This window comes from Epinephelus fuscoguttatus, linkage group LG13 (assembly GCF_011397635.1).
Source record: "Epinephelus fuscoguttatus linkage group LG13, E.fuscoguttatus.final_Chr_v1".
Taxonomy (NCBI): Eukaryota; Metazoa; Chordata; class Actinopteri; order Perciformes; family Serranidae; genus Epinephelus; species Epinephelus fuscoguttatus.
In genome coordinates this window covers 33425102-33713459 of record NC_064764.1, presented here as the reverse complement: position 1 = coordinate 33713459, position 288358 = coordinate 33425102, and the positions used below count along the sequence as shown (strand labels likewise).

The following is a 288358-nucleotide window of genomic DNA, read 5'->3' as shown; positions in this document are numbered from 1 at the left end:
TTGATGGTGTTGGCAGGTCAGCATGCCAAGTAAGGCTATACAACATACCTGTGGCTCCTGGGGGCATTTTACACAACTGAATGCCTCCATTCACATGATGACGTACTTACAGTGTGTCAGTATCACTTCTGGTATTGGTACTGGTAGCATAATCATTTTGAAACAATACCAAGCCCTGTTATCAGTATATAATGTAACTTGAGCGTCTTCTTCATTGAGTATCTCTGAGCACTGTGCTTTATGGGAGAAAAGAAAAACAGAAAAGGTAACAGTGGGCAGTGTGACCCGTGAAGGTCAGTTTTTACTCGGCCCCTCATATTTCTTCATTTGGAGGACTCATCGAGTATCACCTGCTCGGATGGATCGTAGAAAGATGAATGGCCCAGCCCTCAGATTTATAACATTTATCCAAACACATCAGCTTATATACTTTCAGTCCTTGACTTCGGCCCATCTGGAAATTGCGCCAGTCATTTTTTTTCATTACGGGGACGACATTTTGTTAGTCAACACATACCTACGGAGCTGATTAGACATTTTTGCCATCACTCAGCGTGACACCTGTTGTGTCAAAATCCTAATTTAATCCTGTACTGAATCTGTGGATTTAGTCTGTTTTCATTGTTAGGAAATAGCCTGAGAAAGTCCCTCTAAGAAAACTGTGAAATTGATCTGGCACCCACTGAAAGGCGTGCGGAGAGTCCACTGATTAAAGGAGACATCCCATCCCTTCCTCTGACCGCTGCCAACCTCCAAGCTCTGGACTAATAGCCATCACTGCCACTTTTCTAACAAAGAATGGCTTTGTTCGCGATGATTCTTTACCTTTATTAGTCATACTCGCGCACAACAACTTAAACTTTGTACACAACTCAGGGCAACTTGCTCCATGATTATGATTCAGTGGCTGTGTCCTCCGAATCGATCGAGGGTGTAAGATTATCGGCCTGCAGGATTGATGGAAGTTATGAATTATTAGGTGGAGAGGAAAGTAATATTGGAGGACGGAGGATTGAAGACCTGCAGCAGAAATGACCAATGACTGCAGTGCTCTAGTATAAAACAGACATTCATGTGATTTATAAAGTGAAGGGAGGCCCCTGGAGAAAGGCCAAGGCTTATGCAATTAGACCAGACTAGTGAAGCCCAACCTTTTCACAACACTTGGCCACTTTTAAGTCCTTCAGTCAGAGAGAAATTTGCTCCACTTTACTGTGATGGATAATTTTTCAGGCGCTGTCACAGCTGCATCAGAGCATGCAGTCTCAACCTCACTGTGCTGCTAAAACAGTCAGCCTCACATTCTAACCTCGTGTCCTGGAGATTACGTTCGTACACTACTAATTTGTTTGGCACAATGCATCTAGAAGGAAACATAATTGCTATCTGGATTATGTTTTTTCAGGGCCATTATTTTCTGTGTTTGGTGCCACACAAGAGGTGGATGATGGGTGTACAAATCAGAGGGCTCTGACACCACAAAATGGGGTTTGCTCCTTGCATCCTGCATTTAGTTAGATTTAAAGCGAAAACAGTGATAAATGTTGTCAGAAAAGGTCCATGCAGCGTTACTTTTCTGTCAAGACATATTTGCTTTTGAAAATTAGTTGAAATTAATTTCTGGGAGACACACTCAGGGCAGTGGGTGGCTTTACCTACCAACCTTTAATACCAGAGTTTTCCGTATGCCTGTAGCAGCAGTGCCATGTTACTAAATGATAAGCGCCGGCTGCTATATAATAATCTCCCGTTACGCAATTCATCTCTACAAGCAAATAAAGCCTGGGATCAGCCAGGATTATAGATTGAACACCATCAGATCAGGGTGCTCTGAGTGATCAGCCACTGATCGTTATTGGCGGATATTTGTTCTCAGTAGTTTGAAGGCCGATCAGATGATGCAAAACATGCAAGACAATTTTTGCTATGCACAGCTAAAATGGCATCATTTGTCTGGTGGTTCTGACAAACTATAGCTCAAACTAAAAACTCACTGTTCATGGTTTTCATGGTTTACTGCTATCCTGACGTCCAGCTCACCTGCCTCTGAGTCTAGACATACTGTCTCTTCCTCCTTGCCTGCCACACACACCGCAATTAATTCTTCTGTAGAGGCTGTGATACACTCTGCTGTTTTCTGACGGTGTTTTACATAAAGCTGTACAACCACACATGACAGACATTGCAGCTCTTTCTTATCTGCATCAGTCATTTTGTTTCATGACTGGAGACGCAGGGTTGATGAGGGAAGACTGAAGGCAATTTTAACAATTTTTGGTTTTGATGCATCACTCAAAAACCTCTTGAACTATTTGGATACAGTTTGTATGTGGTTAACTTGTATCTTTGTTCTTCGTGTTAACTAGATGTCAAATTTTACGTCTGCCCATACAAACTGGAGTGATTTTAACAGCATATGGGATTGGAAAGCATTTTAGAAAACCTAATCCAACATCTATCTCTTTGCACAAATTAGGGCTGACCCGACTAACCTAAAAGCTCTGATCGTTGCCATGGTAATCGATGTCCAAATCAGTATTTAAATGCTCCATTTTTCTGCACCATTACCCTAAAAATCCCAAATAACCCATTTAGAGACAGTAATCCAACATAATTTATGATGTATCAACATAATTATTAATAATCTTGGACACGGCCATTAAACTAAGTGACAGGCCTAGTTTTGTGACTCTGACAGTTTGACCAACCATGACAGGCTTACAGATAGGGTAGCAAGATGCCAAAAAAGTCAAGTGTCTGGAAAAGTTTCAAAATCTACAAAGACTACCCCAAAAAAGTTGATTGCCAGATATGCTAAAGAAAACTGCAACAAGTTTGGCAAATCATCTTACTCTAAGTGCAAGTAACAGCTTAGCTTTCTTGCAAAGTATTTAAGCAGCAAAGTAAACATGCAAAATAGACATCAAAACATACTGTATGTTTTAAAAATATAAATCATTGCACAACAAAGCTCTGATGCCCCAGAACTGGTATTCGGGACAGCTCTTGAACCAATGGGTCTATAAACCCCTTGCCTTGTCAGCTGACAGCTAGATATCTTCCGGTGGCAAAAGTAAACCTTCCCAGGGGAAACACTATGTACTATGTTCCAAGTTTTGAATAAGGAAAAGTTATTTTTTCATTACAGGTGCATTTCACATTTTTTAAGAGGAGTTGAAATGAAAAAAAATTCTTCTTGATAATTACTGAAAACAAAGACTGTTTTGTAATCTTGTCTCGTATTAGACGTGCCATTTAATTTGCGGGTAACCATAGTTTTTGAATTTTGGGAGATGGAGCTACCGTGTTATTATTTGGATCGCAAAGGTAATGCTGTTGACAGCTGCGCCCTTTAAAAAAGGGCCCATCTATTTTCCAGAGTTCACCTCCGAACCTCCTCGCAATTGTTTTAATCGTTGGGTTCAAATATGGTAAAATAAAGAATACAGCGATGCTCGTGTCTCTGTGAGACTGTAGGCAAACACAAAGTACAGCTGGTGTGAATGTTGTTTATTTGGCAGGTATTTGGTTATAAACCAAAGTGTTGGGCAAATTTAAAGTTTTGTAGAGCAGTGTTGCTGAGGTGGATAAGAAATAAATGTGTTGCACAAGCTGCATGATCTCTGTAAGGATAAAGCAAACCACATTAATGCATGGTATGCAACATCTGAAGTATTTTCATCTCCTAATGCATTTGCAATATACATACTGCACAGAGGACCTGCCATAACTCTTCCATTAGGCTACATAATAACCCCACAGGCTAGTTAGAGAAACATAAGACTGTTTGATTAAAGTCCATCAGCACGTACATATACATTTACAGAGACTGAGTGAGGCAAGACATAAACATGCACACATAAATGACACATAAAACTATATGGTCCTCGTTTAGACTGTGAAAGGACAGTGGGGAAATTATACAGTTCAAGAGAAACCTTTTATCGAACTCTGGACGTCTCCTCGGCCCTGCAATCTGACATTAAATTGCTATGCCATTTCAGGAAAAAAATGACTTGGAACTCCTGTAACCTTTGAGGAATTACTTTATTTAAACCCACTGAGTCAAAATAAAATTATATGATTTTACGTCATGTAAAAGCCAAGGCCTGAGTCCTGACTGTAGTCTGACCCTGGATGATTTGTCACATGGTGAATGTGAGGAAAGAGCCCTCCAGAGGACTCTTGTCGGCTCCTCTGAACTGAATCAACCAGGGCCTCTGTCACAGCACAGGTAGTACTGGTGAAAAGAGTTATTACAGGTCTAGGAGATTTAATTACCACTAAACCTTATGGCTGTACCAACTACTGAAAGGGCCTTGCAGTATGAGAAACTTTTGCCATCGCTCCACCTGTTCCCCACAGTGCCATCCACTCGAGGTGGGCCAGCTCAGCTCAGGTCAAATGAGTCCTCTTCTGGTGTCAACAACTGTGCATTGAGCTTGAATCGGGATGGGCGGATAGATACTGCAGTATCAGTATTTCGATACTCACAAGCTTTTCATTTAGTATTGATTACAGTGTTTCCCACAGAAGTAGAATCTATGTGTGGCATTAGCTGACAGCGACAAGCGTCTGGTGTTTTGTGTGTGTCTCTTTGTGATCATCCTGTGTCCACTCTCTGAAGTCGGAGATTTTGGGGGTGAAGGCAGCGCAGGCAGAACTGTTAATGAGGTGTTGTTTTTACTTTATCGGAGGCAGTTTGTTGAGCTTGAGTTGTGGGTGGGGAATTGATCAGTCGATCAAAAAACAATGGAAATCCCTAAAATGAGAGAGCTGCTGTTCTTACAAAAGGAGTGTCCTGTTTCTATATTGCTTAATGAGTGGTTAAGTGTCACTTTAACTGCACCTGGTGTTCTGCTGCTCTGTCTGTGCTCAAAGAGTGTGGTGCTATGAATAAGCGAACATTAGCAGCGCTAATAACGAAGAATTAAAACAGAAAATCATTATGTGGTGGCAAATGCCGATATCATGGCGGGCCTTTCTAAACTTCACTCAGTGTTGTGATTTCTGGAATATGATTCTTTTTATTGATGTTTTTGTTTTGTTTCCAGTGAGTTATTGAATTTATATTATGACTTTGCTGTTTTAATATAACTGTTGCTGCTCTAGAAACAACATTTAGTTTAAAAAAGATTCAGTTTTAACCCTTTTCTGACTTTATTCTTTTTTAAAAAATTATTCCTTGTAAAATTTGCAGTATTCATTCTTTGAGAATCTCTTTCACATACGAGCAAAAATTGATATTGTAACTGAAATATCCCCAATTGAGTCGATATTGAATCGATAGCAATCTGAAATTGAATCAAATGTTGACCTTGTGAATTTAAATCAAACTGATTCAGGTAATTGGTGGCGATATGCAGCCCCAGTAGGTGGCTGCATCACTTCCGAACATTTTTCAGTACTTTTGTATAATATATTTGCCAGAACAGCCCAGAGAAATATTTAGCTTGCCCCTGTCACATGACTGTGGAAACCTCACTTATGTGACATCAGAACCTAACATATGCAGGTGCACAAACTTCTGCATACTTCCTCAGACATGAGATGGCAGAAAACTCAAGTGGACCGTGGTGTGGTCAAAGATGGCAGAGAGGAAATGTAACAGAAAAATACTTGATTACTGCAGCATGGTGTAGTGAGAGGTGGCTTAAAGGCAATGCAATGATTTGCCAAAGGTAATTCAGTGAACCATGTGATTATTATTTAAAAGGCAGTGATGCAACCGAAACTGTGCACAGATTGCCTTCGCTGATTTAGATTTTATGGCTTGGTGGCTTTTCAGATTTCAGCACATTTGCAAACAGAGTTGAACTAAGTACACAAAGATGACGCAGATACAGACAACTACCAGTGTCGTCTCTGCTTTCATTATGACTTACTTGTACACGGTCTCAGTGTAGACAGTGCTGCGCTCAAAGTTAGAACAAGAAAAAGAAGTCCGAGTCAGTGCAACGCAGTATTTTTCTTCAGACTTGGAAGGAGGCGGAGTGGATTTCCACAACATAGTGTGAGCTACCCAAGAGGAAGAACAGTATATAAATAATGAATACAGCTGTGGTTGCGATTGTGTTTGAAGCAAAAGCTGTAAGTGGAGCTCGACGCTGTGCACAGTGCTGACTTGACAGTTTTGCATGGTTCCTCTCTAGCTTCCAGCTTTTGAAGAAGCTTACCCATACTGTCTGTTAAATCTATGGTAACCACATCCAAGCTGCAGGTTTCTCTTGGGGAAAAAAAGCATGTCGCAAGCACAGGTATGGTCGCAAACACATGAAAAGTTGTGCTCCGTAATCTCTTGAAATTCTCAGTTATAGTTTTGTTAAACTCAGCCAATCTCCAACTCACTGACTCCACCATTGATTCTCCCCCATTTCTCATTTACACTCTGTCAGGCTGAGACTCGGTGTAGCTCAGTCAACTTCTAAATAAAGTTCATATCAACATTAACTCCATGTGCCACAAATAGTGTAACGTCGTATTTCAGCTCCTGGGGGAGTTCAGTGTCAACTCTTTGGAGATAGAAGATCAATGGTTTCACAGGGATCATTGATCCTTGCCTCAGCATGTTCAATAGTCAGACACGTACACTCAAGCTGAACTGATGATACTGTGTTGTATTGTGTTGTTCTGATGTCATCCATCTGCTCAGAAAAGTAAATTCTTCTGCTGCACTATGAGAAATTTATTTGAGGAGAATCATCAGTTGACCTGGTGTACAGCGAGCATTCAAGGTGATACTTTTAAATATTTCCCTTTGAAGTCTCCTCTGAAGTTTTTCTCTTGTCTCTGGTTTTCTCCCCTGGGAGTGAAACATGCATGTATTGGTCCACTTCAATCTACTTTCAGCTACTGTGTTCTGACAAAAGCTTTGACGTTACCTTTCACATTTTCTTCCACAGGCCAGTGGTCAAAATAAACCTGTACCTGTGTGCTCACCGTAATAGGAGCGGGGCATTATGTTTTTTTATGTAGTATTGTCTAATGCCACGTAAGAGAATATTACCCCACAGGAAATTCTTAGAACATATCATTTATAATTTATACAATTACTAGGGCTGTCCCTGATTCAGTATTTTCTTAGTTGACCAGTAGTGGTTATCTAGGGTCATTAGTCGACTAGTTGCCCGCATGTTTACGATATGAATGTAATTATTAAATGATATATTTTGGTGGTTTGAGTTGAAGGTGTGAGAAAGAATAGTATCAGTAACATTGTTAACACTGTGCTACATTACAGAGAAATACAAAACCGTACTAATGAACCTTCATTAATATAGGCCTATATTTTATCTCCAAGTGCACGTCACACACTGAGCGAGCCGCCTGTTAATGACGCTGTGGGCTAATGGGCATGTAGCTACTTCCATGTTTCAGATGATACGTCATGTTTGTAGTCGACCAATGAAGATGAGTTTACATATCACCTTGGGTTCGTCCTTCACCTTCTCAAAATGATCCCACACTGTGGATTTCCTGCCCGACATGTTATTAACTAGCCTGTGGAATAACCGCAGGTACCAGCCCTGGAAATTAACCTGACTCCTGTCTGACTGCTGAGCGTGGACACTTCCTGCGACTGTCCTTTCAAATTAAATTCCCACATGGTCCAGTCATATAGGTTTTGATTTATTTTGGCAAGGGGCAGCTTCTAATAGAGTTTCACCTTTTTTTCTTTTTTTTAGAAGCTATGTTTGGTCAACCATTAGGGAACAGCCCTAAGCAGTCTTTAAAATATGGTCAGTGTTAAAAATATGGTCAATGGTAATTAAAAGGGCACCGCAAACACATGTACACAGACACCACTGACTAAACAGCCAAAAAAAAAAAACAAGAACTAAATCAACAATATAAACAAATTATAATAATAATAGTAACACTAAGAACAACAACCAACAAACTGAAAAGAAAACCCAATATAACCAATTAAATCAACCCAATAAAAACACAAGGGAAAGTAAAGAAAACACAATTGACGTCAAGGACCTACCATGCTCTTAAAAACAAACATACATGTATACATCTCTCCTACAGCCACAGTGCCTTATATTGCAAGTAATAGAGCAGTGAAAGTGCCTTTCATCATCACCAAGTAATCAGAGTACCAGTGAGTCATTGAATGAACCCACTGACAATTAGAGGGCAAGAAAAAAACAACTACTCTGCTACTTAACAATAGGGCACTTTTGTTAAACTGCTATACCTTGAAACAAAATAACTGAAATAGTATATAACCTTTTATGTCTTCTTTCTGACAATTACTTTTGAAGAAGATATGTGTCTTGAGGAGTAGTGGTCGTCCACTGTGGGTCAACTTTAAGGGCCCCTGTCTCTTCAATGGTTGGTCATTCTAGTTAAACCAAGCTTTAACACTCTCTCACATAGGTTAACATGTAGGTGAAATGTTGTTCAAATTGAAGGGGTGAGGTCAGAAAGTGATTTCTGATGGAATGCCCCTCTTCAACCAAATTTCCAGAATAAATTGTACATTTCTGCAAACTACAGATACCTTACATTTGTACATGTCTGTGGTTGATGTGTGGTTTGGTTCAGGCACAAAAAGCAGTTGGTTATGGCTAGGAACAGATCATGTTCTGGCTTAAAATACCTGTTTCTGGCGACACAATCCCCGCAGAGATGTGTTGATGAAAAACATCTGCTTATCATGGCACTATCTCCAGTGGGAACACAGAGCCAGGTCACCAAAAAATACCAATGTTTGGTGGCTAAAAATCTGTTGGAAACACAGTAATGATTTGCTAAGAAAAACAATTTTGTTGTTTGCACAGTGGGCTGCAGTGGTCTGCAAATTGGCAGGTGTCTCGCCTAGGTGTCACAACATCCACCATCCACAATCCCCTTCACCTCCCAATGCCAAAGTCAGCTCATATACTACAACATTTTAGAAATGCTGATGTGATACTTATGAAATGTACAAACATCCCGTGTGGTTTGCAGAAACATGCAATGCCAACACTTTCTTCTGGTGACTGGGCTGCCCTTTTAAAAGTGGATAAATGTAGTCGTTGTTTAGTTTGTTGACAAAGGCTCTCCTAAACTCTCCACCGGTTTTTGAATCAATCTGAGCTGAGTAATGAGCCATTGAGCTGCTGAGTCATGGTTAGAGCCACTAAAGTTTGGGAGTTTTAAGAGACTTTTGTCCTCATCTAAACATAGCCTTTAGATTTGCCCAGGTACTTACTCTATAAGACATATATGAATTAAAAAAAATTGGTGTGGCTTTACAAGGCCAAACCAAAGGAAGAGAAGAGGTTATGAAGATTTATAATCCCAGTTATCACATCGATGGGTTCCATTAAATTTGCACTTCTGTTGCGTTGAGATCGGACTGAAACGCAACCACTTAAAAGATGGGTGAATAGTAGGGGTGGGAAACACCAGAGGAACCACGGTACAATATTATCGTGATACTTAAGTCACGATTCAGTATTATTGTGATTTAAATATGTTGTGATATGCTTATTATGGCAATAAAATAAATTGTGATTTATTTTTTAAACTGTACATTATGTCCCCAAAGGAAAACTTTGTCAACATCTGTTTTATCTAATTAGATAAAGTTTTCAGTCTGTTTTGTTATATTTTTTTTTTTTGCCAGCAATATGTATCGAGCGGACGGAAAAAGCAATTGATGATATAGTTGGCTACATAAAGTTTTATTTGTATTTCTAATATAAGAATTTTTATACGAAAAAACGAAAATATCGATACTTGGCACTTTGTGACGATACGATTTTGCCACACAAAAATATAGTATATATATATATTAGTACTATGCTGTTTGCACACGTTTTATATTTGTGATGGTTACTTAGAAGAAACTTTAAGATCCCTGGCGATCTCCCTCCCAGTGAAATAAGGACGTATTGTACAGATAATTCCTCATTTCAACCTCAGTATGAACCGTTCTTCATCTGTTGCAGCGCTCGTCCGACAAAACTTTAGCTTGAACAGTGTATTGCGTAGCTAGCGACCAGTTACGGACTTTTTTATGCAGCTTCAGATCCAAAATGTTGCCATGAAGGTGTAGTTTTAGATCTCTTGAGAGACTAACGCTTCCATGTGTTGTCTCAGCAACCCAAAAAGCAGATTAACTTCTTGTAAACAAACACAATGTGCACCACTCATCAGCCCTCCCGCTTCTACTGAAATTTTAATCTCCTTCATGTTGCGGCCTCAACTCGGCAGTAAGTTGCACACAGGTTAATCATATTGTCATGTACTGTACTTACTAATGCAATACAAGTTGGATCCAGTGCCGTGATGACATCAGCACAAGTTGTTGACGGAGGCTGCTTTTTAATTTGCCAGAATGTGTCATAAAGACAAACACTGGTTCACCCTGTTGCGTAAACTCAAACTGGTTTAAGCTCGTACACTGGACTGTATTTCTTCTTTAAGATGTTGCAGGAATTCCCCAAACTGCCACCTCTACTCATCGCTGCTGGCCGGCACTGTATAACCACAGTCTTGATGTTGTTTCATCATTGCTCTTCCAGCTCATTGATCTTTGTTTGAAGTTTGTTTTTTGCCTCCTTAATATCTGTAAGGCACTTGTCCAGATTCATGGTCAGAGGATCGATCCTCTGCTGTAAACATTTCTCTCTGTCAGGGTTTGCTGTGAATCCGTAAGTGTTACAAAGTTCTGTTCCAGCAAGTCAAATCATTTATTGATGGATTCCAAGATCTTTTTGGATCTTTATTCCCACATGTTCTTCCACATAAGGCCAGTGAGCAGACATACTGCACTGCATCCAGTTATTTGTTTCACTTTGTCCTTATGTGTCAGGTATCTTTTTGCATTTTACATTCAGGGGAAATACTGACAGTGCAAGCAGTAGAAAATGCAACACTACAGACGCTGCCGAAGTTAATAGTAAACAATTACCAATAGACTTGAAACAGCGCTTAAAAACCCATCCACTCCAAGCGCATCACACTGTAACTATATTTACAGAGGCTTTCAGAGGCTTGTCTGAGTGTTGCTGTCTTGAAATGCTGTTAGAAAGATCCTTTTTTTCAAGTATTTGAACTAGAGTGTAAACAGACTGAGTCTCATCAGTCATTATAATGTGATCATGATCAATTTACAGTATGTGAAGTCATTTTTAATGGATCAGGAGATGTGATTTGTTTGTGTTTCTTAGAGTGAAAAAGCACACAGGTGGAGCTGTGGCAGGAACGTGGATTGTTAAGTCATTTATTGTCCTGTTGAGTTACTTTACGACCCTCAGTTAGAACAATCAGGCTCTACTCAGATGGCCTATACATTTACAGTGATTACCAGTTAGCACCTTACAATGAGACATAGTTATCAAGTGTTCATTACAGATAACTGCATACTGAGCTGCAAGCTAATTGTTGGCAAATGAAAACGTGGCATCATGTGTACATGATAATTCCTTTAATTAAATCCATGTTCTTACACCAACACCCTCCCTTCTCACTTCCAATGTGAGAGAGAGATGCAGCAGAAAAAAATCAAGAATCAAAGAATCAAGGAAATGAGTTCTTAGTCAAATGAGACGAAGCAACTTCAATTTCTGATGACATCAATAACTCCTCTGTTCTTTTTTCCGTTGGAGTCTGTATTTGCACGTATAAAATGATGTCGACATAATACTAAGGTTGCACATTGTGTGATATAACACCATTGTTTTTAATAAATGTTTTCCCAGACAAAATATTTAATGAAACGTTAGCCTCTGCATGCTGCTACTTTGAAACAAACTGTTGTCTTGTAAATGAAAGATTCAATAATCCAGGGTAGTTATTAGAATGTCTCACAGTGTATAGAAACAATTTGAATGTTTTAGGAGGGCGAAAAGGCAATTATGTTGCTCACATCAATAGTTTCTGCCTGGCACACAGGGATTAATTTGCCGCATCATATACTGAATGGAAATGACACAGATTGGCAATTAAAATGTGTGTATTATTGCTGAAAGACAACAGTCAGGGTGATGGGATATTTTGCAAATGAACTGCAGGTTGAAGACTTCACTTTTACTCAGAGCTGTTATGAACAGATCAGAATATTAACACCCACTCCCGAACCAAAACCGCAACATGCAATATCACACTCGCCCTGCTGCCTGCAAATATGATTAATTAGTTTAGCAACCTGACCCGACCTGCCGACACAAGATCCATGGCCCAACCAGAAACTGCCAATCCTTTAATAAACATGCGCTTTACAAATAATTTGGTTAATCAGCATGTTTAAAGTGATCATTGTGGGACATTTCATATGTGTAAAACTAAGATAATATATTTTAAAACAAATATAATTCAGGAAACATAATTTAAATTAATATTTTTTGCTGATTCTCATCATTTCAAGCAGCACATCTTCACACTTAATGTGCCTGTTAGTCACACACCTGATTGAAGCAGCTCTCATATTCCAGCTGGCACAAGACAGACATGATAAACAACGTCAACAGTCAAAAACTAAAATATTAGTATTCACATTTTAGTTTTAAAGCTATGGTCTACGTTTAGAAAGATTGATCATTATTATTAACATCATATAGATGGTGATTATGGCCCAATAGTGCTAGCTACACAATGTGAAGAGCAAAAGGAACCAAAAAAATCCATTCTCTCTGGCGGCTGCAGGCCTGCAAAGAAATTGACCAATCACAGCCATCGGAGTTACTCCTTGCTCAAATTTGCACTCTCTCTCTCTCTTACCCTCCGTCCAATCCCCTCGCTCCATTTTGACACTCCTCTGCTCCTCGTCCCGCCTCATCCCAACCCCCCTTTGAAAGTACGAGCGGTTTGTAAGGCCCTGAGCGATTCAGCTTCACGAGTTTCGATATGGAAAATAAAGAGAGCGACAGCAGCAAGCGGCCTCTGCTTGCCCCACCGGCAAAGGCCGAAAGGAAGTGTAAGTCTGCCTCTGAAAAGGCAGAAACGAAGAGGAAATGCGACAGATTGAGGGCTCAAAGCAGAGTTAACATCGGGTCATCCTTTGACCGATGAAGAAAGCTCCGGCAAGATCTGGGCCTGAAAAATGATGCTGAGAGTTTTTGTTCTCATCGTCTTTCTAAACGTAAACCATACCTTTTAATAAGGACTGTCAAAATAACGCCGTAATTTTGATTAATGAAGCACAGAAAACAAAATAAATAACGCAGATTAATCGTGTTCCGTAGTGCCCTTTGACCCACTATGTCATTGAAGGCCACGTGGCTTTGTCACATGGTAGAGGCAGACGTGATGACGCTGCTTGGCCCCTATGAAAGGAACATTTACATTTAAAAAACGCTCAAAAGGAAATGTTAATAAGAGCACCGTTCTTTGCAGTTCCAGCATTAAGATATTTTCGTACCAGCGGAAAACTTCAACCCTGAAATGTCACCTCAACACAAAGCATTTAGCAGCGAACCCAGAGTTCTAAGCTAGCACGGCCTCTGATGCTAGCGCTTGTCAAGCCACACTCAACCAGGCGTTCAGACGCAAACTGAGTAAGTCTACCTGTGACCGACTAACTCCCTTACAAAATGGATTGCGAGGGACTGCAGGCCAGTTTCAGTGGTAGAGGGCAGGGGGACAACTGTGGCCGAAATCCAGCAGCTTTACTACGACACATCTGCCAAAATTAATTTGAATTGGACTTTTTCTTAATACTTCCACAGCAAAAATTAATGTATGCGATTAATTTTGATTAATTAATCACAGAACATGTAATTTATTGGATTAATTTCTTGAATCGCTTGACAGCCCTAGGTTTAATATATTTGTTATCCAACACCTGCAGGTACTGTTTTTCACTCAGAACCAGTCTCAGAGATGAAGTTAAGACTAAAGACCACCCATAAACATCCTTTCTACAGGTACCTGACCTGATGCAGGACTTTAAAAAGGGAAAATAAGAAAAACTAGAAACCATCTTTTGATCGGATCACTCCAGCCATGATCTGCTACTTGAAATGAATGTGGGCCACTTCCTTACTTCCTACCCCTCGAATTCCAGTACCCTTGCTTGGACCACACCCATCTTCAAAGTCAACCTTCATTTTGATCTCAACTACACACCTGTTATGTGACTGCATTTTGCATGGTTTTGGCATTATTGCGTTGAAAAAAAAAATCTGTCCACAAATAGACAAACAGACAGACAGACATATAAACACCTGGCAAAATGATCAAAAGCACTTCTGTTGTAGTTTCTGCTACAGACTGTAGAAAAGACAGTATGGAATAATGGACATAGCTATCGTGACAAAACCCATTTGTTTCTGGTCTACTGTTTTGAAGCCTTCAGTTTGGCATTTCGGGTGTCAACATCTTGATTTTTTGGAGCCAGAAGTGACCATTTTTGGACACAAGGTTGAAGGGGGGGGGGTCCGACTCATAGACTGTAGCAACGCATTGCAGACTGCCTGTCACTCAAGCATCCCTGACCTAGAATATGTGTAACTTTAAGCCTTGATAAAATCTTGACTTTTGAGTTATATATAAATTCCCCCGCGCCCAGTTGTCATGAATGTTAAATCAGCTATAGAGACCAAAACCGTTGTTTGTAACAGGCTGTAAACATGTTTATTTCTGCTGTAAAGTTGGGCATTTTAACATGGGGGTCTACGGGGATTTACTCACTCCCTGAGCCAGCCTCAAGTGGCCATGCAAGGAACTGCATTTTGTGACTCCTCCATGTTGGCGTAATTTTTCAGCCCCGGAGGCTGCCATTTGATGATGCCACACACACACACAAAGTCCCAAGGTGAAAACAATACCAGCTGCTGCAATGTTGTTGTGGCTGATAATGAAGTTGTTTATGGTTTCTTTGTTAATTAGTCCTAAGGTAACACTTCAGATGATGAACAATAGAATACACTGGCAATTACCTGCGTGTCATGTAAATAGCACATGTATGTTTGTGCCCTTCAGGTCTGCAGCTTGTTCTTCTTCCACATCAAATCACTCTAAGCACTATGTAATATGTTGACACTGTTTAAATGGCAGTTCACTGTGATTACAACATTGTCAGTCAGATAAGTGTTTTATGTTGCAGTATTAAGAGTGTTGCAGTGATTTTATTCAATTATAATAATAATAAAGGCTTTAATGAAATGTAATTTCTCTGGTGACTTTTGCTCTCTCTCTTTCCCTCATGGGCTTTTAGTGTGCAGAGAGTGAAGACCTGAACCTTTCTCTGCACTTCAGGGGGAAACAACATTCATAAATCATACTCTGATTTTAAAATGGCTCCATTTATGAGTTGTTTGGTGCAGCTGCTTTGATGTGAGAGGCTTGAGCTGGTCTGTGCAGAAGCCAGACAATAACGGCTTCGGTGTCAAAGTGCAAGTGAGATAAATGACTCACGAGCATCTGCCGTTGAGCTGTCCTCCTCTCACTGTCGCTGGGTCAGGGACATTTCCTCTCTTCTGGTCACACTGATGAGGCAAATGGGTTTCTAGGTTACTAAAAGCATACCACAGATCTCTCAATGGTTGAAGTTACGTCGTTGCTTCAACCACTTTAAATACTATAATTTAGCTGCTTATTTGTGTACTAACTTTCAACAGTCACTGTCAGAGGTGACTTGCTGTAACCCAACAAACCTCAGGAAAACAAATATGCCAGGTTGCAAGAAACAAAAACAGAAAAACATCTACAACACAGGAGATGCGCATGTCTTTTTTTTCTCAGGAGTTGAGGGCTGTAAAGAGAGTGAATGTCAGACTTAATCACCAACTGGAGAGAAACAACTTCATATGAATGCTAATGTTGCTCTGCGTCCGCTGTGTGTGTGAAAAGGCAATTGTCGCTGACATGTCAACTTAATAAGGTAATAATATATCTGGGATGTGTGTCTGTCAGCTTGTGCAGGGGTTTTAGGGCCCCCTAGTGGCCAGAAATCCATTACTGCAGCTTTAAAGGTGCCCTGTAGAGTTTACCTGTAAACAAACATAGTTCCTGTTTACGTGTGTATCCTTGCAGTCTGAGAAGTGAGTTGAATGTATTCCCTTCCTCATAAAACATAAGCAAAACCTACATTGTTTATATGCATGTTTTTTGCGAGCTGTCTTCTTCTTCTCTGACTTTGTTTTTGGCTGCGTAATATAAATCTGGTCTTGTTGTTTTTTTTCTTCTCAGTTTTAGGTCTACACTGCAGTTTTTCTCTACTATAGTTTCCTATAAAACTCATATGCACCTTTAAAGGTAGGCATAAAAGTTAAAAGCACCCAAGCTCCCAATGTCAAAAAAACAAACAAAACAAAACAAAAACCAGCAGCGTTGGCTGAACTCAACCAAAATTGATCCAGGATCTGCAACAGAATTTAAGCTTGGTGATTTCTTGCTGAAAACCATCCTGAAGGGATGAAAACACTGCTTCTCAGCCTGTTGTTCAGTTATTCCTCCAGGTTGTATCTTTACAGGCCTGCATCTTTAACTGTACCAAATATTTTCTAACACATGCCTATTTTTTTGACTGATGTCCATCCAAGTACTGGAAGTACTCCAAGGCCCAACCCACACTCGTGAACTTTGAGGCGCACTATCAAAGTGTGTGGGGGCTTAGGGCTTTCCATCCATCCATCCATCCATCCATCCATCCATTTTCATCTGCTTATCCGGGGCCAGGTCTCGGGGCAGCAGGCCGAGCAAAGCACCCCAGACATCCCTCTCCCCAGCAATGCTTTCCAGCTCCAGCAGGAGATGCCCAGGAGGATCCGGGTCAGATGCCCGAACCACCTCAACTGAACCCTTTCGACGCAAAGGAGCAGCGGCTCTACTCCGAGCTCCCTCTGGATGTCCGAGCTGAGCTGAGGGCTTTCCTTCTGTCAAATTATGAATTGTTAGGGGGTCTCTTGCAGACATTTTGAGCCCACACTTTCCGTAAGTTTACATTTCTGGAGACTTCACCTGGGGAATTACCCACAAGTTATAGCATTGTGACAATAAAACAGAGCATTACCAGGGACAGCCAGAAGCATAAAAAAATACAGTAAACTTTTAAAGGCACCGAACCAAATTACATTGGTACTGCTGAGCACGAATTCATGTCAAATCCATTAGTGATAAATATTGGTACCTAAGAGCGCATCTGGGTGAGAATGGCGAGTTAAGATGAGGTTGAAGTGCTGCAAAGCACCTCCAAGCTTGGAGCTTCAAGTCTGGCAATGGCACTCTGTGGAGCCACCAGGTTCAACTTCAGATTGGAGGCGGAGGCACCCTGAAGCTGGGCAGCCAGCCACGGAGCTCAGACGCCACTCTGTCAATTTCCCAGCATGCCAAAACTATGGCTGCATCTATTGCAATAGTTTCGACTTCCTTTATCTGTTTTATTTTAGTGATAGTCTAGTATCACTGCTGGATGAGTAGACACAAATAAACCTTTACACATGCAGGAATATTTTCTTCGTGTGTGATACTAGAAAGAAGCAAAGGAGCAGAATTGCATTTTAGTTTACTATGTCACCCCTTCAGATTGTTCAAAAAGTTACGTTTGTTATTACAGAGTACTGACAACAACTGTCGTTGGGTACTGGTTCCAAGTTGCAGGTACCAGTATCAGTTCAAATGTGAACAGGACCCAATCCTAAACGAAGAAGGCTGGCACATTGGTGTTCAGCCTGGTGTACTGGGTGTGCCTAAATTAACATATAAGTCTACATTAACAAGAATTAAGATGGTACATAAAAAATACATGAAATCAGAAATTCGCAAGCATAGGCGATATTACACATTCATCAACCATTTCTTTTAATTTTACTTAATGATGCTGTTATAAAATAAAAATGAGTAAATTGATTATTTAACAGTTACTGCTCGTCCACTCTGTAAGGCAAGAGCCTGGAAGACTTTTAAATCAGGAACCAAACCCTTAATTGCCTTGGCTGAAGGAAGGTGAGAAAAATGTCAGATAAAAATCCCCCACATTTGATCAGTCCTAAGTCCTGCACCCGATAGTTACTATTGCTACGTCGTACAAGCTTGAGAAAAAGAAACCCAAAAGGCGATAGAGGTTCAGTTTAATCCTCTGCAGCTTCAAGAAGTTGACAGCAAGGACAACAGTATGTGCATTGCAGTCTCAATGATTAGGGGGAAGACATTTCTCCCTATTCATTGAGACAGAGGATGACAAGACTATTAGTCAGCATTGCTCCTGTACTGCTGGGTATGAATCCCCTTTTCCTCTCTTGGGGATCAGTAAAGTACTCTATGTATTTATTACTGAATACAGACCATGGTGCTGATCTAGTCTCTCTTTACTGTAGAAAGTTACTTTGGGGTAGAATGTAGCCTTTCACAAATAAAATGAAGGAACATAAGTGTTGATTTTTCCTGGTGAACAATATTTAATTTTAAAAACATATCAGCAACAAACCAACCTGACCCTTTTTTAATCTCCCAAATGTTAACACAGAAATAAGAAGGAAGCAAACCTGGTTGACGCTGTTTATCTGACATTAAGCTAACTTGATGTAGCTATACCTTAGCTAGCTAGTTAGCTAGTGTTTTGCTAACATTAGCTAATTTAAAGGAATACTTCACCCACAAAATGACGATTTGTATATCAATCAGTCATACTGTGTTACCTTGAATTCATGAAGTAAATGTTTTCCCACACGCCTTAATGGAAAACAGCAAACATATTGGTTTATTGATTGAACGGGGGCCAGGTTAAACAACAGCATGACAATATCAAAACATGTCTACAAACTCACACAGTACTTAGTACTTCCCAAACACATGCATTTTAACCAAAACCTTACTGTTGAACAAAGTGAAACTCATCTACACTATGCTCTCTTTAAAGCCAGACTCTGATACTAAGGTGTGTATACATATACTTTTTATTTTTTCGCCAAAATTAATTTGTTTGGGAAGTACTGAGCATGTGGCTGGATAAATGGGACCAAGATTATACTGCATGAGTTGTGTGAGTTTGTAGATGAATGTTTTTCGAGGAGGCATGGAAGGTAACACAGCGTGGCTAATTGATATATAAATGGCCATTTTGTGGGTGAAGTATTCCTTTAAGATAGGACTATGTGCAATGTAATGTGTCTGTGAAAAACGCGGAAGTCTTTTAACCATCTTCAAAATTTGGTTTTCTTGTCAGCATAGACGAGCCTAGCAGATGTGATATCTAAGTATGACAAGAAAGGGGAAAGCTGACTGAGGTTCTGCTTGGTTTGGATGATAAGTAACATGTATTGGTGTCATCGAGGTAACGTGATAAGAGCTGTGCCATTTTGAGCATCTGCAGATTGGGCCCCAGTGGGCTCAGATACGGGACTTAAACTTCTGAAACCCTGCACACTCAAAGTAAGAAGCCCTTCCATTGGACGCTGCTATACAACAAATCCACAGTATTAATGGAGAGAGTATTAATTTGACCTCAAAATGTAGTATATTTTTCACTCTGGCACATGTTGATTGCACTTTATGATGTGTTTCCAAAAGTTGACAAAATATTGCTTCCAGTCTTTTACAGGTCTTGTGATCTTGTGATGGCTTTAATGTATTGCAGAGAGAGTAGATAAAAGCTCAGCGTGATAGTTACAGTCACTTAGAGACAGTTGTTGTTGTGAAAGCAATGTGGAAAATAGAGTAAGGTCAGCTTCTCTTTGACGGACATCGGGCTGAGTGCTGACTCCTGAGAGCTCGTGGAGCACAGAAAGTCAGGAAATTAGCTCTAACAGAGGCAACAGTGTGAGAAGGTCAGACAGTTTTCAAAAGGTTGCCTCACATCAAAACCATGTATAGAAAAATGTACTAAGAGGGCCGTAGGTTAAAAGATAAAGCTGTAGACATTCTATTTTTATCAAAGTATCCCCCCCAAAAAAAACGTGTTAGTGTGTCTCTCAACACTTTCTGACTTCCCCACCCTGTCTGTGACACTCAGTACAGAGACCGTTTCTTCCTGCTGGAGGTGTAAATAGAAAAAAAAGTTCATAAACAGGGATTTAAGTTGTGCTTACTTTTGCTTTTGAAAGCCTGACACCCATAAACTGGTAACTAACTGATTAAAATTAAAAAGAAAAAGAAAAGAAGTGAAATACAAGAGGTGCTCTCCTTGCTCTTCACTGCATTTCAACACACTTTTCAGTTAGAGGTGGTGAATTTTTTTATGTTTTGTGATGCAAGTGTCTATCTTTTATTTATTTTTCTGTTTGCATTGCTGATATACAGCCGAGATAGAGTGCCCTCTGGTCTTCGTTACTTAGCTAATGTTAGCCTTGACCACTCTGCACTGTACACTGGCCAGGTTGGGTGGGCGCTAGCTTGTGGGACGGCATTGCCACAGAAACATGGTGGCCATCCTCCGGTGTTCTTTCGTGTCGCCCTGGTGAGTAATTGGCTTCAATTTGAGCCACAAAACCCCTTTAACTTTGACAGCTTCATACCATTTGACAACAATCCAAAAGGCTTTTTGCGTCTAAAATATTAAGAAAGAAATACATAATAGTAGAATGAATGCCTTTTTTTTTTTTAAGACATTTTAAAGGCTACAGTAGAATGCTTTTTAAACTCTGCTCCGTTTCCATTTCGTTTGCCTGTAGCGTGTGTATGCGTAATGACGTGAGGCATTATGTGGTATTGGATTGGTCATAGGCTGTACTCGCCGATAGCCGATACCGCATTTTAGGCAGTATCGGAGGCAGTATCGGAGGCATTTCCGATACTGGTATCGATATCGGTACAATTCTACCTGAAATTACAGGGACCTTCTTTGGGAAAAATGTATTTGGTGTGCACTTTGATCTTTTAGTGTGGCCCATGATCCATTCACTTACATGGAGGAGGCGGGGTTTATGACCAATACTGCAGCTAGCCACAAGGGGGCAATCAAGATGTTTTGGCCTCACTATTTGGAAGCTGTCATGTCATCTGTATTCATATATAGTCAGTCTATAGTAGTGCATATGTTGGCCACTATTGTCAGCTGTGGAAGAACATGCACTGATAAGTGTATATGGCAGTAGGACAGTATCTGTAAGATTGACTGAGAATGACATACAGGTTGACCGATTAATCAGCGCAGACAGGACATTTGTAGCGAAAAGTTATGTCAGGAACTTGGCTTCATTTTGAAGTATTTTGAAAATACAACATTACTCCACTGTTAAGTATCTTGTTAGATACTACATTTGATTTATTTTTAGTCTTGACATGTACTAATTATGTAAGTAAGTAAGTAAATAATCGATCTCAGGATGACGCTGAGGAAGAATAACAGCTTAAAATATAAAAGTAGCTCCCACCTAGATATTTTACAGTTACTCCAATGATCAGTTCAGTTGCTTTTGATATTCAGTAATTAAGATTTATATATTTATTTATTTATTTATACCATATATATAGCAATTAATTGGTATTGTCTGTTTCCTGCTCCAAACTATTGTTACTAATAGGCCTTTAAAAATCCACTATTGGTGGACGTCTGGATAATGTACAGTGCTTGTGTTTATCATCATAATTAAGGAGCATTTCTGTCAGTGCAACAGTGTGACTCATTGATGTGTTTTTAATAGTTTTTGGACAACAATGGAGCTCTGTGGCACAGAGGATGTATCAGGCTTTGACAACAAAAGCAATGAAAACGTTGTTGATTTTGGTCTTTTTAATGGGATATACTGACAGTGAGAATATACACTATTACCAGACTGCTCCACAATGAAGGGATCTGAGAGGAATTAATGAGGGCCACATGCGTTTATCTCTGCACAAATAAATGTACTGTGCGGAGCCGTATCCACAAGGCTTAAGTGGTGTCCTTAATGGTGAAATGTAAAGAATGTTGTTATGTTGTTTTCTCCTTGATACTTTATGAAGACCAAAGCTAAGAAGATGCAAACAATCTCAGCCCTTCAGCCCCCAAGGTAAAGAAGCATTGAGAACTGTGAAAAGATTTGTTTTGTCAAGCAGAGGAGATAAATGGCTGCAAAACGAAGAGGGAGGAGAAAACCTTCATCAAATGCTAAATCACATTAATTAAACGCATGCTACAGATTTAATTGTACTAGATTGGTTTATCTGGATCACAGCTGTGTTTCTCACCCAATAAGCACTATTATCTATTAAATAGGTTTCACAGTCTTATAGATGATGTGTAATGTTTCAGTGAGACATGCACAAATTAGGCCTCATTCCCTGATATATGCATAGGAATGCTCATACTCTGTGTCACATGCTCCCTGGCAGATTTTGTTCCAACCGCCATGCGTATATTAGTGAATCAGAATAATTTTAAATTGACAGGCATGTGCCCTCTATCTGCAATCAGCGTACTGCTGCACCCTCATTTTTCTTTATAAGGAAATCCATTTGCCAAAAGGTATATCAGTGAGGAATAGGTGAAGTTGTTTGTACGCATGTATTGAGGCCCTGACTCACCAGTGTTGGACTTTCTGTGAGTGTGTGTAAATGTCTCTGCTGTCAGAAACAGCTGATAAGCCATTTGTCACTCCCTTCAAACATGTTATGTCGATCTGAGAAGATGCGCTCTCTCTCCTGAAGGCAGGGACTTCAATATCTTTCAGCAAGGCAAGATATCTTATCACCTGCTCGGAGGTAGATCAGAATCATTTATATATCCTAGATCCCTGTAATAATAGTCATAATGATGATTATAATTTCATGGCATTGAACTTGGTGGGAGTATCCAGCATGACAGACAGATATTCATATACTCCATTGTATGCTTGGACTGGGTCACTCAGTTTTTATAACTGATTATTTTAATTATGAAAAGAATTGACCCTTTCTTTTCATTAAAAGAAAAGACTGGCCAATCATAATCTAGTATCGGGCCGGCTCAGACAAAGGTCCATTGACTGTAATGCAATCGTTTCAGATTTCCTTCATTTTCAGGCCGGTCTTGTGGATTTGGAGCTAAATGTTGTGTATTAATGATACTGGTTACCTGGAGAGGTTGGAGAAACATATACGTTTCTTCCCTGTTCCAAAACCAAAATCAAACCCTGAAAAGTGTAGGGTAAGCTGGCTAGCTACTGAAGATATAGCCTACTGAATGTATACACATGCTGCTTTTGCTTTTTAATGATTGTAACAGTGAACCAAAGACAGAAGTGAAGGGAAGCAGGGAAACTTTGCTAATATTCAACCAGATGAACGTTGTTTGACTTCCCCAAGAGATCCCTGCCCGTCCGGGTGCTGGTGTCAGCACAGGGGTGAAGCCAAACGCCATCATCTGCACACACTGCGATGTCACATAGCTGCTTCAATATCAGCAGAGTTTCCCTTTATATTCATTGTCTTGTGTGGCGATCAGCAGTGATGTGGTGGTTCACTTTTACACTGTGATCTGTAGCCTATAGTTCGGCTTTAGCTTCTAACTATCTTTGTCTTTTTAACCTGTTGTTGCTGCTGAGTCAGTTTGGCATCCTGAATATATCCTTCAAACTCAGACTGTAGACCCCTCTGTCTGCTTCTCTCTGGAATCACTGCTTCATTTCTCCAAAAATATGATAATATTTCTTCAGGGAGTGCAGTTAGTTACAGTGTGGGCTCCATGCTTACTCTGACAGCTTGTCGGACCATCACAAAGGGGCGGGGCTCAGCAAAGGGTCAATTGATGAGGATAAAAGAGCTCCATGTAAGTGCATGTGCATGCCTTAGTAAATAAAAGTTTTTCAATATTGTTGCCCTTAAAAGCCGTTTTTAGCAAATGCAGTTTTAATGTGCTATGAATTTAAAAATGTATGTGTGTGTACATTTCCCTGGACAGCCAGGTCTTCATCATTGGTGTGTATGCATGCTCGGAGACGGACAAATTAGGGTGTTGAAATATTGGTAATTTGTTGGTTGTTGTTTTTTTGTTAATTGGTTATTTGTGCTGAAAACATTCGTACACATGGTTTAAGCACAGATTTGTGCATGTACACTGTTTGTGATTGAGGCCTATTGTGAGCCAACAGTTTAAAGCCTGCACCAGTCTGTTAGAACTAAAGAAGCCTCTTGGATGAGAGGTGAAACGTCATCAAGAAACTCAAGCAAGTCCAGTTGCCTACGATATAACACTTAAGATTATAATGACCTGGATGACTAAGAATCTTCACCAGCATATTCGTATATGCATTGCCTAACAACGCCCTTTAGTTGTCCTAAAATTGCTGCAAACCATAACCATTTGATTCTCATTAAACAGCATTTTAATACGCCATTACTGTTATTTTGGATTGTGGTTCCCTTCCCTCTGTGCATGTGACTGATGCCAGTGCATATAAGACAGTGTCATACAGTAGGCAGGCAAAGCTACTGACTTCACTGGCATCATATTTTTTGTCCATTTCTCACCCTGAGACATTTCCTAAATAACTCCTAAGCTGGGACTATTTTTTGTGAATACTGCCACAGGTCTTCGTGCTCGGTGTCTGTATATTTTCTGTGCGGGAGCTGCCCAGATGGATTTACTGCTGGTGGTAACTTGCAGAATCCTGACCACACTGAATCTGACAATACTGCTCAATAAGAGACGGGACGGGGAGTAATGAAACATTGAGGGCACAACTCCTGGGATTTACAATAGGACCACATTTCCAGAGTTTAACAACAAGAGCCCGCTGCACAGATACAGTAGATTTACATTGAATTTATGAGCAGCAAAACAAACACTTAACTACAGTCTCTGTAGCGTTAAATTATAGTCACCAGAGGCGCTGGCTGAAGGTCTCGTTCTATAAAGCTGTCATGATTTAGAGGTCACAGATACTACAGACAAGGGGAATGATTTTTATTTCATCCTGCAAATGAATTTAGTTGACGGATTAATTTAATTAAGCAAACTCACAGGCAGATCAGTCACAGATATTGAACCTGATTAGCCGACAGTTCCTCTAATTGAGATACTGAGTGGAAGCTTTCTAATTCAAATGATTCAAACCAGCTGAATGAAATTAAGATGCAATTAGGACTGAGTCCACTGATGATGTGTTGACTGAAGATCTATAAAGCTGTGAGTTCTGACAAATTCAACAAAATCTGTCTTCAGAAACGTGCTCATTAACAGTATTTCATTACATTCTGTAGGGGCCACTAAAAACCTGGTTTGGACTTTCATTAATTATTTTGTCATTAGTGTTTGCTGCTGAAAAACATGGTCATTTTGATGGGGTTTATAGTCTTTGTAATGCGTGTCTTGATTCTGTTTATCAGAAGAACTATACAAGATACAGGAAACATCCATTTAAAACCTTAATATAAAGAAAGTACATTGAAAGTATTTTTCTTTCCCATTCTCTGAAATTATTTTCACAGTTCAGTGTTATTAAAAATCTTCCAAACATCTTTGCAGATTGTTTCTCATAACGTGATTTTAAAGGACCTAAAACTTCCTAAACTATTACAAATATTTTATAGTTTGTGCACACAAAAGCAACAAAATTAAACATCCAATTTGATTTCATACAAAGTGCAATTTTAATGTCTTCCCTTTAGTAAATAAGCACACACATACAGCATGTAAGTAAACACACAACTACAATTTTGGAGGACGTCTTTTTGCCCTTTTTGTGGTCACAAAAACAATTTTGGCCAAGTAGTTGGGTTGGATCAGTAGTGTACCGAATTTTACTAATAGGTGTCACACTTGACTGAAAAGATGCTCCTGAGTCGAACATGATGAAACTCGGCTCTGTTACTACTTCTGCTCCTGGACAACAACTCCCCCTGTGCCACCTTTGTATGTTTTACTGACCTTACGCTGCCCCGCCCATTTTTATCTCTTCTGGTTCTAACGCAGTTGTATCCGCTGAAATCGAAAAAGTACTGTATGTAACTCTGGAGAAAGGTAGTTGATTATTGAGCCTCATTCCCAGGTCGTAAGTATTTTGCCAAACCAAAATAGCAATGGTTTGTCTTGGATCTCCCCAGCTATGCTAGCCTTGGGATCCAGATAAAAAAAAAGGTCTTGGAGGACAATATAGAATTTAACAGTGCATGGACCTATTTGTTTGCTTTTACCACCCCTGCAAAGGTAAAGTACTGTACCAAACAATCATAAATAGCCCACTGCAGGACAGCCACCTTGTAATAAAATACTTAATAAATGCTCATTTAGACCTATTAGTAATGTTGACGGGCGAATTTAAACCTTCAGTATAAGGCTCAAATATGTTTTGCGGCTCCAAGCAGATTATTTGAGAGCTTTTTTTGGTCAAAAATGGCTCTTGTGATAGTAAAGGTTGCTGACCCCTGGGTTAGTGGTTCAGTCTGACTGCCAACCCAAAGCATTAGTATTTGATGACCTGGTAATTCACACTCAGCTCAACAATATCTTTCTGTAGAGTTACATACAGCATCTTTAAAATCATTAAAAAAAACGTGTTGTTGCACCACCACCACTCCCCTGATCTCACACAGTCAGCAGCTTCTTCTACAGTTTACAAAATATAGGCGCAAATAATTACGTGAAAACTCATTAGCAGCTTTTATAAGCTTAAACACAACTTCTCAGCACATAAATTATGACAAAGCTGGCAATGCAAAGTAATCACACTTGCACTCTACATCAGGAGTAAGATTATCGAGTTACTCAGTGTGGAAGTGCCCTAGTTCAGTCAAAGAATAAAGTCGATACAGATCAGCAAGTAACGGTGCAACATTCACGTCTTGAACAGGCTCTATGAAAGGGGCTTGAGCTTGTTGCCCAAAAAACACAAAAACTTTCTATCAAACAAACACTGTGTGCATTGCCACAGACAACACATGGACCATCAGACACCAGTGGCTCTGTTAGTCCATTTATAAACATGGAGCACTCTTGGCACTCTGTCTGGGCAAACGGAGCAGCAGAGCACCAAGCGGAGTGAATGTGTGATTAACTTGACCGTTCATTAATAGAAATATAACACTCAGGGCTGAATTCACAAAAGGATTGCGTGGCTTTTGCAGCCGCTAAACCGGTAAAAATGGAGCAAATGGATACCGTCTAATTCACAAAGCACGCGCAGAGGGTGAAATGCAAGCAGATTGTGTCTCGGTGCTCCGGCGTTATTTGCACGTATTTAAATGAGGTAATATGCTTATATTTGGCGGAAAAATTGCCCCTTTCTATGCAAGTGAGCCTCATTGATAAACAATGTCTAATTCACTAACACAAGCGCTAATAGCCACACGCAGTTTGAGTGAAGTAAATAACGTCTTTAGAAAGCTGGTGCAAACTGGGCGCTCCTCTGTGGAAGCCTCTCGCCCAGACTTTGCAGTGATTGTGGCAGCAGTGATCGTCTGTTAAATCAGTCTGTAAATAATATTTTGACATTATTATTATAATCATTATTACTTGAATGGCATCCGAAGATAGTGATGCGTTGAACAGGTGACAGTCTGCGGTCGTTCTCAACGCACTTCTGTCAGGGAATAGTGATAAAGTGGTCAAACTTGGTCAAATCCACAGCCTCAACCCATCCGACACTGTAGAGGCCCGAACATACTCGGGCGGAACGTACGTGGAACGGACTCCGCGAGGAATGTCTGCCGTCATTCAGGCTTTCATAGTCGAGCGCACTTCCGCGTTGTAGTTTCCTGTAAAAATGTCCGTGAAAAATCCCTGCAATATGAAAAATACATGCCGAGCAGTCACTGGTGCGCGGAGCAGAGTCCACGCGGTCATAAAATTTGAGCTTTGCGCGCACAGGGCTTGCAGACAGCTTTGCAGCTGCAGCTTTGATTCCGCACGGACCTCCGCGGAGTCTGTTCCGCGTGCGTTCCACCCGAGTATGTTCGGGCCTTTAGACTGACTCACCAGCAGACAGTACTTTGCCAAACAAAGTCTGCCATTGTTCTGCCACGGTGTTCTTGGCGCAAAGCCAGCATTTATACTTTGCCATGTGTGGCTTATTGCAACCAGGGGCAAATCAGGGGCAAACTGCACTCAGCTGCCAAACTTTGTGGGCATGTTTGCGCTGGTATATCATTAATGCAATATCCTTTGTGAATTGGACATTAAGACGGACCAAACTGCGGGTGCAAATGAAGTGCAATTCAAGGTGCTATCAGCGGCTGCAGTTCATTCTTTGTGAATTCGGCCCTCAGTTTCTTCCACCAACAGGGCTCTCATTTTAGTGTAGAGCGTCAGACTGAAAATACCAACGCAACATGTCAGGTCACTCACTCTCTGGGACCGCCAGTTACTTGCCAGTTACTTGAATGAGTAAACACTGACCAACGGGACCAGACTGGCCGATCCGTATGCTCTCACTCAGTGGATGGATGATGTCACAGGAAGCCAATCTTACAAAGGAGGACGACACTTGTTTGTTTTGCTACGGAAGCTGACGTTTGCAAACATGCTAAAAAGTTAGCATTCCAGAGAAATCCAGTATCCCTCTTAATCCCTCCCCAGTTTCTGATGAGGTGGACATGATAACCCTTGATACACATAACGTTATTCATCCCTACAACGGAAATACTTTTCCCCTAACCTGATATGAAGTGTGCGCTGCACATGTGAGCATTTTTGATGATGGCCTCCGTCCAGTCCTTTGGTCTTATCACATTTAACCATGTTTTTGTTGACGGGCAGTGACGGCTGGTTTTCAGCCATGACTCCTTCTATTCTGGCTCCCAATAACATAATAAGACAGCCTTTTAAGACTCCTATGTAGCCTACAGCCCTGTGGTGGTGAGTCATGTTTTGCCTCCAGCTAACAATCTGACGTCATTGTGATGTCGGCCCTGACAGCGTCTTTACAGGTTGCTTTCAGTGTTGTGATACCATTGGCACAGGTTGCTGATGTGGGCTACATTTATTTTGCCAGAATGTGTCATGATGACAAATGCAACTTCAGCCAGTTTGCATAAAATCGAACCAGTTTAAGATCGTACACCAGACCAGACCAGCAAAACCAGAAACTGAAACAACTCTAGTATCTTATTCCTGTTCTGTATCAGTCTGTACAGGAACCATTAAACCATCTCTTTCCCTTGTAGTTTATGGATTGGATGCAATTTCAAAGTAACAGTGAATGTTGTGCTTTTAAATCAAATTTATTACATTTTCAGGTCGACCTGATCTGGTGCATGTGACCTGCTTCAAGAGTTTTATCCCTAAATTGGTCTGAATAGCCATTTCTTTTCAATTAATAATGGTTTGTTGATATTGTTGAATTATTTATTATAGAAAAACTCAGGCAGTGACTCAGTCATCTGGAACTCAGCTACCCAGGTTATCCCCATCCTACAACATCCTACAGCATCATGCTGTGTGGGTTTAAATTTTATGCCACTCAAATCACCACTCTACAGAAGCAGGAGATGCTCCTTTCTCTCAGGAGTCACGATATGTTAACGCTTTCAGCCTGATGATGGCTCGACAGTTTAATTTTTATGGTGTAAAAGCATGCGTCTGATCACTATGCAGACAGAAAGCATGTAATTACCAGGACTAAATGCAGTAGGACGTGGTCAGAGTGGCCTTACTGGTCATTATATCAGCGAGGTAGTAGATTATAGGGCAGATTACAAGCATCAGATCATTTAAGGGCTTTGTTTCAAGCACGTCACATTAAAAAGACAGATCATAGACAACTCTATGTTTGGTCACGAGTTATTTTCAATGTGGTATTCAGGTTTAATTTTATTAGCGTATGTGGCAATGATCTAAAGCACAACTGTGATTTGCATTCACAGCACACTGGTCAAAATGCAAAACACAGGCTGTCAGCATTAGCATATTAACCGGGCTGCATATTTTCAAAAACATTTCATGAGAATGTGACGAGAGCATTCGGCAGGGTTCAGGACAATAGCCGAGTAATAGAATAAATAATAGATTACTCAAAGCTGACTTTTAAACTGGGCTAACCATTTAAAGCATACAGAGCAGACACAGCACTGACAGGTTTGCATTATTCATGCTCCACACACACACACACACTCACACACATGCCGCTGCAAAGCCTCAGAAACCGAGATGAACTAGAGATGTGCTTTGTGCCATCTTTTGGGGTGCTCGTGACTCGGAGTCTAAATTCAGATAATTGCCTCAATGAACTAAATGATGAAATGAAATATTGAAAGAAGTCGTCTGATATTGAGAGCATCTGTTTGGTGTTTAAAAATCACCTGATAAATCATCTGCTTGATGTTGACATTCTGCAGGATGAAAGAAAGTCATCCTACAGCTGCTGTTATATCTCTGTAATGTTGCTTAACTGGTTCCAAGTGCTGAGGATGCACCACATATGTCATTTCTGACCTTATGTTTTACTTTTCGGGTCAATACAGAACAAGAAAACAGCCCCAGTTTCAGCACCCTGAACAGCGGTCATAACAATCACAGAGAGAATTGTTCTGGGAATTTATCGATTGTTTTTGTTTTTTTCTTTTCCTAAGCTTGTACCAGGATTGACAGTAAAATGTCACAAAAACATACTTGTATTACTATTATGAAATTTATAAGGGGAAAATTTGCAGCTAATAACATGGATTTCCATTGATACAGAAGTCCGAAGTGTTTCCTGTGATTGCTTTACATTTTTTTTTTGTTTGTTTGTTTAATTTCATCTTTAAACGATAGTGTAGGACATTTGAATATGAATCAACATCAGTTACATTTGAGCCCTTGCCAGTCGATTTTACACTATGCTGCTTAAGCCTGTCATCATCAAGGCAGTGTACCAGGTGTGAGTTATTGTGTCAGGTGTCTGTGGTGACTTCCCCACGCAGGTGCACTGAAGGTGATGCATTTTATGTTAACCAGCTAAAGCGAAACAGGCTAGGTCTTTATTTATATTACACTGAACAAAAATATAAACTCAACACTTTTGTTTTTGCTCCCATTTTTCGTGAGCTGAACTCAAAGATCTAAAACATTTTCTATTCACACCAAAGATCATTTCTCACAAATATTGTTTATAAATCTGTCTAAATCTGTGTTAGTGAGCACTTCTCCTTTGCCGAGATAATCCATCCCACTTCACAGGTGTGGCATATCAAGATGCTGATTAGACAGCATGAATACTGCACAGGTGTGCCTTAGGCCGGGTTAGGGTTAGGGTTAGGCCAGTTGGATGTACTGCCAAATTGTCTGAAACACCTTTGGAGACGGCTTATGGTAGAGAAATGAACATTCAATTCATGGGCAACAGCTCTGGTGGACATTTCTGCAGTCAGCATGCCAATTGCATGCTCCCTCAAAACTTGTGACATCTGTGGCATTGTGCTGTGTGATAAAACTGCACATTTCAGAGTGGCCTTTTATTGTGGCCAGCCTAAGGCACACCTGTGCAATATTCATGCTGTCTAATCAGCATCTTGATATGCCACAACTGTGAGGTCGGATGGATTATCTCGGCAAAGGAGAAGTGCTCACTAACACAGATTTGTGAACAATATTTGAGGGAAATGGTCTTTTGTGTGTATAGAAAATGTTTTAGATCTTTGAGTTCAGCTCATGAAAAATGGGAGCAAAAACAAAAGTGTTGCGTTTATATTTTTGTTCAGTGTACATTGCATTTGTTTAGTTTTTGTTGTCTTTTACTGTTTGGCACCATAGGTGTTTAAAGAGAACTTGGATAGAGCATTTGAGGTTCAACTTCCCTGGTGTAAAATTACCTGGATCTTCTGCATCGTTGGGCCCATATAGTACGCACACTAGTGATTTCAGTGACTACCAACTTTTGAAGGTTACTGGACTATTCATTTCCTGTAACCGCTTATCTTCTTGAGGGTCGTGGGGAGCTGGAGCCTATCCCAGCTGACACTGGGCGAGACGCGGGGTTCACCCTGGACAGGTCACCAGACTATCACAGGGCTGACACATAGAGACAGACAACCATCTACACTCACATTCACACCTACGGGCAATTTAGAGTCACCAATTAACCTGCATGTCTTTGGATTGTGGGAGGAAGCTGGAGCACCTGGAGGAAACCCATGCTAACATGGGGAGAACATGCAAAGTCCACACAGAAAGGCTCACTCCTGGGTTCAAGCCAGGAACCCTCTTGCTGTGAGGCAACAGTGCTAACCACTACACCACTGTGCTGCTGTTACTAAAAGAATCACATTCCGATAGTGAAACAAAAAGCAACAAGACCATAGCTATGGAGCAGAAGATATGGTGTAAGATCCTTGAAAGGGTCCAAGAAAAGCTCCTGGAGTGGAGGCTCCAGATGAAAACGAAAAACAAAATAATTTAAGTCTAATAAAAAAAAAAAAAAAAAAAAAGACAAAAGTGCAGGTAAAGCAGTATTTTTTTCTAAACACATTATAAATGTAAGAAAACATGAAAGGACTGGGTTAAATTGTTTTTCAACATTTCTGTGTCCATGATTTATAGGGCGGGTCTAAAGTCATGGCTCAGAGACACACTGAATCCATCCCTAACATAACCAGCCATTGGCAGCTTAACCAGCAGCACAGTGACATACACACCCCAAGCCGCAGAACAAGACAGCTACTGTGCAGGGACAGACTCTCCTTTAGCAGCTAATAGCAGCTAATGTAAGCACAAAGCAGTGAGCAGTAACTGCTGGTGAAAAGGTAGCCAATTTAGGCTGAAACGACTGAAGGGTACATTGTTAATAGCTGTTTTGCTATGTTTCATATGATTGTGCCATTTAACAGAGATGTTAATTCATAATTATTAGACTGAAAGAGTCAAGAGAGCTTGTAGCACGCAGCAAACCCGCTAATGGCACACATTACATTTTATGTAATTACTTTCACTGCCAAACGGGGGAGACACACGTTCCGCACTCCAGCTTTAATTCCTCAATATTAAACTAAAAACTAAAAAATGTGGTCATTTTTAGTTGTTTGCTGTCTACACTTTTCCAGAGCTTTCAACCACGTCTCATGGTCTTCACCAGTAAATGGAGACAGTGTTAACACTCAGTTGTCCATACAGAGGTAATTTTCATCATGTCTTTCAGGCTAAATCAATTCGTAACCCTCTGTTCATTCTTTGACCATATATATATTACAAGTATATTCACATCTGATATATAATTTCCTGTTTGAGTTATGATACATATTTATCAGTGTAAGAGGATATAATTTAGATTAAGTTGTCATGTAGCGTTAGTCCTTTGTTAAAGGAATCATTTTGAGAGAGATAGCAGGATCCTATTTGTGTGTGTGGCTACTATTTTGCTTATATTCAGACCACAGATTGGGCCTTAAATTGAGATAATGAGCTTTATTTCATGGTCTACTCAAGTCAGTTACATAATGGAGTAATTCCTCTGCGCCTTGAGAGGAAGAGACATCCCTGGAGAGAAACAAAACAAAAAATTCAAGTCTAAAGAAGCAAGCAATATACACGACTGTAAAATTACAGTCATTAACACATATCTCGTGATTTTGAAGTGATTAATTGTCAGCACCTTGATCATGAGAAAACATAACTTGAAAAAAAAAGAGTGCGAAAACAGTTTGATTATTTTGAGAAAAGTTGTGATCACAAGACATGATGTGTTATTTTCAGATGAAGAGATAATTAAAGTCTGGGTAGGTAGTTTTGTTTTAGCTTCACTGGGCAAACCTTTGAGCATATTGTAATTCAAGTGGACTGAGAGAAAACTAGACTTCTGCAGTCCATGACAGGAGACAATCACAGGTCATTTTATGGTGAGGGTGTTCCTCTTGGCTGTTCTACAAATGCAGATGTGTGTGTACATCCCTTCAGTGAAAGTGTAGTTCAGTAGCAGAGAGTCCTGCAAAGAAAGTTGCTATTACAGCACTGGCAACAACTGCCTACACTGCAAAGCAACCCAAAAGAGGAAGACAGGCTTATCAAAAAGAGTCTAAAAGAGAGTCTGACGATAAAAGAAATGTGTCAAATACGTGTCAATATCAGCAAGTGTATCAAACACGAAGAGAAAATGCAGCTTCAAGTTCATGTTTATGTAGCTATGAATGTATGTAGCAGCCCTGGTAACTGACCCTCAGATTTTCTATCATTTTATGTTCCAGCCAGATCTCTAAGCTCCTCCATTGCTTTTTAATGTTCCTCATGTGTCCCATAAAAGTACTGGCGAGAGGGTTTTCTGTTTTTACGCCCCTAAACTGTGAAATTCGGTACCTCTGGATATTAGAATGGCGAGCTGTCTCAGTATTTTTAAACGTAAATTAAAGATCAACCTTTTTAATCTGGCTTTTATTGTGGGGTCTTGATTTTTAAGTTTTAACCATTGATTTTTACCTTTTTTTAATCTCTCCTGTTCATTTTTATTCTTTTGTATACTCTCTTTTTACTCTTTGGAGTTTTAATCATCTTATTTGTTAGTTCGTTCTGTTTTGGTTGGTTTGCTTTTTTAATATTTATTGTGTTGGTGTCATTCCAATTTTGCCATGTGATGCACTTCGGGCTGCGTGTTTGTATGAAAGGTCCTATGTAAATAAAGCTGAGTCGAGTTGAAAGTTGAGTCAGTGGCCGCAGCATCTTGAATTCAGCCAGTGCAGACCCCAGCTCTGGGGGACTGGACAGCTCCGACTCCCCACCGGATCAGCAAACTTTCTGTTGCTGCTGTTACAGAGGCATGTTACACAGATCAGACCACAATCCCATTGTGACATTAGGTGCTAGGACGTTTACACTGGCTGAGTTTGAGCTGCTACAGCTGCTGACTGAAGGTCTGTCTCCATGTCTCCTCCCGAAGAAGCAGTCCACAGCAGTGGGGAGTGAAGCGGAGGGACTGTGGTGTGGCTAGCTAGCTAATTTTTGTCTTATTTGTGGTGACAAACAGAGACTGAGCCAAGGGACTGAGCGAATGTGCTGCAGGCAACTCTACAGTGAAGAAAGAAAGATTAAATAATTCAGTGAATGGGAAACACTGGGTTACTATATGATGCGCATTCATGTGCCTGTGGTCAACTGGTGGGACAGGTTTAGGACAGTTGATGTAAAAATAAATGAGCAACCACCAGTTAGTGGTGCTCATTACACCATTTGGTTGCATATTTGTTCATTTGGATTATAATGAATATTGTTATTTGCCTTTTTGCAGAGTGTTAGGTGAGAGGATTGATACCACTCTTATGTCTGTATGATTAATATGAAGCTAACGCTGGCAGCCAGCTAAGTTAACTTAGCACGAAGACTGGAAACGGGTGGTAACAGCGAGCTTGGCAAAAACTAAATTTGCTTCCCAGTACCTCTGAAGCTCAGCAGCCTTTTTACCACTTTGTCTCTTCTTTTAATCCGTACAAATAATTGTGTAAAAAAAAAACAATTGACATGTTACCGGGGGTTATGTATTACTCAATCAGAACTAGTTGCCAGACAATGAACAAAGGCTCGAGGAAAGACTCTAGCCCCGGCCAAGAAATGCAAACTTTTTCTTCCTTTTATCACCCGTTTGTTATGTTTTGTCATTGATAAAGTTTTGAGTCGCAACACGAAAAAACCCCAACCCACACTGCCTGCTAAATCATCCCATCCTATTTTTGAAAGTCTGTCACTGTTGCAAATGTGGCTCTGTACACTCTTGTCTGATGTCTCCTACCAGCGTGGATTGAACAGGTGCCTGAAAAACTTTCTCCAGCCAATTTATTCTCCCAGACATCTGCTCATTGGTGCGGCAGTGCCAGTTTCTTCCAAGACACTTTGCACATGAACAGAGCAGCTCGAATTTAGTCCGACAGCGTTCAGAAATCCGGGTCATGAAGGACGTAGGAAAGTGGAGTTGCTCTGAAGTAATGGACTAGATAAAATGTGGGAGATGCAAACCTTAAACTCTAGAAAATTCAATTCAACTTTCCTTGATATGAAATTTTAATGGAAAGCATCACAGATATATATTCCATATCTGCTTGTTTCATTATTAAAACTGTATGATGCTCACAGAGGCGGTGCCTGTTCTTCCTATGGGCGCCGTCTTACCACATCCTGTATCCTCTTTGTTTGTTATTTATTTATTTATTTATTTGTGTTGCTTTGTCATTAGCTGGTTGGTAATAAAAACAATAATTACTGAAGATAATACTATTAATAATCTTTTGAGGGGGCGCATTAGAGAAAACTTGCCCATGGTGCTGAATGTGCTAGGTCCAGCACTGTGCACAGATAAATGCCATGATTTTGGCTCTTACATCACATCATATGGACATTTTCTGGACATATTCCCACATCTAAGACGGAAGTTATTTGTTTTGAACGAGTTAAATGTTTCACAATATTTCCACCAGAATTCGTTCTGGTCCGGTTTGCCAATTTGCTAATCCGTTTCAGCTAAAATCTGTGGTTATTTGGCTCGGCCTGACTGTGCATGCACAAATTGTCCAAACTTGGCGTGATGGAGAGTCTCCCTCTGTATGCCCAGCATGCAGCGCCAGCTCAGGAGACTCCTCTAACAAAGTTACAGTATGTAGACGCATGGGCTGGGGTGTAGTAGGAGGGGTGCGGCGCTCCCCCTCGGTGTGCAGATTCTCTGATAAATATTGATGATGGAAGGCAGCCCTGTTGACATAGCAAGTGGCTGTGACACAGTTACAGCTGGCAGTAAGCTGGGGGAGAGCTGCACTCTTGGCACTCATCATTCTCGCTGAATGCTGGGAGTGCTGAGCTGTGCAACAAACCCCGTCTATTAGATCACCGTAACACAATGAAATCAATCTCTATTTGTGCCTGCAATGTAGGCATTTTCTATACATGTAATGCTCCTAGAAATGTATGTACAGTGTGTCTGCATAATACGTAGTCCCTTAAGCTTTGTTTTATGTTAAAATGCTGGTGAATCATGTTTATCTGCTTTAATCTACAAAGTAGAAATGTTTTTGTTTTGGAATATTCCTTTAATGTAGTTATTTTAAAGCTTTAAAATACATTTAAAAGTATGAATGGGAGTCTGTTTTCCATTTGATAATTAAATTCAATGCCATACACTTATTTCTAAAGCATTTCAGCCTGAGCCTGATTATCAGGCCGCATTGCCATTTTTGTTTCACTTCACTGATCCGCTGAACAAATCAGAGATGTGGGCGACAATTCAGAGGTCTGGGACCGGGCTAGTACATCATTCAACCTTCATTTGGAGCTGACATTAAAGGTATTGCAGTCTTTTGCACAAGGACCCTGTATACGCAGGCCAGTAACAGCAGAAATAATACATTTATAATTAAAACCAACAAGGAAAAATACAGCCCTGAAATGAAAGAAATACAAAATTACAAGGTAGAAAAATGCAGAATGCATCAAAGCAGCAATAAATAATAAAAAACGAGAGTAAGGAGTTAAAAGAACTACTGTACCATTGTGGATGCATGTATAGTAGATGAGCTCTGCAACCACCGTTTAATGAAATATTAAAAGAAAAACAAAGCGTTAACTGCTGAGGTTTTTGATTTCAGATAAAATGAGCGCAGTTGTACAATGAGAGTTCACTGAAGGTTGACCATTTCAGATTTAATTTCAAAAGGTTCAGTTCAGATGCAGCAGGATAAAACACATTCATCCTGTTAGCAGCTTTTATTGGTCTTCAAAAGTCCACCCACTATGCGTCCACTGTTACCGACCACAGTGAAAAATGTGGTTTTATTTCAATCAGTTAACCCTCACTGAACGCTGAATTAAAAGGTCGGCCCTGCTGCAACACCTGCAGCGTGTCTTATGCCTCGCTGTGCAGCAGAGGTGTGATCCACACGGCATAAACCCAGTCAAGCAAGGTGTGCCATGTCAGTATAGCAGGTTCATTTCCATAATGTTGAGTCCCACAAAGCAACTTGAGCTAAGTTGCCATGGAAACCGATCCTTCCAGACGGTCCTGGTCCAGTCCTCAGAATAAGCTTCAAGTCAGTCTTATCTGTAATTGCCACTTAGATGACCTACAAATTACTTAAGTAGCAACTTTTTTTTTTACCTTTGACAATAATAATGCTAACCAGACTGCACTTTATTTGGCATCATCATGTATGTTTCTCAGGTTTTTATCAATACGTTTGAGTTAATGGGTTTAAAGATGATGCAAATCTGTATTTTAAGACTTGCCTTAATACAAAGAAAGGAGCACACACTCATATTCATGCCCATCATGTTCACAACCCTGGGTTTCTTTTGTGACAAAACACTCCAGGGGTGTAGCAGTATTTGTTTAAGAACTGGAGTGCAACTACTGTATGGCAGTATTGGACTTTATAATTTGTAACCCACAGACGACAGTCTAGAAATGTGTAACATGATCCACAAATATTTCACTGTCCACAAACATGTCATTTTATATTTGTGTTGTGTAAAATCATATCCACAAAATTACAGACTGTATTGCAAATGCGCAGAACTTAATCTGTAAACATGTACCTTAATTTCACATAAAAATGTTTCAGGTTTCACCAATGTTAACAGTTTCACCATAGCAGATACTGCTTATTTTGTAACGATTTTGAACCTAAATTAAATACTTAGTGATTTTTTTTAATCAGTCAAATTTGGCTGGGTGGTAAGCGACACATCTTACTATATAATGACGAAAACTCTGTGTGTGTCTGTTCCACGTTTTTCTCCTCACTGACTTGGTCAGTCCATGTGAAGTTTGGCACAGTGGTAGAGGGTCATGGGAGGATGCAAATGAAGTAATATTACATCAATTGGCCAAAGGGGGGCGCTATAGCAACCAATTGAAATTGCAAACTTTGAATGGGCATATCTCATGCCCCGTATGTCGTAGAGACATGAAACTTTGCACAGAGATGCCTCTCCACATGAGGAACACATTTGCCTCCAGAACCCATAACATCGGGTTATACAGATTTTCCGCCATTTTGAATTTTTTGAAAAACACTTGAAATCGATCTCTTCCTAGGAAGTTTGAGTGATCTGCATGAAACTGGGTGAACATAATCTAGGGACCAATATCTAAAGTTCCCTCTTGGCAAAAGTTGGAAAACTTACTGAAACTGAGCTTCTGTAAGGCAATGAATATTGTGGAGGGCGTGGCTCATCACATAAAGGTGTAGAACATCTCAAGGGTTTCACCCATCACCACGCAACTCTGTAGGCATATGACCACACATAATCTGAGGGGACCCCTCCATTATTGACCCCGTCAAACAAAATGGGGGCGCTAGAGAGCTAATTTCTTATCTAAGCCTAGGATTTCATTCATTCATTCATCTTCTAACCGCTTCATCCTCTTGAGGGTCGCGGGGGGGCTGGAGCCTATCCCAGCTACATCGGGCGAGAGGCAGGGTACACCCTGGACAGGTCGCCAGACTATCGCAGGGCTGACACATAGAGACAAACAACCATTCACGCTCACATTCACACCTACGGACAATTTAGAGTTACCAATTAACCTAGTCCCCAATCTGCATGTCTTTGGACTGTGGGAGGAAGCCGGAGTGCCCGGGGAGAACCCACGCTGACACGGGGAGAACATGCAAACTCCGCACAGAAGGGCTCCCACGCCCGGGATCGAACCGGCAACCCTCTTGCTGTGAGGCGAGAGTGCTAACCACCACACCACCGTGCCGCCCAAGCCTAGGATTTATGGGATCTATATCTAGGATTTTTACTAAACTTGGTAGATACGTAGAACAGGACGCCTCAAGGTGACTGGAGAAATTTAACTCTAATTGGCAACTGGGTGGCGCTATAACAACAGAAAAATGTTTAAAAATGGCTAAATTGCGACCGATCGCTGTGGCTCCCCCTGTGGACCAATGATGTTCTTTGTCATGGTATGGTATGCTGTACATAATCACGGAAACTGTCAGTGTGTCATTCTGTCAGTCAGTCATTCTGTTTTTCTACTCACTGACGTGGTCAATCTATGTGAAACTGCACATAGGCATTGAGGATTGGCATAGGTAGAAGGTGACAAAGCTACCAATGGGTATGGACTAGTATTTCTGTAATGTGACAAACTCATTTCACATTTATGTTTGCTTTTCTGGTCCCTTAAGTCCTGTTGTGTTCCTGAAATCTCAGTAGGTGGTTGAATTTAGCTGTGATTCCACTGCAGGCTGGAGTTTTAGAGGATGGGTGCTGTTCTGACTCATACAGCAAACTGCTGCTGAACACACTGTACTCACTTAATACTGGGGCAGCTGTGGCTCAGGGAGTAGAGCGGGTCCACCAGTTGGAAGATTGGCAGCTCCATCCCCGGCTTCTCCAGTCCATGTTGAATTAAGATACTGAACCCCAAATTGCTTCTGATGGCTGCCCTATTATTTGTGTGTAAGTGCGTGTGAATGCTTACTGAGTAGCAGGTGGCACCACCGTAGCCTTGGCCACCAGTGTGTGAATGTGTGTGTGGATGGGTGAATGTGACGTAGTGTAAAAAGCACTTTGAGTAGTCGGAGGACTAAAAAAGGCGTTATACAAGTGCAGTAGATTTATCATTTACCAATTCCAAACTGTGTGCAGCTGTGCTCCTGCATCATTGCTAGCTAGCTAGCATTAAAAGTAGCCAACCTCTTATGTAGCCCAACGTGGTCATGGGCATCATAAAATTTTTTGTTAGGCTGTTCCCAAAAGTAAAAGGATGCTTTGCTGCTTTTTCAGCTTTGTCAGTTAACATTTAGCTGGCCATGGACTCAGAGAAAATTAACAAATAAACTGTATCTTTGAAAGGCTGTCTGCTGTCTGGCAACTTTCAAGGTAGAATATTTCAAGGTGGAATATTGTCTTGTGTGTTACTCATTGCATAAGTTGACATTGTGAATCACTCAACACACCTCTTGCTTTACAATGCTTTAGGGATGTGTGGATCTTTAAATAGTTAAAAAGAAATGTACAGAGACAACCTGATTATGTAAACTGCGAATGTTCTATTTCCTCTTTTGGAGAAAAAAAATAACATGGTCAAGTGTTGTTCCTGTGCAGTCTGGCACCACTACACCTCTGAAATACATGCACTATATGAAGAAAATAAAAGGAAATTACAGGAAATATGAGTCCATAGCTGACATAATGATGGTAATTATGTAATCAGTTCTGTAATCGTTATGCTGCACTTGTGTCGTCACATGAGCAGTACAACCAACACGTTCCAGCGTTTAGTACTGTGTCGCTCAAGTCAAACATGTTATAATTTAATTAGAACATTAATGTTATTAAAACACTTTTGGTGATGAGCTAAGGATAATATCGCCTTCCTACAGGGCAGTGGAGGATTCTCGTGTGATCCAGCTTAGCATCGGCGGCCCTGCAGATGCAGCCTCATCCACTCGAGGGAACAGCTTGTTTACAAAAGCACTGCCTCTCTGTGCCTTTGGTGTTGTTACGCTGAGATTCGATTTTTTATTGTTCAAAGAGGTCTGTTATTGCCATCAGGGTTTATATCTCATCACAGAAAGACATCAAAGGGAGATGAAGCATCCTTGTGATTCTTTAGAGTCTGCCTTCTGGAGAAAACCAGCCCCATCTCTTGGGTAAGAGGGACTCCTGAAGATCCCCTGTCCTCCGTGGGCCAGTTTTTTTTTTCTCTGTCTCTCAGTTTGGGATTGCTTTCGTTTGATTTCTTTTGTGCTGAATCATTTTGTGCAAGAGAGAATACAATTTGTATGAAAATTAAACAGGAAAGTAGCTGCGGTATTTCAGCATGATGTTCCCGTTGCATATTCTGTCGACTAAAATCACTCAATTTTTGATGGTGACATTGATGTGGATAGACACTGCTGTCTCATGGTGGAGCGCACAGTGGAAATGTGGGAGCTACTCATGGATGGAAAACAATCTAAACAGTGTGATGTGAAGATGAAAATGCTGCGTAACAGAAAGAGAAGCTGCCAGCTGAAAAAAAGAAATCGTCTTTCATAATAAATCGTATAGATTAGGAGAAAGACTAGGCACCACTGTCAACGTCAGTCAGCCGGTCCACCACTTTGTCCGGACTGAAATATTTCCTCAGCTATTGGAAGTATTGCCATAAAATTTGGAACAGACAACCATGTCCCCCAGATGATCTATTCTCCTGACTTTTCCCCTAGCACCAGTAGCAGGTTGACATTTTTGGCTTTTAGTGAAATATCTCCGCAAGTACTGGATGGATTAGCACAAAAGTTTTGTACAGACATTACTAGATACACTCCTAGAGAATGTATCTTACTGACTTTAGCTGACTTTTCCTGGAGTGCACCATGAGGTGTGTATTTTGGTTTTCAGTAAAATGTTTCAACAACTATTGGATGGATTGCCATGAAATTTGGTCCACATATTGATGGTCCCCAGAGGATTAATCCTGATGTTTTTGGTGATCCCTTTATCTCTCATCTAGTGCCATCATCAGATTGAAATTTAGCTTACGACTAAATATCTGCTAAACTAGTGTCCAGATTTCTCCATAGTCATGAGGTCAAGGTCCACACAGTTTAAAACATTCAGCGTCATGCTTATGTTTGGCCATGTCTCAAGCTAGTTTGCTGTCTCTGCCAAGTAGCTGTCTGTCACTCTACAGCAGGAACCAACACTTCAAAATAAAAGCTCTGTACCAGAAATTCACTGTACATAAAAATAAAGTGTGTGTTTCACAAACTTGACATGCTTAAGAGTCACGTGCGGTCCCTTCAGAATGGACCTGCGACCCACTTTTGGACCGCAACCCATCAGTTAGGAACCAGTGATCTAAAGTGTGTATTTGGTCAAAAAATTTCTTTGGTTGGGGCATCGGTGGCTTAGTGGATAGAGCAGGTGCCCCATGTACAAGGCCTGTTGCCGCAGCGGCTCATGTTCGACTCCAGCCTCTGGCCCTTTGCTGCATGTCACTCCCTCTCTCTCCCCCTTTCACACTTGACTGTCCAATCAATTAAAGGCAAAAATGCCCTAAAAAATATCTTAAAAAAAACAAATCTTTGGTTTTGAGCCCCTTGTTAACATCACATTTGCTGCCTCATTGTATCCCTGTGTGCAGCACTGCGCGCATTAAATTAGCATAGCGTCAGCTAACCACAGCTAGAAACAAATGCATATGATCAGTTAATGCTTGGAAAACTAGAGGCTAACTCAGCTTTGATTTGCAGCACATCATTTCTGTTCACAGCAACAAGTGTCCAGTGTCAGTCAGTAGCTTCATGTCAACTGCTTTCTTTGAAAAATGGCTTGTAACCTGTTGCTGTAATGCTCCTGGTGTGCACACAGCGTTAGGTTGTGTCTGAAATTCCATATTAAAATGCTAATTAGTACACTAAAACATGATGTGAGACTTTTTTGGTTGGTCTGAAACCAGTGGCACATGAACTGCATCCTATTTTGAAATGTTTCAGTATGCAAATACTGGACTCTGTGCCAGCATAATTATCCCACAGTGCAGTGCAGTAGAGACGACAACATTCATAACAGACAGCAGACAGAGACAAAGGCAGCTCTGTAATGTCATTAGGAAATAAATACCTTTGGTGATGAATTACTCTGGTTATGAGTCTGTTGCCTGATGTGCAATTTAGGAAACACTATATGAAGTATTGTGGTGAGGATACATTACAAATGGATGACATGTTACATGATTACTGAGCTTTGTTGTGGTACAGCATGGTTTGGGCTTTTTGTTAGCAGTGCAAATGGCTCCAGGAAAGTTTGCCGTCACTCCACCACTTTGATCCAGACTGAAACATCCCAGTTTGGTACGTTAGCGTGCTAATGTTAGCATGTTACAAACCTGCTAGATTTCTAGGGGTAATGGATACACCGCGGCTTTTATCAGTGGATCTGGATGGCTCTTGATCGGCGGCTGAACCCACTTGGAAAAAGGTGGGATCAGTCTGAGATGGGGAAAAGACTAGGGCACAACCACAGGTGGATAGTCTGGAGGGGGAGCACTGGGGGAGAAGTGGGTGATGTAATGACCTCCATGAATGACAAGGGAAAGGACTGTACTGCAGTAAACATGACGACGCAAAGCACAGTTGTCTGACAAAAGTAACATGACTTATAGTTAACTTAAGCATTACCTGTTGACGGAGATGCCTGCGAGATACGTAGCAAGTCAGATTTTTTTAACAGCTAAAGTGACGTTACTCCTACAGCCATGAAGAAAAACCAATAACACGAAGTTCATCATGCTTGCTGTCAAGTATTGCAGACGGTGGTAGAGCTGAGATTGGCACGGGTTACCATGGCTTTGTGTCTCCAACTGACTAGGAGGCTTACAAGACAACCTGGTCTCACTCCCAGGGCGTGTCCAGCACTTGGGCAGTGTATCTGGCGTCATTATAGTGATGCCTGGGGCACCCTTTAGCATCTGTAGGAGATATACTGGGCTTTAAACCAACTATAGTGTGAAACCATCTGCGTCATCATTAGGCTGGTACAGGCAGATGGCCATCTACCCACTTAAGTCTTGGTTCTGCTCGAGGTCTCTGCCTCTTGGAAGTTAGGTCTTCCTTTACACTGTCGCACAATGTGTTTGGTCTTGGTGGGAATTCATTCGAATAGTTGGGGCTCCGTGAATTAAGAGTGTGTTCTAGATCTGCTCTATATGAAATAATGTGATGCTATACAAATAAAAATTGATTACAAGACATTGAAAGCCATGGATGTAACATAAAGAGCAAGAAGGTCTGCTAAGGGAGTGGAGATGGATGGGTCAAACAAGAACAGGACTTTGACCAAGGAGACTTGTTTGTGTCCCATGTAAAACTAAAAGTCAACTTGAGTTATTTTGTTGCATCATTAGTTAGTCACATCAGTCATGATCTTTCTCTAACCCTAACCAGCTGGTTTTGTTGCCTAAACCTAACCATTGTCCCCTTCTACATTAAGATCTACCAAACTCCTATGTCAAGATACAACACAAAAGGCTGCCTTAGTCCAAGCGTCAACACATGACGAGTACGGATGAGCTCACCTAGCTCAGGAAGTGACGTAGTAGGGTAGAATTGGCACAATATGTCTTCACTTTTCACTCTTTTACTCAGATGTTGTTTTACCCACGTATGTAATATTTTCAGGTAAACAACCTCCATGTATCTGCTATTAAAAGCGCTTCACTTTTTTTTAATAGCAAAATCAAGTCTTGAGGAACTAAACTGACAGTTGACGCTGCCAAATGTGATAAATGATGTGCATGTGCGTCTCAATTGTAAAAGTGTGAGTTAAGTTTGTAAAAAAAACAAAACGTTTTCATGGTTAATTAAGAATATCTCAGACAAGCAGCTGTTTCCATGTTGATTCCATACCATTCTGTGATCAGTTATTGTATAAAACATAATGATATTATTAAAGCTTACAGGATGCAGCAGCTGGCGCATTTGTATCCTTCATTCCTATATTAATTACACCTACTTCGTTAGCAGATTTGATTGCTAGAAACTGTAAAAACACTATACAATCCTTATCTGATTTAAATATAATGAATGACAAAGTGACAAACAGCCAACGTACATTTTTCATATAATAAATATAAGACAAGTAATCAAGCTGTGCCCACAAATGCAGGCAGTTACAAATGTAACACGAGTTCCAAATAAGCCGCTAGCGCTTAATGCAACGGAAAATATCCCTGGGTACTAATCTTGACTTTGTATGTGCTAAATTGGCTTTCCAGCTGCTGTTCTCTGCAGATTGGACAAATCCTGTTGATATTTCTCAGAGATGTTCACTACGGCACTGGCCACATGCCGATATGATGTCGTCATGATGACATTTATGTAGCAAGAGAAAAGATCCATGTCACAACTGTAACATATGACATTCATGGCGACTCTCCCTTAGTCACAGCTCAGTGCGTCTAAAAAGATCCATACTACTGTTTATATACACAAACTTGTGTTGAATGGTAGTCCACATATTGGTTATGTAGTGCACAGTATATGATTTATGACTCAACTTTGGTCTTGTTTACCCACAAATGGTATGGTACAAATGCTCATATGAAACAGGCACCAGGTTTGGATTGCACTTCCCAGAACCTTAAAGGTTGAAGTTCTCTGATCTAATGGGCAGTTTGCAATAAAACTTACTGAGCCCATTCAATGTCAGTGTTTAATTAACAATGCTGCCTCTTGGGGCTGTTAGAAGGGCTTTAGGATTTAGTCATTAGAAATTAGTATATGGGTTTCTTAAGACAGACTGATTCCTCGGGGCATGGAGGAAGCAGGGACCTTGTTTTTTGACCTCTTTGCAGCAGATTGAGTGGACGATCGAAACTTCCTCAGTCATGTTGCTTTCTTAGTGTACATCAAAATCAGTGCTGACATTCTTCCTTGTTATGGGGTTAACACCTTAGGAAAGCATTACGCAAACATACCACCAGCTGGAAGATCAATAGAGTGAAGTGTGAACAGAGGGCTTAGGGGAGAGAGAAGCAATCAAACTCTGATTTGGACACAGACAATTGAAGTCAGTGTGACACCAGACTCAATTACACAAATTACAACCAGCGATAACCCCAATTTTTGATCGTCTTTGTGAGTTTCACCAACATCTGTGTTCATTTCTGCTGCTCTTTATCAAATGTGTAGTGGTAATTTAAATGAGAGCCTTTTCTTTTGTTTGAACTCATTCGATCGTGACCTCATTCTTGACTCAGTGAATGTCGTCTTTGTCTTGCTACTGTCTGTGGTAATCAAGCACCGAAAATAGAAATACATTTGCTCTAATGAGGACAGCATCCATTTCGGCTTGTTGTATAAAGGTTACTGCGATCAGATGCTCCTTGTGCTTCTGTGTGGCTATCTCTTCCAGAGAGCAACACACAGACTGAGACAGGAAGTCAATGATGAGGTTGGGAGTGTATAATCACACGCGGGCTTAAACTATTTGTCTACACAGAGTTGTTATTGGCAATATCACAGTTCTAGACATTTACAGTCTGCACCATCCCTTGTGGGGATGAGCTTTCGCTTTCTCCGGCATTAACAAATTGCAGGAGGTGAGGTATCAGATTAGAGATGCCCTCAGGCAGCCAAAACACACATTAATCCTGTAATGACCCACTGTGCTCAAGTGAACACCATTATTTTTCAGATGACACGGAGTGAAAGTTGGCAAAGTGTCTGCCTACTCAATCAACTGATCAAAATCTAAACCCTTACCTCTATCACAAGTTGGGAAACTGAGATTTGAAGAGTTTACTTCACCTTTATGTCTCAACTTAAATTCTGGAGCATAAAACACTGCACACCAGCAACTTTTTCACCTCTAACTTCACACCAATGGTGTCAGCTCTTCATGAGGAACTAAGAAGATGAAACTAATTAGCACTCTCATTGATTGGATGCAAAAATTAAAATCCCCCCAAAAGTCAGCTGTTTATTCGTTATGTCCCCAGTGTTATCAGCGGCACAGTGGTTTATTATCTTAACCAGGGGTGTCAAACTCATTTTAGTTCAAGTAAAACCTTTGTGCAGTAAACTATAAATACCAACACCTCCATTTCTTCTTCTTGATGTACATTCTCAAAACATTCATACATTTACTGAACAGATGATGAACAACCTGAGATGTCTGAAGACAAATAAAGACAGTTTTAACTGCACTTACTACATGACTAAGAATTGTCCTAGTCACCCAGTAGTCATCATTTAGGGCCATCAGTCGACTAGTCACCCACATGTTTATGCTATTAATTTAATTAATAAATGAACCTTCATTAATATAGGCCTATATTTTATCTCCAAGTGCACGTCACACACTGAGCGAGCCGCCTGTTAATGACGCTGTGGGCTAATGGGCATGTAGCTACTTCCATGTTTCAGATGATACGTCATGTTTGTAGTCGACCAATGAAGATGAGTTTACATATCACCTTGGGTTCGTCCTTCACCTTCTCAAAATGATCCCACACTTTGGATTTCCTGCCCGACATGTTATTAACTAGCCTGTGAAATAACTGCAGGTACCAGCCCTGGAAATTAGGGGCCGTACACATGCTGCGTCTTTAACCGCTTGTAAAACACGAGGTCGGGTGCTGGGGGCTACTCTTGTGCCTTTTCTGTGCCAGCTTTCAAGAGTGCGGCTGCCAGATTGCGTCTGAGGTTGCTAAGCAATCTTAACAATCCTGAGCGCAGAGCTGATCTTCTTCCAGGAGCTGTTTATAAGTGTGTAGGTCTATTGTCTGTGAGACAGATGTAAAGCTCTGGGTAGCCCTGCACTAACATGATCAACTTTTCAGTATTTATTAGACTGAATATTTGCAGAAGAAGGGAAAGATATCTGTCGGCTGTGATTGGTTTGTAACCTGACTCCTGTCTGACTGCTGAGCGTGGCCTCTTATTGTGTGTGTCCTTTCAAATTAAATTCCCATGTGGCCCAGTCGGATAGGTTTTGATTTATTTTTGACAAGGTGCAGCTCCTAATAGAGTTTCAGGTCTTGCCGACTAATAAGCTTTCTGGTTTACTAACATTTGGTCAACTATTAGGGGGCAGGCCTCGATTTAACAGTCTCAGTTTTGCACATTCAGTCAGTCTGCTACTCACTGTCAATACATTTTCCTTACATTTTTATTCCAGAATAGTAATACTGGCATCACCACACCAAACTAAAGTGGAAGCTAGTGAGGAAGCAGGGTAAGTTATCCCCTGCCTTACAAACTGCAAATCAAAAGTTTTGGCAGTGCCTTGGTTCCACCAATATTATCTTAAGGAAGAAGTCTGGTACAGATTCTTTTGTACTGAAGCTGCTATTCATTTTTAGAGAGCTGTATTCTGGTCAGGGTGAAATTCCTCTGAAACTGCATTTTACATGAAGTAGGCTACTTGCTGTTGAACTTGCTCCTGACACCCCTAAGCCTTCAGAAGTGTATCAATATTAGGTGTGCAGAGTCATCCACTGGGCCAGATTGGACCCTTTGGCGGGCTGGTTCTGGCCTCTGATCTAAACACTATCATTACAGAAGTTTGCTAAAAACAGATGATAATATAAAAGACGCTGCAAAGTCAAAGGTAGATGACCCCAGTTTCCTCCTCTGTTTTCTCTACCCCTGATGGATAACATACAGGACAAATGAAACCAAATACTCCATGGCTGGACACAAAACATCTATGGAAGTTTGATGTACTGTATTAATTGAAGAGCCACTATTTATCAACAAGTCAATTACAAACAACCCACTTTTTAAAATGAAGCAATACAGAGGATATTTTTATGGTGCATTCATGAAGCTGTTCAGGCTGCCATGATATTTGCTGATCTCATCCCTACGCGCTATATTTTGCTGCTTGGGCAGGAGCCCAGGGCATTACTGAAATGGCACCAGGGGCAGCTTTTTGCATTTTATTCTGATGCAGAAGGTGTCGGCTGTTAGGTTAAAGGGATAGTGCACCCAAAAATGAAAATTCAGCCATTATCTACTCACCCTCAGGGCTCGACAGTGCGAGCGTTTCACTCGCATTTGCAACTAAAAATAGGTGTGTGCGAACTGTAGAAATTATTTAGGGGCACATGTGCGCATAAAAAAATCAGCCGAAGCAGCCTATATTTTTGTCAATAAAAAAATATGATAATCTAACCGCAAATGTTGGAGGAACTCCAGACGCCTTCCCTCTCCCCTCTTCCCCGTGTGACACGGTTATGGGCGGTTTTCCAAGCCACTGTCGGCATAATGAATATAACAGCCGGGGTCCACAGCGTAGCGTCGCGGCGTATTCATATGGGCTCCACTGACTGCGTACGGAAGCGACACGAAGAGAGGCCGAACCGAGAGGCTGCATGTAGGCTGCATGAAATGTTAAAGCATTTTCCATCTAAGTTATTACATATATTCGAGTTATCTACAAGTTTACTGTACTGTTAGTCATCTACTTGCTTTCAAATGTCCGCCACGGACACGGACGCACGGACACAATGTCACGGATAAACATGGGTAAATGCCTGAAAAAAAATCATCACATATCACCTCTGATAATGGTTTATTCATTTAAAAACACATTGTGCTCGTTTAACACACTATTTCATGTACTTTTTATCTGCTGGAGGGTCGTGTAGGGGAGCGTAGCATGACAAAAATAGAAGAGCATCCTAAAATAGAGAGTTGTCGCGCCGCTCGCGTTGCCGGTGGAGTTGCTGTAATTGATTAACAGGGGGGCGAGCTGCTACGGGACTCGCGCCGCTGACGTGCCCGGTGGATCTCGGCCATAAGTCCCACTGTCGGTAGGGTGGAAATAAGTCAAAGTGTGGCGGAGGCAGGGACAGGTTTTGCTATGGGCAATGTGGGCGACCGCCCAGGGCGCAATCTATATGAGGGCGCACGAGCGCGCACGAGCGCCCTCCAAAAAAGCCCAAAACAAACAAACAACAACAACAAAAAAAAACCTCTCCAGTTTTCTAGACTACCGCTCATTTCCACGTCAAGTTAGTGGAGTGGGCGCTGGGCGCCCCTATTATAATGGCGGTTGTGACAGGAATACGGCGGAGGATCATAGTGCGCAAGATAACAGCTTACTGCGACAGAGAAGTCCGACTCCAGGTCCAGTAATTTCATCTTTCGTTGGTGTCATGACTGCCCAGTAGTACCTGGACAACCGAGCCGTGGCGGCACACAGGTATGTAGCGTGTCAGAGGAGAAACGAGCCGTTCACATTTCTCTCTTGTGGCAGCCAGGTAACGGTGCATAAACCTCACCGCACTTTAGGGACTGTTCTTTACTTATGAAGGGACTGTCAGGGGAGGAGGGTGGCTGGTTGATTTTTATCTTATTTATTTATTTTATTTTGATCCCCCCTACGTTAATCACTTATTGATGCAGTTAGGGACCGTTCTCCACAGCCAGGCTGTCGGCTGGGTGGGAATAAGTCAAAGTGTGGCGGAGAAGAGGGACCGGAAAAGAGGCTCCGTTTCAGAGGACCTGGAGAATGTTTTAGGATAGTAATAACATTATATAAGATAATCATATTGCAAAGATAATATATATATTAGATAATAACATTAAAGACAAAATTAAATTGCAATACTTTTTCAAAACTTGATGATTTTACCTGTCTGTACATTTTGTATACAAATTCATTAAATAATTTTGCTTGTAAATGTCTATTTGCATCATGTTTATTACAGAAAACACATTATTTGATCAATTTACATTGTGCCCCTAAAGTTCTTTGTGTGCTCCTTACTTTTTCAACTTAGGAGCACATGTGCTCCTTGGGAAAAAAGTTAGCGTCAAGCCCTGACCCTCATGCTGAGGAACACTCTGGTGAAGTTTTAGAGTCCTCACATCTCTTGCGGAGATCAGCAGGGGGAGCAGCTAGCACACCTAATGGCTGACGGCGCCCCAGAACAAGAACATAAAATTGAATCCACAAAGTATCTCAATACTGCTCATCCGTAGTGATCCAAGTGTCCTGAAGCCCCGACATCAAAAGTTGTTTTGAAAAACATCATTTGAACTGTTTTTGGCCTCACTGTAGCCTGTAGCTCTGACTGCTTCTCTGTGCTCCGCGCTCATGTGTGCGCGCTTGCAGAAGACCAGCGAAAGCATGAGCTTTGCTCACCTGTGTTTACATCACGTGACACGTGCACCGCAGGGAGAGACAACAGTAACCACAGTAGCTAAAAGATAATTTGCACTACGGTCTTTTAGCAAAGGACAGCCCAACATGTCTGAAGACTTTGAAATTGAGGAGGAACAGCATTTCTTTGTTTAGCCGTATTTGTTTGAGCCCGAGTATACGAACGAGGAACTCAGGCTACTGGACGAAGCAGCCGCCGCAGCTCATGAGCCTCATCCAGCCACAGAATACCGGACTCAAGCACTGGAAACCTGGTGGTGTAGTTCTTTCAAATGCAAAGCAGTGCCAACGGATGAGGAAAGTCTTTGCTGCTCAGACTGATGCCTGCACTTGAGAATCTGGACATCAGCACTGACGAGACTGCTGCTCTTCATCATCACCAATCACCCTGAGCGCGCACATGTGAGCGCGGAGCACAGAGAAGCTACAGGCTACAGTGAGGCTAAAAACAGAGTTCATATGACGTTTTCCGAAACAACTTTTTATATCGGGGCTTCAGGACACTTGGATCACTACGGATGAGCATGTTGGAGATACTTTGTGGATTCAATTTTGTGTTCTTGGACGTTAGTCTGGGGCGCCGTCTGCCATTAGGTGTGCCCGCCCCCCCCCCCCCCCTCCCGATCGCCACAAGGGATGTGAGGACTCTAAAACTTCACCAGAGCGTTCCTCAGCATGAGGGTGAGTAGATAATGGCTGAATTTTCATTTTTGGGTGCAGTATCCTTTTAAGGTAGCAAAGCTACTTGGTTATGGTTCGGAAAAGACTGCGGATGTTGCGACAAAACAGCCGGGTTTGAATGCCACAAATTCGACTGGAAAGGGTGTGGTGTGTTACTAAAAAACGCACTGTTAGTGCCGCAAATGGGGGCAAATAGTTGGAACACAGCTGGAAAGGCAGCGGCATGTCACTAAAAATCTCTGGGCTCCGATGCTAGGGTTACTACCCAAGTGCTTATTTTGACACTCTGTGAGTGAAACAGGGCTCAAAAAAAAAACACAAGAAGAGCACCGGGCTCCACATGCATACTAGAGCGCGGCTCGGGCTGCATTTTCCTGACCGAACTTGACCCAAGTCCGAGACAGTTACACACTCAGTTGGAGTGGAGACTGTGTTGTGTTCAGGCATTGTCAGGTAAATAACAAATTCCAGCACTTGAATAGGCCATAGCACAACACTGCAGCATGTCAAGTGGCCCGCACCTAAGAAGAATGTCTGATTTGTTATCCGAACCTGGCCCGACCTGACGGGTTCTGCCCGGTCCCATCAGGCTTGGGTCGGGTATCGACATTCTGATGCAGACACAAACAAAAAAAACAAAATGGATTTAATTTACCGAGTTCATTGCATTTTAATGAAGTCAAACCCTGTCTCGTCCTTACATTTTCAGGGTGTTGAATTTGTTCACCTCATCTGCGATAAGTGGAGCCACTGACAGGAACATTTTCCGTGGGCAGCTGTACGAAATGTACTGTCTACACTGACCGAAGCCTCAACAAGTGTCTTTCTCGCCATAATATTCATGTAGACAGTAAACAGTAAATATGGTTTTATGTTTAAAGAGCAAAATGTGCCTGGTTTTAAATCTCTTGTCATCCTCACACTTATGTCCTCGTATTCCCTTTTCCCTTTTGCCCTTGCCTCGATTGAATTATAGAAGAAAGTTGAAATAGAGAAATGTTGAAGGACACAAAAAAATGTAAAAAAGTAATACCTGATTAAAAAAAAGATTCTGCATTAAGCAAGTTCACAGAGAAAGAAACTGACTGAGCAAGTGCAGGTGGTTCGTCCCAAAGAATGTGCAAAATGTCATTTAGTTGGCAGCAGAAATATCAAATTACCCTGAACTATTCCCACAAAGATTATTTGGCAGATGCTTCATAACTGACACTCGAGGAAACACCACTTTTAGAGACAGTCCTCTGTTAGACTTTTGCTAATTAACTTTGTGTTAGTTGAGAGAAAAAAGAGAGGAGGTTTTGGTTACAAAAGACACAAAATTAAAAATTAAAGTATTGGGAAAGCAGCCAAGTTGAAAAATGAACAATAGAGCTGGGAAGTTAATCACATCTGTGTTGCATGCAAAGCATTGTTATATTGATGAATGCAAACCAAAACTTAAAGACAAGGAAAAACGGATGCCTGCAGGGTAGAGAGTGTGAGTGAGCTGATTACTTCAGGGCCGAGGCTGCACAGGTGAGCCAGATCAGCTGATGACGCTCCCACCACAGCAGGCTCATATCCTAAACGAGGAGACTGGAGACCAAAGGCTCATTTGTTCTCTCTCAACACATGAAAACAGATCGGTTCATTCCAAACATTGTAACCCTCACTGCCCACATACCTCCATGTGTCCTTTATATTAACAGGGATACATCCAATAGGTGAAGGTAGAAAAGAAAGTCAAGAGTTTCTGACAACAACAGACAAGGCAACTGTGGAGAAGGCTGTAATAATGTACCTTTGATGGAGGCAGTGTTGAAGGCGGCAGTGGTCTGTAAGGCCTTTTCACCATATTGCCAATGTGTTCCATTCTGGCATTATTAAAATGTCTTCATCATGTCCTACGATTTCTTTTTCATGCATAAGCTTGTAGAAAACGTGCACAAATACAGACAAAATTAAGTCCAGACAGAAGGCTGGTGATATCCATATCCCTGTTGGTATCCATCATGGAGCATAAATAAGCCCTGTTTGATAAGCGATGTTTTCCTCTATGTTTTTGCCTCTCGTCCACAATCAAACCGAATTTTAGGTCACTAAAACTGAGACGCCTTCAAAGGAACAGATTTTTCACACATCCCATTAACTTGTTACCATGTGGATGAGTAAGACCGAGCTTTTGGGTAAAAATGACATCATCTCCTCAATACATGCACATCCATTGTTGCTTTGTGTCATGAACGTGTGCCAGAAACAATAACAACAACGTCAGACTACTGGTTTGGTCATGTTAATTTAGCACCACTTGGTCTAATGACAACTTTACATCTTAACTCTGTATTGCTGCACCACTTCATGGACAAACGGAGGCATCCGCTGCGCCCCATGTTATTTGGTCCACCTCAGCATCAGTGCTCAAAGTCTGCCAGAAACTACGGTTTTGGATCAGGCCTGAAGATGTTGGGACAACTTTAAGAGCGGATGTGCAGAGCATTACACATTTCTTGCAGGCTCCTTTATCTTTATTTTGAAGAGGAATTCACTATAATCAACCAAATGCTAGTCGAGCAGAAAGGTCATTAGTCAACAAAATTTCATTGGTCACTCAGTCACAGAAAAACAAACAAACAAACAAACAAAAATAAATGTAGAACTCTACTGGGAGTTGCTCTGTGTCAAATAAATCAAAACCTATATGACTGGACCATGTGTGAATTTAATTTGAAAGGACAGACACAGGAAGTGTCCACGCTCAGCAGTCAGACAGGAGTCAGGTTCATTTCCAGGGCTGGTACCTGCGGTTATTCCACAGGCTAGTTAATAACATGTCGGGCAGGAAATCCAAAGCGTGGGATCATTTTGAGAAGGTGAAGGACGAACCCAAGGTGATATGTAAACTCATCTTCATTGGTTGACTACAAACATGACGTATCATCTGAAACATGGAAGTAGCTACATGCCCATTAGCCCACAGCGTCATTAACAGGCGGCTCGCTCAGTGTGTGACGTGCACTTGTAGATAAAATATAGGCCTATATTAATGAAGGTTCATTAGGATGGTTTTGTGTTTCTCTGTAATGTAGCACAGTGTTAACAATGTTACTGATACTATTCTTTCTCACACCTTCAACTCAAACCACCAAAATATATCATTTAATAATTACATTAATGTCGTAAACATGTGAGCGACTAGTCAACTAATGGCCCTAAATGACGACTATAGGTCGACAAGGAAAATTCTTAGTCAGGGGCAGCCATAGAATCCACAGTGATGAGATCTCCAGTGGGTGTTTTCGATGAGGGGAGATTGTGAAAGACAGCTAACACCGACGAGCAGTTGGAGTTGTTTTTTTGCATTCTAGTGTGGACGGAGATATATTGTGAAAGGAAGGTTGTATGGACAGAAACGGGGAGAATATACAGTACATTCACGTGTAGACAGGCACTACAGCAGGAGGAGGGTTATGTATGCAGAATTCTAAATCTAAAGGGCTGAATCATTGTCAGACTTCATGAGTCAGGCGCATTTGTATCTTGTTAGACTGATGTTTTCACCATGTGAAAAGGCTCTTATTAAACCCAGACTATTGCAGCGTTGAAGTGCAATGGGAGATAATCATGTGTATGCTGGGTTGTACTTTTCTCTACAGGCAAGTGCATGTTGAGGACTGTGTTTAATTATCTGTCTGCTCAATAGTTGCCTTTTGAATGCCCAGCCATCTGGATGTAGATGTATATTTTTATACACATCATTATGGCTGTAACTGGTGTGGGCCAATTATATCACCTCAAATAGGGCACGGCTAAATCTCCAAATTCCTTTGACAATTTTGTTGCGTTTGATTATATGCGTCAGACAAAACAATATTTCTGAAAAAAACTAATGTGGGGATGAAAAATGTACCCATTTCAAAATAAGACAATGCCGGTGTGGGTTGTAGCCGTGCAGCTCAGTGCCTGCGATGCTCAGGAGGGAATAATTACTGTGGTGATGAGAGAGAAGAATGTAATTGTAACCATAAACTCAGGCTTTTTTTTGTCTCAGCAAAAACAGAGCTTCAGTTATGACAAGGTGGTGTGATTTGCCAGTGTCAGCCGGCCGTGGTGTAGAATCCCCAGTCGGGAGCTTAGCCGCTCTCAATTAAATCCACAACCGAGCACTTTGATGGTGGAGGGCTGCACTGTGAATTAGCCTCTATGTGAAGCTTTTGTAGCTCTGCCACCGGCTGAGTGCACTCACACTGACCTCTTTCCTGTCCTCAAGCAGAGACAGAGGAAATTATAATGAAAAGGCAGAAGTGTCACTAAAAAAGTATTTTATTATAAACCTTTATAATAGAAGATGGTGAAAGTGAAGTAAATTACAGGACCCTGCGTTCCTTTATAAAGTCATAATGTCATCTGAAAAGTTGTCATCAGCAAGTGAGTTTTAAAGCACACTGGTGTTTAATTTTCTTAATTACCATTATGAGGTCCCAGGCTATTCAACCTTTACAACCAGAGGAAGTGAACACACTGAGAGCACATTTTTTCTGCCTGCTGTCATGGTGTTAAGGTACCAGGGAGATTGCTTGCGTTTATCGGTTGGTACTTGGAGGGGAAAAGACTGATCATACTTTCTTTTGTTAGAGTGAAAATCCATAAAAAGTACCCTGCTGTGGATGAAGAGGAATAAACCTCCCAGGACTGTCAGTAGAGGTGATTTCTGTCTGTTTGTCTCTTAAATTTCTTCTAATTTCAGTAAGTAATTCTAAACAAGGCACAAGGGCTTGCTTTTGTATTATTCAAACATCTTGGAGGCGGCTCACAGTGCTGTCAGGAAATATTAATAAGGTTTTGAACGCTGTAATTTGTTGGTTGGAGCTTGGGGCCGATGTCGCTTGAGTTTTGACAATGTGGTGATTTGCCACCAGTACAACTCACCGACAGATAATCACACTGAGATAGTTCCAGCTAAGCTACAGTGGAGTTTGATATTAGAATTCTTTGGCCTGCTGCCACTGTGATAAGCACCAGAAAATGGACGGATGGTTGGATGGATATTAAAGTGTGTAAGTCATCAGTTGTAAATGCCAGGATTTGGTCCAAGTACCTCAGGATCCTCTTCACTTTAAAGTACGTATTGATGATGATTTGCAGAAAAAAAGAAAAAAGGTAAGAGTTTGAGTTTTTTTTATACACTTGGAAAGTTGGTCTGTGTATTGCTGTGCCACCCTTGCTTTCACCCCACCAGTCTGTTGATTGTAGGGAACACCTTTCAGTATAACATCACCAAACTAGACTATAGCATCTAAAATGATCATAGAGCTATATCAGTGAAAACTGAACTCAGAGGTAACATTTGCTGCAGAGCTGCTCAGCCAAAAAAATGTTGATTGTAGAGAACTTTTAAACTATTTATGAAAACAGTGGTAAACATCAGGTTCGTCAGTCGGTCAGAATCAAAGGGAAAGGGCTCATGGAGTTGCATCAATGATTGGTAATAACAGAGAGAAACTCAGCAGAGAAACTAAAGAGAATGCCTTAATAAATCAGATCAGAATTCAACCCACCTGCTTGCACTACAGAGAGAATACATAAGTTCTCTGGAAGGCCACATTTGGGGTTTTTCCAACCCACTTTAGGTGAAACTATGCCCACGTCTGCATGACTAAAGTGGGTTCAATGCTTTGCTGCCAGCTTACGGCTAGCCAGTGCCATTGAGACTGCTGCTAGGTAGCTAGTGCACTTATGGATGTACCTTGCGGTCCCTCTGCTTTTCCCCTTGGTGACAACAGAGCAAGAAAGTTTGCTGGGGTTTTTGTATCTGGCTGAAATCAGGTTGCCACAGCTACTTAAAATCTGTCTCCATCAAATATGACAGCTACAATAACTTGGTAAATAGCAATATGGGTAGTTAAAGGGAACTGTCGATTTTCAACAAGCTCTGTGTCACCGCACTGTGTGCCTATGACTAGTGTTTGGCTTTTGCCAGAGGATGAGCAGGAAGCTCTGGGCACTGGTCTCACGGTACGAGGGGAAGCCCAGGCCCCAGGAAGTGCGCCAGGCTTTAAAGCCAATTTTCATTATGGGGGTCCCTCATTTCGGGGTCCCTCATATGGTGCCCTGTGCCAAAAAAAGGCTTTTCTTATTGGCTTACATGGTGAATTTTGGAAATTCTAGAGGAGCCACACGATTTAACCACTTTGTTCCTCAGACACCATAAGTCTCTTGTGTGCCTGCTGTTTGGGCTGCACAGTACGGAAGTAGTGCCAATGATCATAGCATCATCTCAGTAATTTTATACACGGCAGGTGAACCATTTTGACTTCATGCACCACTAAGCAACTTTTACAGGAATGAACAGGGCCCTACATTCAATGCTCTATCCAGTTCTCCTAATACATCCATGGGAAAGCCAAACACCGGAGCTCCCTACTTACTGTATTTACAGGCAAAAGTCTGACAAACCTCCTCAGGCAGATTAGCGTGGAGCTCCAGGGAAAGCCAAACACTTATCTGCACACACTGCATTGACACAGAGCTGGTTGAAAATAGCAGTGTTTCCCCTTTAATTGCAACTCAAATAGCAACTTAAACTCTGACAGCGACTGTTAATAAAAACAGGGGAGGCAAACACATGTAAAGAAGACTTATAAATAAAGGATCGAGAACCCGAGGAGAGTGATGAGAGAGCGTTGAGTTCCAAAGCGTTTTTTGGCAAGGATGGTGTTCAAAGCCAGCCTTGAACTCAAAGTGCGCCAGGTGTTAATCCAGCTGCTTTGCTTTCTTGGATAGATTTAAGAAAAAGATCATGATTTTGGTTGAAATGAAAAAAATCCTGCCAGAATGGGCTTTCTTAAAATCGTAGAAACTCACATTGTCTTTAGATGTGTGAGGGTGTCACACTAAAGCCTTTAAAAAAATCTTTTCAAAGTCCTCTCATGTATGGAGGAATTAAGAGAAACCCCCCAAAACTACTGTATGACAGTACTAAGTTTAAAACTCCTTTGCAATAATAGTAATTCACAAAGCATTTCAACACTAAAACCTGCCTCTATTTGAGAAGTTGGAGATAAGTCAGCTGCTGGCAAAGTAATTATAAAGCTTAACAGGCCTTTTTTCATACCAGAAATTTGACTTGAAGTAGAAAAAGCACAGGTGTTACAAATAACACCAACAATGACTTTGCTCTATTCAACTGTTCCAGTGAGAGTGAGCCAGCATGCACAATACCAGGACCCTGAAATCAAAGCAGACATCTTTAATTTCATTATTTACACCTGTGCCTTTCCCGCTGTGATGAGTCAAAATGTCCTCCACGAAAAAGGTCTATAGAGCTTTAAAAAAAAGGGGACTCAATCACAAAAGGTATTTTGACAGTGGTGGATTTTGTAGGGATGCAATCACATTGGAGATCTAACTCCCCATTACGTGGCCACTGAGAAGAAAATACATTTCGTCTACAGAATTATCCATCAAATCATAAATGCTGTTTCTGCACCAAACATTTCTCAACAGTTTCCTATTTTCCATTATAGAATTGCCAACTAAAATCAATACATAAAGCTGATTTTATGGCCGTTACTGGATGGCAAGGGTCAGTATATGTTGGTCAACAAATCAATCACATCACAGGTCTGTACTATAGAGCAGGATGTGGGGTTAGCGAGGTAACTTTGAGGTTAGGTTTCAAATACTATGAAGCTGGTTCACTTTTTACTAGAATAAATCACTGACAGCTGACCTGCTCTGGAGCAGGTTAATCTCAGAGGATTGGGTCGCAACCTGTCAACACTTTGACCACTGATAAAACAGGTCACTGGCAATATCCCAACATAGACAAAAGTCCTGAGTGACAGGTAAAGAGAGTATATTTCTATAGGTCAGTAGAATCTTTGTGTTTTAGACTTTCCATCTCCAAACTGGTTTTGAAACAGAGCTCCTCACAAACAGAGAGATTGCTTATGACACCAAACATATGATGATGATTTTAGCTGCATTTCAATTGTGCAAAAGTTTAATTTATCCTCAGAGTGATAGCTTACAGTGTGGCTGATTTTACACTCTTATTCCATCACTGCATCTGAAAACAACACGAGACACCTATGTGAAAACTGAAAATTACAAACAAAGAAAAATAATCTACACAGTGTTGATTATAAATGCAACATTTCAGTTGGACAGACCTTATTAGTTATTAACTTCTTTTCACCTAGCAGAAGCAGTCTGGCATTACTTTTACTGTTTTTTCTGTGACATATTCAGAGTAGTTTCTTCATCATCCAACTTAAAGCAAATAAATACTTACTTATGCTTAAGTCAAATATAATAACAATTCACCGTATTGTAAGTCTTGGCCTCCTTTTATATTCCTTTTACTTTTGTGTTTCTACATCTTGTTATAGACCGAGTCACAATGTTTTTTTACAGTAACTTCTGGGTAGAAAACCCCTCAGTGTCACATACATAAAATGAAAAGGCGTTGAACAAACACTGACTCAGTTAACCTCTTAAAAAAGAGCCACCAAACAGATCAACATTGGCTATTAAGCTATATTTAGAATATTTTCACCACTTTACCTTGCCGTCAGACTGCCCTTAAGATGGGGCACTGAAGCTGTTATCTCATGTCCACCAGACTCCATTAAGAAAAACAGTGATTTTACAACATGGGAGTTTCTGGTCTGCTACTACATCAAGGTTAAGCTGTGAAAATATTCTAAATATAGTGTACACTTAAAACTGATTCTGAGTTTTTAGATGGCTTAAATATGTTTTGCAGCAGCCTCCATGCACAGCAGTACATTGCTTTCCCTCTATGCAAGTAGATTTGGTTAATCATAGACACTGACAAAGGAACATAGTAGATAAACATCTGATAGGTCAACCACCATGTTTTAATATCTTTGATTGTTAAAGTCATGGCTCAAAATGACAACAGAAATAAACAAGCCAGTTTCACATTGCAATTACAAACAGTTGCAAGTTGTGTACCTGGAAATTTGGAATTAGTATTCCCGTTTCTTCCCATATATGAAGTACTTCATTCATGGTTCTGATGATGTCGCTTGTAATTAACCCAGCCTCTTTTACATAAACGCATCTGAAGTCTAAGAGGAAAACCTGGCACTGATTCAGCAAGTTGATAACAAGCTTCATGGTTATTCGGTCGGTCAGTGTTAGTGAAGCCAGATAATCAAAAGGTATCCTGGATATAGGGATGTCAGCAGTTAACCATTAGAAAAAGATATACTTAATTAATCCCAGAGGGGAAATTGAGTTTCTTCCCCTCTGTTGTCATATACACACAGGCCTGAAATACACACACCTGCACAAACAGGACCTCTGCATGCATTAAATGGAGGGATGTCAGGGCGAGGGGGCTGCCTTAGACAGGCGCCCTGCACAGTTGGGGGTTGGTGCCTTGCTCCATGCTTGGTCTGTATGGGGACTTGAACCAGCTACCCTTTGGTTCCCAAGCCAAGACCCTATGGACTGAGCTACTGCCATCCTGTGCATGGCTGAGAATATTTTTATTACATTAGTCTTGTCTGTATATAGGATTATTTGTCACTCTTCCATTTACTGCACTGTGCACCACCCAGGTCTTGTGGGAGACAGACAGCTGATTAGCTAAATTAACATGCATTAACATAGTGCCCACTGCCCACCCTCCAGTCTCCACCGGTTAGCTAACATTGGCAGCTCTGCACTACATGCTAGCTGGTGTCCGAACCAGCTGTGGCGTTGCTCCTTAGGTGATTACCACTAATAAAGCCATCATTGTGCCCACCTTCCAGTCTTTCCCCAGGTCGTCCCAGTGAGTATACAACTCAATTTTGAAGCACAAACCCCCTTAAGCACTGTTAGTACCATTAGCACCATTAGCTATGTCAGCATGGCTAGTGGTACTAACTTAGATGATGATGCTCGAGGGGGTTGCAGCATAAAATAAAGCTGCTTTCTCACCAGGGCTACCTGGGGGGAGACCAGATGGTGGCCACCACATTTCTGCAGCAATGTCGTCCCACCACTGGGATAGCAGTACCAGCAGTAATCGCAAATGGGCAGCGCTGTAAGCTAGCTACCAACAGGCTCAGTGAAGACCAGAGGGTGAGCAGTGGGCGCAATGTTTCCTCATGTTAACATGGATAGCCTGTCTGTCAGCAAAGCCAGTAGATTATACATCACAAAATTATGTATAATCATCACGAAACATTAAAATGTCACCTCTTCTAAATGAATAGTACTTTGAAATGCGGAGTTAGACCTCACTGAGTCAGTGGAGGGCTATAGGTAACATGTATGTCATGACATTTCGCTTTTTTTCCCTTGAAAATGAAATGGTCGCTTAACAGAAGTCAGGCTATCAAAAGCTAAAATAACCGAAACTGACATCTCTACCTAGGTATCTTTAACTTGCTTTGTGTAACAGGCCCCAAGACTATCTAATCTATCTCACTCAGGCCCCCGGGAAGTACCCCGGGCTTTGAAGTCAATTTTGTAGTGGTCAAACAGAGGTACTGCAACCACTGAGCAGCTCTTATAGAAATGAACAGAGCCTAGCTGCCAGTGCTGTATTCAGGTCTCTCAATACATCCATGATCTCTCTATCTATGTAGCTAGCAAGCTAGAAAATTAATTGTAACTTCCACTTCTGTAGCCTAAATTAATGTTTTACCATTTTTCCCTGTCAACTAATCACTGAGAATATCTCCTAGCTTAGCAGTTCTCTCCACACTGCGATTAAATTTGCTTTCAGCAGCTTTAAGTTTTGAGAGGAGACTCTTATCTAAGAACAGTACACACCTTCAGGACTCTCTGTGATAAAGTAATATACCTTGTGAATACAGCCCCGGTTTCACTGTGTGTGTTTGTTTTCCCCTCTTTATACCTCCTGCCCACAGTGTAGGACCACACAAACTCGTTCACACACACACTTACACTTAGTTGCATAGGCTTAATCTGCAGCTCCGACTTGTTCAGGTTTGTGATTTTCAGCCAAGGTCCTTCCATTCCCCTCCCTCTCAGTAATGTAAGATGGTGGGAGCCCAAGTATGACAAAGAGTATATGTCTCCGTGTTTGACAGGGTGACCCAGTGGGCGAGGAGAAGCTTCTACAACCGGGGAAACGCATCTGGCCAGCTCTGTATTATGACAAATCTCCCTCAAAATGAGAGTGCGCTTGCAATATATTACAATGCTGGATAGGAGCCTCGTGGCCCAGAATGATTCCAGCAGCTGCGTCCACCTGCCTCCTCCATTATCTGCCTGAGAAAATGACAGTGAATAGGTCATACAGTATGATTATGACTTTCCCTTTTTCCAACAAGCAATCAGAGGATTTATTTTGAATCTTAAAAAGGACAAAAAAAAAAAATCAGCCAATAATGGAAAATGAAAATTGGATAATAGAAATGCATTTATTTTCAGAAGCAACCTTTGTGTTAGCGGAATGAAGCATGACCATGAACTATTGATGCACCCTCGACATCCTGAACACTGTCCTCTTACAAACATTACGGGCCCTATTTAGACGGTCTAAAACGCAAAGCGCCAGGCGTATGGGCGTGTCCCAGTCACTTGCTAGTTAGACAGGGAGTCTACAAGGGTTGGACTTACTCTGTGAATTAGTCATAGGTGTGTTTTGGGTGTATCATTCAATAAGCCAATCAGAGTGTCACCTCTCATTCCCTTTAAAAGAGGCGCGATTGGAGCACACAATGGAGAGCTAGTTAGATGGCGGACCTACCAACTGGAAAGAGTGAGCGTTTTACAGCTGAGGAGACGGATCTCCTCACGCGGGAGGTGAAGGCCCGTCAGAACCAGATCTACGGCGACAGCAGACAGGCACCCAAGCTCCCCGAGGTAAAGCAGGCATGGGATCACTGATTCAAGAAAGATCTTACTAAATATCTGTGGAATATTATTCAAACCTGTTTTCATCATATAACAGAGCACAGCTGTCAGGACTGCTGCGGAGCTCCCCAAGGTGCTGATCCTGCAGCTAGGACCTGTTCAGCGTTTTCTCCCCCACCCACATTTGTTAATTGTTTTCACATGTTTCCTAGAGCTGTGTTCTGCCTCTTATTTGCATGTGTGTCCTCTCTTGCTGTGAGGCGAGAGTTCTAACCACCACACCACCGTGCCGCCCCATTAAGACATGTTTCTGATAAATATTTTATTGTGCACAATAATAACCTTTCACACTGTAATCATATTTTTATGTGTTATCTTTTGCATATGTGTGGCTGCTCCATGTGTGTCTGAGCAGAGTGCACGCGCATTGTGCACCCGCCTAGAGTCGCATATTACTAACTTGTTTAACAGCGAAATACTGCGCCGTTGACTTTAGACCAGGTTTTTGTTGATCTCTGGCGCATTTGCTTTTTACGTCATCTAACTAGCAAGTTCATTTGCTAGTTAGACGACGAGGGCGCAGGGCGTGAAAATGACAACTGCGCCTGCATCTAAATAGCAATGACACTTGCGACATGGATTATGCGCCCTCCGCCATCTGCTTTAGAACCATTTAAATAGGGCCCTACATCTTGCTGTTACATCCAGCCAAATAAAATACAGGTAGAATTGAGTTTAAATCATAGACTGTTTGAAAATAATGGACACAGCCTCCACGAGGTCACTAATTGGTTTGTGGACTACCGTTTTAAAGCCTTGAGTTTGTCATTTGTGCCATCGCCGTCTTGGATTTATGAAGCCAGACGTGACCATACACAGACAGTCTGTCACTTAAAGTGGCCACACCCGTCATAGAGTTTATATCCATGGAGAAATTGGCTACAGAGACCAAAATCGTCTTTTGTACCAGGCTGTAAACATGTTTATTTCTGTTGTAAAGTTGGGCATTTTAACATGGGGGTCTACCAGGATTGACTCACTTTTGGAGACAGCCTCAAGTGGCCATTAGCAGTTTTTGGCACTTCCGTGTTGGTTTCCTGTTAAGCCCCAGAGGTTGGTACAAACCAGTCTACACCCTTTTATCCATGACAATGAGGAACTTTATCTATGAACATCTATTAAAGCACACGCATTGTAGTTTTAAAACATATTAAACTGTAACACCGACGTGTCATTGTCATCAAGTCTCTCGTCCCTCGTGATCACACCACTACAAACAATCATTTGTTCTGCAGTAGTTTTTTTTAATAACACATCATCCAGCCTCGGGCCATTTTTCCTTCCCAAAGCATGAGCACTTCCTGTGGGAAAACAACAATGCTGGCATGTGGATTTATAAAGCGCCTGTATTTGCATGTGTGGAGAAAAAAAAGAAGAAAAAAAAAAACAACAACACACAAACAAAACAAAAAAACACCTGGTTATCACCTGATTCACGCAGTGTGAAGACATGAATTACTCAGAGCTTGTCAGACTAAAGACATGGAAGTGGTGGAAGCTGCTCATGTGATGATAATGGGCTCTGTTGTAGATCACTGTAAATACCTGGGAGAGGTCTTCAGGGATCACATGGATCATGGGCAACAACTCCTCCAACAGCAAAATGCATTTGTAATTAGTTTCCAGAATAATACATTTGAGCAGTGTTGGGGTTTTTAACTAAAAAAGAATCAATCAAAATTACCATTTCTATCGCACATTACTTGTTACTTTTTTAAAAAAGTGATGCCTTGTGTTATTTAAAGCCCCCCTCCAGTGTATTTTGGCTTTTTTTTATGATATTTCATATTTTTCTGAGTCATGTCCTGACAATATTGTTCAGCTACACTGTTTGCCAAATATTGTTTTGACAGATTTTGTGTTCAAAGTTCAAACATGAACAGTTGTTGCTAAAACCAGAAAATTACCCATGACTATAGTCCAATCTGAGGCTGCTTTCAGACCTAGAGTTGTCTTGCTTTGGTCCGAATCAGGGGTTCATTTTCTTATAAAATTTCATCATTGCCTAGAGTTTGTTAGTGTTCTCGCAGCAGCATTTACAAGAGGACCAGATAAAATGTCTTGCACAAGAGTGCTGCTCTTGATTGGCCAGAATTTCCATGTGGGAAAAATCCAGGAAGTAAAGCAAACGTTGAAGAAGAGTACACTTGCAAGATAAAACTTTCTAATGTCACAATGGAGGGACAACTGCGTAGGTTGATTTTAGCGCTGCTCATCGTGGACTATATTGCTGTCATTGTTCATTTTAGTCAAAGCATACAGTTTGAAAACGAGGCGCGGCTCCAACTAGAAAACAATGTTTTGATGCATTGGATGTGCTGAATGTGCATATTAAGGCAGTACAGGAGGAGGTGCACATTAATAATCCTCCAGGACTGTAACATGCTCATGTTTAACCCAAACAATGTGTCATGTGACTGCAGTTGGTTCGGACATTGGCTGTAGTTGTCAGCACAAACATTGCTTTGGCAGGCAAAGGTCACTCACCTGCATTCGCTCATGTGTGACTGTGCACAAGTCAGAGCAGACTGAGCTTTTTGGGAGGGGAGCCATAAGAGACAGGCGCTATAATGGGCCAAGGGTGAGTACAGGTGCTGCAGCAAAAGACAGTATGAGAAAAATAATGTGTTTTTTAAACAGTAAAGCACATTTTCTGGTAGAAAATGTGGTCAAGTAATGGTTAAAATAAACCACAAACACTGACCTTCAGCAGGAAATTGGCAAAGTCCCAAGTGTTTCCTTTGTGGCTCTATAACAGCATCACACTACTTCTTTCTCTGCCCCTTCAATCAAGAGTCATCATTCCTCCAGCTGCTGAAGTGCTTCTTAACTCAAACGTCAACATCTGACGTTTTTGGGCGTTTGTCGGCACGTCTGATGCTGTTATTTTTCTCACAAATAGAGTCACGGCATGTGATAGGTTAAGAGCATCTACTGTCTATGTTTATGTCTATGCTGCTCCATGTCCGTGACAGTCAGTGTTCTGATCTACTGTTTAGTGACGGTGTTCAAACTGTTCTCTAAGAGCCTGTTTAGTCTCTCAGGATAGGATCTCACCAGCTATTCATCAATCGATTACTTAGTTTGTGAACTTGTCAGAACTTAGAATGTCAAAGCAAGTAAAGACGTCAGTCATGTGTAAATGTGTCGTTAGGAAACATCTGTTCACCATCCAATCAAAAGCAACCAACTGAGACATCACAAGCTGTAAAAGATCTTCCAAAACTAACAGTTTTATGGGCCAAGCCATATGTGAAACCTGACTGATGATCCTTTTTAAATGCAGGCATTATTTTGTTTTGGTTTTATATTCATTCAGAAATATGTTTGAGAATAAGTCAACCTATTCGTGCAGATTTAAAATGAGTGTGAAATATTAGATTACACAGTTTACCAACCTAGCCTACTTATTATTAGCATAATGTTTTGTAATTTGAGATGTGTTGTAAAGTCTTCCCAGTTTACATCAATATGAAAGAGAATTTTAAGTGTCAGGACAGATATGATAACCAAAGCCCTTCTATTACTATTGGTAGAAATCTGACAAAGGTACAAAAACCAGCAGAATTAAAAAATACACCCTCCTCCTGTAGCTCTCCCCTCTCTGTCCTCAGCCCCACCCACCAGACGATCACTGGCATATACATGGGCTTCATACAGAAACCCATACTTTTATTTACCCTACATTTATTTAAACTTATTTCAATGTAGATTTGGCCACAGCGCATTTGCTTAGCCTCTCCTTACCCCTGTCTCTCTCTTTATCAGACTACAAATGAGACAAGACATAGCTTGCTAGCCACCCACTGTCCCTCCATCTCACTCTCCGCCATTGTAGCCTGCGACCCCAGGAGGAGAGAGTAGACAACAGCTCAATAGATGGACACTCAGTTGGCTATAGGGCCTTGAATGCAGCAAACAAACACCCTAGTGCTGCATGTTACAGCGTACTGGTGGCCACTGGGTCTAACCTGTGTGACAGCAGCAACAGCTTGTTAGCTTGCTCGCGACTCTACGGACCCTCTGCCTCACTGTCAGCCGTTGTAGCCTGCTTCCCCAGGAGGAGAGCAGCAGCTAAAGAGATGGATATTCAGTCAGCTATAGGGGCTTGAATTCAGCAAACAGAAACAAACCAATGCTGGTTGTCACAGCGGGCTGGTGGCTGCTGGATCTAAACTGTGTAACAGCAGCAACAGAAAGTTTGCTGCATTCACTGACTTTGGGTTTGTCTCCAGAGCGGCTGCCCTGCTTCTAACAGTGAGGTGGTCTGTTGTGGAGGGGAGTGAGGCTGTGGACACACTGTGATTCGAGGCTCGAGCTGACGTTAGCTACATAAATGTGAACTTAAAACTGCAGCTGTAAGCCTTTAGCTCCAGTTAGCAGAGGGCTTTCTCTCCATCTCCCAAGCGCTTCACAGATATTGACACGTTTTATTTTGTTTATTGTATGAATGAATGAATGAATGACTTTATTTCCAAACAAAATAAAATAAAACTAAATTAAAAACCAAAAAGACAAAGATAACAGTGTCTATCAAAAGGAATGTACAAGTACACCTCTCTGCAATTGTGTAACAGCCAATAGGAACACTCTGAAATGACCTGTTATTGGCCAAAGTCTCCTGTCGCAGCTAGATTTTCTAAAGCCTAAAAACAGAGCAAAGAGGAGGTGCAGAGTCTAGTCTTGAATTGCAGTATGCTCAAAGTTAATTATGAGATTTTTGCCCAAGGTTGCCAAAATAAAACGGCCTACCCCAGCTTTAATGAGCTTGTTTTGTCATCTTAAAAACAGCTGGTGTTGGGACTGAACAGTACAACAAGACATTTATTAGGATGACAGAAAGTGTTATTTTTGTCTTATTTTTGTCTCCGTTTTTATTTTCTGGGTGTTTATGCCTTTTATTTTGTAAACAGTGTTGGTACGATGTGAGCGCTGTAATTTCCATTATTTTATGGAAGAGTAAATTGAACCTTGAGCCTTGTCTGGAGTTTTTCCTGATTTTGTTTAAGCATCAAGGTTTTTTCTTCCTCCAGCCGAAATTAGGAATTTACAGCAGGTATTTATTCTGGTGTGATAGTATTTATTCAGCTTTTAGTCTGCAAAATAACTGATGTTATCTCACAGCCTGTTAGAGCTGTTCACTGCCGCTTATGAGATATGGAAGTGATGCATGCATCTGAAACTGTTACAATTCCAAGCCACAGAACCGGAAAATGAATGGCATACATTCTTTGTTGTGTTTTTTTCATATTAGCCAGATTCACCACTTGTGACTCCTTTGTCACAACTTATTAAAGGGAGTCTGTGATTCTGGAGAAAGACTGTTGATATTTGAACTCACCACCCAAACAAATACACCCCTCCCATCACTGCTCCCTCAGAAGCTCCAATAATATATCCAGTGTTATTTATGTTTCATTACTATCATGGTGTAGCTCCAGTCCTCATGGGCGAGTATGTGGGGGAGTAGTCTGAATGGTGTTGTGCAGCCCAGTTGCCAGAAGAAAATGTTGGCAAACCACAAGTATGTTCCATATTCAACATTTTATATGTATTGTGATGTTTCCAAAATGACGTAGTATATGAGCTGAATTAGTCATTCGGAGGTGGAGCGATGGTGGAAGGCATGTCACCTTGGTGAGATGCCTGCCAAGCTGCAGACCCCTGTTTGAGACCAACAAACAATGAAACCAGTTGTGAATGAGCACAACATACCCTCATACAGCTGTTGGTATGATCCTACAAAAATGCACACATAACAGTTCAAATGATGATTCTATGAATTAGCACCCCACGAATGACACTACATCCTATGGGCCCGAACGACGCATAGTGCGTCCAAATTCACACCTGTTCTTCTCTATGGATTTTCTCCGCAACTGTTTGTCATAGCAAGAAGCCATCACGCATATCACATGAAACAGCAGGACCGTAGCTTTCCGACAAGACCTAGCACTTGTCGGTAGTCCAGTGTTTTCCCAGCAAAAAAAAAAATATAAAGTTACACTAAAATTATGTATAACAGAGTTTTCATACAGCTTTGCATACACATTACTCTTGGATTACTCGCAAATGCAGGCTCGCACAGAAATGCCATGCATATCACATGAAAGCGCAGGACCGGAGCTTTCATATGATACCAAACACATCATTGTGCTGTCATCCCATCACGCTATAAATACAGATCAATTGTCTACAAAATAAAAACCTGATGAATTTCTTTACAATCCATTATACAGATGTTGTTATCAGTCACTTCATATAGTGAGGAATAATATTATTACTATTTTTCTATGATCTTAGATGTAAATATTGCATGTTTCTTTCAGATAAAACACATTTTTGACTTGTGAATGAGTCAATGTAATTTCTTGCAATAATGAAAAAATACTGGCAATCATGTCCGCCTGGCTCAAACCACATGTTTTGGACAGCTGTGAAGTGACAGAATGTCCCACCATCATGGTTCTTATATTGCCAGATTCCAGAGAGTGTCCCCTCTTCATATATGGCAGAATATGTCAACTTTCAACTTGCTATGGTGAGATACATGTAAAAATGTAAGAATTTAGTAACACAGATTGTTTCTTTTTTCATTGATATAAAAATTAATATAAAATACAGGCACATAGAAGGACATGGAATGATGGAAAATCTGGGTAGCCCAGATTGTCCTGAAAATAAATCTAAAAAAAGATATAGCATGTGTATGTAGCCTTTATAATGACTGTGATATGAGCTTAAAAGTAAAGGCAGGAAAAATACCCCAAAAAGGCCTAGGGCCCAAAGGGTTAACATAAAGGTTGGGTGGCCGTCCACCCAACACATTCTCACTCCGACCACGTCACATATTGATGTTTGGTCATGGACTTTCCACGTCCACATATAACATGAAAGGTACCCTGGGTGTGTTGGTTGTTGATGCTTTGGGACACTGTGTCAAGCTCTGCCTGCATTGTCTTCTTTCAAAATACACTTCTGTTTTCACAGGAAATTTAATGTTTCCATACAGTCTCTGAGTCTATCAAAATAAAAGCACAACGTAGGTATAACACCGCAAATTGGCACTGCCTTCAACACCAAATGCATGTGGTTAGGTTTAGGCAATAAAAATGTGGTTAGGAAAAAAGAACATGGTTTGGCTTTACAATCTTAGCGTACATGAACAGGGCTCTCCCGGGTGAAGGTCTGTGTTTGTTGGACCCATTCACCACCCCTCCTGTCTGCCCCACTCGGACGCTTATCGCCTTAACTTTCATTCATGTCCCGCTGCGATTCCCCGACGCTCCCAAGCACCGGATTTCGACAACTTTGGAGTGAGACAGGGTTAATCCACCACTCCAACCTGCTTCCTTACTGGACTGCTCAGGACTGCTTCTTTGTTTACTCCCGTCAGTGCATTAGCCAAGTTATCGCTGCATTAGCCAAGTTATCGCTGCATTAGCCAAGTTATCGCTGCCTTCCAAAATACTGGACTGGCTCATGATTGCGTGGGATATGTACGAATTTCGGACATTACTTTTTGTCGGAGAATGTACAAATTTCTGTTTCCAGCAGCTTTTTAGCCACTAAACCTGGGTGTATTTTTTATGTTTTTCCAGACACAAAAAGTGTTTGTTTTTATAAAAACATCACTGTGTTTTCTTGGCTTGTTCCACCAAATGTGTTTGTGGTTTGCAGAAACTAAATGTTTTCTAGAGGCTAGGTTGTGTCGTGTGGCTTGGTCCAAGCCACTTTTGTTTCTTTCCCGCTTACAAAGCGAGGGCTGTGTATGAACACCAGATTTGCTGAATTTGACACGAAGTGTTTTGAAATAGAATTACTGACAACACCTTTAAGTCCTGCAGTGTTCTGTGAATGCCAAATAGAATAAGAACGAGTAACGTCCAGTCCATATTGTAAAAAATATGGACGGGGGGGGGGGGGTACAATAAGCTTTTGAAAGCTCTATGAAGAAATGTTCCAGAGGACAAGGTGAGTCACTGATGAGTGACAGTGGGAGGTGTGGAATAACTTAAGTGAATAACAGATGAAAAACATCATTTTTGTGATCATGAGAGTGAAGAGTATCTGTTTCATCAACATAACAGTGAGGTGTTATGTGGATCCTTTTATTTAGCTGCCTTGTGAATGCACTACTGTAGGGGACTGGAGAGTGTGATGTCAAAGTCTATTTATACAAAGAGTGAGACTTTACTGACAGTAAGACAAGAAGTGTCACTTCCTGCTTAGTGATCATAGGAAGTTGCGGGGGAAAGAAATGAACAGAGAGAAGCACAAATGCAGTGTATTTGTAGATTATTAAATATCTGCAATGAAATGTTATGAAAACCCAGTCACTTCAGTTCCCTTGCCAAATATGATTCTTCTGCCAAATACAGCAACATATTGTCTTGTGCGCAATGTGACACAAAGAAATAAAGCGGGTCACAATAACAGCACAGGTGCTAGCAGTAGAAATCATGTGAGCTTGAGCAGTTCATGCAGCCGATTGTCAACACACATGTAATGGTTTATGACATATAACAAAATGGGCTTGTCATACCTGCGGCCCTTTCCTCAGGCGTGTGTGACAGTAACTGTGTGGCAGTGAATAAAGATGCTGCTTCAGTCGCTCCTGCCAAGTCATGCTTTCTAATTTAGTACCGCTGTGGTGTATTTATTATCCAGGATGATTTTATTGTGATTATTTTATAGATTTTTTTTGTTTTGCTCGTCGTTGCTATTGTAAGCATCGGATGCAACCTGGAGATCAGGAGCTCCCTCGGGGGGCTGCAAGGGGCTGAGGAGACGTGACATGATTAAAAGGATTGGGATGAACAAACATATTATTCTGCTACAGAAAATTGCTGTTGTTTCCTTTCCTCTGATCTTTGCTTTCTTCTTTTGAAATAATTGGATAGTGGTTCCAACCATACATGCTTCTAATAATATACAAATACACGATCTGAGAAGCAAAAAAAAAAAAAATCCCTCGTATGATTTAGCATATGCAGCCTGTGATGAGGTGGACTTTGATTTTATTTTCAGCTCAACCATCCCATTTGAAAATGGGATGCAGGTTTCTTATAGCTATTCTCTGTTCGGGCTGAAAAGTATATAGATAATATAAAAATATCCTGATAGATTTTTAATATTGTAATATTGCAAGTGCTGTCTTTCCTGGTTTTAAATGCTGTATTGATAAATGTAGTAATAAGTAGATACTGGACCCCAGGATCACGCCTATTTAGTCTAATGGAGTTGCTCACCTGGTGTATGCACCAAAAAAGTTTCTAGCTTCTGGGTTTACTCCTGCAGTATGTGGCCCACTGAATGTGCACAGTAGTGTTTCTCCCAGTGGCCACGCTGCTTTAAATGACTTTTTTCAGCTCTGGAAGAGGTATACAAATATAAAACCTCCATGAGTTGTAATCAGTCAGCAGTATACTCTTACCAATACTGCTTATCAATCCAGTACTTTTACTTTCTTTTGAGCGGTTTCTTAGAGGAAAAAAAAAAAAGAAATAAATTCAGATCAGAATTAACATGGCTTCATTTGCTATGTATGTTAGTACAGTATATAAATTAACATCCTGCTACAGCATTGTTTAGAATTAAATTTAAGTTTTCAGTCTTGTTTATAAAGTCCACTATCACAGATCACAGTGTCCCTCAGAGGGCTTTACAGCATACGACATCACTCTGTCCTTGGACCCTCACAGCAGATAAGGAAAGAATGCTAGTAACCTTAGCAACCTGAATTAATTACGACTATAGACTGTAACGGGAGATGAACTACGAGCAAGGTGGTTGAAACGGTGCGTTTCTCTGCCTGTATGTGATACACTTTCTCTAGATGTTTAGAAAGATTGCTTGTGTTTCTGCCATTACATGCAAACGACTTGTTGAACTTGTGACAATAAGCAATGACCTGAATTCCTCCAAATACTAATAGCAGAACCTTTAATGTCCGAGCTTATCAATACTACGGTCTTTAATTAGGCACGGGGCCTGTTTAATTACAGGTTTCAGTACCCATCCCTAGTCAAAATTGATCTTGTCTACAGTTCAAGGTGTTCTGTTCACAGTCTCACAGACCTTTCTTTTACAATGGTTGTCTATGAGGAAAATGCTTTTTTGGGTGGCAGGGGATTTATTTTTGCTGCAATACTGAGTGGTCACTGAGAAAAATTGGAAGCAAGGCTGAGCAGTGTTCCTGGGGGCCTGGCTGTATTATAGTAATGTGATATAATTTACCAAACTCCCAAGACTGTTTTAGCCAGCTCCATAGTTCTTGTAGCTTTTTCAGCCTGATAAACCCACAATAACCTCACGAAGTGTCAAGAAGAGTTATATTCTCACACCTGTTTTCCTCAATAAACAGAGAAATACAACCATACACCTGAATCTGAATACCCTCTCTTTCACCAAACCAAGACTAGCTTAACTCATCATAAAACACACTTCATTCAAACTCAACAGAACCAAAATTATCTTCACAGAACTGTATTATATAGTAATGTTTGGTGTTTAGTCAGTTAGTCTGCTGTTCCAATAATCACCCACTCTGGTTTAGTCAAAATAAATCCTTAATTCACAGAATTAGATATGAAAATATGCTGTTTTTTCTGTGGTCTCTCTCGACCGTTGCTGACCGGGTGTTTACAGTCCTGTTACCTTATCCCCATTGATGTATAAACAGGAGTGGATGCAGAGTTGGAGGAACCCTTCTGTTCAGTCAAAGCCCAATTTCAGCAGAATGAGATTACCTGAAAGTTCCACACTGTGGGGCCCATTAAAAAAGCAGACTTACAGCATCGGAGCATGGCAGAGTGTGGCCGAGCGGCTAACCTCTGCCAGCAAAATGTCTCACCTCTGGGCCAGGGCTCCACTTACTAGAATGGGGATAAAATAATTTGTTGTGCAGCTCTTCTAGACTTTTGAAATGGAGTCTTTTACATGGGTTGTGATCCTCAAAAATTGTATCTACCGATTTACTGATTTCTCTTTTACAGCGTAAGTCTATAGGAAGAAATATTTTTGGGCCCCATGACATCAGGTTATGGACCCGGAAGTTTTAATTCCACTTTGGCCACTATGTAATTTGGCTTCAAAGTGTAGCGCTGTTTCTGAAGCCAGTCACCATGTTTGCCACCTCAGTTGCCTGTTACACCAGTAGCGACTTACCTCTGGTGCCGTGTGACGTGCATTACATACAATGCATCCTCACCATATGAGCGTTAGCCTCAGTCAGTCAGTACTAGTCAGTAATCGGTATAAATCCACTAACGTGCAAACTGCAAACATGGCTGAAGGAGGCAAAGCTGAACTTTCGCCACCGGCGAAAAGGACGAAGTCGGTGGTGTGGGATCATTTTGGCTATCAGAAGAACCCACTTTATCCCGACTTTAGAGAGCATCAGAAAAATGAGTGGCCACGGAAAGACCGGAGGGAAAGCCAGAGCCAACGCAAAGACCCGCTCCTCCCGTGCTGGGCTCCAGTTCCCAGTCGGCAGTGTCCACAGGCTGCTGTGCAAAGGAAACTATGTGGAGCGTGTCGGTGTCGGCGCCCCCATCTACCTGGCGGCTGTGCTGGAGTATCTGACCGCTGAGATCCTGGAGTTGGCTGGAAACGCTGCCGCAACAACAAGAAGAGCCATATCATCCCCCGTCAACTGCAGCTGGCTGCCCGCAGCAACGAGGAGCTCAACAAGCTGCTGGGCGGAGTCACCATCGTGAAGTTAACAAACGGCTCTATTAAACTTTTAACGGGTCTATATTAGCCTACACTTTTAAACAACTGGTGTGATGATGCGTTGCACTGACAGGAGATGCCTGGTACGTGCTGTCGCTCATGAACAGTCAAACGAATATTAGCCTACCGTTTTAAAGTCTAGAGCACGAAAATAGGAAGACGCCTGTTTTATTATGATGAATATTATTATAATTATTATTATTATTACGCGGTAATCATAATATCATATCGTCAAAATCTCATACCGGCACATGCCTAACTAAGATTAGCGTCTGTATTTTTGATGGTACTGAGATTGTAGGGATTCCTAAATACCCTGGTTTACTGTAATACCTTGATAAGACCCATGCCTGCCTGATATCAAAGTTCCTGATGATTATCTATTGAACATCTCATTGTGTAAATTCTTTGTAAAAGCACCAATAGTCAACTGTAGAATATCTTCGTAATATTGGTATTGAAGTATTTAGTAAGAAGTACTGTGATATTTGATTCTCTCTATGTCAACCAGCTCTGTGTTGTGTCTTTCCCATGTGCTGCCTCGTGTCTGGTGCTTTCTTGTGTTGTATTTTGTTGCGTACTGTACCATATTTGCATCCTTTGTCTCCGTGTGTGATTTTTTTGATTAGTTTGTTTTTTTTCTCCCAAGTTGCTTTTGTGACAGCTGAGCGAGTCTTGACTTGATTTCCTATTCAAACACCTCCAGAGGCTATTTTCTGCAGTCCCTGGTTTGACAGTTGATATTGTCTTCACCAGAGAATAAAATCGAGCAGTTTTGTCAGGTTATAATAGAGGACAGGGACACTTCTGTCAGTGCCGACACCAGGAGACCATGTGATCGGTGTGTGACAAAACAGTAGCTTGAAAGAACTTGAATTTTATCTCCTGTAGGGTTTTTGTGGGGAAGAGGGATTGTTCTGCTAACCTCTAGTCAGTGGATTTTAGTCAGCAATAATGACCTCCTCCACATTTCCCATGTGGGGCATTTTTTTCCCGGGATGAGCGAAAAAGCTGTGTGATTCAAATGAAAGCATGAAGGGACTTAATTGGCTTTTCAGTGGAAAGAAAAGCTATGAGAGAGCAATAAAGCATGGAGGAACGTGAAAGGCAATGAAACAAGAAACATTAGCTTTGGAAACGAGCTCCATAATCCATGCAATTAAAATGAAGTGGCTGACAATGTCAGTTGGCCAGTTCCGTTCGCATTGTCCGTGTTCAGCTCCTCGCGGCGACATGCTCCTTTGATCCTTTCATGACTCTCTGGAGCTCGATACAGAGGAGGGGAACATTTAGGAACATTTGTTTCAATGACTACAGCTGTAGGCAATTTGAATATGAGAACTATGTTTGCATTATGTGGACGCCAAAGCCCACATAAAGATACGGGAAAACATTAGGACCATTCAAGCTGAGTCTAATTCTCCTTCTGGTGCCGGGATTGTGAGGCTTTTGTCCACTTGGCAGCTGTGAAATGGTGTTGCTAAGGCTATCTAGGGGAGCAAAGTGTACGTTTCCCTTTTTGGGGCTCACAGATCACCTGAATCTGTGACACCTTTCTGATTACAGCTTTGTCAGGATCCTCTATCTGGCACAGAACTACTGAGTGAATCGTCCTCTGATGCAGCCACTGTGGAGAATTTAATTTGGGAAACACAGACACTGCCGAGAGTTTCACTCTTACACATGATGGATGAGCAGGAGTTTTCAGATGCAAAGAACTCTCATATTTAGGCCTGAGCACTTCTGTTGATAGTGTCCTTGAGGGGAGAGTGCTCTCCTTCACAATCAGTGTCCAACTAACCAGAAAACAGGCGGAAGTTACAATTACGCTCTGCAGCTGTGATGAAAATCTCCTCCTGAGTTCAAGGGCGGGCTTTACCATTAGGCATGGAAGGCAACTGCCTGGGCCCCCCAGCTTCAGGACCCATATTAGCTATTATACACACTTTGATGTTAAGACATATACACATATATAAGATTACTTCCCAGCATACTTGTTGCCGAGGAAGTAAAAAAGCTATTCCACACAGCATCAAACAATGAAACGGCTAATGAAGTGAGTTTATCTCAGTAGGCATCCCAAAAGAGACAAGAGGGAAATTAAAGAAAGGCTTTAACTTTTGCTGAACAGCTGCACATTTTGTCAAATACTACAATAAAGGGATATTGGGATGCTAAGATGGAAGTGCTAAACTGTAGCTTTACAGTAGCATGAGGAGCAACATCTATCAAAGGTTTGCTAACATTAGCCACCACAAGCTGCTAGTCATACAGGACCAATTGTCCGATCCCAAGTCCCACCCCCCTTAGTTACTGTTGCTAGGTCAGACAAGCTTGATTGCAGTAAACAAGTCTTTTTCAAGATCAACAAACGTATTGAGACACAGGTACACTACACGATACGCCCGACACAGCGTCTTACAGTGACGGCTTGGACCGTGAACGATAATGAGTGTCGTATGCGATAATCCATCATTTCATCTCGTGTCGTGTGTCATAGTAGACGACAACTGATGCCATGTCTGGGACGCCTCATGACCATAGGCGTCATTTAGGTATGGCGAGGTATGGCAGCTGCCGTACCTTGGAATCGGGAGGAAAAAAAAGAGAGAGGTTCTGTAGTCATCTTACTTGTGAGTGTCCTTCATATTTGTTGCAAGTGATCAGATGTGATATGTTAGATAGTCTGAGGCGCACTGGCTGGTTGTTTTCATTGTGTTGCACTTAAATAGGTCAATAATATGCTCATCAGTGAATACGAGTGTTAGTGAATATGAGTGTTATTGAATCAAATTGTTCGCCACTGCGCTTCTCCGCGAGTTATGAGTTATGTGAGTTATCTGTGTGTTGTAAAAGCATTTTGCTCTGCTGCTGTAGACAGCCTGTCTAAATGATGTCTTGAAGCCTGTCTGATTGTATGTGGGGGGTTTTTTCTTTATGTCGGCATGTTAAGCTTGTATTTTTGGTCTCTGGCCTTTATTTTACTGCGTTTCATACACCGGACCCCTTGGTTATCTTCTAGAAATGACCTTATAATTAATTTATTTTCTTAATTTTCTGTGAAGTTAAACACTAATGATGACTAAACATCCGCTCACTGTCCGTGGTGCTGAAATATGCGCCGAAATAGGTCCGATGTTTTCACTGCTCTCACCAAGTCATGCATTACATGCAGACATGAGGTATTTTAAATGTGAGAAACAGCCTCATGTCCTTTGAAACAGTTTTTAGTAGCATAGTGTGTACTTCTGACAGGTCAAAGACCAAAGTGAAGTTTTATAAGTTCATGTTTTTGAAACTCCATCATCAGTAGCTCTGTGACGTCATGTCATATTGCCATACCTTAGCTTTTGCTAACGACGTTCCAAGAAATTAGGGATGCACCGAAATGAAAATTTGTGGCCAAAGCCGAAGCCGAATAAAATTAAACACTTGGTTGAATACTGAATACAGAATACCGTTGTTTAGTTTTTCATTAGTTTTTGCAGATGAACCCCCTCCAGATTAGTGTTGTCACGGTACCAAAATTGCGACCCACAGTATGATACCAGGGAAAGTAAAATCATCATTTATAAAAGATAAATCACTTTTCTATAGTACGTCAATGATATTTCAAAGGAATAAATTACTTACTGACTTATTCATACTTCAAAAACAGCATCAATCAGTGATTAACATAGCGGGGATGAAAATAAAATAAAAAAATGAAATAAAAATCAACCAGCCACCCTCCTCTCCTGACAAGTAAAGAACAGTCCCTTCATAAGTAAAGAACAGTCCGTAAAGTGCGGTGAGGTTTGTGGGCTGTTACCTGCCACAGAGAGAGAAATGTGAACGGCTCGTTTCTCCTCTGACACATCACATACCATACCAGTCATGACAACAAGAAGAGGACATTATTGGAGCCGGACTTGTCCGTCTCCGGTCAGCCTTATCTTGCGCCATGGAGCACTATGGCCGCCGTATTGCTGCTGCTGGTTGAAATCTGTACTCACACAGCATGCTGAATGATTTATTTTGCTCGCACAAAACTATTTTTAGTTGCAAATGCGAGTGCGGTGACGGACGGAGTAAAATATCGCCACACTGCCGACATTTTACTCCGTCCGTCACCGCACGCTGTTTGATTGTGTTATCAAAACACGCAGCTATTATTCGTCCTTGCTTTTCACTTATTCCACTGAATACCAAATGTGTGTTTTTTTGCAAAATTCGGCCAAATATTTTTAGTTACCGAATATTCGGTGCATCCCTACAAGAAATAGTCCAGCATGTTTGATTTTCTTTTTGTCGTGCACAAGCATCACAGTTGTCACTTTGACCAATAGGAACACAGAGCGATCTGCTGCTGTAGACAACTGTATGACAACAACACCCCAGTTTTATTGATATTTCCTCTAGGGAGGTTATGACAGAGTAAAAAGGTAAAAAATGAAACAGCAGAGGCACTTTGTCAACCCGCTGAGTACTCCCATTAGCATCAAGCTAGCAAACAATGTTACGTCCTCATAAGACGGACATAAAGTAAGAAAATTAAAAAATGGTGGCTTTTACTCACCACAACTGCAGAGGCTACCAGCTTCATTTGAAACAGACCACATTATAAATGGGCCGTTATTAATTATTCCCTCTGTATTTTTATGTTTTACTTTTTCTCCGCTCCCGTTGCCTTGATAAAGTGAATGCATTGCGCCGTTATTTCAAACTCACCCTTTATCTTTATAAGAATAAAAACCCTTATAACTTCAGTTGAGAGAATCCCTTCATTTTCTTAAAAGGCTTTTATTGTGAAACATTTGCAGTAAGTTGTTGTGGAGGATTCAGTGACTGTCATAGTTTGCTTATGGTACTTCAGATGTAGCTCCTTCCATCTGGTGGCACTTTTTGCGTTACTACAACATTTCGGCTGGCACAAAAACAGACACTGTGACTGAAATAAAAGTAATAATAATGAAAATAGGACAAGAATAACCCAATGACTTCACACACATTGTGAAAGACGACCAGGGATTATTGGTGTGACCATTGTGTAGTGTGTCATGTCTGCCAGCAAAGTCACGGCACGATTTCATGACTCCACAATTGTCTAATCTGACATAATGACCTGTCAGAACGGACAGAAGTGTTGTGTCGTGTGAACCAGGCATTATATGAAACCCACCTTTGTCACACAGCTGATGATGATTAGGTGATCATGCTGCACCATTAGGTTTAGCAAATCAGTCACATACACAGTCACACAGCTGACAGCAGTTAGATCATCATGCCACAGCATTAGGATGAGCAAAAAAAATAATTTCGAGGCCCTCAACAAATCAAGACCTTTAAACCAAAACGTTGTCAGAAGCCACAGCTAATCACATGTCAAAATTGTCTTTTTTGCTCAACCCAATGCTGTGGCATGATTATCTAACCACTCTCAGCTGTGTGACTGTGTATGTGACTGTGATTTGCTAAAGCTAATGGTGCAGCATGATCATCTAATCACCACCAGCTGTGTGACAAAGGTGTGGTCCATATGACAGATCAGTGTATCTGTGGCCCAAAGGCTGCGACACTTGTTTTCTACCATCAAGTCCATTACCAGTGATCAGCACCTTGTTGTAATTCTTGGTGTGCATTACTATTATTATTTAATAAAAGGTTAGACAAGCTTAACAAAACGAGACATGGCGACATTGGTTTTGTTTAGCCCAAACGCCCAAGAACAGTGCCAGGCTTTAAAGCTAAATTTACAGAGTGGCAAATGTAGAAATACAGAGAATAATGTCTGGGTCTGTACATGATGCCACTGATGCCATTGCCCAAGAAGACTTTTTCCCAACAGACTTACATTAGGAAAAGAGATGTCTGTAAATCTGTGGATACATTTTTGGAGCATCACAACAACACCTGCAAAAAGGCTCTTTTTCACCATTTTCATGTCTTATTTTTTTCTGATTTAGGTTCAGTGGGATCTTAAGATGCAGTCATTATGTTCACAGATATGGCTCATGCACAAATATCTTGCAAAAGAGCCCATGTAATTTGGCATATTTTCTATGTCCATTTTGGTTCCCGTCATTCTCAGGTGTATGGAAAATACACAATAGGTAAAAAAAAGAATGTGAAAAAAGGGGGGAAACATAGCAACCAAAAAGTATACTGTAATATTGATTACATTTAAATGAGAAGAGAAAGAGTCCAGTACATCACGTCATTAAAAAGGTACGAAATAATAGCCACTATTTTTTTATTTTAAAAAATATAAAAATAAATATATAAATTATAAAAAAAATAATAAATATAAATATTTTTTATTTTTCAAATTTTGTATTTATTTGATTTAATTTAATTAATTTATTTATTTAGTTATTTATTTATTGTGTATAGTTATGTTTTTTTGTACGGTTGTATATGTCCTGCTATCATGCATTGGTGTTTGAGGATGTTGTGATTCGTACAATACTCATTGAACAGGTTATAATGGACGGGGGTGATGTGGTCACAGGTGCGAGAGTGTGTGAGAAGCTGAGCAGCTGAATTCTGGGTATATTGTAGTTTCCTGACAGTTTTGGATGATGAACCATAGAGGAGGCGCTTGCAGTAATCAAGTCTGGAAGTGATGAATGCATTAATGAAAATCTCTGCAGCTGAAAAGGAGAGGGATGGATGGAGATGGGCGATGTTTCTGAGATGGAAAAAGGCTGTTTTGGTGACAGATACCCAGCCACATCTTTTGACCATCTTCAAACTGTTTTTTATTACCAGCATAGATGAGCGCAGCACATAGCATATTTTAGTATAATAGGGAAGGGGAAAGTTGACAGAGGGTCTGCTGGGTACCTAGTTTGCTCAACAGTTATTGGTGCACAAAGCAAAAAGGGATGGGTATAGGAAGGGGTAATCAAGGCTGTAGCAGTGAAACCCATCAGAGTATTAAATTGAGCAAGGGTGTGTTATATTGCTCATGAGTTCAACTTGGTTTAAGTAGTGAAGCTTTAAGCATTCATTCCAAACCTCTCAAAGATCACCACCTACTTTTTTGTTGCACTCCATGAAATCACTAGCAGAGTAACTAAGTTTGACCCATCTCGACAGGAGTCGGCTAAAACTTGTTATCAGCACAGGATGGCTCAGCTCACAGTATCAGCAGCACATAGACAGACAGACAGACAGAAATATAACAGAAAATCCACAGTATTCTTGGTAAGCAGAGAGAGTTGTACACTCAAAACAAGATGCATAAATGCAGGGGAACATACTGGAGTTTTCCTCACTTGTTAGCCCCAGCTCACCCAGATCCTAATCAGAAGAGACAAAGTTAATGCCAGAAAAGAAAACTGCATCTAGCTACTGAACATAGTGGAGCCCTTAGCTGCTAAAGAGCCAGATATTTCCCTCAGGAGTTGGTGGAGATCAAAACAGAGCTAAAAGGAGAGTGAACAGTTGGCCACAAACACAACTCGGAACGAATACTAATGTTGCTCTGCTTCTCCTCCAGTTGCTAACAGCCATATAGACTTTCATATGTCAATGTTGTGGTGAGCTGCTCCAAAGAGACACAAATAATCCATAAATACAAGTTTAAGAAGAGTAAAATAACTCTAATACTATATACAATAAATTCAATCCTACTGTGTGCTCATAATATCAAGAAAACGTTCTGAGACAGTTGAGTTTAATAAGTTGTGATAATTTTGAAAGTACTTGGTTGACCTCCAGAGGAATATCTCGAAAATATTATTCTTTATATAGACCCTTTTACTGTTAGTAAACAGTATGATGTTTTTTTTTGGTAAGCGGGGCTTAGCTTGAGGCAAAACAATTCTCTACGGACATTAGCTAGCGCTAGCTAGCAAGTCCTGTTGGCTTGTTTTAGACAGTGGAGGAAGATGATGTGAGTGGTGCGTTCATAAATACTCATTCCGAGTGCCGGAGAGCACTCTGAATCAAACTGGACTCTTCATAAATTCGTAACACTGTCTGAATGTTTTGTTCAGTTATCCAGAGCACCGCACTCTTGGAGTGGCAGAGTGCACTCTCGGCACTCCGTCTGGGGACATGGAGCAGTGGATCACCAAGTGGAGCGAATGTTTGATTAACTTACCTGTTTGTTAATTCATACAGAAATACAACGCTCCATTTCTTCGACCAGCAGGGCTCTCATTTTAGTGTAGAGCATCAGACTGAATTTACCAACGCACCATGTCAGGTCACTCACTCTCCGGGACTGCGAGTGTTACTCGAAAAAGTAAACACTGACCAACGGGACCAGACTGGCCGACCCGTATGCTCTCACTCAGTGGATGGATGATGTCACAGGATTGCCGAAGGTGGGATGGCCGGGTTTGAGAATGACTCTTGGAACAGTTTCCTCCAGTTTGTTTTGCTATTGAAGCTAACGTTAGCTAATGCGCTAAAAAGTTAGCATTCCAGAGAAATCCAGTATTCCTCTTAATCCCTCCCCAGTTTCTGATGAGGTGGACATGATAACCTTTAATACACATAACGTTATTCATCCCTACAACAGGAAATACTTTTCCCTAACCTGATATGAAGTGTGCACTGCACATGTGAGCATTTTTGATGATGGCCTCCGTCCAGTCCTTTGGTCTTATCACATTTAACCATAGTTGTCTTTGTTTTTGTTGACGGGCAGTGGCGGCTGGTTTGCGACAAACTTTAAGTTTTGAGCCATGACTCCTTCTATTCTGGCTCCTAATAACACAACAAGATGACATTTTAAGACTCCTATGTGACTTAATTATGACGTTGGCTCTAAAAGAGTCTGTATGTATGCTTGCCAGTAGAAAAATGTCAGAATTTTCCATGTCAAGCTGAATAAGTTACACTGGAGTTAAATTGGAAATAAATTCCTGGAGGTACACCAATTGGACTTTGTCTCAGTTCTCCCATTTTTGCTTCAAATTACTTTGTCTTTTATAGGAGCCTCGCTATAAATTTACATTTTTATATCAGAAATCACAGGTAATTGGACCCTTAAAATTAAGTGTTATTTCAATGGGACACTGGAACAGTCATGTAGTTTTTCATTCAATTCATTAGTGGATGGAGAGTGAGAACATTTATTTCCAATGTGTTCGGAGAGAGAGTTCTCTGCAATTGTGGTGGTGCAAAGATCCACAGAGGGGAGGCTGCTCTTTCTGATTTCCACTTGATGTCTTCACTTTTCACCATTACCATTATATTAATATTTTAAACTGCTATATATGCTTCCAGTGATTTGCTTGTCTTTCGTTATTGGACACTATGTTGTATCATGATGTAGTTGTGTACAAGGAAATGCCCCAAACCCAACACAGTCTCGGACCAAAACAAAATTCAACATTTACTTGGGGAATAAACTGACACTGCCAGGGAAGCAGCGATATGTGTCAGAGCCTGAGGGAAAACCAGCAGAACAACACATGAGCTTCTTCAAAATCGGTTGTTGTTGTTTTTATCTCTTTGTATGGCTCTTCTTACAGAGAAACACTTGTTAACTATATTTCATCAAATCACATCATGTATATTTGGTCCATACTTTATTTTCAAGGACGTGTTTTTCATTTATTATAATGGACTATATTAAAGGCTAAGTTCTGTGTTTTCCAACCCGCACCCTATTTTCCCATGTTTTTGTGTCTAAATGACTAATGTGAACAACAGTTTTTGAAATTGGTCCAGTAATGAGCTAGAGCACTGAAGAGAGCAGCGACGTAACAGGCTGCAATCTAACCACTCGGGGCATTTGTGCACTATCCATTTACGTTCATTAAAAGTGCTTGTTTTTGCCGTGACAGGCCCAGATTATTATTCTAAGTGTCTGACAATTTATGGCAAGGATCTCCACAGAGATAGATTTTTTGTTTAACCAGAAACAGACCTAAAATCACCATCATCAATCCTACCAGACTTCATTGAACTAAATAGTAATTTTAGCTTGTAGAGAGCCAGCATGTTCTTATATCTGACTGGGCAAATTAGGGGTTTATTTTAACAAAACTAGTGTTTGTGGTTTTTGGAACAATGGAGAGACAAGTCAGGATGGTTTTTGTTTTACTTTGTTTCTATTGACTTTGATAGAAGTGTCTTATTATGGTAATAAAATTGCTGTTTATATGTGGAGTCTGGCTGATTCGGCGATAACAACTTTGGGACTGTTTTTGGTTAAACAAAAAGGATCTTACTGTCAGACAAAAAGGTATGTCTCTGTAGGTATGCTTTCCATGTGTTGTTAAACACTTAAAATAACTATCTGAGCCTGTCAGTTGCAAGAATAAGAACCCAAAGTTGGTGTAAATTGACGGTACGAACATGCCTCGAGTATGTACATTGCTGCCTGTTTTGCCGCTGCCATCTGCAGTGCTATTGCTCAGTACTTGACCAATTTCAACACCTGTTGTTCTCATTAGTCATTTAGACACTAAAACATGGGTACATAAGGTGCAGATTGAAAAACACTAAACTTATCCCAGTGAACATTTTTCTATTGAAAAGACGTTTAAAAAATAAATATGGTCACCGGTGAAAAGATGTTCGGGGCGGCACAGTGGTGTGGTGGTTAGCACTCTCGCCTCACAGCAAGAGGGTTGCCGGTTCGATCCCGGGCGTGGGAGCCCTTCTGTGAGTTTGCATGTTCTCCCCGTGTCAGCGTGGGTTCTCTCCGGGCACTCTGGCTTCCTCCCACAGTCCAAAGACATGCAGATTGGGGACTAGGTTAATTGATAACTCTAAATTGTCCGCAGGTGTGAATGTGAGCGTGAATGGTTGTTTGTCTCTATGTGTCAGCCCTGTGATAGTCTGGTGACCTGTCCAGGGTGTACCCTGCCTCTCGCCCGATGTCAGCTGGGATAGGCTCCAGCCCCCCCGCGACCCTCAAGAGGATGAAGCGGTTAGAAGATGAATGAATGAATGAATGAATGAAAAGATGTTCAGAAATGGTTCAAAAGAGAACGTTTTTTCACTCACTATTTGAAGACTTTGATTGAACGTTCACATTTAGACCACATTTCACCAGAGGATGAGATTTTTCATCCTCTACAGTGTGCAAATAATACCCTTTCACCATTTTGAAGCCTTGCTAAGTAATAACAACCACATTACTCAATGTAAAATCCAATTTGCAAATCCAGGTGAAATAGGGTCTAAATGTAACTGTTCACACACGTGCGGTGAAAAGAGTCAGACAGCATGTTTATTTTTACTGTTGATCCACACCACGGCATGCTACAATCTAGCATGCTAACATCAAGCTAGCTTGGCATAACAGCAGCCAAGGCCACATCATGAGCAGCAAAAAATAAAACTATCGGTGCTAATTTCTGGTTTGCTTTATTGAAAAACAGTAGCGCAGGTACTCAAAAAGTATGTAGGCAGCGTGAAGACTTGCGTTTATTTTGTCAGCTTCTTCACCTCAGTCTGCAGGTCCCGCTGGGCCGCAAGATGTCTGTACATTTGATTTGAATTAGTAGGAGCTGTAACGGCAAAGTACTCTTACATGAATAATGTAGAATGTACAGATCTGAAACTGAAAATGTTCCAAAAGCTTCTTGCTGGCAGCACACAGACTATATAGTTCCATATTTAGGACATTTTATATTGAACATTATATGTGTTGAAATCATGTCTTTGTGTAGACCACATTTCACCCACCAGTGCATCATGACTTTGGAGACATACCTCACACACTAATCAGTATCGTCTCTCTTTTGATGTACAACTGAACAAACTATCAAAATAAATTGGTCATTTTGACATGTTGATGTTGCAACCACATTTTAGCTGGTTGAAAAGAGGTCTTAGGCGCTCAGACCGAATATTAACTAGTTATCAACTAGAATTAAGTGTTTAAATTCCGGTTGGTGCTCACTGGGATCCTTTGACATAGTTGTATAGTGTAGTATAGTGTACAAGGTGTCGAAAAATATATCAGGTATAGTCTTGTAAAAATATTTGTCGTCTTTCTCTTACACTCATACATCTGACATTTTAAACTTGGCAATACTGTATTTTATTATGGTCATGCATCTATTATGTTGTATTTACCATCTCAAAGTCAGAAAAAAACTTTGAACTAACTAAAACTAGCTATAAATAGTCAAATCCATAATCAAACCAACATTCTGCTGTATGGTGGTCGAGAGTGAGGCCACAAAACACAGCAGTGGACATTGTACCATCACAACACTCTGTGTTGCCAGAGAAGATGGAGAGAAGTTCCCTCAACCAGCTGCTCATGAGGCTCAGCCCTCCTTACAGCAGATGGCTTGCGGAAAACGAAGAGTGCACCAGCCGCTGGACATCTACAACAAAAACTTACCGCGAACTTTAATGTTCTTCAGCGCTGAACAGACAATTCAGAGAGGAGGATTATCTGAGCAGCAGGAGCGATCAGAAACCCAGAAATAATTAATCAAAAAAAAGAGTGAAGGTCCACACAATTGACCACAAATTGGCCATTAGGACCGGTTGTGACAGAAAAAGCTGGCAACTCAGAGAAAACAGACCAAGTGAGTTCTGCCAACAACAAGATGGAGAGACAGAGCAACACTTCCTGTTACTGCTGCCTGCATGAGCACATAAGTTCTTTAGCAGAATAAAACTCAATACAGAGAGTCTGAGACTCTCTCAGACCAAAAAAGAATCCAGTTTTTACTTGGGGGGAAAACTGACCATGCTATACAAGGAGTGAAACAGCCGGAGGGAAAAGCAGCAGAACAACACATTAAGCTGTAATGAGCTCCTTTGAAATCTGCTTCATCTTTAGATGTTTATTATGTCTGTTTTCTCTATGGCTCTCACTATTACCATCACACTTAACTGGTAAACTATATCTGTTTTTATTCTAGTTTAAAATGATTTGCTGCACAATTTCGTTTTTCTTATATTCAAGTATATTAGTACCATTACATACAGTAGGGTAATTGAATGGCGTATATCATGTAGTAATGTGCAAACTACTGTATTTGTCGTCTCTTTTGTGTTGCAGCCACACACTATAGGCTCTATAGATGGCAGTAACAGTCTGCACAGCGCTTTGGTCTGTTGAAATGAAATACTGTCCTATATTGGAGCCAGCTGTACCTGAAAAATACTGCTTGTCAAATGTATTCTTCCACTTATGTGGAGGCATAATATGCAGGAATTATTCAGTCAAGCACCATCGCTAGCAAAAGTGAAAGTGAAGTCAACCCCAAATTCACTCTTGTTTGCTATATTTGCTTTCTTTGGCTTTGTGTTTTCATCACTTCCTCTTCGATACGTGCTTCCTATACAGTCTTGAAGTTTCCTTTTCATAAAGTCTAGACCTGCATGCTGTACCCAGGAACATACATAGCAAACATAGCAAAATACATTGTAAGAAGAAAATGAGAAAATACAATAGTGACGCCACCCCTTGGTTTGTGGACTTGTAAAGCCTGTAGTTAGCCATCTTGGATTTTTGGAGCCAGAAATGACCATATTTGGAAGGAGAGAGTGGAGCTAACTTTAACAGTAGCTACTAGCTTGGTTAGCACAGTGCATTTATAACTATTGTTAACTGTGATAATGCTAATGCTAATTGCCGCTAGCAGAAAACAGTCGTAAAACCAAGAAGACAAAATGTTTTTACTGGTAAAACCAAACAACCAAACGCAGAACAAAACCTTTTTAGATTACCAAAATGTTACAATTTACTTTCATGTACTGAAAACACACTGAAATAGCAACAGCTACGACGATGCCAATACTCTCTGAATATAGGGTTACACCATGGTTACATTACCTTACCAACATTGTTGCCGTGGCAGCGACTTGTCAAGGAACAGCATTCACCTGTATCGCTTTAAGCCTTATTTAAATGTAAATGGGTGAATACTGTAAAAATTCTACCCCCTTACAATCGTCATGAACGGGGAGATTAGCTAATGAAGTGGGGAAGTGGTAGTTGATGAGGCAGGTGTACTGGATAGATGGGTAGGTTACTCAGGAGAAAGTGTGTATACCCTTCTATATATTCCAGTGGCTTTTTGGTTAATCGGTGGGTATACTTTCAACAGCAAGAAAAACAGGTGGGTATATTCTATATACCTGCACATACCCTCCACTAAATCGCTGGATATAGAGACCAGAATAGTTTTTTGTACCAGGATGTAAACATGTTTATTTCTGCTATGAAGCTGGAGTATTTAACATGGAGGTCTTTGAGGATTGACTCACTTCTGGAGCCAGCCTCATGTGGCCATTAGAGGAGCTGCATTTTTTTGGCACTTCAGCGTTGGCTTCATTTTCCAGCTCCAAAGGATTGCTTTTGTACGAGTCTATATGTTGTTTTTTTAGGAAATTCCTGCACTCACTTGTCTCAAACTAAATTTAACATTTAACATAATTTTTTTTCACACGGTGGCCAAAACGGGAAAACGTGAGTGGCCCAGTCTAGAGCCAGTGTTTGCTTTGTCCGTTCTGGGTACTGTAGAAACAACATGGTAGACTCAATCAGTAGGTTTACATGCACGCAGTAGTCGAGCTAAGCTCATAGCTTGGCTATTTAGTCAAGTCGGTCTTCTCGTCTTGTCTGAGTATACATGCAGAAGAGAAAATCAAATTTGTGACCAAGTACATCTGAGTTCACCTCAATAGGCGGCACTCCTTTCTAATATAGTGCGTATTGAACTAGTTCAGGTTGACCCAAAGAGGAAGCTAACGATGAATGAAGATGGCGGTGATGGATGTTGCTGTGGATCTGTTTGTTTCGTACATGCTTTACGTGTTAATTATATTACAAATGCCGCCATTTGATCCAGATGATGCTCCTTCTTCTTTCGGGTGAAAGCCCGCGAAAGAAAAAGTGGTGCATGCGCAGAACACAGAGTCCAACTCCAGTTGGACAAAGTGGATACATGCAGCAATAGTTAGATTTTCAATCGAATTATCTAGGTGTGTTAGTTGAGCTACGGATAGTCCAATTTCAGTCCGACTAAGCCAATAATTCGATTTTCTCAAGCTGCTTGTAATCGTACTGAATGATCCGGTCCATATGTAGATATAAAGGGCTTATTCTAAGGTAAGGAAAACACAATTATTCATATTTTCAGGTGATTATAAACTAATGAAAACATATATTTAATACATTTCTGCCACTAGATGTCACTAAATCCTAAAGACTGAACCTTTAAATCTGTCTAACTTTGTATATTTTCTGCCCTACAGGCATAGTGTTAAGTTTCTAAATCAGTTTTTTAAAACCAGCATAAATAATTTCACGGTTTAAAAAAAGGAAACAAGGCTGTTATATTATGGGCTCCTTAATGGGGTCCCTTGGTGAATACACCCCCTTCCCGGTCCCTTCATAAAACCTGCTCTTGCTGCAGACTCCTCCTCTTGTTTATGCACACATTATAAACCTTGCGCCACACTGTTTGTCAGCCCTGCACTTAATTATACTCATGCCAATAAAACAAATCTGTGACAGAGAGACTGCTAGATCCTCTGCTCTGTGCACAAAACATGACAGGATGAAAAGCCTCACTCCAAACAGATGCTTCACAATGATTGGCTTACTACCACACTTTCAAAAGGAGCCAATAGAGGCGGTGAGAATTAATTAATTACCAACCTGCCAGAGCACTCATGCTACTCCAAGCATATACTTGGTATTTCACAATGAAGTTATAGATGCATTCATAGAGGCATACATATATATAATAGTTGCTGCTGCTGCTGCTGCTGCACACTGCTTTCCTCTGTGGTGCATTTTGCTCGGGCATCACAGTGCTCTTTTTCTGCCAATATAGACTGAAACAGAGAGAGAGGGTGAGACAAAGAGAGGGAGGGAGAGACAGGGGGAGACAGTGAGAGGCGGGCTGTGCCTCACAGTGAGGGAGTGTCGTCGTCGGAGCAGTTCGCTCTTCCACATCAGACTCCTTCTACCGCTCCGTGCTGGAGGAGCGAGGAGGAAACCTCTCCTCTTGTTTCTCCCCTCTCTCTGCGGACACACGGATACTAACCACACCACGGCTGGGAAGATGTTTTTTCTGCTGCATATGGTTTACACTCTGAGCGTCTTTAGCGGAGCAGCCGCCGCCACTCACTGTGAGTATTCCACCTATACGCTCACCTGTGCGCGCGTCTCCGCTCCGCGAGCTGATGTGTGGAGATCACATAGAGGCTGAAGTTTTGACGCTCGGTGGGTACCTTTGTCCTCCTGCTGTTGCAGAGGCAGGGAGCATCGTCACTGTTAGAGAGGCGCTGTTATTTGGAGCCCACTTTGAAGAGTAGTTTGACACCCTTTGTGTCGTGCAGATAACAAGTTGTTGATCCTCGCGTGCGTTTCCATGAAGCAAGGGTGGACTCTTGGTGGTGCTGATGAAGGTCAAGCAAACAGGTCCGATTGTGGAGGGGAGTGTGCTCGCTGTGCAGCCCCCCAGGGTGACTCGGTGCACCTCGGGTTATTTGCCACACAGAGCTTTCAGTGTTTAGACGCGTTTTGCTGGTTGTGTGTGTGTGTGTGTGTGTGTGTGTGTGTGTGTCGGAGGAGAGAAACTGCTGACTGGCCACAGCTGTACTGCACAGACAGCTGCTGTTACTGGTCGACTCCTACGTGAAAACAACACACAGCCTGCTGGAGCTGCTGCCACTATAAAGACTGACTGCTCCTGGCCCCCATGAGGGGTTTAAATCTGAAGCTGTACAGTTTTAAGCCTTGGATTTAATTGCTTGAGTGGTTCCAGTAATGTGTGTGGAATAAAATATGAGGTAATTAGAAGCATCAATCATTGAAGTCATTTTTTTAAAGCAGAAAATGAGGTAGAATTGACTGTTTTCAGCTTCTTCAGTGTGAAGGCTTCTGCTTCTGAAAATTACCAGGGTTTTCACTGTTGGTTGGATAAATGTATTTTGAGGCAAAATATATTGACAAATATATGGATAAAATGTGTTGCTGCCAACCATGCGCCTAATGATCATTAGCACATGTAATCATACAATAAATAACCGTAACAAATAACATTTAGCCTTTTATAACGACCCATTCTGGTATTACAGTGTGCTGCAGTGCATGTGGACCCCCTGGCAGATTTTGCCCCCCCCCCAGTGTTGACTCCATAGCCTTGCTCTGAATGATTAATCAAGTAACCAAGAAAACAATCAGCTCATTAGAATACCATCACCCTTTTGTCTCTATGCAAACCATTATCTTCATTTATCTTTACCCCATGTTGCAGGAATCTCTTGCAGTGGGAACAATGAGCAGAGCTAACACCTCATACCCAAACTAAAGACAAACACTGCAGACATAAGTCACGGCTAATCCAAAAAAAAAAAAAAAAAGTGTGTTAAGTGGGTTCTCTGACACAGAGTTAATGTGCTTAGTCTGCCCTCTGTGATATAGCACCGGGGTGGGAGTGTTTTGTGAGGCTGCATCGGTTTTACAGTAGCCAGGTGGATCTAGGAAAGTGGCAGCTTTTATTGTTGATTGTACAGTAAATATAAGATGCTCATAAAACCTTCTTTAAGTGGAATCACAGCAACACGTGCAGTATAGTAAACATGTTTCAATTTATTATTATATGGCATATATCTGTGCAGACGCAGCACATAAAGGAAAATATTGAATGTAAAAAGAAGACATGGTAATTAGAATACAAACCACCAGCATAAGACGAGACATGAGACATATAACGGTGATATAAGAGCTCAGTCTGTCACTATGTTTTTCTCCTGCCTCTTCCTGATTGATGTTCTTGCTCTGGTTTCCCATGTGCACCTGGGATATTTCTTCACCTATGAGAAAGCTTTGCCACTCAAAATAGTATTTATTGTTTTATTAAAGAAATGAGGGAGATAACTTGAGTCATCGTGGCTGAGCAAAGACACATCCTGACCAGCTTGACTCTTTGTTCATGGGCTGCTGGTCAAAGGAAGTTTACTGTGAATATTTATGCAAATGACTGAAAATAAAGGGCCGATAGTAAAAATTTAAATTTAAGGTCATTGGTGCTCCCCAGAGGATGAGCCATTTTTGGCCTCTCTATGAGTCTTCTAGTTTGACTTTCAGGCCAAAATGTTAACTTAGGACACAAGATATATGATTTAAAATTATAATCTCATGTTCAGATTTCAACATTTTTTCTTGAGCATGTTCTTGCATAAATATTTTTATTTCTATGACCCTATGACCGATTCTTCTCGCTGCACCCTTTGGACAGAGATTAGATTTAGAATATGTAAATCATCATTATAGTGCTCATTTCAGACAATATTTTTGTGTTGTAAAATTTAGTAAATATTGGAGCTTTCTGGGGTCATTCAGTGGAAACTTTTCAGGTTGGATTTTGGAATTCTAACATTTTTGACCATAGCTAAAAGTAGAATTTTAATTTCACAGCATGGAGAATATGTTAGACATTTAATCTTCATGCTTCCCAGAGGAGGAACCTTTCCATTTTGGACTTCTCTCTTGACTTTCAGGTCAAAATGTCAACTTTACATACAAGATATATAATTCCAAATTATAATCTGTCCTTCAGATTTCAACATTTTCTGTGAACACATACTAGCATGCTTCTAATGGGCTAAACATTTTTATTTTAATGACTCTATGACCCATGCTTCTCACTGCACCCTTTGCACTGAGTTAACGTTTTTAGCTGTGCTGCTAAGAATAGCTAAATCATCATTATAGGGTTTATTTCACACAATATTGTTGCGTTGTGAAATGTAAAAAAAAAAAGGTCAATCATAGACATAGGGCACACATCCCCCTCAATATTTAAGACGTGCATTTGCCCTCCAACTTGAACCCCCAATAAAAACCTTAAAGTAGCAGAGAACTTTTATTTTGCTGATTTTTAAGACATTCTCACCATACATTGGAGGAGAAAATGCACTAATTGGTGCATAAAAATTCACCAGAATGCAGGAAATTAAGTGTATGATGCTTAAAATCTCCTGCATCCCTCTATTTCATATGTGCCCACCACAAAGTTTAAACAAAATCTGCACCCTTGAAGTTAGTCCATGGAAACTGCTCAGATCAGACCCTGAAACTGTCAGATTTTTGATCATAGCTAAATGTGGAATATTTTATTTCACAGCATGAGGAATATGCTTGACCTGCAATAAATTATATTTTGAGAGGTCAGGGGCGTTTTCTTCAGAGATAAGCCTGTGATGGGGTGAAAAGATTCAAAGTAATATGGCCGAAATTCACTCTATGATCAAAGTTGACAGCACACATAGCATGCAGATATATGAAAAGAAAAATGTTTTATACAAATATATTTTTAAGATTTTATGTTTATTTTATTTTTTGGATAAGTTATGTTTAACAAAGAGGACTAAGACTTTATCAAAATGTTTTTTAAAGAAATATAAACCCACCAGCATTTGAATTTGTCTTCCTCAGACTCTTAAATGATGTCATTTCCTCTTAGTGATGTCACTTAAAGGAACAGTACAGTCTTTTGTTGCAGAAATAAATTGGTGTGATGGAGTGGGACTTGAAACTTATGGACACACATGAATCATGCTATTTATTTTAATTGATTTATGCATTTCCCACAAAAAGAGGGGCATTTCTACTCGAATAAAACAAAAAAATCTGAGGTTTATGTAATATTTATTGAGTGCTACCTCATGAGAAAATGACTGTGGTTTCACAGAAAACAGTTAAAAATATAGAAACTGTGATTTTATTATTTTATTTTATGTTACAGCTTGCTAATACGTACACTTTTATTTGTGTCTCTAGCCATTTACAACAGTATTGAGCTTGTTTTTCACTTTAAATATTAGGAACCCAAACTGTACATTTATAATGGAATAACCTAGCAGCACTTCAGACCTCTCCTGCTCTGTCTTGTAACGATAAACGTTTAAAAGTGATTCCCAGCAGTAAATGAACACGTTAGAGGCATGACATCATTTGATCTTTGGGTTTATCTTTGCCCTCTTGAGGGCGAGTGTGACATCGGGCCTGTGTTGGGGTTTAAGCAGTTTATGTTAAGGTGAGGAACTGAGCCAAACTGACAGCTGCATTACTCATTTATGGCAGCCCGGTGGTTCTCAAATGTGCGCAGTGATCAGGTCTGACATTTTGCGCTCAGATGAAATGGTGAGATGCTCGTGGAGGTCAAAGAGCCGCTCTCATATTTACCAGTGAGAAACAAAAGGAGGGGATGCAGAGATGTGTCACGGCTGGTTTGTGTGGCCTTTGTCAGGTGGCAGCCACTTCCTGTCACAAGTCCCTCTGCGCTTTTTTTTACAAAGAGACAATGACAAGTGCGTCTGCGGACACGTCAGCTTCGATCTGCCATTTTCAGCAGGAGTTAATTGATACTGTATTGGCGCGACCTTTACAGTAATTGTCTGGCAACAGAGGAGCTTTGCACTAGTGTATTGACACAACTAATTTTTTTTTCCGCCTCACACTTTTATTTTATTAACACAGTACAATTCAACTTTATTTATTATTATTTTTTTTATCACTAATGGTGTGTGGACACCTACAAACCACAAGGTGCTTCACAGCAATTACAGCAGTAATAGTAAAAGGGAGAAAACAGAGAGTTGAATGCTTTCTTGAGCTTTGTATTCATATCTGTGCACCATTCCTACTGTTTTCTTTAAGACCTCACTGGCAGTGTTGACCACTTAAGCTGGAGTGGTTTTATATTTACTACTAAGATGCCCATGCATACATTACACTCACTTAACCCAGTTAAACTCAGCTGTTCAGGCATTTTTGTGGTCCGCTTCCTCGCTGTCTTGTGAGGAGTTGGCTGGGAGCTTTCTGTCTTGGTGCTTCCAGAAAACAGACCAGTCAGGGACTTTACTTGCAGTAGCTTAGAGGGCAATTAGGGACAGGCATTAATAAGGGTCGGTGATGCCATTGTCGATCCAATTCTATATTGATTTCCTTTTTGATTCCTGATCAATTTCCTGTGTGGAAAAGAAAAAACAAAACAGGCCGTCACAGGTTTTTAAGCATCAGTGCAAGTGTTTTATTACCTCTGGGTGTGATCACAGTGCAGAGAAAGGCATGCATGTGACTCAGATGTACCACTGTCATCATCCAAAATGGATGAAATTAGAAATCATTCCTACGGTTTTCATTGAGGTTTTCTTAGTCAAAGAAAAATGTGCTAAGCCTGCCTGCCTGGGGCTAATGTTATTATGACATAGGACATTTACCTCCAGTAACAAGACGTGCTGCTCAGCCGGGAGACAGTGGCACTTGTGTGTAGAGTGTCAAACACATGGCAATGCTGCAGTTTAAGCCCAGGTTGTGTAGAAAGATGTTTCAGCACATAGCCGGTGTTTCCACTAACTATCAACTTGAAAATATCACTTTCTCAGTGTGTTGCATGAACGCACGAAAAGAGCACATTCATTCAACATGCTCATATTTTTGGCAAACAGTGAGCTGAAAGCTTTAGTTTGCAACATGTGAACTTGAACGGGCCCCGTTCTTGTGAGGGTCGTTAACTTGTGACAGTTAACGACCCTCATTTTACAGATCCTGGTATGCCAAAACAACACACAGCTACTGTTACTGCTGAAGCTAGTTCATATGGATATTTGAAAGACTTTTATGAATAAATCAGTAAAAATAATCTTACATTTATTTGCAAATGTTTCCCATCTGGTCAGAAAAAAACAAGTTCAAACGTCAGCCACATTGGCAACGCGTTTGAAAGACACATTGAGTTGAATCATCCGACCACACTCGGGAAATGTCTGAGTGATTGAGGATCACAAGATTTTATTTTACTAAAAAAAGAAAACAGAATAGATGAACATAAACAAGTGCATTATTTGGGACTTGGTTCCAAATTGAAATTATGAGCTGTGAACTGAACTTTGAGCTGATCTTGTGTAGTGCGAACATGTCTTTAAAATGTGTGACCGACCTGTTTCTTGGCCCACATTACTAGAGATGAAAGTAGATTTTGGCATTATTGATTCTGCTTAAAGGTTTGATTCTTTATCAATTCCCATATTGATCCCTGATCAATTTTCCGTGTGGTGGGGAAAAGGAGGCCCGCACACTGTTGCAACAGTCTGTCTGTTATCACCTAGAATGGATAAAATTACAGAATATTTTACACCGTTCATTTTCTGTGAGGTTTTCTTAGTTGAGGAAAAAATGTGCTAAACCTGCCTCCGCGGTGCTAATTTTATTATAACAGGATATTTACACTCAGTAAACAGACATGCTGCTGGGTAGGGAAGCTGTGGCAGTCGTGTGTAGAATGTCACATACATGGCATTCATGAAATTTAAGCCCACGTTGCCAAGAAAGATGTTTCAGCATATTGCTCGTCTTTCCACTATTACTTGATATGATAATTTTATCTGTCTTCATGAAATGAAGCGACGCTTTGGAGCGAATCTCCCACTCCAACATACCTTCTTCTTTTTGCAAGTTTCCAGCATGAGTTGAACGTCATTGTTTGCAATGTGCAACTGTCAGAAATTGCAGGATATTGGATTTTTTTTGCTGATATCCAACATGCCAGTATATAACAACTTCTTTGGCCGATAACTGATATCGATGTATCCACTTTTTTCTCTACAGAAGTTTAGCCATCATCAGACTAAGGATCCGACTAAGAATTTTCCTAGTCATCCAATAGTCGTCATTTAGAACCATCAGTTCAATTATTACATGATATATTTTGGTGGTTTGAGTTGAAGGTGTGAGAAAGAATAGTATCAGTAACATTGTTAACACTGTGCTACATTACAGAGAAATACAAAACCGTACTAATGAACCTTCATTAATATAGGCCTATATTTTATCTCCAAGTGCACGTCACACACTGAGCGAGCCGCCTGTTAATGACGCTGTGGGCTAATGGGCATGTAGCTACTTCCATGTTTCAGATGATACGTCATGTTTGTAGTCGACCAATGAAGATGAGTTTACATATCACCTTGGGTTCGTCCTTCACCTTCTCAAAATGATCCCACACTTTGGATTTCCTGCCCGACATGTTATTAACTAGCCTGTGGAATAACCGCAGGTACCAGCCCTGGAATTTTTTTTACCTGAAATCCTGGGTGCAGAGCTGATCTTCTTCCAGGAGCTGTTTATAAGTGTGTAGGCCTGTTGTCTGCAGGACAGATGTAAAGCTCTGGGTAGCCCTGCACTAACATGATCAACTTTTCCGTATTTACCAGACTGAATATTTACAGAAGAAGGGAAAGATATCTGTCGGCTGTGATTGGTTTGTAACCTGACTCCTGTCTGACTGCTGAGCGTGGACACTTCCTGTGTCTGTCCTTTCAAATTAAATTCCCACATGGTCCAGTCATATAGGTACACATATACATATTTTGATTTGCTTTGACAAGGCGCAGCATTTACATGTTGTGTGTTCTTCGCTAGCCAATGATGAAAGGTTTTGCTTAAGTTGGAAGATATATGAACTGTGACTGTGACATCTAAGCTGATGTTAAGGGTACTTCCAGGCTGTATCATTAGGCTGGCTGCTTTTTAAACCACAATGTCTCATTTACTGTTTCTACTAGTGGATGTCTAGAGAACCAGTACATCTGCACCAAGTCAATGCTGAAATCCTGAAACCATAATGGTACTTGTTTTCCCCGCCTGAACCAGCCAGGCTCACAGATCATTTGTGCCTTCCTGTATCGCACTCCTGAACAAACTGGACAAAAATAACTGAACCTGTGTGTGAGGATGCAGCACCCTATGATATGTAGAGCACTTTAATGATATGTTGTGAAAGGTCTGTAATAATAGTGAGGTTCCCTGTTACTGATGTTCGGCTCTCTGGTGCTGGTGTTATTATACTTGCCTGTCCACCTACCTACCTTGTCATGTATGAAACATCAAAAAGGCAATAAAACATTTCTTAAAATTGCTTTTTCTCTCCAAAAAAACAGCCCACAACCAAAAGAGATTTATTTTTCTGCAGTGAAAGAGAAGAAAAATTGACAAATCCTGAAACTGGGACCAAAAATTTTTGACGTTTAATTGATTATCAGATAAGTAGAGGATTCATTTTCTGTTTATAGACTAATAGTTTCAGTGCTAATGTAAATGATCTAGGTAATTATGATCCTGTCTCTCATCGCTGGTATCAAGGGATTTGGTTTTGCAGTGTTATTATCCAATATACTGATGGTGCAGCTTTCTTGTAGCTATAGAATATTTCATATCTGCTTCACCCACTGTAGCACTCTGGGTACGCAGCCTACCGTGGCCTTGTCATAGGCCAGAGCGAGGCATCTTTTGAGGGAATATTTCCTGCTATAAGTGGAAACATGAATCTTTTGGCTGCAAGGCTTTCATTACCAGATGATATGACACTCTTCACCACAGGTCTGTGGGAGGACTATTGCTATGCTTTCAGTGTTCCCCCTCACAGCAGGTGGAGACCGCTGCGCCAGGCATCCATCTTTTATGGGTGAGAATCTGTTTCCGGTTTAGCAAAGCGCCACACACATATATTTACTTAAAATTTCATGCTTCAAGTTAGCTCAGCTAGCAGATACTTCGCAGCTAATTATTTCCCATCTGAAGCACCTGGAACGTGCTGGAGCCGAGCTGGCATCCAGCATCACAGCAGAAGTGAGGGTGTGTGAGTGTGTGTGTGTGTGTGTGTGTGTGTGTGTGTGTGTGTGTGATGGAGACTATGCAGCTGCAGATTCACTCGGCTAATGAATGTGAAGCAGGCACTCAAGGAACACCTACCGCTGTACATATTCAAGGCCTGATGAATTTATCAAAAGGTAAATGAGGCAGAGCACTGCTGTGTGACAGCACAGGCACTTTTCCTCATGTTTAAACATACAGCGCATTTCTTCTGAGAGACAAAACCCACTGGAAGGACGGTGGAGGAAGGAAGGAGCCACGGTATATACATAAATAGTATATGATTGTGTCACAGGGATTATTCTCCTCATGACCCTGAGCCCACAGAGAAGTGGTCGTACAAATCCTTTTTGGTCTGGTATGAAATTTAAAGTGAGGTTGGATGTAATTTAGAAACTGTATTTTTATGTCTTTTTATTGTAATTTATGTTGTGGTGCTCAAGGTTCGTTTATTTTCATTGTACAACACAGTTGCAGAATGAAATGCAGCTGGAGTCCCTTTATGCTACACAGGATAATAAACTAGTGCATTTCGACAGAGCCCTTGAGGAGAATTAGTAAGAAAAAATTGACAGTGAATCTTGGCTATGTTCATTTTTGCCCAGCACTTTGCATATTGCGCTAATGCAGGAGGTGCACATATTTTCCTCTTCCCCTAGGGGCTCCTTATATTTCTGTATTATATCATATTTTTTACTGTTAAATAAGAAAACTGTTGTCTAGTCTGAACTAGAAGAATTAAATCTTTTGATGAACCCCACCAAAAATGAAATAAAACAGCAGGGTGGAGGGAAAAATCAATACAGCATAGTATTGCAATGTTTTTATGTGGCAATATCGTATTATCACACAGTGCCAAGTATCTTTTTTTTTTAATTATATAAATTATTAATATTACAAATACAAATTAAACTTCAGGTAGCCGACTAGATTAATATAACCAACTGCTTTTTCAGTCCACAAGTTACATTTTGCTGCTGCAATAAATGGCTGAAGTGAGGTGAACAAAGTGAAAATTTTATCTCATTACATAAATCAGCAAATATTTTTCTTTGAGGACATCATTTATGATTGAAAAAAAGGTTATATATCGTAGTTTATTTTATTGCAATACCCAGCAATTGCAACATATTTAAAATGGCAATAATATTGTATCATGACTTAAGTATCTTGATAATATCGTATCAGGGTTTTTTCTGGTGATTCCCACCTCTATAAAAGAGATAAAAATAAGTAGTGGCAGCATTTTCATGCTAACTATTAGAAAAGTAGTCATCATTAAACTGGTAGCTATCATGAAAACCCTTAAATCAGTTTTAAAAATTACTGAAACACAAATGTTTCACAAATTGTCATTTTTTAGATACTATATATTGATATATACAGTGTGCATGTTTTATCATTGATTTGGTTTTAGTTAGTTTGCATTTTATGGGTTTGTTTTTGTTTTGTTTTTTGTTTTGTTTTTTACCCTACATTTTGCACACGCTCTGTAGATGCAACACTGGAATATGTCAATGAGATGATGTGTCTAGGGTTGCAGCATTATGCCATGAAACATTCTCGGAAACCATTGGCTGTATTCGGTGTCTGACTTTCGGCAGATGGCGATACAGCCCGATTTTTTGGCATTCCGGTTTGATTTGGGCGGTGGAGGCGAATTTCCATTTCTGACTTCTGTTTATATATAAGTAAATATGCTGAACCATTGCGATGGATTCAGAGTTTGCAGTGACGCCAGTTATGTTCCGCCTCATTAGTTCACCGCACGGACCGTTTAACCTGGCAACAACTGCAGCCGGCTCAAACGTGTTTGGTCAATATCACGCGGACTACAAACAGCCTACAACCGGACACCAGGGCTCTTCCGCTTTTCTTCCAGAGGCAAGATCTCTGGGGTTTGCCTAAAGACTCTACATTCATTGAATGTAGAGTCTGTATAGACACTAGCCATGAAACTATACACTGTGGCATGAAAAATGGCAGTTGCTATACCGTATACATTTACTTATCTGTTGTATTAAGAGAGAAAAAAAAAAAAAAGCAACTGGATGGAGAATCTTGCCTATACGCAGGAGCATCTTTTTTATACAAAATTCCATTTTTAGAATGGTTTTAAGTTTCATTTACAATGATGCGTTTGTTCAACCACAAAAAAAGTACCATTTTCATTCCTATAATGTGGTGGTTCCCAACTGGTGGGTTGTGGTCCAAAAGTGGGTCACAGGTCAATTCTGAATGGACCGCAAGTGACTCAAGAACATATCAAGTTGGTAAAAACACACTTTATTTTCAAGTGCAGTGAATATCCGGCACAGAGCTTTCACTTTGAAGTGCTATTTCCTGCTGTAGAGTGAGTGAATGATGGACAGATACTTAACAGAGACAGAAAACTAGCTCAGGGACATGGCCAAATGCAAGTATGATGCTGAATATATTAAACTGTGTGGACCCTGAACTAATGACTAAGTCTAAATCTGGACCCTGTGGCTGGACCAGTTGGGAAACACTGCTTTAAGGGTCATTGTTACTACTACTACTACTAATAATAATAACATTAATAAACTGTATTTATATAGCTCCTTTCATACAAGAAATGCAGCACAAAGTGCTTTACACTAAGGGCAGTGTAAGCATAATGGACATAAAACAGACATGGCAATTAAATATAAATGGACATTTAATAGTTTGATGGATTAACTTATTCATAAAGTCAGATTTGTAAAACTATAAATCATAAAAGCAAGTAAGATTTTAAGAGTTGCAGCAGCGTGAAGTGTAAATAGAAAGTAAAAGCAGAGATCACAGTGTTCTTGGAGGCAAATAGTTAAGTGTTAATTGTATAATAATACTGTATACTGTGATATTTTCTAAGATGGTTATCATACCCTATAGGCCTGTCACCATAACAACCTTTGTTGGACGATACAATGTCCCAGAAATAATTGCCATAGACAATATTACTGTCATTTTGAGACCATTTTATGCCAGTGATATAATGATGATATAATATCATAGTAATACAAGTAGACCCTTCAAAGAGCAATGTACTCTTAATTCTTGAGGATTTCAGACGCTGGGATTGCAATGTGAACAAATATTAGAATATCCTAAATAAATAAATGTGTGTGTGTGTGTGTGTGTGTGTGGAGAGCAGCTGAGCCTTGCCCAGTGTAAACTGCAGCACCAGAAACGACAGCAGAACATGTCTCAACCTGGATTTTTTTCTGTTGGTTTCGGCTTAGGCGCTGCGGCCAAGTCTTGTATTTGTCGGGCAAACGCTGCTGTCAATTCTGGCGTCATGTTGATTAAAATGTTGTTGACCTTCTTATGTTAACAAACATGCATGTAAACACAAGGGCGATATCGTACAGTCTATGGACATGACCTTGATGAGTCGATAACGTTATTATCAGGACAGGCCTGGTAATTCCCGCATGTGATGGGACAAGTTTAAGCATGACAAAGAAATAAAAAATGAATGATTAAATGTTAACTGGTGCAGCTGCTGTGTTCCTATACATCTTTAATTTGAGGAGAACACTATCACTGCTATGAAATGTTGTGTTTTGTACTTCTGGACAGTTTACTGGCTTCACTTTATGTGCAAAACCAACAAGTTTATGTTTCCATCCCAACCATCAGAGTGACTACTGTTGGAAGCTAAAGTTGAAAAGAGATCGCTCCAACAGAGGGCTTTGTGTTTGTTCGGTTAAATTGCGTAAACACAAAACATTTCAGAGCACTCTGCGTGATCTCTGATTGACTCCAGCTCCGTAGAGACATGAAATGAAGAAACTTTTACAGTTCTTTTTTTTTTTTTTTTTCATCTCGGTCAAAGCATTTTGTTTCTTCAGATGCATTCCTGTGGAGTTATTTGGCAGCGTGGTGTGGAGAAGATACGCAGACAGATGCTGCTGTCTTCACACCATTGTTTCAAGTTTTCTATTCATCATCTGAGTGCATGAGATCTTGGTAGTAAAGTTATTTACACTCCAGACAGTGTGGTATCACCACATATGCCATTTTGTATCACAGTGTTTATACATAATATGTGCAGGGCCATAGATTTCATTTCAGCATTGGGGGACCGGTATGAAACAGGGTTTGGGGGTCCTCCATGAGAAAACTGGAGCATTAAACAGTGTGCAGTGTGTAAGATTTCATGGCATCTAGCAGTGAAGATGGCAGACTGCAACCAGTTGAAACTTCGCCTGGTTAGAATTCCTTAAGTGTATAATGTTCAGGAGGTTTTAACCAGGAGCCGAAATATCTGCAGAGGTTTCCTCCTCTCCAAAATAAGTGGACCAGATGATTTAAAGCGGTAAAACCACTGAATAAAGCAGTTCACGTTAAAATCGGGGTCCTGTTGCACAAAACACCTTGGGCTCTAGTTTCCCGGCACATTGCAGGGTGGCGAATCCCGCACAGAGCTAGTTTGAAGCAGCGCAACCCGAGGCGCGTTCAGTTTGGTAGTTTGGCAGACCGAGGTGCGCTGAGATGGGTGTGGCGGCGCAGCAGGGGGAGGTGTCGACAGATCCAGCTTGGCGCAGTGACAGTTTTGTGCCAAAAGGCTTCGTTGAAGGTGCGCTAAAAGCTTGCCAGCTAAAACCACGTCTACTGTCAGCGCAGGGGGAGCGCAGCTGGTGTAAGCCGAAGTCTGGCTGACCGGCGGACAGTGCGCACACGTCACCAAAACCTCACAGTCAGGTTTCCAGAATATCAGGCACATTAACGATGCAATAAATAGCCACAAAACCACTATTCAATGTAACTATCTGCAATCGGCACATAAATGTATCTCTATATCGACTGTCCCGTCACATCTGATGTCAGATCAAAGGGGATTGGCACCGTTTGGCACGCGGAATGGAAACCCAACCTGATTTGATTAACACAGCTGCAAACTAATGAGTTCACATCCCTCTCAGCCAACCACAAACAGCCACAGCATCAGATAGGGAGTATATATTCAGCATCTGTCATCTTAGAAAAGTCAAAAGAAAAGAAACAGAGTGAGAAAGAGAGAGCGTGCGCACACGAGAGAATCGCAGCATTGATTTACGATTGTGGTGACCTCCTCCCAGGCTACCTTTGCATCATCAGCCCGTGGAGGTCTGCCCGTAGTTCCGTATATTCGGACACTGCGAGCAGACCTCCCGGACCAAAACATCAGTTTCCTCCTGGGAGAAGTTTGGCCGTCTGACGCTGCTGCTCTCTTCTGCCATGGCGAATTGAGTAAACTCTCATTACACCTTCGCGCGGCACATTTAAGGGCGAGGAGAGGGGCTCATTTGATTGGTGTGATGTGTGTAAAACCCACTCCACGCCTTCTCTCCTCCCTCTTTCCGACTTGCGCAGGTAGGAGGGACGGAGGTGGGAAAGAGGAGCAGCTGTGCCAGGCGCACGGTGTGTCAAACTTGCAAAATCCGCCTGGCCACACCCAGTTGGCGAAGCGCAGGTGCGCTGCGCCCCTGCCTCGCCCGGTCTGTGAAACTAGAGCCCCTTAAGTTTTTCTCCGTAAGTATGACACTTAACGGCTTAATTTCTCCTTAGCAGAGGAGGTTGCACAGAATCCCTGAAAAGGTTTCTTTGGTTAAGGAAAAATGTTGACTCATTTACTAAGTTAAAAGAGATTTTACAGCAGTAAAAGTTTCCATGGAGATCGTTTGTTTGCTTGGACTCTGGCTTGTGACGCCTGATATCATCTCACAAAGCTGGCTTAGAGTTAGATAGTGAAAAAATGGCAGAAGAAAAGAAGACAAGAAAACCATATTGGTCAGAGGAGGAGAAGATTGTACTTGTGGAGGAATACAATCAAAAAAAAGCACAAACTATCTATACTGTAAAATCAAAAGCATATCCATCAGGTTCTCCTGGTTGCAGAACACTCTTCTTGGGGTGTGTTAGTTTTTCATTTATCACCATAAACAGTTATGTTGCAGTTAAGATAAAGTCAGAGGTCCCTTAATTTTTTTTTTTTTTTTTTTTTTTTTTTACCTTGCTTTGGTTGCTAAGGTCTTTTGTGCAACGGTCTACAGATTCCTTAAGTATAACACCAAGATATAGAGAAAACCTTGAAGACTTAAGTGCATATTTTAAAGAAACCTGAAGGAGAAGACTTGAGGGTGTTTTGTGCGATGGATTTTATTATGAGCAAACCTTAAAGTTCCAGTAGGCAACATTGTTTTGGTATAATTGAGTAAAAATTTTATAATATCCTCTAAGCATAATGTAAATCAAGTGGTCTGAGACAAACAATAGGTTTCTGCACCTCACCATGGCTCTGTGTTCAGCCTCTAAAGAATCAGTATAGTGCTGATGTGCATCAACCAATCAAAGGTCAGCTCAGACCACTGCGTTCCTATTGGCTGTTCTACTGCATAAGGGGAGAAGGGGAGAGCAAGCGGCAATGGCGAACAGTGCACCAGGTAAAATAGCTATTCCAGCATTGGCTACAACTGCCTACACGGCTAAACCCAAAAAAGGAAGACAGAACTCGGTTCCCCGGAGCCCTGGAGGGAGGGGAAGGGTGAGGTGGGGCCGGGCCCGGCTGAGGGCTCTCCGCGGAGAACGAGAGCCGAGCCTCGGGGTATATGTGCGGGGCCGTGACAGAGGGATGGGGCGGGCTGCTGCGCGGTGAGGGAGAGCGAGGCTCGGGAGTATGTGCGGGGCTGCGAGGGAAGGATGGGGAGGGCTGCTGCGTGGTGAAGGAGAGCCGAGGCTCCCAGAGAGGGAGAAATAGAACCAAGTAGGATAAAATACTCGTGTGCTCGTCTGGTAGGAGGGGCTCAGGGCGGAGACGAACGAAACCTAACTCAGATGAGACTCAAAAATCAACTGTTTTTAGGCTTTCTACCTACTGGACCTTTAACTAGGACTTTAAGGAAAACCTTAACTTAAGGTGTTTTGTGCAAGCAGCCCCAGTGTTTCTCCAATTCTGTTTGGCTTGTTAGAGATGGGCCACAAGCCCAGCACCTGCTAATGTCTGCTCACTTTTCTTTTTTAATAACTTAACATTTGAAGTCCAGGAAGTTTTTTACAGGGAGCCGATATATCTGCAGAGGTCTCTTTCTCTCCAAAACAAATGGACCCAACCATTTGTAACCCTTAAAACACAGAATTAAGCAGTTCCATGTAAAAAAAAAAAAATCCAAAGCTACTTGTTGCGGAGTGGCAGACACGAAAACACAAATGGCCATATCTAGATCAGATCTAGATCTGTTCTGGGCTATTGTAAAAACATGATGTTGCAACATGGGGGACTCAGTGGGCGAGAACACGCTCCTTATGTAGAAATAAACAACTCAGTCTTTGGTAACCACAAAAGTTCTTATTTTCAGGTGATTACACACCAAACAACACGTATTTAAGTTACTGTAAAACTTCAATTGAAAGCCTAGTCCCAATTAAGCTCCAGATCCCTTTTACTAGCCCGGTGTGGCTACACATTTTGACAAATAAAGGCCTGTCTCAATTAGAGGCCTGGTCTGGTTGCCAAACAGTTAATTTTTTTATGGAAGTTCTTCAGTATTATAAAACTGGGTTGTTGGCTACCTCGAATTATGTGTCCATTCCTCGATTGCCCTGTAGGTTATTTATACTCCTTTAGTCTGTAAGGGTCCTCAGGTCAAAAGAATCGAAAGGGTTTTTCATAAAAACTAATCCAAGTTTTGAGTATTGTTTTTCAGGATAAAGTGGGATTGTGTCGGTTCGCCAGGTTTTATATTCATACTGGTTTAAATAAACAATTTGTTTATGTGTGAAAGGAATTAAAGCCCTGTCCTTTATAGACACTTGTCCTAAATATAGGGCTGTTGATTTCAGTGATTTAAGCAAATGATAGCCCAGGCCCCTAATTGAAGTTTTAGGGTGTATTCCATTTGTGCCACTGTACCCCCCTAAATCCTACACACTGGACCTTTAATTCCTTATGCACCAGTTTGAGCCTTTTCTTGTTAGTTTTGTCAAAAGAAAAACTTTTTTTGGGGGGGCAGGGGGCGAATGCTCATATTCTAAATATAGCGGGGGATGTTGCTGCTGCACCCGCCAACTCTACTGCTATGTTAATGTGTATGTAAGTCTTTATATTATGGATTTTCTGGAACATTTATTCAAATCAATCTATGGCCATGACATGAGGACATTTTCAGCAGGTTACTCTGTGAATGAAATACCTGAAAAATGTAAGTACTTGTTCACAGATGAATCTAATTGCTCTCATTTGTGTTAGGTCCAATTCATCCAGAGATATTAAAGCTGTAGAAACCACAGTATGGCAACATGTTTGACAGTACACAAATGTATATTATAATATTCATAATATTCCTCATTATACCACCCACCTTTAGTGGATAACAATCTGTTAAAATGTCACGCTGCATGTGTGTTTTTCTCGTCAAGATTCAGTCTCCAGGAAGCTAATGGCACAAGGAAGCTTTTACGTCGTTGTCCTCTGTGGATCCAGTGAACAGAACAAAATGCTTTTTGATTGTAATGAATAAGAAGAAAATGGACACATGATATAAGACTATTTAGAGAAATAATTTCTGCCCGCTCTCCCGGGAGCAGAGAAAAAATCTATTGTGATGAATGTGGCGCCAGTGGAGGCCTTCCCATTTCCAGCTGCATTGGTCACACAGTGATGCTGCACCAATTCCCAATCTATAGAGTGCAATGAATATGCTTCAAATAGCTGTAGAGCCTGTAAGTTCCATCCTCTTTTTATTTTCAGTGTTACTGGCAGAGGGTCTGAAAGGATTATCAACACCCACTTTCTATCCACCATGCCAATAAGATTGATGCAATAATCAGCAAGGGACGGTTACAGTGATGAAAGACGAGGCCAAAGAAATGAGTCTGTTTTGAACGCTCAGACTCAAAAATAAAAAATAAAAAATTAGGTGTTAAATTAAAAAGAAAAAAAAGCAAAGCCTGCTCATACAGTAGGATTTCACATTGTGTATAGCAGAGTTTATTATTTTATATAATCACATTGTGTGATTACCTGTGAATCAGACACAGGCCTGCACTTTCACACTCTCTGATTTGATATCGATTAAGATGTAAATACAGGGATGTGGAACAAAGGTGTGTAATCTGGAGGTGCTGCTTCACAGGATCAACATGCAGAGTTAAAGAAAAGGAAGCCGCACTCCTGCTACACAGAGACACGATGCAGTCTTTTTAAAAACAGTCCCAGAGCAGTGTCTCCAATTAAAGTATTGAATGTCTATGGAGAGGACATTGGTCTGGATACTAAGTTAACGCAGAGACAGATCCTCAGAGGGGCTTTAGTTTTTCAGATACCCCTACCCGAGGTGGAACAAGACACGACCATGTTTTTTCATAATTTTGGTATGTCACCCTCATGAAAGGTTGATGAAAAATATTTTATTCAGCAAAAAGTGATAATATTGATCAATCGACCTTTATTCATTCCAAAGTCCTCAAATACCACCATGTGGTCAATTTGTGCATCAGACCAGAGTGTAGATACCCGACCCGACCCCGACGGGACCCCAGGTTTCGGATAATAAATCGGAAATTTTGCTCGGGTTTGGCCGGCTTGACATGCTGCTGTGTTGTGCTATGACATATTCAAGTGCTGGAATTTGTTATTTACGTGACAACGCCTGAACACAACACAGGTTCAGGAGTGCGCAGAACACAGGAGTGTGTGTGCTGCGCTGCTGTGCATGTGCGGCATGTTTGACTGGTTGTAACTGTCTCGGACTCGGGTCGGGTTCGGTCAGGAGAAAGAAGCCCGAGCCGCGGTCTACATCAGACATCGAAGAAAAAGTGTCCTAATGCAGCGGTACTGGTATGATACGCTGTCAGGCAGCGTCAGTTAAAGGGATAGTGCACCCAAAAATAAAAATTCAGCCATTATCTACTCACCTATATGCCGATGGAGGCCCTGATGAAGTTTTAGAGTCCTCACGCGGAGCACAGAGAAGCAGTCAGAGCTACAGGCTACAGTGAGGCTAAAAGCAGAGTTCATATGACGTTTTTCTCAACAACTTTTTATGTCGGGGCTGCAGCACACTTGGATCACTACAGATGATCAGTATGGAGATACTCTGTGGATTCAGTTTTGTGTTCTTGGACCTTAGTCTGGGGCGCCGTCTACCATTAGGTGTGCTAGCCGCTCCCCCCACTGATCTCCGCAAGGGATGTGAGGACTCTAAAACTTCACCAGGGCCTCCGTCAGCATATGGGTGAGTAGATAATGGCTGAATTTTTATTTTTGGGTGCACTATCCCTTTAATAATGCCACTAGACGGCGTGAATTTTGTACACCACCAAACAACAACACAGTTTAAAGACCAGAAGAGTCCCTGTAGGGACCTGGAAAAGGTCGCCACTAGACAACAGCGTAATTCAAAGCACCTGGAAAAGTCCTGATAAAGACCTGGAAAGGTTGTTACCAGACAACAAGGTGATTTAAAGACCTGGAAAAGTCCTTTTAGGGACCAGGAAAAGGTCAACAACACAATTTTAAGTTCCTATAGGGACTTTTCCCGGACTTTAAATGACGTTGTTGTACATTACGTTGTCTAGTGGCATTGGTAACTGACAGCGCCTGAGAACATATCAAACCGCCACAAAGGATACCTGTTTTTTGTCAGTGGGTAGGGTGGATGGGTCAAACAAGACCAGACTTTCACCCAGGAGGCTGGTGTTTGCTTCCTGTATGGATGTAGAGCCAAACCATGATGTATTGTTCCAAACCTTATCAGGTGAGTTTGTTGCGCAGTTAAATAAAGGTAAATACTCTGTGTTTATTTTGAAAAAGACTATGTGCATCCAACAAGCGGAATCTGTACATTCCCTGTGATTTCCGGTGTGCATTTTGAGAAGACACAATGCATGTAACAGGTGTAACAATAACAGACACACCCAGGATACCTAGCGTGTCATATATATATATATATATATGTGAAAGTCCACTGTCCAAGAGGTGATATTCGACAAGTTGGGAGTGAGAATGTGTTGGATCAAGGTAGAAAGGTAGAAAAAGTGCAGAATAAAACCACTCTGAAGATGAGGGGGGACCCACTTAATCTCATGTAATATTTTGTCTGATATTGGTCCTGATATCTGCCTCGATCTCAAGGCAGTCTGAATGTATTGAAACATGTCTTTATTATGACACTAAAGCTTAGAGGCTTTTAAGTACAAAACTGTCGTAGGCAGAACTTTCACACAGACACCCTTTTCAGACAAGTTACCTTTACTAAAGGTACTTCAGGGGGCTATGTTTGCACAGTTAAATGGTGAATGTACTTGCACTTGTATAACACTTTTCTCGTCTTTCAACCACTCAAAGTGCATTCACACTACTTGTCTCATTCACCCATTCACACACTTCACACGCTGGTGGCCGAGGGCAGCAGACAAGGTGCCACCTGCTACTTGGTTTTAAACATTTAAACGCATTCACACCTCAATGGCACAGCCACTGGGAGCAATCTGGGGTTACGTGTCCTGTCCAGGGATACTAAGACATGCAGACTGGAGGAGCCAGGGATTTAAACGCCATCTTCCAATTACTGGATTAATGTCAGTTCAGCAATTACTTTCTAAACACATAATACGTGATAGAAAACACTTGTTGAAAATGTGAAAAGACCAGAAAGTATACAGTACTGAATTGTGGCGTTGGACTGTTTCTTTTTCACCATTTCTGTGTCCAGGATTTTTGTAGTGGGCCTGAAATCGTGGCCTGATGGCGCACTGGAGCCACCCTTAACGAAACCATAACTTTAGAGCTCATAACATTAGCATCATCTCATTTATCCCATTTGTGAGTGGCGAGTTTGCTCAACACCACAAGCTCTTGTAGCTCTTTAAGTCTGATTAATATGTAAACAACTCTGATCAATGCCGCAGTCATTTAAACACAAGCAAAATAGCCATCACAAACGTACCATTGAGTCTTTCAGCCAACCGGTAGTTGGGTTTGTGCTTTCTGCTAACGTTAGCTACTGAACCAGAGTTTGTAGTCTGTCACTCATTCTTTGGCTTGGGGTGTGGAGGCTGTGCCACTGCGTTAGCTGCTAACAGGAGTAAGACACTCAAAGCTTTACTATTTACAATACTGTTACCTCTTTAAAGGGCCAGTGTGTAAAATGGGTTGAAAACAGTGACATCAGTGGTCAAATTCTAGATTGCAGGGCTCACTCACTCACCCCTCCTGTAAATGACGGCGGCCTCGTAGGGACAAAAAGCCTTGCGCACGAGTTTTTCAGGAGTAGGTCTATCTTGCGACGAGGTGAATGTTTTTATAGAAATCTAAACCATGTTACGATATTGTAATGAATCCCTCGCGCAGGAGACCAGAGGAGCGTTCGGGAAAAAGGCCAATTTATTTGAGCACTCCAAAAACTCCGGTAACACTCCACTCCGTCCCAAACTCTGACTCTTCTAGCGTAACAGACACACTTCATACACACATACTTGTTTACCGTACTGAGTGGGGACCCCCTCCCCTCTCTGCTCCGCCAATCTCCAGCCCGCACACTGACTGACAGCGTAGCCGGTAAACAGAGCTCAGCTGTTTATTTAGCCTAGCAATATCTCCAGACTATAGTAGCTGCAATGGACGACTTTGAACGCAATTTTGAAGAGTTTCTTGTAGCGGACACAGACCCAGAGCCATACCTGTTTGAGCAGCATACAGATGAGGAACTCCATGTGTTTGATGCTGAGCGGGCGAGAAGAGAGGCTGAATGCACAGAATGGGATTCGGTGCTACTGCTACCATCGTTGGGGAGATATATCACCAGGAGGAAAAGCGCCGCAGAGAGTGCATCACAAGGAGTGAAGTTACGTCTTCTTTTCCTCGCAGATGACGGTTCGGGTTCATTCTCTCCTGTTGCGTGGTAAGTGTGGTCCATTCGCAAAGTTTATAACTAAAAAAACTTTTCACTACTCTCCATCGACGAGCTACTAACACTCTGCTGTTTCCTCCTCCTTCTTCCTTCCTTCCGCTGTCTTCGTTGGTTCATTTATACACGCGAAACGCGTTCTCTGGCTGGCTGGATTGTCCGCTCGGTCTGCCGTACATACATGGCGGCGCAAGATGGCGACCTCTCTAAAGCAAGGCCCTTGCTATATATATATACAGTACAGGCCAAAAGTTTGGACACACCTTCTCATTCAATGCGTTTTCTTTATTTTCATGACTATTTACATTGTAGATTCTCACTGAAGGCATCAAAACTATGAATGAACACATGTGGAGTTATGTACTTAACAAAAAAGGTGAAATAACTGAAAACATGTTTTATATTCTAGTTTCTTCAAAATAGCCACCCTTTGCTCTGATTACTGCTTTGCACACTCTTGGCATTCTCTCCATGAGCTTCAAGAGGTAGTCACCTGAAATGGTTTTCCAACAGTCTTGAAGGAGTTCCCAGAGGTGTTTAGCACTTGTTGGCCCCCCTTCACTCTGCGGTCCAGCTCACCCCAAACCATCTCGATTGGGTTCAGGTCCGGTGACTGTGGAGGCCAGGTCATCTGCCGCAGCACTCCATCACTCTCCTTCTTGGTCAAATAGCCCTTACACAGCCTGGAGGTGTGTTTGGGGTCATTGTCCTGTTGAAAAATAAATGATCGTCCAACTAAACGCAAACCGGATGGGATGGCATGTCGCTGCAGGATGCTGTGGTAGCCATGCTGGTTCAGTGTGCCTTCAATTTTGAATAAATCCCCAACAGTGTCACCAGCAAAACACCCCCACACCATCACACCTCCTCCTCCATGCTTCACAGTGGAAACCAGGCATGTGGAATCCATCCGTTCACCTTTTCTGCGTCTCACAAAGACACGGCGGTTGGAACCAAAGATCTCAAATTTGGACTCATCAGACCAAAGCACAGATTTCCACTGGTCTAATGACCATTCCTTGTGTTTCTTGGCCCAAACAAATCTCTTCTGCTTGTTGCCTCTCCTTAGCAGTGGTTTCCTAGCAGCTATTTGACCATGAAGGCCTGATTGGCGCAGTCTCCTCTTAACAGTTGTTCTAGAGATGGGTCTGCTGCTAGAACTCTGTGTGGCATTCATCTGGTCTCTGATCTGAGCTGCTGTTAACTTGCGATTTCTGAGGCTGGTAACTCGGATGAACTTATCCTCAGAAGCAGAGGTGACTCTTGGTCTTCCTTTCCTGGGTCGGTCCTCGTGTGCCAGTTTCGTTGCAGCGCTTGATGGTTTTTGCGACTCCACTTGGGGACACATTTAAAGTTTTTGCAATTTTTCGGACTGACTGACCTTCATTTCTTAAAGTAATGATGGCCACTCGTTTTTCTTTAGTTAGCTGATTGGTTCTTGCCATAATATGAATTTTAACAGTTGTCCAATAGGGCTGTCGGCTGTCTATTAACCTGACTTCTGCACAACACAACTGATGGTCCCAACCCCATTGATAAAGCAAGAAATTCCACTAATTAACCCTGATAAGGCACACCTGTGAAGTGGAAACCATTTCAGGTGACTACCTCTTGAAGCTCATGGAGAGAATGCCAAGAGTGTGCAAAGCAATAATCAGAGCAAAGGGTGGCTATTTTGAAGAAACTAGAATATAAAACATGTTTTCAGTTATTTCACCTTTTTTTGTTAAGTACATAACTCCACATGTGTTCATTCATAGTTTTGATGCCTTCAGTGAGAATCTACAATGTAAATAGTCATGAAAATAAAGAAAACGCATTGAATGAGAAGGTGTGTCCAAACTTTTGGCCTGTACTGTATATATATATATATATATATATATATATATATATATATATGACTATATATATATATATATATATATATGTATATATATATATATATAAGCATAATTATAAGGCTACGAAAACCAAACGAATTTTATTTTATAGCGATTATACACTTATATAAGCATATTAATGGGTAGAATATTCAGATTCAGATTCAGATTGACATTAAACCATGCCAGATATTACACACTAGCCCTTTAAGATAATATAGATTATTCTTATTTCCATACTCCCTATTCAATCTCAATCTGCGTAATTTCCTACAATTTACAAGATACAAACACTGCTCCAACCTTGTCTGCTGGTCTCGCTGTGATCAGAGTTCGTGTTTTCGGGACGTCTGTACGTGAAAGCAATATCTCAAGAATGCCTTGAGGGAATTTCTTTTATTATCACAAATGTCTACTTGGACTCCAAGATGACCTGATTAGAATTCAGTGGTCAAAGGTCACTGTGACCTTGTAGACGTCTCAATCTAAATAAGGCCTTGAGGGAAAACCCTCAAATTTGACACAAATGTCCACTTGGACTAAAGGATGAAATGATCAGACAGGGTGTCTACAGGTCCTTAAAAGGTCTTAAAAGGTCATATGTTACAACAATAAGTCATTAGATTGTCTTAAATTTGAATTTGTGAGATCTTAACTACTGCAAACACTTTATTTAATTTCATTTATCTATTTTTTTTTATTTCTTTTTGTGAAAGTGAGTGAAGCCTTTCTATGTAAAAGTGCACATTTCTAATGCTACAAATCCTTGAAAAATTATAATACTGTCATTTTACTTCACACTTGCAATTACTTGTTGGCAAAATGTAGATTGACATTACTAACTCTATTAACTATATTCCTACATAGCACTTACCTTTGCACAAGACCACATTATACTACTTGTCCTTAATCTAATCTAATCTGTCCTAAATTTGGTTTAAACGTTGTCTTGAACTGGTCTTAAAAAGCATTTAATTTAACTGTCTGATACCTGTAGACGCCCTGTTACAATTTGGTGGTCAAAAGTCGCGATAACCTGACAAAACATTTTTGACCATGACTTCAGAATTCATCCGCTAATTACAACAAAACTTCACACAAATGTCAAACAGGATAAAATGATGACGTGATGACATTTTATATCCAAAAGGTCAAAGGTTAGCTTCACTGTGACATCATAATGGTCTGCAAAAACACTTCTCTGGTGATTATTCAACACCGTATCTTAGGCACAGAAGGGGAGACATTTGGTCTGATACTGAATCAGTGACTCTAATCTTGTGTCCACCTTGAAACTGTGATTGTGTAGATCTGTGCTGCCAAATTGAAGATGTGAGTGAAGCATCCATGTTTTCACAGACTTGGATGTGAAGTGTGTGTGCAGCTTGACTTGTTGGCGGAGGCATACAAACAAGAGGCGGTAATCCTGGTTTTTAACGTTAGTTTCTGGGCTGTGAAAATGGAGGGGTCCAATACTGCCTTTCCAGCGGAAGACATTTTACATGTCACAGCAGGAAAACACATAATGAAATTAACGATGGCTGAATTCCATTTCGCTGTTCTGGTTTCAGGGTCCTGGTACTGTGCATGCTCGCTCACTGTCACACTCACACTCACTGTTTGAATAGAACAGAGCCATTATTAGTGTCATTAGTAACGCCTGTGCGTTTCTGTGATAGCCCAAAATGTCTGCAGTGAAAAGGGTTTGTAGTGCTTTCTAGAAAAGTGAAGGAGACATGTTCCCTGTGCCTTCCACCTTAAATTAGGCCCCTGCTGGTAGTCGTCTATCAGTCTATATACTCACAGTATGTCCATATGGTTTTACTGTGTGTTGTTGTTGTGGCTTCTCCTGCCTGTTGCAGCAGCTTCGAACAAATAAATATCTCAAAACAGATGGAGGGCAGCAGCGTGACACAGTCATCATATCTATAAATGTGTCTTGTCTTGAGTGACTGCCCATGCACGTCCACACTGACATACGGAGCGCAATATAAAGCTATAAGACCAGAACTCAATCAACTTCTCGCACTGGTGTGAAACTCCCTGAACTTTTTATTCCTTCTAGGGGAAAAAAAAGCAGTTACAAAAGCCTCTTTTTTAAAAAATCCATACCTCTTCATGAGAAACCACTCTCTCCACAGATGTTTTCCTCTTGTCTCCACCAAAGTCGGACTACTAAATCGATATTGGTTCTTTTTACTCGGAAGTAAATGCTTTTATAGATATCTTTATATCCAGATGATACCTGATTTCAATTAAGCCGTATTTTAAAGCAGACTGCCCACTTTGCCACAGAGGCACGAGCAATGAAATCGCACTGTTAGCACTCTAGTGTTACCCTATTTCATAAATTCAACCCTGAAACCACAAATATTTGAAGTTATAACCAAGATATTAGCCCCTAATTGGTACTACCTTTGTAATTACCACAGCAGCACCAATTACTGCCCTTTGTTAACAAGATTATTAGCTTGTCTTCACCAATCTGTTTTGTAAAATGCTCCAGGAAATCCTGCAGAAAATTAACACAAATCCTGCTTCACTACACCCCTGAATGAGAGTTGAATAATTAATGTTTGGCAGATGAGATGTGTGTAATCACTAAAGCTGTCGATCGCCCAGTAAAACATCCCGCAGGCTGCCTGTAAATGCTTATAGGTCCCTTTAGATTATATGCAGTGTTCAGAGAAATGAAGTGCTACAGTAAACCGCGCCGTGCTTCTCAATCATTTGTATCGACGCGCGCTTCCTTGAATTCAGCCAGCATTTGGGACTAATTGTCAGCCGATACCTCTGCTCGGCTCGGGCCATGGCCGAGCAGAGGTCACTGAGCCCCAAAGCCTGTTAGTGCATGCAAGGTATCATATGAAGCTTCATCGATACCACACAGAGGTCTGAGGCCGCTCTGTTACCAGATACTATCACTGCACCCTTTGATATTATTGACTCTGTGGTCTGTGTTGACTGAACCTGTGCACCCTCCAACAGACTGCCTTTGCTCCTGTGGTGTTAATCACTGCTGTAAAGGTGAATTATTTGGTTTTAAGTGTTTCTATAGTCGCAGATTACCATGATTTATACATATTGACCGTGCGGATTATTTACATTTTTCTAAGAGTGTGAACATGTGTTGTGCAGAGGTTGTTTTGACGTGTTTATTTACAGAATAAAACCAAACCATTAGCATAACTGTTTTTGATCAATACCAGTGAAGTAATGGTTGAAGTGGGGAATATTGAAGTCACTAATTCTGTGCTTTTAATAATCTCTTTCTGGCGTGTCGACTCTGTTCTGTGAGGCATTAGTCAAAATAATTACTCACACAACATTAATAGATGACAACTTTGATAAATCGCTCAGCTCATTTATCAGCTAGAAATTACAAACTGTGTGTTTCACAGTCATGTGGATTTATGCTTTGAGGGGTTGTTTTTTGGACTTTTTCAGAAAAACTGAGCTGTTTGAAAACATACAGCTGTGGCAACTTTTTAAAAGCATTTAAGGTTTTATCATCCCAATTTGTTGTGTTTCAGATTGAGTTTAATGCTAATGCTTTCCTCAGTTTTATCCTTATCTTTTATTTGCAGTTTGCTCTCCTTGGACCACCATGTATGTATGAATAAATGTATGAATAATCTGTTAATTGAAAAAATAAGCTAAATTGTTAAGGCAAATAAAACATCATTTGCAGCCCACTACACAAATACCAGCTGCTTTTTCAGCTCTGCGCTGACGGAGGACTTAATGTGCAAGGACGCACACATGTCGGCTCTCAGAGATCCATTGTAGTTATTCAGGATTTAAAGTTATTTTTCTGAGACCTTACTGTAAATAAAAAGGACTGGCAGAATATTAAAGCAAACATTTAAATCTGTTGTATTGAAACAAGCATGTATACTTTGCAAATATTACAACATGAACTCCTTCTTGTCGTGGATCAACTGCTTTTATTCAGGGGTTATAAGCAGTGGTGGGAGAGGAATGCAAATCCTTTGCTGAAGTAAAAGTAAAAATGCATTCATTTAAAAGTCTCGTCCATTACGAGTACAAGACATCTAGATTGATTTTTAATGTGAATACAGGCTTTTACATAAAATATCTATCACTACATACAGGTCACAGGTGCAGAGAACAGGACTAATATGTATCCATTACACTCCTATTATATGTATATATATATATATATATATATATGTATATATATATATATACACATTGAAACAACTGTTCAGATTTTTTTGAAGTGGGGTTGTGTGAGGTAGTTGTCCATAGTCTGTGTATTACATACAGTCAATGACAGTTAGTACGCCTCCAGTCAGAAGCTGAGAATGGAGCCTACTGCTGTTGATGGGGGCAGCAGCTAAACCATCTACCGTATTATTTTATTTTATTTTACTTGATTTATTTATTTATTTTTGCACACACATAAAACGGCATAAAATCTGAATAGTAAAAAAAGAAAAAAGGAAATGTGTTCGGAGAGGTCAAGAAGCCAGAGGCTTATTCAAATGGACCTCCTCTCAACTTAAGGAGAAAAACAGACAATGACAACAAAGGAGACAAAAGTAGACAAAAGAACTAAACTAACATTATACAGAAAATACAACAAGATAAGAGACAGCAGGAGGCACACTGAGCAGTCAGTGAAAAATAATCGAGTAATGTATAAAATAATGGAGCCAGAGGTGACCATATTTGGACAAAGGGGTGGCGATAACACAAACATTAGCTGTTAGCTTGGTTAGCACAGTGCATTTACAGCTATGGTTAATGGTGATAATGCTAATTTTAGCTAGCAAAAACGTGCTTAAAACCATTAAAACAAAGCATGCTTACCAGAAAAACTAAACACCCAACTTCTTAGAGGGTCTTTTAGTACAATTAAACTCTGAACAAGACTGCTTTGGGTTCCCAAAATGTTATAATTAACTATCATGAACTAAGCGACAGCCACCTAGGTTACCTAATTTTCCGTGGCACCCACCTGTCGCTCAGAGCGGCCAAGCTCTTCATTCTGAAGAACTTGATGTCTTAATAACATTTAAAAGAGTGAGTTATTTAAAAATTCAGTGCAGTTGTCATGAATGTTCAAATTAGCTATAGTGACGTAAAGTTTGACATTTTAACATGGAGGTCAATGGGGACTGACTTGCTTTTAGAGCCAGCCTCAAGTGGCCATTAGAGGAACTGCAGTTCTTCGTTGGCTTGAGCAAAACATATTTTAGCCACCTAAAAAAAATCAGTGTCAGTTTCAGTGTACGCTATATATAGAATATTTTCATCGCTTTAACTTGCCATAAGACAGGCCTTTCCGACAGGGAACTGAAGTGAACTCTTGCATTGGCTTCATTCTGCAGCCCAGGTTGCCACTTGAAAATGTATTCTAACCACCTAAAAATTCCAATGTCAGTTCCAGTGTATGCTATATATATATAAGTGTATATAAGTTGTGTGGTGGAGGCTTTGAAGAGAGCACAGACTATACAGACACTGACTATAGATAAGTATCTGTTTCTTTAAGGTGTAAACAGCATTTTAATGTTATATTTGGTCATGTTTTCCATACGTCTTTGTAATTAATCTATCACAATCATATATTTTTCTTGATCTACAAAGTACCTTTAGCTGTGAAATTAATGTAAATGAGCAAACCGTGCAGTATGTCCACTAAATAATTACATACAATGGAAATACTCCAGTGAAGTACAAGTGCATCAGGAATATGTGCATATATGTACTTAAATTCCATCAACATTTAAGTCACCTACTCTGAGCGATCGACCGAAGCCTCTGCTACAGATCAGTAAACCAATCATCAGTTTCCGTCTGCCTCATTTAAGCAACTATGATTACCTCAGCACACCTCTGTGACACAGTGACGATATTGTGTGTGTCAGTTACAGGCCGCTGAGACCTGTTGGTGTCACTTAAAATTTCTACAACACCCAAAGTCTCGGGAGATGCTGTATGTGAGCTGCAGTCTGATTTTTTGCAGCTGTAACTTTAATCACACGAGTTTGATCCACCCAGAGAAGAGGATCAGGTCAGATGGAGGAGTCTGCTCCCCTCCGCTCTACCCTCGGACTATCTCTATTGCATGTTCTATTTTTAGGAAATCCCTTTGGCATTTTCTCATATCCCAACTGTTTGTACATTCCCTGACTCGATATCCAAGAGGAAACTCAGGCTTCCTCATATCTGGTAAGCCGTGTTTATTTGATTTGGGCGTGTAGTTGTCTTCAGGTGTGATTATGCCTCTGCAACTAGAGCTTAAAATATCCAGCCCATGTGTGCTACAAATGGCACTTTGTTGTGATAATTGAGTTTGATTTCTTTGTGGAGCACCATCTGTTTGTGCATTCAGGTTAAGGCGGGCCTGCTAATGAGCAGAGAAGAGCATTGGAAAAAGGGCTGTATGTACAGTGTGGTTGAGTCGATACACCAACAAACACTGCATTTAATGTAGTGCTGGAAAGTGACGAAGTACATCCACTCAAGGACTGTACTTAAAAACAGATTTGAGGAGCTTGCACTTTACAGGATTATTTCTCCTTAACGTGGCTATGTACTTGTAATCCAACATATCTTAGAGACAAATATTGTACTTTTACTCCACTACATTTATCTGACAGCTTTAGTTATAAAATATATATTGATCACTTCAGAAAATAAGAATATCTCTAAGGGTGCTTTCTCACCTGCCCTGTTTGGTTCGGTTCAATCGAGCTCGAGTTGTTTGCCCCCTAAGTGCGGTTCGTTTGAGCAGGTGAGAACACAGCAGTCACACTCAGGTGCGCACCAAAACAACCAGACTGAGACCTTCTTACAAAGGAACTCTGGTGCGGTTCGTTTGTGGTGAGAAGGTGTTCCGACCTGGATCTGAACCAACTGCAGTCACATGACACATTGTTTGGGTTAAACATGAGCATGTTACAGTCCTGGAGGATTATTAATGTGTGCCCCCTCCTATACTGCATCCAATGCATCAAAACATTGTTTTCTAGTTGGAGCCGCGCCTCGTTTTCAAACTGTATGGTTTGACTAAAATGAACAATGACAGCAATATAGTCCACGATGAGCAGCGCTAAAATCAACCTGCGTAGTTGTCCCTCCATTGTGACATTAGAAAGTGTCACATTTATCTTGCAAGTGTACTCTTCTTCAATGTTTGCTTTACTTCCTGGATTTTTCCCACATGGAAATTCTGACCAATCAAGAGCAGCTTTCTCACACAAGGCATTTGATCTGGTCCGCTTGTAAATGCTGCCGTGAGAACACGAACCAACTCTAGGCAATTATACAACTTTGGAACACAACACAACATTGTATTCATTTTCAGAAGAAATACATATGTAACTAAAATATTGGTGATTACATCCTTTCGATAAAACGTTTATTTAACATTTAGTAGCAAAAACTGTTCATTGTGTTGCTTTGCATCTTTTTGTCATGCAGGAATGCCTTCTTTGTGTATAGCTCATTTCCGGACCATTTTTCAGCTTTTTTTTTACCCAGTTTTAAACATTTAATAATACTAATAGTGATAATAATAATATTAATATTAATAACAATAACTTTACGTATATAGTGCCCTCGTAAACAGTTTTACAAAGTGCTTTGACAAACAAAGCAAAGCAGAAGCAGGACACTCTAGCACAATATAAAAAACAAAAACAAAACAGTGATACTTAACTAAGGCGAGACAAAAATTAAGGGAAATTTTAACAAGAGATAAGATGAAGAGAAGACATTTTATATTGAGAAACAGAGATAAAAACAAGAGAAAAACATACCAATAAAAGTAAATATAATAAAAACAATAAAACACTAAAAGAAACAAATCAAAAAGTTCAGTTTAAATTCAATTCAGTTACAATTTTATTTATTAAGCCCAATATCACAAATCTCAGTTTGTCTCAGAGGGCTTTACTGCATATGACATCCCTCTGTCCTTTGGACCCAAAACCAAGATGGCTGACAGAATGCCACAAACACTCAGGGAGCTCAGGAATATCTTGCCATTCTTCAATAGTAGGAGACCTCTGAAAGTAAACACAGTAAAATTTGGCTGCATAAAGTAACAACTGAGGAGGGAAACAATTGCTGAAATGTCCAAGTATTGATTTTACGTCAGGAGGAAAGTGTGATTAATCATCTGTCCACTAAACTGGACATCATGCATCATGCTGGCTATTATTCAGCTGCAGTTAATACAATTACTGCAGCTCTGTTGTTCTTGGAAATACTTCAGAGTGGATGAGTAGAGAGAAAAAGAGGAGAAGCTGAGGAGTTAGGAGCAAGGTTTAACACTTATATTGCATTGACAGTATTAGCTGAAATATATGAATAAGCTGCTTTAACAGCATTACACATATGTATTTATAGTTTTGACCTAATGTGTCAGTTTATTAATTGGTTAGTTGAAAACTTTAACGCATGCTGTCCACTTGAGTGGACGTATGAATAACTGCTTAACCCAGAAAGACCTAGAACAATTTCAAGGGCGCCTGACTCTCCCGTGTTTATATTGATTTTCTAACTCATTCCTGCAGTCTACATTGAGTGCCATACATCATTTTATTCAAGAGAACGTTAAGTTTCAGTCTATTCATTTAAAGCCATGGTTTTACATTTGCTTTGTCTGATAATGGATAAACTTAAATGATTTTTTCCTGATGATTTTTTTTTTTTTTTCATTATTGTTATTTAGAAAGTTGTAGTTAGATGTTTGGACTTCCAAATGACTTTTGGTCCACACCTTCCCTTCCCTTTGCAAGTTACAGCCATTTATTATACTTGCTGTTTTTTTTTTTTAAAAAACTGGTGTATACCTATATTTCTACATACCTATATTCTCCAAACTGATGGATCTCCTGTCTGTACTCCTCCCTGCTGCATCAACTGTCTGCATCAGAACCTAACAAGGATCCATTGCCAAGCTGCAGGCGACTCGTTCGACAAAAATAATACCAGCACTTCTGCGGTTGTGCACCGCCATTTTACCATCTTGGTCTGTTATTTTTGAGCGTTTTCAAGGAAGCGCACCTACCTTGTCTTGGTTCAAATTTCCGAAAAACAATACCAAAACCCATGTTGATTGGTGGAGTAGATGATGTCTTGGACCACCACAGCGAAATTTTGAATCTATGGGAACGCGGGTGGGCGGTACTAAGCAATCACAGCCACTGCTGTTTGGCTCAGAGGACTGAACTATGAGGTTTTCCATGGTGAATCAGTGCTGCAGAATCTGAATGCCTAAACAAAGAAATCTCTCCACTTTATGTGACTTTTTAAAGACTGTGGATAGGATTAACAGTTCAAAAGTTATTAAACATTTAAGAACAATAGCTATTTTTAGGCGTGGGCGGCTGTCTCGGTCTTTGAGGGTTAAAAAATGCATCTTTTCAAAAATGAATATGTTCTTTCTGTTTTTTTCATGCCTAAAGAGGATGAAGAACACTATGGAAACAGTTTTAACTGAAGTGGTCATAGTTCATGCATGAAACGGCGAGTCTCATGTCATGGTATCAAAATGGTTATATTGCTCAGCCCTACCAGCAGTATATGAAGGAGTTATAATTAGCACATCTACAGCAGATAAATGCAACATACATATCACAGCAGCAGTAATATTAATCCAAAAACATCGGTTATGACAGTAAAACACTGTCACAGAAAGGCTTTACTGCACATTGAACACTTTTACTTAGCATTTGCTAAAATCCACAGTGCCCAGCCATCTCAGGAAATTACTTCACCTCTTCAGAAATAAAACTTGAACCATTATTAGATTTACATCATTCGTAGGAACCAATCAGCTTTGGGTTGAATGTCACAGAGAGGGCAGGGAAGTCAGAAAGTAGCAATCGGATGTTGGTGTTTTTATGGGAGACAAAAAAACATGCAATAACACCTGCCTTATCCTCTATTGACACGCTGAGTCCAAACCACAAATGTAATTTAAAGAGACAACACTTTGATTACAGTCTGAACTATGTGTGTCACTAAATAAATTTGCGGGCTTGGAGTCAGCGTGTAGGCGCTGCTCTTTTTCATCTATTATTTTTATCACCGGCACAATCAGTGATAACCTCCGGTGTGCCGCAAACCCCAGAGCATCAACATGACACTTCTGTGCCGGACTACTGTTGGTCCGTTCAGAAAAAAAGCATCATCCTAGCACTTCTGTGACTGAAACTGAAAGCTCTTGATATCAGTCGGTGTACTTATGATTTCAAAAGAGATTAAGTGTTCCCTCTCGGCTAGCGGTTGTGTGCGTGTGTTTATGTCCATGCATTCAGATGCACGTCTGGGTTCATTTGGTTGCAAGATTCAAGCCCCTGAGCCTTCGGTAGAGATCGTGAGTCAGCTTCAGAGGATTTTCGGTTATCCCACAGGCCAAGGAGCAGCTTTGCAGGCAAATCATCCTCCATCCATAAGTCTCCCTGACTGACAGCCAGGCATTTGGCTCAAGACCAGATCTGTAAACAACAACAGGGTCTGTAAGACACACATTTTGCAGATGGAAAAACTGTCTCAGCACATTACCTGTCACTTTAAGAACCAGACACCAGAGGAAAATTTTGCCGTGTGTTTCTGAAAACCACAAATATGTTATTTTTGTACATTTCATCTTATTATATTAACATTTCTAAAGTGAGGCAGTGAATGACTTTGTCTTTGGAGGTGCAGATGCCTGCTAAGCTGCAGATCACTGTTTGAGACCAATGAAAAACCCAACAGGTTGGTTTTAGGGAGACATGGCTGCGTTTCCAGCAGCTTTTAGGCCCTCAAATGTGGGTTTTTTGTTTTTTTTCAGTGACCATGGCTATTTTTCCGGCAGGGATAGTCCCACGAAAAAGTGGTTGTTTTTTACCAAGACATTGTTACATTTCCTGGTAGGATAATGTTACAAAATGCAGTTGTTTTTTTACCAAACATTGCTGCATTTCCTGTCTGAACAGTGCCACAAAAAGTGTTTGTTTTTTAATGTGACATCGCTGCATTTCCTGCCGGGATAAAGTTACGGAAAGCAGTTGTTTTTTTTACAATACATTGCTGCATTTCATGTCAGGATAGTGCCATGAAAAACAGTTCTTTTTAACCGAGACATGATTTCTGCCAGGATAATGTTAGAAAAAGGGATTGTTTTTTTACCAATACATTGCTGAATTTTCTTTCAGGATAGTGCCACAAAAAACAGTTGTTTTTTACTGAGATATTGCTGCATTTCCTGTCAGGATAAAGTTACAAAAAACAGTATTTTTTTCTGAGACATCTCTGCATTTCCTGCCAGGATAGTGCCATGAAATATGGTTCTTTTTAACCAAGACATTGCTGCATTTCCTGTCAGGATAATGTTATAAAAACAGTTCTTTTTAACTGAGACATCTCTGCATTTCCTGTCAGGATAATATTACAAAAAGAAGTAATTTTTTCTGAGACATCTCTGCATTCCTGCCAGGACAGTGCCATGAAAAATGGTTCTTTTTAACCAAAATATTGCCGCATTTCCTGTCAGGATAATGTTACAAAAAGTGTTTGTTTTTTACTGAGACATTGCTGCGTTTCCTGCACGGATTGTGCCCTCAAAACAGGGTATTTCAGCCAAAACATGATCTTTTCGCTAACCTTAACTAAGTGGTTTTTATGCCCAATTTCAACCACATGTTCACCACAGTGTTGTTGTCGAACCATGTCAACATATCTGCTTCAGTGACTGGGTTGTTTTCTTTCACCTTTTCTCAGCTGTCATGGTCTCATTGTTCTGTACAGTCACATAAAGGGTGGATTGAATGAAAGACCAAAACATTTGTCTGGGCTTTTGTCAGCTGCATCATGCAAGAAAAGACGGGTGGCCGCAGATTGAAAAGAAGATAGGAAGAGCGAGTGTTATCCTTGAGGGATCAAAAGTAGGACTTGGGAGACTTTGGACAGATTAAGAGTTTGTGCTGTGCTTGCATAATAACCCTGGTTGCCGTAGTGTTGTGTTAAGACGACATGGCGCTGTTCTCATTCCCCCAATGAACATCTGCAACTGCGGCTCAGCCATAATTTGAGTCTTGGACTAAACAGCTCGATCCACTTTAGTCACACTTGAAATCAGGATTAGAGAAATCTCTTGGCAAGCGATCTGAGAGCACTCAAATCAGGTCAGTCGAAATTCGGTGGGACGCCCAAAAGGAGAGCGAGCTCATGCTGTCAGTTCTGCTGTGCTCTTGTCTACCAGATGGATGGCCAATTGCCACTCCAGATGTGCTCAGAATCCATCTGAACTCAGAGTAAAATGGCATCCAAAAACAAAAAGCCTCTCGCACTCAGAGGAGCGAACTGCACGCTGATGGAGAGAGTACGGGGATAATTGTAATCAGGCTGGTGCCAGTTTTCATTATGTTCTCAGATACGGGCCTTAATGCAGCTCTGCACTCAAGTGAAGCCAAACAGCGGAGAGGCTGTTGTTGTTCGACTTGCTGCTCTTATTGTGGCGGGCAAGGTGGATCAGGGGAAGATGAGACTGACAGGTTTATATCACTGGGCTCGTAATCTGTTCCTGCCTGTTGGACGTGATGTAATCTCACACTGTGGGATTAAAAAGAACACACACAAGCACACACATGTACACAAAAGGAGCCGTAGAGTTTTCTGTGCTATTTTCAAGGGTCACTGCATGGGTTAATAGACTGTTTGAGGTACCTGAGAACTGGATAAGTGAGGCAGCCCTGTTATTTTCCCCCAGTTCTTGCTTTAAAACTCCTCCACCAACAGGTAAAGATGCACTTTGAACCAACATCTTTAACTCCTCAAGGATGCATTTTCAATTATTTCTATCAGCTGAATGAATCCAAGCACAGTGAGCAGTGAAACCCCTCTAGCCATTCTTCATGTGAAATACATTAAGATAAAAAACACAGGAATGTAATGACCTTAACGGCCTCTGTGTGTGTTTTTCTTACAGATAGTTGCAATGCTCCTCTGGCCTCCACGTTACCCCATTCATCCTTTCAGAGCTCCTCCCAGTCCTCAGTCAGTTACGCCGCCCACAATGCCAAGCTTAACAGGAGAGATGGTGAGTACCAGAGATGATGTTTCAGCATGGTCATTATATCCGTACACACAGCCAACCTGCCGCACCAGCAGTTGCCATAAAACACTCATATGAACCATTTGCGCAGTGGTCATGTGGGCTGTTTCTGAAGGTAGTGAGAATGAGCAATGAGCTGTGACGACTTGCCGCATTCACCACATGGTGCAGTTCACAAGGGCTCTGTTTTGTTATTTTAAGGAGGTGAGAGAGAGACGGACTGGAAAAAAACACAAGCTTTAAAGTATCTTACTAATTTCATAACAATGTTTTTTAAACCCGTTGACTGTGATATGGCAAAGAAAATGACTTAAGAGCGGCTGTGAGGGACCGAGCTGACAGGTGAGAGGAGTCGGTGTGAGGATTTTGAGGTGAGGGTTGTGTTTACCCAAAAAAATGCATCAAATAGTAAACAAAATATGCAGTGAAGGTCTGCACCCATATAAAGGGAAAAACTAAACTGAATAATGATGTGGCTGTTTCTATGTGGGCCTCACTGAAAGGGCGGCTGAGGGACAGAGTGGCTGAGCATAGGTATGACATTCATACTGGAAACTTAAATTATCCAATGGCCAACGTGAAAGTGATTAAAGGTGTGTCATATCATCTCGTTCATGATAATACTGGTATCATTTTTCGATATCCTATGAAAAATTCAAATCGTGATATTTCTATTTCAACTCGACATATTGACGTCATACTGTTACCCACGGCAAGCATGGCTGAAAGTGAAATTATAACCGACTCCGCATTGGTTCCAGAAAGAGGAGCAGCTTCAGTAGTGTGGAATAAACTGTGGCGTCCTGAATGTGAGGGAGGGAACTCATTCAGCGGCTCCTCTGGCAGCAGCACAGCGTCGCTCCCTCTCCTCTCTCACTGTGAGCTCGCGGGAGTCGGTGTTGTCAAGTGATTTTGTCATAAACCTTTGGTAATGTAAACCTACGTGAATAAACTCTGTATATGTGAATGTGTGATAGTTGTGGTATCATAACAGCCTGTCACAGGTTACAGCGTGTATGATTAGAGGAGAAATGGCAGAGCATAAAGGTCCAGGTGGGAAAAAAACAACTCAATCATTTAGGATTTTACTAAAAGAAGGAAATCACCTGTTGATTTATATATATAGATCCCAGGGGACATTCTTTGTATTTGGGAGCTGTTTAAATGTGTAATTTGTGGTAGATTCTGTTTGGTTGAACTATTAATATTGTAACAGAATCTGAATCTCACTCTGAGTTACTGTTGTTGTTCACAAACTAAAGAAATGAGAGATCATTTTTTAGTTTTTACTGAATATTTGAAGGCAAACTGTAAATCTAGATCACGTATTTCACTAATTTGTCATATCATCAAGAATATCGTCATCACAGACATACCCTGAAATATTGTGATGTCATTTTACGGCCATATCGCCCACCCTTGGAAATAATACAACCCTAAGAGTGTTAGGTACTGAAGTCATTGGGGCGAGGATAAAATCAAATGCCTCATACTGTACAAAGAGAGGCATACTGGATCCAGGTTCTAAAGACACCAGTTACCCTTGACTAATGAGGACTTTTCATTTTTTGTATGGTAATTTTCTTGGTCATAAATTTACAGTGACGTATAATAGTATTATGTGATTGACTGCTGTTGACTTAAAAGATAAATATTGGGTTTTAATGTTGGCTTCCTGGTATGTATTTCCATGGTTACACCATCTCAACCTGTGAGAGGACTTCCTGCTTACAGTGTTATGCCTCTAGAGGCCTACAGGAATGTTACAGGTTCTTACCTGTGCACACCTATGATGAACGCAGCTATAATTACTCTGCATCTGTTTGTCACAATATCCTGAGGATGGCGTAATCTGATGTAATGTGTTGGTGTATGTAATGTTGAAATAAATGTTTTTCATAATTTTTAAAACATCCCGAGCGCCTGAACCTGGATCATTTATGCCTTTTTAGGCAAGAAGCCGTCCTCTCTTCTGATTAACTGAAAAATGTTAACAGACCTAACAATGACAGTATGGGAACATAAGTAATGGCTGATCCAATCATTTTCGAAACAAAGGAGTAACACAAAGATAAACACAACCACCTTAACTACAAATTTTAAAAAAGACATTTGATATATCAGTATAAATATGTTTAAATAACCAAAACAAAAGCATCAATATACTAACATAGACTAGAATAGTCATTCTCCGCATGATGTTGAAGGCACTTGGTACATTCTGATTGGCCACTTCCTGTTTGTAAGAGCACATGGAAGACACAAGAAAGCCATTCATTTGAAGGAAAACCATGATTCCTTCCTACCCTTAACCAAGAGATCCCTTTCTGGTAGAAAGCCCTCGAGGAAAATTTCTCCCAGCTGCTTTTTTAAGAGCTGCGCTTTAGGCTCTGTCCTGAAAAGATCCCCCTCCAGCTGCAGCAAACAGCAGCAGCACTTCTACACTGGTAACTCAAAGAAAAAGAAATTTAAACGACTTGAAGGTGAACTAGAACCAAATGTGCACACTGCAAATAGACCTGACCGCGCTGCCAGCAACACTAAACTATGAGCGTGATGTATGAAACACAAACTGTCTCGTCATGTTAGCTGATGGATGTGCACTGTGCACGAGGTCAGAAAGGGAGAAAATGAACTGTTAAGTGTAAACTACGGAGAAAACCGAAGTATGCGTAGGATTTAGATTTAAATCAGCTGTGTACATCAGGTGAGATCTTCACACACTAGTTGAATCAAGGAGCAATTACAGGAGCCACAAGGGGTCCAGTTCTGCAAGCTGTATTTAACATTTAATTGCTATATATATATATATATATATATATATATATGTTCCTGTTCATGTTCAACCTTTATTTTAACTCAGAAATACATTGAGAAATAAATGCACGAAGACACTGAAAAACCAAACAAAGACACTTGTGGCAACAGGAAGTACAAAGCAATAAAACCACAATTAAAATGAATATATTAATACATTTTTAAAAAAGCACCAATGATGAATAAAAACTGTTAAAATTTACAACACATTAATCAGGTGAAACAGGAACACCTAGAAGTAAAATATGACACAGTTAAATGATACAGTTATATATATTGTGGATACCTGTAATTCAATTCTTCCCCACCAAAATTAACATCTCAAATATCCACAACGTCATTCTTCCTAGGAAAATCTCAATTCAGGGAGTGCGGCAAAATGCCGCCTACCTACTTTTGTTCATGCAGAATGTGCCTTTTTTCGGGGCAATGAGGGGCGTGAGCAAGTAACAAAGCGTGTAGCTCAGGGTGTGATGTAAACAGTGACGTGGGAGGGAAGCCGCGGCTGAGCCAGAGTTTGGTGTCAGGTATTTGGGAGTCATGATGCGTACTGACATTTTTGATTTGAATATGCATGTTTGCTTTCCTGTTATTGGTCTCCAAACAGATCATGGCTCTGTCCAGCAGAGGCTGAGATGCAGCGGACAGACATGCATTTTTATAAAAAAATAAAAAAGATGCCAGTAAACATCACTTAATGTGTGTGGTTTAATCTCTGGGAGGATTTTTTTAGTCAAAGCTGAAACAACAAAGATCTGATAGGTTAAAGTTGACTGACACCAAAGTTTGGCTCCTCGAACACTGTCACTGTCGTCATGTCTGTTCCATCTTTTATATTTCCCTTGTTTTTGACCAGGAGGGACTGAATCACACTTATCTACAATGTATATCCAGTCGAGCGATTACATGTTAAAACAGCCACTTAAACTTTAAAAGGATTTAGAGATATCTTAAATGAAGTTTTGACTAGTACAATTAAAGTTGTAGTTATCTTGAAATACAATTTCTTTTGCTATTGTGTCATCTTTAATTGCCACTCTGATGAGAGTGAGAACACAATTTTGACTTGGAGAAATGCTATTATGGATATCTAAAAGGTAATTACAGATAGGAGTGGAGCTTCTATCACATGTTTAAACGGCTTGCCATGGCTCCAGGGTTGCAGGGATTTCTCAGTGGACGACCATTGCTGCTTCGCCAGTCCCTTTTGGTCCCTGTGCTGTGTTTCTTGGGTTTGTTGTTTATTTATTTGTCGTCTTTTCTCATACCACATCATAGCCATGTCCTGCAGTTTTAGCTGGTCCCCAGAACAGCCTGAGGAATCAGTCGGCCATCAGCAAATCAAATGGCTACAGCCGCCACCAGAAAATATAATGAAATTAGTCATAAAAGGAAAAGGAAACAATCTAATTACTTTGATTTTTCTTGCTGTTACCTTCTGCTCCTTTCGTCTCAGCCACTCCTCTGATACAAATTATAGTGTCTCAGGTAAAAAGAAACGGCTCCCATGAGCTTTGGACATTCTTCATATGTGCCATCAAACTCTAATTAGAGCTACAGATGGTGAATGCTAACAAGGCAACCTTTTAAGGAATGTGGAAAAGGTGCTAAACTGTTACCAGCAGGTGTATTTGTAGATGATATGAACAGAAAATCTCCAGTTTCAGATCTCCAGAGAGAATGACAGATACGCTCAATATTGTGGCGAGGAGCCTTGTGGAGCAGGGGTAAGCTTGTTTAGCTCGCAGGATTCTGCTCTTTATAAGTTCTGGAGCTCAGCTGTACACATTTCAAAATGAATCAACTATTTTCCAGGAAGTGAGGCGGCTGACCTCCACCGTGCCGACTCGAGTCTAACCTTGAAAGCCTTTCATATGCAAACACTCCTCGTACTCAGATCAGGAGTTTATACATTTTTTGCAGCTTGAGCCGTGTGGCAACTTAGCATAAACCACAACACTCATTCAGCCATTATCCACAGTATCGATGTTTGAAGGACCCCTATTTCTCTGCCCTCCTCCAGGAGCAGGAGGCTGGTCTCCCATGGTGACAGACCAGGAGCCGTGGCTCCAGGTGGACCTCAGGGAGCAGATGGAGGTGACGGCTGTGGCCACGCAGGGACGTCATGACAGCTGGGACTGGGTCAGCAGTTACCTCCTGCTCTACAGTGACACGGGCCGGGCCTGGAAACAGTACAGGCATGAGGATGGAGTTGGGGTGAGTCTGTGCACAGATGTTTCACTTGATTTGCTTTCATTAACTTTCTCTTTGACTTTTGATTCATCGCTGATTTGCTGCACACTGTTTACAATTGAATCCAAGCAGAATTTAGACTATTTTTTGCTTTATTCTGCTCATGAAAGACATTCAGCCATTTTGGATGTGTGGGAATGTTCACATGTAGAGGAAACAAAGTGTCTTCCTTTGGTATTTATAATGAAATGAGGAAGTTATGAGAAATAGAAAGACATTTTGGGAAATATTCATACTGGCTTTCTTGTCGAGATTTAGAAGAGAAGATTCATACTGCTCTTTTATGTGCATTAAGTGTGGAGCTTCAGCCGGGATTCACTTATCCTAGCTTATCTTATACTAGTTAGCTTAGCTTAGCTTAGCTTAGCCTGGCTTTGTTCATATACCTTTAAATAAACATGTTTGTCTATTCCATAGATTCAGGCTGCGTCTAGCCAAAGTTAGGGGTGAGATCAGAGTTGGCGAGGGGGAAAACAACTTTTACCCCAGCCTGTAAAGTGCATTTAAACTCAGATAAAAGATGCTATTGATATTGATATATGCTATAGACATGATTAATTGAATTTACCATAATATCAGTACCCTAGGTAAGGCAAGGTAAGTTTATTTGTATAGCACAATTCAACACAAGGTAATTCAAAGTGCTTTATAGAGACATTAAAAGCAACAAGACACAATTTAAAACAATAAAAACAGTCGATTAAAAAGGGAAATAGAAATTGAGAAAATACAGTAACATAAAATAAAAACAGGCTCAATATATTGAACAGTCAGGATAAGAAAAGAAGTAGAATAATAAAAGGCATAAATCAGCAGTGTGTAGTTAAAAAGTACGGGCAGCTTTTAATGCTGTGATGTAATAGACTACCATCATGTTTGAGTGAATTCCATGTAGGTTTTGAGACAGCAGAGCAGCCTAACGTTACTCAACACAATTAGCCTATATGTTGATGATGTGCTAATGTTACCACGCAGAGGTTTGCAACCTAAAGATCTACAGGTCCTTGGAGGCTTGCAGCTTTCTTACCAGTGGCTAAGCAATCAATTCAAACACTGTTTGGATGAAGCAGTCTTTTTTCTTGAAGCAGAAACAGCCTTGAAATTACCATCACCAAACCAACCAAACTCCATTTAAATAAACAGTAATTTTAGCGTGTATGGAGGCAGTGTGTTTTCACATCTAACTGGATGAATTAAGGGTTTATTTCAACCAAACCAGAGCTGGTGGCTGTTAGAAGAGTGGAAAGACAAACCAAGATGGCTTCTGTGAGTTTTATTTTGCTTCAGTAGACTTTGAATGAAGTGTGTTTTACGATGATAAAATTACTGTTTTTTTAAAATGGAGTCTGGTGGGTTTGAAGATAGCAATTTCCTGGCTGTTTCTGGTTAATCAAAAAGGTCTGTCTCTGATGGAATCCTTTCAACAATCTTCTCAGACACTAACAATAACAATCTGAGCACGTCAGTGGTAAAAACAAGGACATTTAATGGACGTAAATTGACTGTGCCAACATGCCCTGAGTGTTTACTGTACATTGCAGCCTGACCGCTTCTTACGCTCTATACTGGACTGGTTTCAAGAAATATTGTTCCCATTAGTCACTTAGACACAAAAACATGGAACAATATGGAGGCGTCGGTGGCTTAGCAGGTAGAGCAGACTCGGGTTTGAATCCAGCCTGTGGCCCTTTGCCCAAAAAAATATCTCAAAACAAAACAAAACATGGAACAAAAGGTTCCAGGGTGGAACAACTTTGGATTTTTACGTTTCTTTGACGCGCAGAATGCCAGTATTTTGTTGGTGTTTCTATAAATACAGATACACAATACACAAATCAAAATATAGAAGTTATAACTTGCGGTTTCACAGGGAAGTTGTGTTGACAATAATTCTTTGCTCAGTCCACATTAACTGTCCGTCAACTCCCTAATAAACAAGCTCCATATTTATCCCACAGACATTATCAACATAAACATCGACCGTAAGAACTACATGTACTTCTGTCACTTCAGATGTCATCACTTTTCCATGCTCTGTTCTCCGTGTACAATTTTTATTGATGACATTACAGGCCAGAGTCAGATAACACATCCTCTCACTTTTTCTGACACATTCCAAGGCGTGGGAAGTGTCTGGTGTCAACGCAATTATTATACCGCTTTTTTTGTCCTCCATGTAATGTCACAACTTGTTATGCCAGCACGTACAAGGACTCAAGGTCTGAGAAAATAGCCGGATGTTGGCACATGTTATTAATCCTTTATTGTGTTTGCCCCAGTTATGTCAAAGGCTGCTGACAAGATGTTAAACAGTTTTTATGTGAGTTTTTATACTTGGCAGTCCAATTAGCGGAGTGTGTAGTTGCCCACTGGCATGTCACTGCGGCAGAATGGTCCGTTTTTTTAAGAAGGCAAATATTAAAAGAGCACAGAGACATAACGGGTGTGCATTACATCTAGTGTTGTTTCTTTAAGTATTTATCTTCCTACATCTTTTTAAATAATCTACTGGAACTAGACAAGCAATAAAACATGAGGTTAAATGAGATTGTTGTGACTCTGATACAGGTCGAACTGTTTTGACGCCACTCTCCACTAACCTTGTGAGAATTTCACGCTGTTACCCTGACATGACACAGATGTTGATTAAACCTCCCAACAGGCTAAAGAGCAGAGTGAATGTTCATTCTAAGTCTGTACATGTCTGCACTCATTCATCGGGGGAATGAATGGTTAAGTTGAGGACATCTTTTCTTTAAAAAATGAAAGGGTAGAAAATGGTGCACGGATATTGAAAAAGAGCATTAAAGGATAAGGCTGGCAAATTCTGTATTTTTTTTTATTGTCAAGAAATCCCATGAAAAGACTGAAACCAACAAAAAATTGATCCTGCTAACACGTATTGTCTGTGCAGCCAAGTCTGATGTACTGTAGCCTCTTCCTCTGTGCCACAGAGCTGCATTGTCGCTGGTGAAAACACATCAATGAGCCTCACCGTGACATGTTCCTTCATTATGGTAAATGCAGGCACTGTTGTTTATTTTGAGTCTATCCCACGTACACTGTTCTAGGGAATATTCACCAAGGCACCAAATGTGTATTAATCTGCAGCTGAAAATAATTCTCACATAAACTATTTACCTCTGCTTGAGTAACATTTATTAAAAACTACAATACAAATCTTTTTTAGAAAACTACCTAGCCTTTTTAAACATGTCAGCGCACACGGAGTGTAAGCAGCACTCTAAGTGGCAGAGGAAAATGGTTGCATTGTGCATCTGTGACTGTCACCTGAAGGGGGAGGGGATGGTGGATGATGTGACACCTGGGCAAGACCACTGTTTGGGACCAACAAACAGCAACACTGGTTGTGATTTAGCAAGTAGTCACTGTATTCCCTGCAGCTTTTAGGGCGCAGAGCATAGATCTTTCACCACCTGTCACATTTTTATTTTTTTTTTAGCATTTTAGGATGAAAAGCGTTTGTTTTACTGCTGCTTTTCTTGCCAGGATAGTGGCACAAAAAGTGATTGTTTTTTACCTATACATTGCTGTTTCCTGTCTGCATAAGTGCCACACAAAGCTGTTGTTGTCTGAGACATCGCTGCTTTTCCTGCCTGGATATTTCCATGAAAAGCGGTTGTTTTTTACCAATACATCGCTGTGTTACCTGTCTGTGTAGTGCAGCAAAAAGCAGTATGTTTTACTGAGACATTGCTGCATATCCTGCTGGGATAGTGCCACACAAAATTGTTGTTTATACAGAGAAATTGCTGCTTTTCCTGTGGACATAGTGGCACAAAAAGTAGTTGTTTTTTACCAAGACATTGTTGCTTTTCCTGGCTACATATTGCCACAATAAGCGGTTGTTTTTTTTACCAATACATTGCTTTGTTTCCTGCCGGTGTAGTGCAGTGTAAAGCAGTTTTTTCTAATGCAACATTACTGCATTTCCTGCCAGGATAGTGCCACAAAAAGCTGTTGTTTTTTACTGAGATATTTCTGCCAGGACAGTGGCTAGAAAAGTGGTCGCTCTTTTTGCTTAGTGCTCCTCAGAGTTGATTTCATCTAATTAGTGGCAGCAGCTGACTGATTCATTACACCTGTCTGTATCTGTTCTGTGAAGCACTCTGCCAGTAGCACTGAAACATTTGCTGCTGTTTTTAATCTCTTTTTTATTATTTTTTACACTTTGAGCGTCCTTCTTTTTGAGCATGGATGTTCTTTATAAACTGACATTTTTTGGCATTGATCTCAGCCTGTGAACATTTTTTGTGGCTGTCCAGCTCAGTTGAATTTGTGTGCTGTATTTCCCCTGCCATCTTTTCTTTTTACTAAATAATTGCTGTGTTTTCTGCCGATAAAGTCACCCCCCGAACTAGGTGTTATGAGCCAAAACATAATAATTCCCTAACCATTACCAAGTGGTTTTTGTGCCTAAATATAACCACATTACCACAGTGTTGTCTAAATGTTAAGTTTAACGTATCTGCTACATAGTAAAGTGCAAATATGACTTATCTGTGGTTTGCAGAAATGTACAATGCTAACATTTATTCTGGTTATTCATTGGTATTTTTACTCCCAGAAACAGCTAGTGAACTTTGCAGTGTACAAACGTACAAAATTTGCAAATCCCTTTAACAATTAAATGTCCTTCTTTGTTTTGAAGGAGTCAAAATGAAACAACAAATAGTACTGAAACACTTAAATTATGAGCAGAGCTTTTCATATGTGTATATTGCCCATTTTTGGTGCCCCTGATGGGCTTTGGGACCTTAAGCAGCAGCTTAGTCTGCTGATGCCTCAGACCAGATTTCATGTACCATCTGGCAAAACCGTTGCATAATTTTTTTGTCATTTTAGATATTTAACCAGAGATTACTTTGTTTATGCAAACAAGGACAAAGTGTCACAACTCTGTTTGGAATTAGTGCCAAAACATAAATAGAAGTGAGCAGCATATGAAATATTTACAGAGTGAAGTTCACTGAGACATTTCCTTGATGTGTTATCCAGTCAGTCCTCTTATTATTGTTTCCAGGAAGGGAATAACCCGCTGTGCGCTATGCAGAGAGACATTATGTATAGATATTGCCAGCATGACCTACAGCTATCACCTTTTGTAAGTGACCCATGAGACAGCAAAGAGAGAGTGCTGTACTTATTTCAAATATTAAAATTAATATAGCACTCAGCCAGTGCCTGCAGCGCTGTATCATACCAGTCGAAATGGGCTTCACCCTCCGAAACTTGGCGTGCATCAAAACCAGGCATGACTGAGCCTTATATTTATTGATGTGTATTTAATGCACACTCACGAAGACAATTCAAAGCCCACTCCTCCCCTCTTTTGTTTTGTGTACATGTGAATGTGGATTTATAGTATAATTTATAGAGTGCAGAATGAATGTCAGCCAATTAGTCACAAATCTCTTATTCTGAAACTCGCTCTCGAGCTGACTAACTACAGCGCTCACCAAGACCTTTGGCTGATACTTACTCACATCCGTCTGGCATTTTAACAAGTGAAGCTCAAAGGTAACGGCTCACTGCCAGAAACTGAACTGAGGGGGACTAATGAGAGAGCAGCAGCTGCTGATATGACTGCTAGCTCTCAGCCATTCTTAGCTAATGCTGAGCCAAATTAGCTCCATGGAAAAATGAGCTCCATAAAAAACACGGGGCTAAAGGTTGACAGTCCTGCTGGCATCTCCTCTGCTGCCGTGTTTAAAAATGAAATTATATGAAACAAACAAACCTTGATCTATTTCCTACTTTCCCTCCAGTAGTTTGGCTTAAAATAGTCATATACAGCACAGCGTAATATAACACAATATTAAGTTTGTCCTAAAGGTGGAGCTAGAGAAAAGCTCTCCATAATAGATTATTAGAAATAGAGGGGTGCAGGGATGATTTTTTTTTTTTTTTTTTTTGCTGGTCAGTCTGCTTGTTACGATCCCTCTGGTTTCCTCAACAAAAGTCAAATGGGATTTTCCATTGCATTTTGGATTATTGCACTAACACAGAAGCTCAGACTACAACACACACAGGGGTAGTTTGACTTCATTCTCTGCTCAGGACGCCATTACTCCAATATATCTTTAATTAGTAAGAAGTGGTTTGCTGCTATATTGCTCTGAATATCCCATATAGAACCTTTAAATGGGCAGTGTGTAGGATTTAAGGGGCTATATTGGCAGAAATGGAATATGATATAATAAGTATGTTTTCTTTAATGTATAATTTCACCTGGAAATAAGAATCATTGTGTTTTCATTACCTTAGAATGAGCTATTTATATCTACATAGGGAGCCACCATGTTGCACTGGTGTTTCCACAGTAGAACAGATTGGCAAAAACTAAACACTGGCTCTAGGTAGGGTCATGCATTTTTGAGTTGTCGCTTCGGCCACTGCAGTTAGCAGCCTCCCACAACGAGCAGAGCATCAGAAAAACACCGACTTTGAACGTGAAACTGCTGTAGTCAGTGTTTTAATCGCTTTAAATCACCATGTTCATTTGTTTTGGAGATGAATAACCCTTTTTAATAGTCATGAGCTGCCTTGGCTTTGCTTGGTTTGGTTTGGGCCATCAGCCTAGCGCAGCAGGGATTAGCGTACCCATTACAACAGGGCAGCAACTTCACACAACTTCTAATACGGCTGATAGCAAACTTGAATCAGAAGAATAAAGCAGATATCTAAAGTAAAAACAGGATTCAGGAGAGAAACTGAACTCCAAATCACAGAGATTCAGTTAGAAGCTACAAAAGTCCTCAAAGCTGAACACAGAGACTTTAAAAACACCTTTCTCTCTGGTCTCCTGCAGACAGAGGTGAGTAGAGACAACACACACGCTTGTTTGAGCGGTCAATGGGGGTTGGCTGCAGTTAGAGAGATGTCACCGCTACTTGCTTTTGGACCTACTCAGGGGAAGGTCAGCTTGGCATGGCACGGCGCATCCTGATGGATAATGGAAACGTAAATTGGCGCAGCATGGCTTTACTTGGCGTGGCCAAAAGTGCCAGTGGAAAAGGCCCAGAAGAGACCCCTGCTGATAATTCAGCTCCCTGTAAAAACCTGCTGAACATCTGGATTTTAAGTTATCCTAAAAAAATCTGAGCGCACACTGGCAGGTCCTGGTCTAGCCTCCTGTCTGCGATTAGCTGAACAACGTCAGTAAATCCCCCACTCGTGAATTTTAAAGCTTAGATCACTGAGTCCCTTTCTTCTGGGTGGAAAAGACCTCTGCGGTTTGGCGCAGCATTGGCAGTGATCTGCAGTGATGCAAGCCTTGTGCCCGACTGTTGTGGTGAAGAGGGAGCTGAGCCGGAAGGCAAAGCTTTTGATTTACTGGTCCTTCACATCCCAACCCTCACCTATGGCCAGGAGTTATGGGTAGTGATCGAAAGAATGAGATCTCAGACACATGAGTTTTCTCAGAAGGGTGTCTGGGCTCAGCCTTAGAGATAGGGTGAGGAGCTTGGACATCTGGAGGGAGCTCGGAGTAGAGCCGCTGCTCCTTTGCGTCGAAAGGGGTCAGTTGAGGTGGCTCGGGCATTTGATCAGGATCCTCCTGGGCGCCTCCTGTTAGAGGTTTTCCAGGCACGTCCCACTGGCAGGAGGCCCCGGGGCAGACCCAGGACATGGTGGAGGGATTATATATCTTAATTGGCCTGGGAACATCTTGGGGTCCCCCAGGAGGAGCTGAAAGCATTGTTGGGGAGAGGGATGTCTGGAATACTTTGCTCACCCTGCTGCCCCCGTGACCCGGCTTCAGATAAGCGGTTGAAAATGGATGGATGGATGGATGGATGGATGGATGGATACTGAACACTGAAAAAATCCTACCCGGGAGTTCATGCTTGGCACATGGGAAAAGTTTCAGCTGGTTGCAATCTGTAGTCCTTACCTCCAGGTGCCACTAAATCCTAAATGCTGCTCCTTTCACACATGTAAAAGCTTCAAAATTCACGAGTGGGGGATTTACTGATGTATTTTATGTCCTAGAACAAACTTGAACACTAATCACAGACTGTATTTTTAGGCCACGAAAAAAAATGTTGACTCCAAGACAAGGGAGCCAGAAGTGCTAAAATGCAAACTTATTTCCAGGTTTTAGGGCTTATTTCTCTCTGATGATGGTTCTAGGGAAAAAGTTAAAGTCACAGAACTCAATGACAGCCATCATTGAATTGGAGTAGTAAAAACACACTGTAGATTAATTCTAGTATGGCATTCAACCCACAGTAAATGGTAAAAAGTTTCCATACTTCCTACCTTTGTTTAACTTTAACGATTTACTTGGTTCTTTTCTCTTACATGAGTAATAGCATTGACATCACCGTCTGTTCCCGGTCTCTGGCGTTCTGTACAAAGACTTATAAAGTACAAGAGGAACATATGAAACAACACGATGGCACTACTCTACAAGCTGATAATAACCTAATTAGCGAAAGCCAGGGGAGAAAATCTGTGAAAATGACTTGTGTCTGTGGAAGCTTTAAAGAGATGAAATGTGGACCTTTATCGGCTCATGTGCTGTGAAACTCAAAGTGACTTACAAAGACTTACTCTTGAATGTCTCTCCCTGTGAAAAAAAAAAAAGTGCTTGATGGTACTTTTAAAGTAAACTCTTTAAAAATGGCAGAGCCCCTGTTTTAAATCCCGCTTTAACCTAATTCCCTGTGTAATATTTGCAATCTACTCCATGGTGAATTAGCTCCATGCGCTTTGCAAATATTCATAGGTGGGAAGAGGAATGTATTCTAGCAGGGGGTTCCAGATTACCTTCATTATCCTTGAAAGGCCTTATTCAGAAATCTATTTTTAATGCAGCTGTGAATAAATGTGTGAAACAAATTCCTGTCCGTAAGGGGAGAATTTATACTTTCATTTCCATGCTTGTTAGCTGTTCAGGTAGATTGGGATCTAACAAGGATTAAAATGTGTTTGTATGAGTTCTAATTTTATCTGAGTAATTGTATCTTGTTTCATGATTGGGCTTTCAATATAATACAGCCTGAGCTCACAGGAATTCAAACAGTCTTTTGGTCACTGTGTAAAACAGGTAGCTGATTCTTACTGACCTTTGTGGTCCTCTGACTCGTCTTCTAGGGCCTAATGAGATTCACATTTGTGGTTTTGAGAGAAATATCTCAACAGCTGTGGGCTGGATTGCTACAAAAAAAAAGATAATTAAGGTCCCCAGAAGATGAATACTACTGACTTTGGTGACCCACTGCCTTCTCATCTTGCACTTTAATCACATCTGTTTTTCCAATACATCCAATACTACATGTCAAATATCTGTCAGTCTCCGCTGCACTTTATGTTTGGTGCTTAATAGCAAGTGTTAAAACGCGAACACCCTAAACTAAGGTGACGAACATGGTCAACATTGTACCTGGTACAGTATAGAAAGGCAAAGTCCCTCACATGTCCCCCATGTCACCTTATTTCAGAGAAAATATGTACTGTAGTCAATGGCAAGAGAAAGAAGACATTTTTGATCCTGTCTGAATGGTGTCGTGAATTACACATGATGTTTGTCAATTTAAAAGATCATTTTGCAAGTTAGGAAAGTTGCAGTTTTGGGGTGCAGAGTAGCTCACCTGGTAGGCTATGTCCTTGCTGCACTGACTGTGGGTTCAATTCCAACCTGTGGTACCTGTGCTACATGTAAACCCCTCTGTCTTCCTCCTTTCATGCTACCACTGTCCTTTCAAATAAAAGCCAAAAATCCCCCCAAATAATCTTTTAAAAAAGAACGTTGCCGTTTTGTGGGGTTTTAATATACCATCACACATAGTTTTGTGTGAAACAGCTCAGTGAGCTTCATCTCTCAGCTCGCATGATACATCTCCAACACCAGCTAGCTAGCTAGATGGCTCGGTAACCTAGCTAACATTATCTTACCTGATTTGTTTTATCCAGCAACTCCTAGTCTCGTCTCAGTAAGCGAAAGAACGAGCAAGACCTTTTGTTCGTGGGAGTGCATCCTGGTATGAAACACGCAGGCATCTCAGCCTATAGGCAACCGCAGGACAATGTGTTCGTTGTTTATGTTACTAAACAGACGATTGATCATAGATTTTGTTTCTGGCTGCCAGTGTTAGCTAGTTTAAAAAGCACCCTAACATTAGAAAGCCTTCATTTTCCCAGGATTGTGCCTGGTAGCAAACGTGTGCCAGTCTAAACCCAAATTATATTTCATAAATAACTAACATGTTTTCTTGAAGTGGCCTTTCTAAAATAAGCAGTGGTGAAAGTTACTAAATTCTGTTGTGATTGCGAAATTGACAAGATGACAGAGTTAAATAGCTAGCTTGCTAGCTAGTTGAAAACTGGTCTACCTCCATATCATTCTTGGAACCCATCGGCTGCATTCGGCGTCTGACTTTCGGCAGATGGCGGTACAGCCTCTGGGGGCAGACCCCCGATTTTTTGGCATTCCAGTTTGATTTGGGCGGAGGAGGCGAATTTCGGTTTCAGTGATGCCAATTATGTTCCGCCTTGTTAGTTCACCGCACGGACCGTTTAACCTGGCAACAACTGCAGCCGGCTCAAACATAATTGGTCAATATCACGCGGACTACAAACAGCCTACAACCAGAAACCAGGGCTCTTCTGCTCTTCTTCCGGAGGCAAGATCTCCAGGGTTTAAATACAGACTCTACATTCACTGAATGTAGAGTCTGTATATAGAGACTACCTGCCACAGGTGTAATTTCAAATGTCCAAATTTTTTTGCGTAAGCCCACACAGAAACAGAAACAAAAATAGCTTATTCCAGGACTGACAAGGAAAGCTGACCTAATTAAATAATGAAGTTACCTTCCAGAACAGCAGTATTGTGAGATTAAAAAAAGTGAGGCAAATGATGAGGCTGAAGGGAAACTATTAGCCATTACCATAGACTGTATACTGTCACTGACATCATCTATTGGTCTGTGGCCTGGAGTTTGGCATTTTGCCTGCCACTATCTTGGATTTTTTTTTAATTTAAAACTTAATTAAATGCAAATGGGTGACTTATTTTTAAATTCACCCCCATACAACCGTCATGACCGAGCACATGAGCTATAAACATGTCTAACTTTTGAGTTCTACATGGGCATCTATGGGGATTTACTCGACGATGTAGCCAGCGTCATGTGGCCTTTGGAGGATGTGCAGTTACAGCACTTCCACACTGGCGTCATTTTTCAGCCCTGGAGGTTGCTGCTTAGCCATTTAACTCCCCTGCTAGCAGGACTGAGCTCACTGGTGAATACCCGGGATACAGCTCCAGCCTCAGCACCTTGGACAGCGCTTGTGATAGTTTCTATGTAGATGTTAACACTGCGCTCACAGCATCACTGTGCAGCCCATAGACTGCATATAACTATATATTGATATGTATTCATGCAGTCTGGTGCAGCCTCACAGGGCTGCTGGTCTGGCTGCCAATATTTCAATGTCTAACCATAATGCAAAATGTAACTCAACAGGCGCTGTTGAAAAAAAAAAAAAGAAAGAAAGAAAATGCATCCTCTGCTGCTTGTTAATATATTCAGGAAATATTTGAGGTCCTGTTGATCCTGGTCTCTGGACTTCTGGCTGACCGACTGGCGGTCAGGGATTGCTGCAGCATTTCCACTCATGACAAGGTCACAGACTCGTAGCTTTCTCCTCACAATGAGTTCCCCTAGGCTGTTTAACTGGCCGATGACCTTTTGGAACATACTATTGCGTCTTCATTGCCGGCAGCAGGATTTATCCCCCAGTGAATTGATTAAAATAAACGTATGCGCCTGTGCTGTATGCAACAGAAAGGAAAAGTGACACAAGGGAGCTCATCACTGGAGAGGAAGAGTAAAGAGTCTTAATGAATGGGGAGGGAGACTGTTCCACAGTGACAGAAGCATAAATAGAAATAATGAAGTCACGGTGGGGTTAGGACTGTTTATGTGGATAAGGACCGACCTTGGTGCTCTGGACCTCTGGAAAATCTTCTGCACCCTCAGGCCTTCATTCGGAGACTTCATGTCCCAACTGAAACACACAGGATGTTCTGTTGCAAGCTTTTCCAAAGAGGGGAAAAAAAACAAACGTCATAGCTCTGGACAGCCTCAGTGGTGTTCGTGTATTGCTCTTGAATACTAATGACTCACACTGACGTGTGTGAGTGTTGTTAGCTAATGAATAGCTGGAATGACTGCAGTGCAGCCGTAATCAGAGTTTGTTTGCTTCATTAGATTTTCCAGACAATCAGATGGGAGTCGAGTGGAAAGACGGGGTTAATGGTTATAGCAAAAATAAGAAGAGGCAGTCTCACAAGCTGTTTATCAAACAAACCATACAGCAAACTAGGGCTGTATGTGATGTCATTTGTTTACGCTCCAAACTTCTATTGAGGCTTGAAATGTCTGCCATCATATTTCATGACATCATCACCCTAAAAATAGTCTCACCACCAGACAATCAGAGATCTCCGCCTTCTGATAGTCTGGGGACACTCCTTTCTAAAGTGTGTTTAACACACTGGCGAAAATGGCCGGCAACAAAGCAACGCCTCTTGCATTTTTGAAAAGGACACGCCTTCTTGGAAATGTGCGCTCCCCCTTTTCTCGTCCGCAAGGAAACAAACACACAGAGAGCTTGAAAATGGATGCCGAGAGATTTAACTCCGTTTTATCAAACGTGTGCTCATCCGTAAAGAAAATATTTTTTCCAGCGGATGTCTTAGTTACAACATGATTGAGCTAACTGGAGTAGTTTCATGTCGTATCCGACAACAGGAGGTTTTTAACAGTTGACGTCCTGATGTTAGCTTTGGTGCTAGTGTTAGCTGTCCCTGTCAGCTGCAGCCACTGATGCTTTCTAGACATCGTGATTTCCTAAAACTGAATAAATACCACACATAGCAACACAAAACTGCTTTGCTAGCTCAATCATGTTGTAACTAAGATATCCGCTGGAAAAGAGATTTTTTTCACGGACCGTTTAATGAGTTATTACCTATTACAGACACTGCTAACGGCTAACAGGGCTAATAGCGGTTAGCCCAGCTAAACGTGCACACAGAAATAATGTAGTAATGTTTGTTCAGTTATTGTGTTTATAGACTTTACAAACATCGGATTAGTCCAAACGGTGATACAGTGATGTGAAAAATGCGATATATAGGCTATATATATAGCTAAAAGCTCTGCTGGTTTTCTACCCGGAAGTATTTGTAAACAACAAGGCGATTCCCTCTATAGTCTGGACAGATGAGTCATGGCCTTGTAAAAGCTTATGTTTATTTCTTTTAGTTGGCGAGAATGTGTCGCCGCAAACGCGACAAACATCCACTAACTTTGACGGCATTTTCTGTGAGCACGGCTGAGCCATTTTGTACCGCTACACATGTTTCTAGTGGGACTATGTTTACAAGCACAAGAGTTCAGCCACCGAAGGACCGCCCTGTAGATTTACTATTGGTTCTGCAACGTAGGGAGTTTTTTTAAACTCTGAAATTGTATCCGCCCATCTAAACACAAAATCAGGGAGAAAGTCATCAGTCTTCAGTTAAGCAAAGCGTCTAAAGACTGACTTGTGAGTCTACCCTAAAAATAATCCTCAAACAAAGTGATTAATTTGATTAAACCAGTTAGTCTTTTTATGATTATTTAATCAACTTTCTTTAACAAATAAATGTCATTTATGGTGCTGTTAGGGCTCCTTGTTACTAAAGGTGCAGACCTTCCTTTGTGGGCGGCAAATGGCAAAGATTAAAACAAATTATGATATGAAATAAAACTGTCTGTTTTGCCAGTTGAATCCTTTTAAGTACATTTGAGTACATTCTCAAGATAAAACTTACTTTTAAGCAAAAAATAAATAAATGAAACGCAGGACTTTAACATGTAGTATTTTTATTATAGCTGTACCAAATGTTTTATTCTATTTACATGAAGCTCCTTTTGAGGTTTTCAGATGAAGCTTTGAATGTGTATCAGCATATTTTATGATGTCATCACCTTAAAAATTATAAAATTATACTATAAATTGATTATTGGAAATGTTTGATCACGAAAGTAGGAAACAGTCCTACCTAGCGACCTCTGGAATCTAATTCTACACATAGTATAATTGCAACCAGTGGACTCTGGTGTTGTCTGCATTGTGCTGATATAAAGAGGCCCAGACCGTGAATATTTTTGAAAGCAATCTCTGTTTAATCCTGACAGCTCTGACAGCAAGAGATAAAAACAAAATCCTCTGTCAATTACAACCATATAAACTTGAGCCCCTCTCCCACGGAGTACAACAACGAAAGGGCGGCCATGTTACATTCAGTTAAGTACAATAAAACACAGAAAACATACCTGACAGTAAGAGATAAGAATCAAAACCTTTGTCAATTACACCATATAACTTGAGCCCCTACACAAATTAAGCAACACAGGAATATGTTACCATATTATACAATAAGTTTAGGCTGTAAAATGAACTTATAAACAGTTTAACTTAACACTGAAATTACTTCAAGAGTAATGTCACTTACCTCTCCCATGGAGTACAACAGCAAAAGGGGAGAGGTAAGGTGGGAGACACCCCTTTGTAGGTGGGGTACCCCCAAGGTGAATGTAGGGGTACAGAACTGTATAAAACTTAGTATTATAAATGTACATTTGACTTTATTACACATATTACTGCTGTATAATTGGCCCTGTTACACAATACGGATGCTGCACTCACATGGAATCAGGGAGACAATAGACAGCAAAGCTAAAATAACTTAAGGGCCGACAGAGAATAAAAGCAACAGTAATTGCGACGGCATTGCCGTTCACAATTAAAATATTTTAAATTTTTGCATTTTTTCCGAGACAGATGTTACAACCAGTATCATGTAGCTCCCTTAGGCAGGGAGAAAACTGGACAATTACTGGTCATTACTAGAAAAATTACATGAATAATAAACATGAAATTATTGTTTTTTTAATATATTTGATTCCATTTTTAATAAATTGTCATGTGTGATTTGTTTCACCGTCCACTGTCTGTCTGATTCCATGTGTTTAACTGCATCTGTGTGGAAATATAGGGGTTAAACATAAAGAATAGACATGCAAAAAAAATTTAAAACATTAAATAAAGAAGCCGTGTCTATTTAAAATTCTAATGTCAACATTATAAATGACGCTTTTAAAGACACACTGCAGCATCTACTTTAATGTTGCAATGGCGTCCCACATTTTTCTGCCAAAGTTACAGCTGTTCTGGTTATTTCACCTTAGAGATAATTATATTTCTGTGTTTTCATCATTGCTTTTCACACTTGTTTGAAGTGGGTGCGGCTCTGTTGGAAAAAGGTGATGTCATGTGTTTCCACATGTGTGTCTTGTGACTTGTTGCCAGCACTGTCACTCAAATCACATCAAACTGCATTTTCCCAGTGGAGAAGATCAACCAAGATTTCCACCAATAAATAATTAGTAAGGGTGTTTTTATTCCAAACATTTTTATATTTTCTTCCTGATTGTTGCTTATCTGATGATGAATATTTCAGATGAATGTGCTCTAAAGAAATGCTGAAGGTTTGAGCTTCTGAGAGACTGTAGATTACAGCCTTTGAATGCGGAACAATCAAATAGTCTCCTACCGCAGCATGTCTCACACAAAGCCTGCAAATAACAAGGTCATGGTTAGAGCCCTGTGTGACAGGCACAGCGGCGTGCTTTCATCAGTCTCCATAAAACACTGACAGCTACATTTGATTTTTTTGGTTGATGGCATTAAGAAAACCCAAGTGTTGTGAATATGTATGTTGTAGGTTGTTGTTTTTTTTTCCAAGGCCAATGTGTTTCTGATGTTTCGTTTGCTCTAAAAGCTGTTTGCAGTGCTAAAGTATTACATTTGCTTTGACCGAATGTATAAGCCCCAGCGCCATTTGTTAATCCCTCCTGTGCAGACGTGAATTACTGTGCATGTGTAAATAAGCCTGGCTCGTTTTCGTGTGTTAAGATTCAGCCACGAGGCTTCGCTCAGTAAATGGCTCAAAATGGGAAAGCGGTGGCATAAATCACAATAACAGCCTTAACAGTCACACTGTTGCCTTGATTATCTACCAAGAAGCAGCATCCTGGTGCATTTAATGATGCTTCTGCTTTGCAGCTTCTAAAAGCATCGGATGGTCATTTCTGCCGCTGGTAATTGTGTCTCTGCTGTTGCGGAAAGTTGAATTATTGGGCTTGTCTGACTGTGTTGAACCGCTCACAAAAGCCTGGAGCTCTGCTGTCAATGATCTATATTTTTTGGTTCTTTATAGTGGGAGTACTTATTGATTTGATATGTCACCTGCCTAGAATCGGTTAGGAAGTAGCTGGTAATCAGTCAGCTGAGAGGAGAGGTTGTTTGTCTCTGTTTCCCCCCGCGCTCTCTCTGTTTCTCCGTTTATGTCCCCTGGCTTTGTCTGATGCAGACTGGAAGTAGGGGAGGGGTGAAACAGAAAAAGAGGAATGACATCTCGCAATTGTACTCGGAGGTTTTTGTTTTTAGCTCTGCAGGGAGAAAACACAATACGAGAGCCCTTATTGCCCCCCGGCTGCCTCGCTGGTGATTTTTCCTCCATCTCACATGGACCTGTTTGAGCGGATATTCTCATATTTCAACACCACACGATGATTCTTATCACCTTACATCAAATAGTATGTCCAAGGATAGGAAGAAGACATTGCCCTTGGGCTCGCCCTGTCAGCACTTTGTTGTTGCCTGTGCTATTCAAGGATTTAGGTTTTTATTGTGCTTGTATTTCAAGTATTCAGCTAAAAAAGCAGACGTTTATACTCAATGGTGAAGATATTAAAGGGACAGTTCACCCCCAGAATTAAAAATCCATATTTTTCTCATACCTGTGGTGCTGTGTGTCTATTTGAGTGTTGGAGATATCGGCCATTGAGGTGTCTGCCTTCTTTCCAGTATAATGGAATTAGATGGCACTCGGCTTGTTGGGCTTAAAGTGCTAAAAAAATACATTTGAAAAAAGGGATGTCAGTTTTAGTTAATTTTGCTTTCAATAGCCTGACACCCGTTAACCAATAACCAACCTGTTAATTTATTTTTTAAATGCAAAATGATGTGAAATAGAAGAGACCTTACCTTTTAGTCCAGCACTCCATTGACTCAGAGAGGTTTAGCGGCATGTTTCAAAGCACTATCCATTTAGTGGTGGTTAAAATTTAATGTTTTGTGTTGTAAATGTCTTGCCCTTTACTTTTATTTTATTTTCTGGGACTGTATTAACATGTGGAAACATCATGCCCACTGCCCTCCCTCTGGTCTCTACTGGGTAGTTAATGTTAGCCTTGGGTGGGAGCTGACTAGCAGGGCCGCTCATTCAGCTATTACCTCTGGTAAAGCCCGCCCGGTGACAGAACGGGGTTGCTGCAGAAACATAGTGGCCACCTCCAGTCCCCCATAAGTTAGCCCGGTGAGTAAATGGCTTTATTCCGAGCCACAAAACCCCTTTTGCATCGTAATTATGTTAGCACCACTATCTGTGTTGTCAGTACTATTTAACGATAGCTTATTGTTTTTTTGCAGAACAGTGTAAATACGGAAAGAAACATACCAACAGCAAAAGAAAAAACAAAAGACCAGAAAGGAAACTGACATATGACATCATGGTACAGTTAACCTGTCTAACCATTACCCATTCACTTTAAACCTTCAATCAAACTAATGATCAGCTGTAAGATTTTCTAAGAGAGTCCCTCTCTGTTTGACGGGTTGAATCTAATTTTCCTTAAATGTGAAACATGACATAATTCCTTCAGCCTCATATCAAATGATGGGAGTTTCTCACATTTCCAAATGTAGCAATGTTCTTGCTAGCAGTGTGGACAGAGAGATGACCTGAACTCCATACCTATCCTTCACTCTACCTCAGTCAACCACCAAATAGTGCAGTTAAAGGGGCGGGGGAAACTCCTCCTTAAAGGCCTGAGCGAAAAGTCAAATAAATGACCACAAAAAGTTTGCAACCTGTGGCATTGCAGGAACTGGTGAGACTGGTGAGTTCCATGATCTTTTGAACGTTTCACACACAGGAGTGAAGCATCTAGAACATTTTTTGTAGTCTTGTGGGAGAGAAGTGCGATCTGCTGACACTGCTCACAGTGCTAACAGGGCTAACAGTGCTAAACAGGGTTAGAGGGTCAAAACTGAGCCGCTTACTCACCAGGCCAACCTGGGGGGAAGACTGGAGAGTAGTCAACATGTTTATCATTTGGCAATTACCGCTAGTAATGCAGTCATCGCCGAATGAGCGAAGCCGCTAGCCAGCTCACAGCAGAAGCATTTGGTGCGCAATCCAGTACCGTCAACTGAAGGGCAGCAAAGTAGACCTTTTTAGCTAGCTAATGTTAAAGCTCAGCTGGGGAGGGTGCCAGTAATGTTTACGGTGACAGGGTTGGCAGTTAGTATGTATCTCTCATTTCTGTGTAACTGTGCCTTTAATATTCCCTTCTGATCTGAGGTCATTTACTCATTTCTCAATGGAGCCTTTGATCATAACCACAATCTTTGTCCCTCTTTTTTCCTGCAGAAATTCGTGGGGAATGTGAATTCAGAGGCCGTTGTCCAGAACAAGCTGTCCCACCCCGTGAGAACGCGTTTCCTGCGTTTTGTCCCTCTCGACTGGAACCCCAGTGGCTGGATGGGCCTCAGAGTGGAGGTGTACGGCTGCTCGTACAGTGAGTAACACACACCCTGTAGTTAATAGCATACTCTGAAAGCTCTCAGTCTGCACGCATCAAACCACCGCGGCTCCACCACCTAGACGGATTCGTTCATTTACACATCTGGCTCTGCAGCTACACTTTCTTGATGGAGAGTAATGAGGACTATTTTCTCTTCACTTGGTTTTAACACCGTTTGATACTCCAGACAGCAGTGAAATTACGAATCAAAAACCTGACAGCCTCGGTGTGAAACATATATGCACAGTGATCTCTTCACGTTCAACACTTCCAGAATAAGACTAAAAATTAAATGCACTTTGTCAGCAGCTTAAGACGTGTGTTAAAACATCTGGCAATACCCAGGCCCTGGGTCTGAGTCGTCAATTAACATCAACTTTTCACAGTAGAAGAGGGTATTATTTTGAACATGCAGAGTGAAAACACTTTAAGTAGCTTTTATAGACTTTATCTACTTAACAGGGAAAGTGAAAGAAAAAAAAACTCCTGACAGGTCTGCGCTAGTTAAGATAGCAAGCCTGTGTTACTTTGTTCAGCCTGTAGCAGCTCCCAAAACTACAAAGCGCTGAGTGGAGCTGATTTCCTTGATTAATGCTGCTGCAGAGTTCGGTTTGATTTGTAAGAAGTACCTACAAAAACACAAAGTGGAGACAGATGATGTAAAAACATGCCCAGTGCAGCTCAGGTAATTCAATGACTGATACTATAACACTGGTGCTGTTAATGCTTGCAGTCACACACATTAGGGCTTTGTGATGTGGAGAAAATCAAACATCACAATATTTTGGACCAGTGGTTCCCAGCTGGTGGGTCGTGGTCCCGAAGTGAGTCATGGGTCCGTTCTGATTGGACCGCAAGTGACTCATGAATGTGTCAGGTTTGTTAAAAAACACACTTTATTTTGAAGTACAGCGAGTTTTCATTTTCAAGTGCCATTTCCTGCTGTAGAGTGAGTAACAGACAGCTACCCAACAGAGACAGTTCGACTGCATGGTCAATCACAAGTATGACTCTGAATGTGTTAAACTGTGTGGACCTTGAACTGATGACTAAGGAGCAGTGTTGTCACGATACCAAAATCTTTGTTTCGGTACCGATACCAATATGAATTTTGATACTTTTCGGTACTTTTTCCTAAGGAAAAGTCCTTTTGGATACAAACCTTTAGAACAATAAATAGTAGGGGTGTAACTGTACCAAAAAATCATGGTTCAGTAAGTACCTCGGTACGGATGTCACAGCTTGGTTGCTCAAATGTTTCACCAAGTTTGTGTTGTCTCATGTTGTCTCCCTTTGCGAGGCAGACTTTCTCTTGTCTTTTTTCACGTGCGCCAGCTGCAGATGTTGATACAGGTGTTGTCATACACACCACTTGTGCAATCTGTGCTCCAGTAGGAACAAGAAAGGCGTTTGTGTGCATAAATGAGTAAAATAAATTAACTAAATTAATGAATTGAATCAATTTCAAAGTACCGGTATTTTCCAAATGCAGTATAGTACCATTTGGAATACTCTAGTACCGCGGTACTATTTCAGTACCGGTATACCGTGCAACACTACTAAGGAGAAATCTGGACCCTGTGATGGACCAGTCGGGAACCACTGCTTTAGACCAAATGCCTCAATGTGGATATTACGACCATATTGTAGAGTTGACTATTGGTGCTGTGAGATTTTTGTTAAATAATCAGCAGTAATGTGGATATTAAAGGTGTATAGAGACTCAATTATCTTTCTCTGGATCTGTATTCAGATGGTAGACCGAAAGTGGGCCCAGTTTGTACCAGCAGTCATGTTAACTCAGGCAAATGTTGTATTATCCAACCTAATGTTGATTGGCAGTGAAATTGCTCTGCCTTCAAAACATCAAATTGATTTCATGATGGCATGTAATTAATTTTTCCACATTTTCTTGCTGTAACCAACTTTTCTTATCTCTCTATCTCTTGATTTTTAACTTTAACTAAACAATAGTTAAGATATATTCCTATGAAATCAATTTTGAAATAAATTAATGAGCAAATACATATATTATAACTCCTCTCCAGTTAAAAGCACAAGCTCAAAGTGTTCTTGGAGTAGCGGGCATTTATTTGCACATCCATGATATCAAACATGTGATCAAACATGTGATCAAAAATGCCGTCCAACATGCCGTCCAACATGCCGTGAGAATTAGAGAAAATAAAAAACACAAACCATAATGAGTCAAAAGTAATACAGAGCATTCTCATAGAGAGTGATTAAAACAAATAGATACAGAAAATACAGTTTACATATACATCCAATGAAAATGTTAGCTATCACGCAGCTATCGCGTGAGCTTCATTAGCATATCTAATTAGCGTAATTAAAACATAAAATAACTCTGCATGCCTCATTGGCCGCATTAACTCAAGGGAAGTTAGAAAAGAAACTTCAGGCTTAACAAGTCTCATGTAGTCCAAATCTTGGTAAAATGCACAGCAAAATAACTTAAAGATCACAGGTGCTCTCTGTCAAGCCTCACAGGCGCTCTGCTCCTCCTGGCACCGCATGCATATACAGTGTAGCAACAAAACCAACCCGCCCCACAGCAACAAAAGAACATTAGTTCCTCTATGAAAATATAAGACAGACATATGTTACCAGATTTTATGTTCCCAAATGTTTATCAGTTTATTTATTTGTATTTATTAACAAATCGTATTCTTTCCTAAAATGTAAATGGTTCTTGTTTTTATCTCAAAAAATGAACTTAAACTGTATAACTGCCTCTGATTGCAGCTACATATATAAACATATAAGTACATGTAAATATAAAATTAAATGAGTTGTTCAAGTTCAAGATAGATAGATAGATAGATATTGATGTACATATACATGTACATGTATGTATATAAGTTTTTTTTTTCCTTAATGAAACTTATACAACTTTTTTTTTATTTCCAGGTACTTTAATTTCCCAATGCCAAAAAAGAAATCTTAGATTTCAGGCATAGTGTCGTAAATCTACGAGAAATAAGTCATGATATTACATGAATAAAGTCGCACATCTACAAGAAATAAGTCATAAATCTACAAGAATAAAGTTGTAAATCTATGACAAAAAAAGGCATAATGTTACATGAATAAAGTCGTAAATCTCTGAGAATTAAGTCACACATCTACAAGAATAAAGTCATAAATCAACACAAATAAAGTGGTAAATCTACAAGAATAAAGTAATAAAACTATGAGAATTAAGTTGCAAATCTACGAGACTAAAGTCATATATCTACTAAAAAGCCTTAATATTACACAAATAATGTCGTAAATTTACAAGAATTAACTTGTAAATCTATGAGAGAGAAATATTATGAGATTAAAGCCGTAGTTTTAGGGGGGAAGTAACAGATTAAGACTGCAAAGTCGGGAAACATGGTATAAAAGGCGACAAAGTGTGTACAAACAGTGTTGTGGCTGACAGTAATACATTTCAGCAGCACTGAAGCACTATAATACATTACCAACAAGATTTGTGGTGATATTATTACATTATACATAACGCATTACCACCCAGAAACTGTCAAATGTTTTCTTTCATTTATCCACATCCACAGTTGCCGCCAGTGATCACACATCTGGGTGATGCCGCACTGCTTTATCACATTCAGTGTGTTTCTGTATATCTATTTATGTACTTACAATGCATCCTGTTGAGCTTTTGTGTCTGAAGGTCGCCCTCAAAGCAGCAGGGATATGGAGCGTCCATTTGTGTACCATCTGTTTAAATAACTATGAAATACTGTGAAAATTTTATGAAAGCTATGGTTGATACATTCAGCATGTTGCACCTTAAACGGACAATTGTTCACTGAAATACAAGGTAGAACTTTTTGTTTTTCTCAGTATTTCCACTGGATTTTTTTAAACCGAGGAATTAACACATAAACCACAGGTACAACACTTTATTTTTCAGTGGTTTGGAAGGAATCCAGCTGGCACACTTTGCTTTTGTCTCATGGCTCTTGCTCCTCCTCCACTCAGTAGGGGAGATCAGAATAACGTGATCACTGTTCAATAATGTGGAGTGATTGAACGACTAGTTAGTGAAATCAAAGAACTGTGTTGGAGACAGAATTAGCAACTTTTATATTGTGGCCCTCCACAATGATACAAAGTGATTTGAAGAAACATAAAACACATTCATGTCTTTTTTTAATCTGGAATAATAACAAGCAACTTTCTCACATTGTTTGTGCTTTCCTGAATAACTTATAAATCCCCAGTGGATATGATGACATTACTGTAATGCAGCCTGTAAAACCAGGGAAAGGCAACACTCATGATTTAATGATGTCCAAAATCTAACATGATATCTAGTCTCTATCTAGGGTGTGCCATATCATCTTGTTCACGATAATACTGGTATAATTTTTAATATCATATGAAAAATTCATAGCATGATACTTGCGATATTCCGACTTGTTGACATATTGACGTCATACTGTTGATTGACATGGCTGAAAGTGACATTATTAGCGACTCCGCATTGGTTCCAAAAAGAGGAGCAGCTTCAGTAGTGTGGAATAAACTGTGGCATCCTGAATGTTTTATGAACAGCCCTGGACTTCTCAGACTCTTTTAGTGGCTTACCGCTCAGAGGGAACTCATTCAGCGGCTCCTCTGGCAGCAGCACAGCGTCTCTCCCTCTTCCTTCTAGTCCTGCGCACACGGGAGTCTGTGTCATGAAGTAATTTTGTCATAAACCTTTGGTAATGTAAACCTACGTGATGATTGCTGCAATTCCATTTTCTTAAATTAATAATTTATTTTTTTTATTTATTTATTTATTTATTGTTGATCTGTCACATCGTCAAGAATATTGTTATCGTAAAAATACTCAGAAATATATTGTGATATTATTTTAGGGCCATATCGCCCACCCCTAATAACAACATTGACATAATATGGATATACGGCCTGGCCCTAATTCCCAAATATAATACCAAAATCCTAATTTTGTTTGCTTGTTTATCTCTCCCACTACTACATAATAATGTTTTTGTCTCATGTAAAGAAACCTATTTTAACCTATCTAATCGTAAAGATATACATTAAACGTGTTCTGCTTCTCGCTCCTTAAATTCCTCATTATCTTAGAATAGCGTGACTTTATACTTTCCTACAGAGTCATTTCACGGAGCCTTTGTTCTCTGCCATGACAGAAGAAGGTGTCCCACATAACAGGCACAGTAAAAATGACAAAGGAGTAGCTAAGTGCAGCACACACAGGCTGCCTTCAGTGAAGCACACACCAGATGTGCCTTTCAAACAGAAGAAGTCATCAAGGTGCCGTAGCCTGGATGTGCCAATCCTGGGAACATATGTGAGAACGGCTGCTTTTCTGGAGCGTCAGCCTGCGAGGACGCACGCCAAGACACCGCTGGTTTAAAAGCATCACATACCGCCAGCTTCTGTTGCCTTACTGCCTTGCTTCATGGCTACAATTAATTATCTTAAGGTAATGAATTCTTGAAGGAACATAATTTAATTATTCTCTTAAAAGATGTGATCATAAAACATTACATTAAAATAATTATATACTTGATGGAAAAACAAAGTGGACCTGTGTGTCTGTACAGTATAAAGAGATGCTGTGAAGACACACGGAAACATTTATATCCTGAGCAATCCTCAATAAAATACATGTAATGGGGATTCACTGACACACCTCTCCCACGCATTGTGAAGCAGCACTAACTAGATGAGCCAGTGGATTAATGCACTGTGAAACACTGCCAGAATAGCCCACACTGATCAGTTTTATGATGCTCAACCACCACACAGTGGCCAAGTGTATTAACCCTGTAAAGCCCAAATATGGAAAAAATGAGCCAAAAAAATTGACCTTTTGGATGTTGTTGTAGGAGGCCTCCGATGCACATGGTTTTTAGGGAAGTGATGTAATGTTGCAACATTGATTCTCCTGTAGTTGGGATCACGGTTTCCATTTTTGTAATAAATACACACAACAACTAAGGGTTCATTTGCAGGGTTGATTGCTTATATAGCCCCATAACAGTATATATCCTAAATAATAAATACAGTCCTGTACTTGAAGGATGCAACAAGTATCCCCTGATATATTTCACACCATTCAGATGATGTTTCTGCTCAACAAGCTGCTCTGTAGGCAAACAAAGCCAAGGAAAAAAGGCCAGAAAATACCAGAGAAAACATATTTTGAACTTACTTCTAGTGAATCATCAAAGACGTTATATTTCTGTGAGTATTTATTACACGTGATAAGTCAAATAGCCCCATTATGTGTAAGGTGCACTTGCTAATGGGATCACCACCTTGATTGAGAGGGTGTGTTTTAAGCTAGCATAAAGGTAGTGGTATATTTTAAAACTAAGGCATCCTTTGGTACCAAGCGGCAACCTCCAACGCGTAAAGGCCCATTTATGCTCCCTTCACGTACGAAAATGTATACGTCCGTTTCAAACGATGTTACCGTCACTGCCCACAAACTTCCATGCGTCCTTTATGTTGGCATGGTGTTAACCAATATATCCACCAGGGGGCAGCCCAGAGTCAAAAGTTTATGACAACAACAAACTCAAAAACAAACATGGCGACTGTGGAGGAGATATTGATAATGTACCGCTTGCATAAAAGACAAAAACAGAGACAGCGTTGTAGGAGGCGGTGGTCGGTGAGGCCGTTAAATACATCGCGACTGGAGGATGGAGAATTCTTTTCTCTAGTACTGCCGATGAGAGAAATTGACGACGAGCGTCATTTCCAGTACTTTAGGATGTCCGCCGGGGCATTCGATAACTTGCTTCACTGGGTGGCCCCCCACATCCAGCACGACAAGTCGCACGGCGTGCCTGTGAGTGAGGCAGAGCAACTAGCTGTCACCCTGCACTTTCTCGCTACAGGAATCAGCCAGCAAGCTTTTTTTTTTTTTCTTTTTTTTTTTCTAACTAACTCGCACAACCTTTCCTCAAAAAGTTCTGCCATTGTTATATCTTCTTCATGTCTTACTAGAGCTACATATCGGGTAGTGACAGCAACACTGCCCCCACGGTTTCTGGTGGTACTGCTCCGTTTGGCCCATATCCCTAAGCTTTATGGAAACGTACAGAAATACGGACGAAATGAATGCAGAGCACGGTCAGAAGGCTCCGTCCGTATCCGGATCCGTATTTAACGTTGAGCATAAATGGGCTTAAGTGCCAACAACTGCAGTTCCTTGAATGACCACTTGAGGCTGGCTCCAGAAGGGAGCTAATCCCAATAGACCCCCATGTTAAAATGCCCAACATTACAGCAGGAATAAACAGCCTGGAACAAAAAAAAGGTTTCGGTCTCTAAAGCTAATTTTGTTCTTCATGACAACTGTACCAGGGCTTGATTTTTTTGATAACTAATAAATAAGTTAGGCATATTTAAATGGTAATAATGGTTAACTTGTATATTGCTTTTCTAGTCTTACAAGCACTCACACACACAGATTCACACACTGGTGGCCGAGGCTACCATACAAGGTGCCACCTGCTACTCATTAACCATTCACTCGCACTCACACATTGATGGAACAGCCATCGGGAGCAATCTGGGATTCAGTATGTTGCCCAGTGATACTTTGACACGCATGCTGGAGAAGCTGGGGATCAAACCGCCAATCTTCCAATTAGTGGGTGACCCACTCTACCTCTGAGCCACAGCCGCCCTCTTGAGTGGGGAAGCTAGAGTGACAGACTTTCTACGAGGCATCGCCATAGTCTGTGAGTCAGATCCACCCCGTGTTCCTTCACGTGTCCAAAATATGGTCACGTCTGGCTTGAAAACGCCAAAATGGCAATGGTTGTAATACAGAAGTAGTGGAGTCCACAAACCAGTGGACAACGTCATGGTGGCTTCGTCAATTATTTCATACAGTCTATTACCGGTACCATCCATGCCATGCTCACTTGTCAGGAAGGGGGATAAATAATGCTCCAGTGTTTGGCTAAATTTGGGTGATGTAAAAAACCATCATGGCCATTTTCAAAGGCCATTTCCCTAGAACTCTGACCCCAAGATATCCAAATGAAAATGTGTCCTAAGGGTGCCCATGACTCCTCTTTACAGCCATGCCCACTTAGTGCTAGTCCCATTCAGTTATGGCTTTTGGTTTTGTGTGCCACCCCAAGATTTTCAGTGGCCCAACCTGGTCACCCCTATGAAAAAATTCTGGGGTCTTTCAGGGTTAATGTTGGATAAGCAGGTATAAAACTGATGCTGTACTCCTTCGTCCTGCATTGGTTAATGGTTTTTGGATTCATGCGCTTAAAAACTTCTCAAAATACCTTGTTAATTAAAATATCGCTGATGGATGACTTAAAATGCAGAAACGACTAATCCTCCAAGACAGACTGAGAAAGGTTACGTTGCCATGCAGCTCACTCTGCTGCTGCATCACAGACTCTAATCTATGCAGGAGCGTCTCTCTCTGAAGCAGGATTATATAAAGGTGACACCGGCACTGATCTCACATCTGCTCTTCAAGACTCCCTGAAAACAATCGCACATTATGGTTGCAGGGTGTCCTCAGCTCCCTTAAAACAGCCATATAACGTCTTCAGTTCGATTAATATCAGGCCTTAAAAGTCATTAAACAGTCTTAAATTTAAATTTGTCAGGAAATAATTACCACAAATATTTGATCTAATTTGATTTATCTGTCTTTTAATTTCTTTTTGATAGATCTTTGAACCCTGATACTGTCTTTTTACTTTATTTTTGCACTTACCTGTCGGATAAAACGTAGCTCAACCTATCTTCTCTAATAATCACACTGGTGTGCAATGCTTGAATACATAGAAAAAGATAATTTGTCCATGAACGAGTCTTAAATTTGGTTAAAATTATCTTGAAAAGGTTCTTAGAAAGCATTAAACTGAAGTTTCCTGTAGACACCCTGTGATTAGAGTTGAACAGAGAGGGTGCAGCAGAGATTGAGATTCTCTCCGTGTTGACAGGGAGGTATCTGGTTTGGGCGCAGCACTCTTTTCCTTTCTCACTCGCTCACATTGCTGCTGCATTACAGTGATCAACAGAGCTGCACGCCTCACGACAGACTGTATAAAGACCGATAAACCTGTGCAGTTATTTGGTTTCGCCTCGGCTGTGGACTGTTACTGCTGCTTAAATACATTTTTAATTGTTTGGTTGTTTTGATGCCGTAATGCTGCATGGATTAGTGTGGTGTTATATTAAAAAAATAAATTGAATTTAATACGTATTACTGCAGCCGGTGGTGATGCCTTAAATTAAATAGTATTTCACAAGGGGTGGGCCGATCGATTCCCAACATAGATACCATGATACTAAATCTTGTTTTGGGTGTCGATGCTGGCCTCAAGCGGATCAATACCATCTCATGTAAGATCACGTCTCTCTCTCTTCCTTTTCCTCCTTGGTGCCACAGTAAACATTTGTTATTGACCATCGCACATTGTCTTGTGTTTTAACATGCATGTGATTAAGTAATCAACAGTAAAATGAAACGGCAAATTATTTTGAAAATGAAATGGCCTGTTAATGACGCAATCAGCTCATGAATCGATACATTGTGAGATCAATTTTCCAGACCGTGACACTGCTTACATTTTAAAAGCGATTGCAATGTTTACATGAATGTATTTTTTTCTTACAATTCACTGAAAGGCCAACACTGATTTACTGTGATTCTCTGCTGCAGAGTCATACGTCGCAGACTTTGACGGCAGAAGCTCCTTGCTGTATCGGTTCAACCAGAAGTCCATGTCAACGGTGAAGGACGTGATTTCTCTGCGCTTCAAGAGCCATCAGGCTGAGGGTGTGTTACTGCATGGAGAGGGGCAGAGGGGAGATTACATCACCCTGGAGCTTCACCGAGGAAGATTGGACCTCTACCTCAACTTAGGTGAGCTGCTCTTTCCTGGCCTCTCTCTCCCCTGAAAATCAATTTTTTATTTCCACCAGAATTTAGTCTCACAGTCACGATTGAGAGGTGTTGCAGCAGTGTGGTGGTTGTCGTTTGTAAGTCTCACCTCGGTTCCACTCAGTAATGATGACAACAGTTTTCTCAGGACAAACCTGGGACCCAAGTTGTGTCTTCAAATTGCTGAATTTGTCCGGCGAGAAGTAAACAAAACTAAGTCAAAACTTGCATTGCTGGACCGTGTATAAAACGCTTGAGGGATTTTCATTTGAAACAGGAAGTGGCGGCATTCAGTCAGTCATGAACTTTGCCTCGTTGTTGTGGACTAGCCCAAAAATTCATTTAAATACATCTTAAAATGAAGAACAATGCACTTACTTACACAGCAGAGGGGACCTGCTTCCTCTGGAGCTGCAACCACTGAACATTTATGGACCAGTACACATGCATGTATCTAGTGGACTGAAAAACCAATTGATGTTCTAAAAGGTTACCTAAAGTTTAATTTGTATTTGTCGTTAATATTTATACAATTAAAAAATTTATTCTTGGCACTGTGTGACGACACGATATTGCTACACAAAGATACTATGCTGTAATGATTTTTTTCCCCCACCCATAGTTTCCAATGTAGACATGTCGAACGTGTGTTCAAAAGTGACAGCAATGCCATCACAACATGCAAGCATTCCACCAAGCGATTATTTTTTAGCGTGCGACTGCTGTGTCTTGAGTTTAACTTTTGGAACGCAACAGCACACGTGACAAGAAAGACTAGTCATGCACGTCAAATATATTTCCCTTCTTCTGTAAATATGAGTCTATTGTAAATATGGAGGAAAAGTTGATCACCTTAGTTGCAGGGCCACCCCAGAGGTTCAGATCTGTCCTACAGGCAATTTTTTAGGGTTATATACATTTAAAAACATGCCTGGAGGAAGATCAGCTCAGAACTCGGGATTTCCGGTAAGTAGGTGATGATATGTTGGTGGTTGTGGTCACTAAACAATGTCAGATGCAACCTGCCTCCATGTAGTAGTGCCCTGTCTTTCATTACCAGGGGTTAAAGGCATGGCGTGTGTCCTGGCCCTAACACAACCCTCCCCTCTTTAGCTCTGGTCGATGATGTATGTTTGTAAAGCATCCTATGGGTTATTCCTTCCAGTCTAGATATGCGGTTTAGGCAATGTGCACAAAATGGTGGAACAGCTTACTGCACTATAGCTAATGGAAATGACTTGCAGTCTTTTCACTGGCTTTCAAACATTTATAACCTCGGAAAAAAAAAGATTTCTTTTTTTCAGATATATCCAGGTCAGAGACTACTTCAGTAAAGCAATCAAACAAACAGAGGATAGTGAACCCAGTTTGATTAAATCATTCACTGATGTATATATGAATAAAGACAACAAACATCTTGTATCACGAATGAATAGTAAATTACGAAATTCCAAAAATTATTCCACTGCCCAGGTTGAACAGGAATGGGAGAGGGAATCAGGCCTGAAGATATCTCAAGATGATTGGAATGGTATTTGGGAAGATCAAGCTAGGACCACCAATTCAAGATGCTGGCGATATTTTGTGACTCCGAAACTGAAATTTGAATGCTGGGATGAATGCTGGCGGCTGTGTGGTAAATCACTGGCAGACCATGTTCATATTTTTGGGGGATGCCCACTAATTTCTCCATATTGGCAAGAGATTGCCAAAGAAATAAGGAACATCTTTGGAACAGAAGTTGATTCGTCTTTTGTCTTATTGTACTTGAGCCAAACTCTGGACACTTTCATGACCCAAGACAAATACATTTACAAAGTACATTTGGCTGCAAGCAAGACAGCCATCACATGAAGGTGTCTACAGGTGAGCCCCCTTTAAAGGACAACTGGATGGCAGTTTTTAAAGAAATTCACTGTATGGAGAAAATCACCTTTTCCTTGAGACTGATCAATTGATCAATAAACAAAACATTGGAAAAAATGGACCGTACACACAAAGGGATGTGACCTATTGACTGGTCAGTTTAAAATCCCATTGTGTACCCTTGTGTGGCTCTTACCAACCCCCCACTGATTAATTGGGCGCCAATTAATAATTCAAACCAATCAACTGATCGACCTCCAGTTATGTGTTGTTACTAAGGTTTTGGCACCCAGTTCAACGTCTTATTTCCACCTTCACCTCATAGCGGTGGCAGCACCAGTTCTGGCATTGTAACACATAATAGTCAATAATGTTTAAGTAAGTTTAAAGATTGTGTCATAAAATTCATGAGGTGATTCTCTCTTTACTTCATCTAAAACTGCCATTTTGACTGCAGCTGGCTACTTAGCTAGCTAGCTAGCTTGCTAATTCCACCATGCTTTCGTGCTGCACTGGTTACAGACAATGATGAATACAGGAAAACAAGACTGTCAGTGTCCACGGCTCTGTCAGCCTGTCAGTGCCTGTTCATTTCGATACAGCAAACGTCAGTGGGGAAATACCAACACTCACATCATCAGTCACTCTGAACAATGGTGTAACTTCATCACTCACTCGTCACTCACTCATGGACAGACGTGTGTGTATGTAGGGCCGGCCTCGCACGCTGTAGTCCGGCCGAAAAAATATGTAGAGGTGTAAGTATCCTCCAATGCAGCCCAGTCACTAGAAGAAAATGTTGGCATTGTAAATTTCTGCAATCAACGTGGTGTATGAGCTGAGTTTGTCAGAGGGAGGTGGAGGGGATGGTGGTTGGCGTGAAACTTCGGTGGGACAGCTGCCAAGCTGCAGACCACTGCAGAGACCAACAAACAACGAGGGACTTTCGGTCTCGCCTCAGTGCACTTCTGGACACTGGTAACAGGATCATTATTTCAGGCACCAGCCCCACCCACAACAGAGGAATCAAGAGGTGGGCCTGACTGTTTGTTCTACACACCTGGCTGAAAGACAACTGTGCAGCCACTGGGATCCCCTACATCAACAACCTGGACTTATTCTGCACGAGGCCCATCTTTTATCCTTTAGCTGGCACAAAATTTCCTGCAACTCAATAACTCAGATTCAGAAATCATATTGTTCAGTCCCCCAAACCTCATCAGCCCCTCTGAGAGTGGCCTTGGTCCCTAGTCTGCTAATGTAAAGCCCAGTGCCAGAAATCTGGGACCAATATTTGACACTGATCTAAGCGTCCAACCACAAATCAAAAAAGTTGTCCGGTCCTGCTTCGTGCCTATAAAAACTATCTCAAGAATTAAATCAAAGCTCTCACACTCAGACTTGGAAAAAAGTCATTTACACACTAATTTTGTCCAGACTTCAATCCCTCCTTTCTGGCATCAACTGAATCTCACTCTCTGGCCTCCAACTAGTTCAGAACGCAGCAGCTAGGCGACATCACATCCCCCCCAATCCTGGCTTCTCTCCATTGGCTCCCTGTTCTCATTTTAGACCTGATTTAAGGATTTTACTGATCACTTTTAAAGCTCGTCTGGCCCCAAGCTACAAAGCAGAAATGTTGACCCTGTATGAGCCAGTTTGCAGCCTTAGATCCTGAGGTGGGGCTCTTCTGGCTGATCCAAGGCCATGGCTAAACTCTAAAGGTTTTAGTGCCTTTGCCTTTTGCTTTTATGTGATGTTGTCTTTTTATTTATATGAATTTGTATTGACACTTTGTGTTTTGCATTTTGCATTTTTTGGCTTCTTGCTTTAACTTTATCTTAACTTTACCGTAAATTTGTCTCTGGCTCTTTGGTACTGTACTGCCTGCTGAGTATTCTGTTTCTGCTTTTGCTTTGTCCATCCAAGCACTTTGCAAGCCCTGTTTTTAAAGGTGCTATATAAATAAAGCTCTTATGTCAAAACCAGTTGTTTTTCGGTGAGTCACGGCTACATTTCCAGCTTTTTAGCCACTAAACGTGGGTGTTTTTGAAAGACCCAGCTGTGTTTTTACCAGGGAAAGGGCCACAAGCAGCAGCTGTTTTTTACCAAGCACTTTCTGTCAGGGTAGAGCTAAAAAAGGGGTCGTTTTTCACTGAGAAAGCACTGTGTTTTCTGCAGTGATTGTGCCCCCAAAAGTGGGTATTTTTAACCAAAAATATGATCTTTTCCTAAACTTAACCAAGTGTTTTTTGTTCCTAAATCTAACAGCATTACTCACAGCATTATTAAAATGTTAGGGGCACATACAGTGGTTGTTTTTTGCCAAGACATCGCTGCACTTTCTGTCAGGGTAGTGCCTCGAAAAGTGGTTGTTTTTTTTACCAAGAAAGCTCTGTGTTTTCTGCAGGAATTGTGGGTATTATTAACCAAAACATGATCTTTTCCTTACCATAACCAAGTGTTTTGGTGCCTAAACCTAACCACGTTACCCAGAGCATTGTTGAAATGCAAAAAAAGCGTAAGGTTTCATCTTATCGGCCACATAATAACGTACAAATGTATCCATGGTTTTCAAACATCTAGTCTGGTGTTTGGGTTGTCTAATCAGATCCATAACAATGTGAAACAGATAATAAGAAATGACGCATCTCAAAAATTTAAATCAGCAATACGACTTAAACACTTAATTATCTGAATGGTAAGTGATTATTTTTTTGTGAGTAATTCATTGTGCAAACAACCATTTAAGCAGTGCACACTCTCCTTCGTACCAGTTTGTTGGTTTCTATTCCAGCATACATAATCTAAGTGAATGAAAAGGACATAATTGGAGGTTTTTATTGGCTTTGTTGGACACCTGCCAGTCTGCCCTCACACATTTACAGGTTCACCATGGAAGATGTAAAGCCGCTCAGTGCATTCCTGCTGTTTCTTTTGTGTTTCTGCAGACGACAGCAGGCTGAGGTTCAGCAGCGGCCGTGTTGCCGTCACTGTAGGCAGCCTCCTGGATGACCAGCAGTGGCACTCTGTTCACATAGAGCGCTTCAACAAGCAGGTTAACCTCACAGTGGACTCCCACACACAGCACTTCCAAACCAAAGGAGAAGGGCACTCACTGGAGGTTGACTACGAGGTGAGTCCACACAGGATGATTAAATTACGTAACTGCGAATATATCTTCTAATGAATTCATCCAGCGAGGGCCAGACAAACCTATCATTAATAACACAGTGATGAGCCTTGGAGTACTATAGTAAACAGAGTCTCATCTGTGTACAGCAAGCCCTTGGGAAGAGGCATGTTTTGAAATGACGTCTCCATAATGAATGAGAGAAAAGAGAGGAACAGAAATGCGGCAGAGACAAGTTATTTTTGTTGTCTCAAAGGAATAACAGACTGCCAAGAGGACTCTCAACCTCTCAATGGATGCTGTGAAAACTTTTTTTTTTCTCGAGTTTCAATGTTCTGAACATATTCAAACAACATTCTAACAGAAGAGATCATTAAATATGCCCTCTAACTTGGAGACCCACTGATTGAGTGTTCACTAAACTCCTCCCCCAGTCGGTGATTGTCCATTTGTAGTTTGGCCACCGTAACGTGGCATATAGTTTATGTAGTCATTAAGTGCATATATAAAACTCTTTTACATTATTCTCCAGCATGACACCTTGTTTGCACAGCTTTATTTAGTGTTCGTATTTCCACATAATACATAGAGCACGCCCCCTAGTGTCCGACACAAGAAAATGCATCTCTGATAGAAACACCACAGAAATGGCAGAAAAGTCTGATGGCCATCCAGTCTGCGGGAAAATTCATGTTCAGAGACAAAAACAGGACCAATAACGCATGGAGACAAATAAGTGAGTGGGTTGGCCTGTTAAGTGTGTAGCCAGGTTTGTCAAATATTTTGTTAAAAGGTGTATGAGCCAATATGCATGCACTATACACAGCTAGCATGCTACCAGCGTTAGCTAGCCAAACATGGCGTTGCACTTTACACTTTGAAAAAATGTAAACTAGAGTGCTCAGAGATGAGTCCCTAAAACACTGAAATGAGTTAGCATATTACCACTTATTGTTCCCTCGTCTCAGAGTCAATGGGTTTTTGGTTAGATGCCTGAAATAAGGTCTGTGGTTAATACAAGCTTAAGAGACTTTCATGTTTTGTTCTGGGGCATAAACTATGTCAGTCAATACCCCACTCGTGAACTTTGAAGCTTCTATGTGTCTTAAAAAAGGCAGTTTATAGCCTAACATTAGCTTCTTACTTCTGCCAGTTGCATTTAGGCTCCAGTGATCATCAGGTTTCATAAACATTTCTTTGCCACAGAGCTTATTTTTAGCAGTAACACCAAATTCAACTGAAAAATCCCATCGGCTTTTTGACGAGGCAACCAGTGTGATACTAACTTCTGCTTCAGCCGACTGAAAAACATCATCCATGGGGCACTCTGTGAGAGCTGTATTATATTCATCAATCTGTTTGCTATTTTGTTTTAATGCTGTCTTCCTGTGGCACAGTGCATGTGGTCTGTCCGAAATCTGAGGGGGGAAATAGTATTAAAAAAAATTTAGTGTGCGAGAGGCAAATTTTGGATAGACAAAGAACACATCGGAGATAATGGAGGTTCTAATGGAAATTAATGGACTCTTGGTTGACTGGTATGTAGAAACGAGGCACTGGACATTGTTTTCAACCATCTGAGCGACAAGCCCCCAAGAACAGCCACATAGTGACATAGTGGCCAAACAGTGGAATTACATCTTTCGTATCTGGTAACGCCATTGGGCCCAAGAAGGCTTGTGTCCCATTTTTATGCCCGTCACAAGCTCCATAAAATGACTTGTTTTACTATCAGGATTTGATCCAACCAGTCTGATAACATTATTTAAAGTCCAGAAGAGCCACATGATTAAATCATTTCATCCCCATTCAAGTTAGCAGCGGGCTAAACCAACCAGCTTAACCGTTAGCCTGTCGGGTGACAGAGGTCTTTAGTGCACCTGCTCTATAGGCCAAACAGTGTGGAAACAAAGCAGAACATTCGGGTGATTTTACACACAGCAGTCAAACATTTTTGGCTTCATACACCACTGAGCAACTTTCTCAGTAATGAATTGGGCCCTGCCACCAACACTGTATCCAGTTCTCTTTTTACATCCATGCTCAGCTAGCTATGATTAATTTGCTAGCTAGCTAGCAGATAAAATATTCTAGCAACAGTTGTCATTTCAGCTGCCAAAATCAACGATTAACAGCGAGAAGTTAAAAGCCAGCTGCTTTTTCTTGTTGAAAAATTACCACAAATTTCTAACAGTAACTTTGCCGCAGTTACTATAAGCTGCATATAGAAGGCGAGAATGAAAAGCTTGACAGGCACAACAACGGTAAGTGAGGGCCAATTCCAAAAACATATCACAAGGGCTGTACCTGACTTAGAAGTTTGTCAGTCCAATCAAATTTGGCTGTTTATATGAATTCTTAACTATTCATTTCTCCATATAGGCTATGAAGTATTGAACAGCCAGATTTTCTTTTTAAAGATTATGTTTTTGGCTCTTGCCTTTATTTGACAGGACAGATTAAGCATAAAAGCGGGAGAGAGACAGGGAATGACATGCAGCAACTGGCTGCAGGCTGGAACCAAACCCAAGGACAGTGCCCGTGCACATGGGACGCCCTCCCAATCACTAAGCCACTGGACGCCCCGAACTGCCAAATTTTTGACGTTCACATAATACAGTAAACAAGCCAATTTAACCCTCCGAGCTAATGTGTGCTATCTGTGGTTTGGACGATTTGGAAATGTGCAACATCATTTTATGCCGACACCAGATATCAAACAAAAGCCAGACACTGTATCGTATTGAGTTGCTGTGAGCTGTGAATTCACCACTTCTAAGCAGAAGATAACGTTATCTGGGAGCGTGGCCTCTCTTCCTCCGGGCAGCTGCTTCCATCTCACTCAGACTCACCCTGGCTCTCGGTCCGCAGCTGCTTGTCTTCACCAAGAGGATGGGGCAACGTTGACATAGTGTCAGGATTTTACCCCGGAGAGCAGCATGAAAGCCTGGAGCACTGACTCTGTAGCAACTTCTGGGACCGAAATGTCCCCAGAAGTATGCTGCGTAGTGCCTGACAAAAAATCAAAAAAAAAACAAAACAAAGTGCTGCTTGGTTTGAAGAATCTCAGCCGACTGAGGGGGGTCCCTAACTGATGATTCAAATCTTCGACTCTCAGAGAGCAGCCCTATTTATCCCCTTTTTCAATCGCAGCCAGTGGTAAAATACAACATACACATGTACTCCTGGATTGACCAATTGTATGTGGACACCTAAATGTTGCCAGCATGAGATTGGCAGTAATGCTATTCCAGAACAGGCCTTAATCTGCTGCTGTAACAGCCTCCACTCTTCTGGGAAGGCTTTCAAAAAGATTTTGGACCCTGGCTGCAGGGATTTTCTTCCATTCAGCCTGAACAGCATGAGTGAGGTCCAACACATGATGCTGGGTGATAAGGTCTGGCTGGCAGTCAGAGTTCCAGTTCATCCCAGAGGTGTTTGATAGGCTACACGCAGACCAGCCAAGCTCTTCCACGCCAAAATGGAGAAACATTTTCTTAAAGAGACACTTTTTATGCGCGGGGGCATTGTCATATTAAAAAAGGAAAAACATCTATTCTATCTATGCTATTACGTTACGATTTCCCTTTGTTTGAAGTAAAAGACATACGCAATACCGTGAAAAACAGCCCCGGACCAGAACACTGTATCCACAGTGTATGTTTGGATCCAGTGAGTGGGAGTTGTTTTCTCACTTACTGAATCACTGGCTCAGCTGTTCAGGCAGCAACTGGTGAGAATATGTGTGTGTGCGTGTATTTTGAGACCGTTATGTTGTTACCATGCTAATGGTTTAAGATACAGTAATGTACAGAACAGGATGTGCATTTCATTTTATATATAGCACACAGGAATGTGCATGTTCTGCCCACATTTATGATGGATCGATGTTTTCTGTTTTCTCTGTGTTAAAGCTGAGTTTTGGAGGCATCCCGCTGCCTGGTAAACCTGGCACTTTCCTGAGGAAGAATTTCCACGGCTGCATGGAAAACCTCTACTACAATGGAATCAATATCATAGACTTGGCAAAGAGGCGCAAGCCACAGATACACAGCGTGGTGAGTTTTTCACTGTGAAATATGTCAGATTGTCCTTTTGAAAATGTGTCCTGAAGAGCCAGATTCAAAGCCTTTGCACACTGAGTCAGTTTTTTGGTATGTTGTTTTTTTTTTTGTTTGTTTTTTTTTTAATATCCATCGTCCGAAAAAAATCTTTACGCACAGAAACCTTGAACACTGATTCCGATGTGTTTTATTGTTGTGTTCATTGTGAAAACTCGCAACACGTGACAAAATGAAAAGACACATTTCCTCCTTTGCCCCTCGCCACTGGAGTTACCTCTCTGGCTGTCACCACTCCCTCGCTGTCTTTCATTTGGCACCATGGCTGCATGAACAGGTGGAGCTGTCCTCCATATTCTATGTGTGGTCCACATCCTCCTCCTCGTCATCATTATCCACCTGAATATTACTTTCTGACCTGTTGAACATAGCTATCTGAGTTATAAAATGATTCTTATCCTATTTGTAATAGCAGGCCTCGTGCTTGAAGCATAATACGAACAAATTACCTCTTGTTTTGGTTCGTATCCACGATTTGTTTTTATTTGGTTAGTTACCTATTGATTTCTGGGTTCCACCATTGTTTTCTTTTTTTGTGCTCTTCTCTTTGTAAGGCACAGTCCACATACTGTTTGTCCAACATGAGGAAATTCAAGTTTTAAGTTTTAGGAACACCATTTTTACACAATTTGAGGAACTTTTACTTTTCTTGAGTACAATGATCTCATACCATTTTCTACTTTTATACACAACACAACAGAGGGAATTATACTCCTTTTTCCATTGTCACTCTTGGCCGCGCCGAGTAAAACCATGCCAAACCAGCGTGTGTGTTGTGAGACACTACTCACCTCTGTCTGCAGGAGACTAGAGAGACAGGCATTTTTAGCAATCTCTGTGTTCAGCTCTCAAGACTTTGGTAGCTTCTAACTGAATCTCTGTGGTTTGGAGTTTAGTTTCTGTCCTGCGTCCTGTTTTTACTTTAGATATCTGCTTTATTTTACTGTTTCATGTTTGCTGTCAAGGTGGCACGGCGGTGCAGTGGTTAGCACTGTCACCTCATAGGAAGAAGTTTGATCCCAGGAGGGAGCGCTTCTGCACGGATTTTGCATGTTCTTTCCGTGTCAGTGTGGGTTTTCTCCACGTACTCCAGCTTCCTCCCACAGTCCAAAGGCATGCACATTGATTGGTGACTCTGAAGTCTGTCTCTATGTGTCAGTTCTGTGATAATCTGGCGACCTGTCTCCACACACAAATATACAAGTACAGCCGAAACTATTAACAGAAATATTTTAATCATGTGATAAATTTTCATGTTAAAACATTTAATGGTTCCAGTATCTCAAGTATGAGGACCTACTGCTTTTCCTTCAAAATATTTTGATTAAATAAATTCATGTAATTTTTTCTGCACCAAGTACTTTTACTTTTAATACTTAAATACATATTTTCTTGATTGCACCTCCATACTTTAACTTAAATAACATATACTATGCAGGACTTAAACTGGTAACAGAGTGTGTTTACAGTGTGGTGGCAGTATTTTTCCTTACATAAAGGATCTGGATACTTCCTCCACCACTGCAGCTAACACTGCATGTACAGCATCATAAATATTTTGCTGTTGCTGGTATTGGATTTTCCTGTAACACCAGTACAGACACTGGAAAATCACACTTTGTTTTAAGTCTGCTGCTGAAGTTCTTCTTTTTCTTACAACCTTTTCTTTGGTGACATTTCTCCAGTTCTTGGGCATATGCCAGAGTCACAACACAACGCCTGCCCTTATGTAGTGTTTAGGGGGCATGAACACATGCTAATAGGTCACTTATGAACACATAGGATTCATCATTGAACACACCTGGGTAAAAGCAGTTTTGGATGGTTAAGAACATTTGGTGCGTCTGGAGTTGTCTTCCAGGGAAATAAGGGAAATATAAGAGGAATTCATGACGTATTGCTACATGAGGCCCATTCTTAACGACCTCATACGCATCTTTTGCATTTCTGTATAACGATTTCTTCCTCTTGCGCCAATATACCTGTGATATGCTAATATCGGTCAATGTATCGACCTATTGGCCGTCTCTTTCGCTGACAGAGACGACTACTCTTTGAAGCAGGTCAGGAAAAACCTTCATCTTCCTCTGTAGATCCAGGGTTGAGTCTGTCCTGCAGCTCGGCGCAGTCCTTGTGCTTCTCCTCCCTGAACACAATTACTGCATTTAAAAGCTCCGAGATGTGAGAAACCACCTTTCCATTTGAAAGCCATCTTACGCAGCAAGAATCTTGACTGGAGACGGAAACTGATTTAATGATATTTAAAGAGAGAGAGAGGGAGAGAAAGGGGCACATGTGTGGGCTTCTGTAGATTGTAGATATTATACTGAATTACAAATATTTCAATTTAGTGAGATTCTATGGTTTAGCAGTAAAGTGTATAGAGCTAAGAAACTCTTCCGAGAGTGACGAGCAGAGATTAGCCCATGACAGCTTTTTAACACAAATAAATGTGGGCTGAATGTGCATTCATATACGTCTCCTGTATGACAGGTAGTTTTTGTTCCATTAACTGGCGAGGTCAGCTCTCTCCGGGCAGTGATTGATGTGTATGATACACAGAAAATACATTTAGAATTACACACCAAAGTGTAACACCATATGAATAAAAGACCCATATACGTGTATATAGATATATAAATATGTATGTATAGCGTGTAAGGCTGAGAGAGACTGCTCTGAGTGAAGCCCACAGATTAACCTTTGACAGCTGTCCGACACAAATATATGAAGGTTGACTGTACTTTCATATACATCACCTGTATGACAGGTCTGTGTCAGAGTTTTCATTCCATTAACTAAGCAGTCAGCTTTCTCCAGGCAGTGATTTATATATATATGATACATATAGAATATAGTATATGTTTTTGTTAAAATAAACTCAAAAAAATAAGAAGTGGAGGAGAGGAATTGAAAGGAAGCAATGTAAACTGCAGCCATGACGCCAAAGAACAAAAGCAACTACAGTGTGGCAATACCGTTTACAAACAGCAGGCGACACTCCCTGTGAAGTATACCTAATCATTATATGAACACTGGCATAAAGTAGAAAAAAATAAGTACTAACTGCTTTGAGATAAATGCTAACAACATCATGCTAACGTAGTCACGGTGATAATGCTAACATGCTGATGGCAAGCAGGTTTAATGTTTACCCTGTTTGGATTCTTTGTTGAGCTTATTAGCATGCAAATTAGCATTAAACATATGCAGGTATTTTGCCGGTTTAACAATGTTGCATACGAAGCAATTAATGCAAATTTAACCAGTCCACATGAATTCTGCCTGACCTTGGAATTTGTCCAATCATCATGATCCCTCACAAATTTGACCAGTCACCATAGTTTCCTGCGTGTTTCATTAATCATAGCAGTCCCCTACACGACGTCACTAAACGCACCTCCTTGTCTCTGATAGTGAGGATGAAGACACTACTAAACAGCTTACTTACTTACACACAAGACAAATCATCATGACAGACGCTGTTGCATCCAGATCTATCGCACATGCTAAAAGACTCAAGGTGGGTTAGATTAAAGATACATGGTTAGTGGTAGGTGTGTTGCGATACAGCAGTATTGCCGCTGACCATGATATTTTGAAATGAAATTATAGATGCATGATAGCATGGTGTAAATAATCCATCACCTCATAAATCATTTTTTGTTTCCTTCTGTGCTTACTTTGTCTCTCTCCCCCAATGCCAGCTGGTTACCTTTTCATTATCCATTAAGTGTAATTGCTGTTATGTTTATTTTATGTTATGTTTACAGACTTTCTCTATCTCCATGCACTCGTATTTTGAGTGCATGGAGATAGCATTGTTTGCATTGTTTGAGCATTGTTTGCTTTTTCAAATATCTATAGGTATTACACTAATATTGTTATAGTGAACTCTTTGTGTTAGCTAGGGTCAGCAATGAAGTTGAAAGCTTTAAGAGGTCATGGGCAGGCTTTTTTGCTCTGTAATATGTCTGCTGAACTGTAACGATGTGGTGTTTAGTTGTACCACTGTGGTTGCTAAATAACTCTTATGGGTACTAGTCCATACCCATTGAGTGAGAGTACAGTTTCACATGGTGTGTGTTTGGGATACAGGTCATAGGAAATTGCAGATTAAATAGTAAACTGAACCCATTAAGAAGAGCAATGTATTCAGACAGAGTTTTTGTGAATTTGATACTAGGATTGCTTTATTGAACGTACAGTAGTACCATTGCCAATAGTGGGAAAGTTAGTAGGCTAAAACTGTACTTTAGTAGTTGAGGTAGCACATTGAAAGGCAGATAGTTAAAGTGTTTATATGTTGTATTGACTTAAAAGTGGGGAGCACTGGTAGTTCACATGGGAAAGGTGCGGCTAGCCCTTGTTGCAGCAGTGGGGGTTGGAAACCAGCCTTCGTTCTTTGCTGCATGTCTTCCTTGCTCTCTTTCTCTCCCATCCTTCCTGTCATGCTTCACTGTCCTGTCAAATATAGGCAAAAAATGCTCTTTTGCCAAGAGGGAACTTTAGATATTGGTCCCTAGATTATGTTCACCCAGTTTCATGCAGATCGGTCAAACTTCCTGGGAAGAGATCGATTTGAAGTGTTTTTCAAAAAATTCAAAATGGTGGAAAATCTATATAACCGCAAGTTATAGGTTCTTGAGGCAAATGTGTTCCTCATGAGGAGAGGCATCTCTGTGCAAAGTTTCATGTCTCTACGACATACGGGGCATGAGATATGCCCATTCAAAGTCTGAGTTTCAGTCGGTTGCTTTAGCGCCCCCCTTTGGCCAACTGCTGTAATATTGCTTCATTCACATCCTCCCATGACCCTCTACCACTGTGCCAAATTTCACATGGACTGACCAAGTCAGTGAGGAGAAAAACCTGGAACAGACACACACACAGAGTTTTCATCATTATATAGTAAGATAAGAATGTGGAGCTACCTGGTGGATATGTTAAGTTCCAAAAACTGTACTGTCCGTTTGTTCATATTTGACTGAATAGATAAATCAAAGAATTTGAATTATGAAAAATAAATAAATAAATAAATAAATATCATACAAATAACCTGCAAAATCCCTGAGAGGTTTATACCAAAGTATGCCGAAGACATATTATATTATTGACCTTATGATGGCACTAGAGTAAAAGTCAGAAGTTATTACAATTCATCCTGAGGGGAACACGAATGTGTGTAGCACCTCATGATGGCTACAGAATTAGTCTGAGGATCACCAGTCATCGGGATACATCATCTGGGGACCATGAATGTACGCTTCAAAATGTCCTGGCAATCCAATAGTTGTGAATCTTTACTAAGAGCAACAAATGTCCACTTTAATGGTGGTGCTGGAGAAAAAGTCAGAGGATCACCTACGTCACCTGGGGACCATGAATGTCTGTACAAAATATTTTGCCAATCAGTCCAGGAGGTACTTAGATATTTCTGTCAGAACCAAAATGGTGGACGGACTGTTCCTTCTTGCTGTGAGGTTTCACATTTTTCTCTCAGTTGATTTGTGACGATATTTGATTGCTCAAGATTTACGGCATTCTGGTCAGAAACTTGAGGGAGAGAATAACGTTAAAGAACAATCATGACATCCATTGTGATCCTAACTACCATATCATTAAGTCAAAGTGTGTGTGAATGGATTCATTTGAAGAGTCGTCCTCCCCCACAAATCAGACAGGTCGGCTGAAGATTCACATGCCACATCTCATCTGAGACACCCTCTGCCTTTAAAGTCTGATTGCTGCGTTAAAAGGCCTTTACTGACAACAGAAGCAGTGAGGCTGTCATGATGGGCACTGTAATGGAATTTCAATGGGACTATCTCCCTGAGGTTGATGGGAGGGGAATCACATTGAGAGTCAAAGAGCTGTGATTGCTGTGTGGTGCCCTGCAGGCGTCGGGACTAATAGGACTCTGACCTTAGCCAGACACGACCAGTCTGTGTTTGAATGTTCCTAACACAACCTCTCCACTGCGCGGAATTAAACTGAAATGTAAACGTAAGTGGGTTTTTTTATCTTGGCACTTCTGCCATATTGGTTTGGAGCAAATAAATGCCATGGATTCATCTCAGATGCAGCCTTTTTTCACATTTCTGCGCATTTTAGGGTTTAGACAACATTTGGCCCACATGGAAAAATTATCTTTAATACATTTCAGGTAATTGCTAAATGACAATTATTTTATTGACACTTCAGTTGGCTCCCTGTGACACTCTTTAAGACATAGTTTGACATTTTAAGTAACAAGGTTTTTCACTGTCTTGCCAAGAGTTAGAAGAGAAGATCAATGCCACTCTTACATCTGGACAGAAGCTACAGTTGGCAGAGGAAAATGTTGGCATTGTACATCTCTGCAAACCACAGATACATTACATTTCCATGTTTCATATCATATCAAGGTTTCTAAAATAACATAGATTGTGAGCTGACTTTGTCATCAAAGGTGGAGGGGATAGTGGACGGCGTGTCACCTGGGCAAGCCAAGCTGCAGACCAACAAACAACAAACCTAGTTCGGTCAGGAACACTTTCGTCAAAGAAAACTGTATTTTCATTTGTAGGATCATATTTGGTGGTATGGCTCTGTTCTGGGGCCTCTCTACCTTTCCTCGGGCCTACGCAGAAAGCCTCTTCCACGCGCCTATGTGGAAAGCCTAAGGCAGGGAGAGCACAAGCAAAGACCCCCGGGAACAGAACAGAGTAGCATCCATGACAGACAGAAATGACATGGATAAGTCAGACATAGCATGAAAAGGAGGAGCTGGGGTCGAGGCGGGTTGGAAAGCGGCTCACAGAGGAAGCAGCAACAGTAGCCAGAGTAGTTTAAATTAGGAAACAGGAATGTTGGTGGAAAAAAATAAAAGAAAAACGGTAAAGGTCAGGGAGGGGAGTTGTGTGTGTTTGCAAACAGTGACATGAGTGTACGTATGAGCATCAAGAGGTGAGTCAGGTAGGGGACATAAAGATACTTATATACTGTAAGATATGTAGGCAGGTTTCAATCACTTCACCACGTTAGTATGGTGATAGCAGGGCCGCACCTTTTAATAAACATTTCTTTTTGGAGTCTCAAGGAGTACGTTATCTGTGGGCTAACCACTTAATTGTGATGCATTAAGTGCTGCTATAGTCAATATTTGTAAATTTTTTTTTTTTTTTTTTTTGCTCTCCCATCAGTGCGCTCTGGTGTGTAACCCAATATTGTTGTCCTTGAAGCTTTTGTCAGATTTTGGTAAAATATTTTCTTAAGTGCCTCAAAAATCTCTTCCCAAAGTGAACCTAACTTAGTGTATGTCCAAAATATGTGGGTATGGTCGCCAGTTACCTTTCATCTGAATCCCCTTCATGTATTTGACTTAGCTACTAAGTGTGCAATACAATGAGATTTTACGTCAACAAAGTGAAAGTGACGTTGCTATACCAACTGCTGGCAGACTTACAATATGACACTGCAGTGTTCCTACTGATGGTGCAAATGCAAACAGAAAGAAAGCTCTTGAAATTTTAGGGGAGCTCCCCAGTAGGCTGTTTTCATCAGGGAGTCCCCAGAACTGTTTGGTCCAAAAACGCCTGAAGGCAGCACATAACAGATCCACTCCATCCTTTCTTACCTTTCACAGTCCAAGCTCCAGACATACACTGTGTAACTGTTGACCAGAGAGAACTCAGATTTAGTCAGAGAAAGTAGCTAAAATGAAACTTAATGAAATATCTTACAGTAGCTGAGACGATACAACAACTTACCTCAGACACACTGCTCTGCGTCTGTTAGATCCCAGTAAGTTTCGCAAGTTTGCATCGCTGCAACCCAATCTGTTAGAATCAAAAACTTTATTGAACAAGTTTTGTAACTGTTGCAAAATTGCATGAATGATTTTGATATGTGAATGCCTTCAGAGGTGTTAGTAGGCTGATTTTATCACCTTGGATCTGAGCCAGGTTAGCTGCTTCCTTCTGTATTTCCCTAAATGTCAAAGTACTCCTTTAATCATCATGTCTTACCATAGACTACAAAATGTGGCAGCCCCTTTGTGTCATTAATGTGAATTTATATTTCCATAATAATGCAGTTTGACTGGTTAAAGGTCACATTTCATTATTTTGGTTGGGGCTCTGCTCATGATTGTTTAACCATCTGCTCCCTTTTTTCCCCCTTGCATTTTAGCATGACATTTATTTCCAGACATGTCACAGTAAACTTCCCGTGAGACCAGCCTGTCCTGACATGTAGCCGAACATACGTGTAAATCTGTGTCCTTGGGTTCTGTCGTCCTCTAGGGCAACGTGACCTTCTCGTGTTCGCAGCCCCAGCTGGTGGCCTGCACCTTTTTGAGCTCCAGCAGCAGCTTTCTGTCGCTTCCGTCAGCAGCGTCTGCCGCGGGGGGTTTCTCCGTTCGCTTTCAGTTCAGGACGTGGAACCCGGACGGGCTGCTGCTCTCTGTGCAGCTGAGCCCGGAGCCTCGCAGATTGGAGCTGCAGATCCACAACAGCCGGCTTCAGCTGACCCTCCACGGCTCAGGACGGCCTAAATCAGAGGTCTCTGCTGGTGAGTCCACAGGCCACACATGCAGAAAACACGCATGTATTATATAACTGTGTTTGTGAGGACCATCCCTGACTTCATTTGCTCTCACAGATTGAACTCTGACCTTTCTGTAACAAGTTTGTTTGAATTCCAGTGGTGTTTTTACTTAATGTGTCTGCTTAAAAAAAAAGAAAGAAGAGGAAGCTCTATCATGAATAAATAATCATGATTAAGTTGAACTGATAGTCTCCTCAGATCAGTGCATTTTTAGACCCCATAAGCAATTCATTTACATATCAGGTATTAAAAAGAAAACGGTATATATCTCCAAAAGTGCGTTTTCTAACTTCATTTTACTCCTTGTATTTTGTGTTTTTTTTTTTTTTTTAATTAGGTGATGAAGGCACAAAACAAGTGAAACACATGACAGGGGCAGGGACGACACTATGTGGGAGACAAGACGTGTAAAATAACAATTAACACATAAGACAAACAGGCATATTGGCATGTTGGTATATGAATGCTGATGGTGTTGAGTGGCATTTTGTGTGTTTGTTGGTGTGTGTGTGTGTGTGTGTTGATGGAGTTGATTAATTAGTAATAACGGGGGAAATGAATCAGAACAAGAGGAACAGGCGAAAGGGGAAGAGTCACGGGTGCAGATAGATAAAGCAAACTGAACATAAGAATAAAGGATACAGAAAAATAGATAAATAAATATATGAATACATAAATAAATAAATACATGTATAAAATAATGAATACAAAAATAAAAATAAAACATTTATAAAAATTAACAAGAAAAGTAAATAAATAAGTAAAATAATAATAATAATAATCAAAAAAATCTCTCACTCCCAACCCCCACTCCCTTCTGTCTCCCTCTTTAAATTCAACTCTATAAATAAAAAGTGAAATGACATAACCCTGAGAGGGGGCTGACTGATTGATCCCACCACCTGCTGCTCCTTTATCTACGTAGAACAACCCTGATACCCAGTGGGAGGAGTCTGTTTGTGAGGTTGGATGTGTGTGTATGCATTCATCAAATCAAATGGTCCTTTTTTCCATGTGTGTTACCTTTTCCTGAAGAAAATGTTGTTCTTGCATGCCTCCCTGGAAAACAGCAAACATATTGATTTACTGATTGATTGGGGAGAACATTAAACAACAGCAGAACTATGTGAAAACATCTGTCTACAAACTCACTCACAACTCGTGCTGTATAATCCCAGTCTCATTTTTCCAGTCGTGAGCCCAGTATTTCCCAAACACGCTCTCTTTCACTAAACTGAAAGTGAAACTTACCTACGCACCAGGGGCGATTGCTCTGAACTTCCCCTAAAACTTCATAGAAGAAATGGTCAAATATGTACTATTGAATTTACATTAAAATAAGAGTTTACATTGCATTAAATGTGAGCTAGGATGCGTTTAACATCATGACTCTGATGTTCAAACGTCAGCTGTTTATCACCAGTTTTCAAACACGACCTCCCTGTCATACATTCTCGTGTCAGCACGGTGGACGTGGAGCCTCCAAGCATTCCTGTGAGACCGCACTGAGCAGGTTTTTTTCATGCAGCAAAGCGAGACGGTCATTTGATAAATGTGACAGAATCGTCACTTTCAGGGAGGCTCAGCTTCGCTGGGACCTAATGGAGCGGTAGGAGAGGACGCTCGGTGTATGCATGACGATTGGAGGAATTGACTAAAAGGCTGAACCCCTTTGTGATTGACAGGAAATACACACCGGTATCGTCGCATTTTGAGCTCAGTCCCATGCGGATATTTGCGAGTGGAGTCTTCTGACAGAGTGCCGTCCGGAGTTCCCTATTTCCATAAGTGATATAGCTCATTTTCACCGTTCTGAAATCTCTGAGGTGTGTTTTGCTGTGGTTCTATGGCATAAGTGTGTCTGAAAAACGGCTTCAGTTAAATGTTTCTTTTATAAGTTACTGCCTCGCTACAATATGACACATTTTATGATGTAAACTTAAAGTGAGCTTCCCCTGTTTGAAAGACCAGCAGCCGCCACCGCTACGCACTCTTCAAAGCCAGACTCCTGTACTAAAGCTTTTTATTGTTGCACCTCAGCCAAGGAGGACGCCATTAATGTTCCCATCATGAGCTGTCACAAGCTTCTTGTCCATGAGTAGATGCACACTTCCTTCTGTGCGGTGATATGGTTGGCAGGTGTAGTTCAGTAGGAAGAAAATAGTTCCAACATGAAACTGCTCTCAACAAGGTCTGTGGATTATCTTGAGTAAGCAGGTCATGATTTATATAAAGAGACATTTCTGTCGAGTTTTTAAATGTGATTTCTGTGGCACTCTGAGCTCCACAAGCTGAGTGCCATCTAGTTCCAGCATATTGGAGAGAAGGCAGACATCTCTACAACTGATATCTCAGACACCAAAACACTCTAGACTGATGAATAGTGCCACAGGTAATAGGAAAAATATTTATTTTTGATTCGGGGGGTGATCTGTCCCTTTAAAAATATTCTCTCTAAATGTTTTATGATGAGGGAAACACATTTCCCGGAGCCCAAGGATACACAAGCTATACGTTTTAGTGAGTAACACTGAATGTAGACATAACTTTTGTTTGTTTACAAGAAAACTCCACAGGGCCCCTTTGAGTGAACCGCCAACTTTGTTTTCTGCATTAATTAAAAAACCTTGGGAGGGGAAAAAAAGAGTAGAAATCTGGCAAAGGAACAACAGCACGAATATATCTCAGCATTAATGTGGTCTCAATTCGAAATCTAAGACCTGTAATCTTAAACTGGACCTTAGATGCGGATGCACTTCAGAATTTTTTGTCATCTTACTTGTGGTTGAACTTGAGATCCATACGTGCACATGTTGACCCCATATTTCTCTGTTTGCAATACGGAGTGCACAGACTCCACAAGGCTGCTTGTTTGTGTGCTTCACTCTTCTGAGACAAAGTATACAGAAAGACAGTGCCGCCTTAATCCACGACGCGGAGACTGAATGTGTTGGCTCACGCAAGTAATTTCATCCGACTTACTTTAACACCTTTATCCTCAATAAACTCCAAAAAAAAGTTTATTTTCTTGGAATTACTTTGAGGAGAAGAAAATCGTTCAATTCTCTGTACAGGATTGCTTAGTAAATATAACACAGATAACCGTGATTGTTTGGGGAAGCCAGACTTTCAGCAGATGGTGGGCTGCAGGGAAATATAGATGGAGAAGACAACCGCAGCTAAGGGACAATATTCCCTTTTATATAATTTACCTCAAGCTGTATTTAATTACCTGTCTGCACGAGGGACTGGCAGCCTCTGAGCTGCAGCACATGAGCAGTTTGACCTGGAGTCCTCTTGTTGTTTGTAATAACAAAGTGTAAGTAAAAGTTTTACTGCAGATTAATTTAGCAGAGTAAAGAGGCAGTCTGATATTAGTTTGTCAGGGATTGACTTTGCAGTAATTTGGGGCATTTATTTATTTATCCACTTATTTTTATTAGGATTCCTCAGTTTTTCCTCCTCCTTGGGTGGATTTTTAGAGGTCAGGGCTGAAATTACTATTGAACACGAGCTCTGATAGCATCTTGGTTACAAATTCAGGGGGGTTCAGATAGCTACTCAGCACAGAGGCCGGCAACATTTCAGACGTACGGAGGGATAATCCCTCGGATCTGGTCTGCAAATGTGATTAAAACGCAGATTTATCCTGTGTGAATGTGCTGCATTAAACACAGACATGGGGGGTACATTCCTTAATTTCATTAGGATCCCAAAGTAATACTAAAAGGTTGCGTGATACTTGGAGCAGCAGGAAATCTGCTCAATGATGGATGTGCTGAATCATAACCAGGCAGAGAAAGCTGGACTCACTGCTGGTAAATCTGCATTGTTCCTGCAGTGCATAAAGATCTGCTGGGTCAGTAAACACCAGCGTGCTGTGCAGGGCCACGGCTGTGTTTGGTTAGAAAAAAATTACCTGTTGCTTCTATTTGGAGCCTCTGTAGCGTGCAAGGGCGGATTATTAGACAATGGACACCTGGGCACAGACGTGCAGAAGGCCCCACCACCTCTTCCTACAATGGAGCAAGACACACAGACTGTGTCGTGGTTTTGACACTTTTTTTTTTGTTGTTTTTAATTTTGTGTCGTTACATTCTTGTCCGACCAGGTTCTCATTGGTTGGACAGACGCTGGTGTTACTTTAATAGGGCTGAGCGTCCACCAAAGACTTTATTTTCCCAGCTTAAAATGGCAGTTGCTATGTAGCGCTTGTATTTGTCCTCTGTCACACTTGGTCTTTGTGTTATTTGTGCTGCCCCTTCTCCACTGAGATTGGACAGGTGGTGACAGTGACAAGGGCAGCGTTTCACCTGAAGTAATACAATTTTCAGCTCTTATTTCTAATCAGAAAAATGGATGAATACTCACAGACAACTGTCAGTGTTGGATTTTATCATTATGGATTTATTTTACCAAGGTTCAAAAAGACACAGCCATCCAAGGCTGCAGTATAAAGCTTCTGAAAGGAAGACAATCACACCAGAGCCATTGTTGGAGCGGCAGCATGGTTAACGTTAGCTTCTGGGCTAAACATTATAAGTCTCTTTCAGAGGTATTAAACATTAGTAACCTTTTGTTGTATATGACCTCATCAACCCCAGAGTTAACTTCCATAGTGTCCAGTATGTCAGATGCTGCTCATCAGTCCAGTTCAATGCTTAGTTGTGAGACGGACTCACACAGCTCAGGTAGAAGAGAGTTACAGTGCGCAGGTTATTTTTGGATAATATTACACTGGAGATCACATTTATTTCTCACTCGAGACATTCCACTCGCCTGAGCACAGTTTACTCGCCCTGGGCGTTAAGTAAGTGTTAATATCGAGCTCTATGACTGGAAAAAAAACAGCTTTGGTGGACACACAAAGCTGCCAGGTAGAGTTCACTCAGTGCAGCATGGTGTTTTAGTTCATGTAGAGAGAATGTGCTGATCTTTTGATGTCATTGACCAATCGATTGGTGAGAGAGTAGGTAGAATTTCAGTCCACCAAAATTACCTTTGGTTGACTACAGCCTTACGTTGTGTTAATATTGTGTCTTTGTAGTTGTATTGTGTCTTTGAGGGCATTTTGTGTCTCTGTGGTGCTTTGTAGTCTTTTTTGTGTGTCTTTGTGTTCATTTTATGTCATGCTTTGGTTGTTTTATGTCTCTTTGTGGTTGTTTTGTGTCTTTGAGGGCATTTTGTGTCTCTGTGGTGCTTTGTAGTCTTTTTTGTGTGTCTTTGTGTTCATTTTATGTCATGCTTTGGTTGTTTTATGTCTCTTTGTGGTTGTTTTGTGTCTCTTTGTCGTCATTTTGTTTCTTTGAGGGCATTTTGTGTTCCTTTATGGTTATTTTGTAATCTTTTTTTGTCGTTTTGTGTCTTTGTGTTAATTTTATGGCCTGTTTTGGTTGTTTTGCGTCTCTTTGTAGTTGTTTTGTATCTGTGTCTTGTTTGTTGTTGTTTTTGTCTCTTTGAAGTATTTCTGTGTCTTTTTTGGTCATTTTGTGTTAATTTTATGTCATGTTTTGGTTTTTTTATTTCCTATTTGTAGTTGTTTTGTGTGTCTTTAAAGGCATTTTGTGTCTCTCATTTTGTCTTTGTGTTCATTTTATGTCAAGTTTTGGTTGTTTTGTCTCTTCAGGGGCATTTTGTGTCTCTTGATGGTGACTTTGTGTCTGTTTGTGGTCATTTTGTGTCTCTTTGAGGTAATTCTGTCTTTTTTGATTGTGTGGTTGTTTTGTGTTCTTTGCTTTAGTTATGTGTCTCTTATTAGAGGGAATTGTTTGCCTCTTTGAGGTAATTGTGTGTCTGTACTGGTCGTTTTCTGTCTGTGGTTGTGGTTCTGCCCAGTAAACCGTTCAGTAATGTGTCCATGGCCGCGTGCAGCAGTATGTTTTTTAGCTGCAAAAATCTGCATATCTGTTTTCATTTCAAGCTCCCAGAAAAGAGTGAAGTAGTGAATCTCAAACTGAGCATTTTAATTAAAAGTAAATCAGGTTCAGGGATTATAAACTATTCTCACCTTTCTCAGCACTCTTCTCCCAAGGTGCAACAGTATCACATACCTCATAGCAATGTCAAATGTTGTGCAGCGGATGTGTCTCAGTGCAATCGTTAATCTGAGCTGCAGGGCTCACCAAAGTTGTTGAAAATAATTTGAAAAATTCTAATTCTATTCTTCTTTCTCTTCACTTTTCATTGGAAACATCACGTCTCTGATCCTTTTTCAGTTTGATGAGTAGACAACAGAATGGCTTAAGGAGAAATGCAATTGGCCCTGTTTGATAAAGTGCTGTACTTGAGCTAAGTGCACGAGAGCGTTAATGTGGAAAGAATATCGATCTGTGTCCTCCCTCTGTTCAGCCCAGAAATGATGTGCTCCGACAGTAAAGTCTTAATTTTCACACAAGCGAACAGTCGGACTGGGAGATGCACAAGTGTCTACAATGGGTAACAACATCCAAAATGAGTGTTTGTTTCATTCACCTCACTCTGCATCGACTGCCAGTTGGGGTTGTCAAGGACTTGAGACAGCTGCCACTGCAGCTCGGTGAAGGAATGACATGAAGCTGTCACATGAAGCTGTGTATTTCCTGGAGGCAGCAGTGGGGCTCAGAGATGTAGTCTCAGACAGAAGACGAATAAGCAAATATTTTATTTTTCTTGAGCAACAGTCACGCAGGTTACTGATGCGATACAAATAAAAACCATTAGTTGTGTGTTCTAGATAGTACTTTGGTACTTGAAGCTTGGCCAGCAGCAGGACGGCAAGGAGATCATGAGATATATATGAGCTGAAACAGGGAGGAGGGGGGGCGAGGGGGCTCCCACTGATATTCGCTCGCAGTCCCTTGCGGCTACACTGCTCATTCCATGAAACAGTCAATGGAGTGGAGAAAAAAAATGCCCATGGCACTCACAGTCTTCTGGGTAAAAGGTTTTTGTGGAAGCGACAGGCATCATTGGATAGTGAGTGAAATTCTCAAGTTTTCCCAAGAGCCTGGACGGATCTGATTTTAGACTAACTAAAATATCTCCCAGCATGCACTCTGCATGACCACCTCGTCCCCACGGAGCTCCCGAACCACAGCACAGCTCAATCTGGATGCTAATTTAGTCTCAGGATGGAGTGGTTGGTTCAGTCATTTCCATTCATTGTGTGTGTTGTCCCCCTTGAAGGCTGCGGCTCTGTGAGATGAGCTGTCAGTGTTAATTCAGAAGAAATGGTTTGGGGATCAAGCTGAGTCGGCTAATCACTCATCTTTTTTTGGTTTGGGTTTTTAAAGACTGGATGGGTTTAATCCTTGGAAGCCCAACGGCTGTGAAACTGCAAGATCTTTTTCAAAAACTGTCTTGTGGTAACGTACACCTACCTGAATATAAACACTAGGCCTACATATCCTAACACTGTGGACTCTAAACGCTGTCATAGCAACATTATTGGCACAGCACATTAAGTTAAACATTGGTGTCTCTCTCTTTTTGACCAATTTCAACAATTGTCCAAGAAAGTATTCACCCTGCAGTGTTCATGAAGATGGTAATCATAAGTGCTATATCATAGGCAACTGGACTTGCTTGAATTTCTCAAAGACATTTCACCTCTCATCCAAGAAACTTCTTCTTATGACACCACTTATCACCCACCTACAATGTAGTCTTGGGATCCCTCCCCAGACAATCTAACACCCATTCACACTTGGACCCATCTAACCCTTACGACACACAAGATGGCCGAGTGGGTCAATGACTCACGTGTGACCTTAACAACTCTGTAAGGGTTCACACCCACACACAGTTTAAAGCCTGTAACTTCGCACCAGTCCGTGACTGAAGAAGCCTCTTGGATGAGAGGTGAAACGTCCTCAAGAAACTCAAGCAAGTCCAGTCGCCTACGACCCGTAGTAATTTTTTCTTTATTCTAAAGATGTTAACGATAGAAAGCCTTTATAATAATAAAAGTAGAATACATATGATATTAGGGATTTGTTTTAATGTTGCAAAAACACAGCTTTGTGCTTCAATGGGCTTCACACAAAAGGCCCCATGAAAATGACTCATACTTCATTTCTACATATGTAAATATGAAAAAAAAAATCTAGAGGACTGATCTCATAATTCTGCAATTTTGCAAGGTAAAAAAAGTTCAAATACCAAGTCGTTTTAAGTTTTTTTGTACTGATTTTCAGCTTCATTTTCAATAATGCTAATAATAAAATTTATTTCTATAGCACTTTTCAAAAACAAGTTTACAAATTGCTTTACAGACAAAAGCAATTAAAATACTGAAATAAATTCAAAGCAGCCAAAAATGGAAACAGAGATAAGAGACAATGAATAAAAATTTGAGAATAAGCAAATGAATCAAAGCGTATTAATGGTCGTTGTATGAAAACACATTTTTTAAAAGAGGACACTGAAGTGGCTTGTCTGATTCCCGATGGGAGGTTGTGCCACACTTGTGGAGCCCTTACAGCAAATGACCTTCTCCCCTCTGTCTCAAGCCGTGCCCTGGGGACAGAGAGCAACAGCTGGTCTGCAGATCTGAGTATGAGCAGGGTTGTAAGGTGTGAGAAGGTCGTTGATGTATGAAGGGGCAAGGCCAGTCAATGATTTGAAAACAAGCAATAAAATTTTAAAATCAATTCTAAACACCACAGGTGACCAGTGCAATGAGGCATGAATAGGGAAATATGCTAATATTTTTTAGTTCTTGTAAGAATCCTCGCTGTGGTATTTTGGAGTAGTTGGAGGCGGTTGATTGATTTTTGGGGCAGTCTGGTGAATAATGAGTCACAGTAATCTAGATGACTGGAGACAAAAGCTTGAATGAGAGTTAGTGTATCACTGAAGGAAAGAAAAGGTCTAATTTTAACAAGACGCCTGCTTTGATAGCTGATTTGGAAATGCTGTTAAAATAAAAGTTTGAATCAACAATTACTCCCGAGATTTCTGACTTCATGGCTGCACCGCAAACCTTGGAACCTTGTGCTTCAGGTCCAAGTAGCAACACTTCAGTTTTGTCATTGTTTAACATTAAGAAGTTGCTGGGCATCCAGGACATTATGGTTGCAAGGCAATCTGTAGAGAGGTTACTGAGGTGTGGTCTGAAGGATTTACGGATAAATAGATTTGAGTGTCACCGGCATAAAAATGAAAAGAAATACTTGAAGTTTTTGAACTTCGGACTTTTCCCAGTTGTAACTCCCAGATAATATTGGGTTGAGCAAATGGTCGTTTAAAAACAGAGACTAAGTTTCAGTTATTTTAACAGAAGGGGAATAATGGGCTCAGAGAAAGCTTACAACCACAGAATTAAGGGCACCAGGGTTGTTGTTATGAGCCATCCGGTCCCCATATGACCAAAGTGAGAGCTCTGTCCGCACAAAGTCAAACACATTTCCAGTGGGTGTTGGCTCCGCCAGGGTTGTCCCTTGTTACAGAATCTGTTCGTGATATTCATCGACAGAATTTCAAGGAGCAACCGGGGACAGGAAGGGGTCCAGTTTGGGGAACCTCAGAATTGCATCTCAGCTTTTTGCAGATGATGTGGCTCTGTTTGCATCATCACACAGTGACCTCCAGCATGCACTGGTTTGCATCCATGTGTTAAGCGGTCAGGATGAGAGTCAACACCCTCAAGTATAAGTTCTTGGTTCTCTGCCTGAAAACAGTGGATTGCCCCCTCTGGTTTGGTGAGAGTTACTGCTCCAAGCGAAGGAGTTCAAGTATTTCTAGGTCTTTTTCATGTGTAAGGGTAAAATGGAGCATGACATGGATAGGTGGCTTGGCGCAGCTTCAGCAGTGATGTGGGCACTGCATCCGACCATCATGGAGAGGACGGGGCTCAGCCAGAAAGCAAAGCTCTGGATTTACCGGTACATCTACGTCCCAACCCTCACCTATGGTCATGAGCTTTGGGTAGCGGTACAAATTAGTTTCCTCCATAGGCTGACTGGGCCTGGGTGGTGGTTCCTTTTTTATATCTGTTGCCTGTTTATTTATTTAATTATTTTTTTTTGTGTGATTTATTTTTGCTCAGTGTTATTCCTTTTTTGTTTTTGCTTCTATATTTGCAAAAATTAACACAGGAGCGATGATGAAAATGATCTGTGTTGCACAAATGGGATGTATTTGTCTTCCTCATTTTTCTCTTCTTAATAAAAACTATTAGTCTATTTCATTTTACTGAGTAACTGTATTTTATTTTGTATGCTCATCCTAATATGTGAAGTAATTAACTATAGCTTTCAAATAACTGCTATGAAGTAAAAATTACAATTGTTTCCTCTGAAATAAGGACAGTACTTAGATGCTTTACACCACAGCAGGTAATGCATCTACAGTATTTGTTGACAATAATTAACAAACTCAAAGAAAGCAGACGTTATTCCTTCTCATTTACACATTAACTTCATCTAACTGATAAAATATGCAGTCAGAATTTTGTTGACAAGCGGCAGAGCGGAGGAGGGAGAGAGTTTTGTTTTGAGGCTCAGAGGGATGGAGGAGGCTTGAAGCTCTGTGACTGTCTCTTGTGTCAGTGAAGTGAAAACAACTGTGAGGAGAAGCCGTGTTGTGAGGAGATTGTTGTGGGGATTTAACGGCAGCTATTACAAAATTAAAAGTGTATCTTGAAATAATCCCAAACACAGGTGGAATTAATGATAAACTGTCATGTTCTCCTGTGGCCGTTGGTGCGTGCTGCCCTGATAACACAGACACTGGTGGCTGCTGAGAAAACACCACAGTAGCGCTACGACTATATCACACTCAGATGAACCAGAATGCAGCGGTAGAAATTCTTCGCAGCCTCCAGGTCTACAGGAAAGTGGACACTATATCTCTCTCTGTGCTACAGACCATTAAACTGCCATTTCAGTGAAGCTTAATGTTAAATGTTCTTCTTTAGGTCACAGAGTCAACGATGGTCTGTGGCACTCTGTGAGTCTCAACACGAGGAATCTACAGATCACTTTGACCGTGGATAGCGAGCCGTCCTCCACCATTGAACTGTGGGAACAACCGGAACCAAGAAATAACTTTTACTTTGGAGGTGAGTGGATTCTCATGTGTTTAGATGTGATCATTCTCTCTGTTGGAAAGTGGAAATAGAAACAGTCTTTACTTTGAACGTTCTGCATGTGACACTCAGCGTATTAATATAGCATCAATTAGAAGCAGAATTTTGCATAAGGCCCCTTTTAACTAATCATTATGAAGTAAGTGTTGATTGCACAATTTAATGGCTACAGAATAGTGACACCAACTGCGTGTAGATTGGTTCCCTAAAGCCCCGTGTTGACAGTGCAACACTGTCTGCTAAAGGGTATGATTTCCCAGGAAAATGAAGACGCAGTTTACAACACAAAGGAAATAAATCAACCATTGCTCAACTAAATCAGGAACAGGGAAAATGCTTTTGGAGGAATAGCTATTAGAGGGATCAATGTCAGTTTTTCACAGTTCCTATTCCAGGTAACAGAAATGGCAAATGGCGGAACAACCAAAATAACTATGGATAACAAATTGCAGTGTGTCCTGTACTGTTGACATACACTGTATAAAATAATGGACTTCGCCAGTCTGGCATCACCCATTGGTTTGTGGACCCCCGATTTGAAGCCTCGAGTCTGGCTTTTTGGCAGTCGCCATCTTGGATTAATGGAGCCAGATGTGACCATATTTAGACTGGAGGGTGAAGATAAAAATGCTAATGCTAGCTGTTAGCTTGGTAAGCACAATGCAGTGACAGCTATGGTTAACTGTGATAATGCTAATGCTAATTTTGGCTAATGAAAAAACTGAATATCCAAGCCCTTAGAGGGTCTTTTAGAACAATTAAACACCCAACTAGGTTTTTTTAGGCAGCCAAACAATTAACTTTAATGAACTGAAAACACACTTGCCATGGTTATGTTACCTTAGCAACGTTGTCACTCCGTAAGCGACTTGTCAACAGACAGCAACAACCTGTAAATCACAGGGGTCGCGCCCTTAATTATGTATAACTTTAAGTCTTAATACCATTTAAACAAAGGAGTTAAACCTTTTTCAGCTGTAAACGTGTTTATTTCTGCTGTAAAGTTGGGCATTTTAACATTGATGTCAATGGGGATCGACTCACTCCTGGAGCCAGCCTCAAGTGGCCATTAGAGGAACTGCAGTTTTTGGCACTTCCACATTGGCTTCATTTTTGTCAGCCCCAGAGGTTGCTGCTTGGTTTTTGGTAGCAGTTAGGCACTGAGGAAAACTGAAAGCGATCGGGTTGTCTGTGTGACAGCAGTGCAAATAATAATACTACTTGGAAATGCTCAGGGGGGAAAAGTTGAAAAGTTGTCTGCTTCCACTTTAACAAACCTTGTTGCAACATGTGTCATTTCTGTCCAGGCTGTCCCGCGATGGACTGTCAGTACCTGACTCCGGCCTTCCAGGGGTGTGTGCGGCTCATATTCATCAACAGCCAGCCGATGAATCTCAATCAAGTACAGCAGGGATTGCTGGGAAATTATAATGAGCTTCAGTTTGACACCTGTAACATAAGAGACAGGTAAAGTAGTTTGAATTTCTTATCCACACTTTTGTTTAATGGGACAAGAGTTCTCACAGAGATCTTACAGAAAACTTTGACATCCAGCAGGCAAAATATGTCAAACATAAAAATCTGTAAAACATTATCCAAGTTGGCAGCAGAGACTTATTCATGCCCACATTGTTAATTCGTAGATAGCAGTGTGTTGTCTGCAGAGCTGACTGAAAGTCACTGACATCTTGTCCTACAGAGACAAACACGCTGACAGGATCATCCAATTAAATTGCAAGAGAAACTCGGCAACACCTTCTCTGGCAGAGGACTATGCTAACAAGCTGCTCCCTGCTGTCCTGTGTGGCATCCTTCCCTATCCCTATCCCTCATTACCCTGCACAGCTGTGGGCCCTGTGAAGGGGATTGGCAGACCTATAAGAACCATGAATGTCTGCATGTGGCTTGGAACATGTATAAGAGCAAGACAAACATGCAAGCTGCAGTATTTCCCTTGTGTTTGCCCTGAGGAGAATCTCTCCTTTGTCAAAGTACCTGCTTTCTAGTCCAGATTGTTCGCTGTCAGAAGATATGCAAACACAACAGTGCTGACAGTCTGCTGTATCAGTAGGCAGAGGGATGCACCGCAGGAAATGACATGATGGAATGAGATGTTTTCTTTTCCCAACCTGAGATGCACACATCTTGAGTAGTTCCAGCGCAGGGTCGCTTCTTCTTTCCTTTATATATTAATGAATGAGTGCATAAGTGATGTGGCCATCTGGGTGGGTGAAAGGAAGCACACACACACACACACACACACACACACACATATACGTGTATATATGTACATATATACAGTACAGGCCAAAAGTTTGGACACACCTTCTCATTCAATGCGTTTTCTTTATTTTCATGACTATTTACATTGTAGATTCTCACTGAAGGCATCAAAACTATGAATGAACACATGTGGAGTTATGTACTTAACAAAAAAAGGTGAAATAACTGAAAACATGTTTTATATTCTAGTTTCTTCAAAATAGCCACCCTTTGCTCTGATTACTGCTTTGCACACTCTTGGCATTCTCTCCATGAGCTTCAAGAGGTAGTCACCTGAAATGGTTTTCCAACAGTCTTGAAGGAGTTCCCAGAGGTGTTTAGCACTTGTTGGCCCCTTTGCCTTCACTCTGCGGTCCAGCTCACCCCAAACCATCTCAATTGGGTTCAGGTCCGGTGACTGTGGAGGCCAGGTCATCTGCCGCAGCACTCCATCACTCTCCTTCTTGGTCAAATAGCCCTTACACAGCCTGGAGGTGTGTTTGGGGTCATTGTCCTGTTGAAAAATAAATGATCGTCCAACTAAACGCAAACCGGATGGGATGGCATGTCGCTGCAGGATGCTGTGGTAGCCATGCTGGTTCAGTGTGCCTTCAATTTTGAATAAATCCCCAACAGTGTCACCAGCAAAACACCCCCACACCATCACACCTCCTCCTCCATGCTTCACAGTGGGAACCAGGCATGTGGAATCCATCCGTCACCTTTTCTGCGTCTCACAAAGACACGGCGGTTCTCAAATTTGGACTCATCAGACCAAAGCACAGATTTCCACTGGTCTAATGTCCATTCCTTGTGTTTCTTGGCCCAAACAAATCTCTTCTGCTTGTTGCCTCTCCTTAGCAGTGGTTTCCTAGCAGCTATTTGACCATGAAGGCCTGATTCGCGCAGTCTCCTCTTAACAGTTGTTCTAGAGATGGGTCTGCTGCTAGAACTCTGTGTGGCATTCATCTGGTCTCTGATCTGAGCTGCTGTTAACTTGCCATTTCTGAGGCTGGTGACTCGGATGAACTTATCCTCAGAAGCAGAGGTGACTCTTGGTCTTCCTTTCCTGGTCGGTCCTCATGTGTGCCAGTTTTGTTGTAGCGCTTGATGGTTTTTGCGACTCCACTTGGGGACACATTTAAAGTTTTTGCAATTTTCCGGACTGACTGACCTTCATTTCTTAAAGTAATGATGGCCACTCGTTTTTCTTTAGTTAGCTGATTGGTTCTTGCCATAATATGAATTTTAACAGTTGTCCAATAGGGCTGTCGGCTGTGTATTAACCTGACTTCTGCACAACACAACTGATGGTCCCAACCCCATTGATAAAGCAAGAAATTCCACTAATTAACCCTGATAAGGCACACCTGTGAAGTGGAAACCATTTCAGGTGACTACCTCTTGAAGCTCATGGAGAGAATGCCAAGAGTGTGCAAAGCAGTAATCAGAGCAAAGGGTGGCTATTTTGAAGAAACTAGAATATAAAACATGTTTTCAGTTATTTCACCTTTTTTGTACATAACTCCACATGTGTTCATTCATAGTTTTGATGCCTTCAGTGAGAATCTACAATGTAAATAGTCATGAAAATAAAGAAAACGCATTGAATGAGAAGGTGTGTCCAAACTTTTGGCCTGTACTGTATATCGTGGCTCTTAATGAACTCCTATGAACGCATTAGAAATGTTCTAATCGTCAAGAAAAATTCTCAAAATTCTTGATCACTTCTGGCCACTAGGGGGAGCAGAATTACTCAAAAATTAGCTGTCAGACGCATCCCTAAAATATTATCTTCTATAAAATTATTTTGTCCCATATTTTAGCAAACAGATTAACAGTTGCCGAGTTGGAGGGGTTTAAATTTGTAATAAAGGCCAAAATCTTGTAAATATACTCTCCTCCTGCAGCTCTCCCCTCTATGCCCTAAGCTCCTCCCCCCAGACCACTATGGGCATATGTATCCACATCATATAGTAGCCTAGTGTTTCCCATACTTTGATTCATTTAACCTCATGTTATTGTAGAGTTGCCTGCAGTGCATTCACTCAGCAACTAATGTCCCATTCTGTCTTTATTTATCAGACCATAAATGAGGCAAGAATTAGCTAGCTAGCCACCCCACAATCCCTCTGACTCACTCCCCGCCACTGTAGACTGCTTTGTTGGGAGGAGAGTAGGCAGCAGCTCAGGAGATGGACCTTTGGTCAGCAGCTGCAGTGGCTGAAATTTAACCAGTGCAAACCTCCCAGAGCTAGGTGTCTCAGCTGGCTGGTGGCCAGTCAGTCTAGCCTGTGTAATGGCAGCAACAGAAAGTTTGCAGATCCAGTAGGGAGTCTGGGCTGTCCTGTCCCCTGGAGCTGGGGCTTGCGCCAGAGTCCTGCACTGGGTCGGGTACCCACAAAAACAGCTGATTTGCGGGTGGTTTTAAAAAAAAATAATTTTTTCCCGGGTTCGGATCTGGGTGGGAAAAATAACATGCGGGTCGGATCGCGGGTTTTAGATAAACACATCAGTCATTAGTTCGGTAAACTACAGATAACTATCTTGGTCATTATTTACCCTCTGAGGATCACCTCCACTATTTCGCAGTGGTCATTGGTTCAGCTGTTTACACGCGTTTCACCATCTAATAACACAATTTGTGATTGGATGACAGAATCAACATGGCTGCCACCGTCTAACAAGCGCCGCTTCCAAAACAGTAAATAATTATTTAGGTATTTGAGAAATACGTGGATAAAACGTACAACTATTACTCTATAATGTTTCTGAAGTGTTTCCCTGATGGATTACTTCTCTCCTCGATGGATTCTAAAAACACGTGACGGCTCGTAACTGCTGAACGTCGCTCTGGACAGAAAGTAAGTCTATTATTACGCATGTAAAGTTCCTTTACATAGATTAAAAGTTTAAAAGCATTAAACGTAACAAACGAGTTCTTTTACACTTGTATGGGAGAAGAACACAGAGGGTTGATGATGGAGCTGAAGTCAGGTTTTTATTGTGAGAGCTGCTTCATTAAGGTCGTTGTTTACTTACTGGCACTTTAACTGTGGCGATATGCTGTTCAATATTCAGCCAATATGACCCAAAATGATAATTTTAAATCCAGGTTACGGGTCGGGCTGCGGGTCGTGTTTCAGCAGGTTGGACCGGGTTGCAGTACTAATTGGCCTGATGCGCAGGTTTGCGGTTCGGGTGCGGGTTTGTACGTTGCCGGGTCGGGTCGGGGTGGATCTTGAAAACTGGACCCATGCAGGACTCTGGTTTGCGCTGGCTGTTTCCAAGTTGCTGTGGCCATTGATTGGGGCTCCGTCTCTGGATGTGCTGCCCACTCTCCTCCCAGCGAGGTGGTTTGTAGCAGCGGGGAGTGAGGGGGAGGACACACTTGAAGCCACAGCTGTGAGTCTTTGGCTCCGGTTAGCAGAGGGCCAACACTTGTTTTATTTCGTTGACTGTCAGACTTTCTTTTGGACTATTGATAAGTCCGTCCTCCTTTTTTGGGTTGCTTTGCAGTGTAAACAGTTGTTGCGAGTGCTGGAATAGCAACTTTCTCTGCAGGATTCTCAACCATTGCATCAGGCTTTCACTTAAGGGACCTGCATGCACATCTGCATTTGTAGAATAGCCAATAGGAATGACCTCTCTCTAAAATGACCTGCAAATGGCCACAGTCGCATGTCACAGCCTAGATTTTCTAAAGCCTGCAAAGAGAGCCAAGTGGAGGTGCAGAGGTCTAGTTTTCTCTCAGCCCACTTGAATTACAATATGTTCAAATTTACTATGGGATTGTTGCCAAATGACGCCAAAGTAAAACTGCCTACCCCAGCTTTAATTGTCTGGGGGACAGTTTTAAGGAGGTAGCACTAGAAACAGACATATTACCATCGTGTATGGCAGACCTGTTAGCAAAACAGTTGCTTTATGACACATCAAGCAGCCACAGACCACCACAGTCACAACATCCAGTACTCACTCATGTTTTAGCTCTGGTCTGGTCTCCACCAACTCCTGGGGATCATTTCTGGGTCTTAATTTTCCTCACCAGCTGGGTGTTAACTTCTGTTTCTATCATTTGGTGCTGTGCGGGTAGCGTAAAGTGGTTTTTATCAGAGCTTTTTCTGCTGGGAACAGCTGTGTGCTGCTGCTGGAAACAAGGCAGACGAGGACAGCGAGCCTGAACCACAACAGTTAATGTGTCACTCAACCAAAACGATGAGGTTAAAAATCTGTAGAGCCGAAGAAGTGATTGACAATTCTCTGTGGGTTTGTCACTACAAATGACAGCTTTCACATTACATGTAGTCATTTCACTCATCATTAAAATACAGAAACGATGATGGAGCTGTAAGAGTTGCCACTGTAGTTTACCATCGAAGCAAAAAAAAAAAGCTGAAATCGAAATGTGAAACGTTACAAAATGTTTACCCAATGTATTTTTTTCAGTCACTGCATAATGTATTTCATACAAAAGATGCAAGCATAGAAAATTTGAGATACGTCCCACCAATGAAACACCCCATGCATTATGCAGTGTATGTATATACAGCAACAAAGAAACTTGTGTGGAGCTGAAATGAAACTTCAGAGTGGCTGAGGTTATCCATGCTTTTCTTTCTGATATGCAGTTGATGTCTGTGGGACATGCTGTAATCCGTTGTGCCGCTCTATCTTTGTAAATGTTCATTGCATTGATGTTAACTTTGATTTCACTCGCTGTGGCTTTTTCAATGACCCCTAACAATGAGAAAATTAACTTTTAGCGGAGTTAATCTCCTTTTCCTCTGTGTCTAATTAAACATTGCGACTCAATTTATGGTCAGTGTGCGCTTAGATGTGCTGGCCACTGTAATTCCATGACCTGTGAGGGCACCCATGAACACAACAGAATATAGCATGATGGTAATTAAACCAATGGCTGCAACCTTATCCGTGTTGCGGCTGGCCCGCTCCGCTGCAGTTAATAGGTGAGAGATGAAAGTGTATGAAATTATATATGCACGCTCGAAAGGCTGGCAATTATGTGAAACTGAAGGAGGCTCGAGGAAGGGACTATTAATCAGAAGAGTGCGGTTTGAAATTTCTGTGAAGCGCTCATCGTGGTAAAATCCCATTAGCAGGCATTCTAGTCTGAAGGTGACAGTAATGCTTTTATTTTTAGAGAAACGCCTCGACATGTCAGCTTTTTCAAATTCAGACAAGGGCACAGTATGAGACACTGTTATTTCACAGTTCTTTGGGGTTTTTAATGAAACATGAATAAACAGCAAATTAGTCTTTCGGTTGAGTTGCAAGCTTGTGTTCATAATTGCATACAAAAGAATAAAGACAACAGTGAGAAGGGGTCTTTCTTACCTGATAAATAAAAGATCAGGTTTGCAAACTCTAACAAAGGAAGTCGCTTTATTGGTGCCTAATACAAATGCCTGAGAGGTTTGTGTGATCTTTTGTTTTGCTGTCGAAAAACTGTTATTGTTTTGTGCTGCTGCTGTTAATAGCTATATTTGTTCTGAAAGTATCAGAGTGCTGGAAAATTGGCAAACTTTGAAGATAAAAAGGAGTAAACTAGAGCTGCAGCAATGATTCGATTAGTCAGCTGACAGGAATGTTTATTATTAGAAGCTATTTGTTAATTCTCTGGTTACAGCTTTTTACATGTGATTATTTACCTCTCATCTGTTTTATAGCATTGTACAGTAAATTTCTAACAGCTGGTAGGCAGTGGTGGAATGTAACAAAGTGCATTTACTTAAGTATTGTACTTGAGTACAATTTTGAGGCACTTGTACTTGAGTATTTCCATTAATGCTGCTTCATACTTCCATTCCACCACATTTTGGAGGCCAGTATTTTACTTTTTACTTAACTACCTTTATTTGACATTAGTTAGGGTGGGAAGTAGGGCTGCCCGGACTGGTCCGGACTAAGAATTTCCCTAGTCGACCAATAGTCATCATTTTGGGCCATTAGTCGACTAGTTTCCCGCATGTTTACGATATTAATGTAATGATTAAATGATATATTTTGGTGGTTTGAGTTGAAGGTGTGAGAAAGAATAGTATCAGTAACATTGTTAACACTGTGCTACATTACAGAGAAATACAAAACCGTACTAATGAACCTTCATTAATATAGGCCTATATTTTATCTACAAGTGCACGTCACACACTGAGCGAGCCGCCTGTTAATGACGCTGTGGGCTAATGGGCATGTAGCTACTTCCATGTTTCAGATGATACGTCATGTTTGTAGTCGACCAATGAAGATGAGTTTACATATCACCTTGGGTTCGTCCTTCACCTTCTCAAAATGATCCCACACTTTGGATTTCCTGCCCGACATGTTATTAACTAGCCTGTGGAATAACCGCAGGTACCAGCCCTGGAAAATAGGGGCTGTACACATGCTCTGTCTTTAACTGCCTAAACACAAGGTCGGACGTTGGGCTATACTCTTGTGCCTTTTCTATGCCAGCTTTCAAGAGTGCGCCGGCAGGTTGCGTTTGAGGTTGCTTAGCATCCTGAGTGCAGAGCTGATCTTATTCCAGGAGCAGTTTATAAGTGTGTAGGCCTATCGTCTGTGGGACAGATGTAAAGCTCTGGGTAGCACTAACATGATCAACTTTTCTGTATTTATCAGACTGAATATTTACAGAAGAAGGGAAAGATATGTCGGCCGTGATTGGTTTGTAATGTGACTCCTGTCTGACTGCTGAGTGTGGACACTTCCTGTGTCTGTCCTTTCAAATTAACTTCCCACATGGTCCATATACATGACATATATATCAATAAACTGGAATGATATGGCATCGGGGGTTAGTGCTTAATTGAGTTAAAAGGTATTTAAATAAAAGACAACAGTGTGTGAAGTTGGGAGAGTTTTCTTCATTGTGTCTGGACCTTACTTGTGGCATCCCCCAGGGGTCAGTGCTGGGCCCTAAGTTGTTTATCCTTTATATTAATGACATATGCAAAATATCAAAGTGTTTTGAAAGTGGTATCGTTTGCTGATGATACAAATATTTTCTTTTCTGGAGAGCATTTACCTCAACTATTGGAGGATATCACTAGAAAAATGTCTAAGCAAAAAATGTGGTTTGTGATGCATCAATGATTGCTGCTCAGTACTTCTTCTACTGCTGCCAGTTATCAAAATGTAAAACTTCTCCATGACTGTGGTTCAACAGGTGTGTAGGAGACGACCATGAGCCGACTGTGATAGAACAAAGAACACCCACACGCTGTCTTCAGCACTCAGGGTGCCTGCAGATCCTTAAAGAGTCTTAAAATTACAGTTTATAAATACTGTACAATTAAAAGTGATGAAATAGTCGTAATGTTTATTTGTGAAGTCTCAACTGCCTCAAACTTTTATCTAATTTCATTTATCTATCCTTTAATTTTCTTTAATGTTACAAATATTTCAATCTACCGCTGAACATAACACTGTCTTTTTACTTGATGCTTGCACTTACATGTTGGCAGAATGCAGTAAATGTGTCATTACTCACTCTAATAATATTCCTACATAAAACAAAACAAAAACAGCGAAAACAAAAAGATAGTTTGTCCAAAAATCAGTCATAAATTTGGTTTGGTTCAGTTACCCTGTCTACACTTGCAATAATCACAAATTAATTGGAACTCATAAAGTTGTGATTATTGCAAGTCTAAAAGACACTGTGTGGGAGGTTTGTGCTTCACCAAAGCTAGTTAGAAAGAACAAGCATTCATATTGTTTCTTTTTTAATATCTGCTGAAAAAAGAATTTAAGTCATTAACCAAGAAAGTCATGAAAGTCATCCCCTGATATTAAACCCTTGTGTAAAAACTTCTTTTCTTTCCTCAGATGCCTTCCTAACCTGTGTGAACACGGAGGCCGCTGCTCTCAGACGTGGAGCTCTTTCACCTGCGACTGCTCGGGAACAGGATACTCCGGAGCAACCTGTCACAACTGTGAGCAGTTCTTCGCACTTTCATTTCTTCACCTAGTCTCAAACCTGCTATTACGCCCTCTGCACCCCCTCATATATTTTAGGTCCACTGAGCTGTGTCATTTGATTCAGCACACACATCTTTACCTGTCTTGCTCACGGCTTTCTTCGATTTGTGCAACTGAGAAGCAAAGCAAAACCTGGTCCCGCTTCAACATGACGTGACCTTACAATCATTGCTGTTATTCTCACTTTCAAATTTCTGAGAATGTGTGTTTTTTTTTTTACTATATCCTTAAATAGCTTATGGCTGACTTTGGATTGACTCTACATGTAGGAGTTTTTTCTTACGGGTGTCATCTTTTGACGCTCTGCAACATCACCTTGATATTCGCTGTTGAGACGGCTGTTGGAAACTACGTGTGAAATTCCCCTGCCCCAGAATCCTGATTTCTTGTTTATATGCAGGCACAACACAGTTTTCTTTACATGTCGAAGGGAACATGACAGATAAGAGCATCTGCTGAATTAGAAATAGGCCCACCTGTTTTTTTTCCCAACTAAACAGTCATCAACTCGCTCCAAAAACACACTAAATCAATATTTACCTTCTATAGCTCAAACATATCTGAAACCTGAGTATTTGAAACCAAAAAGAGTGAAGAGAGATACTCTGCGTGGAGTTTGGTGTCTTATGTAGCCTTCTAAAATCAGATGACATGAGCGTAAAAGTGCAACAAATGGATTAAACTGTGTATTTCTCTGCTCTCTTGTAAGCTCCAAACGTTAGCATAGCTTATTAGCTAACAACCTATATTACTTTCAGAGCTAAGTAGGATTTCATTGTGGAGTTACATACAAAATAAAATGCAGCAGCACATCCACAGTGTAGTATCTCCCCACAGTTTGGAAGCTGCTCCTGGATGCTGCTGTATCACAGTGTGGAGCTTACGTTAGCAGCTCTGTCCTTCTCTTTATTCAGTTTGGGCAAGTTTACAGCAACTCAAGCCAAACTCGTTATCTGAGATATGGATGAATTCCTCAAACACATCAGTTGGTCCTCATCCTAAAAGCCTTTTTGTACGGCTTGTGTGTTAAAATTGTGACTTTTTTTTTTTTTTAAATGCAAACAATTACACGTAAATCTAACGGTTCTCTTGTTTATTCAAGTATTTAGCAGCCAAACGGGGTTATGTGATGATGACAAACAACTCTGATTTAACCTTTTTCACCCGTCATAGGCTACTTATAATACTGGAATTAACGAGCTCCACACAGCAATAAGGCAGCAGTGTTGCTGGTGCCACCCATGAAATCCTGTTTCCATGAAGATATGTTCAGTACTCAGTGGCCAGAGACAAATAATTTTGAATTGTGCCTTGAATTACACGTGTGACATTTGTCAATTTATAAGATAATTTTGCATGCCAAGAAAGTCACAGTTGCACACTACCTTGAGGGGTTTGCACAGGCTTCATCCAGACTTCCACCACCGGTTTGCAAATGACTTTATCAGATAACAATACAAGGCAACCAATTAGGACTGTAGTCTCCTGGTCGACTAGTTGATTATTGGTCGCTATGCTCTCGTACGACCAAATTCTCATTAGTCGAATAATCGCCAAAGCAAAAAGAAAAGTGCTACATCAACAGCTTTCCAGGATTAATCCATTATTTCCTGCGGCGGGGACAGGCTAAGTTACCTGTGAAAATGGGGGTGTTTTCCAAACACCCCTGTTGTGGACAGAATGTTGAACTCGCCTACCCTCACGCTCAGCATCGCGGTGACGCAGACCCCCTGTCTGTTTCTGTATACTGACACCATTTCCCTCAGTGGAAACAAAGCTTGTATTCACTTGTATTTCACAGATAAGAAACAATAAATTGTGAAGACAGTAAAGCCTCCACTAAAATAGCATTTTAAGTCTTGTGTGTGATTTATCCTGGCTTCATATGAGCAGAGGAAATCTCTGCTCGTTGCTAAGCTAATGTATGCCATGTAAAATGTCATAGGCTGGCGCTAATAACATTAGCATGTTGTATTTGTTTGGAAAACGTGTTTAGTATAAGACAATTGTCTTGTCGGTGAATTTTGTGAGTTGTAATGGAGCCAAATTATGTGCTGTTACCTTTGTTAAATGTTGCTGTTGTAGTGTAAAGTGCCATAGACTTGTGCTAGTAATGTTAGCATGTAGTATATGTGGGGGTGTTTGTCAGCAATTTATAGTGCTTTATAGTGAAGCCAATTTGCGTACTTGTGTTTGAAATTGTCTCTATTAAGCCATGTTTAATGTGTGTTTAATGTGTGTTTTGAATCAACTATATAACTAAAGTTTGATTAGAACTAAACTTTACAGCACTTAACACAGTCCTCCACCGCCGACTAGTGTTTTGGAGGTGTAACTGCAGAGTGACACAGACACACCACTACAGAAGTAAAAATAACGTGCAGATTTTTTTTTTCCCCACGACGTGGTGAGTTGAAGATTATGTGCGACTTTAGTCGACCAAGATTTTCTTATGTTGACTACAGCCCTGCAACCAATGCAAGATCCATGTAGCGTAGCTAAGTTACAACTGGCTGATTAAACTTAGCTTGCTTCCTCCCACATCGCTACATAGATTTTAATAATAGCTAGATGCCGTAAAATGGCGCGGATTAATTTCAGCAGAGTTGCTCGCCTGGTGCATATGCAAAAGAAGTCTCTAGCTTCCGGGTTTACTTCCGCGGCTCACTAACTATGCGCAGTAGTGTTTCTCCTGCTGGCCCCGCCCACGAGTTACCGCTCAGCTCTCAGACTGTATATTGTGATGACATCACAGGTATTTAAATCATTTATCTGGGCTTGAGGGAAGCTTTACAAATATGAAACCTCCGTGGATCAAAAATTAAGAATAGAAAGATATCATAATTTTACACTTGTGTCTTTTATAATGGTGGCCTGTGGGGAAAATGCTTTTGGCCATAGGGGATGTTTTTGCTGCAATACCACGAGTGGCCACTGGGATTATTGTCTGCAAGGCTAAGCGGTGTTCCTGGGGGCCTGCATCGCTAGCCGTTTTCTAAGCATGTTTGGTTGCAGGCACAGACTCACAGCAAAGAAAGCTCACTCCCGTTGCTCTGTGATTGGATAATATAATGATATGTTAATCTGAGCATCCCCATTGGCTGCAATATGAGGAAGCAAGGACAATTTTTTGTACTTGTAGTTAAGAGTTATAGTCACGCATGTAATTGAGTTCTGCGTGAACTTTTTTTAAACCATAAACAGATAGATGTGTAACCACAAACCTTTTTTGTAACTGTAAACTTTCGTGTAAATTATAAATCTTCTCAGCATTAAATCTATTTGTTGAGATAGTTTTTTCCACACACATATTTGTATCCATACACTATTTTTTCACACATTCGAATACAGTCACAAGCAGCTACAATATGTTTGACCCTATTTTGACTCAGTGGAATACATTGTGTTCAAGGCCTTCAGTAGTCTGTATGTATAAGCAGAGGGATTTCCAGCACGACCTCATCTACTTCCAAGGTGCATGGAGAAGGTGAAACAATCTCTACACTAGTTGTAGTATCCATATAGGGGTGGCTGCTGTGCCATAATCTGTATTAAAGCAAAGAATGCCAATATAGATAGAACAGACACAAGCGCTTTTTTAAGTATGGAAACAATAACCTCTAAACAGCTCGTAAATAATAATAGATTCTGCAGTCAGATGACTCAGCAGGGGAGAGCTGTCGGTACGTGGGCTGATTCTTGGAGGAATTACTGATTCCTGTCCCCGCTCTGCTTCTTCCAGCCATCTACGAGTCATCTTGTGAGGCCTACAAGCTGATTGGCAGCTCCTCGGGCTTCTACTCCATTGATCCAGATGGGAGTGGTCCCCTGGGGCCCGCACAGGTATACTGCAACATGACAGGTAAGATCATTGTAATTCACACGTTGTCACCTTTTACCCTTTTTGAGTTCCACTGAGGACTGGCAGAAAGCTCAGTGTAAAGAGTCCACTCACTTAGAGAGATCGCACTGCATCGATCCATACCAACACAGCTATCTGACAGTTTACGATCCAGGGAGAAATCATTAAGGCCACTCAGGGCAGTCCCTGAGAGTTTTAACATATCTGTGGGGAGACAGTATCTTTTGTAAATGTCCATGTGGTTAATCTGCAGCACATCAGGAGGAATCTCAGGGTGCTTTCTCACCTTTTGTAAAACCAACCCTGTTTGGGCTGCTGTGAAAGTTGTCAGTCGAACCCTGATGTGGACTGCACGACCCAGGGCTGTGGATCGACTTCCAGTCTGACTGTGGTGTGGTAGTAGTTTCACTGTAGTGTGAAAGCATACAGACTAACCATAGTATATTTTTTATACTATTTCACATGCAGTTTAATAGTAGTTTATAATCAGCATGATGATTTAAAAAGCTGAAGTACTCTTAAATCCACCCCGCTGATTGTAAACTGTTCAGGAGGCAAGCTTATAATCACTCTATATAAGCACAGTACAGTATTTATGTAAATCTTTTGGTAACCATGGTAACACTTATGTCTATCAGCATGTGTGCGTCTGTGCTACTCCCTGTACTCTGCCGGTTCATTAGGTCCATATCATTGAAAGTGAGTATTTCTTTACAAGACGCCTCTTTCCATCCTGTCATTTTCATGACATGCAGTCAATTTGCAGTCTAATAATACCAATGGTGCTTATAGTTGGAGGCATTAAAGTGCTGCCTGCTCTGCTGTTTGTCCCCTGAGTTTGGTTTCCCCATGATGGGTGCTGATGTTTACGCTTCCTGGTTCGTTTGTTGAAAAGCCAGTGTGAAGACGAGCTGGACTTCAGATGTGAAGCACCTTTAAATTGTCATTTAATCTGTTATTGGGTCCTAAAATCTTATTTTCTGATGTAGCCTGCTTGTAAATGACGTTCAGGACACCACGCTGTTATACCTGACAACGTTTTCTAACAACATAGCCCTTTTTAATGAACATAAGACAGCAGTACACTTTCTCCAGCACAAAGACAACAGTATATAAAGCCCTGTTTCCACCAAGCAGTACAGTATAGTTTAGTTCAGTGCGCAGTTTTTCTGTTTTCGCTGTGAAAAGTTGTGGATGGTACCAATGGAACCGTTCTGTACCGTCCCCATGTTTGGTCCCCCCTCTGTTGGGGTACCTAGCACACAGATCTGGTACTAAAAGGTGGAGCTGTGAACACTGCAGTCTGATTGGTCAGTAGAGGACGGTCACTCTGCTCAGGGCTGAGTTGTGTCTGGTTTTGAGGCTCATGTAACCACTGTTCATACTGTGGAGAGGTTTATTAGTAAACTGTAACTATAAAATGAAAGGATGTGTTGCTGCCTCTCACAGCAGCTGGAGTCTGAGAAATAGTAACTTCATTCACTGGGCTGACTGCTGGTAACTTTTAAGGTGGAACGTTTACTTGTGATGTTACTCAATGCATGAGTGGGTGACTTGGATCAATCAGCAAACCTTAAATTTCACTGTAACAACTTTGACCAGTGCTTTAGTTTTGTTGTCTCTCTTGGGTGACATACATTTTTAGTGACTAACAAGATGGCGGCACGCACGGACGCAGCCTCCTGAGGCTCTTCGAATCTGGTGTTATTTTTGTGTTTTTCGTATGTCCATGCCTATATAAACCACCTCTACAGTCACCAGGAGTTACTGGACATTGGCTTCTACATGAAGCAGACATTTACAGACGAGTCTCGCCGCTCTTATATTCCAATCCCCCGCAATTTCGTTGTATATGTAGCATCCTTTTGTTCTTGTGCAATGACAATAAAGGCTTTCTATTCTTTTTATTCTAATGAGTGGATCTTCAAGCGTTTTGTATGTTAATTTCCACTGAATTATGTGAGCTGCATAAATTCTAATCCTCACTCGGAGAAAAAAAAAAAGCATCACAGGGCGTCATTCCTGTGGGCTCCAGCAACACTAAACCCCTGAGCTTGCCTGAGAAGGACTAAATGCACAAACTCGCTATTTTCAAATATCCCATGGAGAGAGACTCTCACTGCAGCCTGTTTTATTTTGTTCTGAAAGTGTCGGCGTGCAGCCTCGTTCTGTGGACAATAAACGAGGTGCAGACTGATAAAGGAGGAAATACAGTGAGTGCTGGACGGAGCAGTGAGTGATAACAACCCCGCCCACATTTAAGAGGACTGTTTGTGGTGGAAACACTAGGGTCTAGGTACCATGTCTGAAGGGTTACTGTTGGTTCCAGAGGTACCATATCGAAAGTGTTTGGTGGAAACAGGGCTTATACAGCCTCTCTTCGCTGGTAACAGAAATATATATAAAAATAAAACTGCATCAGTCATTACACATTAATTAATTACTTCACAATTAGATACATCAATTTTCTATATAATGTACAATCTGTCATCACTTAATCCATCCAGTTATTTAGTGCCAGTCCTCCCACGGCAGACGTCTTTCACATGACACACGTGTTACAAATCTGCTTAAATCATTTACAATGCACAACCATCCTTCATCAGCTTTAGCCTGATAGCTTAGTTAAACTCTTTTTCATTAACACTTCAGTTAACACTGAAGCAATTTGGGTGTTTCATCAGTTCTCATAAGAGCAATTATCTGAAGCTCTGGCTGTGCTGTTCTTCCCTGTACCAGCCACTGCTATCATGCTGCAGAGTCATTGTGTGTGACATCACACTGGCTACACTTAAAAAAGAGACGAGGAGCTTACAGCTAAAGCATGACATATCAGTATGTTTACACAACATCCTGCCTTATCCTGCCTTTAAAGGGATACTTTGCCGACAAAAATGTAGGTAGTTTGTGCAAATGAACTGTGGTAAACTTCCCTTCATCTCCTCCCTTCTCGCCTCCCGGTTTCACTGGCTCTTGGGTTGTTGCTCAAACTACAGGACGTATTTCCATATTTTTGTATCACCAGCTGCCACCATGAACACAAAAAGTATAGAAGCAGATCAAGAGGCAGACCCACCCCTCTGTCTCTCAAACTCAGACTGAAATCCAATCACATGGTAAAACTAGGCAGTACTAATTGAATATATATCAAGATTATGTTGCTGCATCGCCTATTTCTCACTTACAGTACTTTTAGAAACATATTTTAGTGTTGTGTTTAGCTGTAATAATGAGAGTTCGGGAACAGGAAGTGGCTGCTATACTGTTTCCTGCACAGTGAAAACAGAGGCTGAAAAACTGAGATCAAACTGTAAACTGCGCTCATCAAATATAAACCAAAATTGTGTTACTGAGTTGCCTATTACTGACATCAAACCTTTAAAAAACATGTTCTAGCTTACTGTTTCACTGTAACAGATTGTAATTGTTACATTACATCACCTACCAGCGGGATTGTTTTTTGGTCTGGTGTGGTGCAGTGCATTCTGGTAGTTGTAGGTTTTTTTCCCCCTTGAGCAAAAGCGTCCTATATCTCTGTCTTCTGTGGTCACACAGCATAAATTTCAAAATTATTGTATCTTACTACTGCACAGACATTCTAGTTTTATCAACACTTTGAAACCTGGAGTGACATCACTTTTCTTGTGCTGTTGTCAGACGCCTTTTGCAAGTATTCAAACCTTTAAAACCCTGAGCGCATTTGTGTGTTTTCTTTCAAAACATAGGGAAAAAAGGCAGTTAGCAACTTGGTAGGAGATGTCCCACAAGTTGCAAAGAAAAAAAATCAGAAAATTATTAATTTTCTTGAAATAGTACCTCTTTCATTAAAAAGAAAAACAAGTTACCATAGTGCCCTCGACAAATAATGCAAGCACCCCTGGGTTCAGTTCACCACAAGAACCATCCTGGGCTTTTCAGGTTTGACTAAAATCAACTGTGCACAATTTATGGCTACTCAGATTAAAAAGTGTCACAATTTAACAAGCTTACAAGTCTAAAGCCCCACCAGTGGCCTCTAGAGGCTGTAATTTACATTAGAGTATTGGGTCATTAAAGTCAAAAGGGTTGATCCCCTTGGGAGCACTAATCTGCTCAGTAAATTTCATGGCAGTCCGCCATTAAATTATGAGATTTTTTTTTGGGCAGGACCATATTTTAAACTGAGGGTGGTGCTAAAGAAAAGTGTCATTTCCCAATGAATTTCACAGCACTCTGCCCAGTACATTTGGATTTTTTGTGTGTGTGTATATGTGTGTGTGTGTGTGTGTGTGTGTGTGAGAGAGAGAGAGAAACTCATTATTTGTGATGCAATCGTCAGGATTTCACCAAAACTATTAACACTGATCTCCTGGTGACGGTGAATATCCACATCCACCAATATATTGGCGTACCCCATAGGTGGAAAAATTGCAATATTAAACAACACTGGAGATGTTTTATTTATTTGTCTGCTGTAATTTCGGGTGTTTGGACATTGCTAACATTTCTGCTGAGCGTCTGGCTGTTTGAATTGATTTGAATGAGAGCAGGAGAGGAGAGCGGCTGGCTTTGTTTCTGCCTGCTCCTATTAGGTGCAGTGTTTCCTGTTTGTGAGCGGGCAGTGTCTGAATGCAGTTCCTCCTGCTTTTTGAAATCACTCATTCTTGAGAACTGGGACAAAACCCTTTTTTGGGGGCTTTTGACTTTCACTTAATTAGGCTTGGAAAATATATTTAAAATCTTAACTATTAAACCTTGTAGTGGGCAAACCTCCCAGTGCTTTCATTTTTTCTTGAATGGCAGACATAATGGATGTCAGAGGTAACATCTGGTGGAGCTGATGTCCTACGGTGTTGACAAAAAAGTTATATATTTATTAATTACACAGCAGTCAAAGTGAGTAGCCATTTAATTTTCTCAAAGTTGCTGAAACATCTCTTAATGCTCGTCAAAATACTTACTTTTAAACCGTAATTCTTAATTACTTTGGATTTAAAAGGGCAATGTTGACAAAGTTGACATTTTATGGTTGAGAAACACCTGATAGCAATATTATTTAATGACTTTACCAAATAATAGAAAGTATTACAAGTACCTTTTTGGAAACCAGGAAGTGAGATAGGAGTCCTTATACAGCTAACTCCTTTTATACCTGATAAAATGTTCTTTTAGAAGAGAAGAGAGGAGCTGACAAAACCCCAAGAGACACCTATAAGAGCCAACATTTTAATAAAAAATATATTTAAAAACAAAGATGATTATAGCAATACAAATTTACACAGATGTTAACAGTACACACTGTTAGTTTTAGGGTTTGAAGGCTTTTAAAACACATTTTAATCATTTGAAGTTGTGAATTCTCATCTGGAACAAGGGTGTTTTCTGGCACTGGACAAGTTTAGAAGATTAAAAAAAGAAAGCAAATAAAAATATTCTACAAGTATTATTTATTTAATTTAAATAAATCCTTTAAAAATAATGTTTCACAAACCAGAATCAGTGTGTTGATAAGTTAGAATTTTAAGGGGTTTTTGGTAGGACATAATTTATGCCACTCATCAAGAATGGGTAAAATATATTTTGTAAATTACACACTTGTGTCCTGATATTTTTGTGCAGCCCAAGCAAATACAGTTGATCTCTTGCTGAAAGAAGAGTCAAGTAATTTAGGTGTGAATAAAATCATTACAAAACATGTACAGACATCCATACCCATTTGACCCTTGATTATCTGCAGTATAAAATAACTGTTACACCTTCCATTGTCTCTCCCTATCAGACCGATAGCGTGGTCTTTTGATGGCAGGAACACAATGTGCTCCATATCACCGGAACAATCACCTGAGATGTGACATTTGACAGACAGGGAGCCGGACACAACCCGATCCACGGCCCTCGTGACATGTAGGACAAAACACTTGCAGTGAAGTTTTGACACTGTGGAGACAGTATTCATCACCCGGCTGTCACAACTTTCTCAGCTGCTTTGTCCTTTGCAAGGTTAATGTACCGGTGACGTTACAGAGAGGAGCGCTGCCACCTCTCCGCTGTCTGGTCCTGGCATTATGTGTTTTCAGTCCTCCCCGCACAAAGCTGAATTGTTGGGCAGCAGAAATGCCTCTACTTGACCTCAATTAAGGAATCTATTAGAAATGTAAATAGCTCTAAGCCTGACAACCTGATGTGAATAATCACAAAGTGGAGAGGGATTTTCTCCAAGGCAGAGCAAACATGAAGTCTGTATAATGAAAATGGAGCGGGGATGAAAATAAGATGAGTCCTCGTCTGACTCTACTGTACAAACTCTGGACTCCCTTCGTCTCAAGTGTCTCACACTGTAAGCAGCACATAAAGACCATCAGCAGAAAGCTGTGATAAGATTGTCTTGTGGAACTTTAAGATTTATTTTCAGGATTTTTAAGGTTCGCAGAAGGTCATCAAATTGTGGTTTGGAAACATGAGCGTTCATTAGGATTGCAGTGATGAAAAATTGCAGCGATTTTTGAAATGTCACCAGTAAACATTGATGTTTCCACCAGCAACACAGAATCACTGACTCACTAATGAACTTGGCCACAGTTCTGACATGTACAGTAAAATATGACACACAAATCAAAATGCCCCTGTAACACCATGGTATTTATTTTTAGCAGTTCATTAATTTCATGTTTCAGACTTGCCTATTTAGGAAATTTCAGAGTGAAAAACAGTTTTAGTTTCCACATCGAGGGATTTGGTGCATAACAATTAACAGTGCAAAGTCAAGAGACATGATATAAAATAGAAAGATATACAATAGAAATCAGGGGAAACTATACAAATATGTACAAATCTAGGGCAGCATGGAAGTGCAGTAGTTATCGTTGTCCCCCCACAGCAAGAGGGTTCCTGGTTCGAACACAGGGTGGGGAGTTTGCATGTTTCCCTGCGTCAGTGTGGGTTTTCCTTGGGTACTCCAGCTTCCTCCGACAATCCAAAGACATGCAGGTTAATTGGTAACTCTAAATTGTCCGTAGGTGTGAATATGAGTGTGAATGGTTGTCTGTCTCTATGTGTCAGCCCTGTGATAGTCTGGTGACCTGTCCAGGGTGAACCCTGCCTCTCGCAACCCTCAACAGGATAAATGGTTATGGAAAATGAATGAATGAATGAATGTAAAAATCTAAGTTTTTGAATCTGTTTTTACTTCCAGTTCTTGTTTAGTGTGGTGCTATTTTTGCCATGTTCTGTTACTTGAAAGTATTTTTGTATTTATTGTATTTGTATTTATTTTATAGTTTGTATTTATTTTACGCATTATTGTATATTATTTTATATATTATATTGTATTAAATTTTGCAAACATTTTTAAATTTACATATTTATTTTTTAAAAGTGTGCTATGTCATGAAAGAGAGAAGCATAATGGTCCTATTCCAAATTGATATACACAAATTTAAGGCGCATTTTCTGAGTAAGAAAAATTACATAGTGTAACAATGAATTCTCAAAAGCATAAATCCAACCAAGTTGCCAGCATAAATGTTGGCCTTTTATATTCCTGAAAACCACAGATAGGTTACATTGGTACGTTATTATTAGCAAATATGGTCCGAAAAAAGATCATGGTTCGGCTTAAAATACCACAATGCTAGCTGGAAACACAGTGACGTCTCAGTAAAAAAAGCTGCTTTTGTGGCACAATCCCTTGTGGATAAACAGTGTCGTGACGCTAAAAGACATCCACATTTGGTGGCTAAAATGCCACTGGAAACACGGCAATGACTCGCTAAAACACACTGGGTATGTTGTTTGTTGGTCTCAAACAGTCGACATGAGGACTTAATTATGGTTTACAATGTTAAGTTTTTTTGTACCCATCGGGTCCACTGATCCCAATAGCTAGGACAAATTAAAAATGCATACCAAATAAAAGAGGATACTACGTCACCTTATCAACATTGATATGATACATATTTAACATAATGTATTTGTGGTTTGCAGAATCGTACAATGACATAATTGTCTTCTGGCGACTGGGCTGCATAAATCATGTTTCCTCTTCATGACAAAATAGATTGTGACATTTGCTCTCGGATATAAACCTGCTAAGAATAACTGCTTTTGTATGTGGAGGAAATGGTGCAGATGAAGCACTAATGCTAACAGACTGACATGTTTTTGCTCTCAGAGGTAGCTGGTGCAGTGGATTTGTGCTAACGGACTGTTTTATATTTAGAGGGCAGGCTGAGGACGTTAGCATATTGTTACAGTATCACCACACTTCAAACAGTCAAAGGTGTGAACTGTGGTTTCAGGCTAACACTGACATGTATTGTCAGAAGGTGAGCATGGTGAGATCATGCCAACAGTCTAACATGTATTTAAAGAAGTTGTTACAGTCGGTTTGATGCTAACAGATGACCCTTTTTTTTTTCTTACAGAGGAGAAGGTTTGGACAGTGTTGACGCACAACAGCACAGCTCCTGTGAGAGTCCAGGGCTCCTCTATTCACAAACCTCACATCATGAAGTTCAACTACAGCGCCTCAGCTGAGCAGCTCCGCGCCATCGTATCAGGGTCGGAGCAGTGCCAACAGGAAGTGGTTTACAACTGCAAGAAGTCTCGTCTGTTTAATACGAAAGGTGAGTTTGATTTCCCTCTTGCTTGCACTGAGCTGTAGTATTTATGAGCTGTGATTGAATAATTGTTTTATGCCAACAGAAACTGTAAAATGTGTCATGGACATAGGCACTGTGATGGCACCCAATGAAGTGACCGTATTTAGTAGAGTGTGGTGCTAAATCCTGTGCCTAGCTGCTAGCTTGGTTAGCACAGAGCATTTACAGCCATTGTTAACTGTGATAATTCTAATGCTTATTTTTTGCTAGTGAAAAGTAGGTTTATAGCCATTAAAACAAAATGTACTTACCGGAAAAACTGAACAACTAACAGTCATTTCTTGGGTTACCAAAACATTTCAATTAGCCTGACGTTCATGAGCTGAAAACACACTGAAGTTGTGATGCTACTGCTACACCTGTACTCTGAGAATGTGGTTACCTTACCTAACAAATATTGTTGTCATGGTAGTAATTAGGGTTGTCAGATGTATTCATTTATTTATTCATATCAATTCTGAATCTTTGAAATGGTTCCAATACTCTGCGTATTTCTATCTTAATGTGTATTACGGTCATTCTGCTGTTCTCTGCCACTAACCAAGAAAAGTCGTCATTGTATATATTTACATATCTTTTACCCAAAAGTTTTAGAGTAAATTATATACCCTAAATGTGAATTTCTACCGTATCGCATCATGTCGCAATTGCATCGTATCGTAGCGAAAACAGTATTAAATAGCAATTTATAATGTCATATTGACATTAGAAATTCCAGTATCGTCACAACACTAGTAGCAATGGATGTCACCCATGGACCCCAGGATAGCATGGTGCATTTACAGCTATGGTTAACTGTGATAATTCTAATGCTAATTTTTGCTAGCGACAGAACCAAAAACCATAAAACAAAATGTTCTTTCCAGAAAAACTGAACATGCAACTCCTTAGAAGATTTTTAGTACAATTAAATGCGAACAAGACAATAGCAACAGTTACGGCTCTGCCTATACTCTGGGTTAGAGTTAGGGTTTGGGCGCACATATGTCACTCAGCGTGACCACTTCTTTAATTATGCACAACTTTAATCCTTAATAACATTTAAACGAGTGAGTTATATAAAAATTTACACCCCATACGGTTGCCATGAAGAGGAAATTAGCTATAGAAACCCACACTGTTTTTATACCAGGCTGTAAACATTTATTTCTGCCATAAAATTGTGTATTTTAACATGGGGGTCTATGGGGATTGACTCGCTCTTTGAGCCAGCCTCATGTGGCCATTCTAAGAACTGCGTTTTTTGGCACTTTGGCGTTGGCTTCGTTTTTCAGCCCCAGTGGTTGCTGCTTGGAAATGGCACAAAATATATATATATGTATATATAGATATGCGCATCTTCTTTGATAGTATATTCCATCGAGCACTGAGGTTCAGAGCAAATCTTAAGGCCCTCACTCACCATCGCTGCCTGTCTGCTAGGGTTGGCTGATGTGCATTGTCCATCTGTAGACATAATCACAGACATGTTGCTTTCTTCTTATCTATGTGAATTTATCCATCTGAGAAATGCTGGAACCTGCCATCTCTGCTCTGTGACATATTTGTAAGACTTACTCTCTGTCCCCAAAGTCTGTCTTGAAATGGGAAAAAGGACTTTACCGTTTGCTGCCCCTGTAGCCTTGAATCTGCTGCAGACTGATTTGGGTCTCGGGGAGCTGATCTCTTTAAATGTTTTCAGAAATAGATTGAAGGAATTGAAAGAAAGTGCATCAGGTTTTAGGTGTTTTCACTAAATATTTGCCTCTGTGTGATCCAATATGTTGACCTGATTTCTTGGTGTGCCTCAATTTTTTTAGTCTTTATCTGTTATATGTTGTATATCTGCAGCTCTGTTTGAATGTGCTGCTGCCTGTCTTGGCCAGGACAATCTTGTAAAAGAGATTTACGAGATATAACGGAACAATTGAAACAGGGACACAGGATTAGATCTGGAATTGAAAATGTGTTTTTTATTTCACTTAAAACAGCTGAGACTCAGCCGAGTAACTGGGCTGTCGGTCCTACCTTTGACCACATGTTGGTTGTGGTGCACACTATTGTATTATAGAGGGGAAAAGAGATTTTGCTGTTGTCCTTTTGGTTTTGGAGACAGATTTAGATCTACAGATGCAGCCAGCTTAGTGGGGGCTCAGACTGAAAACAGCCCTGCATTTGAAAAATGCAAGGGTCTGCATTAGTAAGAGGCGTGTTGCTGGAGATACCAGTGAGACATGAAATATGATCCAGGAAGTCTAGTTTGAGTAACAGATTAATTGCACTTGGAGGCTTTTCAGACGCCAGAATGCTTCACATTGGTTTATAATACTATGAGGAAGGATCTCTTCAGTTAAAATGTGATGTTCATGTTACAAGATGTTCTACCATGAATGTGTGCTTGACATAGACTGTGTACAATAATGGACGTAGCCGCTGTGATGTCACCCATCGGTTTGTGTACTCCCATTTTGAAGCCTCAAGTCATTTTGGCTGATGCCATCTTGGATTTTCTGAACCATGTTTGGACAAATGGGTGGGGCTAACCTTAACAGTTGCTGTTAGCTTGGTTTGCACAGTGCATTTATAGCTGTTGCTAATTGTCATTATGCTAATGCTTATTTTCATGAGCAAAAACACAGGCTTAAAATCATTAAGACATGATGTGCTTAACAGAAAAACTGAACAACTGACTACTAAGAGGTTTTTTTTAGTAACACTTTCATAGATGACCAAAACGTTACAGTTAACATTCATGAACTAAAAACACACTGCAAAGGCGACAGCTACAGCTATGGTACAAATGGAATTGTTCCATACCATCCCCATGTTTGGTCCCCCCTCTGTTGGGGTACCTAGCACACAGATCTGGTACTAAAAGGTGGAGCTGTGAACACTGCAGTCTGATTGGTCAGTAGAGGCTCAGGGCTGAGTTGTGGCTGGTTTTGAGGCTCATGTAACCACTGTTCATACTGTGGAGAATTTTATAAAATGAAAGGATGTTTTGCTGCCTCTTGCAGTAGCTGGAGTCGTAGAGAAGTTTGTCTCTTGGTTCCAAAGGTACCATACCAAGTGTTTGGTGGAAACAGCTTTGAAGTCGAACGTCACTCACCCTTTCACTCAAAGTGTCCACGCCCTATTTATACGCAACTTTAAGCCTTAATAACATTTAAACAGGTGAGTTATATAAAGATTCACCCCCATACAGTTGTCTTGAATGTTGACATTACCTACAGAGACCAAAACAGTTTTTGTATCAGGCTCTAAACATGTTTTTTTCTGCTGTAAAGTTGGGCATTTTAACATGAGAGTATAAGGGGACTGACTCAGTTTTGGAGTTGGGCTGAAGTAGCCATTAGAGGACCTGCAGTGTTTGGCACAAAAGCTTAATTTTTCAGCCCCAGAGGTTGCTGCTTAGTGCTTGTATTTCATTGGCCAGTGCAGCGCCTTGCCAGATGATGTCGCACTGTGTTTTGTCAAAAGTTTTTTGCAGGCCAACCCTTCATTTGTCTGCCAGAGCCCTCTGCATTGGCACCCCCACTGCGCTGGCAGACAGGCCCTGTTTGAATGAATAAATGGGCTGCTTTTTTAAGGCTGAAGTCAATCTGATGATGGCCTTAATGTGGAAGTTGTAAGTCTTGACTGTTGTGTACTTCGCAGCATCAGGGAAATGTTTGTTGTTACATTGTGAATTGAAAGTCAGGCTGTCTGTGCTTTGTCACATTGGGAGCTGCTGCGCCTTCAACACCCTGCCTTCTGCTCTCGCTCTTCTTGTTATATTTTCACACTAACCAGAGAGGCGGTCTCCAATCTTTTTGTGTGCATTCATCTCGAACTGCTTTGGCACCTATGGTGTCCCAAACATTTGCTCTTAAATCATGAAACATTCATGAAGTCCCATCCATTCCCCGGGCACCATGCATGTGCAAACAAACAAGTTCATTATCACGGCAGACATCAAAGAGAGACAGGAAACAGCCTATTTTATAGCTGCATGAACACTTTCAGAAACAATCTGATATTTTTTTGATGGTTGCCTTTGTTGTTGGAGCACAGAAATCTCCTGTGGAAGAAGGTCAAATGTCTCCTTTCTCTTCACTTTGCCGAGCGTGTCGACACAAACAATTTCTCTTTTGATATCAAACATACTTCACAGCATATTCAAATTAATTATTAGACAAAATTGCACTTATCGTGCTAATTTACAGAGAAAAAAACAACAGCAGCAGCTGTTTGAAGCAGCCTACTGGGTTTATTGATGCTGGCATTTGTTCTGGAAGGTTTGGGGATTAGCTGTATTACATGTCCCCTTTGCCATCTCTGTCAGTCTCTACTGTTCGCTTAAACATTGATGTTCAGTCATTTGATGTCCTTGTAGTGGTGTTCAGCCGTGGTCTGATTTGCATTGTTAATTTTTTCCTCCCCTTTTTAAAACCCGGAGTGAATTAAATTTGTTTAGAGGTAACTGTGAGGCTTTTAACGTGAGAGTGAAGCAACAAACATTCACAACAGCAATTTTATGACTTCTCTTCTTGGTGTCGGTTGTGGTTTATTTATTCAGCAGGCACCAACAGAATAAGAGAGCCAAATCTTACATTGTCCAGTATGTGATACAGTTTTTCTGTTTTCAGTTTTTCTTGCTGGAGATGTGGTGTGTCTGACCAGCAGCTGTTGATGCGTGTCTTGTATTTTTGTTTAATTAAAGCAAGCAATTGTAGCGCTCTAAATTCGCTCCTAGTTATTTTGAGATTGATGTATTACCAATTTCATTTTAACTAGTTCTTGTTCTGATGGTTTTTAAAACCAGAATTTCAATACCATTTCGGTGTTAGCCTGTCTGAGGATTCCTCCAGCACCACACTTGCTATTTGTTCTCAGCTCTTTTGTATCGTGGGTGTAATGAACATTGCAGACTCTAGGGGCTGTTTGCAGGGGCTTTAGGAAGTGGTTGCACAAATTTAGATTTTCATTAAAGCTGAAGTGCGGGATTTTTACAAATAAATGAACATCTGTTACATTCAAGCCCTTTCCAGATGAGTTCACACAATGCTGATTAAGGCTGTGTGGCATATAGTGTTTTTCTCCAGCAGAAATGCGCTGGTAGGACACTGGGGAGCACTTCATCCCAGTGCTAAGCTCTGCACATGGGCTTTGTTTCTACAACAACCATATGTTGACATTAAAGGTCTAGTGTGAAGGGTTAGTGTCATCTAGTGGTGAGATTGCAGATTGCAACCAACCAATCCTGTCTGGAGCCATGGTTTGGTTCGTTCGTTCTGGGCTAATGTAGAAACAGTATGACAAACTCTGTGATAGAGGACCCGCTGTGTATGTAGAAATAAACGGCTCATTCTAAGGTAACAAAAACACAGTGATTCTTATTTTCAGGTGATTATACACCAAAGAAAATGTAGTTATGCATATTATATTCCATTCTTCCCATATATCCCCACAAAATCCTACACACTGCAGCTACCGTAATGCTACGTTAACCAGGGGTTGACAGCACAGCTATAAACAAGCTGGCATTATTCATGGTGACAGTGACAACACCAGCATCTCTCGGTTCAGATATTTTCAACTCGAGGTACTCGAAGTGGCCACACAAAGATGCCAGAGTGCTCTGAAAAAGAGCAGCACCTTCTCTGTGGGTTCTCTCCTTATTGGGAGCAATTTTTTAAAAAGATGGCACTCAGAAAAAAAACATGATATTTGGACACTCAGCCTAAGCCTGTCAATGTCAGAGAGAGCTCTTTGTATTTCAAGGTGTGTTGTGTCTGTGGCAACTTAACTGCACTGGCACACTGGTAGTGGTGCGTTTTATATCAGCCAGCCAGAGCTGAAGGGGGCAGGAAGGAAAGAGAGACAACAGTGATGGAGCAGCAGCTGTGAGTATGGTGGAAGCTATTGCTGTGTTCACACTATGAGCAACAACGCAACAGCATGAACAGCTACATTATCGCAGAGTCGCTGTTGAAATGTTGCTCAAATGCTTGTTAATGTTGTTACATCATCACAGGCTTGTGTGTGTCTGCTACCTGCCACAAAGCACCTCGACTCAACATCAACTAAATTTGTTTAGTCAAAAATATATCACTGCTTTCAATCGATGTCTGAGCCCCATTTTAACATCACATTTTGCTGCCCCATTGCATCCCTGTGTGCCCCAGAATTCACAAAGAGCTAACATAGTGACAGCTAATTAGGTAAATAACACAGTACAGCAGCTAGGGACAAAAACATATGATTGGTTAATGCCTCACTGCATCTTTAGAGTGCTGAAAAAAGATGGGGCCAGTTAAATTTTGATTGGTAGTGCGTCATGCCCATCCGCAGTGACACGTGTCGGGCGTCATGCCGGGTTTTATTATCATATATAATAATCATATCATTTATATCATATGTTATCTATTCTTTATATTTTTTAAAAGACATTATCAGTGTATTTTCTTGCCAGATTCGCTCGCCACTTGCGTAAATAAATGGACCAGATGCCGTAACTATCGCTGCAGACTAATTGAACTGATACGGTACCGGTACTGGTATCTGGAATTTGGTACCAGTACCAAACGGTACCTTATTTCGGTACTTTTTAACCCTTTGGGCCCTAGGCCTTTTTGGGGTATTTTTACTGCCTTTACTTTTAAGCTCATATCACAGTCATTATAAAGGCTACATACACATGCTATATCTTGTTTTTTTTTTCAGGACAATCTGGGCTAACCAGATTTGCCATCATTCCATGTCCTTCAATGCGCCTATATTTTAGATTAATTTTTATATCAATGAAAAAAACAAATCTGTGTGCCTAAATTCTTACATTTTTACATGTATCTCAGCATAGCAAGTTGGAAGTTGACATTCTGCCCTATATGAAGAGGGGACACTCTCTGGAATCTGGCAATATAAGAACCATGATGCTGGGACATTCTGTCACTTCACAGCTGTCCAAAACATGTGGTTTGAGCCAGGCGGACATAATTGCCAGTATTTTTTCATTATTGCAAGAAATTCCATTGACTCATTCACAAGTCAAAAATGTGTTTTATCTGAAAGAAACATGCAATATTTACATCTAAGATCTTTGAAAAATAGTCAACCAAGTGCAATGATGTCCTCCAAGATAATATTTGTTTTTCAGTTTCAGTTATATATTGGGGGGACATTTTGGGCATTGGTGGGGGCAAGTGACTAAGGCCCTGTCATGCATGCATAATTAGGCAGCAAAGTTTGATTGAGTGACAACTGGACAATATGGAGATATTTGCATCTTGAAAGCCGGACTACAAATGTGGATAGACAGGGAGAAACACACGCAAGCCTAAGACGTGGTAAGATACGATATTCCTCACTATATGAAGTGACTGACTACAAGATCTGTATAATGGATTGTAAAGAAATTCATCAGGTTTTTATTTTGTAGACAATTGATCTGGATTTATAGCATGATGGGATGACAGCACCATGATGTGTTTGTATCACTGCTGCTGCACTTTCATGTGATATGCGTGGTATTTCTGTGCAAGCCTGCGTTCGCGAGTAATCCATCCAACAGTAATGTGTGTGCAAAGCTGTATGAAAGCTCTGTTAAACATCATTTTATTGTAACTTTATCAATTGTTTTTCTCTGTGAAAACATTGGATTACCGACAAGTGCTTGGCCTTGTTGGAAAGCTACAGTTCTGCCGTTTCACGTGATATGGCTTCTCGCTGTGACGCACGGTCGCGGAGAAAATCCACAGACAAGAACGGGTGTGAATTTGGACACACTATGCGTCGTGCGGGTCCACAGTCCAAATTTCTCAGTTTCAACATTATATTGATAACATTTAGGAACAGTGCTGCACATTAACTTTTGTCTGCACATTTTTTTTGTCGCCATTGTTGCTGAGTCTGAGGTGCGAGTCATGCGCCTCCACCTCAGGTACCGAAATTTGGCACCGAGTCATTTTAAGTGAATCGGTACTGGGTAGTACCGACGTGAATCGGTACTAAGTACAAAAAGTACAGAGTTTCGGTACCCAACCCTAGCATCCAGTGTGAACAGCTCCATCAGTTAACATGGGCACCGAAAGCAAACTGGCAGCGCTCCATGGAGCAGCGCTTCTACATCCAGTGTGAACCTGGCATCAGTTTGTAGCTTCGTGAAGCTTCCGTTAAAAATGACTTGTAGCCTGTTGCTGTGTCCCTCGTAATGTGAACACAGCATAAGGCGGAAAATCCTAAGAGGAGTCCAAGAGAAGTTTCTGGAGTAGACACTAGAGATAAAAAAGAAACTTGGTGTTCAGAGGAAGAATAAACGTCAAAAAAAGACTTGAAAAGAGCGCTCCTGGGTGCTGAGAGATGAGGCGAGCTCACCCTCAGGCACAAGTCAAAAGCACGTCACCAGTGTTTGTGTAATTACTCTGATTGCCAGAGGGGGGAGACAAAAAGTCCACACTCCAACTTTAATATCCAGTAAAGGAGAGAATTTGCTCTGCTCTCTGTTAACAAGTCCTGTCAATATCAAGCCAATTTAAGGCAGAGAGTGAGCCTCACCTCTCCTTCAGGAAGTATCGATTGTTGTCTTTTCTTATTTGTGTACCTGTTCAGTGTCTGAGCCGTGTTTTAAAACAAGCAGAAGAACAGGAGGAGAGGGGATGCAGTGAGTGCAGCGACAGGGATTTACTGTAGGGGAAAGACAATAAACAGTGTATTATTTGCAACCTTTGTAATGCAAATGTTGGCTCTCTGGCCAGTGTTGTTCTGGCCCACATCATTTTCTGTCCTGCCTGTGTTTCACCAGTGCTTACATTTAACTTCTGTCAGACTGTGGCATCAGACTGTTAGTCATCATCAGATCCTGTTTGGAGAAGATTTCCGTTGTTATCTACACGGGAGCAGGGTTTCACATGGAGGGTGAATTAATGCAGATGGGACATTCATTGCTCCATCAGCCTAATATGACATGTGTATCCATACATATAAACTATAATGTATGCTGGGGAGGACGAAAGCATCGTAGCATGTGACACTTGATTATGTATGGTGACGCGTGGCTTAATGGGCTTTTCCTTCCTCGCTGGCCTCATCTCCGATGCAGGGTCACGTTGTGTGACAGATGATTGAAGCTGGACCACTTAACCTCAGAGTGGAGGTAATGAATTACGCCTATAATGTATGGCTTCGCCTCGTTGACACACAGACAACGTGTCAGCAGACGACCAAAACAAATACATTTATGCAACAGAGAAAATAAGCAATTTGGTTAAATTGCAATAATATTTAATGTCATGTGTTTATCTCTGTTTGTGGAGAAGTCTCTGTATAAGCTTCCAGCCCGCAAGCACGTGGTATTTATTTATTTATTTGTTTGTTTCTTTCTTTATTTAACAGGGACCATACAGATAAACACCGTCACATACAAATAAGCTATGCATCAGAGCCGAAGCTAATTTGGTTTGCTTTTAAATCTGGGTTATAAACAGCCGAGTTGATAAAGCAATCAGGATGAAAATAACAACATGGATGAAACCAACTTTGTACATACGTGTGTGTGTATGTATTGCATGTGACATGAGATTGTGTGTGTGTGTGTGTCACTTCAAGTGTGAATACAGTGTGTGAACATGTTTTATGTATGTGTTTATATGTTTGTGTGCCTTCGTGTTTATATCATATCTTGTATAATACTGTCTCATGGGTCTTCAACAGGGGGTCATCAGAGTTACTGCAGCGGGGGGGTCGCCAAATTATTGTTTGATGATTTCAAAAAATAACTATGTCTGAAAATACACATTAACATGAGTCCAAAATATCATTAGCATAAATAAATCAGCCTATTCATAAAAACAACCCATTTGATTTATAGTACACAACACTGATGAAGGGCTAATGCCAGATTTATACTTATGCGTCTAATCAGTGCGGTACCTATGCTGTAGCCTGACGTGCACCTCCCCAGAAATGTAACTACATGTCACAGTGACGCAGACCTCCTGTCTATTACTGTAAGCTGAAACCATTTCCCTCAGTTGAAACAAAGCTTTTATTTACTTTCATTTCACAGATAAGAAACAGTAAATTGTGAAAACAATAAAGCCTCCACAAAAACAGCATTTTAAAGCTATAGTGCATAACTTCTACGTGCCTGTAAATGTCTGTTTCACCCAAGCCACTACTAGAGGAGATGATACAATGCTGATTAAGCTGTTTGGCTCCCCTGACATCTCGCGGTATTTATATCATTTTAGTTAGTATGCGTGTAGACCGGCGACATTCCCGCGCTGGTGCACAGGAAATGCTTCCTCACAACAAGAAGGGAGGGGGAGGAAGAGTGGAGAGTCTCATAGCAAGAGGTAGAGCGCAGGTAGAAAGAGAAAGCAACAAAGAAGTGGCTGAGACACGGTTCAGAAGTGGATCTTACCACAAAGAAAAAGCCTGGACATTCAGTTGAAGGTCTATTAGCAAAGAAAGTGACCGACGGAGAAGGCAAACAAGGATTTGTATTGGCGTCGCTTTTCCTCGGTGAACAGCCCTGAAGGAAGAAATTAGGCTGAGGGCAGACACGGATGTTGCCTTGCTGCTGTTGGATAAGTAAGTGACTTGATTTATAATCATATTATGAGTAGTATGAGTCGCTATTACATGTACTGGACCTAGTACTTTATTATTTTCTTGGAAATGGTGCTATGAATGTAATGTAATGTTAGCAGCCTAGTGTTCGCCACGGTGTGAAGCAAGTGTTACTTTGTGTACACGGTGTGTGGCTACTGGTGTTACTCTGTGTACGGTGTGTGGCGAGTGTTACTCTGTGTACATGGAAGTGCCGGCTTATTTGTTGTAATAACGCTTTATCCGCTGGGAGGTGACAGAAGTTACGCACTATAGCTTTAAGTCTTGTGTGTGATTTATCCTGGCTTCATATGAGCAGAGGAAATCTCTGCTAGTCGCTAGGCTAATTTATACAATGTAAAATGCCATAGGCTTGTGCTGGTAACGTTAGCATGTTATATTTGTTTGGAAAACATGTTTAGTATAAGACAGCTGTTTTGTCAGTGAACCTTGTGAGTTGTAATGGAGCTGAATTTTGTAATGTTGCTTTTGTTAAATGTTGCTGTTGTCCCTGAAAAGCTGGCTGGCCACAGGGCTAATTTATACAAGGTAAAATGCCATAGGCTTGTGCTATTAACATTAGCATGTTGTATCTGTGGGGAAAATGCGTCCAGCAAAAGCTGAGTGCTTTGTCTGTGAATGCTGCGAGTTATAGTGAAGCTGATTTGTGTACTTGCATTTGAAATTGTCTCTGTTAAGCCATGTTTAATGTGTGTTTAATGTGTGTTTTGAATCTGCTAAACTTAACAGCACTTCACAGAAACCTTGCTGCCAACTAGTTTTTTGGAGGTGTAACTGCAGAGTGACACAGACACACCACTGCACAAGTGTAAATGCTCACAACTGTGTAGGCTCTGAATAGAGCTGACGCACAAGTATAAGTCCCACTCAATTGTCACCTATGAATCCTCCTGCACTCATGTGTGCTAGCTAATTGACGCTAAATCACTGTGCCTTACAAATGTATGTTTAGCATTAAAATATGGTGTGTAAATATGTGAATTATTCTATAATTATGACTTTAATAGCTTATCATTATATTTACCATGTAAGCGTATTGTTTGTACATGGCACTTAAGGTCGCTCGACATGTTATTGTAGGCCTAGGGATATGAAACTTAATCTCATACAATATGTGTAGTATGGGGTCCCTGCTTTGTCGCTCTTTTAGCTCGGGGGTCCTTGGTCTGAAACACATTGAAGACTCCTGCTCTATTTAAGTGCAAATAAATACACAAATTCATTTTACCCCAGTTACTCCAGTTCTTGAACACTTGATCTGTTGACTTCTTGCCCAAATGCTCTAATTATGAAAAACCTGTCATATCAAGCCCAGTCTCGTGCCAAGGTTGTCAAATGCTGACACTTTGTCATGTCCCTCAGAGTGTGATACCAACACCGAAGACACGCCAGGCTTTCTTCTAACTCCTATGTAATCCCATCTGGTAATATTTGTGTAGATGTGGGTGTGGTTAGTAGTCAGCTGCAGGAGAAAGATGTGTGTGTGGTGGGTGGTGGTTCATGAGAGTAGCACCAGGTGAGCTGATTTGACACAGCTGCTGCTGGTTTGTTCTGATTACATCTCTCCTTTTTACACTGCCTGAGTTTTTGTTTTAAAGCTGAATGAGCCATGAGACATGTGCCTATGGCTGCAGGGCTCCTCCAGCACATGTCTCCCCGTCCATTCAGCTTTCAACCAAAAACTCAGGCAGTGTTGGTCTGGGTCCCAGTCCTGCGAGGGCCAGCACACTACTGCATGACAATGGAGAGATGTAATCAGAACAAACCAGCAGCAGCTGTGTCAATCACCCCTACACCTCACCCCTGCAGCAGACTACTGACCACACCCACCTCCACAATTTGACAGTCAGAACAACTGGCGTAGTATAAAAGGCAAGAAAGTCTGTCTAGGGTGGATCCGTCCTTAGGTGGATGGGTCAAACAAACACGGACTTTCACCCAAGAGAGGGTCTCAATGCAGTCTTACAGACTATTGACTTCAGTACACGACACACCCAGACATCTTTCCTTAACCTTCACCATAATGTGTCTGCAGCCACAGCTACATGCAGGAAACCGCTATTTGTGTCCCATGTAAAACCAAAAGGCAGTGCAGTTGTAACTTAACGTTACATAACTTCTGTCTGTCTGTCACGTACTTGCGTCGCTCATGTTCCACATTTACGTCACGTTATCAACTCATTTTAAAACAGAACATGTTTTTTCTTAAACTTACTGTTGCCTGAAACGAACCGAGGCCATTTCACAATATTAACCACCGATTTTAATGAATTTCTGTGCTTCACATACAGACACTAAAGGGTGTGTCTCAGAGACACCAAAGGGTTCAACATCACACTATCTGACAACTTGGGATGAAAGCATGTTGTCTTTTTCTTTATGTTGTGAGCTTTTGTTTCTCACCTTCACTCCCAGTCTTATTTGCTTGATTTTATTCTCATTATAACGTCTCGTATTATATAAGCCTCTCAGCACAGCGGTCTCTGAAGGAACAGGATTTCAGTCGCCTGTTTATCTATAAATCTTTCATTTCTGTTTGGTGTTTTTATTAATCTTTTTTTTTTTCCAGTGCATTTCCACCTTCAGTGTATTTATAGTACTTTAAGATAAAGCTGTGAAGAAAAACAATGCAATCCTCCAAATATAACCCATGACCTTGACCTACTTGAGCTCGAGCTCTGGTATCAGGCTGCTGCAGTGGTCACTGACTGTCTGACTGGTGTGTTGTTGCAGACGGCAGTCCGCTAACCTGGTGGCTGGACTGGGAAGGAGAGAAGCGGAGCTACTGGGGAGGCTTCCTGCCTGGAGTGCAGCAGTGCTCCTGCAGCCTGGAGGAGAACTGCGTGGACATGAACTACTTCTGCAACTGTGACGCCGACACAGACACATGGTACACAGCACAGACACACACAAGCACGCATTTATAGTCCAGGGAGAACATTTTCCTTTGTTATATTGCATATATATTTTAATATTGAGAGGTGTGTATAAATATTTTGTCTATAATTGCAGTATATTGTGCCGTAAACTGTCCCCTGTCAGTGTTTTACTGTTCTATCTGATTAATATTACTGCTGCTTTAATGTATATGTCGCATTTTACTGCTGCAGATATTTAAGATTGTGCAAAATTTAATTCCTTTATATACTCTGGGGTAGTTAAACATACAGCAATACATCATATTCTATGAAATCATCATATGATTGAAGCATTTGTAGCCTGGCTGTCCTGTGAGTATTACATATCTCTCAAAAGTCAGAAAAACAGCCTGTTTTCAGCTTTGCTAGGAGGCATGTTCCAGCTCCTCCAAGAGTTTATTTACCTTAGGAAGTAGGAGAATGTTCCCAATCTATAAAGGAACACTTCATCCTTAATTCTTTGTGTGTTTGTTTGTTTTCACTGGAGCATGAAAGTATAAAAATTGTAATCTAAAAAGTAACTTTAGCTGTCAGACAAATGTAGTGCAGTAAAAGTACAGTATTTACCCCCAAGATGTCGTGTAGTACAAGTATAAAGCAGCATAAAAGGGGAATACTCGAGTAAAGTACAAGTACCTCAAATTTGTCCTTAAGTACAGCACTTGAGTAAATATACTTAGTTACATTCCACCGTTTCCACAGGGATCCCAGATTAATCAACACCTCACCAAACACATGCACCTACATACATACAATAAAACACAAAACAAGGCATCATAAATGGTGCAGAGTGAAAACCATGCATCCGAAGAAGAAGATGTATTTACAGAGATAATGTAGAATACAGACAGTCCAGACAAAAAGCCTCATTTCGTTATGTCTTGCAGCAAGAACAGTTTGTGTTAAGGACTTCTGGTAACTTTCAAACTGGTTAGAGAGATAAGGGAGTCTAGATTGAGTCTCGCCTGCAGGTCATTCCAACACCAAAGGCTGTAATAAAACAGACTGCTTCTTCCAGCCTCAATCCACACAGGTGGCACCTTTGAGTGCAGACTTTGCAAACTATTGGATCTAAGACTGTAGGTGTATTGTACAAATACAAACTTAGAGCAAAGGTACATGGGTAGAATGGCCTTGTACATTGAAATATACTACTGCTGCATGCTGCGCATAGAAAGTGAAGACCAGAAGACAGACTGTACACTGTGCAGTGATGAGTCTTGTCGCCTGAGTTTAAAATATATTTTAAAGCAACATGATAAAGTGGGTCAAGTTTGGCCATAGTGGTGGGACAAGCAGATTTGTAAATGGAATCATCGTACTGTAACTGAGACAAGAAAAGGCCTGAAATGGAGCGAAACATAAATTTAGTCTGTGAAAGAAACCCAATGTGAGGTTGAGTTTCTTAATGAAAGGTCCAGTGTGTGAGATTTAGGGGGATATATTGGCAGAAATGGAATATAATATAATAAGTATGTTTTCTTTTCTCTCTTGTTGTGTTATCGTTACTTTAGAATGAGCCGTTTCTATCTACACAGGGAGCAGGTCCTCGTCTACAGAGATCCCCATGCTCCATCGTCATGTTTCTACAGTAGCCCAGAGCACAGAAACTGAACACTGGCTCTAGATAAGACCATTCATGTCATGTTGGCCACTGTAGTCAGCAGGCCCTTCATGACAAGCAGTATCAGAGAAGCACAGATTTTTAATGTGAAACAGCTTTATTCACTGTTTATGCCGATTTATATCATTGGTCCGTTTGTTTTGGAGAGGAAGAGACCTCTGCAGATAAATCAACTTCTGGTTGAAAACCTCCTGAACATCTGGATCTTAAGTTATCAGAGGAAAAACATGAGCACACATTGCAAGCGCTTGGCTAGCAAGTTGTCTCTGACGTGCCAAACAGCATCAAGAAAACTGATTTGTAAAGTAAAACTGCTTTATTCAGTGTTTTTACCGGATTACATTACTAGTAGGGATGCACAGTAATATCAGCACATCATCGGTATCGGCAGATATTAGCTTGAAAATGAAATATTAGAATCAGCCAACATACTTTTTCTTTACATTGAAAAACGTTCTATTTCATGTCTCCATCTGCTGGTGGGCCGTCACGATAAGAGTATGCATGTATAAAATGATTTTAATTGAAAAAACTCTAACCGGGAGAAGTTTCAGTTTGTTGAAATCTGCGATCCTCACTCCTAGACGCTACTAAATCCTCCTAAATCTTACACACTGTTCCTTTAAAGTTCCAGTGTGATGTTTGAGTTAAAATTCATGTCAAAGCAAATGCCCAGATATTTATATGTATCAACAACACCTTTCTGAATGTTATGAGAAAAACAAAACAAAAACTGAACATTACAACCTTCATGCAGGTCAGATTTACTGCAGGACTGTTTTATTAGACTGCATTTATATAGCTCGGTGTACCTAATAAACTGGCAAAAACTGAGTGTATGGGGCGTCGGTGGCTTAGTGGTGGAGCAGGCACCCCATGTGCAAGGCTGTTGCCGCAGCGGCCCGGGTTAAACTCCAGCCTGTGGCCCTTTGCCGCATGTCACTCCCTTTCTCTCCCCCTCCTTCACGCTTGTCTGTCCTATCCATTAAAGGCTGAAAATGCCCCAAAAAATATCTTTTAAAAAAAAAACTGAGTGTATTTCCAACCCACACTAATAGGAACCACATCCTCTAAATAATGAGGTCCCAAATATGAATTAACAAACATATAAAGAAATAAGGACACGACCACTAGATAAAAAACAACCTAACCATTAATAGCATCAACGATCATTCCTAATGGCTCTGTGGTGTATCTGTGGTTGTATATATTACCCTACGATAATCCACAGAAAGTCTGCTGATGATTAATTAGTCAATTCATCGATCAGGCTTTCAGAGCTCTGAGAATCTGTTCAGTGTTTTATCTCCAGCAGTCAGATAGATTCAGTCAGAATTTCGTCACCGGTTTTATTTAACCAGCATTCACTCCAAAATGATTAATTACAGCCGGTACATAATATAACAATCATGATCAATCTAATCATATTTCTTAAGCACTGACAGAAAAAACAAAGGCTGCATTATAGTTTTGTGTGAGAGACGCTCTGAATGTCTTTGTTTACCGTATGTTAATCCACTGCAAAGCCTCTCTCGATTCAGCTCAGTTTGCATATTTCCAGAGGCAGTTGTCTGCATTGTGATAGATTGCTCCCTTTTTAATGTGTTTACTCTGCGTTCTGTGCTAATGCAGAAGAATGGATGCCTTTATCTGGACCCCCAGAAAGGCATCCACCCCGAGGGCAGTGTGGCACCATTTATTTAATTCTTTTTTGTGTGTGTGTGCCACAGGGCTAATGACACAGGGATACTCTCCTATAAAGACCACCTGCCAGTGAGCCAGATCGTGATTGGAGACACCAACAGAACGGGCTCGCAGGCCGTCTACCACATTGGCCCTCTGCGTTGTTATGGAGACAGTAGGTGATCACCTCAGTGTTGAAGCGAGTGTGCCAGATTTGGTTGCAGATGGAGGCCTTGATTCCCAGGCTTACTGTTGATCAGAGGCAGCCCGAGCTCAGATGATGCCTCATGTGTTTATCTATGGATTAAAAGTTAAAATCAGTCTGTTCTGTTACGAGTCAGACAACTGGCCGTGTGGACTGTAACCTCATAAAACCTGCTGGACCTGCCAGGAGGTCCGTCTTTACAAACTCATGTGGTGCCAAACGGTGGGGGAGACGCAGGAGGGGGCAGAGCTGGACAGCAGCACTGGAACATGAAAGAGGTTGTTGATATTTACTGCTTCATGTCCCAGAGTGAGCTGTGGACACAGGGCTAGCTCATCTGCAGCCAAATAAGGTTCACACCCCCATGATTTTATATCAGAAGCCAAGTGGGGATAACGTTTCCTGAAGACAGTAAATATATCTCAAATTCTGCACAAGACATCTGAAATATTTCCAGAGGCAATATACCTGTTTTGTGTCCTTGTTATTGATGAATAATTTATACACATTATTAGACATTCTTATCATAAAATGCACTCTTATTTAATGAACAAATGTTGGCATTGTATGTTTCAAACATTTGTATACATAACATTTGTACGTTATTATGTAACAGATTTCTTTAAGCTTTACATTTCTTTATGTTTCACCAGTGCTTTGGTTAACATGTAGATAGGTTTAGGCACAAAACCCACTATGATTATAATAATGAAAAGGTCATGTTTTGGCTTACAATACCTGGTTTTTGTGGCACTATCCCAGCAGGAAACATGGCAATGTCTCTTTAAAAAAACGACTGCATTTCGTGGCACTATCCCAGCGGAAACACAGTGATGTCTGTGAAAGATGAGCGCTTTTTGTTGCACGATTCAGGCAGGAAATGTAGCAGTGTCTTGGCTAAAAACAGCTGCATTTTGTGGCACTATCCTGGCAGGAAACACAGCGATGTCTCATTATAAAATAATTGCTTTTTGTGCCACTATCCCAGCCAGAAACACAGTAATGTCTTTGTAAAGAACAACCGCTTTTTGTGCCACTATCCTAGTGGAAAGATAAAAAATGAAAAATAATCACTTTTTGTGCCACAATTTCAGCAGGAAATGCAGCAGTGTCTCGGTTAAAAATGACTGTGTTTTATGGCATTATCCTGGAAAGAAACACAGTGATGTCTGTAAAAAGCAGTCACTTTTTGTGCCACTGTTCTAGTAGAAAGACAGCGATGTCTCAGTAAAAAACAACCGCTTTTTGTGCCACCACTCCAGCAGGATATGAAGCAATGATTTGGTTAAAAACAACTGCATTTCCTGGCACTATTTTGACAGAAAATGCAGTGATGTCTCTGTAAAAAGTATGGGCATTTCATGCCACTATCCCAGCAGGAAATACATTGAAATCTGTAAAAAAAAATGATCGCTTTTTGTGCCACATTTCGTCAGGAAAGGCAGCAGTGTCTCGGTTAAAAATAACTGTGTTTCATGGCACTATCCTGGCAGGAAATGCAGTGATGTCTCTGTAAAACATATGCGCTTTTTGTGGCACTATTCCAGCAGGAAATGCAGCAGTGGCTTGATACAAAACAACCGCTTTTCACGGCAGTATTCTCAGAAAAACATGACAGCAAATCACTAAAAACACCCACCTTTGTTAGCAGAAAAGCCTCAGGAAACACAGTGACAGGTCGCTAGAACACTTTCAGTTTTGTTGTTTGTTGGTCACGAGCAGTGGCAGCCATCTACCGTCCCCTACACCTCCTGATGACAAAGTTTGCTCACATACTACATAACTTTAGAAACACTGATATGATATGAAATTTACAGCTGTAGCATGTTTTGGGTTTGCAGAAACATACAATGCCAACATTTTCTTCTTGGAACTGGGCTGTGATGAATGTATGAACATTTGCTGTAAATTAAAAAATATATATATAAAAACAGATGCAAATAACTGCATTTCAGACACTTTGCTCACAGTAGAAATAGCGCAGGCAATTGCATTTAGTTTCTTCACAATATTATTACCTTGAAATAGTCCTTTGTTAGTAGGGAGAACTTGAGGTGAAAAGATTTTGGGCTATTTTGTCTCCTTGACATGCCTTCTTTCAGACTAATGAAAAAAGAAATCCAAAATACATGTGGGTGTTCATATTTCTGTTGTGGAATTTGTAATACAAAAAGTAATTGTCTTAATGGCTGAATGAGTTTAAGTGATACCGTGCAGGATTTTCCTAAAAACAATGTATAGTCATCCCTTTCTGTCATCAGTAAGTGGTGTGTTTCTCTGCAGAGACTCTGCCCTCTGCCTATATTTTCTGATTTTCTTCTTATTTTCTGTGTATGGGATGTTTATGGGTGTGTACCCCCACAGTGCTCAGGTAAGGTCAGGGCTTTATAAAAAGGGTAGCAACCAGGTCCAAGTTCGTAAGCATCCAGACACAGTGCTGAAAAAACCCAAATACAACGAAGAGAAACGCCAAACAGGAGTGAATCTGAGGTTGGCCTTTACTTTAAATTTTGCTGGCGAACATGTTTACAAAGAGTAACTGACAGCCCTGCATAGCACACCTTTAAAATCTTTAGCCCCTTCACCTGTTGTTTCTTATTTTTGGTCTAAAAATGAATGGAATTTTGCAGTACATATCTTGAAGGCCATTTTCTGAAAATGAGTTTCTTCTCACACTCTGCCAGAGATCTCTACTCCAGTCACACTTACAAACACTAAACTTTCCACTTTTATTCCTATCTGTATTCTGAAGGTTTTTACAAAGGGGGTTTGTTCATGTATCATTCATAGCCTGATTTATAGCACATTTTGTTCCTAAAAACATGGCAAAAATTGTTTTGTTTTTTTTTAATGGATGCTGATATAAGTAGACATCCAAACATGTCAGTAAAATGAAAAGAGACTTTCTGTAGTGGGAATTTATACAAATAAATATTTAAATAGATGAAATCTCATTTGCATATTTAAACATGAAATTTCAGGAAAATTGTCATTTAAAAAGTAATTATCTTAATAAAAATAATCAACTGAGGAAGTGTCATGGTGATATCTATTAAACTTTACCAAACTTTACTTTACTTTATCAAACTTTACTCCTTTTCACCTGGGTGTATCCCCTTAATAAAACATTTATTCATTATTATCATTATTATTATTTATTTTTTTTATTTATTTATTTTTTTTAATTAAACCTTTCTTTGACCAGAAAAAAACCTGTTGAGATTAAAAGTCTCTTTTTCAAGAGTGTCCTGGCAAAGACAGGACAGACGGACATCATAGAGCTAAAATACAAAATGAAAAATATTTTTTAAAAAGGAGCAATATGAAACACATGATAAGATTACTTCAAAGAAAAGCCCAAAAATGTATGTTAATATATATGAGAGGAACCAAAGAGTGCAGTCAGACTGTCGGTCTGCAGAAGATTCCACATATAAAGAGCTGCATACACACTGTAAATGCTTGCTTACCAAACATTTTAGTCCTATTTATATGAGAAACTAATTTACTTTTATGGTATTTTTTTTGGAGGTCATCATTTAACCCTGGTACGAACTCTCCGAACAAAAGTTCAGGACATTTTTTTTATGTGCTCTAATAAAACAGCTCAGTGAAAAGCTGGCGACTGGTGGAAATCTTCACACAGTGTGAAACACAGACACAACAGCACTGGATGTTGGTTCAAATACAAAAGAAATCTTGAAAGTGTTATCTAGTTGTGATGTTTCCCGACAATGGGGCGATCGAATAAAGGCATGCCCTCCTTCACTGTAAATCAAATAGAGCCGTGCTGTTCTACAGTACCACAGCAGAACCTCTGAGGGAGGCAGAGACAGACGGTCGGGTGTACAAAGTGTGTGAATTCTGACACCAGAGACCGCAGTTTGCTTCCTGTTTCCCACCAGAAGCCGACTCTGGTGACAGATCAGATGTCATGTTTCATCATTAACTCCTCACTTGTGTTTCGTCAATGCAAATGCGAGGAAACGATGCGAGTGAGAGAAACAAGACAATTAAGTCAAATGAGGTGCACCTTATTTGGTGTGCATCCTCCTTCAGTCAGGAATCTGATCTACCTCCACTCTCCTTTTCCCTCTCCCTTTCCTTTCAGAGTCTATATGGAACGCAGCGTCTTTCTACCAGGAGTCGTCGTATCTCTACTTCCCCACCTTACAGGCCGAGCTCGCCTCTGATATCTCCTTCTACTTCAAGACTAGCGCTCCTTCAGGAGTATTTCTGGAGAACCTGGGCCTCAAGGATTTCATCAGAGTGGAGCTCAGCTGTGAGTCAACGTTCAGAGGCAGAGAGAGAGAAGTACATGACAAGGACATGCACACAGAACGCCAAAAAAAAAAAAAGAATAGCCATACATAAGAGCACCCGCCAAAGCTGTCAGGGATTTTTTTTTTTTTTTTTTCCTCGCGTTTCTCAAATGGAAATGTTAGCTGTACTGTAGTTGACAGTTTAATTTCCCCAAGAAGCAGGCTGTCAGGTCTGCGCAGCGTGATGTAATCCTAATGACACAGTCAACAGCTATGTCATGCTGTCGCAGGAGGTGTTAAAAGCATTTCCTTACTACCCATGTAGGGAAGCCGAAATCCTTAATGAACACACCAGATGGATGGAGATTACCTCGTAGACTTACTGGAGGGAAAAGGAGATGAAATGCTGCAAATCAGATATATTGATGCAAAACACTGACTTGTTTACACAAGCACCGATAAAGTGATACACTGTAGTTTATAAGGTGCGTTAAAGAATTTAGCGACATGATGTTGTACTCACCAAACAGCATATCTAATAAGTACCTCCAGTCTTTCGTGCAGCTGTGTGTTAGTTTATTTATCACAGGTGATAAAATAGATTTGAAATTGTTGATTACATTGTGTTTTGTTGCACAAACCTGAGGGAGGAGTTCTCGGGATATTTGCAGCCTTTATGTATTACTGCAGCATCGGAGCCGTTGTGAAATATTGACGAGCTGTCAGCTGAGCCCCCTCATAAATCTATTCAGGTCATCAAGTTTTCCCAGCAGCATTGTATCGCATTGCATCAGAAAGGAGGATAGAGAGGAACATAAAAAACCTAATATCACATTCAGTCTGACCTGGCTGTCGTGTGTGTGTGTGTGTGTGTGTGTGTGTGTGTGTGTGTGTGTGCGATTCCCCACTGGCCTCCCAGCTCCCTCAGTGGTGACTTTCTCCTTTGATGTGGGAAACGGTCCAGCGGTCCTGTCGGTGAAGTCCCACCTCCCTCTTAATGACAGACAGTGGCACTACGTGAGGGCAGAGCGCAATGTGAAGGAGGCCTCCCTGCAGGTCGACCAGCTCCCCCTCCGCTTCCTGGAGGCGCCAGCTGACGGACACCTCCGTTTACGGCTCAGCAGCCAGCTGTTTGTAGGTAGGCTTGCTGTCACACTGAATAACCCTCTGCCAGAGACGGGGATTTATTTAAACCTGCATTAATTGATTTTGAGTGGAGTGGGGGGGTGTTGTGCCGCAAGACGCTTACACATCATTAACATATTGTCACCTTATAAAGGTCGCCTGGTGAACGGAAGCTCAATACTCATTTTATTTTTAGCTCTGTTTTTTGGTGTCTACTAACCAGGGTGACTACCGATCTTGAAACTAGAACATTTGTCTCACGTTCAGCAACATCCCACAAATCCTGCGAAATGTTGTGCATTTCAGGTTCATTTCTTTAAGTTATTTTTGTTGTAAAAGATTAAATATTCATCATGTGTGTCCATCATCTTTCCCAGAATTTCAGGCCAACATTTAAGTCACATTCACATTCCACTTACGTGTGTGTACGGAGACGAGGCAACCCAAAGTCCATGCATTCCTCTGTTAATCTCTGTGATATCCAATTTTTATTTATTTATTTATTTATTTTATTTTATCTATTCAACAGGGACTATGCTACTGCACCAGAAGGTTTTTTTTTAATTTATTTATTTAAATAAAACAATTACAAATTACACAACAACACTATAACACATTATAACCCACTGACAAAGACATACAGTATTAAAAGGAAGAAGAAAAAGAAAAAATTCACAGACATACAAAAGCCAACGTAACAACAAAACAAACAACCGAAAACAACTAGATGATAATGTCATTATCATCCTTCTTCTAAACTTGGCCTTAATCTATTCCATCACCAACAAAGAAATGTTATAAAAAGGAAAGAAAACAGGGAAATGTCTTTCCTTTTCGATTCAAAAATAAATCTTTTTTCCAATAATATAACAGTATTTAGAGGCACCAGAGTTAGCCATAAGCTCATTTTCATCTGTTGTCCCTCGGCAGGAAACAGAAAACAATTTCTCTGCTAAAAGACACAATTATATTAAAACACAACTACAAAAGAGAACATGTTCACGACACAATGTCTTCAATTCAATTTTATTTATAAAGCTCAGTATCCCAAATCACAATTTGCCTCAGAGGGCTTTACAGCATATGATATCCCTCTGTCTTTTGGACCCTCACAGTGGATAAGACAAAACTCCCCAAAAAACTTTTCAGTAATAACAATAGCAAGACAACACAACATCAAATCATCTCAACCGTAACAACAGCAACAACAATACAACTAAAACATTTAGATAATATTTCGGTCCGCAGTTTGCTTCAAGTACGTAAAAAAAAATTCTACTTTTGTGGTGGATTTCGGAGAGATCATATGACAGTGTGGTAGCTTAGCTAAGAGGCTGTTTCCTTCAATTCAGCTGCCTGTTCATTGTCACGTTAGTTTGTCTGATTAAAAAGAACTTGTTTATCTAGTTTTAACATATTGTGACTCTGAGTAATGTTATTCTGCTTATACAGTCAGATCGTCATTATGACGACGATTACGTTCATATGTCTTTTTAATTAAATATTTCACAAAACATGCTACGTACCTGGCAGGTTCTGTTTTTGTCCCGGTGATGTTGCAAGCACATATTCCAAACTACTGGATGGTGAAAAACAGACAAAATTCCTCTCCCTCATGGCTACAGGCAGTTTCTACCAGGTTTCTATCCATCTGTAAAGACATGCACTTCCTTGCGTTGGACACTAGAGGCATTATCAGTATATTTAAACATCTACGGACACTAGTTACATACATAAATAGAAACAAGGCATAAGGCCTTGTCCACATGTACATGAGTAAATTTGAAAATGTAGCTTCTTCTATGTTCTAGTTTTGGCTCTTTGTCCACATGCAAACTGTGTTTTAGGACATTGATGTGTAGACAGAGAAAGTGTGAGTGTCTGGCTTTAAGAGTTTGCACCATTATCTCTTTCACGAGGCGTCACAAATGAGGCAACGTTTCGTGCAATGGCTGATGTGGCTAAAACAGTTTTTATATGTTTACACACAAATATACAGTCAGTCCTCCACTATATGTAGGAACAGAGATGTCAGAATGAGCTACAGAGGTCACTCTTACAGGTAGCCTTCGGGTAATAACTTTTATTAATTGTGTGGCTTTAGGGTTAGCATAATGTCGATACCTGTTGGTTTGACATGCTCTTGACAGCACATTAATTCTGTTCTATGTTTTCATCTGGACAGGGATTTTTTTATAACAGGGCTTTTGTGGATGGGAATGTTTTGTGAGAATCATGTCCAAATTTCATAAATATCAGGCCAATCTTGAATTTTAATTTGTGATGTCTTAATTGCCACAAAAACTTTATCTCATTTATCCATCCTTCAATTTGCCTTGGTCAAAATGAGTCACGATCTTCATGTGACTGAAAGTCAAAATTTTTGATGTTAAAAATCTATCGGCAAAATGCAGATTAACCTAACTCGCCTACCTTTGTCCGTGAACCACCTACATAAGTTACTACTTATCTTAAATTGTATGCTTTCATTCTTGTTCAGTGCTTCAATAAGAAAAAATGATTATTTGTCCAAAAATCTTGAAATGTCTTAAAAAACATTAAAGTGTCTGATACCTGTAGACACCCTGCTAAAGCTACTCGGTAGCAAGTGAGCAAAGAGGAGTGATAATGATAGCCTTCTGGTGAGGGTAAACAACAGCTGCACCTGCCCTGAGTCCTACACACACACACACACACACACACACACACACACACACACACTGACAGAAGTCTCAGCTTGAAGTTGCCCAAAGCAACAAGAAGTGCAAATTTAAGACACATTAATCCATTTAATCTTTTAGTTACATCGCCTTTGGGAAGTTGCCTTGTCTCTGCTTCGGGAGTAGGTCTGTTTCTGTCGTCTGCTATTCTTAAAATGAAGTTTTAACTAAAATATTAGCATATAATATTCACTTCCATTATACTCTTTAAATTGAATAGGTCCAGCACCATTAAAATTCTCATATTCTCAAATATCATAATGCCCACTGCAATTTAAAGCAGGTTAACACCCGACACCGCTGCAAGTAGGCATTCCATATAATATAAAATCAATCTTTATATAGCCTAATAATAGTCTTTTCTCTTTCACACTCGACTCCCACATTGTCCTGCAACAGAACAATAATGAGTAGGTCATCCTAACACCGACTCCTGTGGGAAATATCTGGCTTTTCAGCTGCTAAATGCTCCACCATGTTCAGGGGATTCTCTATAACTTTGTCTGTGCCGCTAGAAGCCGGGCAGGTCGTGCTGAAAGCGTTAGCTGCCTCCTGTTTGGTGAGAGTGAAGCAAAATAGTCAGTTTATGGGCAATTAAAGCCAAAACAATGAGCTGAAAGACGGTAAAAAGGGAGTAAAACTTCAGAGTCGGGTGATAATTCTCTTTGTATTTATCACCAGACGCAACACCTTTCACATTTTTCTTTCATTGTTAATATAAAAGTATTGATTGGTGCAGCTGTGAAGGAAAAGTTCTGATTTTTCAAGTCTACCTTAATCCAAGTCTTACATGTACTTTTGAAAGAGTTATTGGTAGTTATAATCATTGCTCATCTCCAAACTGGCCTTGAAGTGATCCTTTCAGAATACAGTTGAAGCCAACACAAGGCTTTGACAGAAGTCTAATATTAGCTTTGACTGAACCTTGAAAAGATTTTTTCGCACAGAGCAAGGACTCTGGTTTTTGTCCCCGATCTCTCACAATGTAGAGGCACTACAAAAGTATCGCTTCACAGATAAAATGGAAAGGAGAGGCGATTACAGCTAACAATAACTGTCCTGGAAGAATACAAACCTGCCCTGTAAGCTACTGTGAAGAACTAATGTATTTTATTATTTTTTCATTATTGCTCCGGTTCAGATGCACGGCTGCTCTCTTTCTCCTCTCACATTTCTCCAGCAGCCTTTCCCCCCTATGACATTTTAATGTGTCTCCTTAATAATACACCAGCTCTCTGGAGGGGACAGACCCCATTTTAAAAAAGTGAGAGTTTTTTTTTTTCACGTGTTCTCCATTTTACTGTAGGCCCACAGTTCACGCTCTTAATGGGTCATTTACTGAGATCTAATGAATAATTTATCGGAGGAGAGAAATGACAAATGGAAGCAAGAATCCTCTGTTCATTTCAGAAGAGCGTGTCATTAGGTGAAGATTTAATTGTTTTTATAAGAAGGTACAAAGGTGACATTTTACGACATTCTCTCAGAAGATAAAGTTGATGTGAATGTTTGATTACATCCCTGCAATTACAATGGGATTGCTAGTTTGGAAAAGTAGATGATAAGAAAAATGTGTTAGAAAACTTTAAGCATGTCCAATAGGGATAAAGCAACTTGATGGAAATAAGTAAAATACATATTTAGAGGTACATTTCTAAATGGTACAGAAGCCCTGAGAGGCAAAAAGGGCAGTGTCGGCCAAAACCAAAATTTATCTCCAACGTAAGAGATATTATCGTCTACATATGGGATGTTATCTAATACATACAAGATGTCATTTACTATGCACAGGATTTTGTCTCCTACCTACTACATTTTATCTCCTGTGTACGCAGGCTTAATTTGACAGTAAGACAGTCATGCAGAATGAAATAAAATGTGAGGCTATGACAAAAAACACCTAATTTTAGACATAATATCTATAAGAACATAACTAAAAAGTCAGTGAAACAAACAAAATGCCATTGTGTGATTTCACCACATGTCGTTCTACATTTATGTCATGCAAAACCAACCTTACTAGTTCCGCTTCTGTCATATTTTAGGCAAGACGTATAAGGCCCTGATCACACAGAAAGTGTTTTAGCAGCTGAAAGCGGCTTTTTGTAATTGTTTTTAATGGGAATGAAGCTTTTTTCTCAGTGTGTTTATTGTGTTGCTGCTTGCCTCACGTTTCTGCGCTCTAGGCGTCTTTGTCGGAGCACTCGGAGCCAAAAAGCACCCCATGTTATCTCTTTTTCGGTCATCTTTTTTTCCCATTCTCCAATCAGATGATTTGAGAGGCAGGCCTTCTGTGGTGGTCACGACAACAAGTTTACAGTTGGTAAACAATGGAGGAGAAACTGGTGGTAGCGGTTGTTGGATACCCAGAGCTATATGGCCCAACGATAGACAGCAGGTTGTCAGACTGCCCTAGAGTCAATCAGCCATCATGGAGGAGAAGCTCCTGGACCAACTGGTGGTACTCCCCATGATCCACCCTCTTTTTTAGGGTCTCATGTACCCACACAGATCTCTGTTTATCTGCTGACAGCCTCTCAACCTCAACCAGAGCTACAGACAGTACCCTCTGCCTCAACATTTTAGGGACTAGATACTGATTATTTTGGGAAACAAAACAACTGTAGATTGATTACACGGGAGGGTTAGTGTAAGGACATGATGGGTCGGTTGCCTGGCAACAATAAAAAGGCACAGCAAGTGTTTTTTATTACTTGTGGCATCAATTAAATTTAAAAAAAAAAAGGCAGTGCGGTGTGCCTTGCTTTTTTGCAACCTGCAAAATACATTGTGTGATTGAGGCTTAACACATCCTTAAATAGAGCACTACTTGACAAAAGATGCAACTTGTGAGTCACAAACAGCTGTAACAAGCTTCATTTGTTGTCATTGTCCAACACAGGGTTGTGAAAGACAGTGTATCACAGTATAATATGAAACACAGCAAGGCTTTTAATGATGTATTTAAAGCTCCCTTCAATTTTCTTTTTATAGATATTACAGTGACAGTAAACAGTGACAGATACATGCTGTTCTTTAAGTGACATAAGTTCAATAACACTATATAATGTTTCTAATTACACAACAGCTGGTAAATATATTCCTTCGAGATGTTGACTTGAACACATAATAATTTTTTCTCGTAAAGAGCTTATCAAAACAGAGTCACAAAGTGCTTCACGTGTCAACAGTTAAATCAGACAAGTAATGAAAACAACAACTTGTAGAAGAACTGACATGTATGTAAAAACGGAGGAAATAAAAGACAGTTTAAATGAACTCTGAACTCAAGTAAAATAAGGAAAGAAAAGGCTCTCTGATAAAAGCATGTCCACATATAAACAGGTTTCCACAACCAAGGATGGATGCAGTTCAGGGTCAGAGATAAGTTTAGTTTATACATAAGCATTTGTAGTATTTCCAGGAGGAATAAAGCAACTTGATGGAAACGAGTAAAATATATTTTTAGAGGTACATTTCTATATAGTTCAGAGGCCCTGAGAGGTAATGAGGACAAAAAAATAATTGTGGGCAATGTCTGAACTTTATCTCCTGCATAAGAGATATTATCTTCTATGTATGAGATGTTATCTAATACATTCAAGATGTCGTATACTGTGTACAGGATGTTATCTCCTACATACAAGATATTATCTGCTCTGTGCGTAGGCTTAATGAGGCTGTTTTGAAAGTGAGAAAGCTATGCAGAAAGAACGACTGGGGCATCAGCGCTTCATCCTGAACAGTTTTCTCACTCTGAAATCAGCCTAATTACCGTAAAACTTGGTGTATAAGTCACACTTTTTTTTACTTTTTTTTTTTTTTTTTCATCTAAAAAGTTGGGTGCAGGTTATAGACCGGTGCAACCTATAGACCAAGGTAAATGCTGACATAGGTAATTTGATCCACAAGATGGCGCTACGTAGTAATTTAAACTCATTCGTTTTTGGGATTTGAGTAAGCATGTATAGTTACAGCCCACACTGTAATAAGGTACTGTAATGCTGTCTTCTTAAAGAAGAAAAAAGAAGTTTAACGTTAATTTAAACTCATTTTTATGGCTCAGATGTTGTTATACCGTAATTTTATTTCCTGAAGAGGTTGTTTGGAAAATTGCAATCTGAAAAGTAACCAAAGCTGCTTAAGAGGTTATTGTGTTTTGAATGTGTTTCAAATTAAAAATAAAGGGAAACAGTGTAGGAATAACTTGTATAACATTTTTATTAACAAATAGTAATACAAAACCTTGTTTTGCCTGTTTGAGACCTTAAAAAATAGACTGCGACTTATATGTCAGTGCGACTTATATTCCGAGTTTTACGGTAAGCCTAAACGTTTATCTCTTACGAAAGCCCTATTCGGACAGATTAGTTTAATGTGGAGACGTGGGGTAAAGTAATTATTACCAGGGATTTTAGTGCCGTCCAAACGCACCATGTCTGTAATCATTACGGATAATGTCAGTAAAAATTACAGCGACTTTTACCTTCTGTAAAACGGTCCGGAGAAAATACCTCGGGTAATATTAATCCTGTGAGAACACGATCCTCTGTAACTAGTTTTCCGCGTTTTTTTGATGATGGAGGCGCTTGAAGAAGCATTCAGTGTCGTCGGCAGTCGTGATAGTGGACATTCTTCTAATGTCGCATAGCCCTACGTGGAGACCAATCAAAAAGGTCGAGAAGAAAGCACATTTCAGAGCCACGAGAATTCTGGTTGTGTTAGGTAGGCCATATAAAAATCCATATTGCTAATCGTTGTGTACACACAATCCTGATCATGGGCAATATTTCATATTGGGCTAATCATTAATTGTTATCCTTCCGCTGATTCTTACAGGAAGCAACGTAGCACGCACATGCCGACAGGGAGGTGACGCCAGGGCGCAAACCGAGTTACCACTCCCATCTCTGGTAGAATTACAGAGATTTCTTGTCCCGTGCAAATCGGACATTTATATTACAGACATCCTGTGGTAAACTGACATTAGTCCACATCCCTATGTAAAGCTAATCCCGTCCAAATAGTACTTAAGGGAGATAACACCTCTAACGTCAGAGATAATATCTCCTGCGTAATAGGCAAACTTTTGGTCAACATTGCTTACAATTTTTTTTTTCACCTTGCCTTTCAGGGCTTCCTGTAGGTTCTCATCTCAGCATTTTCAAAAGGTTATTACAACATACCACTGTTTAGATGTACATCTGTCGACTAAAGCTAGCTAACATAACACGTGGAATTTCAGTGAGCATCTCATAGCACTAATAGCACTAACCCACGCTTCAGAAGGCAGCCCAGGGTTATCAGAATGAAAGCCCATGCAGAATAGAATAAAATAGAATAGAAAGAACTTTATTCATCCCAGATGGGAAAGTCAGTTGTCCAGCAGCTCATAAAAGACAAAAAACAACCACACTTCCCCTCATCAACAACAACACAGTGGTTTAGAAATATACATAAAATAAAATAAGTTAAAAAGCTCTATGTATCACCGCGTTTACATTTAGCATGTGTGACATGTCTACTGTTTGCCAGCAGGGGTGAAGAAAACACAGACCCCCTCCCGACAGACTCTCCTGCAAGATATTTAAGTCAAGTCAATTTATTTAGGGACTGTTCATTATTTATCCCGGGTGGGGATGCTCGCTTAGGATAAGAAAAGCTTCCCACAAAAATAAACATTAACAGTAAAAAAAAAAAAAAAAAAAACATGGGAGAAACATCTACAAGAGCAACTGGCAGGTGTCCCTCTCCCTAAATGGACAGACGCAGTACATGTTTTGTTTACAAAATAACTAACATAATAAAATTACAGTAAAAACAATCAAGGTAAAATATTATATAGACTATTATTCACGTAGAATGCACACATGGCAGTTTGTATGTTACCAATTAATTAGCGCCGCGCGGATGATGTTACGTCCTTAACCCAAAGTTACAGGGGTTAGGTTTAGGAGAGGAAAGTAAGTACCTTAAAATGACTCAAAGTTCACACAGCTGCAACCATGCGTCCCCTTAGGAAAGTCCCAGGGAAAAGTCCATGGCTTTTTGGACACAGCCACCACCCCAACCTGCCTCCTTACGTGACCACTTTGGTCCACTTCCTTGTTTACCCCCGTCAGCGTGTTGGTCAGGTGATCGCAGCCTTCCAAAACACGTGGGATAGGCATGAAATACTGGAACTTGATTACATGTTATATGTACAAATTTGGATGTGTTACTTTTCATAGGAGAAACAAACAGTTTATGAGAACAGCCTGTGCATGTATGAGAAATGGATCGAGGAGGATGTCACACAGCTCCCAGGTGTTACCAGTAGTGACATCAGTATGTGTGGGATTCCTGCTGTTCGTGCCATCAAAATACACAACCAGACATATGTCAGACAAATTCAGAAACTTATAATGAAGCTCAATTTAACAAGTGTAATTTATCAGCCTCAGGGGATCATACAAGGAAATTATACCCACCTGTTTGTATGTTGTTTTTCTCTGGGATAAATTATAGACATAACAATGTGATACATTTCCATCAAAAGTCGTCTCCCACCACTGTGAAGCGTAAATTAGCAGCTGTCAGCATGTCAAAAATGTTTGTTTTCCATGTGCATCTCACTGCGATGTCTCTTGCAAACCTGTCTAGGCCATTACACCGTATATTTAGTCTTAATGAGGTTTCACACGCTTAAGCGCCTACAGAGTTGCCCTAGATGCAAACTGGAATTAAGTAAATGTTTGTCGTAAATCCTCATCAGCCTTAAAGGGGATCACGCTTATAAAATCATCAGAGTTGCTTCTTAGCGCAGCCAGCGAGCATTAGATGTGACTAACGGCTCTTTTCGTCTCAGGAGGAACGGCGTCCCAGCAGAGAGGATTTCTAGGCTGCATCAGGACTCTGACCGTCAACGGCGTGAGCTTTGATCTGGAGGAGAGGGCCAAGATGACGCCGGGGGTGACCTCCGGTTGTCCCGGCTACTGCAGCGGCTCCAGCAGCCTGTGCCACAACAGGGGGAGGTGCATCGAGAAGAGCAACGGCTACGTGTGCGACTGCTCTCAGTCCGCCTACGGAGGGACCACCTGTAACCAAGGTGAACGCTGATCCACAACAAAAGCTTTTGCTCTTAATGTCATTCTTTTTATAGGTTAATGTTGATTACAACAAATAAATAATCGATCATTGCCAAGGTTATTCCATTAGAGCGCATCAATAAAAATGCAAGTAATGCAAGAGGCAATTAATACTTGTCCTGGCTCCAGACTCCAAGAACATTTAAAATGCATTAGAGCAAATTATCTCCTGCAGTATGCGAGTGCAGAGCAGAGCAGAGCACAGGCACCAACACAACTAAACCCAGCAGAGCAGCCGGCTGAACAAACAGCCATATATACATGGGTAGAGGAAAATAGTTTGTTTCTCAGAGACAAGAGGTGGAAATTTTTGGCTGCAAATGCAACGGACCACACTGCACTATTTACACTGTTTCCTCTTGCTCAGTGTGTTAAATATGAACGCGGCACTCTTGCCAGGATACAGTTAATCCGACTGCTGTTCAAAGATATTCCCGCTTTATTACAACTTGGATCTTACCACAGTTAGCTGTGTTGTTGTGGCGCCTATCAGATATGTCACCTGTAGGTTATAGACTCTCCCTTTGATCCGTCTCTCCGTGGGAGTTAAACTATCAGCAGTAAAATGCAGTTCTTAGATAAATGCTTTTCAGTTGTATGATAATACGATGGCACATTTTCAAAGCTCTGAAGTTTTGACATAATGAAGCACTCCACATTAAAAGAGAGGGTATGATTAAACAATGAGCGTTGCCTCTTTGCAAAGCAAACTGTCACTTTTATTTCCTAGTGTTTATTTATACATATATTAGTACTTTACCACGGCAATAATATGCAGCAGTTGCCTGGAGATTATCAGTGTATGTGTCACTAGCAGAGACTGTGGTACTACTAAGGCACTCTTATTAAAAATATGTTATTGCAGGAGTGTCAATCAACACAGTGATGCAATGGTGTCTTGGTATGTTGGCACACTGTTGCTTCCACCCTTCCACCCACTCACTTTTAACTGCAGGAGCGCTGTATTTAATTTGTAAGATAAGAAAGTTGGCGTCTTCGCACAAGAAAACACAGAATACACTTGAAGTTGCTTGTTAAGGGAGTTTTGTGGAGGTAACACTGGTATGAATGGGATTGATCGACAACACTTGAATCCCCTGTGGTGCCTTCACAGGCGCTGGTTTGTTGTCAATATTATTTCGGAGTCGTTGTCTTTTCTTCTGTGAAGTTTAATAATGTGCTTTGATGTATTTGCTTCATATTTGTAGTAGTGCGTGTGCATGATAAGCATAAATCTACCTTCCATTTATATCTCTCCACCAAGTCTGTGTTATACAAAGACAAAGAGTTTATCCTTAAAGAGACAGTTTACTCCAAAATCAAAAATACATATTTTTTCCTCTTACCTGTAGTGCTGTTTATTAATCCAGATTATTTAAGTGTGAGTTGCCGAATGTTGGAGATATCAGCTGTAGAGATGTCTGCCTTCTCTCCAGTATAATGAAACTAGATGGCACAAAAAATACATTTGAAAAACTCAAAAACAATGTTTCTTTGCAGAAATCATGACCCTATTCCTCAAGATAATCCACAGACCTTGTTGAGAGCAGTTTCACGCAGGAACTATTTTCTTTGTACTTTAATTTAGTTTCTTTATAAGGTCAGTGCACATTAATCAACATTTCTGTAAATGTGCCAGTGTTAGCCAGCTGGCTAATTTTCAACAAGATGTTTTGGAACCAATAAAAGAATAAAATTCACAGGACAAAGACAGCATTAACTACAGCAAACAGAAAATCTCAAGACAGAACACAAGCTGTTCAGGGCAACAAACAACAGCAGAGCATCAGTACAATACAATACAATAACACAGCAACAACAAACAGCATGTTCGCACAAACAGACATGGAAGCAACATGAAGCACCAACACACAGATTAAGATTACATGCAGACACACAGAGCAGCAATAGTAAACACAGATAAAACACAATAGTCATTGTGTATATCTTAATAAAATGTTAAAAGCTGCAGTTACAGGTCAGTAATATGGTCATGTGCACTAACACACAAGCCATGCAACACAAAGTTTGCCATGCTGTGAATAAAACAGAGATTGCATACATACCCATGCAGAGTTGGCTGCTTGGCAACGGGCAAAGGATGTATTACCACACCTCCCATCCAAATCACCATGCAGAAGGAAGCGTGTATCTACTCATGGACGAAAGGCTCGTGCTGAGATGTAAAGTTAGAGTTATTCAGAGGTGCTAGGTGAGCTAGCAGTAGATGTATGCTCCTTTCATTGCCATGATTGGTAGAAAGAAAACAGTTCCTACATGAAACTGCTCACAAGGTCTGCGGATTGTTCTTGAGTAACCAGGTCACAATTTCTGAAAAGACACATTGCTGTTGAGTGTCTCTGGGATCAAGGTGCAACATAAATAACACTTTATAAAAGAACACAAACATTTATACAGCACAGCTCAGTCCCTGAGCCTGCATACCTGAGATTTATGGGTGCAAGTTAAAGTAGTAAAAACGATAAAGAGTTCCAGACACAGAGTAGGCAGATGTCTCTACAGCCAATACCTGCAACACTTAACAATTCACACCAAAACAATGTAGACTGATAAACAGCACTACAGGTAAGAAGAAAAAAATATATTTTGATTTAGGGGGTTACTGTGCCTTCAGGACAACACTTTATACTGAGCCCGCTCTCAGTGAAAAATGACCACACGACTGTGCAAGCAGCTTATTACGACCCATACTTATTTTAAGGCCCCGCCCTCGAGTGTGTGTAGTTATAATTACAGGAGCAGAGGAGGAAGTGACATAACGTAGCATAAAATGTGGCAAAGTCCTCATAATGTTGTATAAATATTTAGAAGCCACGATTAGTTGGTTGGGAGTAGGGGTGTGTCATATCACTTCATTCAAGATAACACCATATGAAAATTCATATTGTGGTACTCGTACCTGTTGACATTGATGTCATACTGTTACCCACGGCAACAACAAGCATGGCTGATAATAATGTTATTCCCGACTCAACTGTGGCGTCCTGAATGTTTTATGAACAGCCCCGGACTTCTCAGACTCTTTTAGTGACTCACCGCTCAGAGGGAACTCATTCAGCGGCTCCTCTGGCAGCAGCACAGCGTCTCTGCCTCTCCTCTCTCGCCGTGCGCACACAGGAGTTGGTGTCGTAATGTAAACCTACGTGATATATATTTTTACTAATTTGTCATATCGTCAAGAATATCGTTATCACAAAAGTATCTTGAAATATCACGAGCCATATTGCCCACCTAGTTGGGAGAGGTGGTGGATAGGTCAAAAAACCAAAGACTTTCACCCAGGAAACCGGTGTTAAGGTCCCAAAGTTAACGTCCCAAAGTCAACGTCCTTTTATGACAACGTAGCCTATGCTCGTATATGTAGCATGCTACACTAGCAGCGTATGTCATGTGACTTACATCATGTTACGTTACTGATGAAAGAACTTATTAAATGCCAAACCATGATGTTTTTCCAAAATCTTACCACATAGTTTTGTTGCCTAAACCTAACCAGGTAGTCTTGGGGCAGACCTGTGATAATTTCATAATATTAAGGAGGTGTTTAAAACTGCAACCGTTAAAGAGATAGAATTTATGGTTTTGGGGCCAGTCACATAAGTCATTTTAAAATTTAGTGGAAATTGACCATTTCTATCATCTAGGTATGAGAGAACGTTGTTTTTACCAGGACTTAAATGCTAAATAGGGAACAGGAGTTTTCTGTCTGCAGAAAAGAACACAGATGACAACAACAAGCTTTGCTGCATCCTTTCTCTCCAACATGGAGACTAATGCGTATCTCTGGATATTTTTAATAGGTATATCATAAACCCACCTGCCCACAGAGTTCTCATGTAGCTGCATATACACATCGCTGAGCCTCGGAAGAAAGACAGATTCTCATTCTAACAGTGTCTTCCCTGTAGCTGCACCCACTGGGCACGAACTACATTTTTTACCCCACTTTTGATTAGGTTGTGTTTCCAGCTCGCACTTTCATTTTTTGAGGTGTAATGAACATCGCTGCCTCTGGAGGCCGAGAGCTGAGTTTCAGTCTTTTAATCTTGTTTCAAAAAGAGTTGTTACAGCGCTCACGGCACTGAAACTGTTTTTTCTCCTCTTTGTCCCCGTGTGTGCAGAGGTGTCGGTGTCCTTCGACATGGAGTCCTCAGTGACCTACACCTTCCAGGAGCCCTTCTCAGTGATGCAGAACAGAAGCTCGCAGGCCTCCAGTGTTTCCACAGAAAGCAGCAGCAGGGCCAGAGAGGACATGGCCTTCAGCTTCGTCACCTCCCAGAGGCCGGCCATGCTGCTGACTGTCAGCACCTTCAGCCAGCAGTACATCGCTGTCATCCTGGCCAAGAACGGTACACACAGGTTTTACATTAATAGTGTGAGAGAAAAACGACCTGCCACACAGTAATAACTTACAGCAATGACACACACACACACACACACACACACACATTTATAGCATTTATTTCTATACTTTTTTAAATGTTATCTGTAGCCTTCATCACAGGCATAGAGAAAACATGTAATTTAGCCTACGCAGCCTGCCGAATAGATTTAGCAGCTGCATTCAAAGCAAACACATTCCTCCACCTCGTTACACCAAAGCAGTGCTGCAAACAGCTCCAGTTATGAAACATCACATCTGCATCTCAATGTCAGATTATACAGGTATTTGTCCTCAGCCGTTTCAAATCCTGACAGATAAAATATTGCATGTTTTGAGGGTTGTTCATGGGACGAGCAGTCAAGGGATCAAAACGTTTTCCAGTTAAGTAGCTCGGTGACTAAACCAGGTGTCAGGCTCTCCTCTTACACGCTCAATAATTTAGTAACACACAAGGCAATCTGTGGATTTGCTCACAAAGGCAAAGTAAATCAGCGCAAATGTTTATCATTTTTCTTTATTTTTTTAAAAGGTATATTATTCAGGAATAGATACGGTTGGTATTTTTGGGAACGTCCACAAAACATCACATCCCTTTACACCGAGGGGGAAACAAAGCATTATTTACCATGCTGAAGAGATGCTGTGTGGCTTTCTGGATGTCAAATTAAATAAAATAAACATAATTAAGAAAAAAAAAATTCAACTTGGACCCTATTTTCACATGTTTTTGTGTAAATGTGACAAATGGGAACAAGAGTTTCTTCTTAAATTGGTCCAGTATTGAATGAGAGCAGTGGTCAGGCTGCAGTTCAAATGCTTGTTATTCTTAGTATCTAACAAGATAATTCAAAGGACCCCAACAGAGATAGACCTTTCTGTTAAAGAATAGGATCCTCTTTGTTTAACTAGAATCAGTCCCAAAATCGCTATCATCAAATCCATCAGACTCTTTTTAACAGTAATTTTAATTTTATCACTGTAAAACAAACTCACAGAAACAGTCCCGGGTCGTCTTTCAACTGTTTTAACAATTGCCTACACTGCTTGTACATACTTTGCAAGCTACTCTTGTAGGAATGTCACATTTGTCATAATGGAAAAGCCGGGACTTTAGCAGCTAACTAAGCTAACAGCCAGCACCTGACAGAGAACAGGCCAACTATATGTGTTCTGCATCCCCATCCTCTCCCCCAGAGCTTGACAGTGAAAGTGAAAGCCAACTGCAGATTCACTCTTGTTCTTGAAACAAGTTTTGTCCGCCTCGCCATATGTGCGTCTTTCTCATTGCTGATTTATAGCTTTCTCTTGGATGTGTGCTGCTACTACCCGATCACTATCTTTTTGTGAAGTCCAGACCTCACCTGCGTGATGTTTTTGGCCAAGGCATAAAAGCCCAGAAACATTCCCAATACATTAGAATAAAAAGAAAATCAGAAAATACAGGCAGAAGGCAGAGTCTCTGCAGATAAATACACTGCCCCAAACCTCTCCCAGGTCAGAAGTGATGATTGAGAGGGATTCTGTTTGAGTCTGTGCACTATTTTTTAGGAAATCCTGCTTAGTATACATTTAAGATTATTTTGTCGCGCTTTATATGTGGAATCAGTGAATCAATTTCAACTTGGTGACTTTAGACCGGCAGATTTTCGCTGTGGACCAATAGCAAGTTGTTGTTACTATGTTAGAGTTAGTGCCGTCACAGTGAAGGAATTTGCTGTCATTAAAGTGGCTCTGCAGGGACTGTAATTTTTGTTGTTTTTGCAAATTACTTCATTTATCCTGATCTTAGTGTTTTGAAAATAAGCTTTATTGTTGGACTGTTATTAAGCATATTGATCACACAGTCTTTAAACAAATTAAATACTTGTTCGTTGTTAAATAAAGAACACAGAGGGGCAGCGAGGCGCAACAAGGGCAATAGCATTTTTTAACCTGGGTTTCTCTGGTTGCTATGATACTTTCATAATATCCACAGAAGTAAAATGTCGGCAAAAGGTAGAATACCTGCTCTGGATGAAGGGAAGGCTGAAGCGTGTAGGGAGAGAGGACGGACCCAGAAGTCTGTGTGGGTTCAGAAGTAATTTCCTCTCCATTGTTGTTGTTGTTTAGCGATGTGACAGCTGGTCTTTGTGGTAAACTCTTTGTCCAGCCCCTCCACCATTGTGATTTGACAGCCAATAAGTGACAGTGACAATTGGCTGCAGCGTTTTATCCAAGTCGAATATATTTCAACTCTCAGCGACCAGGAAAAATCATGTAGCACTCAGTGCAGAATAGACACTAAATGGCATATCACCCTGCTGGCATTTGTATCAGGGGTCGCACATGTAACACATCGTCAAAATGTCACACCTGTGCCGCCCAAGATCGCGTCCTGCTCGCTGTGCGTCACTGCCATGAAAAAAGAAAAAAACATGAACATAGCAGTTGCAGCGGTTATTTGCTACCCTTTGTGGTTGGCTTTCAATAGCCCCCTTTACACTGCCTCTTGAAAGTGGGAATTTCATGCCACTTTGCCACCTCGCCATTCTGTACAAAAAGGTACAATCACAGAATGGGGGAACAGAGTTGTCTCACCTCTGAGTCAGGAACGGAGCGTGATGACAGTGCTAAAGCGATGCAAAGGGACACCCGGCAGGAGGGGATCTTGGGTTGACGTGTTATGCACGTGACCCGGCGTGGGAGATTTAAAAAGTGGCTGTTAGTGGCTAACTCGAAGACAAAGAATAGTAACTGAAAATGTCCGCAAATTGGAAGTACAATGAGTTCTGGAAGCTCTGGAGCAGAAGACAAGATCAGCTGCAATATGACAGGGACTGTAAATGATTGTTGCCATTGTTACTGTTTATAAAGTGCTGCCAACACATTATGTTATATATCACACTAGAGGCTGACGCTGTTGTGTTAAGTGTCACAACCATCATACCTCTTTGCTCTCACAATGCAAGGTTGCTGTCTTATCTCACACAATGGAGCAGAATGATGCTGCCATTGTGTGGTTCTGGGTAAAAAGGCATAGGCGGCATAAAGGGACTTCGTAGCGACCCAATGGTGCAATCTCTGTGTAAAAAGGGCTAATTAGGGATTGCAGTTTTACGATTTTTGTGTCAGCCCTACTTTGAGAAATCAGTGTCCAAAATGGGGTGTATCTTATAAAGATTATTAGCTGTGTGTCGTCAGCATACAGTTTTATCTGTGTAGCTCGTTTCACAACTACACAGACACAGGTTGGTTCTCTCAAACGGGCGTTTATTTGGGCATTTCTCTCTGAAGCATCTCCTTGTCGTGCTGTGAAAACTTACTTAGAGTAAACATAACAGAGAATGCATCAATACATTGTACAAAGTGTAACATGACAGAAAAGGAGACAAAATGGCGGTCAGCGCAAAGAGAAAGAAAGTGAAATAAAACACCTTGTTGGCTGCTTGTCATGAAAAGAGTTTCTCAAAGCTCTTAAAGTTCTTGGAACGTCTCTCCAGCCATCTCTCTGACCGTCAGCTTTGACCTCAGACAGTAACAAAACAAAAGTCGCGTCTAACGAGACATTCTCACACTGTCCCATAGCAAAGTCCGCCATAGCAACACGCCTGACAACGGACATTAGTTCCACAGAAATAAAAAACAATGAACTAATGCCTTAGCTTCAACTTTTGCAATCATGAACATTATACCTTTTATACAGCATTTTAAACTTGATAAACTAAATTATTTTTCCATGTATTTGGTTAGGCATTGTGCACATTTTGAACTAAATGTTTTTTAAACAGCACTTACAATCTGAACTCTCCTGTCTGACGGTAAAACAGCTTCACAACAGAGACATGGTTAGCAGCGAGACAGAGGTCGATGGTACAAACATGTTTTTGGAATAATAAGTCACACTCTGTTTAACTTGTCTGGTGACAAAGAGCTCATGAGGCAGTAGCTGGTAATGAGCATTTTTAGTCAACTGGCTCTCACGTGTTGCAAATAATGACAGACTGACAGAAACAGGGCCAAAACAAGACACGAGGGGGTTGAGGGGAAGGACACACGCTCAACACACCTCTGTCCTCTGTTTTAACCCCTTTTTCAGATTATCAAGGAAAATCCCTGCACTCACAGGCTGACACAATTCCGTTGCCATGGTTACCAAATCATTTTGCATAATTACACAGGCCCAGGAGATTGCTTCCTTGACAGTGGCCTGGTCCACTTTACGTTTTGCACCGCCGAACGGCACACACCATAGTTCACTCGGAGATCGTCATTTATAGGTGGGAAAAAGTGGAATCCACTTAAATGAAAAAGGATTCAATCATAAACCCGTTGCTCTTCAGCTACTGTAGTAGGTTTTTTTTTTTTTTTACCTCCAGTAAGAGGCTATTGCAGAGACATGCCTGTCAAAACGTTGTGCGAATAGGGTTAAGGGTGAGGGTTAGGCAGGGTTAAGGGTATCTCAGGTCGTCTGGGGTCATTTTATCAACACACAACAACCTGACAACCTCAAAATCAGATTTTAGGGACACCTCAAATTTATCTTCCTGTTGTAAGGTGTTGAGCAGAACAAAAACTGAGGCTGACAGTGAGCAGGCAGCTAATGTGCATCCTACTGCTGCTACAGCTGCCAGCATGAATATCATACCAGAGCCGCCCCCACAACTTTGTGCAAAGTGATTACGGCCTAATGAATAGATTTAACCTCCACGGTTCTGCTCCTCCTCTGCATCTTTCTTCATCGGGAGTCTTACAGTCCGGTACATTAAACCACACCATATGCACAATAAAAGTCCTTGTATATCCAGAGTAAAACGTTTTTCAAAAGACCTCAGACAGTAAACAAAACAATAAAAGAATAAAGATAAAAAGATCCATGGTGCTTGGACCAAACTGTTTCACTTTAAGCCTGGAGAAAATTTCAGAAAAAGGTCCTCACTTGTTACAGAATATTTCCCTGCTGTCAACGCCGTATCTCAGCGTTTTCAGCTCCTGACACAAGAAAGGCCTCAAAGCTTTAAGCTGACAGCCTTTAAGCTGTATCCAAACTTTGGAGTATCATATTGAGTGACAGTGCAGTTGTTAGTCAGAGTCGGTGTCAGTGTCCTAAGACACTCTTTTGTGTTAAATCAGAACTCCCATGTTCCTCGGCTCTCTGTAAACACTGAAGGGCAGAGGAGACACTTCATCCACAGTGACCTTCATCTATAGGAGCACTCTCAGGATTTGAAATGAATCACTACACAAAGCTCTTCACCTACAGACCGGGAATTGTAATATTGACCCAGCTCCACTTGACAATGCATAGCTATCTGACTCTTTGATCTGGCAGCGATTGTGCGTGTGGGAGGAACACTGAGCACATATTGACTTGTTCTGTGTGGGAGCGAAGAGCTATGAGATAAATATTTGTATATCTCAAAAGGCAATTGAAGAAGTTTAGATATAGCGCTCTATTTATATATGAGCAGCCACATCATTTCAGTAAAGAGGTGTATTCTCCTCTCCAAGCTGCCATTATACAGCAATGGTGGCACACTTGAAGCCAAAGTGAGGTTTTCACATCTTTGGACTGGACTTGAGTCCTTGGCTTTTAAATTTACATTTAGCGCAATCGTGAATCACTCGTCATGAAGCGCTCAGATAGGGATTTGTGTAGAGGTCCATTTAAAGGAGAGCACTATTTGTGTTTTCATGCTTTGTGTCCAGGGAGTCTGCAGATCTGGTATCACCTTCAGACAGACAGGACTCCAGATGTGTTCAGCCCCGTCCTCAGTAACCTGGCAGATGGACGACTCCATCGAATCAGAATCCACCGAGTGGGGAAAAACCTCTACGTACAGGTGAGCAGAACAAACCCTCCGAAAGGCTTCTCAAAAAGTTTCTCCCATCAAGGCTGCATCTATAGATCACAGCTTCTGCATGGAAAGTGGCATACGCGTCTTTCAGGCCTGGTTTTGTGCGTATGCAATGTTTATAAATGAAACTCCTGGTCTGGCTGCCAAGCAGTCCATCTGCTGATAAGGGCTGTAAGATGTGGTGGAAAGCTTCCTCAGTGGCTGGAGAGTGGAGCTTAAATGTTTGTTTTTTTGTCTTTGCTGACTATGAGCATCTTTGTTAAAATTAATATGCAGATTTTTTAAATTACCACAATGTAAAATAATAGAAAGGCCCGCTGTGTTCCAAGATTATAAACCAACAAACAATAACTGTGCAACACATTTATAAATGAATCCAATTCAATACAATAACACAATTTATCATGTCAGTCAGGAACTACAATTGAATTTTCTTATTGCTGCTATTCAAACACTTGACAGTACATAATAAATTAATGTCTTACTGCAGTGAAATCTATTCTGAGCCGGGTCATCAGCCGGCCTTTTATAACAACGCTGGACGTAATCAGAATCCTGTAGTGTTTTATCGCGGATCATCAAGTTAAGTGATGCAACTGAGTCAGCGTGGCGGTGCAGAAGTGAAAGGTCTGAATCACTTCAAAGCAAACTGTGGGCAGATAATGGTTTTGTATGAAGCTGTAGGAGAAGACAATGCACAATCTATAATGTATTGAAATGTGCTGCCGCTGCTGCTGGTGTTACCTCGGTTTGGATTTCTTGTAATTGCCTTGTTATTTGATTTCTCTCCACTCAACCAGATCGACCAGGACATCCACAGAAAGTACACACTGTCATCTGATGCAGAGCTGATCTTAATCAGATCCCTGACATTGGGCAAAGTCACCAGTAAGTCCACCCACCACGTTGGAGAAAATTGCTGAAAAACTCCTACATCATCCCTCTTTTTGTTACTCAGAAATTATTATTCAAAAAATTAAAAATGCCACCTTCAGTAGCAACTTATATTTTCTCCCATCGACTGTGTCTCTGCAGGGAGGGAGAGCCTCAATGAGGAAGTGATGCAGGCAGCTTCTAAAGGCTTCGTCGGCTGCCTCTCCTCGGTCCAGTTCAATCACGTTGCACCGCTGAAGGCAGCGCTGACGAATCGGGGAAGCTCATTGGTCACCATCCGTGGTCCGTTGGTCCAGTCAAATTGTGGAGCGCTGGCGGAGTCCACCTCGCACATACTGCAGGGTAAAACACACACATACACACACTGCTGTTTCAATCGCCCACACACACTGCCACGAAACAGTCATTTCCAGGTTAAGCAACATGCTGGGCAACAAACGCGCTGGCAGCTGTTTGATACACAAATGTTTTTATTCTGAGCTGTTGACTAAAATCATGCAAGCAGTGTTTTTCATCTCTGATCAGTTTGAGGATTTTTCAAATTCAGGCCTGAAAACTCGAGTGACATGAAAAAGGCGACTGTTCTGAAACTGTCCCTCTACCCTACTAATCAGTTAGTTCATGACAAAGACTGTTTAGAGTTAATTAATCTCTCCAGTTATTTATTCAGAAACATTTTCTGTCTCCAGCTCCTTAAATGTGGGGATTTGTTGCTTTTCTTTATGTCAGTGTATGCCACATATCTGAATGAGTGAAGAAACACAAAAGTTATTTAAAGGGAAATTATGGAGGGCGATTTTCACTATAACTGACATTTCATGGACTTAACGATTAATTAAAAAATAATTGACACATTAATCAACCATAAAATAAGATAGTGGCAGCCTTAATTAGTTTCTCTTTCGGCCTGTACCGAGATTTCAAGTCATTGTTGTCGCAGCTTAGCTCTTTCTCACCACTCCCTTGACCTTTTCCCTCCTTGTCTCAGCTTCACTAGAGGATGGCTAAGGCGTCACATTGTTCACCTACACCTATGCATATTTTAGCTCAGGGGTGCTGCACAGTATAAATGTGTGTGTATGGCTATGCATCATATTTCCACCAAATACTTTCACTACAGTACCCTTACACCTAAACACAACCCATACAGACATGTACCTAAACCCTAGATGTGTTTTGCGTGTCCACCGCAGACAGTTCTGGGTCTGATCGCGCACCAAACAGGGTTGCACAGACTGACAGGGGTGTTTACAGTCTCTGTTGTAATCAATGGGATATTTAGAAATAACATGTTTGTGCACTGGTTACTGTCGATTCTCTACTGATCAAGCAACAGAGTGCAGTGTTTCTAGCTCCACCTTTCGGTATCAGTCAGCGTGCTCGGTACCTTAACGGAGGGGTGGCAAGAAAATAGGATGGAATAGAACAGTTTTATTTGTGACATTTACAACTTTTGTCACTGGCAACACAAAACTAACTTTTCTAATTTGAAACGAACTGAACTGACCTGGACTTCTTGTTGGAAACGAAGCTTATGTGCAGCTACAGTAGAGCTGCTCAGACGTACTTACATTGGAGGTTCTCTAAGAATGTGCACTCCCTAGCCTCAGATACAGTTTCTCTCTGGACTGCATGTGCTAAAATTTGAATTGTGTCCGACATCACTCCATTCACATTCCCTGGGCAAATCATAATGCTTTGTTGCTCGTTGCCACTTTGTCATGGAGGACAGCATTAACGTGGCCTCTTGCCCTTGAATAGATGCACTGTCACAACCTGGCTCTTTGGCTGCAACAAGGATGGGAGACGAGAAGAGTTTACAAAGAGATAAAAGCTTATTTATTCACAAAAATAATGATAAATAACTGCATAAAGGTGAAAGTCAATAATTAGTCATGGAAGTCTGCTGGAACATGGTGAGCTTTAATATCATGAAGCACACTGGCCCAGGTGTGGCTCATGAGGTAAATGACGCTCTTCTGCCTCGACTCGCATCCTGAAACAGAAAGAACAGCCGGGAAAACAGGCACACCTAGTGGAGCGGAGGGGTTGTCACAGTACGCTTCCTTTTGTGGGATGATACTGTTGGGAGTGTTGTTCAGATAGTAGTAAGCAGATTGTTCCTACATGAAACTGCTCACAGCAAAGTCTGTGGGCATGGTTTTTAGAAAGTGAAATTGCTGTTGGGTTTTTCAAACTCCATCCTGATGGCCATGCCACCCACTGCAGCAGAAGTACTTTGTGTCCAAGATATTTTATGGATCTAAAAAGCAGCTCTAAAACTGTCCCAGCAGTTTCATGGTTTTTCTCAAACTGTTCGCACTACTGATGAGTGACACTGACCTTTGCAGTTTGACCTGATGTGACACACTGTGGTGTTGTTTCACCCTGTGTCAATAGCAGCCTCAGCATCCACCTTGCTAACCATGGATGTACAAAGAGAACTGGACACAGTGTTGGAGGCTGAGCCCTGTTTATTCCTTTGAAAGTTGCTGAGTTGCGCTCGAAGCCAAAACAGTTTGACTTCCTGGGTCTTAACCCTGGATCTTCCACGTCAATAGGTCCATAGAGCAGACACACTAGAGGCTTTGTTAGTCGAACAGCTAACTTCCAGTCAAGCACTCCGCTAACTTGAACTTAATTCAGTCATGAGGCTCCTCTAGACTTTATTTTTTTTAACACTTTATTTTATTGTTTTTTACCAAATGTTATAAAAAAAAGGTAGAGAAAAAAAGGAATACAAACAAATAGAAATAAGTTCCAGATTGCCCTCTCTCTCGACATCGCTCCTCTTGAGTCTTTATCCTGTGGGTAAACATTTCCATATCATATATATTTCGTTCACAATATTCAAGCATTCATCTTCTGTCAGTGGTTCTGCCTTATACCATCTCTTCGTGATGGCCTTTTTACAGGCTGCAAACAACATTTTCAGGAGGCATCTGTCTTCTCTTAACACAATTCCTCCTGCCTTATTGCCTGAGTACAATACCATGCATGATCAAGGTACATCATAACCTAAGATTCTCATAAAAACCACATGAACACTTACCCAAAACTGCACAATTTCAGGACAGAGACAAACACAGTTGCTTTATAGACAGGTATTTGCTCTTAATCTGTGGTGTAATAAAGAATCTAATTATATTCTTCCAGTGCTCTCTCCAAGTACAAGAGGGTGTTGTAGACTGTTGTGTTCTTCAATTATACAACCATTCATCTTCTGTCATATTCACACATAGTTCTTTTTCCCATTTCAACTTTACTCTCAGTGTCGTGTTTCCTCTTCTCTCTAGTAAACACTGATATAGTGTAGATATTATTTTGTACTTCTTTGATGAGGCTCTTATAGACTTTAAAAGTGTTATCAGACCAGATAAATTAAATCCTGATAGTGGAACAAGTCATATCATGGGGGTTGTGACACTACACACATCTCTTTCACAATGTAAGTCTATGGGATAAAAGTCTTTTGGGGCTCAAAACATACCGTGACAGACCCAGGAGTTGCAGTTACATGTATAAAATTGGCTTCAAAGTCCATCGCACTTCACAGGGGCACAAGCTGGACGCACCATACCAACAGAAATCAAGGCCTTGTCCACAGAAAACAATAATAGTGGCGGTTGCTTTGACGACATCCAACACAAGACATTTGCAGCTACGTTTCTCGGAGACAGCTTCTAGTGTCCATCAGAGGAACTGCAGCACGTGTTTGTCAGGATCTTGTTGAAGTGATCTGATTACTTTAGAAAAGGTGGACCCTTCTGAGCAGCTTCACTTCAGGCAACATGCTGTGCAAAGGTGATATATCCTCGTTAAAACAGATTAGTTTTGTGTTACCAGAAAACCAGAGTGAAGCCTTAAAAATAGCAGCTGACCCACTAACATCTTTGTGTCACAGGCGCCTTAGGCTCCCTGAAAATGAGCAAATCAACTCAAAGCAGAGCTATCAGTCTTAACTGGCTTCCTGTTGAACTGTTAGAGTTCTTAACTTGTGACTGGTGAATTTAATCACAGTGTGTCTAAACAGACACATTCCAGCTGTGTGTTTCACTCGTCTGTCTGACAGAACAGATGCATCTCAGATTTTACTTACAGAGCTGTCTGCGCCAGCGTCTTCACACTCACACAAATGTCTTTTAACTATTCAGATCTTTTTTTTTTCCAATTATTAATATGAATATTTGTTTGGTGTGAATGGAGGCACTGTAATGCAGCACACAGTCATGGCTGGAGCTTTTTTGATATTTTTTGGGCATTTTTAGCCTTTATTTGACAGGACAGACAAGCGTGAGGGGGAGGGAGAGAGGGAGTGACACGCAGCAAAGGGCCACAGGCTGGAGTCGAACCTGGGCCGCTGCGGCAACAGCCTTGTACATGGGGCGCCTGCTCCACCACTAAGCCACCAACGCCCCGGCTGGAGCTTTTTAACTGGGTGCAGCAACTAATGTTTTTACATAAAGCGTGAAGTCTTTATCAGAGCTAGCAGAGGCAGTGACGCTTATAGGATGAATAAGGTTCTGGGCCAGTGCCATATTGCCACAACATATATAAATATACATCATAAAAGATAAATACATGTCAGATGTTGTCCTAATTGTCCCGTCTGCTGAGGCAACAGATTGAGCTCAGAGTTGGCTGATTGCACCGAGATTCACTCCTTCAGAGCATAATGAAAATGTTGTCGTCGTCTTGGCAGCTACATGAAACAGCTCATCTTGTGGAGCTGTAACATGCAATAGAACCACCAGCCACTTTTTTAAGGCTCATTTACCATTATGCCCAGTTCAGTGTGACACAGGCTACGTTCACATTAAAAGCAGATGTGGTCCTCATGTGACACAGAAATCAGATTTCTTCCAATTAGATCTGGGCCACTATCAAATGTGTCCTTAAATCCAGTACATATCAGGGCGCCGGTAGCTTAGTGGTGGAGCAGGCGCCCCATGCACAAGGCTGTTGCCGCAGCGGCTCGGGTTCGACTCCGGCCTGTGGCCCTTTGCTGCATGTCACTCCCTCTCTCTCCCCCCTTCACGCTTGTCTGTCCTATACATTAAAGGCTAAAAAGCCCCCAAAAAATATCTTTAAAAAAAAAAAATAAAAATCCAGTACATATCCGATCACTAGCCATATGACCGCTGTGAGAACAGACATATTGGAAATCAGGTATTTTTCTCATACGTGCTTGGATCTGCATGTTTGATGATCACGCTGTACAAATGCAGCCAATTCTTATTCCCAGGGCATCAATCACAATCACATTAGTGACGCTTTGTCAAGCCCATTGGCATGTGATAACGACCCCAAAGGCATCCTTTAGTATCTTTATGAGTTCAACTGGACTTTCAGCTAACTCCAGTGTAAACTCATCCATCCGTTTTCATCTGCTTATCCGGGGCCAGGTCACGGGGGCAGCAGGCCAAGCAAAGCACCCCAGCGTCCCTCCTACCAGTGACACTTTCCAGCTCCTCCTGGAGGACCCTGAGGTGCTCACTGGCCAGATGAGATATAGAATCCCTCCAGCATGTTCAGGGTCTCCTAAGGGGCCTCCTACCAGTGGGACATGCCTGGAACACCTCTAACGGGAGGCGCCCAGGAAGATCCTGATCAGTTTCCCGAACCACCTCAACTGATCCCTTTCAACGCAAAAGATCAACAGCTCTACTGCGAGCTTCCTGCGGTTGTCTGAGCTCCTCATCCTATCTCTAAGGCTGAGCCCAGACACCACATGGTGAAAACTCTTTTCAGACCTCTTGTATCCGCGACATCATTCTTTCGGCCACTACCCAGAGCTCATGACCATAGGTGAGGGTTGGGACGTAGATGGACCAGTAAATCAAAAGCTTCGCCTTCCAGCTCAGCTCCCTCTTCACCACGATGTTCCATCACAGCACCCACATCACTGCAGAAGCCGCACCAAACCACCAATCCATCGCACACTTTATTCTGCCCTCATTCCTTAACAAGACCCCAAGATACTTGAACTCCCTCGCTTGAGCCAGGAACTCCCCCCAACCCAAAAAGGGCAATCCACCGGTTTCGACAAAGAACCATGGCCTCAGATTTGGAGGTGCTGACTCTCATCCTGACCGCTTCATAGTCGGCTGTAAACCACCCCAGTGCCTGCTGGAGGTCACAGTGAGATGAAGCCAACAGAATCACATCATCTGCATAAAGCAGAGATGCAGTTCTGAGGTCCCCAAACCAGTTTGAACCCATCTGCAGCAATACTTTACGCTCAGAGCATCTATATAAAGAGCGAGAAGGTACGTATAGTGTGGGAGGGAGGGGGGGTGGATGGGTCAAACAAAACCAGACTTTGACCTAGGAGACTACATTTGTGTCCTGGGTGAAACCAAAAGTCAATGATGTTATAATGTTACATTATGCAATTTACATACAGTCGTCATGCACTGACATCACTCAAATAACATATTTACGTTTTTGTTGCCTAAACCTAACCACAAAAAAAGAAAGAAAGAAAACCTTTAGAATCAGCACTGGACCACGCAGCATGTGGTTTCCATGGGAATGCGGCCAGTTTCATCTAAAGCAGGGTGGAAAAACGAAGTGAGAGCGCTGTAGATGGGAATGTAGTAGGTGGGAATTCTATTTCTGTATTACACAATGAACGGTTGAGTTTCACTTTCACCGTGCTCTGCTCTCTGAGAGTGTGGTGCTCTGAATAACCACATGGAATATCCATTCCAACAGTGCTCCTAATGAACGGTCCACCTCCTAAAATAGAAAATCAATATGTGGCTGCAGATGCTGATATGGTGGCGGTCCGCCATAAACAAATGAATGTGTGGGAAACCCTGGCTTTTCTATTCCTTCGTCTACTCACCCTCATGCCATTGTTCCAGCAGCTCACAATCCCGAAGCCTCCATAGTCCAAAAAATGTCCAAACAAAAGTCAATTTTCCACAGCTCATTATCCTGAAAACAAAAGCACATTGTTCTGAAAATAGCTATACACTCTCTGCCACCAGACGCACATGGCTAATTACTATGTAGAATGAGGAAGGTCTGATGACGTCATTGTGAGTAATAATTGGCTATGTGCTTCTGTCTAGCGGCGTGAGAGAAACAGCCCTTCTGCCTGTCTCGCAAATGCAACAATGGCACATGTGTGACATTACTGATTGCATGTGAGGAGTTTCAGGGCGGAGATTCGTTCACACTGTCAGATATGGGTCACTTCAAACATGAATGTTATCGTCTTGGCAGAAAGATCAGATCAGAATTGAGCATCAAACCCTGAAATGTGAACATGGCCTTTGACAGGATGTATGTATCATTGTTGTCTGTACCACACGGTTGATTGGACGTCCATACAGTCAAGGAAAGATGTCCATCTCGTGTTATTTGTTAAAAGAGCTCCACTGTTAAAGCTTCCAGACTACCTCATCATTTAAATCTAATAACTACAGTAAACGAACCAGTAACTGCTGAACCTTAGACGTCCCTCAGGTACGCACTGTTTCAGGTACTGTGCACCTTTCAGTTAACATGAACTGCAAACTTCCTTCAAACTAGACTCTTAAATTCCCCTTGGAGATTTTATTACTATTGGATGTTTAATTATGATTCTTGTAACTGTTTCTTTTAATTCCTTGTTTATTGTGTTTCTGTTTTTGCTGATTGTCCTCTTGTTCTCTCTGAAGAGATCTGAATCTCAACCAGACTGCCTGATTAAATCAAGATTTAAAAACTGTATCAGCCAGTGGGGGAAGTACATTTAATCAAGTATTGTTCTTTAGTACAATTTTGAGGTACTATACTTGCACTTTATTTGAGTACTTCTGTTTTATGCTGTTTTATACTGTACTAAAGAGCCAAATATTGTATACCACTACATTTATCTGACAACTTTAGGTAGTTTATAGATTTAGAGTGTTAACACCAGGGATGGAGCCAGACTCTTTAACATTCAGGGCTCAGCCTAAACGCAGGGGGGATTCTACAATAGCTATATATACAATTATTTCAAGTCATTTCAGATAAAAGAATGCCCACAAATCTGTACATTATTTGGGAAAAACATGATAGTTGCGAAGCAAAAAAATCATCCTGTGGAGCCAACATCTTGTTTTGTATCTAATTGATCTCCAGCTGTCTATCACTCTGAAACCATGACACAACTTATGTTGGGGATCACTAATTATCAGTCCTGCCACCTTAAAAGAGGCAACGATTGTCTCATGTTACTATTTTTAAGTTGCCTAACAGGTAAGGTAGGAATTTGGCGTCAACAATTTACTAATCTTGCAACCTGTCTTTGTCACACGATGTTGGAGGAAAGTTGACAGAATCCATGCTAGTATTCCTGGAGTGCATAGATCGTCAAGATTCAGGGCTTTTGAGAAAACATTCAGGGCTGAAGTCCCAGACGCTCTTACTTTTGGTACTGTAAAGGATACTGTGCAGGATTGTCAGTTACTGTTTGTAAAGCCAAACCCAGATTCACTCTCATTTGGCGTTTTGCCTCTCGACTATTGCATTTTTTCAGCACTGTGTCTCTTGGATACCTGCTGCTTACAGTCTGGCATCTGGTCGCTACCTTTTTACAAAGTTTAGACCTTACCTGAGTGCAGTGGGGGCACAATGGTCCCGAGAAAATAACAAGAAAATGATCAATTCAGGGAGCAAAATACGCCACCACACACTTCTAGTGGGTCAAAAGTGATGTTAGAGACAGATTTCTTCTGTATGAGTGTTAACATTGCCTTTTAGGAGAATCCTGCATAGTATATGTTTAAATCTGGGTTGCATCAACATGGATTATGATTAAATCATAGTTTAACTTTGAATCATGTTGCGCCAGACTTTAAAACTTGTTTAAGTTAAGAAAGATTCAATTTAAACCTTTCTTTAAACATCAGTTTAGTTTGTCATCTCATTTTTTTTCTGTTGCAAATGTGGTCCAGTATTAACTTTAAATTTCCAGTGGAAGAGATTTAACTTTTAAAATGGCTGCTTTTTTTGAGACATATTGAGCCAAATAATCAAGCTCCTCAAAGAAAGTTGAGGGACAGACTCAAGTACGTTTTATTATGCTGCTGAATTTCTCTATAGTTTTCCATTAAGACTGTCTGCCAGTTGCTTTAAAGCAGTCCTGAAAGTAGGGGAGAAATTAGAGCCTCTGACTTTTTGACTTTTTAGCTAGCAATCAAACAATACAACAAGGAACTTGACACAGAGCAGCCGAAACTTAAGTTCCCCTCTATTTTCTAGCCTACTTACTAGGTCTGTACACCGTGCACCATGTTTACTTATTTTAATTTGGGTAAGCAAAGGTTTTCTATATTGATTAAACTCCAATTAATGTTGTTTAACATCAATAAATTTGAACTTACTAAACAGGGATTAGTTTAAAATTGTGAAACAGAGCTCTGCTTAATTTCAAATGTGGATTGACTCATTTTAAATCTAGTTTTTCTAAACTCTGATTAGAACTAATCTTAGTTTAAATTAATTCTTGTTGATGCAACTCAGCCGAGTCAGACCAAGTATATTTTAATGCTAATACCTTGTACAGTTATTTAAAGGTCCAGTGTGGAGGCTTTAGGAAGAGTCTTGGCAGAAATTTAATATAATTTATTTTTTCTTTGTTTTCCGCACTGTGTTATATGTATTTCTTGGTTTTTATTGTATTATTTTTCACTGACTGCTCATTGCTTGCTCATTCCTGTTGTCATTTATCTTTTGTTGAATTTTTCTGTATAATGTTAGTTTACTTCTTTCGTCTACTTTTCTCCCTTTTTTTTTGTCATCATCAGTTTTTCTCCTAAAGTTGAAGGGAGGTCCGTTTGTATGAGCCTGTGGTTCCTTGACCTCCTTTGACATGTTTCTTCTATTTTTTTTTCTAGTTTACCATTTGGATTTTTTGCAGTTTTATGTGTGTGCAAATAAAAAATATAAAAAACTGTACTTTCTTTCGTGAATAATCACCTTAAAACAAGACTTGTTGTATTTTTGTTTGTATCATAGAATGAGTTGTTTATATGTACATAGGGAGCAGGTCCTTGTCTAACGAGATTGCCATGTTGCACCACCATGTTACTACAGTAGCCCAGAGCAGACAAACCAAACACTGGCTCCAGGGCCATTCACGTTTCCGAACTGGCCACCATAGTTATCAGCCCCTTTGTGACAAGAACGTCAGAAAAACACTGATGTTTTTTCCGTGAAACTGCTTTATTCAGTGCTTTTACCGGTTTAAATCATATGGGTCCATTTGTTTTTGGAAAGGAAGAGACCTCTCACTACAAACCTCCTGAACAATTAAGACTGAATAAATTCTAACCAGGAGAAGTTTCAGCTGGTTTTAATCTGCAGTCCTCACTGTTATATGCCACTAAATGTCCCTAAATCTGACACACTGTTCCTTTAAGTAAGAGTTTAAATACAGGATTGTTTTTAAACTGTGGTATTGCAAATTTAACTTCAGTAAAAGATCTGAGTACTTCCTCCAACAGTGGTGTCAGCAAACCCTTCATTATCAGTGCCCTCCTCCTGACCAGGGTTTAATGCAGTTCAGTCTCTGCCCGCCCGGCTCTGAGCGTCACTATTAGGGATAGAAACTTAAGTCTTTTATATTGAGATGAAATGATGTCGATGAAAATTTAAATTCATTTATCCAACCGGAGAGATAAACAGAGAAAAAGAGACCAAATATAAAGCTATTACAGGGCTTATACAGAGAGTTAGAGGGAAGTGAAGCTAAATTTAATTTGGTTATCGTGTGAAAATGCTCAGTGTTATTCCAGAGCAGTGAGGTTTAACAGACTTCACAGGTAAAGGTGACAACAAGGGATTAACATCATACATTAATGTCTGTTAATTTGTGTGTTTCTGCCTCTCCAGATCAAACTGTAACAGCAAATAAAGACAAAGAGCAGCATGGAAACGGCACCCAGAAGGATTTGGCTGTAATAGCAGGTCTGTTTTTTCTCTCTTTTGTGCTGGTTTATTTTTCTTTGCTTAATTGAAAATGAGTCCCAGCTGTTTGTTATTTGTCATTCTCTCCATTTGCCTCCATCTTAATTTTTTTTTCTTTCTTTTTTCTGGTCTCTTGATAACTCAGTCTTAGCTAAAGCTCATTTTCATTACTGCCACTCGCGCAGTCTTGTCTGAAATTAAATTAAAGTCGATGATGATGAAGGATTTCTGTGCGCCTGCTAACAGGGAATACTTTGTTTTGCATTTTATGTCTATTTACACATTGTTGTTGACAATAGAGATGCCCCGAGCTGATCTGCAGATCAGTATGAGACCAATAAAATAATTTTAAGAAGTGGTTTGACATTTTGGAAAATGCACTTTAGAGCTAAACCCAAATGTAACAATACAGTTACATGAAGTGGAAAAGATTAAAGCTGTCTGCTGGAGTTTGGGGTGGAAATTACAAGCTTTAAGCTACAGCTGGGCGATATGGCCTTTAAATAACATCTCAATATTTTTAGGCTATATCACAATACTTGATGTATATATCTTAATATTCTGAAATCTTCTTTTAAACTACTGTAGGCTACTATAATACTAAACTACTAAATAAACTACTGTTATAATAAAGTTAGATAAAAGAGTTACTATAAAGTTAAAGTGCTATTATAATAAAGCCAGATGAAATACCATCAAAATAAAGTTAAATAAAATGCTGTTACAATGAAGTCAGATAAAGCTCTGTTATAAAGAAGTTAAACAAAGAACTGTTATCACTTAAGTTAGCTGATGTGCTGTTATCATGAAGTTAAAGTACTATTAAAATAAACATAAAGAAAGTACTGTTACAATAAAGTTAAATAAAATACTGTTTGAATAAAGTTAGATAAAGGACTGTTACAATAAAGTTAATGTACTTTTAAAATAAAGTTGAATAAAGTGCAGTTATAATAAAGTCCAATAAAGAATTGTTATACTAAAGCTAAAGTGTCATTATGATGGAGTTAAATACAAAATAAAAAACTAAAATTAGTTTGAATTAGCTGAAGTTCTGTTTTAATGAAGTTAAGGTACTGTTACAATTAAGTTAAATGAAATACTATTGTGATAAAGTTAAGTACTGTTACAGTAAACTTAAATAAAGGACTTCATTAATAATAAAGTTTAAGTACTGTATACACGGTAAAGTTAAATAAAGTAGTATTATAATATTTTTTTTAAAAAAAGTACAGTTGTTATAAAGTTAAAGGACTGTTCCAATAAAGTACTGTTTTAATAAAGTTAAAGTACTGTTATAATAAAGTTAAATAAACTACTATTTAGTAAAGTTTAATAAAGTACTGTTATAATAAAGTTGAATAAACTACTATTTAGTAAAGTTTAATAAAGTACTATTAAAATAAAGTTAAAGTGCTGTTTTAATAAAGTTAAATAAAGTATTGTTATAATAAAGTTAACTAAACTACTATTTAGTAAAGTTTAATAAAGTACTATTAAAATAAAGTTAAAGTGCTGTTCTGATAAAGTTTAATAAAGTACTGTTATAATAAAGTTAAATAAACTACTATTTAGTAAAGTTTAATAAAGTACTGTTATAATAAAGTTGAATAAACTACTATTTAGTAAAGTTTAATAAAGTACTATTAAAATAAAGTTAAAGTGCTGTTCTGATAAAGTTAAATAAAGTACTGTTATAATAAAGTTAAATAAACTACTATTTAGTAAAGTTTAATAAAGTACTGTTATAATAAAGTTGAATAAACTACTATTTAGTAAAGTTTAATAAAGTGCTATTAAAATAAAGTTAAAGTGCTGTTCTGATAAAGTTAAAGTACTGTTAAAATAAAGTTAAAGTGCTGTTCTGATAAAGTTAAATAAAGTACTGTTATAATAAAGTTGAATAAACTACTATTTAGTAAAGTTTAATAAAGTACTATTAAAATAAAGTTAAAGTGCTGTTTTGATAAAGTTAAATAAAGTACTGTTATAATAAAGTTAAATAAAGTACTATTAAAATAAAGTTAAAGTGCTGTTTTGATAAAGTTAAGTAAAGTACTGTTATAATAAAGTTAAAGTACTGTTATAATAAAGTTAAAGTACTGTTTTAATAAAGTTAAATAACGTACTGTTATAATAAAGTTAAATAAACTACTATTGAGTAAAGTTTAATAAACTATCATTAAAATAAAGTTAAATAAAGTACAATTATAATAAAGTTAAAGTATTGTTATAATGAAATAAATCAAAGCAGAAATATTGGCAATGTTATTCTGAAGCACCTGGTTTGTCTCAGGCAGGAAGTGGGTTGATGTTTTTGATATGACCTTTAATCTTCAGATCAACTGTTAGCAGTTAGCGGAGGGCTTTTAAAAAGTGACATGACGATTTATACTCTATGTTTACTGGATGAATTTTATATATCCCACATGAAACAAGCCTGTGATACACTTTGTATAATCAAGATATCGCCCACCCCTACTTTAGCTAACGAATGAAGGGGTTTTAGTGTGATCATAAACATGAGCCCAGTCGAGGCACCATGCCACATGCCACACAATGAACAATGTCAGCTTGTTAAAAAGGAATTCTTTACCCACAAAATAACCGTTAGTATATCAGTTACTTCCCCCGTGTTACCTTGAATTTGTGAAGAAGACTCACATGCCTCTGTGGTGAACAAAGAATCCAAAATTGAAATACTACAAAATACAACAAATACAAAATTGATATACTAACAGTCATTTTGTGAATTATTCCTTCAAGGGATGGTCTGCTGGTTAGCTTAGCTTAGCATAAAGACAAGAGGCAGAGAAAACAGCTGGCCTGCCTCTGCCCAATGGTAACAACATCCCCCTCCCATCACTGAGCTCTAAAGCTTCATAATCTACAAGTTCTATCTTGTTTGTTCAATTCCAAAATCCAACGTGTACGTGTTGCCTGGCAACCGGCGGAGACTCCAAGAAGTTAATGATCCTACTTATTTATACTGTAGAGACTAAGACTGGTATCAATCCTCTAATCTTAACTCTTGACAAGAGAGGGAACAGACGTGTTTCCCAAAATGTCACACTCCTCCTTTAGGATGGAGGATTAGACGGAGGCATTTCTTAATTCATAAAAATCAGCTCCGTGAAGCCTGTCTAATTTCTGGACCTTTTATTATAGCGACATGTGCTTCATTTTAAAAACTGCCGAACAGTATGGAACTTTACCAGCTGCATTGTGTTAACCTTAAAGTCTGTGGTGTGTATTACTGCATGCATGTTTTTGTTTGTCAGATAAATGGCCGACGCTGGTCCATTTTGTGAAACGGCCAGTCAGAGATGATTTGTCACATCTTTAAACCGTGGCGGCAGCATCTTTTCTGAGTTTGCTGCAACCTCTTCTTTTGTGGTGAATCAGCCATTTTAATGACATGAGCAAATAATATTCCACCGAAACAAGTGTTCACCGCTGACATTATTTTACAAGGGCACTGACGCTGCATTCTTGGCTTTGTGCCGCCCAAGACGCTTGTGATTGGTTTCGAGAAATACAAACAAGCTAGAGCTTTTTTTCACCATGGCAGAATGATTATGTGTGCTTCAGACCTTTCTCTAGCACTGTCAAGATAGGTCTGGCTACAGGAGACTAACCAGGGGGAGACTGAAGGGTGGGCGCTACCAATGCGGAAGTGCAAAAACTGCAGTTCCTTTAATGGCCACTTGAGGCTGGCTCCAAAACAGAGTCAACACCCATTGACCCTCATGTTAAAATGCCCACCTTTACAGGAGAAATAAACATGTTTACAGCCTGCTACAAAAACAGTTATATGTTTTCTATGTCTAATTTTAACATTTATGACAACTGTACGAGGGGTTAATTTTTTATAACGTACCCGTTTAAGTTTCACTAAGGCCCCAAGTTACACATGTTAAAGAGCAGGGCTGCTTGAGTGACAGGCTGTCTGCGAGGTGTCGCTGCACTCTGTGAGTCAGACCCATGCCTCACTCCTTCATAGCTCCACCCTCTTTGACAAATAAGGTCACTCCTGGCTCCAAAAACAGCAAGATGGCAGCGGCCAAAATGTTAAACTCGAAGCTTTAAAACAGCAGCAAAGACCAATGGGTGATTATGATATAAAGTTATACTCAGGAATGCAATTACTTCACTGTATCTTTACATAGAAAATAGTGGTTTGCTCATGTATTATTGCTCTGAATGTTGTTTACAGCTCATTTAAAACCTTGTTTTTTGTTAGTTTTATAAGTAAACTTTAGATATTTTAATCACTCCTAGATTTGCTGCAATCATCTGTTATAGAAGAATTTCTCTAATGCAAGTAAACACAAAACAATCAAGGACTCAATTTGCAATTACATTATAAGCATGAACAAATAAAACCACAATTTGAATACACTAACAGAAGCTCCTTCAGTCATTAAATGACTTTTACTTGAACGCCGTGCTAATATAAGGAAAATTGAAAAATAAGTGGGATGTGGAGTTTTGTACTTTGAATCCAAGGACGGCATTTTGTGTTCAAAGGTAAGAATTTTTGCACAGTTAAACTCTGCTACAGATGAGTCAAAGCAAATTGCTGTAACCAGTTTGGGTCAGGATCAGAGGAAACTTAATGGGGATGGCCCCGGTGGGCAGCATTGTCCCCTGGTATCTGCTAATGTGTCTCCCCTGCTGTGTTCTCAGGTGTGGTCACAGCGGTGGTCTTCATTGCTGTCTGCGCTCTGGCTGTGATAAGCCGCCTCCTCTACCAGCAGCGGCGGGCCCAGAGGAGCAGCAGCATCAAAGAGGAGAACAGACACAGCATGTACACGGACTACAGGACAGAGCTGCACCTCCACAACTCAATCAGGGACAACATGAAGGAGTACTACATCTGACTACAGTGTGCACTCTGTGGACCCAAGCCACAAACTTACCTCTCTCTTATAAAGGACTAACAGGTGGACGAGCTGCTGCAGGACTTCTAACAACAAAACATCTCCGTGCCCTGGAAATTTTCCAGGAACACTGCAAATCGCCTGTAGCCTGTAGTCCACTCTCGTAATGCTCCAGTACAAGCAAGTGGGCTGAATCTTTACAGCTGTTAGTGTATTTGATGTTGGTGAAACTGTCAGAATCAAGCTGCTGTGGTTTCTGTCGTTGCAAAAATGTGTAAAGCAAAAGATGAATGTCTCGCCAGGGTGGACAAACGGGACGCCACAAGTGCAACGAGCGAAAGCTGCTGTCCATCTTGAATGCGCACAACTCAAAACATTATGTTGGAAACCCTCAAATGCTGAATTCTTCCACAGTACAGTGGGACTCACTAAATTGTACTTACGAGTCAGGAAATGTAGGCCAGGCCTGTAAGATATGCGTGCATTCGCTGCTGTCTTTGTTTTTTCAGTGGTGGTGAATGTTGTAGAAGAAGAAATGGGGACAATACTGCCTATACTGTATGAGTGCCTAATTTGCATACAAGTTTTTATTTGAACATTTTAGAAGTTATTCATGTGATTTGCACAAAAGCAATCGCATTTACATAGAGAGGAGCTTATTGTCATTCAGTTCTGCAACCCACTCTACATAGAATAAAAGGAAATTTGAATTTCCCAGTCATGCGCAACATCTGCCAGTTGACCATCAGTAATGACTCTTAGTAATGTTCCTTTCACTCGGTTGTTTTTCACTGCACTGTTTGAAGTAGCATGGAAATTGACAAACCCAAATCCTGTAATCTTCTGTTAACTGGATACGTTACGGATCCGTAACTCCTCAGCACTTTAGAGTCTTGTCCCTAAGAAGCATTGTACACCATTCAGACCACTTTCATTTAGTTGGAGGGGATTTTTAGCTGACGGTTTAGGAAATAATGGATTTTATTTAAGTGTGCAAATTCTGCTTGTGCGTTATTTTTTCATGTACATAAAAACCCCAAAGCGCTTGTGTATAATGTATCATGAAAGTAGCAGAAATAGGAAATTAAAGGGCGGGTCCATCTGCGTTCTTTTCAGGGTTTTTAAATATAAATGCCCACTCAGCTGTTAGCTAAAAGTGGTGACGAAGGAATAATAATAACTGAAAGGGTTCAGATATTTTTCAAGTATTTATCAACAGTCAGTGTCATATTTTCTCCACTTTACTGGAGCCTTTAAATCGCTCTCCTTAAAGCCACCAGACTCCTTTGGAAAAAACATTAATTTTACCTTGCAGAACACGGGAGTTGTGATCAACCGCTGCCTCTATCGGTTAATTTGTTTGTGTTTTTGTGTGAGTTTCGGATCTGAGCGAACATAGCATCCGCAGTAGTATGTTGCTTAGCTTCCATTTCGAGTTGGGGTGTTAAAGGAATGTAGCCAATTTGGAAGGTCATTAACACGCAATTCTCAAAAAAGGTTCAGCTCATTCATGAAGAAGCACATCAGGTGTGTTAGTTTATATGTAGCAACGGCATCATGTGAAAACCTACGTCAAGTCACGTGGGAAAATGTTTATAGAAGGGCTTGGGGAATAGCATGTTGGTGATGAAGGCCCTGGCATACCATCGGTCAATGTCGGGCCATCGATTAGCATCTGTTGCTCTAGTTTTTGCAAAGTGTCCCGCACCATTGGCACTAGCTAGCACATATTTTGGCTAATTTAGCATGTTCACTCTGATTGGCAGTTCAGCTCAGTGTACAAGAAGAGAATCAAGAGGGCGTGAGAACAAAACAAACTTGTTATATGAGTTAAGATTTTTTTTTTATTTAGCCATTAAGCTCTTTAGGTGAAAAAGTTCGTAATTCTTTGTGTCATTGTTTGCCAGTGTGTGGTAACTATCAACTATTATGTTGTTAATGTGCTAATTGGCAAACTAGCATCTCCAAACCATCCTGTAGGTGTCCGTTTTTGAATGACGAATACAGACTACTGCCACCTGCTGGTGTTGAGAGTTATTTCCTCTTACGCAGGCGCAGAACGTACGTGCAAGTTGGCTGTTCTGGCTGAGACACAGGCAACATGAGGTGATGCAACAGTCAGCCTTCATCACCACTTGTTCTTTGATGTGGGTTTTGTGTATTTGGGCCCTCAAACAAACTTCAACCGAAGTCTGAATGTTTGGATTTTAGTGAGAACGCTACTGGGAAGCTACAGAATGACATAAAAACCGAATAAAAGAAACAATGGACACGCCCTTTGACGGAGAGGATTATCATATTTCAGTAAATACAAAGCAGTCATATACACAAGCACATGCAGTAACAAATCTGGCAAACCATTCCTCCCCAAGCAGTATCTTTGGTGTTCTTTGGCAAACGGGCAGCAGTTTGGTGTGTACAGGAAGTGTTGAGCTCAGCAACTAACAGAAACTGGTTTAACCAGCATGCAAGTCATTTGCAGTAGTATGGAACAATCACAGCAGCAAGTTTATCGGTGCTTGTGCAGCTAAGGCAAGCGCCAGGGTCAACGTGTCACTCACAACCTTCTCTAATACATTTTGTCACAGTACTTGAGTGAGTTTGTACCACTGTTTAAGGTTGTAATATCTCAATTTCTAGCTGGGTGCAGGCAGTTCTCATTCTCTGTACCAGAATCCGTATATAACCCAAGTAATCATTAGCTAGTGAACCCAGTATAACCCATGTAGTTGTGAAGACTGCGATCACATGAATTAAGTACGGGAGTAAAGAAGGAAGTAGTACAAAGAGCAAAAGTCCGCATAAGGAGGCAGGTTGGAGAGATGGATGGGTCAAACAAACACAGGACTTTACCCGCGAGACCGGTGTTCACGTCTCGTGTGAAACCAAGTGAACTTTAAGTTATTTTAAGGTTTGTCATCACCATGTTTTTTTCTTAAGCTAACCTACATAACTTTACTTTCCTATACCTAAGGTAGATTTATGTTAAATACAATACGTTACGTTCGTAACTTCATGTCAAGTACAGAACGTGACAATGTCCAACTGTGTTTCTTTTCCTAAACCTAACCTATGTACTTTATATTAAGTAGGTTATGTGATGATGCCTATGTTTCTTTTCCTAAATCTAACCTACATAACTTTACGTTAAGTACGCAACACAACGTGACAATACCCAACCATGTTTCTTTTTCTAAATCTAACCCACGTTACTTTCCTAAACCTAACCTACGTAAATCTATATTAAGTAGGTAACATGATGATGCCCAACCATGTCTCTTTTCCTAAAGCTAATCTACGTAACTTTACGTTGAGTATGTTACGTCATGTACGCACTTTTATGTAAAGTACACAATGTGACAATGCCCAACCATATTTAGTTTCCGAAATCTAACCTATTAAACTTTCTTAAACCTACTTTGTGTAACTTAACATTACAGTACATTATATTTAGTACATAGGTTTATGTTAAGTGTTAAGTTACGTAACGTGATGACGCCCAACCATGTTTCTTTTTTACTAAACCTGACCTACATAACTTTACTTCCCTAAACCTAACCTATGTAACTTTAGGTTAAGTACATTATGTTAAGTATGTAACTATATGTTAAGTACCTAACGTAACAACACCATTCTTGGGGCGCTAATTTGTTAGATATCACACCAACTGTTTTATGTGGATGCGCTGCTTTGTGATATAAAAAAGTCAAGTGGACAGAAGAAGGTCGGACTCAAACTGTGAAGTATCACAGTGTAGACCTGGTGCGTATTAAACTCAAAAAGTACTGATACAAAAGTTTTGTTTTGTCTTTTTTTTTTTTTTTTTTTTTTTTTGCAGCGCTATCCAGCAGTGCTTAGAGCTTTTTGCAACTTAGAGAAAGGCCACTGTGTCACCTGACATGATTTGTTTATTTATTTATTTATTATCTGGATTACAGGGATAAGTGGTGTTTTCTATTTCAAGCAGAAAACTTTTTTATAAACATCTAACACTGGTTGATCCTAAGAAAAAAATAATCCATACCTACACTAACAAGGCAAAAAGTCTAGCGCCAACTTTAGTGGTCCTGTAATACACATCAAAAAAAGAATTAAAGCATGGATGAAAGATGGAGACTTTGCTTTTCTAAGATCCTTACCATGAGAGGGGGAAAAGGTTTGACCTGCAGGTGGTCAAACACATTTCAAAATCAGCTCTACAGATTTAGCTTATTGGCTTCAGCTGCTTTCGGCAGGTTAGCTGTCTTTGTCAGCATCAGTTGTGCTTTGAGCTTAACATGCTTCACACGAGCCCAAAGGAACGCTGAACCTGAGGCTGACAGGACTGGGTAATTGTTTCTAGAGCATCCTTTCATGAATGAATGAAGTCATTATAATTCGTCTTCTTGGGATCATAAATGTCTGTAAAATTTCAACGAAAGAGATCCAACAGTTGTGAAGACTTCTCACTCTGACTCCAGTTTTTGGACCAATGCACTGATGGACTCACGGACATGGATTGAGAGATGGATGGAAAAAAATGACAAACAATACCGCCCCTCCTGGAGCCCCACCGCTTCTATCTGGCTATAGATTATGTGACTGAAAGCGACACAGGGAAGTGGCATGGTCAAAAGACAGGGTCTGGATCGCTCTGGGCCCCATCTGTGCATGTCCTTGTTATCTAAGTATGTCTCAAGATGTGATAGTCTGCAGATCTCCAGTTACCAGTGAATGAATACATACCTCTCAGAGTGTTTTGGTTATATCGCAATGGGTAATATCGCGTGGTTACTTCTTAATGATTTGTATAGCTGCAGTTTTATTAAGGATCTATTGTATAGATGTATAATTTAATAATAAAAGTGAATATATTGATTAATTCTCTTTGGTAAAATGGTTTGACTTCAGCATCTGTAAACATGGTCTTGTGCTGTTAAGACTGTGGCAGCCTAGCAGCAATCAAAAGTCCAACATTGTTAATGGTGTTTGCAGGTTGGAAGCCAGTGAGGGACTACATTCTTGTTGGGGTCTGGAGAAGGAATATTCGCTCATATAGTGCCCAACGAGCGAAGGTCGTCAGTGACACATGAAAAGGTATGTTGCTTGTTTCGTCTTTTTAAAATATAGCTACAAAGGGATGAAAAATTTGACACATATTTAGAGACAGTTATACCAAAAAGTTGACTTAAATCATGTCCAGAAATAAAAGGGCTTTTGAAGAAAGGATGAATTCCTCAAAAATTCCCCCGACCGCTGACCTATGGGCTTTTAAATTAATCATGCTGTTAGAAGTGAAATTACTTTAAAACTTGCCAGACGGCTCCGAGCACAGTGAGGTCATAAGTTATGGCAGTTGGCTTCTTAACCTGAGCCCAACAGGTCCTGAAAAGCTTGACAGGTCAGACGTTGTTCAGACCAAAAATGTGAGCTGTTTGGTCAGGTTAGGTAGGGCTCTGGCTTTTTTAAATAAATAAAAAATATTTTTAAAATACAGGCACGGAGAGGAGAAGAAGCAGCCAAGCTCAGTACTGGGCTCTCTGTTCTTTCTCACGCCCTGAGCATCTTATCTGGCTGGGAAATACAGCGTTGGGAGTCGGTGATAAAAACCGAGCGTGGTCCATTTTCCACTGGAGATGTGCGTAGCTCGTGCAGCCACACAGCCAGTGTGTCTGTGAGAAGCCAACTGGTGTTTTCTGGGTGGTGGTTGAGCTTGGTTAGGCTCAAGCGCAGTATTTTATGTGATGATGTTGGACATACCAGGTTCAGGCTTCAACTCACACGGGTCAGTTCGGTTCAAGTTGTAATATCTTCGGCCCGTCGAGAACTACAGGTGTCAGGCACAAAATGTGTTTACTCACGTGCTAGCAACACGAAAACAGTGCCAATGCAAAGCCTATCGCTGTTGCAGTTTCGTTAGGTTTAGGGAAAGAAAAGCACTTGGTGAGTGTTAGAGCCATTTCTAGGATTTCTAGTTTCCTATTATTATTTGAGTCGCTCTAATGCACCACCTGACCTGGCATCTCAGGCACCTTTAATTAAAAGCAGGTGTGCTGAAGTGAGTGTGGAGCGTGGAAGACGCCACGGGGTTACAGTCTTTAACTGTCGTGTCTGATGTCGTGTTTGATGAAGTCTTGTTTTTGTGAAGGCCTGTTTGGGGAATGTTCGTTCGGGGATTTTTTTTTTTTTTTTTTTTTTAAATGCAACAGTCAAGACCGTCAGTTTATAGCGTCATCTTGCAACTCTTCATACTTCCTGCAAATTAGTCAACTCTAAAATCAACCGAAGCACCTGGATCATCAAAACCGAAGACAGGAGCGGCTGTTTTTGAACTTACTTGGAAGCCCCAATAGTGAGGTTTAGAAAACATAAAAATAGAGTACTTGTTGAAGTTTAGGAAAAGATCGTGGTTTCGATTAAAATAACTACATATGAGCCTAAGTTCATTTATGTACTCTGCATAGTTGCGTAAAGTCTGTGAAGTCATGTAAATACCTTGACTTTTGGTTTCACACAGGACACCAACAGCATCTCCTGGTTTAGAGTCCATGTGTGACCGATCTATCAGCCCTTCCACCCGCCCATGTGGACTTTCTCGCTCTTTATACTCCACCACAACAAATGATCCTCATTGACTTTGCATTGACATTGTTCCTGTGATGCCAGCACATGACTTTATCAGATTTCGTGGCCATTTAACGTATTTTTATGAGGCACATCTGACACTGCAGCAGCTGGCCAAAGATAAATGTTCTTATTTACTCTTGGTGGAGAAAGAAGTGATGTAATGTGATTCAGATCACCAGTGGAGATGTTTTTATGTTTCTTTCTTTCTTTTTAAAGCTATGCCATTTGCAATTACTTCCCCTCAGTGCTTATGAACTTTCTTAATTGCCAATCAACATATAACTGTAATTTACATAATTTTCCAGACCACTGAGAGTCAGTTTTAATAGTGAGGGGCATTTTATTATTTAGCTGAAGTTGTTTTCTTTGGTTCTTGTCATTTATTCTTACTTTACGTTTCATTTATTTTAAATACTCCCCTTTCTCATTTCAAACTACTTCTCTTCCTGCTCCTGTGTTTCCCACCTGTGTGATTGTCTGCCCCGCCCTGATGTGGTTCACCTGTTCCTCATCAGCCCTGCTGTCTCCCGTCCCTCGTTACCACCTTCCCTCATCTGCGTGCTCCCCTTTGTCTCTGTCAGTTTGTCATCTCACACACTGAGAATTATTCCAGCTGTAGTTTTCCAAGTGTTTGGGATTTGGATCTGCCACCTGCTACCTGTCTGCTGTTACCTGCCTTTCCTAATGAATAATTGTTGCAATAAATCATTGATTTTTTTTTTTTTTTTTCCTGCCGGCTTCTTCATCTTTAATCTGTGATTAGGTCCAAACCTGCTGTTGCTGAAACCTGACATACAGCTCCTTTATTCAGTACATTCAGTAGCTTGCAATTTTTGTGTCAGTACCAACAATACTACAGAACCAACCACTGCCCTAGATTACCTCTTTTCCACCAGCATGGAAGCTGTTACGTTTCAGTTCCCGCACAAGTTGCTGAAGTTCAAACTGAGCATCAGAATGGAGAAGAATGGTGATATAAGTGACTTTGAATGTGGCATGGTTGTTGGTGCCAGATGGGCTGGTCTGAGTATTTCAGAAACTGCTGATCTACTGGGATTTTCACACACAACCATCTCTAGGGTTTACAGAGGATGGTCCAAAAAATAGAAAATATCCAGTGAGCCAAAATGCCTTGTTGATGCCAGAGGTCAGAGGAGAATGGCCAGACTGGTTCAAGATGATAGAAAGGCAACAGGAACTCACATAACCACTGGTTACAACCAAGATCTGCAGAAGACCATCTCTGAACCAACAACACGTCCAACCTTGAAGCAGATGGGCTACAGCAGCAGAAGACCACACCAGGTGCCACTCCTGTCAGCTACCAACAGGAAACTGAGGCTACAGTTCACACAGGCTCACCAAAACTGGACAATAGAAGATTGGAAAAACGTTGCCTGGTCTGATGAGTCTGGATTTCTGCTGCCACATTCAGATGGTAGGGTCAGAATTTGATGTAAACAACATGGAAGCATGGATCCATCCTGCCTTGTATCAAGGGTTCAGGCTGCTGCTGGTGGTGTAATGGTGTGGGGGAGATTTTCTTAGTACCAACTGAGCATGGCTTAAACACCACAGCCTACCTGAGTATTGTTGCTGAGCGTGTCCATCCCTTTATGACCACAGTGTACCCATCTTCTGATGGCTACTTCCAGCAGGATAACGCACCATGTCACAAAGCTCACATCATCTCAAACATGACAATGAGTTCACTGTACTCCAATGGCCTCCACAGTCACCAGATCTCAGTCCAATAGAGCACCTTTGGCATGTGGTGGAACGGGAGATTCTCGAAATCTCTGAAGAATGTTTCCAGCACCTTGTTGAATCCATGACACCACAAATTAAGGCAGTTCTGAAGGCAAACAGGGTCCAACCCAGTACTAAGAGGGTGTTTGATGACTCTTAATGGTAAGTTACGGTAGGTTTTTATGTATGTACCAGAAAAACGAAGCGAATTCCTTGTAAGTGAAAACATACATGGCAATAAATCCTTTTCTGATTCTGATTCTGAATCAAAAAGTGCAAACCGTGACAACATCAGTGGGCGTGTTATGTTCTACAGGTTGGAAAGAGAAGGTGGAGAAGAAAGTAACAGGGAAGTCAAGTACAAAATCATTAAAGAGAGTGTAGTGGTGTTATTATTATTAACAGTTGGTCCAGGCTTGTTATTTGGGTAATAACAAACATCTGTACAAACAGAAAAAGGTTTGCAACCTGTGACTTTGCTAACTATTGTTTATTTCAGTTGTGCACTGTGTAGCACCCCTCACTGATGAAAACTGGAGCTAACGAGGGCTTGTTCATGAAACCGCTCTGGCCTGACACTTTGGTTTTTGGTTTGTGGAAAGCTGGTCATGAGGAGTTGCTGTACCAATTTGAATACGTTATGCACAGAGAATAAACCCCCTGGTCAGCAAGGCAGCAGTTGTCCTTGTCTCCTTCCTGTCCAGCCAGTCCAGTTACATTCATAAGAGAGCACCAAGACTCCACAAATTATTGAGAACCAGTTCAAGAACCAGAGCTAATTTGGTGGAAGAGAGGTGTCAGTGCACGTGAAGACCGGTAAATAATCTAACGACCTTTTAAAATCATCTCTCATAAGCATTTGTTTACACACACAGTGTCCTCTGCTAACACAGGATGTGAGGAGTGTAACGCACAGAGAGACTTTGAAAAGCATCTGGCAGTCGCAACCAGGCACAATTTGTAGCTTATGTAAATGTATTCATTTTGTACTGCTTATCAATTCAAAACTGCCTGTACAGATATTTTCAAAGAAAACTATTTGGTATGTGGTGCCCCTGAGTATCTGCTACTCCAAGCCTCCCTTTTATGTTGTGTATGCCTCCTAGTGCTTGTGCTGTGTGCACAAACAAAAGCAAATAAAATTTCACAGTTTTTTTGCATTTAATGGCTTCTCTCTCTTTTTTTTCAATGTTGACCTACTTTTCTGTTTTTGTATCAGGTCTCTGGTCTTTCAGGTTTGAACCATGTCATATTTTGCTCAGCTCTATATTTCAGTTGGAGGCACATGTGCAAAACAACGTCTTATAAAATAAATTTCACTGTGAATCATGTTGGGTGCACAGTGTTCCATCACTGACGGTGCCATTCTGGTGTATTCACGGTTTATAAAAACCTCTTGCTTTGTTCTGTGCTTCAAGGTTTTTACATCAATATACAGAAAGCTGCTTCCTTTGTGCACTTTAAACACAACCTGAATGAGAAGTCTTATGATGAAGACTTTCAAGACGGTTGCCAGAATAAATGCTGGCATTGTACGGGCAGCGTGGTGGTGCAGTGGTTAGCACTGTCGCCACACAGCAAGAAGGTTCCTGGTTCAAACGAGGGGTGGGGGAGCCCTTCTGTGCAGAGTTTGCATGTTCTCCCTGTGTCAGCGTGGGTTTCCTCCAGGTACTCCAGCTTCCTCCCACAGTCCAAAGACATGCAGGTTAACTGGTGACTCTAAATTGTCTGTAGGTGTGAATGTGAGTGTGAATGGTTGTCTGTCTCTATGTGTCAGCCCTGCGATAGTCTGGTGACCTGTTCAGGGTGAACCCTGCCTCTCGCCCAGTGTCAGCTGGGATAGGCTCCAGCCCCCATTGACCCCCAACAGGATAAGCAGTTATGGAAAAAATTTCAACTGACTCATCACCAATGTTTACAAATCTGTGTCTTAGATGTAGAAAGGTCTGCAAAAGGAAAGAGAAGAGAGACCTGAGAAAAATTACAGAACGAACAGGGTTTTTGATATCTGATTTAAATACATGCCGACACATCCTCACTGCAATGCGTTCTCATCCCAAATCGCCAATGATTGACGCTTTGTCAGTGGGCTATTGTGCCTAAATATTATGCACTACAGTAGGTACCTTGCTGCATCTGTTGTTGATGTTCGAGGCGCGTCTATTTCTGGCGTGACAATTTTCGCTTGTTACATGCAGTGTGTGTTTTCAAAATACACTTACAGTGTCAGTAAAACACCTTAATTTTCTGTTAATTTCCTTGTGCAACAAAATTACATGGTTAGATTTAGAAAAATAAGCATCATGCTTTGGCTTAAAACTCACTCTGAAGCAAACAGCAGGGTCACAGGTGGTTTGTTTGACCTATCCAGCTCCCCATTCCACCTGCTCTATAGGGACTTTCCAGATGTTTTACAAGCTGACAACACCCGGCTGCATTCCAAACTTATGCCACCCAGAGGTGTATCATATCGCTGTGAAAGGTGCCTTTGTAGGTAGGTATCTGACATCGAAATCATTGACAAAGCGGCAGTATCTGACCAGTTCGGAATAAGGATTGGCTGCCCCTCATTATTGTCCTATTTCTGGCCGCGACTGCACAGAAAAAACTTTTCCCCCCACTCACTCCCTGCTTGTACATCCCAGCTCCAGTTGCAGCTCCTCTCTGCTCCCATGGTAGGGCAACTCCTCACCTTTAGCTATCGCTGTCCCTCGTGTGTGTCGAATGGATGAGGAGGAACTAGTTGCTGAGGTTGAGAAATATCCCGATTACACAGGTTTGACCCACAGTCATAAAGACAGTGGAAAGACAGAAATATTGCCTGGAGAGCTGTAGCACTGGAGATTGTCTCCTCAGGTGAGAAATGACTAAAAATATATAGTTTGTCCCTCCAGAACAAAACATAGAAGTGCTATCTGTGACGTGGGTTCACTTCATGAATCATGCTGCAGTGTCTAACATCACAAAACTCTTAAAGTATTAATTATTCAAAGAAGTTTGTCAGTGCTGAAAAAAGCTAAACTATGCACATCACGTCATTTTTCAATATTTATTGATCCTCAGCTTTTAGTTCTCGAGACGAGCTGAGCCTTCAAGTTTCTCAAGGCAACATTTTGTCAGTCAGACTCGAGCAGCATCGATTTTTATGACGTCATTATGGTAATAAACACTGTTGCCCGTGTGCGACACTATGTAACATGCAGTTACACATTTTAACTCTCCTTTACCTCTTCAACACCTTCCTGTCACCAGGCCTGAGCATATGTGAGAGATCTTTCACCTGCTGCACCACACAAGTGTTGATGGGCTGTGAGGCTCCGCTGCCAGCTGACAGTACCTCTCCCTGTGTTGAACCAGTCTCCTCTTTAAAAAATGCCACAGTTACAGAACAACCCAGTGGCCTATGAATTATGTTTGTATGCAGCTGTTCTGTATTAGTAATTATTTTCATGTGGTAACATCCAATCGAGTGTTAAAGTGGAGTCAAGTTTGTGTCTGACTGCCTCAGCAGGTTAACATCCAGTAACAAGGGTGTCATTGTTGACAGTACAAGTAGGAGTACACACGCACATCCAAACCAAACAGGGCAGGCGCTGAGCTGAAAGTGAGCACATCATGAAATAAATAGCTCGCACTCTGCAGGGCTCCAATGTCCACTTATTTATCACAGTGAGGTGACGGTTTGAGCACAACTGCTCCTCATCAGACACTGTGTCACTGTTGACAGTATCATCATTTAAAGGTGCTGGCTGTGACCTTTCACCAGTGTTAACTGGTTTTATTGATAATGAGCGAACAGGGTGTGACATAATTTAAAAACTAAAACCTTCCCTACTTTTCTCAGTTGCCTATAACAGCCTGTGGACTGACGTCTACTGTAATGTAAAGGGCTCAGGACGAATTCTCTGGGGAAATCCAAATGATGTGATGTTAAGCACGTTTCCAAGTGTCATGCCTCTCCTCAGCTCCCCTACAACAAAGACGGTGGATAAACCAAGACGGTCCACTGCGAGTCAGTTTCCTGTATCAGTGTCACGTGGGGTTGGCGCCCACCACGCCCCTTTAGGAGACTAACAGCAGGTCCTGAGTCCATTGACTTCAGTGGGAGAAATGAACGTGATTACAGATTATGGCCGATTCTTTTGCCCCATAGTCACGGAAGCAAATATTGGACCCATTTATCACAAGCCACATATCTTCAGAACATTCCGACACCAAAATGACAAATTTCCAACAGACAAATCAGGAGAAAATTTACTTTGTTCAAGACCTGTCTCTGTCTCAACAACACACTCTCGCAAGGTCTGGCAACAGATAGCTCCTCTCTGGTGCTGAAATCAGTGCAGTTTCCCCAAAGATACTGGATTTAAAAAATATATTTTTCCAGCGGATGTCTTAGTTACAACATGATTGAGCTAACTGGAGTAGTTTTGTGTCGTATCTGACAACGGGAGGCTTTTAACAGATGACGTCCTGATGTTAGCTTTGCTGCTGCTGTTAGCTGTCCCTGTCAGCTGCAGCCACTGATGCTTTCTAGACATCATGATTTCCCAAAACTGAATAAATACCATACATAGCAACACAAAACTGCTTTGCTAGCTCAATCATGTTGTAACTAAGATATCCACTGGAAAAAATATTTTTTTTCACAGACCGTTTATTGAGTTATTACAGACACCTCTAACAGCTAACGATTAGCCCAGCTAATCTATGATAACCAAGCGAGGTTGGCGGTTCTCCATCGTCTTTGATTGGGCTACGGGGGACAGCGCCTACTTAGGAGACCGGAAATGTATACCATTTCATACAGTGGGGGTATATTGTAGGTGGGCCATCTTGTTACAATACAGTATCTTTACCTACAGTGCTAACAGTCTGCAACACCATCTAACGTTAGCTAAGAAATGGAGTCGACACATGTTGTTTCCATACATTTTGCAGCAGCTGCCGGGCGGACACAAACCTTCACTTAGTGGCACGTTCAACCAGTGCAAGACCAAGCGCCCGACCATCAGGGGTCTGAACCTAGACCGTCCTCTTGACCGCCTCGAGTCCCTGCTGGACTGTTGTTGCCATTACATGGGTTAAGACCACCTCCATAGCTCTGTACGTTAGCTAAAGCCAGTTCCAGCTCATTTTTTAATGTTTCCAGCTGACTGAAATGTGTGCCAAAAATACAAACCTTGTAAAAGGGTTCGGTTTACAGATGTATTTTATATATTATATTGTTACATGCATTATAAAGTGATAATGTAGTACCATGTGATGATGGAAAAGTGAGAAAGGACTAAAGTATACAGCAACAGTCCTGCACCAAAAAACTTTTGAGGTGATTTCAGTATCACAGACACATTTACAATGTTGGAATAAAGTCATCACAGTTTTACCTCTGTTGGTGCGCCCTTCTGTGATCTCGATCATTTGGTGTAAGGTGGTCGTAAAGCTTCAGTCGGTCTTTTTCTCATTTGACGTTCCGACAAATCAAACATGATTAATATTATCAGAAGTTTTCGAGCACCAAACAGGAAGTAGCAAACTAGGTAGACAGTAAACATAGAGGGGACTCTGCAGAGCGGCAAGAACATGACAAAGTCTTGGTTCCACTGGCTTGTGGGGAGAAACTGATGGAGTTGTGGAGTTAATCAGAGTAGTTGTTATTTCTGCGTGTATCTGATCCATCGATCAGCGCTAAAATAATGCAGCTAATCAATGGAGGATGGCAGCGAGCTGAGGTGACAAAATCCAATATGTAAAGTATGTATGCAAATACAGTTTATATCTATGGATTATATTCATGCATAAATTACAAGAACACTGCCGACATTTGACGCCTTTATCTTACGTGTTTTTGCAGACATATTTAACATTTTTACATATTTTTTAAAGGGAGTCTGACGTAATATTTTGCATCAGGAGCAGGATGGGCACCTTAAAACACCTCTAGCTGTGGTCATGCAACTCATGCCTCTGATCGATCCCCATTATTTGTAAAATCTTAATGTGTGTGACTAAAAATTGTTGTCGGACTTAAGTTTTTGAAAGTATTTTTAACATTCTCTAGTGTATGGTAGGCATTAGTTGTTGATCCACCTGGAAATAAAGGAGCTGATAGTTCTTGATATTGATATGTATTTTGAACATGTAAAAAAAAAAAAAAAGTTGCCAGTGTATTACTTTGATTTACACGTTCAAAAAGGAGTGGGAGCACATACATACTTTAATTAAATCTCACCTTTCTCCATGAGTCATCGGATAAAATAACACAGAGAGTTTCCTTATATAGATATAAACCTAGACCTTAGACTTTTCTAAATATACCACTGATATTACTTTTTATCTTCGTCACACAAAAATAACCCAGGTGTGTGTATATATATATAAAATAATAATTCCAAATATCTATCTTACATAAACCTCTTTTAGTATATAATATAAATTACCATTTGTCCGTGACTTACAAGTACAATATATATAATACCAACTATCTTTGCCTTACAAAATAAATATTAATATTACATCTTCATGAACTTGTCCTGCTATCTTTTTATATTTAAATAAGTGAACATATGAATTATACAAAGTACAAATATACGTTATTCTGCCAGTATATGCGTGTGTACACCCACATACCCATAAATAAATTGCTTCTTTCTATTTTGAGAAAGAAAGAAAGAAAGTTGACAGTAATCCCTGTGCCTCCTGAATATCAGGTCTTTATACCTTATTTTAAAGTGGTGTATGTTTGGACGTTGCATGAGCTCCACATTCAAACTGTTTCATAACTTCACTCCACATATTAAGATACAAGAACTTTTCCTGGTCGTACACACACTGTGAGTTTTGACATGAAATAATCCCCTTAAATTATAACCCCCCTCTCAATCACTGAACAGTTTTTAATATTTCCTGGTAGCAGGTTATTTCTTGCTTTAAACAGAAAATTTTAATAACTTTGACTGTAAGAATAATGAGTTAGCATGATCACGATACCCAGCGTTTGAGTGCAACATATTAACTGATGCGGCCACTCCCTCTCGGGCGGCACGGTGGTGTGGTGGTTAGCACTCTCGCCTCACAGCAAGAGGGTTGCCGGTTCGTTCCCGGGCGTGGGAGCCCTTCTGTGAGTTTGCATGTTCTCCCCGTGTCAGCGTGGGTTCTCTCCGGGCACTCCGGCTTCCTCCCACAGTCCAAAGACATGCAGATTGGGGACTAGGTTAATTGATAACTCTAAATTGTCCGTAGGTGTGAATGTGAGCGTGAATGGTTGTTTGTCTCTATGTGTCAGCCCTGCGATAGTCTGGCAACCTGTCCAGGGTGTACCCTGCCTCTCGCCCGATGTCAGCTGGGATAGGCTCCAGCCCCCCCGCGACCCTCAAGAGGATGAAGCGGTTAGAAGATGAATGAATGAATGAGCCACTCCCTCTCCACCC

At 40.7% G+C, this 288358-nt stretch overlaps 1 protein-coding gene across 1 annotated transcript; it reads left to right on the top strand.

The window, feature by feature from the left end:
- Window positions 1-91445: 91445 nt before the first annotated feature.
- Window positions 91446-277225, top strand: cntnap5a (contactin associated protein family member 5a). Its single transcript, XM_049595075.1, has 24 exons — window positions 91446-91684; window positions 127943-128053; window positions 132909-133102; window positions 151719-151866; window positions 161591-161794; window positions 166630-166814; window positions 170726-170869; window positions 179218-179485; window positions 190419-190562; window positions 191897-192056; window positions 200703-200809; window positions 204598-204717; window positions 213120-213320; window positions 226680-226836; window positions 230219-230346; window positions 234488-234658; window positions 235558-235776; window positions 245331-245570; window positions 249753-249980; window positions 255701-255834; window positions 256650-256737; window positions 256885-257085; window positions 267616-267690; window positions 272380-277225. The coding sequence occupies exons 1-24, from the start codon at window positions 91618-91620 to the stop codon at window positions 272571-272573; spliced, it is 3888 nt and encodes a 1295-aa protein (XP_049451032.1). The 5' UTR covers window positions 91446-91617; the 3' UTR covers window positions 272574-277225.
- The last annotated feature ends 11133 nt before the right edge of the window (window positions 277226-288358 follow it).

Excerpts from the sequence above, each read along its gene's own strand:
- cntnap5a (XM_049595075.1), top strand. The coding sequence starts at position 91,618 with ATGTTTTTTCTGCTGCATATGGTTTACACTCTGAGCGTCTTTAGCGGA. Across the intron at positions 190,563-191,896 it reads AAATAACTTTTACTTTGGAG|GCTGTCCCGCGATGGACTGT; the intron begins GTGAGTGGATTC and ends ATTTCTGTCCAG. Across the intron at positions 192,057-200,702 it reads ACCTGTAACATAAGAGACAG|ATGCCTTCCTAACCTGTGTG; the intron begins GTAAAGTAGTTT and ends TTCTTTCCTCAG.